This window comes from Neolamprologus brichardi, chromosome 18 (genome assembly GCF_056152115.1).
Source record: "Neolamprologus brichardi isolate AB-2024 chromosome 18, ASM5615211v1, whole genome shotgun sequence".
Taxonomy (NCBI): Eukaryota; Metazoa; Chordata; class Actinopteri; order Cichliformes; family Cichlidae; genus Neolamprologus; species Neolamprologus brichardi.
The window spans coordinates 21317261-21587291 of NC_142121.1; the positions used below are offsets into that span (position 1 = coordinate 21317261).

The 270031-nt window shown below is 40.9% G+C and overlaps 5 protein-coding genes across 16 annotated transcripts; 2 read left to right on the forward strand and 3 right to left on the reverse strand.

Annotated features, from left to right (window-relative positions):
* Positions 1-563: 563 nt before the first annotated feature.
* LOC102793730 (A-type potassium channel modulatory protein DPP6-like) lies at positions 564-95556 on the forward strand. 4 transcript variants are annotated; one of them, XM_006786466.3, is made up of 27 exons: positions 15405-15909; positions 16161-16356; positions 59706-59820; positions 64902-65000; positions 73451-73545; positions 73647-73721; positions 73798-73850; positions 74254-74335; positions 79262-79382; positions 85372-85526; positions 86098-86195; positions 86323-86449; positions 88523-88561; positions 88691-88798; positions 88881-88972; positions 89056-89103; positions 89189-89301; positions 90074-90121; positions 90225-90323; positions 90544-90613; positions 92589-92783; positions 92890-92944; positions 93066-93168; positions 93263-93318; positions 93443-93515; positions 93605-93678; positions 94917-95556. In XM_006786466.3, the coding sequence occupies exons 2-27, from the start codon at positions 16165-16167 to the stop codon at positions 95061-95063; spliced, it is 2532 nt and encodes an 843-aa protein (XP_006786529.1). In that variant the 5' UTR covers positions 15405-15909; positions 16161-16164; the 3' UTR covers positions 95064-95556. The 4 variants fall into 4 exon arrangements, with proteins under 4 accessions (XP_087688086.1, XP_006786529.1, XP_087688087.1 ...); XM_087831958.1 differs by lacking the exons at positions 15405-15909; positions 16161-16356 and adding exons at positions 45614-45679; positions 45863-45981; XM_087831960.1 differs by lacking the exons at positions 15405-15909; positions 16161-16356 and adding an exon at positions 564-647.
* A 1812-nt stretch (positions 95557-97368) lies between these two features.
* arhgap21b (Rho GTPase activating protein 21b) lies at positions 97369-133651 on the reverse strand. 4 transcript variants are annotated; one of them, XM_087831243.1, is made up of 25 exons: positions 133423-133651; positions 132286-132482; positions 122105-122287; positions 121917-121938; positions 117376-117471; positions 116797-116875; positions 116662-116716; positions 113625-113651; positions 110710-112282; positions 108524-108664; positions 108239-108341; positions 107958-108003; positions 107532-107657; positions 107134-107433; positions 106360-106415; positions 106131-106219; positions 105842-105984; positions 105455-105613; positions 105252-105330; positions 105071-105144; positions 104879-104968; positions 104581-104748; positions 104231-104336; positions 100567-100598; positions 97369-100454 (listed from the first exon to the last, which is right to left on the reverse strand). In XM_087831243.1, the coding sequence occupies exons 2-25, from the start codon at positions 132355-132357 to the stop codon at positions 98901-98903; spliced, it is 5373 nt and encodes a 1790-aa protein (XP_087687369.1). In that variant the 5' UTR covers positions 132358-132482; positions 133423-133651; the 3' UTR covers positions 97369-98900. The 4 variants fall into 4 exon arrangements, with proteins under 4 accessions (XP_087687369.1, XP_087687367.1, XP_087687366.1 ...); XM_087831241.1 differs by lacking the exon at positions 113625-113651 and having other exon boundaries at positions 117376-117468; XM_087831240.1 differs by lacking the exon at positions 113625-113651.
* A 1856-nt stretch (positions 133652-135507) lies between these two features.
* Positions 135508-144751, reverse strand: prtfdc1b (phosphoribosyl transferase domain containing 1b). 2 transcript variants are annotated; one of them, XR_004843494.2, is made up of 9 exons: positions 144628-144751; positions 144299-144405; positions 142838-143021; positions 141780-141845; positions 138976-138993; positions 136781-136863; positions 136492-136569; positions 136328-136404; positions 135508-136225 (listed from the first exon to the last, which is right to left on the reverse strand). XR_004843494.2 is itself a non-coding variant. In XM_006786468.3 (9 exons), the coding sequence occupies exons 1-9, from the start codon at positions 144673-144675 to the stop codon at positions 136178-136180; spliced, it is 678 nt and encodes a 225-aa protein (XP_006786531.1). In that variant the 5' UTR covers positions 144676-144751; the 3' UTR covers positions 135508-136177. The 2 variants fall into 2 exon arrangements, 1 of the variants encoding a protein (XP_006786531.1); XM_006786468.3 differs by having other exon boundaries at positions 136523-136569.
* A 4183-nt stretch (positions 144752-148934) lies between these two features.
* pbx1a (pre-B-cell leukemia homeobox 1a) lies at positions 148935-201408 on the reverse strand. 5 transcript variants are annotated; one of them, XM_035905989.2, is made up of 10 exons: positions 201333-201408; positions 200718-201191; positions 199835-199908; positions 159300-159544; positions 157530-157720; positions 157223-157358; positions 155374-155533; positions 154351-154463; positions 153129-153218; positions 148935-149757 (listed from the first exon to the last, which is right to left on the reverse strand). In XM_035905989.2, the coding sequence occupies exons 2-10, from the start codon at positions 200900-200902 to the stop codon at positions 149665-149667; spliced, it is 1287 nt and encodes a 428-aa protein (XP_035761882.1). In that variant the 5' UTR covers positions 200903-201191; positions 201333-201408; the 3' UTR covers positions 148935-149664. The 5 variants fall into 5 exon arrangements, 4 of the variants coding, with proteins under 4 accessions (XP_035761882.1, XP_035761881.1, XP_035761883.1 ...); XM_035905988.2 differs by having other exon boundaries at positions 153120-153218; XR_004843493.2 differs by lacking the exon at positions 154351-154463 and having other exon boundaries at positions 153120-153218.
* Positions 201409-240592: 39184 nt separating this feature from the next.
* On the forward strand, positions 240593-244275 carry glula (glutamate-ammonia ligase (glutamine synthase) a). The gene is made up of 7 exons (XM_006786472.3): positions 240593-240737; positions 241370-241557; positions 241638-241799; positions 242464-242610; positions 242714-242841; positions 242951-243150; positions 243262-244275. The coding sequence occupies exons 2-7, from the start codon at positions 241392-241394 to the stop codon at positions 243572-243574; spliced, it is 1116 nt and encodes a 371-aa protein (XP_006786535.2). The 5' UTR covers positions 240593-240737; positions 241370-241391; the 3' UTR covers positions 243575-244275.
* The last annotated feature ends 25756 nt before the right edge of the window (positions 244276-270031 follow it).

The following is a 270031-nucleotide window of genomic DNA, read 5'->3' on the forward strand; positions in this document are numbered from 1 at the left end:
GCCAAAAAACCCGCATGTGCAGTTTGCCGATAAACAGTCTGCTTTACATCTCTTTCGCCTTTTTCTTTGTAAATGCACAGCCTATTATAAACGAACTCAGTTTATTCTGCAGGAATATCTATCAAAGAAACTCCATTTACTGACTGGAAACCTTTGTGAATCGTCATCCTTTAGAAACTTTCTGCTTTTCTGCGACTCATCTGTGTCGTTCAGGTCGACGCGCAGAGAAAAGCGCACACTACTCCCCCGAGGATTCACTATCTCCGAAGAGAGGCTGCGCACAAAGAGCTTTGATTTACCATTGGACAACACTTTTAAATAGCCTTACTACAGGTGGGTGACGCTTAATCTGGAGCACATTGTTGGAACAGCTGTAGCACAGACGCATGCACTTATCGGCGAAAAGGCACATTGGGCACCTTTGGCTCTACGATTTTAGACAACAAGCACGGAGATCCTCGTGATTACCAGCTGAGAGAGAGAGAGAGAGAGAGAGAGAGAGAGAGAGAGAGAGAGAGAGATGAAAGTTGGTTGTTCAGGCGACTTCAGGTGAATAATTTGTATTGCAGACTATCTCTATTTATGGGACCATGAACTCATCTGCAGGTGCAGGAAACTATCGCAGAGGCTCCATCAAGGCAAACAAGGTAACTTATATTTTAAATCTCGTTATTTAAGGAAACATTACGTTCCTTAACTATTAAAATCTACCAGATTGTGCAGAATTGTTTGAGCACTTTTTTTTTTAAAGCCCACCGATACGCAAAGAGGTGACCCCCTCCCCCTCTTTAAGTCCTGTGGACCGAACTGTAAAAGAAGACGATCGGGTTCCTATTACATGTTGTTGAGATGCAGAGGTGTAGCTGTCTTCTGGGTGCAGTATCTTGATTCCCTTTCGGTAGTTTTCCACCTGTTTATTTAAGTATAGAATCACTCAGCTCACGAGGATTGTTCTGGAAACAGTAGGTGTCATAAAGAATATATATCTGATTGTAGGGAGCTAAAGACGCTCACAAAATGTTGCCTCACTTTAGAAGTTAAGATTAATCTTCTCCATGAGAAGACTGTTTATGATTTTATATTCAACTCTAATTTCATATGTTTTCACTCCATCTTCCTTTATAGCTCAGTGGCTTACACCCTCAGAGTTCAAACAAGGAAACACATGAAATCAACAGACAATAAAAATACATCTCTTGTGACTTGTCCTGTCCTGTAATTCCCCAGCAACAGCACTCGCCTAACATGACTTCCAAGCAGCAGCCGCATATTGGAGCCAAAGTCAACTTGCATTACACCTCGGGGTGCATTGATTGTGGTCTCAGTGAGGACAAAATGCATTTCCCTGTCCTGTGATTTTCTGGAGAGGAGCTGTGAAATATTTAAATTGTGACAAATTTGTCTGTCTCTAGGGGGCATGTCATCCCCAAAAAGGTTTAAAGATCACAGGCTGTAGTAGACTATTTATAGATGAATGTTACCCACAGTGCTACAAGCAAAGTACACTCGTTTAAAAATGCTCTTTTAAGTTTTAGATTAAAGATTGTTCATGTGTGTTGTTTGTGGGAAGCTTGGTGGTGTCTTTGCCTAATCGGCTCCCTGTCATTAATTTAATCACATTTGTGCCGCATTGCTGTGCATGTTTTCTTTGATACAATAGTGTGTAATTTAATCCTAATAAATCTGGATTATTTCCCAGTTTCTGTGTGGATTCACTCATCTTTTAGTCATAGATTAGACCGAGTCTTGATATCGTTCCCTTGTGCTCACGTTGGTTCACGCTGGAGTTAGTTTGCCACCTGCTGGAAGCACAGTCACATACTCAGTCAACATGAGGCTTCTCTGCCAAGCTTCAGCAGTCTGCTGGCATGTTGACAGACTTTTCTCTCATTACTTAGGCTTTGCTGGACTCCAGTCACTTTTACTTAAACAAATTTCTCCACTGTGAAGAGAGGCTATACCTTTTGTACACTCCATATTTCTCATATTTCTGCTGACAGCTCCGCTTACAGCTCAGTGCCGTGAAAGCCCCAAAGCCTTGAAGCTTCTGTGACCAGTATTTTACTTATTAAGGATTCCCAGACACAACCTATTAAATTCTACCATAATCTGTTGGCAATTTGCATAGAAAGGGAAATCATTAAGTCTGGCCTTGGCAATCCAAGCCGCCTACCCTTCTCTGAGGACAGAATAATTTTGAGAAAATGCAGACATGTCTGCACTAAAATTCATTAAACCTGATTTGGTTGGTGTGATTCTGGCCCGAGAATAAGAGAGCTCATATCAACAGTGACTTACTGTCAGAATCTGAATGTATACATTCTTATTCTCATTTCCCTTTTTGCTCTCATCTTCTTTACCCTTTCCTCCTCCTCCTTTTATTTCATAATGCTATTAATTACTAACTAGCTTTTTAAGGGTATTTATGAACCTAATAAAAATATAATAAAAAATTCAACTAATGCAATTATGTTAGTGTCAGAGTCAAAGGTCATCTGCTACTGTATTTTAACCTTACACTCCCATCCAATCAGGAAGCATGAGGACTGTAACAATATGAAATGTTACTCTACATGATTATTGTGGTTTTAAAACACTACTGTGCAAAAGTCTTGATCTACTCCTAATTTTTTAATATTTTGCTACCAAGGAGTCTTGTCTCGAGGAGACCTTTGTTGTCATTTTTTAAAAGTGGTCTTGAGCAATAGTGCGCCTGGTTTTCTGAAGGTCTTTAAACATTTTTATTTGGGCACTGGCTGCTTTTTCAACCTTTTTTAGTCCTTGCACCTGATCATTTTCAAACTCTTTTTTTTCATTTGCTTGATTTTTAAGTCACTTAACACTGATATATAAATTATTCAAGCATGGAAAACGCACCCTAACTCTGGGAGCCAATTTTAAATTGTATCTCTAGACTCTTTGTTACTAGGAGCTTGTTGCAAAAAACAAACCCAGTTCCCATGTCTTTAGCTGAATCTATAGGAAATGCCAAAACATAACATAACACAGTTTGACAAGCATAATATTTTATTTTTGGACTCACAAGGTGGTTCCTTGTTAATACAAGGAACTATTGGTTGAAAACTTGGCATATCTTTGCATGGTGTGCAAAAACTGAGGAAAGTGGACAAGTAGAAGATGTAAAATAAATATGTATCAGGCCTAAAAACAAATCTACACCTTGTGAACAGTATCTGTGTTCTTAAAAATAGAAAAATCCAGCAAAGACCTGAAACAGGACCTGAGAGATGCATCTGGCCCTTCAGCTGATCCATCTACTGTTCACTGAAGCCTCATCAGAGGTGGTCTCAGTGGAAGGGTGGCTGTCAAGAAGTCATTCTTAAGAAAGCTGTCAAATCATCATCAGTGTGCATGAAGGAGACATGCCATGAAACAAGGTGGAGATTCTGTCATGGCTTTGGGATGTATTTGCACCATTCTGAGCCACGGTGGTGTTGACGATCATGTCAGAATTAATTGAATTATTAATGCGTAAAAGTATCATCAGATTTTGATCAACCACACAACGCCATATGGACAGCATGTAATTAGTAGCAGCTTCATATTTCAACATTAAAATGACCCCAAACCCAGTGTAGTAAAAGCATACTGGATAGTGTTCCATTGTGTGGTTTTCTATCAGTCATGGATTGGCCTCCCCAGAGAGTGGAGCTCAGCATTGTAGAAGCAGTGTCATCTTGACAGAGAACAGAACAAAGAAGAGCTTTGAATGTCGTTCATGGAGGACAGGAATTATTCCTAAAGACTACTTAAAGAAGTGAAGGGAAAGTTTGCCTAAGAGAGTTTATGCTGAACAATAAAAGTGGTCATAAGAAATACCGACTTTCAAGTTTTTCAGAATAGTATAAACTCTGATTTAACCTCAAATTCTGTGTTTCCCTTTATGTTTACACAAGCTTTAACAAATCGCTTCTCCTACTTCCCATTATTGTAGCAAAATATCAAGAGAATTGGGGTGGCTCAAACCTTTTGTGCCCTATTGAAAATAACTGAGGTGCAGTTGGCTATGATTTTGTTTAAGATAAAATATTAACAAGAGATTTTGCTGTTTATATAAGAAAGAAGCTGTAGTTGTTGGTCTGAAATGGACTCTAACACACACACACACACACACACATGCAAGGCTTCAATTTGTGGGTATTACCAAAATGCATCATTCTCTTTCAGGATTATCTAATTTTGTATCTAATAAAAGGTCACAAGGTGTCACCACATTAGGGAGTTCTATACTTATATTCATGACTATATTAAGCTTCTGCAGTGTTTGTTGTCAGTCTGAATGCTGCTTCAGCTGCTATTGATGTTTGATACTTGTAGAGATCACATCCATTACTGGCTTCATAATGAAACATTCCCCCACGAGGATGCACAAATCCCACAGAGCATTGTGGAAACAAGGCTGTCACACGAACCTGCTTAATTTAAATTTCCTGAATTATTTTAGGACTCTAATCTTGTCGCACATATCGGTGCTCTGTCGCAAATTTGGAGCGAAAACCTTTTCATTCATCATTTTTGAATCATTTACATCTGATGGAATGGTTACTCAGCATCATGTATTTATGCTTAGACATGCCCCCAGTTGAATCATTGGTATTTTTTTTTAACTTTACACCACAGAGCAGAAAATATATTTCTTTTTTTGCCTCACCGTATCTTGTCTCATCTGTGGTGCCGTCTGCCTCTGGTGCTGCTCGCTGACTGACGTTTTTGAGGCCGGTGGCTTTCCCCTGAGTCTAGACTTCCTTTATTTGCATTAACTAAGAGAGGCAGTCAGACAGTCAGCTGGCATTGCTTTCTCTTTCCCAGATAAAATTTCTGTTGTTTCACTCCGAGGTTTAGCAGAGAGTTTAAAAGAGTTTGTAAGACGGCATTATAAATTTGTCTGCGGAGGTCATACAGCATGTTACCACTCAAGTGTAGTTTTGTGTGTTAGTAAGCAACACGATTGTACCTTTCATCTGTTTGATCGTGTTAGTTTTGAGTGAGCTTGTATCAGCGCTGTTTGAAAGTGTGTGTGTGTGTCAAGGATACACTGGCACCCTGAGCTGAATGTTAAGGTTCCCTGGAGTAAAATTGTACAGACAAACTTTCACTGAAATGATTTGTATGCAGCAGGAATAAGGATGAAATGCCTTTCAAAAGCATTCTGTATTCATCTAGTGAGCCCTCAGTATTTCTGCATTGAACCATTGCACTTTGAATCGCCTGCTTAAAATGTTTGTATTGCTGCCCGCAGCCAGTAGTAACCATTATAAAATGACTCTCATTTTCCTGATGTGCTCACACACACACATTTTCCGTGCACATTTTGATACCATCTGTTTATTTTATCCAATGACCGCTTTGAAAGTGATAATGCTGTAGCAAACAATAGCACATTGTTCAATGAAATGAAATTCGGAGACAGAAACAACCAGGGATGCCCAGAAGCAACAGACACCATTCAGCAGCAGTCATTTTTCACCACTAACTGCTATGCTGCGATTAGGCTCCCCAGGGAAGGCTTGCTGTAGATGAGAACCATGTTTATAAAAGCTGTCCAGGTTTTGCAGCTCCCGGCCACCTTTGAGCACCTAAAGCTCTTCATCCTGGACACAATCTTGCACTTGCATTGCTCCCTGGGGCGCAGGGTTCATCTGTTCCTGTCACCTGTGACAGATGACCTGATAGTACTCTGCCTGTAGTGAAGCCACTTGCTGATAAAGACACATCATAGCGTGACACACAGATATTCCCAGATTCATTCCTATTCTGACGAATAATGCTGTTTTCTCTATTCATATCTTTGCACTGGTGTTGTAGCCTGAACTCAAAGTGAAGCGTGTACGAAGTGCATACCAAGGACAGCAGCATGAATCTTTAGGATCCACAGGGAGTGTCAGGGATCGGTACCGTGGTCTGGCTGAAGGTCAAAATCAGAGCTGGACTCAGGACGTAACGGCTTGATGCTGTTATCAGACACCAAGTTGTGAAGTGAAGGACACGTACAGAGGCAAACATGCATGCTTATGCGCACCTTTTTACACCTGAATGTTAGCGTTTTAGGATTTCACACAGAATTTTATCCTGTAGTTGTGAAATACTATCTCTGCAGCCGTGTTGAAAACATTACTTCTTTCAGTCCATGTACAGTTGTGGTCAGAAGTTTACATATCCTATCATGGGCATGAATGTCCTTTTAATATTGGGGCTTTTAAGGATTTCTTTGAAGTGCTCCTCTTTTAGGGTGGAATGATTGAACAGCAAACATCTTCAATGACTTTAAAAAACAAGAATTGGGTGCAGAAGTTTGAAATTATTTTTGATTCTCTCGAATCCACACCATATTCATATTAAAAGTATATATACCGGCTCAAGCATATACATACATCTTCACTAAAATATAGCTTAATGTCCAGGGTTGGAAATGTAATGTTCGCCTGTTTTACCCATTCTAAATCCAGTTTTGATATTTGTTTGGGATCATTGTCCTGTTGGAACACCCAACCATGTCCAAGTTTCAAACATCTAGGTGTTGACTTGAGGTGAAGTTAAAGATTTGAGGTAGTCCTCCTTCATTATTTCTTCCACTTTGTGCAGTGTACCAGCACCACCACTGGCAGCAATACAGCCCCGGAGCATTATGCTACCACCACCATGCTTGACAGCTGGTACAGTGTTCTTAGGTTTTGAAAGCCACATTGTAGCCAAATAGATTAATCTTTGTCTTGTCTGACCACAAAACCTTTCTCCAGATGAATTTGGCTTGTCTGTGTTGACAACTGGAAATTTCAGCTTCGGCACCCTCTCAGTCCACGGTCAGGGGAAACTTCTTTTATTGTGGACAGTGACACTAATGTTCCTGCAGTTTCCAGTTCATGGCAGGCTTCATTGTTGGTTGTTCCTTTGTTTATCATAAAACTGCAAACCAATTCCCTCTCATTTGAGTGAGAGGGAATTGGATCTTCTCCCAGATCATTGTCACCCATCCAACTAACTTCAACTTATGTACAATTGTTTGACCTGATCTTGCAATCTGGAGTTATCTAGAAATGGCTCCAGGATACTTTCGTCACTTGTGGAAATCTACAACTCTTTTATTTGGAGAGTATTGGTCAGTCCAATGAGTGACACGGTGTTTTATGCTGAGAAGTAGAAACTTTCCATCCTGTAAAAATAACAGCTCAAAGAATTTGTTAAAATTATCAAATTTCAATGACATTCATGGCCATGATGTCTATATCTAAACTTCTGACCACAACTGTACGTGGGTTGAAAGGAGAAACATTTTCAACACTGCTGCAGAGATTAAAAAAAAAAAAAAAAAAATCAAACAATTACCAGAAAATTCTGTGTGCAATGCTAAAACACTCAGGTATGATAAGGTTTGTATGAGCATGCATATTTGCCTCTGTATGTGTCCTCCCCTCTATAACTGTGTCTGATGACATCATCAAGCTGTTATGTCCTTCTGACCACAAATGTGGAGCTGTTTCGGTATTACCAGACAAATTATGGTATAAAAATTCAATTAAGAAGCTGGATACACCATTGCAGCAGACACTTCCACACAAACCAAAACATAAACTGATGATTTCATTATCTCCACTGGGCTGAATGCTAAATCTTGTTTTCTCACTGGATCTGGAGGCCCATATGTGTCTCACAGAAGTCCCTTCACCATGCTGATATATGTGATTTAAAAACACAGAAATGCAAACTGTCATTGCGATTTATACGCAATAAACTAATGTCTCCTGAATATTATTGCGTGCTATCAATTGTAGACGTTATTAATGATTGTGTTTTGACATCAGCTCTTAAAATGTGTTGATGGTTGCTCATGTTCTGCAAAATCAGCAGACGCTGACAAATGGACGGACTCTGTAAGTAAATATAAGCAGTGCTATAAGTTTTCAAGCTGTGCATGGTTAATGCTCTGTCGGTGTGATAAAACACTACGTCACCTCTGTGCTCTACAGCAATAACCACGTTGACCTTTTATACTAATTGCAATTACAGTGACTTATTGTGAGCCAGCATTATTCATAATCATAGGAGTGTATGTCGTAGCTGTAAATGTGAGAAAAATGAATGCAGAAGATGACCAATCAGGGGCTTGTTTAAAGGACCCTGGGGAAATGTCACGGCATAAAATGAGCTTGTTAACAGAAATAGCTATAACTACAACCGCCATTTCTTCTATGAACTTGAAAGACTTTATTATCCTTTGGTAAAGTCACCAGAGCAATTACTCTCTTTGATGAAACCTCATCTCCTGTGGCGCGTGTGAACTACAGTTCATCTTTATCCTCAGTGTAGAGCGGCCTTAAATGCGGGTCCTGTTAACACGAAGAAGAAAAAAAACCTAAATAAGCGCAGCTGTTCTTCTTTTGTGTTGTTGTGGTTTAATTTAAAAGTTGATCGTCTTGCGTGCTGTGATTATGCTGCCTACATTTAAATAAGCGCTGCAATTCATCAGCTGCTGCTGCGGAGTTGTTGTCTGTGTGCAAATCAAACATGTAAAATATGAGCCGAAACCCGGCGGCCATTAGAGATAAACTGCTGCAGCTGCGGGGGAAGACTCTGGCTTCAAACAGGCTCATGAGTCACGGTCAAAAAGAAATGTAGCTGACTTTTAATGCAAGTATTTATGAACCACCGTGAAACCTCAAACCAGGTCTTACCACAGGGTGTAATACATGCCACCATCCATGAAATAAGAACGCAGGCGGCTCAACTTTATGTTAGTCACTTGCCCACTGACAAACTGTCAAGGTCACCTTCTGCTCACAAATGTCGAATTAGTTAACATGTTCTTTCATCTGTGAAGTGTAAAAGTCGGGGCAGCGTTAACACTTTAGTGACGTTGCGCTGTTTACAATTTTGATGTTCACACAACTTCAGCATCCTGAGTTCACACACAAGCAAAAAGCTGGACAGCATCGACACGAGGATATAATTCAAACCCTGAGTCCATATCAAGCCTGGGTGTGAGAGGTGGCCTTGTGATTTACTACGCTTGGATCCTGCTGTGTGCCATTTTAAATGAATGAGTTATGAACACTTTGCCATTCATGCTGTCCGTGACGGTCCTCTTAGGGCGTCTTGCCTCTGGCTTTTGTCATATTCAGCTGAGCGGGTTAGATGCAGAAGGAGAGGGCAGTTTGGCTTTTCACTTAGAAATATCACCTCTTCTAGTTTTATAAAAGCCATTTTGTCGCTACTGTCTTGTGGCTTAGTGCTACGGTTCGGTTAAATAAGCTGGTTACTCAGTCTCAGCCCTGGAATTCATTACGGGAGGTACAAATGCTACATAAATAAATCTGCAGTAGTGTTGCCTGTGCCAGGATTCTGTCCTGTCAGTGTAGCTTGATGGGTGTGTGTGTGCATGTGTGTTTGGGCAGGTGGGCGGAGTTGTATTTTATGATAGAGAAGACAGGAAGCATAAATATTACTTGTGCTTAATCACAACCCAGCTGCAATGCTGAGTAAAATGATCAATTTCTTGGTAATATTTACACACATTGGACACACACACACACCCCCACTTAGACACACACACTCTCAAAGAGAAAAAAGCCTAGCAGGCAATGTTGTTACTAATATGTTGAGGAACATGTTATTATTTATATGCTACAGTATATTTGTGTGTGTGTGTGTGTGTGTGTGTGTGTGTGTGTGTGAGAGAGAGAGAGATTTACTTACACTATTCAACTCCACCTTTGCTGAGTAAAGTCTTGTCGAGAGAGTTTAAGCATATTTGTGTGCAGGAGTTGAGGCAGCGAGCGAGCCAGGGAGGGAGGGAGTAAGGGCGGCAGAGATAAGTAACGTTTGGAGGAGCCTGTACCACCACCTCTCCCGCACCCCCCCTTTGGAGACGATGCCAGTGTCTGTGATTGATTCACCCGGCGAGTAGAGAGGGAGGCGTTCTCGCTGGGCTCCCGGACCCCCAGGTCATCCTTTCTCTTAGCTGTAGGGGAAGGGAGGGGAAGGGGAGGAGGTTGGCGGGGTGGGGGAGAGGAATTCTCAGACACCTCCAGCAACCCCAACTTCACAGCACAAAGGTGTGAGCACAGCGAGAGGAGAAGGCAAGTGGCACTTTTCACCATGTCTGTCCTCATAGCCACCCAGCTGAAGATAGACACCAGCACTCCTTCCAGAAGGGTAAGGGGCCCTTTTAGCATGCATGACACGCTGTGGGGGAATGTCTGTGTTTGTGGGTGAGCCTCCTGCTACTGACAGAACAGGCTGCTGGCTGTTTTTGATAACAACTGGACAGGCAGGAAGAGAGCGGCGGGTCCTCATCTCCCCTCTGCCAGGATCTTGATGGACAAATGCTTACCACTTTTAATTTTCTTTCAAGAGGCGACTTCTAATGAATGGCTGGCTGCATACGCTGTGGAGAATACCTTGCGCCTCATTGTTAATATTTGTGATGTTACCACATAATGACTTCAGTTCAGCTGCTCACTATGAGGAAAAGTTAGGTATGAAAGTATGATTGCAGTGCCATGTTAGATGTTTTAAAACGACTGCTTTGCATTGCCTTTTCTTTGCTTAATCTTTGCTTATGTGAAAATCCTCCAGACTTGACTTTGAGGTCAACTCATTAGATTAAATGCTGACAGTTTACTGCTCTCATGTTTGCATGCAAATGGGCTACAAGGGAGATTGATGACGAGCAGAAGTTGCTGTGCGACTTTGGTGTTCTTGAGCAATTAAAATTATGTAAATTGTAGCTTTCTGGAAGTTAGAGAAAGGAATGCCCGTAGCTCTAAAACTCTCTCCTGCAGAGCAGCGTTTAGATTTGTGCAGCACTCCAGATCACAAATACACTTACATTTTGTGCCACGTGGAATAATAAATGACCAGAAGGGTCATACCAATCAATAACTTGTGCAGGGCGGGTTTGCATTAAGCCTTGCATGTCTCATACCATAAACTCCTTCAATTCATTTGTCATAATCCATTTTCAGCTCTCGTTTTGCTGTGCACACTATCTTTCTATCCGCACCCAAACACACATTTGACAGTAAATTTATAGTGACATGCTCTAGTTTGGTTTCTCTGTTTCCTATCTCCCCCTTCGATTCCTTCCTCTTTCTTCTCCCCATCATCTGCCGCTGCCACAATCCACAGCTGTAGTCTGCTGCTCCCCCTCAAACCACAGTCTATTCTACAGCATCAGCCAGCATTAAACTCCATTTCCTCAGTGACTTATCTGCTGCCATTTCAATTTGGGCTCAGTGCATAGCTTCCCTTCACTTGTAATACACTGGGAGATTCAGCTCTCCATAAAAGATAATATTCCCCTTCCAATGGGACACATCCTCAACTAGTTTCACTCAGGGAATGGATTTTATGCAGGCAAATAAGGGCTTAGAACAGGTTAGAAATGGCAATATTTACATTTATGTGAATTTACACTAGGAAGGTCATCAAATGATTCACACATAAAGTGTTACCTATATGAGACTAAATATGTGCCAGTGATTTGTGGCAGCTTCCTTCTTCTGTGCAGTGGACCAGAAGTGTAATGAATACAGTACTTGCAGCCAAGAGTAATTGAAGTGACCATTGTTACATGGCCCGAAATGAGCCAAGTGTTGTAATGTAGTCTTAGGGTGTAATTCAATGATAAGGAGACTCTGCAGTCTCACAGACTTTGGCTTTCAGTGACACACAATTCAATTTTGATAAACACTGATGGAGAAAGATGTTTCTACCCTGTGAGTAATGGCTGATCGATCGATCTATCGATCTATCGATCAATCTATCGATCTATCTGTCTGTCTGTCTATCTATCTGTCTGTCTCTTGTGGTATCACAATACAGAAATGCTGAAAAACTTCACACTTTGCATGACAATAAGCTACAAAAATCATGATCCCTGTGTAAACAAATACCAAGATGTGCAGTGCATCGCAGCATCAGTGTGTGTATTATAATAATCGTTCCAATACGTCCGTTTGAGTAATTAGCTCTCTGATTTCTTTCCCACCATTTTTTCATCTGCGAATTACATTGCAAGTGAGTGAACAGGCATCTGCTTTTCCTTCATTCATTTGATAAGCTTTGCCTCTGGAAGTCACGTGACTGGGGTAATCCACGCTGTGAAGGAAATGTGTTTAAGGTGTTTTAATAAAAATATGCACGTTTGAGGCCAGATTTTATACATACAATGTGAGTTAATGCTTTTATACAATATATTGCTGTGTGGATGTTCTGTCCTAACTGTTGACAATGCTGCTAAGTGCGCACCAAACTGTGGCTGACCTGCTGTTGTTGTTACAGTGATGCCACAAATCTGCCCCTTTCACCTCATGCAGCATCTTCACCGACATCTATTCCCTTTCTGTGCTCCCCCGAGGAGACGCGCCTTGCAGCCTGAAAACATTTGATCTGGAGGCATTTTAATGAGTTACGGCGTGTAATTCCTTCTTGAAGACTGCTTCTGATAATTGGACAAATTTGATGTACACAAGTGTATTTGTGATGATTTTTAATCGATGTGAGAGCAAGCTATTTACAGCTCGGTAATGGACTGTCTCGAGAAGAGCTTCAAGATAAAATGTATGTGCCCAGGCCACAGCGAAACGGGGCATGTAATCCGACACCGGCAGCGGGGTGATAAAGAAACTTGTTGCCATGGTTGTCCCAGCACAGCATCGAGAGAAATCACTAGTGTCCAGCTAATGTAGAATGGGGAACGGTGGAAAAATGTGATTATGATGGGCTGTAACTGAATTTGTTCTCTCTTACATGCATGTAGAGGGGTTCAGCAATTTCCTTGTTCAGCTGACTGATGTTCAGAGGAAATTAGATATTACTGCACACCCGCAAAACATCGATTGATTGATCGGTCTCCTCTTCCATCCAATTAATTTGTGTCATTTTGTTGTGCTGTGTGGAATGCTAATGGAAAGATGTTGGGCTGCAGTGGCATTTCACTTCATACAAATACATTAATATTTGCATTGTGAGTGATTAACTAAATTTATATAGGCACCACACTACAGTATGTACTGTATGGTATCCTGTTTATGGTAATAGAAATAACAGTATGCGTGACAGTGTTGCTGTGCAGCTTAATATCCAGCTTACCTTTGTTGTACATATTTTTAAAGATGTCAAACGTTAAGAAAATAAGATCAAACACACTTAATTCTTAAAAATTTCCAAGGCAGGAGATCTAAAACAGAAAAGAGCAAACATTAAAATGATTTTTTTGTGTGTGTGTGTGTGCAATTATAAAAAAGATTTACTTTCCCTTTTCTCTCTCAGATTTCTTGGTTTCCCTCTAGTCTTTCTTGCTAATAATGTTTAATGCTATTGTGGGATTTTTTTTTACCTCCAGGCTGCCTCAGAGTTTTCCACCTCTCTGCGGAGAACATGATCACCAGTTTTTGGCATTGTTTCATTTCATTCTAGGAGGAGAAAAATAATGACTTCCCTCTGGTCCTCATATAATAAAATAACATCTGTGCATTCAGTTAGTAAAATTTCTGGCAAAGTTGGTGTGTCAGTCCCTCACTGGAATTAAAAAATAAACTCACTGAGGGGAGTTTACAGCATAGCGGAGCTTCATAAAGCCATCACTCACAGCGTCATAAAGTGCACCAAAGTGCATCGTATCATTTGAAATAAAATGCATCTGTGACGTGTTTGAAATATAATTACAATGTTACATATCACAAGCGAGGTAAGCTTTAGCTTGCACTGTCTCCAACAGTACCATTAGCTACCCACAGAGGTTTTACTGCAGCTATCATTGTCATTATACCTGGTTATTACATGCTTCTTCAAATTTTTACCACCTATAATGCAGAGCTTGACTGCAGTGGTGTTTGTGGGAGCAGGGAAAGGAGTAGCTCCAGTCATCTGCTGTGTCTGTGTGGAGGCGATAGGGGAGTCAAGCTGAGCCCGGGCTCCCCGGCGCTGTCCTGAGGGGAGCTTTAAAGCAGTGAGGCAGTTCACAATAGCTCCCCAACAAGGTGGGGGAGATTGGAAGACATCTATCAGAGAGGCTGGGATTGATGTCAAGTGACTCAGGCCTATTTCCCAAGGGGTGCGCAGACCCAGGAAAAGGCATTTATGAACTAGGGAAACAAATGACAAGGACCGAGGCAAGCCACCATGGAAGGCGAGAGATTGCTGGAAGCCCAGAGATGTTCAGTCCAAAGCACAAGTTTCTGCTGAAACTCCAATTACGAGGTAGACAAAGCATCAAACAAAGTTCATTACTTTTTGAATCATACTTGGAGTCAAAGGAAAAAAATGACTCAAACTCATGAGGAAGGGGAGAATAGGGAGTAATGTCCACTATCCTTATTTTGTTTTGTTTTGTAAATAGCCAAACATTTGAAGTGAAAATTCTGTATTCCAGATGGATGTACTATTATTCGGGTTATATTCATAATTCAAGCCACGAATCAATGAGCCTTCAGCAGTTCTTTCAAGACTCGAGATAACTCACCATTTATAAAAGAAATTTAATTGAAACTCACTCTTTATTCAGAGTTCAAGATAGACCTTTTACATTTCTACTACTCTAGTCAGTTCACCTTGATAACACTTTGCAAATGATTGCCAAATGAACTTGATTTTACTTAATGAGAGAAGCAAAACGGCGGTATTCAGCAGAGCGTGTGCAGAGCTGTTTGGAGCTGCGCTTTAGTGCTGCTTTGAAGTTGTACCCCTCTGAAGATGACCTATTTCCCAGAAATACAGCTCAGCGCCAGTTGGGTGATAGTTTGAGTGAGAGGCCATGGCGTGTTGGCCTGTGGCATCCTTGACAGGAATGGCAGAGATTTGAACACTTTGACCCAAGAGCCTTTCCCTCCCTCCATCGCATATAAGCCAATATTCTGCATTTACCAGAGCTGCATTGCTGTGGCCTCTGTGAGCATTTCAAGCATGAAATCACTTGCAGTGTTATGAGCTGAATAACACTTGTGGTTGTGAACTGAATGAAAATATTGGGCCGAAGTAGGGAAGGGGCATTTTTATGGTTTGTAGCACTGCATGTAGATGGGCTTTCAAGAAAGGTTTTCATCAGGCTCTAAGAAGCTGCAAAGGATACGTTTAACCATGTTTGTACACATTTTAAATATATATTCCTTTTATTTTATCCAGTTGTGTGACTCAAATATACGCTGTGCTTCAGAGTATTTTCTGTTTTCTATCTTTAAAGAAAGAACTTCCCTCTTTGTTGTGTCACATGTGGAGTACACATCTTAAGAGGCGTTTGGTCAGCCTGTCCTAAACCAGAGCGCCACAGAGAGGCACTAGAGCTCCGTCCTGGGACCATACGCAGTCACATGAGAGGCAATTTTACAACCTCGCTCATAAAATCATAAATGAGAGAGGCTTCTTATTCTGCGCTTTCACATCGAAGTCTATACAAGCGAATCTGTGCATCGCTGGCGCATTTCTGCGCGCAAAGCAGTGCACAAAGAAGTGCAGTGACAGTAGTGCTACAGTAAAGCTGCTCTCACAGCGTTGGTCACTTCACATGCAGAGCGCGTCTGCGGTGAGTACCGTCGGGCTCTCTGCGTCCTTCACACTTTTCATATGTGAGGTCAGTCCGGTATACACATAGCCGGAAGAGTCGAATCAGTATCTGTTGCTCGTTTGTTTTTGTTTGTTTTTGGACGGGGGGAGGTGGACAATCACTCGGAATCATCTGGATGATCGAATATCTGATGGAAACTCAGCGCATCCGCCTGCCATCTCTCTGAAAGGAGGCATCAGGAAACTGAAGAGGGGAGACAACGTGTCGTGAATACAGAAGAGAGCAACTATTGACACCTACAGCCCACCAGTCTGCCGTGCGCCTGGGCAAAGCTAAAAGGACACGGCTGCGAATGATCCGGCTTTATATTGGTCTATCACTCCAACGCTGTGAGTCATCCACACTATCCACAGATGCTTATTTACTAGCCAAGTGTCTTCACCTCGTCTTTTTTTTTTTTTTTTTTTTTTTTGCTCCATCCCGGAGGTGAAAGCTGGCTGCCTGCCATCGGTTCTCTTCGAAGCGCAAATAAACCAAACAGACTGTCCAAGTCATACAATCAGACGAGACCTGCTTGTGACTCTGACATGCTGTAAGTTGTTTTTGTTGTTTTTTTTTTTTTTTATCTGAACCGGACCAGTATTATGGCTTCGCTGTACCAGAGATTCACCGGAAAGATCAATACCACCAATTCCTTTCCGCACCCACCTGAGGCCAGCCACCTTCTTGGTGGACAGGTTGCAGACGAGGAAAACGCAGCGAAGACCCCTCAGCAACTCCTCGATGGGAGACCTCACGTCCAGTACCGCAAAAAATGCCTGCGGGAGGATGAGGACGTAAGAAATTAGTTTTTTCTTTGTTGTTTGCATGCATAAAACCACAATTATGCACATTTTAGACAGTAATTCTTCAAACACACTCATTCAGACCCCAACAGGCCTCCCTGAAGCTCTCACACTGCTTTCACTTTTAAAAGATGTTAAAGAAACTTTCAAAAGCTTGGTTTATATTCTGTGGCAGCTGCAGTCTTCCATTATTATGTTGCTTCTGCTTGTGTTGCAGTGTTTTTTTTAAAAAAACATTCGTTTGTTCCACTACTAGTGGATGTCAGCAATAGTAGCATTAAAGCTCGACGTGCTTCAGGTGACCGTGATGATGATTTGACTTAAAAATCAACACTTTCTGCTCCATATGTTTCATATCTGTCTGCAGAGAGCCGCTGATGGGTTGCATGGTGCTGACCGTGGTGCTGAAACTGCGAACAGCACCACAGCAGTGTTGTGGTTATAGAAAGTGACAAAACATAAGCGTCTGACTCATTTTTGAGAGGTTCATGAAGAGGGTGTTTGGCCCAACCATGACCCTAAACCCCCTCCCAACACACAAACACACACACAAGCCTTTAGCATAACAGCTCAAATTTCTCACTGTGGATTTTGATGGATAAGTTGAGGGCCAGCTCAACGAGGCAGCTGCCTGGAGCCTCAACAGCACAAGGGACGCAAAGGAGAGGAAGAAATATTTTGTAAAATTTATAGTTCCACCATAAAAATATGCCACTAATGTGGCCCAAGCACTTTAAAGACACCGGTCACAGTAAACAGATGATCTGATGAAAGGAAGCTACGCATACAGATGTTCCCTGCAGCATTATAAATTGGAGCAACATGTGATAAATTGCAGTGTGGGTGCAGACGACTCCTCAGATTGCCTGTAGAAGTCGGATTGTTGGTTTTACAAAAGAGAGGCTGTAGCGGGGAACTAGGATCTAAAAGTTGAACAAAATATTACTGTCAGGCTGCAGTGATCTAGACACACAGACGGGTGCACAGCCAGAACTGTCTTAAAAGGTTATTAATGAGGTTGACGAATATTTAATGTAACCCAGGGGAATCTGAAGGCGGTGCTTGCTGTTTACAGCTGTTTATTGGAGTCTTTCCTTAAAGTTCATCCAATAATCGCAGCTTCATGGGGTTACTTACAGCTGCAGAATCATCAGGAGGGTTTCAGCAGAGAGAGTTATTAATAATCATTAAATATTCTCAATGCGGATAGAATTAAATCACAGTCTGTATTTTTTTTACACATTAGTCAGATGACCTGTCACACTCACACACTTTTTGCAGTTAAATCATTTGTTACACACCAGCTAATCCAAGGTTGAGTTCAAATGTTTCCTAAGGCACTGCAGTAGCAAGAACCAGTCCTGGATAGGTGGTACTATATGGGAAAAAATAATAAGAAGGCTCAGTTTATGAAACATTGTTGGAATGGCTTTTCTGCTCAGTCCTGCTGGATTGTGTTTGACTTTGTTCTGTGCTTTTTAGATTTAATGACAGGTACATCATCGCGATGCTTTTTATTAGTTCACTGTTTGTCTGCTTGTAACCATGACGTGAAATTGCTTCTCATACAAAAACCAAAATGCTTTACTTCAGCCTTTCTCTATTAGATTAGAAGATGGCTATTTGGACTTTGTGCCTGTTAGAGACGACAGCAGCCAGTGCCTCCAAACTGTAGTGGTTTATGCAATCACCTAACAAGCAAAAGATCCCTGGTTCATTTATGGCGAAAACACAAAGTGTTTGTGTCATTCTGTTTCCATTTCTGAAAACAAACACAACATGAAGTGCAGAGCTCTCAGACAATTTTGTCCCCTAAACATTTCTGACATTTGTGTTACTGGTTTCTCTTTTTTTTTCAGCCTAAGAAGACCCATATGCATCTAGCTATGTAGCATCAACCATACATCCACCAAATAGCGAAAACTCACAGAAGGCTTGAGATTGGCTGGAATCTCACATTCTGTCTGCACAAAGACAGAGTTGTTAGGAAATGTGTTGCTTGTTTTCTGCAGGAAATAGAGGTATAGTCCTCTGGCTGTGTCCTATACACCTCTGGACAAAAAGAAATAACCTACCATTGCTTCCTTTAAGCTTATAACCTCATTTTTATGGATAATTCTGTACTGGCGACTTGACAGTCACGATTTTCTTAACAAACAGACATCATTTTACCCGTTAAGTCAGAAGTTGTTATTGTACTGCAAGATTTCCAATTTATTACATTTGCACTATTAACCTTGAGGTCACCTTTAGTCCCAATGTCTCTCTGAGTCGTGCTGGAGCATGAAATTGCCTTTTGCCTCAAGAGATGGGGAGACCATTTCAAGAAGTACAATTTCCAATCCCTCCCTCCTTGGCAAAAGTTTGCCCGCGCTGTTGTTGTTCTCCTTTATTTTGCAGACGGAAGAAGCAAACAACTGAATCGGACATTCGTGAATTTAATTTCATTCATCCAAATATTTACCAGCGAACACTCGTGCGTCTGAGGGTTTACTCTGAGTTAATGAAAAGCAGAAAGAATTACATTTTTTGTAAACAACAGTTTCATTTGTTTGCTGCTGTGTTGTTCTGAGCTCTTGGGTTCGCGAAATGCAGGCACTGCATCTTTGTTTGTCGGAGAGCTGTGTGTGTGTGTGTGTGTGTGTGTGTGTTTGTGTGTGTGTGATGAGATTAATTCCCGCTTTGCACTGTGTGTCAGTGTTTCATGGTAGAGTTTACGTCACCTAGGGAGATATCAGCAGTAGTTCGTTCTCCTCCTCATTACCCTTTACTGTAAATAGAGGCCTGTGAACATCTTAATTAACTGTTGGATATAAAGTTGAAAAAGGGTAGCATTTTGCCTTAAGGCTGGAGCCTGGAGACACATTCATGACTCGGCCTGTATTGACATTTTCTTTATAGGTTACATAACTGAAAAAAAACCCACATCCCCTTTTGCTTGTGTCTCGCCCTGTGATCTGGAATAATGACACGTGACTCACAGTCAACATATCGAGTAATAAAAACATTATTCACGCTGTTTTTCTTTGACAAATAAAGAGGAGGTGGTTGAATTACCCTTTTTTTATAGAGACCTTAAGACAAGTGACAAAACCTTATAAGAACAAATATGAAAAAGAATCATTGTGAATTAAAGTAGCTCAGATTTATAAAGAACCACATGATAAAAATATTGCTCTCTTTAACATTTCCTTCTCGTTTCCTTTAAAAAAGACATCAAATCTAAATTCTTGTGATCAATGATTTACTAGAGGCCATGCTCATGGTTCATTTTCAGCTGTAATAAGCATCATCTGATGTAATGAGTAAGCCTTAAAAATGTATAACTACAAACGAAGGACAAAGTCAACCTCCATTTATACCAGGGCTTAATTTCTCATGATCCTTTTATGGAGCTCTAATCTAGATTTTATGATTTGGTGATGAAGGCTGTCAGTTTTCTAAATAAGTTGAACATTTTACTGAATAAAAGCCACAGTCCTACTGATTCCCATAGTTTCTATCCCCAAAATAGCTAAAAACAGACCCCCTGCTGCTAATTACAATGACAGCTGTATTCATGTCTGACTATAAGTACTAGTCATTAGTGAAAAGCTCATTTCCCACAGGGCCACCTTAATCTCAGAATAGCACGCTGCTCTGTAATGCCTTAATATTTCGATCTCGGTCTGGGCTTCCGCTTTTAAAATCAACCGAAGTATGCTGAAAATGTGGTTTCATTTTACTTTTAATTAGCTCTTTTTACACATATGTAATATGCCCTTATGACCAAGAGATGGTGTGATGGCGTCCCTGAGGGCCAAAGAAGCATTTTTGAAACGGCAAAGTGGGCAGGCTGTATCTCTGGGGACAAGCACAAAGAGCTCTGAGCTCTCTGATTTCCCTTTAGTAATTACAGGACTTTGTTTGTAGTGAACCCATTGTATTTCAGGACACTGCCAGCTCTTCAGTATTGAAAGCATCATTACACTACATATCCTCTTTTAATTAATTTAATTAAGTTTCCTTTCGGAACGTTTTATCTGAGGAAAAATTCCCCGAGCACTAAAATTTCAGATTCTGTTTTGAATCAGAAGGAAATTGATGTTCAAAAGGAATGAATCATAAATTACCTTTGCTGTGTGACTTAAAATTGAATTCATGTTGGATAGACTGCCCAGGGCTTATACGTACACGAACACGCACGCAAACTCGCAGCCTGTCCTCATGCGTCCCCTTAACTGTGCCTTCTGCTTAGACATACTCCAGATCTGAGTAAGACAGTTTGGCCCGGTTCCCAAGTCTTCGTTTAGCTCTGTGCTTCCTTTGAGGTCCAGAGCTCAGATAAATCAGCCAGACGGAGCTCAAGAAGAGCAGCCAGATAAAAGAAAGAGAGCAATGAGATGCGTTAGGCTGTCCTCATTATCTTTGAGGAAAGGCTAACTGTGTGCTTCAGATGACGACTGCTCACTGAAGGATGCCACCGGATTTGTTACTTGGCATGCTAATCCAAAATGATCACGAATCCTGAGGCAAACTCCCTTTTCATCAGTGCAGAAAGCCAGATGTGAATGTTAAGGATGGAAAACGGAAAAAAATCTACTTCCCATTACTTCCACGAACAAATATTTATGTTTTATATGAGGAGCTATGCCAGGAAATTCTCTTGTCTGGATGCCACCACATTAGGCTTCAAAGGAAACAATCAAAATGCAAGCACACGCTCTAATTTTTTAATAATTATGTGATTATTCCTGTAATCATAATTATGCTGTATGAGGGGAAAAATGTGAAGGAAGCCACTTTAATGTGCAAATCATTGCATGAGACATATAAGTGCGGGAAAACATGAAGTGTTGCCCTGTGTGCGTTCATAGAGGATTGTAGGTTGCTTAGTTTTGTCTTTATAAGCTTGTAGAGCTTTTAATGAAGCAGCTGGAGTACAATATTTTGTGAGCCGGTGATGCAGAATTAGAACTTAATTGAAATTAAAGCTACTGTGAAAACATTAAGACTATTTTTCAGTTTCTTTCCCACCTGGGTGGACAGAAGATGGCGTTATAGTTGTGTATTGATCAAGTGATATTACAGTCGCATTTCACCTGTGACAGTTTCACTTTAATACCACAAAGATAAACACAGTAACTTGATGTAACCTGGTTTGTTTTATTGGCTTATATGAAAAATATTTTGTCTTTACATTATTTTTCAGAAATATATTTGTCATCATATTTTTCTCTTTTAGCTGTTTTTGGTCTCCATTGTTCTGTGAGGGATGTTTCTGGCACTTTAGCCACTATCTATGTACTAAGTACAGTTAGAATCAGGCATGTGGTGTACAGCTAAGTCTGATCCTATCCTAAAATAACAATAAAATACTAAATACTAAATATTAAATGAAAACAAAAACACAGACGAGTAAAAAATGACTTAAAATCCCTAACCCTGTGGCCCCCAAAACACCCTGTGTCCCAAGGGATGCTGAAAATACTGTCGAAAAGGTGAAGAAATTTGTGCTGAGATGCAATTAAATAACAATAAGGTTGTACAGTCACCAGCTACTTTATTAGGTACACCTGTTCACCTGCTCCTTATCCATTCAGCTAATCACATGGCACTAACTCGATGCATGTAGAAAAGCAGACACCAAGCATCTAAATGGTGATTTAAGTACTTTTGAACAGATCGTGGTTGCTGGTGCCAGACTGGCTGGTCAGAAATTGCCGATTTTCACGCTCAAGAATGGTCTGAACCACACTGGGTGCCACTTCTGTCAGCTAAGAACAGGAAACTGAAACTAAAATTCACACAGGTTCACCTAAATTGGCAAAAGTGTTTCCTGGACCGATGAGTCAACTTTTGCTGTGACAATCAGATGGAAGAATCAGAATTTGTCATAAACAAGAAGATAAGATCAATCTTGCCTTATATCAACAGCTTAGGCTGGTGGTGTGTGGAGGATATTTTCACGGTATGCTTTGAGCCTCATAATACCAAACATGGGTCAAAATCAAAAAATCTTCTAGAATTAGGGTAGTTCTAAAGACAAAAGGTGATCCAACCCAGTACTAGCAAGGCGTACCTAATGAAGTGGCTTGTACTGTTGAATTATAGTAATTAATAGTTAAGTATAAAATCAGGTAAAACAACATGAAAGTAAATATCACATGTGGAAAAAAACAAGCCAGTGCATGGCTTCTGTACGTTTAAACCAGTGTGCAGTGCAGAGCACAGAAGGCAGACATGCTGTCACCCAGCGCAGCTCCTCCCCTCAGGACAACAAAGCAGCCGCGGCAGGACCTCATGCTCGATGTTGCCATGGTTGCAAAGGTGGAGAGGGTGAGGCTGTAAGCTCTGGGAACACACACGCTGCTGCTCGCTGGTGGCTCTGACTGCCATCTGGAGATGACGCAGCTCTCACATCGCACCCTGAATATCCTCCGCTCATACCAGCATACCGTGTCCATCATAATCACCATGATGTTAATTTTCCTTTTTGTTAAAAAAAATATGAATTCCCGCTCAACGAATACAAGCCTCCACTCTGGTTTCTGCACCAGGTTGCCATTGACAGACATATTCGACATCAGCCTTTTTTTTGTTGCTGTTGTTGTTTGCTTTTATAGCTCCTCTGTTCCCAGAGGGCATCTCAACAGGTCATCCATTCCTCTCCCCGGCACCTCAACGCTCTGTTGACACCCCATCGATCATCCCTTCGCGCCCTGCCCTCCCCCAGCACCACCTCTACAGACCTGTCAGCGGCACATCAGCTGACTGCTGCCTCGCTGTTTGACTGTCCCTCTTCCTCCTGATGATTTACTATATTATTACAAAAGCTGACAGCGAGTATTAGTCAGTGTTTAAACAGAGAGAGAGGCCTTATTACGCCGTGATGATGCTGAGCTTCAGTCTCTCGTGGTAGATTTTCTGCTCCGAAGATCACGTGAAGTAAACACATCATCAGCTGTCATTAGGCCTCCACGTGGGTATTTTGTAATCAGTGGTGTTCGAACACCGTTTTGTCGCTTTTTTTAATTACAGTCTGCGTAGCTGAAATTTACCGAAGCCGATTAAATATCGATGCAGATGCAGAAAAAAGAAAATCACTCCATCTGTCTACCTTCATTTGCGATCGTCAGCTTAATAATGGCAGTCACATCCACTTCCTTCACGTCACAGGAGATTATCTCACTCTTTAGATGCAACTTTACTCTGGATCTTAAAGATTCCTGCAGTTTTTAAGAATTACACGAGAATGCAGCTAAATATATATATAACCGTCTCTTAACCCGTCTCGCGTCCCATTTTCTTTTCTCCTGTGCTTCATATTTATAAATGGAGGCAGCATTCTCACTGATTTGTTTTGAGGATGAGCTTTATAAGGTGTGCAGCTGATAATCACCAGAGTAACTCCTTTTAAAACAGTCAATTTTCTTCCTCCTGCTTTGCTTTACTCTATTTTTCACAGTTTATTGAAAAAATAAAGGTCATGTGCAGTAGGCAGTGTCATTTCACTGACATTTTAGATGCTGGAGACCATTTTTACGGCTTTTTCCTTGCACTGTGTCTGTTTTGCCACTAGAGACTGTTGTGTTCCAATCAATGCACCAGCTCTACGCTATGGCGAGGGCATCGACAGACAGTGCAGTGGATAAGTGAGGCTTTGGTTGTAGTTAACACAAACTCAAAGATTTAATAGCCAGTGTGGTGAGTAGTAGATCATTTATGTACCACCAAAGGCAATTTTTATTTTACCTCGCACTGCTTCTATAAATGTTATCAAAAAGCTGGCACACCTGATGGTGTCTCATCTGAGAAGAGGGTGAAAATGTCACCTCTCGTAAGGTTTGAAAAGGTTGTACGGTCATCACTTCACATTACAAAATTGCTAAGACACAGATTAAGACTTTTTCTGCCAGTTATCAGTTGATTCACTTGATTGCGACATTTAATTCAAGGCCGTGAAAGATCAAATTGCCATATCCTCTCTGGAGTTAAATCAGAGGCTGACAGGTGCTTCTGTGTGGGTATTTTTTGCAGTAGCAACAAGCTCCATTCATGTATTTTTGAAAACAGCCCTCCTTTATTTAACTGAAACTCATCTGTGCCTCTGCAGCAGCACTTTATGCTTAAAATTTTTGATTCAGACAAAAACAAGAACAAATCAGAGGTATAAATCTAACAGCAATGCGCACATAAATATGAACTACGTGGAGGAGATTTCTCCTACAGCACTTCAGTCAGTTCGAATCAAAGCGACGAAGCCCCGCTGCCATTTCTCCCGAGTCCTCTCGCAGTCGTTTTCCAGGCTGAGACCAGGCAGCAGTAATCTGTTGTGTCACACGGGCAGATTCTCTTATCGACCCTGCCATGATACAGCAGCGACACACTCCTGAGAGACATGCACACAAGCAAGCACACACACAGGGGTGCAAGCACTTAATTTAACTGTCATACAGACACAAGCACACACACACACACACATGCGCAGGGCATTTGAGAATAAAAGCAAAGTTTACAAGGTCACATCACAGCGTGATAAATCCTAGAGATATCCAGCAGCAGACACGAGTTGGACCTAATGCATCTGTAGTAGCTGTGTCACTGTGGAGAAATAGAAATAGCGACGCTAATATGATTCCTGTTGAGGTTTAGGTCTGTCTGCCGATGCTGCGACTTTATTAGCTGCCTCCATGATCACTTTGTGGCTTTGTAGCATCGCTGCTGCCTGACAGCCTGTGTGAGAAACGGAAGATTGGTGTAAAGATGGCAGGCACCAAAGTTTCATTCAGTCAAACAACTTTATGCTTGAAGTAATACATTTTACTGCAGCAGCGAAACAGAGTCAGAGTGTTGCATCTAGCTCAAATGTGATCACACAGAAACTGAGGAGTGGTGACTAGGCAGCACCTTCCCCCTCCAGGTGTTTGCTGGGTTGATGGAGTGGGTTAAAACTGCAGGTTGGCAGACATGGAGGGAAGCAGTCACACCAATGTCACAGGGAAAAATGGGAAATTCTCCAGTTTAACCCATGCAAACTCATGGTCCATTTTGTATTATTTACATCTCCCATAATTTTCATGAAAGTAGAAACTAGTCTAAGTTTTAATGGATTAAAAAAGGCTGCCAAGTTGAGAGTGTATGTTCAGGATATGAGGCTAGGATGTTAGGTGTATGACGCACTGCTGAATGAGCTCACAGGCTTCGTCACATTTACTACAGCGTCATGAAATATGTATTAGTATTCCAAACTGAAGCCAAGTTATAGCAATAAGCAACATCATAGCAAAAGTATCGGTCATCAAAAGATACACGAAGAGAACAAATCATTAGTTGAGCCTTTCTCGTGTCTTTGTTTGTTTGTCGTTTATGTCACGAGTGACAAAAACCCACAGAGTGGCACCGTAGATCGGTTAGTAAGGTACATCCATTATCACTGTGGCTAGCAACAAAGAAACAGGATCAAAACAAAATGTACTTAGTGGGGAAACCAAGCAATCGCCTCCTTAGAGAGATTTACAGTACAGCAGAACACAGCCCCCAAACCTGCCAATCACCACAGCCACAACACTCCGAATAACGCACAACTTACACAGTTTGTATGGGTGAAGTTATTAAGTAAGAACAAAGAAATAAAATTACAGTTGTCATAAAGACAGACGTCTATAAAATGTTTCTGCACCGTAATAAAATGCCTGCTCAAATACAGTGTGTGGAGTGTCAGCATACAGAAAGAAAAATGATTTGCTAACAAAAACAGCTGCACAAAGCTGACAGGAGAATCTGCAAATCCACAGGGGGAGGAAAAAATTCAACTAAACTCAAAGAAATAACAGAGACGAGTGGAAGCAAACAAGAGGAAAGCAGGACACAGGCAAGCAAAGCAGGTTGGCAAACAAGAGAGGATAAACAGACAAAGAGAAAGGAGAAGAGAGCAGCATGAACAATTAAGTGTTTGGATAGTGGCACAGTTTTTCTCATTTTGCCTCAGTGCGCCACCACAGTGCATTTTCACATTGTTGTGGTACGAGTTGATCCTGGTGTCATCTGTCCAAAGAATTGTTGCGGATGTTTTTTAGATGTTTGTTGGCAAAGTTGTGGTTTGCACTTTGTTGTAAACCCTCTGAGTTTGCTTTCATGAAGATATCTCTTGATTGCAGACTTTGACAATGACACTCCTTACTCCTCGAGAGTGCTCATGACTTGTTGTTACATAGTTGCTTTTCTAAATCAAAGAAAGATTCTGGGATCATCCATTTTCCAACCAATACATGGCGCATACTTGCATCAACATCTCTTTGGACCTCACATTGAGAGGTTTAGTCAAAACTGTAGCTGCCAAATGCAATTTCAACAGTTTTATTTCCTTAATTTGTGATAAAATAATGAGGGAACAGGCTTCACCTGACCATGAAACCGCTTGTCAGTCAATTGTGCATTGAATCACGAGCCACTGGAAATGTATGAGGATATGTATAAAGATGTAATTCCAGTTTGTTAAAGCTCTTCCCTCACACGTTGACCGTTTGATTTAGAATCCACTCTGGTGGTGCACAGATGCAAAATTACAAAAATGTCATTGTCCTTAAATCCTTATGGACCCAGCTGTATCCACGCAGTGGTGACAGGTGCTTCGACACAGGCGGAAACAAGACAGGGGTGAACCTAATGGGGTCGGGACAGACAATCACGCAGGAGGGAAAAGAGCAGGAAGCAAAACTAGAGCAAGACTCGTGAGAAAACTAACCTTCAAAGCAAAGCAGAGAGTAACAAAAGATTTATGACTAGCACCGAGACACGAAGACAGCATGATGACAGAGACAGGGGGAAACCCACAGGACCACAAGACATACGTCATTTTGTTTTGGATTGTTTCCATCTATTGGATGAAATGCAGTTTTCTATAAATTGTTCTTTATTTCTTCAAACTGAAAGCTCTTGTGCAGGGGTGGCAATCTCATTTCACACTTTGGACCACATTTAGCCCACTTTGGTATTAAATGAGCTAGATCAGTTTAATTTACCTAAAAATTTAAGTCTTTGGGCTTAAATTGTAAGAAATAAATGTGCAAAATTAGGGAAAGTTGTGTCGGATAATCACACAGACTTTCCTCTAATTTTAAAACTGAAATTTTTTGTTAATTATTCCAAAATTTCCTTTTTATGTTTTCCTACCGTGGTCACATTGTAAAAAACAAACAAACAAACTTTTCTGCCATTTAATTGTTTATCTATTACTTGCCTTGGTGTAGTATAAATAGCTGTGGGGGAGGTCTTCATCAATAAGAAAAGCTGTAAAACTATAAACTGTAAAGTCCATGCTGTCCTTCACTTGTTCCAAAGCTGTGCAGTGGACCCAATTAGAGTCTTATGTTTGATGCCCCTGCTCTTGTGTTTGTACAATGATGTTTGGTAAAGAGACAGATAAAACTGATAAATGGTAAAAATTTCGAAGCACTTAAAAAATGTCTTTCTTTCTGTGTGTTTAAAATATTAATTTATGTAAACTATTTCTGTGAACCAGCTCTGCTCGTGTATTTTTTTGTGATGGTTAATTACTCACTAAATGCTGCTATACACCTCCGGTGCCCCGTGTGGGTAACAGACCCCTTTTTATCTCAAACACTTTGACTGTCAGAAAAGCACATGTGTAACTAATAGCATCAGCAAGCGCTAATGTGCATTCAGACATGCCAGTTATTGAATCAGCACCCACAATGCCCGGACCCTGGCATGGAAACATCTAAATTAAAAAAAACCCTGTTATTATGAATCTGGTTAGTCACACCTGTTTAACAAGTCCAACTGTCTGCTGTGATAAAAGTCTCTTGGCTCAGTCACAAAATGATGCCGCAGCTAAGCGGGCTCTCTCCTGCCTCCGGGCTCTGGTTTAGTCTTCTGATGAATAACACATGAGGGTTTCCATGTCGCATCCTCGCCAGACCCTTGTGTGCATTCTGTTCTTGAGCCGAGCAACAGGGGAGAAAAGTTTTGTCCCTCCTGCCATGAAGGTGGGTTTTATACCTCGTTACTTTGGCTAGAAAATCTCAGTGTGGAAGCTGCAGGTCAGTTTCAGCACAGAGTTGTTTGCTGCATCTTCTGAAGCCGTAGCTTGTTGTGCGAGTGTGTCTACCTGCTAACTTACCCCTTGCCTACAGGCATATGTAGGTCATTGTCACCGTCGGGAGCTTTTTCTCTGTCAGCTACATTCTGTATGGCGGAGCTTTGGCCGCACATCAGCATCTCCGGTCAATATTTCCCTCCTGTTCCTCAAAGCCAGGAGTCTGAATGAGGCCTGGTGCTCCAGGGATAAGGGAGAAGATTGTGTTTTTTTCCCTGAGCTGGGAGTTGGGCTCTGACTTATGTGATGATGTTCAGTGTGGAGCTCATGTGGAGCTGAACAGAGATGGGGGAGATAATGATTGTTTGGTATAGCGGAGGTGGAAAGAACGGGGAGCGCTATTGAGTGATTCGCTATTTTGGAGCTGGCAGCCTGTCAAATCGTACCTCACCAAAGACGGGAAAGCCGAACCGGGATGATTGATGTTCCTCCCCTCACCAGATTGTCTGTTGCATCGTGGGATTACAGAGTTTTTATTGCTGAACATGTCAGCGCATCATGGTGTCTTCCTGAACATGTTCAGACAAACATACCACATGATCAGCTTCACTGAAGAGACTCGGTCTGTCTTTACTGTATCTTTCAGCTGCTTATGTATTATGCTGAGACTGGTCAGAAAGTTAATAGCTCCCATCTTTGGTACATGTAGAGTAACCATCAAACAGTTTCTAGTTTTTAGAGACAGCAACGATGTTAAATGTGTTTAATCTTCACCGTGTAAGAATTTAGCGCTCTGTGTAGTTAGAAGCTTTGCGACAAAGCGCTACATTTCTACTGAAAAGTTGCCAGCTTCATTTCAAGTACATGTACAGCTTGTGTTGTTTGGCTTGGAACAACGCTGTCCTGTCACGTTTCAGAGACTGGTTGCTGTGGAAAAATGATCTTTCCTCAACTGGCTGGTGAGTGGTTTCTAACCAGTGAAGATTTCTTGTTTGTCTTACGTTAAATTGATCATTCACTAGCTGGACCCACGTCCTCATTTTAGGTCTGACAGCATTTTAGTAGATAAAGGTCAATGCTTGGACATGAACAGCTTGCAGAACTGGGGGAACCTATATAGATGACAACCGGAAGGAGCATGTTTGGAGGCGTGGTCCTGCTCCTGAAATTCCATAATCTCCAATTACATCAATTTAATGAAGTCCTTAGCATATTGCTAAAGTTTGTATGGAAGTTGCTGACTTGTCTACAAAGACTTGTCAACTACTCCTTAAGCAGCAATGAAATTGTAAGGTGTGCAACTCACACCATGTTTGCCTTCAAGGTAAAAGTTGCGTCTCTTGAAATGTGTTTGTTCCTGCAGTGTAGGCACAACTTTAAAGATGAACCTTCTCTATTTCTGGTTTGTGCTGAACTTTTACAAGTTTAACTGCCACTCAGTGGCTTGTTAGCAGGTATTTGCAGACAAATTAGCGTCTGATAGCAACCAAAACAACCACAAGTAGTTTTATGGTGCAGAGCCCTCTTTTGTGACAGATTTCACCTATAGTAGCAACAGCCAGCAACCACTTGCCAGCCAGACTGGAGGTTGGTAAGGAGTTGCAGACTGGTCTTTATGTCTGAGTGATTAAGGCTTAATGGAAGTCACTAAGTGATGTTTTCAACTTGAAAACTGTAGATTTAAAAGTAAAAGTGACGTATATTTTTGTTAAATTCAGCTCACATATCTTATTTTTACAGTTAAAAAAGAATCCATATTTAAAGGTAATCTTGTCTTTTAAAACCTCTTTTGATTTCGGTATGATTTCCATAGAAATTTGTAGTTCTTGAGTATTTCTTTTATAGAAACACTTTCTGCCTGATTAGTTGTTTAATCTTTCTTAAACAGGAGACAGTGTCACATTAGACGGAGAGCACAGATAGCCTGAATACCATACCACATATTAGCTTCACTGAGACATTATTAGTTCATGTAAGCTCCCAAAACTGCAAGAAATTGGAGTCTGCACCAGCCTGCAGCTGTATGAGCTGCCCTTTTATCAATTGAGAAAGGCTGTATTTCGGGTAAAGTGCTCCTGGGAGAAAAGCAGAGGGGAGACAGGATAAACAACCCTGGGTAAAAAGCACCATAATGTGGCTCAGCTCCGCATGTGGTGTGTAATGCTGATCTGTGCTGAACAGCAAAATGTAGCTAATGGCCCAGGTAAGTGGTTCAGTGCTGATTGTTGCGAAGGGGCAGAGCTCTCTGGCTTCATCCTTCACTCTTTTGAAGAGGTTGTGTTCCAGGGTTCATCGCGGCCATCGGCAGCACCCCATTCTTGCAGATCTCCACCCAGTAATCTGACAGGACCTCCTGTGGCGTGTCTGCAGAGGTGTCAGGTTCTCGTTGCCTTCCTGGGGTTTCCTTGATGACGTGATCTGTACTTGAGAAAGCAGGGCAGTGTTTCAGGTGGAAAAAGTCTGTGCCAAAACACACCCACTCCCCCCCCAAACACACACACAGGCATCAAACGACTGTGTGCACACGCACTTTAACTTAATGCGTGGATTGTGAAAGTCCAGAGATGCTGACTGTGGGTTTATTCCCAATGAGAAGTGAGGTGTGTCTTTTTGATGATGATGTTATCATTCCCTGCCTCTCTTTAAATCCACATCAGTCCTTGCTTTCTCTCGCCGGCACTTCATATTCCGCCTCTCCGCCACGATGAAAACACGCAAGTTGTCGCGGGTGGAGAGACTGTGGAGGGTGAGTGCTCAATTTGTTTAACGTCTTGTTTCTTATTTATAATTATGCTTTTAATCAGTCAGTTATGGAACGCTCGATGGGCATGTTCAAAGAAAATTACAAAGTGTTGAGGAACTGTTTGAAGACGTGTCAGTGCTTTTTAGAAATGCATTTATTTTGCTTTAAACCATTCTGATGATATAATGAGCACTTGAGATGATAGCCCACGTTGTGGCTATTGAGATCGGATGAGTTTGGAGAAAAATCACAGTCATCACATCTGATAATGTCTGGTATTGTAAATTTAAGCACTGAAGGGCTGAAGGGCAACCTTTTGTGATAAGTACAGATTAATCTGCGCCACATTGCAGTTTATTTAAAGTTATACTAAGCATACTTTGTTTTAGTTACTTCAACGTCAGTGTTACTGCTGTTTATGGCATTTTTATTACTCTATCGGATCAACATATTTTTTTCCTGTGATGCCATACTTTACATGAAGTGAGCTGAAGTACCAGACACACAGGGTCCAGCAAATAAATCTCTTAAGGCACTCTGTGTATAGGCATTAATTGTGGTTAAGCAAAAGATGCACTGTAATGCACAGAGTGCTTCCTCAGTCCCATCATGCAGTATCAGCTTTTTTGCTAAGAAGCATTTTTGCTATACCCCCACCTCGATGGTGTCCTTTAGTAGCAATCAACTGTGGGCACAGTGAGATAATCTGAAAAGGCAAAAAGCTGAACGTTTCGCTGTGTCCTCGCTCTGGCGTCCGCTCAACTTTACAACATTCTTCCTTTAATAGAAAAGAAAAACTGTCCCTTTAATACATTTTTCCAGTTTTAATCACATGCTTACTGACCTCAACAGACACACGAAACAGTTCAGCATTCATTAATGACACCGTCATACAGGTGTGGGCTCAACAGTGCAATATGTTTCATTTTCAAGCCATGGCACAGGAAGCAGGAGGTAACAACAGAGTCACAGTCTGTCTGTCGTCTCTTTATTTTGCCGGGCATCCTTGGGTGTTGTCCTTGTCACTACCTTGTTGCCTTATATGTGCATTTGCTTTGACAGGATTTCGAGTTTGGCACAAATGGTTTTGGTCCCTGGAGAGGCTGAGCTCAACAGAGAGCTGACAGTGTGCAGGCTGTCACAATATTTTTGCGTTTTCTCTGTTTTATAGATGCTACTGCTACTATCAGATAAACTCCTGCAAACACTACCCATGAGTTTTTGCCCTCATCACTGCGCTTGTCATTCAGTGTCCCAGAAGTATCACAGCGGCTGAATCTTATTACTCTGCGAGTCCCCCGACTTTTCTTCTAGGGGCACAGTGAAGATAACCTTGGTCGTTTAGCGTTAAATTCACGCCTCGTGTAGGATGCAGTGTAGGGAGATTTGTGATTGATATAACTTTAGATGTAGAGCTGCAGGCTGGCTGGATTTAAGCTGACATTGAGAGAGACGGGTTACGCCCTTTCACACTACACTGATGAGACGAGACTCAGGTGTACATCTGCATCTAAAGGACAAAGGTCACTCTTTCGAAGATGAGATTGTTCAAACTTTGGACTGAGCAGACAGATGGTTTGAAAGAGGAGTAAAAGAGGGCAACTGTTCAACTGTGAACGACCGTCATTGAACAGAGGTAGCACCAGCTCTCAGCCACCTGCAATGCAGTCTTGAAATCCCTTCGCATGCAGTTCAACCCCTCTCACAACTTGCGTCAGGTGACCTTAATAGGTCACACAATAGGGTGGGGCAAAGTATTAGATTAATAGTAAATCACACACCATAATGTAACGATGTGCATGATCAACGGTGGATCAGCGACCACCTCCAAAGAGGACTACCCCCATAGGGGTTAAATACCTGGATCTCTCCGTATCCGCAGAGGTGTCTTGGATGTGAAAAGACCATTCACAAACTCAAAGAAGTCCGGTCACCTTCTTTTTTCAAGCTCTTAAGATCATTTACACTTACATCCGAACCTCAGATACACAAACTGCAGTACTTTTGGTTTAAGGCAGAATACATGCAGTAGTAATACTGTCATCGCATTGTCTGCACTTAGAATCTGGTGCTTTTTTACTGCAAATTTCTGCATACTAACATCGAAAGGTAAGCCAGTCAGCGTGTGCATGTTTCTGCACATTTCAGAATAAAATGCCTCTTGCCACAATGATGGAAGTGCAAGTGAATGGAATAAATGTTATTGCCACAGATGTGGAGGCAAAAATTTGCAAATGAATTGGCTACTGTTCAGTTGGTTAAGCTTTCTGCTTATTCATAGTGGTCATCTTCTTTGCTTTCAGTCTCTGTGAAAGTAATAAAAACTTTGAATGGATAAAGATTAAGCACTACTCATGCACATACTCCTAATTTGCTTTTGATCACTTCCCCCGAATCTCTAGGATTCCTTTCTCAAGACAAACAGAACAGCACTGATATATAATTCATCCCACGCTGCACGCGTGCGTCATTATCATTTCCTTTTGGCCCCAACAAAGAGGCTATTTTACACCTGCGGCTTTTGTTTATCCGATGATTTGCAACTCCCTTATCCAAACACATTGCTACTACTCCCTTCGTTACTGCCCTTGCTGCAGCGCTATATCATCAGCAAATTTCTATAACAACTTGCCAAAATGCAACATTAACTTGGAACTTTTTTTTTCGTCTCTTAATTTTACGACCCTCTTGTAAGTCATTGATGAGAACACATAAAGTTCACGAGGCTCGTAAGTCTGTTTTACGAAGACTGGATCAGCAGATGGGTTAATGCTTTGTAAATGCATGCTGACTCACCCCGCTCGTCTCTCTCTTTATTTTATAGATGCCAGATGCCTCTGTGCTGCTCTTAATGAACAGCTCTGCTATTTCCTCGTTAACGTTGTTTTCTTGCATTTTTGTTTTATGACTTGACTCATATCCACCTAACAGATCTCAACTTCTATATATGCATCTTTTTTTTCCTTTTTTCCTCCAATTAGAACAATCTTTAAAAGCCTCTGTGATAAAAGGGGAAACGCTTGTGATCTCTTTTCACATATTGGGTTAAGACACTGATGACAATGCCCCAGTTAGATGTGTCTAAGATACCTAAAAACAAATGTAATAATGGCAAACTATAGTTTTGAATTATGCATTATTATTACTGCATAACTTGCAGGCTCGGGCCTTAGAAATGGATGCGCATAAAGCAAAAATCAAAACTCTTTTTGCTTCAATCAGAATTTTGTTTTGCACAGTTGTGCTTCGTTTGAATGCGTGACCTTCAGTCTACAGACTTTAACACTGGAAGGCTGTATTCACATTTTAACTGCAGAGTTAAATAGAGAAACACCGGATTTTAAGAGTACTTGGATATTCTTGGAGTTTTTGAGATATTTCTTATGGTAATAATAAGAAATATGTATTGCAGGAAAAAGCATCGCTGGGTGTCTTATAAATGGACCACTGAGATCTAGTGTGAGAACTCAATTAGCATTGCATCGTGCACCTCCATTATTGGCAACCTTAGTGCTGTAAAACTGTTTCCCTCAATTCTCTCCAGGGTTGCAATTTTCTCCTGGAAGAGTCCAGTTTTAGTCGTCAAGGCAGTTACTTTTTGTCAGAAAGTGATGTGTAAAGATCTTCTTTTTTTCCTGTTTGGATTTAGGAGCCATTTCCTGAGAAGCTTGCTCCACACTGCCCGGCGGTGTGTTGCAGAGACACACTAATCTTTTTTCCTCAGGAGAAATTCATGGGTTTAAAGTTTTGATGTGCAGCTAGCAGAGCGCTGTCAGCTGTTTAGGTTCACAAAAGCAAAATACTTTGGTTTGCTGTGCATGAAAAATATATTAAAAATACATATATATACTTTATTAGGAAGACATCTAAACAGAGTACAACAATGTATAATAAAGCCAGGCTCTGATTCCTTTTTATGACATTGCACTGTGAAAAGTTTAGGAATAAAATGTTCTATATATCATTTAACATTTCGATGTTAAATGAACAAACCCTTATATAACCTTCAGAGCAGAGACTGGAATAAAACTGGATGGTTCAGCTTGAACTAAAGAGATGTTTCTTTTCATGGCCCTGGGTCTGTGACTCTGTTTGTTTTGACCTTTGATTCTGGTTTATGTAATATTCTGAGGGTAAGATTCTGTTCCTAGTTTCTATACTTGTGATCCCTCTGTTTAATATTTGTATTCTTAGTTTTGTTATCCAGCTGTTAGGTTTCTGTCATCTTCTCCTGTTTTCTCTGTCCTCTTGTGTTTAGTTTCCTGTGTTAGTTATAGGTGTCTCCCTGTGCAGTGAGTCGTGTCTCAATGTTTATTTGGCTTTGTTTCCCAGTCATGTCTCTATGTGTCTATCTGATTCCTCTGTGCTCTTGCCCTTGCACTCTGTATGTAGTCAGCTTGAGTCTCAGTGTGTGTCTCTTGTGCTTTCTGTCTTATTTTGTCAGTCCCTCATCCCGTCTGCATTATGTTCTCTTCTGCTTCCCCTGCCCCATTAGTCAGACTGTGTTCAGCTGTGTTCCCGGGTGTTTCCTCTCTGCCCTGATTCCCTATTCTGTATATATGTCTGTGTCTCCTTCTGTCATTCTCACGATCTCCCTCATCCTCTGGCTGTGTGTTCTGGCCATTCAGTGTTTCATAGTTTTGTAATATCTGAGTTTCTTCCTAGTTTTAGTTTTGCATTTTGAATGCAGCACCAAAACTGTGTTTCTGAGTTTAGTTCTGCCTGCGAGTCCTGCATTCCTGCCTCACACAGTGTTATGACATTCCTGGCTCGGGGTATGAAAAAACAAATGCTATATGCATTGCAAATGTCAGTTTCCTGGCAACTGTTTACATTAAGACAATTATTTCTTGTATAACAAGTTTTCTGAAATTTTAACATCACATATGCAAATGATACAACCACTCATTAAACACTCGCCTGTTTTAATTCATGTCAAAAAGACACTTCTTACGAGAAACATGGCCTGGAAGCTTCTCAAAATTGACCCGAGTGGTTGTTTTTGCCAGTATTGTCTCACCTGAAACTGTCTTGGAGGTGCTCTCTGCATAATCTAAATCTTGACATTTTCAGCGTTCAACAAGAATCAGCAAGGTAGTGGGAGGATGCGCTGACCTCGTTAATGCTTTATTGGATTTGGTGTAAATGCCAGCAGCCAATAAGGGGGAAAAAATCAAGAGGTCAGCTTGCAAAAGCAAACGCAAGTAATAGGTAATAAACTAATACTATTTATAATATAGCCATTTCAAATTTAACTTGCTGCAGAGGACTGCACATTATGAAAACTTTGAAAGTTTCCAGCTTTAAAAATGCTAAACACGTAATATATTTGTGTAGCCTTCTCAGAAAAACACTCAAGTATTGATGAGGGTCAAAGAATTAGGTTCAGAGGCTAAGGAATCATTCAAAGTTAATGTAATTTTTTTTCTCCCTGTGTTTTAATGTCTCCAACCAATTCAAGACAAGACAATAGTAGATTAATTGTTTCCCCCAGAAAGCCCTCTCTTGGTAAAAGACCAATAATGAATCTGATTAAAGACCTGAAGACTTGTTAATTACCACTCTGTAATGTCCAGACAGTGAAAAACTGCCTGTGCCTACAGTCTGAAAACTTCTGTGCCTTTCATCACTCCATATGGAGGCGTGTTTTCTCAGGACTGAATTGATGACCCTTAAGTACAGTAACGATCCGTGATGAACTGCTGCCCGCACGGCATCTCTATCCTTAACCTGTGATTTGTGGCCGCTGCATGGCAGGCAGGAACCGGGATGCGGACAGCAGTATTTACAGTAAGCGAGGCAGGTGTGCTGCCAGTTGGACAGCTGAAGGAGTCACGGCAGGCCGGAGGGCATTAGGGGCATGACTGATGATTGAGCCGGGCATGCTGGCAGCTGGCAGGTCAGCTGAGTGGAAACAGCTTGTTCCTAAATCAGCCGCCCTCATTGATTGATGGGGTTTTACTGGAAACGCGCATAATGAGCAGATTAAAACATACGGTTCAAAAAGTTTTGTTTTCATTGAAGTAGATGGTGGCAAACAATAATTTATTTTTTTATATATATTCCTGAAGTCCCCTTTAGACACGTCTCTCCCCATCAGACAAGATACCCAAAATCAAGCCAATTTATTTGATTTGTTCGATATTTTCCTTTAGTTAAGGAGAACAGCTTACACTTGATAAGATACACCATGTCTTTATTTCTTCTCGTTTGGGCCGCTGTAATTCTCCTCATCTCCATTAACTATAAGTAAATTACTTGCCTTCAGCTCCAGCTGTCTCAGGGATTTAAACACGCAGTTGGGAATCAGATTGTACCATTCCCATTTGTGCAGCATTACACTCAAAGTTCTACACTCGATTTAAAACTTTTGCTTTTAAGGCTTTTTATAATCACACAGAGTAAGATTGCTGATATATTGTGAGCCGCAGTTTGATATCTGCGCTCTCCCTGCTGTTCAAATCACTCAGGTCTTTACCTTAGGTGCCCGGGATTTTTCAGCCTGTCTTTGCTTTTGCATTTTCTAAGTCAACTCAGTCTCTTTTGGGCTGCTGCATAAAACTTCCTGAAGGCTTTCCATGAAGTAAAAAGAAGCTCTCTATCTTATTTCATTGTTATTTTTTTTATGCTCCTCGTTGGTTTTGATTATAACGACTCCTATAAATTCTTGTCTACAGTTTTTTGTTTTAAAGTGAGTCGCTTTGTAAATGTACTCACAAAAACTACATTATAATCTTTCTGTTTTTCACGTGTTAACTAGATTTAGAAAGCTTTTATTGTCCCAGAGGAGAAAAAAGATTGTAACAGTAAACAGTTGAATATAGAAACAAGCCAATGCAAGCTCTGCAAATACCAGGCAGGCTGGGACACCGGCTGACATGTCATAGCAGGGCAGAGGTTGAAGATAAATGTCTTCTTTTTAGATAGGTTTTATCTAAAGTGCTTAAAAATATAGAATATAAAAGCACTTTATTGTCATTCTACATGTACAACAAAATTATTAAAGTATATTCTGTGTTTATGGCACACAAACAAATGCCTGCTCAGAACAAGCTCATTGTGGAATTTCTGTTTCATTTATCGTTCTGTAATTTTTAAAACCCTTGAATTGTCTCAGGAAAAAAAGTGGCGGGTATAACTCTGCTGAGAGGTCTCTCCTATTAAGTCTAAAATAGGCTAAATACTTTTACTATATTCAGCACAAGTATACAAGTAAAAGGCTGCAAGATGCGTGGTTCTGGACGTGTGCACGAGCCACAAGCTGAAACATGTTTGTCACACAATAACATTTTTCTTTGTAATACAAGTTTTGATGGAAATTTTACATCTTGGCCACAGTGACATGCTTTGTCTTTCTATAATCCTCTTTTACAAGACAAACAGATCTCAAAATGTTATCTTTTGCATTTTATGCTCCTGTGATTATTGTATCCTGTGAGAATGGCACGCAGATAACTTATTCTTATTCTGTTATTATTCTTTGCAAAAAGCCCTGCAGCCTGCTGTTGCGCTCTGTATTGTAGTTTTACAGCCTGTTTGTGTACATCAGTTTATTTCAAATTTCCACAACATTTTCTTAAAAAAAAGATTTTAATTCATTTTGCAACAGCAGTCTGCATGAAATAATAACCAGAAACATCTTATCTACCTCCCGTGGTCACAGGATATAATCAGAACATTACACGTAAAAGTGTGCAGACAAGTGTAATATCTTTTAATAGAAGATAGCATAAAGACAAAGCATGATGTGATGGAGCCTTCCTTTCAACCAGGTCAGCTTACAATGTTGGGAAGGTTACTTTTAAAATGTATTCCACTACAGAATACAGAATACATGACCTAAAATGTATTCTGTAACGTATTCCGTTACATTACTCAATGAGAGTAATGTATTCTGAATACTTGGATTACTTAATATATTATCATGCTGTTTACAGCTACATGAATGTACTATTGCTGTGATTTATAACTGTTACTGAAGGTCCGCGGCTCCGAACCATAGTAAAGGGACCTCTGGCTAATACGTCGCGTTCGTGTCGGGCTCGTAGCCGAAAACTAGCTTTACTTTGTTGTCTGGGTCAACTCTGCTTGCGAGAGACAGAGAGAGGCGTTCAAAGGCTGCTCCAACGGAACTTATTGTTTCGGAGGAAAACACGAACACGGTGTACAGTCCAGTCTTAATAGCTTACTTACAACTGGGCTCGTCAGGCACTCTTCTTGGCTGCAGTGGTTATTATTATATTTACATGCTTCCAGCTCCCGTTTCTGCTCAATGACAGCTCTTACTTTTCCTTTTTCTCCCTCCCTCACTCACAGACACATAACGGGTATGGCAGTCCATTCTCCCTGCAGCACGGACTACACTGCCCATGATGCTACATTCTTTAGAGCTATACCTGTAGCATTCTGCCTATTAGCTTAGCACAACAACAACAAAAAGGCCTCTCTCACCCAGGAAACACGCACAGAGAGAGCGTCACCCTGTAACCATGGCAACCGTAACGCTGCCGCCTGGAACAACAGAACGTAGCTGTCAAACAAAACCCAAACAGTCCTGACCCGCGACAATATGAAACAGGAAAGTACCGCCGTGTAATCCATTTATTTCAACAAAGTAACTGTATTCTAAATACCACCTTTTTAATCGGTAACTGTAACGGAATACAGTTACTCATATTTTGTATTTTAAATACGTAACGGCGGTACATGTATTCCGTTACTCCCCAACACTGTCAGCTTAACATAGACAAAGAGCAGAATCTTAAAAATTTCCATCATCGTATACAGAAAATATGCTCACGCTGCAACTCGCTGAGATTCAAATGAAGATTTTTTGATCTCAGCTGTAAAGTTTCAGGAGTTCATCTTGCACAGTTTCCATGTTATAATGTTGGCAACATCTGAATACAGACAGATAGGCTGAGATACACCTGCCAAAACTCAATTTGTGGAGGTTCCAGGTACGCTAAGAATCTCCAGGAGCACATTTTGTAGTGATGACAGGTGCAAGCTCTCTGGATGAAAACAATGTCGGTTACAATATCAAGCTGGTAAAATATGAGTATAAAACATTAATAACACTACAGCAGCTAGAAAAAGTACATCAGCCTCTGAGTTTGCTCCTCTCTGACACACTTTACACTAAATGTTTAGATTTGCAGAGGGTGTGTTTTGTTGCAAAGCTGTTGTGTTGTTTTCAGAGATGGGCAGTAACGCGTTACTTGTAACGCGTTACTGTAATCCGATTACTTTTTTCAAGTAACAAGTAAAGTAAGGGATTACTATTGCAAAAACGGTAATTAGATTACCGTTACTTTCCCGTAGGAACGCTGCGTTACTGCGTTACTAAAACCGTGATTTTCTTGCGATAATGTCTCATGACAGTGACGTAAGCGAGTGTGATGTTCGTGACAACAGCTGTGTGCAGATCAACAATGGATCATATATCGAGTGCGGGAGAGAGTATGAGCGTGCAGCGTTTAAAGCGTGGAAGTACTGACCTTACTTTGAGTTTGATTCCGTAAAAAGTGACAAAAACATTAGTGTCCGCTGTGCGTGGGAAGAAAACTTCTTTTTACAGCGAAAAAAACCCCTAAACTTCCAAGCAAGCACCGAGTAGCTACGACGTAATGAGAAACTCACAGAGAAACTGCGGTATCCTTCCACTGACCGCTGCGGCACACCTGCACCAGGATAAACCTCCGCCTACTCTACTCCTGCTTTACAGGTGAAAATAGAGCAAAAGGACCGCTAGTCTTTGACTTTATTTATTTTCTGCTGTGTTTTACTTGCATCTGAAAGAGTGAGTGTAAACACACAAAAAAATAAATAAATTAAAAAAAAAAAAAAAAAAAAAATATATATATATATATATATATATATATATTTAAATGTTAAACTAATTTCTTCAAGTCAGAGAATGGTGCATATAATTAAAATTTTGCTTCATGCATAAAGTTAAAAGATTAAAACTAACAAAACAAGTTTTAAAAAGAGACTTTTCCATTTGATTACATTTTGTATGATGGATTATGTAGAAAAAGTAGAATTGGGCTGAAAGATCTATCGCTTTATCACCTATTCAGGTTGTAAATCATGTTTTTAAAAAGTAACTAAGTAACTAAGTAATTAATTACTTTTGAAAATAAGTAATTAGTAAAGTAACGGGATTACTTTTTTGGGGAAGTAATCAGTTATTAATTACTGATTACTTTTTTTAAGTAACTTGACCAACACTGGTTGTTTTGCGTTACATTACGCAGATGTTCGTGTTATTGTGTGTGTCCCCTGTTCATCAACATAGTGCTGCTGTGCTTTCTTTGCACTAGAACAAAAACCCCTGGGGGATGCATTTATGCAAACACATGGTAGGTAATGGTTTTCTGCCTTTTTTTCTATGGCTGTGGCCTTTTCAGACTTTCTGCTGTGCTGCTTGGCCTGCGGAGAGAGTTCAGCTGATAATGATCGTTTATCCAACAAAACTGCCCTGGCCTTTGTTAGGTGGCCTCATCTCTTGCTCTTCTTCCTGTTCTTGTCGGTCTTAAGTGACAGGCTGATGGCTGTGCTCACTGGCAGAGGTGGACAAGCACTTTATTAACTCTCCAAAATCCCCTGCAACATATTTTCTTCCTCTCTAAACTACAGTTTTTTAATATAATAAGCACAATTTCTGTGAAAAAATCCTCAATATTGATTAGTCTTCATGGTGTCGGACAAGTAGTGATCACTGGGGGGCACTAGCATGCAGTTGAAGGCTTTCACAGCGTTTATTGACTGTTAAATGAATGGCACTTTGTGGGTCTTGTGGAAAGAAAAGGAAAGCTCTGCCAGTAATATAAGCAAAAATGCATTTACTGCTTGAAGCTTTTCGAAGGGCTATTGTAGACAAAGTGCAGCCTATATGAGTAACTGCTAAATGAGTAAAATATGAATGGATTTAATGCCAGTTAACTAATAGAAACTGACTAATAGGTGAGCCTTGTTTTTAAAAAAGAAACAGGGTCCGCTGGCGTGCTCTGACCCTAAATGGCTCCACTTTGTTTTGTTTCTCCAATTAAACCTGATCCTGTGTTGTTTCATTGAATGTGTTGTAATCAATCGCCATAGCCCTCACCGCGTTTGAGTCTCATCTCTTGTTTTATTAGAGCTCTGCTGGTCGAATAAGCACGCTGCGTTTAACGCTGTTTATCTTGTAAATTGTTTCCTGTTGCTTCTCGCGTCTGCTAAAAACTTTTAAAAATTTAGTGCAGCTAATTGTTAGGAAATTGCTTCCCCTTCCTCTTCCTCCTGATCTTTTCACTAAGCAGCTGTGGAAAGCCTGTGAGTGAAAACAGATAATAAAGGCAGGACAGAGACGGTCACACACTGAGGATTAAATCGTAAACAGGCTTTCCGCTCTTGTGTCAGTGGAGCTGTCCACGGCCGTGGTGCTGAAACCATTCTTGGCAGTGAGCTGGTTGTGCGGTTCCCTCGGGCCGTGTGAGGCGCTGTGCGATGACAGCAGGATCAAAATGCTGTGTTTGGTACTATCTGTGTTTAGTCCCATCATCCAGCCAGAAAGATATGAGCTTCATTTTGCAGCACTTTGAAAATGTATCATTGTGTCCAACCACTTTGTCTCTACACTTGCTTCAGCGTGTTTAATTTCTTCCATTTTTCCATCTTCACTTTGGGCAGGTAGCATTTTACATTCTCTAGGGCTGGTCCATTTATCTGCTTTAAATTTTTCTGTTGCTGCAGACTGGATGGTTTTTACTGACACAGTGATGCACAGATCTGAGCTTACTCCAAAAAAACCCTCACTGTGTAACAGCTTTAAGTAAACATGACCGAGGATTAAATTTTGTTGATAAATACAATAATTATCGGTGATCCCAGCTTATAGTCGAAACTCTTGAAATACACAGAGGAGTAAACTGTGACCAGCAGACAGATCTAAGATATCACAACAGCATTCCCTTTAAGATGCTTTAAGGTAAGATAAAGACCTAATAACAGAGAAAATAACAGAGAAAAAAAACCAATAATCAAACAACCCCCTTTGAGCAAACACTTGGCGACAGTGGGAAGGAAAAACTCCCTTTAAACAGGAAGATTTCTCTCAAGAACCAGTCTCAGGGAGGGGCAGCCATCTGCCAAGGCAGGATAAAAGACACGCTGTGGAAGAGCACACGACATTAATAATAACTAATGATTAAATGCAGAGTGGCGTGTAAATGCATAGTGAGCGAAGAAGAAGAAGAACGCCCAGTGCGCTCAGTGCCATCATTTGGCATGCAGAAATAATTATTTGTGAAGTATTAAACCTCATAGTTATTTCTGTTGTGGTACTGCATACACAGCATGATTTTTAACAGTGAATATGATGATTCTCAGGGCCCAGATATTTGGATTGAAGTGAATCCTTAAAGATTTTAGTCTAAAGATCTGAAGAAATTCTCCAGCTGAGCACGAGACTCCTTCAAGTGTAATCAGTACTGTTGCATTTTTTTCCTGATCTCACAGCCAACACACAAATTCCCAAATTCCCCAAATTTCCAAGTAAGTAAAACAGATCTAAGTGTAGAATATCCTTGAATGCATGGTGTATTTCTTAATGGTTACCTTAGCAAAAGCAGTCAACAATAAGTATTAACATTATGATTTTATATGCTTTTGAAACTTTGCATGTTTACCTTGATCTTTAGAGTCTGCTCTGCTTATTCTTGTTAATGTATTGATGCACAGATTGCAGAAAGATAACATGCCATCACCTCGCTTGTAAACAAGCAATAATTAGCCCTTAAGGCTGCAACAAGACCGCTGATGAAATCATTATTGCAACTAGAAAATCTTTCCGTCATTCTCGTATGCAGGCTGTGTCAGTGACTGACATCACTGACTTTTTTTGGTGTGTGTTTCTCTTTTTCTGGGATTGTTCAGTTCCTTTCTCCCCAGCAGATGATCGGTTCAAAAGGCCAAGAGGCCTGCACACACTGTGCATGACTTCAGAAGAAACTGTCTCTCCAGCACGAGAGTGCCCTGCGTGCATGCGTGTGCGCGGCTTTGTGTGTGGCACAAATAGGCAGACAAGCTGTGCTAACAAGAATGTGGATTGTGTGTGCTCGCAGAGATGTGGCGCACGGTGAGAAAGTTACAGTATAAACAATGTTTTGTCAGGAACCGAGACTATTTCTGCTCGATGTGGGAGGACGATATAACACTGCTTCTCAAGAGCGAGGCCAGCAGCAAGCCTTTGTTTTATTGGCAAACAGTACAGCAGCGGTGGCAGTACACTGGAGTGAATATGATTTTTATGGCTATAGACGCTCTATGCAAATCCATTCCCCAAACTGCGATGTAGATAGCATTAACAGCCATGAGTGTATTCAAACTTTAGTAAGATAGGAGCACCAATCCCATCTGAAAAGAGTCCACGCTTATAACTGAAAGTATTTTGTTCTTCTCGCATTGATTCTTGTTTCCATTTCCTGTATAATGGACTTGCCAGTAATAATGAGTGCCCGCAGTGATGTGATACAAGCTGACAGGTCTCCATATTATCAGTTGCTGCAAGCTCAGAGCTGAGCAGAGAGGAGTCTGGTAAGACTAAATATAGGCCCAGGTGGAAGGACAAAACCTTGAGCTCCCCTCTACATTCTGCAAGGAACGAAAAGGAGCAGTGCAGTGTTTTTGTGTGTTTTTATTGTCCAATACATTTCCTTATACGGATAAATAGTCTGCAGTCAACCGGATTCACAAAGGGGTTATATATAAAATACAGAAATGACCTGTTTTGCAGGGGGAGGGGGGGTTATGTTATTGATGTCCACATTTTAAAAAATCCAGCCCTTTTTGGTCACTTAAAATATCTTCATATATATATATATATATATATATATATATATATATATATATATATATTTGCAATTTCTGCTGCCCTCTTGGCCCGATCTCTCTTGCAAAATGTCACCGAGAGTTTTACATGCATAAATAAAAGATATAAAAAAAAAAACTGATTGCAGCTTCTACCTCTGACAGAAATGTTCTTTCTGCCTTAAAATGACTTGATATCATTCACGAAAGATAATTTTTTGAAACGTTTCACAGATTTTAATCCAATTAATCATTTACATCACGTTAAATACCGACAATTATATGTTGGCAAATGCCGGAAATCACTTTTTGGCACAGCAGCTGGCGGCATAGCTCGGTTGTTTCCGTTTCCACTGCAGAGAGGTCCAGCCTGGTGGTGCTAAGTTCTGCAAAGAAGTCAATTTGACCTTTTTTGGTTTTTCATTTTCGTTAAACTTAGAACCTGAAACTTCCTCTAAATTGACAATTTCTTCAAATAAGAGACCCGCAAGTAGCACCGAATCTAATTAACTGAAAAGAATCATGTAGGTTGTTTTTTTTTTTTGACATTTTTTAAGCACATCCAGCTGTCGTGGATTACACCACTCCCGCTCCGAGGTAAACCGAACCTCCCACATGGCAGCGGTCCGCAGATTTCTGCACGTCAGCTGCTGAACTTTGCGCCGTGTGCACCCACGGTATCTCTGCGTTATTCTAGCAAATCACTCGTGGATAGCCTCGAACACTTTACGCGCATTCTCACTCTCTTCCTCTCCCTCTCCCTCTGCCTCTCTCTCTCTCTCTCTCTCTCTCTCTCTCTCTCTCTCTCTCTCGGTGTGCTCCCCCTCTTTTCTGCGCTTCATTTTTTCTGCACCTGTCAGCAGCGGACGTGTGCGCGGCTCTTCTCTCCCCTTTTTCTTCTTGATTTGGCGTCATGACTTCGGCAAAAGACGCCGCTAACGGGCCGGGGAAAGTGGCTCAGCATCAGCAGCAGGATCAGGTAGGTCTTCAGGGGAGCTGACTCCTAATTGTTCCGCTCCTTATCTTTCGGAAGCAGCGGAGGCGCAAACAGTTTTTTCTTCTTCACGAAAATCAAAGAAACATATTCGAAACAGCCTGGCTTTCTATTAGATTGCATGTAATCTGTCTGCGTGTATGTGTGTTTCTGTGTGTTTGACTCACGAATCAGCAGCTGGAAAAGCTTTTGAGTGCTGCAGGTTGAATGTATGCTGCCTCCTTCTAAACTTCTGCCTAAATATTGAATGAGCTCCTATTGAAACCTCAGCCCACATGTGTAGCTTCTATAATGGAACCTGTTGGTGTCCTGTTTTCATTAACAATTTGACAGCTTCTGGTGACAGCACAGAGTTTTTAGGAATGTTTGGTTGTGTTTGTGTGTGTGTCTGTAGAGGGGGGTGTTCAGTTGACAAAATCATGCATTTTGCATGTGAGCAACTGTGTGTGCCAGAGAAAAAAATGGAAAGAAACAGAATGCGAGAGAGTGGGTGTTAATTGCTCTGTGTTCTGTTAACTAATTCAGTTTAAATTGTGCTCAGTATGAGGCTATAGGGAACACTGTGAGGTGATGTAATGGCACACACACACACACACACTACTTGAGAGTTTACATAACTGAGCTTCTGGCATTGATGGCATAATTTAGGTTGAAAAGTGCTTCACCAAAATCAGCTCGTTTGGCGTATGGAGCAGAAACATGTCGACAATAAAACTAGTTGCATAACAGCTGTTCATTGTTTTTTTGGCTCAAATGCAGCGCTGAATACACAAGACTCATAATAAAGGTTAATTTCACTGAGGTGATGAGGGTTATTCACTGTGACTGCTGATTGGTCAGCGCGTAATGAAGTGTAGCATCTGTAAAAGTGGAACTCATCTGACTGCTTCCTGTGCCTCAACTTGCATGAAGTTTTCTTTCTCGTCTCTCCAGTGCAGTCACAGCACCTTTGAATATTTTAGGTGTAAAGTGTTTATTTTTGCGTCGCATTCATACATTTATAAAAGCGAGAGTGCGGAGTCGACAGCGGTACAGCAGATCTTTAACCGTGAAATCAGATCAATTTTTTTTTAAAAGAAGAAAGAGACAGAGAGAGCGTGTGAGCTCTTTTGAAGGTTGAGAGGAAGTCGGGCGTCAGACGTGAAAAAAGGAGAGCTCGGAAAGCTAAAGGCACATGGGCTCATCTGCACATCACTGCAACTCACATAATACACAGCTATCACACGCACAAGCGGCAAACGTTTCACTTTTGTTGAAGAAAGGAGCGGTATGTCTTTATTCCCATCCAGCGATTTCTATATGCGACCGGCCTCGACTTGCTTTGTTTCTCTGTGCAAAACACTTTGCACGAGACAACAGCAGGCAGCATGCTTCCTGCTTGGATGGGAAGCTTGGAAAATATAACGCTGACTGTGTAGCTCCAACAGTGACCTTGCTCGTTGGAAATATCAGCTTCAAATGCGAATGCCCGCCTGTGTGTCTGCTCTTTAATGGTGCAGAGACAGAGGCAGAGAGATAAAGATATCATAGCAGAGGAAGTAGCGTGCAGGGAGCAAACACATCTGAGATTTGAACACTGTCTGTAATGCAGGCTGTGCACTTCATCCATACAGCCTTAATAAAACTTGTATAGGGGAACAGGTGGAAACTTTTTCTCTCTCTTGAAAAAAAACAAAAAAACAAAAGCTGCCTTCATTAGGAAAGTCGCTACACGCCCAGGAAATGTACCTACATGCTCTTTATCTGACACGCCATGATTATTGCTCTCTTTTGTTGAGCACCACTGCAACACTCTCGCATCATTGATTATCATGATGGTTTGAAGGCACCGCACAAATTTGCCACTGCACAATATTTTTTTTGTTTCATGCCTCCTCCATTACTGTACTTGCTGTTGTGCAATGCTATTGGTTATTGTCTTGTTCAAGGTAGCAGGGCTGTCATTTAAACCACAAGTACCCATCCAGACAGGGGGGAGGAGGGGGGGAATCAAAGGTGATGTGCAGGGGAAAAAAGAGAACCCGTTACCAGGTGAATTAAATGGGTACACAAACGTCATTAAATAAAAATTTCAATGCAGATTTTTTTTTCCTGATCCCTTATCATATTAGGTCCTTATTTTTCTGCAGGTAATTATTCTGAAAGAAGACAAGCTGTCCTCTTTTTCCTCTTAACTGAAAATGGATTTAATTTTTAGGAGCATATTTAAAGAGAAAGCATTCAATTTGAAAAAGGGGGATTTTAAAAACAGCAAGGGGCACTTCCAGCTGATCTATTCTCCAGTGATTCCACTTCAGTCACGCTGTTGTGTGCAACAGTTCTTCTGATGATTGAAAGATAGCCGAGCCAGTTTTGTTCAGAGGCAGGCAGCAATTTGAGTCTTCTCAAAAAACCCATCTTAACCTCCATCTTCCCCTCGTCCCTAGTGAATAGAGTCGGAGAGTTTTAATGCTTTATCATTTTTACTTTTCTGATCTCCTCCCCAGTTTCTGTTATCCATTCCTACAAAAACAAATGAAGAGGTGCACGCAGACGAGAATATACTTTTTTATATCTCTGCTTTTGTTTTTTTTCCTGTGCGCCTGAAAACAACGCCCATTTCCCACTTTGTCCCGAGGCTTCTTCTTATCGTTGAGGCGTACAGAAATTATTTATTCTTCGCAGGCTGGATTTCCTCCCCATCTGTCTTGTGATTTTTTTTCCCAGACTATTAACATGAGGATGGGTCACCCAGGAAATCAGTGAACCTTCAATCATAGCAACATTGTAAGCCTCTTTACCTTGATGTAGTTTTTAGTTCTGGGGAAACACTAAAGTTTCCCGCTCACTCCCAACCGGTCACAGCAGATGGCCACCTGTCGCTGAGCCTGGTTCTGCTGGATGTTTCTTCCTGTTAAAAAGGAGGGTTTTTTCTCCCCACTGTCGCCAAGTGTTTGTTCATAAGGGGTCCGATGATTGTTGGTGTTTTCTCTGTAATGTTGTATTACCTTACAATAAAAGTGCTTTGAGGCGACTGTTGTTGTGATTTAGTGCTATAATAAAATTGAATTAAATCATTGCCTGCAATCATTTTTCAATATTTGGCTCATTTCTGGGATCTCTAGTGTGCATGTAGTGAGGAAGAAGCTGGCAGTGTAGTAACAAGGTCTTTATAAAGGCCACAGAAGGCTTCAGTGACTTCAAGTAAATCAAAAGCAGCAAAATGAGGAGAAGCGAGACTACAAAGCAGCAACATGCTAAAGCAGCTTAGGCCTGAGTAGAACTGGTTTAGGCACCTGTCGATGACCGGATGGCAAATGGTTGGTGGTAAACTAAACACTGAGTGGTAGTGTGAAAACGTGTGACGCAAATCAGAAACGGAGACGGCTTTCAAAATTCAAAATTGGGCCATTTGAACTGTTTTGGTTGCAGAGCTAAAGCACAACTTTTACTTTGAAGGGGAACTGTCTGTGTTTCCAGTTTGGTTTGCACTTTTCAGTTTCTCTGCCGCTTGCTGAGTAGTTTGCGAGTGTTTGTAGGTGAATCGTGTCTTCCGTGCAGACTATTGGTGACCGCAGCAATCTGCTACCAGTTTCATGACTGCGTCCAACTTCAAACAACTTCCAGTTAGAAAGGAGCAACTTTTCCTTTGTGACTGGTGTTTTCACCAAATGATCTTTGGCTGGTCTCTAGGCCAGTGTGCCTGGGGTCTTAAATAACACATCAGAAGGCCTGATGTGGGGTCTGCCAGGACTGTAGGATGAACTTGACTTTGTGGCCTCCCTTCACATTAACTGTCACATTCATAGATGGTGAAGTTTCTCAGTCTCATTTCTATTTTCACAAGAAAGAAAATCCACCTGGAGAGAGAACTAGTGCACAAATGAGCAAAATAATGAGGTAAACATGTTGTTCTCATGCCAAAATACAAGAAACAGAAATGCTGGAACCTTATTTTTAAATTGTTTGGCACACTTTGCACTGTTTACGTAATTTTTGCTGAATCTCTGCAACAGTTTTGATTGTCAAGTAAAGAAGACTTCTCTGTGATGTTGCTGTTTAGTGCCTACTGTAAGCTGTAGATGAGTCGATGGATGCGTAATTTGCCTTTTGGGGGGTTTAACTTGGAGTATAGTTGCACAGCATTTCATCTCAGAACATGTGTGTTTTAAGCCATGTTTCTGACTTTGTGTGCAAGATAAAGAGTCTTAAACATAAGAATCGCTTAGCTGGACTGCCACTCATAATAAGATGAGTGCGGCCCTTATGTTACTTCTAAATGAGTGGCTGGCTGGGTGTAATATAATTTAAGACGGTCAACATACACAGTGCTGTTGTCTGCAAAGACTGAAGTGTCTAGACCACGGAAGAATAAAAGTACCTCATCGGTTACTGAATAATTTATCCCCAGGTGAACACAGATAATGGCATAAAAGCCAGCAGCATAAATCATTTAATATAGTTTTGACTTGTTGTGAAAGAACCACTCAGTGCACTTGTCTTCTTCTCACTTACCACTGCAGTATATCATTGGTGTCGCTAATACTACTGCCATCGCAACTACGACCGCTGCCACTCACAGAAAATAGGTCAAAAGTTTTTGGTTCAGAGCTGTACAGGTCCAAGTTTTTATAGTAAGAATGGCTCCAATGATATTTTCCCTCATCTCTATAAAGGCATTTAACCTTTTTATGTTGTTTTTTTGCAGTTTTAAATTCTGTAATTTTATGGTTTGTTATACTCTCCCCCCACTTTCGAGTTACGATGCAGCTGCACCCAGCTGTACACCATCAGCTCATCAGCACCAAATGGTAGAAAGACAAAGTTAGCACTGAGATGGTGAACATTAATCAGTGAAGCAGCCAGGGACGTTTGCTGAAAACATTCTCTGGGGATTGGAGCGCCTTGCGAGCTGAGGGTCATCTTACAGATGGAGACGTTTGCTAAGTTTTTGCAGCTCTGCTGCAGTAGCTTAGTCATATTATTAGATTCTCATCAGTGAAGAAGCACAAACGCTAAAGCTGTCTACAAAGCTGAAAAGAGAATAAGGTGCAGCAGAGCTTGTCAGTTTAACCAGCCAAGTTTCTTTATTCTTCTGTAGTGCCGACAAAAGGCGACCGAAACGATACAAAAGTTTTAACATGTTAAATTGTGGCTGCGAGAGAAACGACCCAAAGACTTTGTTGCAAAGAATTTTCCTAACAGAGATGTAACGTAGCCGTACTTATCATTAATTTCACATCTAAGGACCAATTTATAAAAGCTTTTCCAGTTGCTATTATAGTTGCTAGTAATTAATTTGACATTAATTCTTTGACTGCGCAGGCCTGTTTCACACCAGGACTCTAATCAGCTCTGCTGTCTTTATAAACATCAAATAATAAAGAAAGCCAAAGGCGACTGTGGTTAAAAACAAAGTTAAATTAGGAGAATTTTCCATGTTTTTGGTGTTTTGGATCACAAAGTCATGCACAAACAGAGAGATGTTTTCAGAGTATTGCGGCCCAAGACTCTTGCTTCACTCCTTTTCTATACAGTATCTTTACTCTCAATGTAAGTTCATGCTTCCTTTTTACTTTAATTCACCTACTTTGATTGTCTGTGTTATATACAATAGCTCCCACAGTTTGATTCTCGTGAGTAGGATTGTCACGATGCCAGAATTTCAAACTGGATTCCGATAACCATACTGGTTGGTGCAAATGTATTTGGCTACAGCCCTGTTTATTTCCTTTGCTTCTGGTGACTTGGCAGCATATTATTGTTGCTGATCAAATAGAGTTGTTAATTTTGGCTGCTGCTGTCTGTCTACTTGTGGGTAGACTTTTGTCAGCTTCAATCTGGGGCTTTAGAAAAACAGTTTAGACACAAATAATTGTGGTGTGCTGTTAAGTTAACACGGTTTATTGACGTTACAGACTGATTAATACTTCAGTACTGCTGTTGAAACAGGAGCTTTATTGATGAGGACAGGGATTTGGGTTTTTTAAGATGCTTCAGCAAGTTTTTCATGCTATTGTTCGGCTGGCAGCGAGGGGAAGAGCACGCTGTGTGAAGTTTTGTGTCAGCTAGAGGAGGCAAAGTTGCCACTGTTGGTATTAATACTGTTGCAAATGAGTATCTAGTCTGATTATATGATTGTAATTTTTTGCAACTTCCTACTTTACCTCAAAACTTCTATCATGTTTTCAGAGGTATAAAAAGTATAAGTTCTCTGGTTATCTTTGGCCATGACTGAGTGCGCTTCTTCTTAATGTTTTGATTACGTGTGCTGACTTATGTGCCCCGGTTCTAAATACTAAAGAAGTGGCCTGACTCCTGTTCTCTTCTAAACAGCCTGTTGTTTTCCTTTGTTTCAGTTGAGTTGCAGTTCAAAAAGGACAAAGGCTGGACGGGCACATTGAGGCTGGTGTCCTACTATTCATGAGTCAAAAGCCAGCTGGCATGAATTCTTAATCTCACTCGTGAATGGCCATGATTTATTGATGCTGTTCCAGAGGAAAAGTTTCCCCCTATGTCCAAAGGCTACTGCTTCACTCTGAAGTTTTACTGTCCTGAGACAGCGACTACATTACAGTGAAAGGATACATTGAGTTTCAAACATCTACATTCCCTTGTTTCTTTTTTCCCCCTAAATCCTAAGTTAATTTCTCAAGCCCCTTGTTTCCCACATGGCAGTCAGCGGTAATATTAGTCCCTGCTGTACTGTACCAGCGAGCACCATCTTCACTGCAAATCTGACTCAAACAGCTCTCTTGGTTCCCTTGGAAACCAGGTGCTCAAAGATCAGGAAAGATCCATTTCACACTTCAGCAGCGAGCAGAGAGACAAAGAGATGCTTAGACAAAGGGAAAGTGGGAGGGAGAGAGGATTAGCGAGAGAGAGAGCGGTAGGGGGGAAAAGGGAGCTTGACCTTAAAAGATGCCTTCTTTTTACAGCCCCTTTGTCTCGAAACAGAATGGAAATAGCAACAAATAGATCGGGAAAAATTCTTGTTGCGTCCTCTCTCTTGGGGTTTTCTGTCTTTTTAGAGATGCCGGTATGGGTTTATTTAGATGTGCGTCTGTAGAGAAGAGGGTGGAAATGGCTGCAGTTCTAATTTATTGATGCAGCTTTTATTGTTATCAGCTGTAAGGCATGCATGCGTGCTCTTCACACACAGACTGACAGAAGGAGATGGCCTAATGCAGAGAGCCAGCCTGCATCTGAAATGCTGCTAAAGGTCAAGATTTCCACTTATACACAGATGCAGTTTTTCACTTGTTAAGAGCTTTCCAGAAAACTCAACATCTCCCGCAAACTCCTACAGTTTGCTATATTCTTAAACACTTTGAACACCCGGGAAAAGAAACCATGCATCTAAGGTTAGATTCTATATACCTCTGTAGGGTTTGTTTTCTGGAAGCTGTGGTGATAATTGTCATGCATTTTTATGTAAGTGAATTAGAGTGGAGCTCTCTGTTCTGTGGTTGAGTAGGTGGGTGAAGCGTTGAGCGTTTTAAACAGGGATAAAGCACTCTGCACAGTTAAAGCAATCAGAGCTGAGACACTTTAATAACAGTGGGCTGTATGAGAGAGCAGTTCTATTTTAAAATATACGCTCTTAATGCTCTTAACTAAATAAATGTATACAACATAGAAGCTCATGCTGATGCTGATGATCCTAACAGAAACGACAATAACTTAGTTATTCTGAAACAAGTCCTTACTGTTTTATACCCTCACTTTATTATATATACATATTCTACTGGTCGTATATCAAATATCTAACCAGTCATTCACATGGCAGCAATTCAATGCATTTAGTCATGTAGACAAGGTCAAAAAGACCTGTTGAGGTTCAAATTGAGCCTGAAAATAAGGAAAAAATATGATTTTGAATGTTTTATGGTTTATTTATTTCAGAAACTGCTGATCTGCTGAGATTTTTCCCACAAAGTCATCTCTAGGGTTTACAGAGAAAATGTCCAGTGAGCGGTAAATCTCTGTGTGGAAATGCCTAGTCAGAGGTCAGAGGTTAAAGAAAAATGGCCACACTGCTTGGAGCTGATAGGAAAGCTACAGCAACTAAAAAAAAAAAGACTCCATTACAACTAAGGTATGCAGAAAAGTATCTCAGAATGTACAACATGTTAAACCTTGAGATCATGCAGCTATAACAAGATCATCTAGCCAATCCAGTGTCAGGACAAAGGCTGCAGTACGAGCAACCTTCATGAAAATAATCACGGCAAAGCATTTAAACAGACATTATTAACACAATTGTACATGTAAAAACATGTTAGTCATATTGCTTAATCGTGTCTGGCGATTAAGGACCCTGGAAAGTACTTCATACCTTCCTTGCCCACAAGCGACTTCTTGGCTTTAAATATATTTTCTCCTCCTGCTGGTAATGCAATTTCTGCATCAGTGTCCATTTCAGCTTTGGCGAGGCAAAGCATGAAATGGACACGATGGACTGGCGTGTCTATTACATGCTTTGCCATGATACTGGGTTGGGCTACAGCAGCAGCAGCAGATCACATCAGATTACAGTACTATCAGCAACTAAGCATCATTTAAAAATCACAGCCTGTCTAAAAAATTGTTGCTCACCACCTCCATCTCTTTATGAGGACAGTGTACTCATCTTCTGATAGCTGCTTCCAGCAGGAAAGTGCACCATGTCACGAAGCTCAAATCATCTCAAACAAGTTTCTTCAACATGGCAATGAATTCACTGTACTCAAATGGCCTTCACAGTCCCCACTAAATTCACTGGTAATATCGTCTTTAGACTGGGAGCTTTGAGCTTTTTCTAAAGCTAAACCTAAGCAAATGTTGTACCATGAACTCCTTCGTCCAGGTCGAATGTTGATGTGTTTCTGTAGCCTGCCTACCTCTGAATGTGGATCTTTTTACTTTTTACCATATAGGTCTTTAAGAAACACTTTTATAATCACTAAATCAAAAGACCCATTCATTTTAAACAAGACATACTCAGACTTACTACTATAAGACAGAAAAAAACGATAAAAGTTGGTAAAACCTGTTCTGTAGTGAGTTATGCTTAAGTTTTTACAAACCACAGCATTGAATAAATATGTACTTTATGTAATACAGTACATACGTTTCACAGCTCTGAGGTGGAAATGCATTCATCTAATAAATTCAGACAGATAAGGGCAATCTCATATTGGTAAATGTTCAGTACAGCTTCTTACAGCGTTGAGTAGTGTGATGGCCAAACCCGTGGCCACACTCTAAAGTCGGTAACTTTTGTATTTTCATTCTTCATTTGAACATAGTAATACATTTTAGTTACCAATAACTTTATTGATTGGTTTGGATACATTTGTGCTATTTGTAAGCACGCACATTTAGTTTACTTATGTATTCATACCACTTCATTTCTTTGATTTTTGACTAACCTTCGTCTTTTTATTTCTTACCTGCCATCATCCCTGGGAGTTGCTGGACAAAAGATGGTAGCCAGGGTTTGAAACCTTTAAATACAAAGAGAGATAATTGGACCACACCACCACTTCCTGCTGAAGGGGAAAATGTGTGTTTTCTTTCATTTAAAAACAAAGTATTTGTATTTAATAAAATATTTGAGTTTAGGGTTTAATGGGTTTTTGATTTTCTTCTTTGGTGTTTAGTTTATTAACAAACTAGATTGTACTGCATCGTTTGTGATTTATGATTGTGTTTGTTTGTTACCCCTCATGTGTCACAATGGTCTGATCAGCCATTATATATACCCTTGTATGTCATTTCATGTTTAGGTCAGTTATGTTTGTTTGTAGCAGTCATTTGGTTTGTTAAGTTTGCAGTCTTTGCCTGAGTTTAGTTTTGTTTCTTTGACCTCTTTTATGAGCTAAACATTTATTACTCTTGTAAATATAATTTTGGGGGGTTAAATAAATGGAAACTATATTTTTCTAATAATTCCTGGGACTCCTCCTGTTTTTCAACTCGGTCCATCACAAGTAGCTTTGAGGCTCCCCCTCAGTAAGTGCACTAATGCTCACCTTGTTGCAGTGGCTTTGTTGAATGGGCGTTTTAAACAGCTGTGACAGCTGTTTTGACGGTTCTGTTGTCCACCGTGTAGCACAATAAACATCGATCTGATCTTAGTCAGGGCGGTGTTATGCATCCAGAAATATTGACATACCACTTTAATGGTGCCAACCGTTTCAACCTGAGCTGTTTTAATTTTTTAATTTTTAATTTATATATTTTTATGGTGAAGAAGGCAAACGTCCAGCAGTCTTTGATTGTCTATTGATCAGGATTGCGGAAAAGCTCTTTGACTCGTAATTGAATGTTCGACTGTCTGTTTACAGAAACTGCCATCCTGGAAGGAAGCTGCTGCTCCTGTTTGTCAAATCATATATATTCTGCAATTGCACTAGCCCACAGGACCTGTGGAAGATGTATTTGTAATAGAAATAGCGCTCTGCTGTCATTATAGCTGCATTTGTCATAGGTGGAAGAATTGCTCTAACTAAATGTCACAGTGTTTTGAAATATTGTGATGGGAGATTTTTTTTTTTCCTTACTTTGTTATGTTGATTATTTCCAAATGCCACGCGTATTGATTGATGTGTTACGCTGGACTGGGTCCTGTTACATTTTTCGCACAGATACACAGACAACTCTATGAAGTGAAAAGTTAGCAGTTGCTGAAAGGAGGTCATTATCAGCAAAGCTGGTCGGAGCATCAGAGCCTTTTATTTCTGGCTCGGTCAGAAGTCTGAAGCGATTGCAGATATCGTGTCTTTCCTATTGGGGCGAGATAACACAGGGAGATTAATATCTTATGAACCCAGCATACGACTCCATACACGCTGTTGTGAAAATCCTTACCTCTGCAGCAATGCATCAGCTTATTGACGTGCCTGCTGTTTTTCTATATGTACTCACTGCCTTCGCTATTGATTTGCTTTGCTGTGAGACAAACTGTGCAGAGACAGTAGGTGCGCAAGCAAAGTAAATACACACAGGTGCCGTACACACAGGATCATTTTAAACATTTACTGTATCGTAACTTGCTAAAGTGTGTGACTGGGTGGATGACTGGTTGTGTAAAGCGCTTTGGGGTCCTTAGGGACTAGAAAAGCGCTATACAAATACAGGCCATTTACCATTTAAAGTCTTCAAATATCTAAGAAGCGCTGTCTCTGCTCACCAGTTGAGCTGTCTGCTTCTCTCTCCCGTGTACACGCACCCCTCATTAACTCGTGAGTGGTTCACTGAGCCCCTCCGTACCGTATAACCACTCTCCTGACTACAGGCAGAGAGAGACCAGGGCTAATTGGTAACATGGTTATGAGCAGCTGGACTGATACGGGTGGCTGAAGCTGCTCACTTGTCTCACTGACTGTGACCAGAGGCATTAATGTGCAAATGTGCGTGTCTGTTTGTGCGGCCACATAGCTGGCAAGCATGATGCACGGAAATCACATCTGGCTGCAATTTATAACCTCGACCCTTCTACACGCTGGATGCAATAGTGTAGAGCGATACCCTAATGGGTCGCTTCAGAGCCTTCACTTTACACACTTTAATTACAATTAAATTAATATAACTTTGCACACCAGTATATTAGCAATAACCCATAATTATAGTGTTAAAGCATGTTTTTGCACAGAATTTAGAAATTCTAGCGGTTAATTGGTCATCAGCACGTGTCGGGTCAGACTGCTCAGTGCTCAGAGAAACTGCAAAATAACCAGGAGCTACATCTCAGAATCTGCAGGCCTCAGTTAGCATGTTTAATGTTAAAGTTCATGACAGCACAATTAGAAAAAGACTGACTAAGTATGTCTTGTTTGGAAGGGTTTCCAGGAGAAAGCTGCTTCTCTCTAAAAAGAACCTGGCAGTTTGCAAAGCTGCATCTGAATAAATCTCAAGACCTCCGGAACTACTTGACCTCTGTAAACCAAATCAGTGTAAGGCCCTCATACCACCTGTCAAGCATATTGTTGATCATTGAGTTGACCATAAACTCCTCTGTTCCAGAGTCAAAAGCTTGTCCAAAACCGGGTCATGCAACAGTACAATGAGCCTAAACACAGCAGCAAATCCACAACAGAATGAATGAAAAAGAAAAGAATGTTGCTTTGGTCCAGACCTCAATCTGATCTGAATGGCATCAACAAATGCCCACATACCTCAATGAACTGAAGCGATGCTGTAAGGGCGAAGGGGCACACTTCCTCCACAATATTATGAGAAACAAGTCATACAGAAAATGATTACTTCAAGTTATTGCTGCTAAAGATGGTTATTCAGAGGACTGCATGTGTGCACCTGTAAAACCTCACTCTCACAGTTCATTTCTCTCTGCCACCATCTGCTGAAGGAAAAAAATGGTGATAGTGCCTTTGTTTTCCATAATATCTTCCTCTGTGCTTAAATGGTAAATGGTCAAATAACTGGAGCAGCTGTGGAAACTCTGCCCTGTACGAGAGTGAGAAGGTTGGTGAGGAGATGGGCATGCTGTGGTAGTTATTTTATTGACTGTTTCCATTTCTGTAAAAGTCACACAGTGTGCCACTGAACTGAAAACAGCAAACTCTTTTAGAAAGTCGCAGGTCTCTTTTTTCTGCTTACACAGACCTGCAACTGTAACACTGATTCACCTTTGGCACAACACTGACCCAAGACATACTGCCAGGACAATGCAAAGTCATGACTATCCAGAAGGGCCTAGCCTGAGCTTTAAGCCTTGTGGGGAGACCTAAAGATGGTGTGCAAGTCAGTAAAAGGCTTATTTTAAATTACAAATTTCAGTTTTTGAGTTTCAATAAACTGAAAAATAGAGTCTTAAATATACAGCATACTAAAGTGCAAAAAACAACCAAAGTTGGACACTAATTTCTAAAAGGATCTATTTCTAAATAGTCTAATCGGTCTTGAAAATGCAAATATTTGACATGTGTGCCCACCAAGCAAAGTTATAAGCCCCCCAATCTTAAAGGCAGAGTGAGTGAAAGACAGCTCCGAGTTCAGGAGGTTAGCACTCATCTGCAGTTATTCCAGAAAACTGTCTGTTCCTGTTGCTTTCTAATGGACGCAGTGTGTCAAGAGGCAGTTGATGGCGCGTGCTTGTGCCGACAAATCACACAGTAAAGCCACTCGAGGGCTTTTACATTGAAATACTTGAAGATGTGTTTTTGATTGTTGGTCAGTCTTCTCACTGCTGCATGCTGCACTTTTGCACTTAAAGTGTTTTGTGTGTCCTGTGGATTTTTGCAGTACGTGCGTTTCAAACAGTGTTGATTAGCCATCTACCATCTGCTGGGCTCCGTGAGGAGAGCAGCTCATTATTCTGCCTGTTGTGTCTGTGTTGAAGCCGTAGCGCCGCTCCAGCTATCAGGCGAAGCTGCGGGGACTCTTCGTATACGAGCAGCGGGGAGCAACTGGATGATGCGCTGTTACTGCGCACAAGTGGCTGAGTTGTCAGCATCTGTCTGACAGAATGAGCTGTCCTCCGGCCAATCTCTACCTCCGACTGTGACAGTACAAAATAGTTCTTTTTTTATTTATGATGAGGTGAACTCTAAACCATTGTACAAAAAATACAATCACCTGAATGTTGTTGCACAACATCTTCTACGGTGAAGTAGAATTGTAGCACTGGAAGTACTTTATTTGCTGCCTATGGGTGCTTGATAGGTGGTATTTTTTCGCTTCTGTTTGTTTTTGCCTCACTGTAATGTAATATTTATGTTTTTCAGGACCTTGTTGGCAGCGCCCCACCTCAGAGGAACTGGAAGGGAATAGCCATAGCCCTGCTGGTCATCCTGATCATCTGTTCTCTGATTGTCACCTCTGTTATCCTGCTCAGCCCTGGTGTGTATAGCCCTCTAGGAAATGCACACAAATACACAAACCTGCATGCAAATATGCTAAAACTCAGTGGATGTGTATTTCCAAGGATGCCGAGGATGCTTAATCCTCTTAGGTTATTATATTTATTCAAACAAAATGAGTAATTTGCATCACGTTACCCGTCCAGTTTCCTAGGAATTATGTGCATTCATAACTGACTATGCCAACGATTTAAACTCATGCAAAAATTACAGTCTTCTCTTTAATATTTCCAGATACTGTACTTTTACTGTACTGAAGTAGTATTTTCAAGTATCTGTACTTGAGTTTTATTTATTTGACATATTTTTACTTTTATTTCCTACATTTTTACACAAGTATCTGCACTTGTTAATCCTTACATTTTCAGAACAGGACAGGAAGATGAGAGGATAGATTTAAAGATAAGGAGTTCTCAGTGGTATCTGATAAACTGGAAATATAAAGCTTACATGTAGTGTCCTCATTTTTTAATCTTATATTGGATCTGTATATGAAATAAAGTTATTTTTTCATATTGTAAAACGTCTAGCAAACCAATCTAATTTTTATACTAACTTTGTGTTGTTCAAGTGCTCTGCAGTTTGGTGCAGGATAAACAGGTTAGCTTGTTGTACTGTGGTGAATTCAGTAACTGAATTCAGTATTTAGACCAGCTGCATAGGGTCTAGTATAAAGACAGAATAAATACTATACTGTCAGTGTAGTTGATGGAAATCTGCCAAGGAAGTAAACAAAAATCAAAACATCTGCTTGCCTGTTGCTGAGTTCAGTTGTGTAAATCCACCAAGAGCAGCAGATCAGTTGATCGCAGCCTGTACACAGAGAAAATCTCCTGGAGCTCACAACAAAAATGAATGGGTTTCTTTTCTCCATCACTGAGCCAATACAACAACTTAGTGTTCCGAAGATAATTTGTTGTGTTGCCGAATCCCACTTCAACCCTTGTATTTTTTGGTTTAGTTGTGGAAGCGTAATCAGAAATAAAGTTTGTATTTCCATGTACTAAAATTAATCTGTTATTGTATTAAAATAGCATTAAGTTCAGGTAGCTTTGCACAACAAGAGCTCTAGAAAAGCTACTTTTTACTGTTGGACTTTGAGTTCATTTCAGAGCATGTAAAGTAAATAAGATACATCAGAACTCTTACTGGAGTAGTTTTAAACACAGTTTTAAAGTATCTGTAGTTTTGCCAACTCTGAATTTCTCTGACATGTTGATATTCAGCATTCAGACAGATGAGCTATAAATCAGGAGCTCTCTGGCTGAGGTACCAGTACACACAATATTCCCATTTCTAAACATATATTTACTTATATGTATTTTAATGCTGTCAGTGTTAATCTCGTTAAAATGACGTTAACGGCATAACAGCATTAACGCCGTTAGCTCGTTAACTCGTTAACGCGTTAGCGCGGTTAGCTCGTTAACACGCTAGCGCCGTGCAGCCCCATGCACAGGGCGATCCGTGTTAACTCGCTAACGGAGATTTACCGCATTAACGTCATGTTAAACGAGATTAATGCTGACAGCACTAATTTATTTATATTTCTATATTTTTATTTATGTATTTATAACAGTAGCTCTTTTTTCCTTTTTCCAATGTATCTATTAGTATACTGTAGGTAGTGGGGGAGGGATTGAAACTGTGGTCTCAGTGAAGCATGCAGCTTTTTTTTTTTTTTAAATAACTAACTAACACTGTCTAGTGTCTGTGTTTGAGAATGGTGTCAGCTCTTTTCACTGCAAAATAAATCTACCTAAGGGTACTGATTAAAGAACCTTGAATTTGAACTTGAATAGCAAAAAGCATTAGACAAGTGAGACGAAGCTCTGAGAGGGCAAGGCTCTGACAAAGCTACACAGTCACCTCAGCTGATTCTATAAAATAATAAATGCTAAAATAATTGCAATACAGTGTGCCAGAAGTTGCAGAAGTTATTGAAAATACCTCCAAAAGCCTTGGATTCTCATGAGCAGCTAATCATTGTTGGCTGTGTCGTAATGTCGCACCAAAATCCATTAGAATATGTGAAGCTTTTATATTTGCCTGGCAAGTAATCAAGGTGAGGAGAGAGAAAAGTACTCTAGCTGTTTTTCAGTGCACACAAATTCTACACACATAGTGTGCAGAAGGAAGCATTTATCTGGCCGTAAAGAGAGGCTCATGCTCATGACAGGATGTAAGCATTAATGGCGTCCGTCTTAGCCGGGCTGTAATGTTTGGTGGGAATAAAATATTTCTTGTATTAAACTGCTGGTTTAATGGTTTATGGTAAATGGAAAGAGATGCTGCTGCTGAGCTTCTAAAGGTATTTTTGGCATTTTGTGCACCACAAAGCAACTGCCATCTACTGTAAATATTATAAGCGATATTTGGAAATCTACATAAATGCAGAACACTAAGAGAGGAGTATGCTGAATTTCCCCAATTCAAACACACCTTGGATGAAATTGCTTTAATTTCCTGCTTTTTTCTCGCTTCTTAGACAGCTGTCTTGAATTGACATGCTTCTCTCTTTAAGGTTTTGCAGAGGACATTGTTTCTCTGCTTGTGATTTTACACCAGTTTTACCCGTCATCATTTCACTAGGTAAACATTTTAGGTAACATTGTATAAATTATGAACAAAACCAGGCCTTTTTCAAGGATTAAGGGTTCGGATTACTGACATATTTCCTTCAGCAGTGGATTTAAAGGAAGCCTTGAAAGTTGATGTTGACTTCAGTTGTTGCTTAAATAAGGAGAGATCACTTGGAAAAACGGACCATGGTTTTTGAGATAGAGAAATGAATTAATCTATCTGACGATTAGACCCCGATGACCCATCATGGCTTATTGGAATCTCAGTGGTGATAAGATTTAGAACAGAAACCCTCCGAAGTCTAGACCCTGGTGGTGGTGAATGTGAAGACTGAGGCTTGGATGGGTCTCTGACTGAGGTGTGTGTGTGAGGTGGAGATGGGGAGGACGTGGGTTGCATGACGGAGAGTCTGAAAGAGAAAATGACAGAGAGCGCAGATTTAAACCACACAGAGTTGAGGCTGATTGGCTCAAAGAAGGCAGGCGGAAAGATGATGTAATGATGAGTAATGATTATGCACAAGCTTCCTAAAGACTGCGATGACAACAAATTCACTTCAGAAACATCTCTCTGTAGGTGTGTATGTGAGTGCATTATGTGCACGTCTTTGCATGTCTTTCATAGAAAAGCAAACAGGATGGTGTGAATTAACCAATATAGAATGCATAAATGAAAACAAAAGAGAAGAAGAATACTTTGGAGATCTTTTAAATGTAAGGATTATCAATAAAGAGCAGCGCCCTTGCTTAGGAAAATGTATGTGTGCTTAGTACTGAGGCACTGCACACATGACGCGAGCTTGAGAAATGTCTGACGGTCCCTTAATGCGTTCATTATACTATGGGAGCAAAATATATATCTCTATATATCATTTATGGCAATACACAACTAATGAACACTGGTGTGATCACAGAACTAACAGGACAACAGCTAAATACTAAAATTTTAATGGACGTACGCAAGTAATAAAGTCCAGAAAGACAAAAAGTCCAAACGGTAACTAAGTATTCCTGAACTGTGGACAGTTCTCTGAAACAGTTCGGGCTAAAACGCTTTCTGCTTTGGTGAATTAAAAGATGAGTCAAGTGTCCTGATTGGTCCAGAGTGCGGATGCATCTTCATGATTGTTAAGCGTAATTCTTTGTATCCAACTACAGACTTTCATATGGATGTGGACCTGTAATGAAGCTACTGACGAGTGGATGACCTTTTGAACAAAAGTGATGGATCTTCTGATGCATCATTAGGACTAAAAGACAGGAAACATGGGAAGCCTGGCGTCCAGCTGAATCTTCTGGCTTAATCAAAACATTCAAATGATTCACAACATTTTTTATGGCTGTTATAAACAGAAGTTTTGCAGAAAGAACTAAAATCAAGTCCATTTTGCAGTTTGTGAACCACAAGCCATGTGCTGCCTACTTTAATTAGTATAGCCAATATCTCCAAAACAATCTACATGAACACGTAGCACTGAAAGAGGCGTTTGCTGAATTTCCCCATTGCAGAGACGCCTCACATGAAATCGCAGTTGTCTTGATTTGACAACCTTTTTTCCACGGGGAAAGGTTTTACAGAGGACATTGTTTCTCTGCTTGTGATTTTACACCAGTTCTACCAGTCATCTTCTCACTAGGTAATGGCCCTTTTAATGCGCAATTCCATTCAGGCCTGTTTAATGGAGATCATTATGCTGTAAGAACTCCAGCCATTTGTCAGATTGGCAAAGCATCAGAACACTGTTTGCCTCATGCCGGAAATTAGCTTTCTCCCCTCACTCTGCAGATTCTTACCAGGCAGGAGAGTTTCTATGATGTTTCAAGTCAGTAAACACTCGACAGCACTCGATGTGGTATTTACACGCGCACATCTCGCCGCTCAGTCACAATGTGAAGAGTGCCGAAGAATCTGTCAACTTCCCATTTTGTACAGTAAGACCGGGCTGTCAGCCGTCGTGACAACTCCTGTCTTAACGGTGCTTTTCTAAGTGAAGGTGTTCTATAAGATGCCAAAAGGGTTCAAATGTTCACCATTTTTCCTTCCTCACATAAAGACTCACTCGCTTGTTGCCCCCCTGTTGTCTGCTCCACCTGCAGTTCAGCTGTCGGCTTCAGATCTCATTTTGGGTTTTGAGTCGCTGCTGAGAAACTCAGCAGGAAGATGGGAACTGATGCTCTTAGACCAACAGAGCAATACCAGGGGCCTCTTTAAATGTTTGTTCTTTGCGCTAAATTGACCCACCTGTAGCAGAGGAATAGTTGCTGGATTCCACCACCTCCAGAGACAGAAGAGGAATGTGTACAGTAAAGCAAGCGTGTTGATAAAAAATTCAAAATATTTCCTTCAGTGTTTGCTATAAATAAAAGCAAGACTGAAAGACAGCTATACCGCAAAATAATTCATGGCCGTAAATATGTGGGCTTCTGTGTGTCATGTTCAATTTATGCATGTTTATCCTTTTGTGAAATGCTCTGACAGGTGAAGATGACAGCCTGGCCCTTAAGAAGAAAGTAACCGTAGAAGATATTTTTGGTGCAGACCTTCACATCCATGACCCGGACGCTAAATGGCTGAGCGGTGAGTGAGCGAACGTGTGTTTCACGTTTAAAATCCGTCTCTCGTGTCAAAACACAGCCGTCACACAGAACATAACATCGGCATCAAAATCAGGCGTACACGTACATGCAGCAGCCCGGTTTTTCCACCTATTATTCAAGTTCAGGCAGTTCAACTCCATTTGATAACTGTAAACTGTTCAAGGTTTAAAAAAATAAATAAATAAATAAAAATGTAGGTATCATTGTATAAATTCTAAAAGAAGTCCGGCCTTCTTCCAGCGATTAACAAGTTGGATAACTAACATATTTCCTGCAGCATTGGATTTAGAGGAAGCCTTGAAAAGTTGTTGCAAAAGTGTCCAAACTTTTTGTTGAATACTTACAAAACACTCTGTCGGTACAAAGAAGGTGTTGGAAGACCCTGTGTTACTAAACCCGCTGATACATCATTAGGACTACAGTGGTGCAGAAGGAAGAATAGACCCTATTGGCATTGAAATTATGGGGAAAAGCTGAGTAACGCAGGGAGCCCGAGGGTTCATCCTGCAGCAAAACACCTTCATTACATGGAAAGTCCAGCTCAAGCTGGTTTGGGATGAAATTAATGCAGGGGTGAAAGAAAAAAAGCCTGTAAATGATACACCACATTTTTGTGCTGACCTTTTCAAAACCACTGATTTATATTCATTGCAGAAAGAATTCAAATCATGAAATCAGTTTGGCTGCTGGATGAGAAGAAAAACAGTTTTCATTTAGGATTTGAAGATTTCTAGAGAGAAAATAAAATTCTATTTGTTCAGATGTTGTAAAAACTTTGATTGGTAACATATTTTCTTGGTTTGTCCATACAGTATAGTACAATAGAGTGATTATATTTTCTCATAAAAAAAAAAACATTGATAGTCAAGTCACACACAGCCAACGTGCTAGAGCAAGCCCAAAGCCAGACACACTCAAAAAAATAACTCTTTGAATGAACATAAAAAAATCATGGAAAGAATTTCCACGTAATTAAATTGCTTTATTTTAGCATTATGCAATTCTGGTATTCCAACTTAATGTACTTGAGTTGGACTAACTTGATTAATTAATGATGAATCAACTGTTTTACTACAGTTGAGTCCAACTTAATTTAATTGATTTGATCCAACCCATGCAAATTACGTTAGTGCAACAAAACATGCTTATTCGTAATAGAAATCAATTTATTAATCCATTTATTTTAAGTTCATTTAAAGAGTTATTTTTTTGGAGTGTTCAACAAAGTCTAGAGTCTGGTTAACATAAAATGTTAATGGATTCTTGCTGCGAAGCAACAGTGCTAACCACTGTGCCACCGAGCTGTCAATCTAGACTTCAAAAAATAGGGAAACTATGATTACAAGGCTTTATATAGAATTTTAAAAACCACAATAAATAGCTGAGGCATATACGTAGTGTGTGTATGGTTGTCTGTCTCTTCTAACCTCAGTGATTTTCCTGTGGTTTGAACTCTTGTGTGATCTTGTGAATTTTGTGAATCCAGGCAACTAACCACTCTTACTAGATTGTATCATGTCATCTCAACAAGAATAAATTAAGTTGCTGGATTTCATGCAGATTCTACATGATTTAATTACGTTCACCACAGAAACATGAAATTATTTTGTTCACATTACAAGTTTGAATTTTGTAAATTTAACAACCACCCACTTTAATTTTTTTGAGTGCACCCAGCAATAAAGGGAGGCATAGAAATGATTCATTAAGAACAAAGAAAAGCAAAATGAAGGAAAAAGAAAGAAACAGTGCAAAATATCTAACGCTAACGAGTGCAGTGTTTCTATATCTAAAGTTTTGCATTTATTGAACTGTCCTGTCCTTATAAGATACAAATGAGGGATCAGTTTTGATTAAGTTGCTGAGCGAGGTGCAACAGCACAAATAAACTGATATAACTGAGCAAATAAAATGTGAAATATTTTTAAACCTGCTTGTTTCTAAAGTTAATGAAGTTCCACACTACCTCAAATAAACATTACAATTAGTTCAACAAACAATTACTCTGATTATTCACCTTTAACACACGTTACATCCTTGGAGTCTTCCTTTAAGCCATGCAATACAAACTGAGTATGCTGTGTGCCAGTCAAAGTGAAAAGATGCACACTTAATCAGCGTCCCTGTGTCCTCTTTTGCCTTAATAAGGTAGAGAATAGGAAGCTGCCAGCTGAGCTCATAAAAGCTGGATCAGCTAAGTCTGTGCCCCCTGGTGTTCAGCAGGAGAAGTGCTTTATGTTGTTGAATCAGCACTACTTTGTTCCTGTGGTGGTAACTTTATAATAACATTGCATCATGATAGATATGATGATTGATAGATAGATGGATAGATGGATAGAGAGATAGATAGAGAGATAGGATCTTCTGCCTCCATCTCCTCTATCCCTACCATCCTCTGTCACACCCACACCAACCCTCTGCATGTCCTCCTTCACCACATCCATGACTCTTTGAGGTTTTCCTCTTTTCCTCCTGCCTGGCAGCTCCATATTCATCATACTGTTACTAATATATCCACCATCCCTCCTCTGCACATGTCCAAACCATCTCAGCCTTGCTTCTCTAACTTCGTCTCCAAACTGCACGACCTGAGTTGTCCCTCTGATGTACTCATTTCTAATCTCGTCCACCTTCAACTGTGCCACCTGCAGTTCTGCCTCCTGTAATAAATAACACGAACAGTATAAATATAAGAAACAGCAGCAAGAAGGTTTGATACAGAGATGTCTTTATGTCCTGACAGGCGTGTTCACCTGTCACAAATAAAAGAGAGCTGTTGTACTTTTTTTTTTCCACAGAGGAATGATTTTTCCTGAAGCGTTCTTCATGTCAGCCCTGCTGCCTCCATTGTGTGCAATAGAGTGGGTGCGATGGGTTGTCCATGTTCAGTGACCCCCTGTCTCTCACTGACTCAGTGCCTCCAGTGATGGCAATAATGATTCCAGTCTTGTTGATCCTGCTGGCATGTGTGGCACTGATGATGCCCTCCCAGTAAACAACAGCAAAACAAATGGCACTCGTTGCCACAGACCACAGAAGTTACCAGTAGTTACTTCTTTTTCAGATTAATATCATACAGAGAGAATAGTATAAGAAGTTTTTAAAAGCACAACAAAGTTAAACATTAAAGCAGTGTTTTCTACCCTTTTGGCTTCTGGCTTCAGCTTACTCTGTACAAATGTCTCTGATTTTAATAGCTCATCTAAATCGTTTTTCCCTCTGAACTTCATTCTCAGTTTCATTCAGCAGGGTGTTAAATATTTAAAGTGCTACATTATGACACTGAGTGGATACTTGGGTAGGGCAGGGGTGTCAAACATAAGGCCTGGGGGCAAGAAACAACCTGGCAATCACTACAATCTGGTCCACTGGACATTTGGAAAATGTTGAGTGTTTTCCATACATATTAAACCAAACTAATTAAGTGATAGATCCACAATTAAATGACAGAAAAGTTCCTGTTTTTTTTTTCTTTTAGAAATTTCTGTTTTTAAAAAACAAAACGAAAAAAAACACCCCAGATTTTTCTGTGAATTAACAAAAACTATATTTTATAATTACAGGATAGTCTGGGCAATGAACTGCTAGAATGTTTCTGTAATTTTACACATTTATCATGTAGCCTCACTGATCCAACCCAATTAAAATAAAAGTGGGACGATGTAAAATGAGTTTGACGTTCCTGCTGTAGCAGCTACAATGGTTGTAGTGTACATTAAATATGAATACCTTTACATAACGGCATATTACGTCACACTTGTTTTTGTTGCTCAACAAACTTATGTAAAGTAAAAATGAATAAAGTAAATAAAGCAAAATGAATGTTGATGCAATACTGTTCGCATAAAAGTAAATACTGCGCAGAGAAGGCGCTGCCTTGGTGGAGGTTTGGGCTCTTATACCTTCAAAATAAAGTTCTGATTCAGATTTCAATAAATTTTTAACTCATCAAGTATCTCAATGAAAAACACACACAGAGTCTAAAACAAAAAAAAATTGCTTGTAGTTTGTTTTTGTGCTCCCCTCTGTGTATCCACTACCTTTTACATTTCTGTTTGCCGAGAGATGCGAAGAAGGCGATTGATTAGGGGGGAGAAAAAGCATATTTGGTCAGACATAAAATCAAATATAGAAGTTGAGTCATAAAACATTTATATTTTCGGAAATTTTTGCAAATCTGAGTTCTGCTTTATGGTTCCTACAGTCAGGCTGCCTTAATTAATAAACAGTGTTCAGATCTTCTTTGAGAAGTGAAAGTGCTGCGTTCAACCTCTTTGTAAAAGTCGTACTGCGGTTATTAGCTTGACACACACTGCGTGAAAACACCTGAAGACTCGCATGTGTACTTTTAAATGCAGCTGTTACTTTTCATGTAGCGCACAAGCACAAAACGACCTTACATCTGTCCTTTTGGTCCACTGTGCAGATTGTTCGACTGATTACTTACATTACAGGCTTATTAACATATAATTAGTTAAGTTCGCGTGTTTCTGTGCCCTTCGCTCACAGCCCTGATGAAAACGTCCTCGGCACCTGACAAAACTCCAGGAATCAATTATGTGACATTGCATCTTGTCAGCTACATTAATGCAATCAACCCCCATTTGGCGCTAATGACCTTCTGATAAGAAACCCGATGGGACAAGCTCACACTTGAGCAGTCCTCATCAATATTTTGTGGGCTACATTCACAGCAGTGCGTAATTGATCCCCACTGCTCTTTGATCACTGCTCGCATCGGTAGTCTTTGGACTCACCTATGAGTTTCTCACAGACTCCGATTCAAAGGCAAAGTATTCGACCTTCGGATTGATCTCTAAAACAAAGAGCTCCCACTGTCTGTCTGAAGCACTCGTATTTTTGAAATACACACAGAGAACAGAGTGTACGGTATATAACAAAACTCACTTCATCCTCATTAAATTCAATCCATTTAATCCAGTTTTACCCTAGAAAGCCCTAGAAGAGTGAAGGCAACTTTAAACAGAGCCCATTCGCAACCAACAGCAACAACAACAAAAAATTAGTACATCCTTCCTCAGCGGACTCCCATCCTTTTATATTTTGCATGCCCGTCTTTATATTTGATGATGGACTCAATGTTCTTGGGCAAAGATGATGCCAGACGGAGGAGAAATGTTCTCCTCTTTCTCGCAGATGTTTTTCTCTGATCTGCTCTTTGCTGCGGGGGTTTTGTTGCTCTACCTTCCACTTTTAAAATAATCCAAAGATTTTCCTGTGGTTTTCATTCAGCAAACATCCCTGCCCATGTTTTCAGTTCTTGTCTTCTTTAAAAACGTTGTGTGTGTGTTAGGCATCATGTTTTCATGTTTGAAAATAACTCCTTCATCAGTGTTTTGTGATCGGTAACACAGGTCACTGATCTTTGCCATGTCATCAGCGTTAGATCCACTAATAATGCTTTTCTTTTCTTTTTCATGATGTGTGACAAACATGAAAAACACTTCTCTTGACGAGAGGACAGCTTCACGCGACGTCCTTCTTCTTGTCTTGTTGTCACAGAAACCTGTCTCAATGCAAACTCGCATAAACTGCAAAATTATGCGTTTTGTCCAAATCCTTTTGGCAATCCGGCTCCTCCCATACCTCAGCAGAAACAAGGGAGCGCAAAAATGTCCACAAAGGTTGATATGACACACTGCAACACAGTTTGAAGGTCACTTCCCAACAGGGTGCATTCATTCTACACTCCTACAATTTGTCCACATCTACTCAATCATCCAGAAAAGGCTAACAGAACTCCTTCACCTTTACTCTAGAAGGAGTGGAAATGTTATTTAGGAAAGATCACTGTCTGAGTTTCTAATATTAGATAGGAGAGAGCATCCTAGGCACAGATTTTGAGAGACTCTTGTTAGAGACTGCTGGGTCATCGTGACCTCTAAGTCCTTACAAAATGGAGGGGCCTGCTCTGAAAAGAAAAGCCTTTCACAGTCCCTCCTAACCACTGCTACAGCAATGTCTCAGCTTAAGGTCAGTCCTCTAGTTTGCTCTGCTTTGTTCAGGTGAGTCCTTACCAGGTGGAGTGAGAAAGCAGTGGTTTTCTCAGGCTTTCATAAATATGTCCATGCAGTTAGCTTTAATTGGAACTGTATAATTACTTTTGTTGCTGTAGTCACAGATTACACTTTTATTGCACTGTTGTATTTTGAGGTCTTTCTTTGCAACATAGTCTATTCAATTCAATTCAATTTTATTTCTACAGCACCAAATCGCAACAACAGTCGCCTCAAGGTGCTTTATATTGCAAGGCAGACCCTACAATAATACGTACAGAGAGAAACCCAACAATCATATGACCCCCTATGAGCAAGCACTTTGGCGACAGTGGGAAGGAAAAACTCCCTTTTAACAGGAAGAAACCTCCGTCACAACCAGGCTCAGGGAGGGGCGGGGCCATCTGCTGCCACCGGTTGGGGTGAGAGAAGGAAGACAGGATAAAAGACAGTTTTGTGTTGTTGTTTTTTTAGTAATGAATAAAATCAAATACTTTACATGAACCTTTTAAAATAAAACTTTTCAATTAATTAAAATTCATATCACAGGTCATACATATGAGAGAAGTACACAAAGCAATGACGGCTTTGCCCGATGTACCAGATAACTGAAACAGTGGCGCCTTGATGGGCTGCAATTAGTCGTTAATATTTCAAATTAAGTTTTTGTAAATCAGGGTTTTATCATGGTAAAAAAAAATGCTAGCAGTACAAATTAAAATAATTAAGAATCACTGAAGCATATATGTGATACTGTGTGGGGGATCAGTAGTTATATATTATTAATATTATTTATGATAATTTAAAAAGCCTGTGAAACTACAGGAAAAAAGCATCGACTGAATGGCCTAAACAAACTTTCTGACTTCCAGCTGAAATGTTTCTCATAAAATTAAATAATTAAATTTGGCTGAAAATGACACATTTTATATGCATCTGTAGTTCCTGAAAATTGTCAATGATGGGATGCGAGACAAGTGCTTTTGAGTGACACAAACAGATGGTAGCAAAATGTATTTTGCTTACCTGTTTCAGCCTGAGCGGAGACGCTTTCATTGTAACAATTTTTTTATTATTATTATATCTTTATAATCAGATATTATCAGCTTTAGGATATTGATATGCAAGCCTGTGAATTGTAATATTCAGGCTGATGAAGAAAATACAGTTAGTACAGCAGACACTTCCCTTTAGAGGAAAGAAGACATGAATCTCTCTCTTAGTGCTAAGCTAAGGTCACTGGCACATTGAACACTCAGAACCTTTCTAACACTGACCAGCGGGACATACGTAATTCATTACTGTTAGATCATAAGATAAACCTTGTAGTTTTCATATAAAACAGATGAAAGGCCTGTTTGGCAGCTTACTGCTGCTTTAAATTACAACTGACTTCATTAAAACCACTTAGCTGTTTATAACCTGCCCGGAACCATAATTTATACAAGAAACTAGCTGGTGAACTTGGTTGAGCCTTTGATGGCTAAAAAGAGATATTCCCATGAACCCCAAGTTATTTATATTGCTCTGTAACTGTTGGATGCATAAATAAATGATGAGTAATGTTGTCAGATCAACTTAAACAGTAATGATGTTGAGTTTCAGTCTTTGCGCTTCACCTCTATGTTCCCAAAGTGCTCAAAAAATCATCCAAGAAAAATTTTAAAACATTTGGCAAATTGTAGGTTAAACTGGATACTAAAGTGGAGTGGTGTAATAAGGTGGTCATTACTACATTATTTCTAATTAGTAGTCATACTAAACCCATCTTCAAATTGTGCTTTTATTTAAACTGTTATTGTGTTGACAACTTCTGTCTACAGGTAGTCATGTACTACCAGGCTACCTAAATATTACACCTACTGGAGCTGCTTAACCATGGAAACCAATGGCACGAAGCTCCCAGCATGCAGTTTTTGTGCTGATGTTAATGCCGCTTTGCAATAATACCAATTACAGCTGATTGTGAAGTCTCTAGGATGGAAGAAATTTCACAAACGGTGGCCCTTCTATTACAGTACGACACTTGAATTCAGAAAGAGCCATTCCTTCACAGATGTTTGTAAAGGCAGGCTTCATGGCTAGATATTTGATCGTATACACCTGTGGCAAGAAGACTGAAAACACCAGAATACAAAGACTGAGATGACGTGGACCCTCCACAACAGTCCCAGTTTCCCAGTTTTTCCCAAGGGGGCTAGCCCTTTGGAAAATTAACACTGGATTAAAGGTGTGGATTTATACTTTTGCCCCTGTAGTGTATATACTGAGAACTGCCCTTGTGGTGGGACCTGTCGCAGTAATTATTACACAACAGGAAAACCATACTTGCTGCACTTTCGTTGTCTGTATCTGGGAACAGGAACTGTATGAAATATCATCTCATCCTCTGGTGTTTGTTTTTCATTCAAAGACAATGAGCTGCTGTATCGTACAGCGGAAGGGGATGTTGTCCAGCTTAACATTGACACCTTGGAGCAAAGGGTTGTCGTTCCAAACCAGCTGTTTGTGAGTACATTTTCTCCAAGAACAGTAACTTTACTATCTGCTGCTGCTGCTGTGTGTTTCTAATGTGAGTGTGTCTGTATTTTTGTCTGTATCCCATCCAGGATAGATCCAGAGCTGCCAAGTACCAAGTGTCTCCAGACATGCAACATGTGCTGTTTGCCTTTGAAGTAAAACCGGTGAGAAATCTAGCTGGAATATTTTGTTTTCTCAGACTTTGTCCTTTCCTGACCGCAACTTTGTTCTCTTCCACAGAAATACCAACACTCCTATGAGGCGAAGTACATCATTTACAGTCTCGTGACACAGTAAGTAGAAACTTTCTGTCCTGTTCCTCGACACGGCTTTACTATGACCATATGTAGCCTGGCACTGACATCAGCGCCATTTACCTGCGTACTCTAGAATCTTATGGGAATGCTTTTTAATTCACTTTAGTTTGGGGTGAAGCTTTTTGGCCTGTTTTTTAGCCTTTCATCCATCTATGTCTGCTTAGTTCCCTACTGTTCTGTATTTGTAACGAGCTAAGCAAAGTCAGCTTGTGCTAAAAAAAGGACATGGTTGATTGATGAAGCCTACAGTGAGGGAACAAGGCTGAAAAGCACACGACTTCTTTGTCTGACTGTGCATTTATATTGGCATATAACACGTGTGATGTGCATGCAGTATACAAACCAGCAAGTATGTTCTCATGATGTGTTGTCTTCACAGGGAAACGTGGCCTTTAAATCCCCCTGAGGTGCATGAAGCTTTCCTGCAGTTTGCCGGATGGGGGCCCCAAGGCCAGCAGCTGGTAAGAAGCCTGTACCCTTGGGATTACACTCCCTGAGTTCTAGCTCGCAGGTAGAGATCTGTCAGTATCAGTCTGCCCTCGCAGAGGAGGCACAGCAGTGGCTTGTCACAGTGGCACAGCCAAACCTTGTGGTAATACGGTTTATGCACTCTGTAATGACCACATTTAGACCTCTTAGGTGAACGTCCTTTGCTTTGACCTCCATCAATGTCAGCCAAGAAGATTTTTGCTTTGTGACAGCTCGCGAGCCGGTGAGAGACACTGTGGCAGATGGCGTTTTGGTGGCACAACCCTTGGCTTGGGCAGTATGAGGTTGCTGGGAGAGGAGCAGTAGACACACAGCAATGATGTGTGTGCATGTGCCTGTTTTCATTTTAGACCACAGCATGGTGAGGATATGTTGGCTTTCTGACACATCTTCAAATGTTTGAGGGTGTAGGACTGGAGATAAGCATCAAGGTTACAGCAATGAGCAAAGGGTTGCATTGCGCCAGTGTCATCACAAAGGTCAGCAGGCACGTGTTTCCACACGTGTTGGTCTGTGATGTCAGCTACGTTTGGGGACAGCTCATGTACAAGGATTCCGTTGCTTGGAGACAGTCTGTATGATTATGGAAACAAATTCTGAATCTTCAATTTAGTTTCACAATTTCAGTTTACTGACAGAAAATTGCTTTTTTCTTTTTCTTTCTTTTTTTTTTTTTTTTACAAAAGAAAAACACGTTTTGCTGCTTTTACCTTTTAAAACATGAAGAGTACAGAAATGGTTCCATGATAATGTTCAAACAGAAGTCCTTGGATTTAGCATAGTTAAAAGATGTGTCTCTCTATACACAAAGGGATTTAAAATGAGCTCTACTGAGAAAAAAAAGTATCTGGCGTAGTTCCAGCTATTGTGAATCACTAAAACTATTTTGTCAGTGAAACACTCAAATATTAAAATAGTTGTCTGTTTTTAATGGACTTCAGTAGAGGTCAAATACTGTTGGTCAATCTGTAACTTTTTTTATAATGAAAACTCTGAGCTGTGACTCAGATCTTAGAAGCAAGAGATTTGTTTAGCTGTTCTATAATTCCATCCATCTTCATCCGCTTTATCCGAGGCCGGGTCGCGGGGGCAGCAGCCTAAGCAGAGAGGCCCAGACCTCCCTCTCCCAAGCTACCTCCTCCAGCTTATCCGGGGGAACACCAAGGCGTTCCCAGGCCAGCCGAGAGATATAATCTCTCCAGCGTGTCCTGGGTCTGCCCCGGGGCCTCCTCCCGGTGGGACATGCCCGGAACACCTCACCTAGGAGGCGCCCAGGAGGCATCCTTGTCAGATGCCCGAACCACCTCAGCTGGCTCCTTTCGATGTGGAGCAGCAGCGGCTCTACTCTGAGCCCCTCCCGGATGGCCGAACTTCTCACCCTATCTCTAAGGGAGAGGCCAGCCACCCTTCGGAGGAAGCTCATTTCTGCCGCTTGTATCTGTGAATCGCTACCTTATCGTGGTGGAGGGGTTTGTGTGTCCCAGGGATCCCAGGGGCTATGTTGTCTGGGGGCTTTTGCCCCCTGGTAGGGTCTCCCATGGCAAATTGGTCCTGGGTGAGGGACCAGACAAAGAGCGATTCAGAAGACCCTTATGAAGAGAACATTGAGGGAACAGTTTACCCCGCCCTGGAGCCAGGCCCGGGGAGGGTGCCCGAGGGTGAGCGTCTGGTGTCCATGTCCATGGGGCCCGGCCGGGCACAGCCCGAAGAGGAGACATGGGCCCATCCTCCCGCAGGCCCACCACCCGCAGGAGGCGCCATAGGGGTCGGGTGCATTGTGTGCCGGGTGGCGACCAGGAGCGGAGGCCCTGGCGGACTGATCCCCGGCTGCCAAGACTGTTCTATAATTTTTTATGGAAAATCAGCTATTTTAGGAAACCATATCTAACATACACCATACTGCCAAAAGTCTAGCTGCACACTCACATGAACTTGAGTGTCATCCCATTCTTAATCCATAGGGTTTAATATGATGTCGGTCCACCCTTTGCAGCTATAACGGCTTCACCTCTTCTGGGAAAGCTTTCCACAAGGTTTAGAGGTGTTTATGGGAATTTTTGACCATTCTTCCAGAAACACAGCTTTGAGGTAAGACGCTGATGTTGGACAAGAAGGCCTGACTTGCAGTCTCTGCTCTAATTCATCTCAAAGATGTTCTGTCAGGTTGAGGTCAGGACTCTGTGCAGGCCAGTCAAGTTCTTCTACATCCATGTCTTTAATGCCTTGCATTGTACACTGGTGTGCAGCCATGTTGGAACAGGAAGTGGCCATCCCCAAACTGTTTCCACAAAACTGGGAGCATACAATTGTCCAAAATGTCTTGGTATACTGAAGCATTAAGAGTTCCTGTCAAGGATCCTAGTAGATTCTTAGTGATCTGCCATCCAGGAATGGCTGCAGTAAGCGACTATTTTACACGTCCAAGTTTATAAAGCATCAAAAAACACTAAAAAAAATCTGGTTCTCAATCGTTAGTGGCACAGTTTCCTCATTAACTTGTATATCTTTTTATTCTTGGTAATGATTATGCTTACCTGCAACTGCCTATTGTCATTATATATCCTGAAAGAAAAACGTGGAACGTCGCTGACTCTGTCGTGCAATTTACCTGCGTAGCGGAAGCTCATTATGGCTTATTCCTTACATAGCTTTTTTATTGTTTAAAAACTATTAAAAACAAGTTAGCAAGCAACAGTGCTGCGCTGGGCGACATGTTTTGTCAACACTTGTTTGAGAGACATCTTAAACAGCTCTGTGCTCTCACAGCTCTTCATTTAGCCTTTTTATGTTATACAAAACTGTATATTTAGATTGTGTTGACACAATATTGGTTTTGTTGAATGAAAAATGCTAGCCCGTCCTTTACTGAGCTTAAAAGTTTCATCGATCCAGCACCTGATGGTGTTTTGTTTCATTCTCTCACTTCATTTTTCCCTTGTTGACTTTAAATTATTTTTCTGTTTAGATTGTGTTCCTTAAACGAGTTACGGCCCCGCGTTTCATCGGCTTTTCCTTTGTGCTGTAATTGCTCTTATCGTATCATTTGCTTAAATTACAGATACATGGCTGTGAGAAAATATTAACATTTCAAGTGTGTGATGAGAGTTTGCCTTTTGCCGAGGGAAGAAAGCAGGTGAATTTGCATATGGTAATAATGTACCTGATTGTTCCTCTCGCATAGCTGTTACTGTAGCTCTGCGTTTGATTTAATGAACCACCAAGGTTGTGCAGGAAAGGAAAAAAAATGAGATGAGCTCTCGTCTTTTGTCTCTCTGTGACCTGGCGGTGCGTTTTCTTTTTTCTTTTTTTCTTTTTTTTCCCATAACAGTTATGAATATAATGATTTCCCATTAAGTTTATCAGAAGTGGAGCAATTTATCATCAAGTGTTTCATCAGCACAGAAAAATGTGCCGTGTGTGTTTGTGCCTGTGCCTGCGTGCAGCCGAGCATCAGATGTACAGTGAGAGGAGCCAGGAGATGAATCCTGTGACGCTCCCCTCATTAAACCACAAGCAATTACTCCACCATGACACTGCAATCAGTGAGGCTGGGTCAATGCGCGCACACACACACACACACACAGCAGGAAAAGAGATTGTATTGACACAAATAAGACGATGGATTTAAGGGAAAATGACCAGTGAAAGTTTTATTTGACAAAATTAGACGTCTCGCAACTTCTCGCTCACCAGCACACATCCCAGCACGCAACTGCAACAACACAAATGAGCAACCATGCTGCTCGCCCTGCTCAGGTAGCTTTGATGTTGCTGCTTTCATCTCTGCCCTTTTGAAATGGCTATCTTTTGGCTTTTTGCACTTTCACTCTTTTCTCTCATCTAATTCCCTTGAACGTTAAAAATCACCAAGCAAGTGAGTGTGAATCCAGATACGGATGCCCTACAATTGTAGCTCTGAGAGTCCATTCAGTATTATTTATGACTGTATCAGTTTTGTTCTGAAAGTAAATCTCAACCCTGAAACTTAATGCATGTCTTTTAATCATTTGGTTGGCTGAGGTTTTGGGTTTTTTTTTATGTAACTCTTTGAATCCTGTCCCACGGCTGCTGTCCCACGGCTGCTTTGTAACACTCGCCAACTGCCAGCTTCCCTCCTTTTTACACTGCCCTGCATTGATCTGTTTTCCTCAGATGTTGATCCCACAATATAAAACTTTGATTTGCTCAATAGCATCCAAAGATCAGAGCTAAAAGGACTTCTGTCTTTCTGTTTTCCTCCATATTACAAGTGATGTGAGGCTTAAATTTCACTGGGTACAGCTGACAGGCTAGTCACACCATCACGGCCTGAACTACAGACATCAGACAGTCTTGCATTCATCTGCTTCACACTGGCACCTGTTGAAGCGGTGAAATCACTGGAGTTTATAGACAGAGGTTTTTAAGTGTCCCACGCTCATCTGACAGCGATGCGTCTAAATTCCTTCAGGCGATGCCTCTGTTGGTGCCAAAGGCTTAAATCAGCAGTATAACCAGCAATTTAGCACGGCCGACCCCCTGCAGACAGCGCAGAGTTCTCCATGAGCGAGGCGGGAGGCGGGGGGGGATCATCAGCTGGCATCTACATATGTTTTTAGCAATGTATGTGTGCCTGCAGGGCCGAAGCCGATTCCAGCGCCTTGATTAGCAACAGAAATGGTTTCATGCTGAGCTGAAGAGGAACCCAGTGTGAACTATAATGAGGGAGATTTCTTTTAACACTCGTGCATTAAGCAGGTGTTGACTGAGAGTGTATCGCTTGGAATAAGATAATGTTGTGTTGTTATTACAAAAAAAAAAAAACTCTTACATTTTTGGCTTAAAGATTTCATTTTTTTAATGCAAAAGTACAAGAAATATTAATGATGATGGCTACTCTTTCACCTTTTTTTGTCCAGGTCTTCATATTCGAAAACAACATTTACTACAGAACGACTGTAGAGAGTCGAGCGATCCGCCTGGTGTCCACTGGCAAAGAAGGAGTTGTCTTCAATGGCCTCACTGACTGGCTGTATGAAGGTAAGATGACTTAAAAAAAAAAAGGTCGTACCAAAATACAACAACGCTTGAAATAATATTGAGTCCTTTATGTTGCAAATGCTGGAATTTTCTTCAGAGTTCAGATCAAAGACGGATTTCTTTCATCTTTAACGAGTGGTTGAAGTTGAACTCAATTATGGATTCCGAGAATGAATTGCAAGGGCTCAGTGCACATCTCATTTCAAAACCAGGCCAGCTAATATGTTATTATAAAGTCTCTGCTTTTCAGGAAGGTTTTCTACAACATTTCAGATGCTGGGTATGAGGATTTTGTCCCAGTGAGCCACAGGGGCTTTAGTGAGGTTGGACTGTGATGTTGACTGCATTTGAATTGATTTTAACAGCCCAGTGTTGTTGCATGGGGTTTAGGTGAGGAATCTGTAGAGGTCTGTCCAGCTTTTTCTCTTTCTCACATTGAGGATTTGTTGTGCCAAGAGCATAGACTGAATAGAAAAGATGGACATAGTCACTGTAATATCGTCCCCTGATTTCTGGATTATTTTTTAAAATGTCTGAGAAATTCTGTCTGAGAAATTCTGTCTGAGAAATTCTGTCTTCAGTGCGATTTGGATTTTTAAAAATCAGACATGGACATATTCAGTTGATAGGGTAGCATAAGGACAGTTTTAACTAATGCAAGTGTTGCCCAGTTAGCTTGTTCAGCAAGGTCCATTAGTGACATAAAATGTGGTCACCCGCAAGCAAATAAGCCTAAAACAAAACCTACTTACTAGAAAAATCATCCGGCTCTGTGTCTAAAAAGAGCCGAATGGTGAACAAAACAAAATACCAACTAGCTGTCACTCACAGTGGCCAAACATGTAATATTACACATGTTTAAGAAAATGAAGCACCCTCTGTAAAATTGTCTTGAAACGTAAGCACAGCCCATGATTCAATAGCTTGAAGAAAGAGCTTTAGCCCCAATAAGTTGAATTAATTGTTTTCTGTAAATTTATCATTTTCTTGCAATGTTGTGCAATATTAGGTTGTTTCAGTTCGCTGAGGTTTGCTGGTATTCGTTTATGCACAGCTCTCTTACAGCCCTGCCACAGCATTTCAATCAGGCTGAGGTCTTGACTTTGATTCGACCATTGCAGCACCTTGGGGTTTTTTTTCTTAATCAGCCCTTTTGTTGCAGATTTACTGCTCGTGCTTGTTGTGTTGCATGACCCAATTCTGGCCAAGCTTCAGCTGTTGGACAGATATCTTCAGATTTGACAACATTTTGCTATACAGAGAGGCTTGTGGTCAACTCTGCAAGATGCCCTGTGGCTGCAGTTGACAGTTAGTATGAGGTGTTTGTGCTGATATGCTGTGTTTGGTTTTTGCAGTACACGGTGCTGTGCATTATGGCCAGACATCTGCACTTTGGTCTCATCTGTCAAAAGGACATTGTTCCAGAAATCTGGGGGTTTTGCTCAGATGCACTTTTGCAAACCTAAGCTGGTCTGCCATGTTCTTTTTAAAGAGAAGAGGCTTTGACCTTTCCGAAGATAACCATTCAATCTTTATCTATTTGTACTGTCAGAAACGTTAACTTTTAACATGCTAGCTGAGGCCCTTAGAATCTGAGATTTAGCTCTTGGTTTTTTGCAGTGTCTCTGAGCTTGGTACAGCGTGACTTTGGCGTCAATTTGCTTAAAATTCCACTGCTGGGAAGATTGTGGCATTGTGTTGAGAGTTGCTGCTGATCATTTAATCAAGTTCATTTGATTAGCAGCATCTAGCTGCTACTTACCCTCATATTTCCCATAGAGGTAGTATGGATGTACTTAATTCAAGTAGCTATAGAGACCATTTAACAGCCTTTAAACATGTTTATTTTTGCTTTAAAGATTGTCATGTTAATAGTCTGCACCCTACTGTACTACTGTAGGGTATGCATGTCTACTACTGTTGGGAGTTTTTCTGTCACCACTGTCACCAAAGTACTTGCTCAAGTCAATCGTATGATTGTCGGTGTTTCCTCCATTTCTTTGTATTATTGCAGGGTCTTTACTTTACAATATAAAGCACATTGAGGCAACTGTTGTTGTGATTTGGTGCTGTATAAATAAAATTGAAGTGAATTGAATTGTAGCATCTAGATTTCCTCTTAAATCCTCTTTAGTTGTTTTTTGGCCAGTTGGATACAGTAGAAATAAGCCATAAATACTTCCACCTCCAGTGTTAACACGTTGAAGTCATAATAACAACATGTGCATTTACTTCAGGTTGTGTTTCTATCCAGCCGGTGAAGGCAAGTTTATTATTCACTTGTTTTTGGGTTTTTTTTTTCTTTACTGAAATCCAGATATCTTTCTTTTTAGCATCTACGTGCTCTGTTGGGTTCACCAGCTAATTCAGTTGCCAGCTGTGTCTTCTGTTTGGTGCTACAGGTAGTGTTGCCCACGGAAGATTTATAGAGCTTTTTTCACTCCCAACAGCTGCTTGCCGCATCTGGGTATGCACTCATTATGTTCACCAGGTAGTCACTAACTTCGTCTACCTGCTGTTTGGTGCTGGGTGTTAGTTTGTGAGGTTGTTTTGTGTATTTTCCCACTGAGAATAGCAGCCTGCCGCCTGAACAACACAAGGATGAAAGTAAACTTTAGGTCAGCGGCTTCAAGAAACTTTTTAATATGTACTGGATTTCAACGGCTACACTTGAAAACCATTTTAATCCAGTCTTTCGACACCTGCCTCTCCCTACGGCACATTGTGTATTTGTGTGCGTGATTCCATTTGAAAGCACGCAGCTGGCTACATCTCAGCGCACCTCCTCCTTTAGTCTTTGCATAGCTTGCGTTTGCGTTCTGGCAATTTTAATTAATTCATGTCTGCAGCGCTGCAATCTCACTCAGCAGATGTTCAAAAGCCAACATACTTGCGATTTAATATGAGACATTTCCCGATTACAGCATATGTGGGACAGACATTGTAATTACATACCTCTTGATTACGGGTTTGTTTAGAGATGCATTGTCATGTTTGAGAATAATCTTTTGAAGTTTTAAGGTAATTTTATTTAGACTTCTGCATTGTTATTTCTATTAATTGTGGATTTATTGCGGGGGAGGAGGGGCCAGGATAATAATGCAGGGCAAATATAATTGCAAAATGCCAATTATCACGAGAGAAATTCTGTTACAGTGCATGAACTGCTTCAGGGTCGGCTCTAATCGGTTTTTCATTAATGGGATTATTTCTTTGTTCGAGACATAGAACATGACATGAAAGAAGTAATCCATTACCAGTGCCGAAGCAAGATTTGCCTGCTGTGTTTTCCTGCTGTGTTGTAAGGATTTATCTGCGGATAACACACTGTCTCACAAAAACAGAGACGATGCAGCTTATGTATATTTCCCACGCATTTCTTGGAGTGTTCACAGTGCACACTGTGCTCTTCAGGTCAGAAGGATTTGGCAGAAGTTGTATGAATGTGGTTCAAGGTGAGGTTGCCTCATTTCTGGAAGGCTGTACATTCAACTTTAAAATGTTTTTGCTGTTTTTTCAGTGAATTTACTTAAAAGAGCTCAAGGAAATGCTACTCATATATATTTCATACACATCTATTAAGGTGTTTAAATGTATATACATTTTAAATCTTACAGTGCTGTGCAAAAGTCTTGAGCCTTCCCTCATTTCTTTATATTTTACTTCCAAGGAGTCAGACTTTTTTGTCGTTTTTTTTTAATTGGTCTTGAGGGACAAATCTCCAGCCTTTCTGAAGGTTCTTCAAAGGTTTTCATTTTCAGTCCACTCCTTTTACCTTACTGTTTTCAGATGAATATGTTTTTTGCTTGTTAAATCACTTAACACTGATCTATGAATTATTCAGTAATAAAAAAGCAGCTAACTCAAGGGATGAACCAGTGTTGTGTCTACACATACGACAACATTTCTACAAACCAATTTTAAATTATATCTTTGTTACTAGCAGCCTGTTGCAAAACACATTTTTTGTTTCCCATGTCTTTAGTTGCATCTATGAAAATGCCAAAGATAACACAGTTTGACAGCCATAAAGTAGTATTTTTTCCCACCAGCAAGGTGATTCCCAAAGAGCTGTTAGCTGGAAACTTGGGATATCTCAGCATGGTGTGCAACATGTCCTTAAAAAGTGCAGGAACAAAGAAGGAGTATATAAAAAAACCCCCTATAAAACAGATGATCAGTATAATCAGAAGACTCATCGGTTCTCAGCGGAAAGACGGCTGTAGCGAAGGGGGGATAACATGAAGAAAAGGCTGAGGTATATCAAATCACACAAGAACTGGACAAAATCAATAGCAACAGGTCTTATGGAGCCATTCATGCAAATGTTACATTTTTAGTTCAAATCATGAGGAGAGATTCCCAACAGTTAGTGTCTACAGCCAGCAGACACTCACTACTGTGGATCTTGTCAAAACTGATTCAATGATGGACACAGAAAAGTGCCATCAAATTATAGATTCACCAACATAATCTGGGAGGCATGTCAATAGCAACAGCTTAATTTGCCAGCATGACAATGACCCTAAACACACGGCCAGAGCAGTAAAAATATTCCCAGTTCTTTGATTGCATTAAAAACCCCCAAAAACAAACACATTTGAACACTATCAGTCATGGATTGGCCTCCTCATGGCCTGGATCTCAACATTATTGAAACAATGTTAATCCCAAAGGGGAATTGTATTGTCATAGCAGCGTATATACAGTAGACGACAAAGCAATCATATAAAATTAAGTGTAGAACGAGAGATATAAATGGACAAATATAGAGAGTTTAGGCTGTGCGAAAGAATAATGGTGATCACGCCAAAATGCAAAGAAATGAGGAGCTGTGCAAGCCTTACACACAGCATCACGCTGAAGAAAACATGCAATTTCTATGTACGAACTATCATATCAAGTGGAATATTTAATGATTCACATTTTTGCTAAAGCATCACAATTCTCTTTTGATTTTCAGACGTAGTTTTGTGGGCTTAAACAGTTCTCAGACAGGAATAATTATGTGAGGGCCTTTGATGCTGATCAATAGTGGTAGGAATAATTTCACACTTGTCATAAGAGAGCATCAACCAACACGAGCTCTACCTTTGATCAGGAGATTAAAGATAGTGAAGTCATGAGATGCTGGAAAGACTTTCACAATGAATTGTCAAGCTGCAGGTTTGGGGAGGTGGAATAGATGAGCTCTCGTATGAGTACAGCCCATGGGTTTGTCTTCTCTCGTGTCATTAACGTCTGCAGATCTGTGGAATTTGGTCAGAAATGTGGCGTCTCTTTTGTGACTGGAGGGTTAGCCAGCCGCAACCGAAAGAGAGGGAAACATCAGCTGCACAGTCAACCTCTCCACTGATTTGTCACAGAGAATATGTGAGAAATGGATAACTATCCCATCTTTATGTGGGAACAAATTATAGAATCTATGCAGAGCTTCATAACAAAGGTCTTTTTAGTGCTTTGGCCTTCATATACAAATAGATTAATTGAATTGTGCTTTTTTAGAGTCTCTGCTGGTTTTATTCAGGCGCTGACCTCGAAAAATCAAGCTGCACTGCAACAAATTACCCTCTGCCATGGAGTGAAAATTCAATCAAATTCTGTGTGAATGGCTTCCTTTGCCAGCTGTGACAGCAAAAAAAACAAGATTGGCTAGTTGGAAAACAAAATCAAAATGTCCTCATCAAGGCTGGACTGATCAGTCTGTGTTGGAACATGCTTTTCACAGAGTTCTTCTGCCCCCTGCTGGGTTAAATGCCACCCACAGGTAAAAGGAAACTCTTGGACTGAAATACAAGCAGAGCGAGTATGGAGCCCTTTTCTAATAATCTTGTTTTTCTTGTTAAGAAAAGATGTTCACCCCACTGCCCGAATAATTGGCCATATTAACCAGTTTCAAGGAGAATACGCCAGTAATAGACTGAACTACAGTGTTTTACCACATGTTTAGAAATGTATATTAATAATATATTGTTGATTTGTTTTACAGAGGAGATCCTGCAGACCCACATAGCTCACTGGTGGTCTCCAGATGGACTGCGTTTGGCCTACATGACCATCAATGACACGCTGGTGCCAAAAATGGAAGTGCCGTTTTTTACTGGAGCGCCATATCCCGCAAGTCTTGACTATCATTACCCAAAGGCAAGTCTCGACCAGCAAATCTTACAGCTTAACGAATTCATCGTTTTTACAATGAAAATGTAATGAGTGAGTAACGATAAAGCTCAGAGCCAGGTGTAAGTGGGCGAGGCATCTACAGTAGAAGTAGCAGGTCTATTCAGACTCATTTCTCTCTGCTCATCAGTGATCTGATTAATAAACTATGTACAAAATATTTTGGTCCTTTGAGAAGGAGTCAATGGTTCAAGCCTGTGTCCATGACAGATTTAGAGGAAGAAGTTAATTACGATGCTTAATATGCAGTTCAGGGAGAACATTCATGTAATCTTTCATTTAAGCCCCGTTGTCCAAAAGGAGCTTGTGATTAAAATGAGCCGTTGTTTTAAAGAAACTGATAATAAACTGTGTGACCTAAACGTGCTGAAACAAGACTGAAAGGCACAAACCGAGACTATTCAGTGTGCAAATAAGAAGCCTGTGACTAACAAGCTTGTCGCATCAAAATTATGAGAGATGTCAGTGAACTTCCCTCAAGAGGACAAAAAGATCAGTTATTGAAGCTTCTGACCTTCGGTATCTAATTTCCTTGCAGGCTGGAGAAGAAAACCCTGTAGTGCACCTGTCAGTGGTGAGCCTCCACGGTCCTCTGCACACGGTAGCGATGAAGAAACCTGATGACCCCCGGATAGGGTGAGTGACTGAATCTGAAGGTGCCTCGCTGTGTATAAAGTAACAAGCACCGAGGTATATTTTCGTAAAGGAGACAGTGCTGCTTGTCAGAGGTGTCATGTGTTCTCACCTTCTGCTTTTTTTCCAGGAGGGAATATTACATCACCATGGTGAAATGGGCAACCAACACCAAACTGGCTGTCAACTGGCTGAACAGAGCCCAGAACAACTCCATCTTGACACTGTGTGAGGCGACCACTGGAGTCTGCATTAAGGTGAAACAAAGTGTGAAATTAGCTGCCACACTTTCCCCGTTGTGTTAAAGTATTCCACTTGTAACATTCAGTGTTTTCCTGGGAGAAGACTGGAAATAACCCCGGCTTACATGTTTTTCATGTCGATAAACACAAACACTGTCGTTTATTTTGAATCAAACATCAAACTGCTGCTGCAGATACTCATTAGAGAAAAATAGGTCCTGACAAGGGCCTACAAGAGTAAGGTTGCTATGTATAACACATTCTCCAGGTGTTTTTTTAACAAGCATTCATCGTGGTGAATATCTTTCACTGTAGCGTGAGACAAGGAGCTTGTGTTCTTGTGAAACAGTCGCTTATTTAAATCCCCATAAAAGTCTTTTTTTTTCACTTTACACAATAAGCAATATAGAAAGCAGGCATGTCAAACATTTCATATGGTGGGCTTCATACAACCCATTTTAATCTTAAGTGAAAATCCCCTCTTTGTCAGTCTGAAGACGTTTAACTGTACATTTAATACCATTTAATAGAATAAAAACAAATGCAATTTCAACAATATGTCTCAGTTTTTTACAGAAAATTACAGAAAAAGTTCTGGTAGCTCATTGATAGTAATTCACATTATTTCCCATACTGAAAAAAGGATGTTTTCTGTTATTGCTTATATAATTACTTTGATGTAGCTTGAATGCCAATGGTGGCAGTCTTCATTAAGAAAATATTGTGAGAATACTATTTAAAGTCCAAAAAACATTATCCAGAAGCTTCCACCTGGCTAGACTGTAGTCTTGGTCCATGGGCCTTATGTCTGATACACCTGATGTAGACTGATAGTTATAGTTAGTGATCTTCAGAAACACTGTGGATGGAGACAACAGTTTCCAGCATTTGGCTGATATTTATGCAAAGATGCTGGTTTCTTTAAGTCGTGTATCACTGTTTTAATTATTCCTGTCCAATCTATTACATAAAACTGAAAGAGAAGCTTCTTCTAGACCACAGCTGATGTGCACAAACCATAACTTTCATATCACGCATCACAACGTCACATTGTTCTTGCTTTAGCTCATCAGTTTAAATCCCAGCTGTGATCTGTCAGGTGTTTGGTTTTGTTTTTTTGGCCACACTTGCATGTATGAGATTGGTATTGAGTCTTGTCTGGCACTGTCATATATGCTATAGTTATATATAGCCAACAGCATCAAATAGAGAGAGACTGGGTTTGTTTGTCTAATTTTTTGGCAAGAATATACAGTGACGTGAAATAGAGATTGTTCACAAGACTGCACAGTCTCCTGAAAGCTTTCTTTTACACAAATTAAGTACACCCTTATTGCTTCCTTAGGAATTAAGATGGAAACGAGCAGTCAAGTGCCACCGCTCAAATACAGATGATTAATTGATCATCAGCTCCTCTATAAAAGCAGAGGTTTTGGCAGTTTGCTGGTCTGAAGCGTTCAGTTGTGTATTAACAGAGTGCCAAGGAGGACCAACATCAGCAGTGATTTTAGAGAAGTAATTCTTGTTGCTCATCAATCTGGGAAGAGCTATGAGACCGTTTGCAAACCATTTAAAGTCCATCAATCTAGAGTAGGAAAGATTATTCACAAATGGAAAACATTCAAGATAGTCACCAGTCTTCTCTAGTGAGGATGTCCCTGCAAATGGATCGCAAGGTCACAGAGAAATGTCAAAAAATCCAAGAGCTATGTTAAATGTTAAATTTCAAAATGGTACAATTAGAAAAAGATGAACAAGTATAGCTTTTCTGCAAGGTTGCCAGAAGAAAATCTCTTCTCTCTAAAAAGAATACGGCTGCACAGCTAGGCTTGCAAAGTTGTATCTTAACAAACTACAAAACCTCTGGGATAATGTCCTCTGCACAGTCAAGACCAAAGTGGCCATAATGTTTGACGAAAACCAAACACGACATATCGGCACAAAGAAAGCTTTCACGGGACTGTGCAATCCTGTGAAAGCTTTCTTTTTTACATAACTGTAAATGTAAAACCTTTTGAGATGTATCTTTTCATTTCCCTCCTATTTGCTGAATTAAGCTTTCAGCTCAGATCCTCTTATTCTTTTCAGAAACATGAGGATGAGAGTGAGAGTTGGTTGCACCGACAGGTATGTGATGAAAGATGGAGAAGTCTAGTTGGCTAAAAAACAGACTCTTTTTTTATTCCGTGTGTGCATGAACAAGTAAACAGACAAAGCCCTGCAGGCACGTTTTTGTAACTTCTCTCCTCTCTTCAGAATGAGCCGCCGCTCTTTTCCAAAGATGGATACAAGTTCTTCTTCACCAGGGCGATCCCTCAGGGTGGCAGAGGAAAGTTTTTCCACATCTCCATGTCCACATCTCTGGTACGTAATGTTAAACCTTTGCTTGTAATATTTTTCCTTCGTCCTGTTGCGTGAGTGTCTAATTTGTGTTACTCCCCTTTAGCCCAACACTAGCACAGACATACTTCAGTCCCTAACTTCTGGAGACTGGGATGTGACCAGGATCTTGGCCTACAATCATGAAAGAAACCTCATGTAAGACCTTAAGATGCTTTCACATTTTTAAATGCAGTCCTGGCTCTCTTGTTATCTGACAGCAGTGTTCGGATGATTCACAGTTACTTCCTGAGCACGGAGGATGACCCCAAACGGCGGCACTTGTACAGGTAGCGCTTTAGTTAAAGTCATCTTGGTGATTTTTTTTTAAGTGCTGCTTTAAGTGTACATTATTTACTCTGTGCCATCCTGCAGTGCTGACACAATCGCTCCATTCAACCGCTGTTGCTTGTCCTGTGAGTTCAAGTGCGGCTATATGGATGTTTCATTCAGCCACGACATGCAGTACTTCTTGCTCAACTGTAAAGGTGAGCATCCTTTACCTTGAATCACTTGAGAAATCTTGGACTGAAGGGTTTTACATAACAACACTCCTGACAGCGAAGGCCTCCTGGGAGACTCAGAGAGCGTGTTCAGTAGAAAGTGTAATTGAATTAGTGCTCCATGTCACGTAGAGAGCTTATATCTAACTGGATGTTAGCAGATAACCTCAAACCACTGCAGGATCCTCCTGATTAGCAGTAAGAATAAACAGCTCGTCTGACTGCCTGCAAACAGTCACGTGAGTACTAACAGAGGCTGTGTGGCTTTCGGCGTTTGTAGCGTTTATTATGCGAAGAAAGCTCAGTGATTAGCTGTTGTTTAGTAGTAGAAGTCTCTTGTGTTCCTTAGAGACACTCTGGCAGAAAAATACAATGACATTATTTGGCTTCAACACTGGACAACATCATCAAGGTTTCTCTGGAAGCTGATTTGTTTAAGGGGATCACATCGGAGAGGAAAAGTGCCAGTGGCTTCCTTCATTAATTGGATCTTTGGAGAGTAGCTCCATTGTGAAATAATAAGATACTTCCTCATGGGACAGAAGTAGATTATTAACTGCAGAGCTGGCTGAGAGTGCTGTTTTAAGATTATTCTGCTACAGGGGGTTGGGTTTCAGTGGCTTTATTATTGCCTTCCTGGAGGCATTTGAGCCTTTTATCAGCATCTTGTTATGTGATATTTTATCATGCTTATCCAATAACTTCTATTATTACATTTCCGTTAGCTGATCATTTTTCCCTGCATTGTTCTTTGTAGGACCAGATATACCGAGTGTGGCTGTCTATAGAACTGAGGACAAAGAGAGTAAGTGTACGCCTGCATCGTCTACAACACGTCTACAAATATGTTTAATGATAAATACATTTGGACTTGAGAATTTGTAACAGGTTTTTCTCTTGAACTGCAGAGGTGTTTGACGTGGAGACAAATAAAAGACTGAACAACACACACAACAACATGCAGATGCCCAGAGTGGAGTACAAAACCATTGACATAGAAGGCTACAGTAAGTGTGCCTCTGCGTAACCCAACGTGCACCTAATTATTGTTTTCTAAAGTCACTAAAGATGTATGATGTACAATTATTCATCCCTCGAGAAAGAGCAGTTCAAAGAAGTGATTATGAGTGGTTGTAAAGTCTTGACCACAATTGTTCACTGTAATTAGATAAGAAACAGGAAGTCTGTGTTATAAGATTCCCATTGATCCTGTCTTTTCTGTTCTAGCTCTGACGATGCAGATTCTGAAGCCAGCTGGATTTGTAGAAACAGCTACCTATCCATTACTGCTGCTTGTGTGAGTAGAAATATTATGTGTGGTCAGGATGGTTAGAAAAAGAGAAAATACCCAGTGAGTAGCAGTTCACTGGATCAAAATGCCTTGTTGACATCAGATGTCAGGAAACTAGGTCTCGAAATCGAGACCAACCCAGTACTAGTACCTAATGAAGTGTCTGGTGAGCATAAGTTCTGCAGTTAAAACTGACTTTACTTAATGTTCAAAGGAGAACTTTAGTGCATCATTTTAGTACTGCACCTTTAGTACTGTATTAAACCCCAAAACACCAGATCCTAGACCGGCCATGCACGTCACTGTTTTGTTTTACGAGGCCAGTATTCATTTAAATTCTGCCCAAACGATCCCATTTCCCTAGTTTGGAAGTGATTCTTCAGGCTTCAGTCTAGCTGTAAGCTTTTAAATCAGACTCTGGGAACAACATGAATGAACAAAACACTGATAACTATTTCAAATGTCTGACTTGTTATAGGATAATAAATAACCTTTCTACATAAGCTAGGTCATTTTTTTCACCTCAGCTCAAAAGTTTTTTTGTACCACCATTCCACCATTTTTCAGCCTTCATGTCAGTAACAAGACGTTTTGGATATGTCAAAAGTATCCCCGACTTTGCAAGTTGTTTTTTTTTGTGTGTGTGTGTGTGTGTGTGTGTGTGTGTGTGTGTGTGTGTGTGTTTGCATTTCAAGCTGATAAATATTTACCTTTTCAAACTCTTGCCATCAGTTTTTAACAGGAGTCTTTATTCCTTAAAGGTACAGTATGTCATTTTAAAAGAAATATTTAACTCATAACTATGCAATGATTAGCATGTAAGAAGCAAGAAAACTAAGCTCAGCAGTACATTAAAATACATAGCAGTGGGTTTGTGGTCGTCGCCATGTTGCCTGTCAGCTTGAATCCAGTGGACATCCAGTTGACAGGATGGACATATACGTTCCGTCTAATCGCATTTTATGTATGCTGCTAAAGACTAGCCTCATATGTAGTACACTTTATAAGTGACATTTAATTTAAAGATTAAAAATTAGTTCCTTACTGTAAATAACTATGTATAACTATGTATTAATTGCTTTACCTGTATATTTTCATCATCTCTCTCTCATGTCTGACAATTACAGCTTACAACAGCTGAGCAATAACAGCAGCTGCTTATAAGCTAACATTACACCAGCTAATGTTAGACTCAACTGTCCTAAAAACTTTCTCTGTGATAACCAGTTTGATTAAATTCTCAAATCATATGAGAGTTTCATTTTTTAAGTGTCTCGGTCCAACAATGTTAGATAACCTTCAAAGAAAATTTCACTAACACTGGCTAACAGCAGCTAACAGCAGCTAAAACTGGCTAACAGCAGCAAAAACAGCAGCACTTACTAAGAAAAGTTAAGGATAGCCTCAACAACTCACCTCAGTATCAACAGAAGTTACAGTGGACTTACAGCCTACACTCACTACAAATGAACAGCAGCCATTGTTGTTTGTCCTACTCTGGCCATGCTAGCTAGCTAGGATTATATGCACTTGAGTTAGGAGAGGTACAATAACAGATTACAGTTGACTGCAATCTACTGACATTTAATGGTGAAGAGAAGCAGCTGGAGTGGGAAACAGTTTACCTAAGGCTCAAATAATCCCTATTGATTTTCTCTATCACTAAATCAAATGTTATAGCTCCAGAATAAAATAACGTGAATGTTGTGCACTATATTCCGCATGTCTAAAAACTGCAATATTTAAATATTTGTGGTCATATTTAAGGGGTTATGGTGTTGTATTGGACTTGTCAAATTCAACAGTGTCCCTTTTATTCTCTTTGTAAGTGTTTTGTAAAAGATCTGATTATTCAAAGTTCCCTTTTCAGAATTAATTTTCTCATTTTTGTGCCAAACAATAATAATACTACTACTACACCAGGCGCTGAGATATTAGTTGAACTTATTGTTTTCCATCACGCTGTGTGCTTCTCCCACAGGGATGGGACCCCCGGTGGGCAGATGGTGACGGAGCAGTTCCAGGTGGACTGGGCCACCGTCCTGGTCAGCAGCTTCAGCACAATTGTTGTCCGCTTTGACGGCCACGGCAGTGGATTTCAGGGCACCAACCTCCTCCACAAGGTCCGCAGGAAACTGGGGAAACTGGAGGAGAGGGACCAGCTGGAGGCACTCAGGTCAGACTCAGAAAAATGAGCACAGCTTAAAAACTATTTGGTCATTTGGCTTTTGTCACTTTCATTATTGTTGGGGGGGGTTTGTTTTTTGTTTTTTCATTTTCAGGCTGATATCCGAACAGTCTTACATCGATAAGAATCGAATGGGAGTTTATGGAAAGGTAAGAAGGCATAACAGTCAGATGCACTGTTAAACCTTTACTCACCTTTGTGCCTTTATAAAAATACAGCCCGCCATGAAATTATTTTCACATACTGTATCTGTGTCTCCCTCTTCTCCAGGCCTATGGTGGTTATTTAGCAACTTTGCTTTTGAGCTCAGAAGAATTTAGCCAACTTAAATGTGGAACAGCAGTTTCCCCCATCACAGATTTCGAGCTTTATGGTAAAACTTTACAGTAAATCTTCTGCTAAGTGAGTCTTAGATCTAAAATGTACCCAATCTTTCTAACCCTGGTTTTCTTTATTGCAAAATGCAGCATCTGCATTTTCGGAGCGATACCTCGGCGCCAAGACAGACTCCCGAGTTTACACAGTAAAGTATCCACCCTTTTTTCTCCTCTGCTTCAGAATGCTTAGCTCAGAGAATGAGTTGGGGGGGTCTTTATAAAAGAACGTGTTAATGACATGGTGGATTTCCCGCTGTCTCTTTCCTCCAGATGGCAAATTTAGCACACAGAGCGGGTCAGCTGCTGGAGAAACAGTACTTAATAATTCACCCGACTGCTGATGGTAGGACTCAGTGCTTTCTTTTTTCTAAATACCACAGTAAATATGTGCGTGCTCAGAGTCTAACTGCAATATTATCTTCGCCACCACAGAAAAAGTTCACTTCCAGCACACAGCCAAATTCATCAACCATTTAATCAGCGAAAAGGCCAATTACACTCTGCAGGTGAGCCACGGTGTCTGAAATCACTGGTGTGAATAAAAGTGTGTGTGTGTGTGTGTGTAAATGGGCTGATGTTGTGTGAAGAATGCTCTCAAAATCGCTTGAGAGAAGTAACTAACAGTTATTTTCATTTCAGATTCATTTGTGTATTATTCTTTCTAATTTTTCCCATTTTAGCTTGACAAATAACTTTTTCTTAGTTTTGCAGATTGAAGAACTGTTCAGTTATTTACATGCAGTTTATGTTTATGCAAAGTGTTCCAGTGCACAGTCGGATATTGCTGTTTTGCTGTTTTTTCCCCACAATATCATAATTAGTGTTGTTGTTGTTGCCTGTATACGTGCCAGAAAGGCTTTTTAATAAATACAGTGTATAAGGATAAAATAAATAATAAAATCCTCCTGTAATTTTTAGTAATAGCTTCTTGACAAGCCACCGTTTCACTGAGACCATTTCTGGATGAGACTTTGGAGAATAGATAGAACAGTAGATGGATCAGCTAAAGGGTCAGATGTGTCGCTCAGGTCCTGTGCCGGGTCTTTGCTGGATTTTTTTTCCCATGTATTTCTTAGGACATGACTTTCAGATACTGTTTGTCTGCTGTAGACCTCTTTTCTGTTTGTTTTTTTAAAAGCCTACCACGTCTTCTTTTGTCCTCCGCTTCACACAGCACACAACACTAAGATATGCCAAGTATTTATCTAACAGCTCTGACAGTCAAACTGTGTTGTCTTTGATATTTTTCATAGATTCTAATAAAGAAATGCAAACAAATTATGGAATTTTGTGACAGGCTGCTATTAACAAAGTGCATAAAGATACCATTTTATTCTTTGTTAGGCTGTTGACTTTCTGTAAACACGGGTTCATCCCTTGAGTTCGGTGTCTTTTTTATGCTTGAATGATTCATGGTTCAGCGTTAAGTGACTTATCAAACTAAACAACATTACTCTGAAAATGATCAGGTACAAAGACTGCACTGAAAATGATTGAAATGTCCAAGAAAAACCTCTTTTCATCCACTTTTATGTGCATTTGTCACTCTTTTACACTTCAGCGCTATGCTTTAGTATTTTATTTCTCAGAAATGCTACAGTGCCCCCACACTCCTATCTTCACATTTTCATTATCCAGTGAAAAAACATTATTAAAAAAAGTAATAATAATATGATTTTGAGTGAACGACACCAAATCAGCCTCACTGTACTGTCTCTGTCAATTTCTCCATCTTTATCTGCAGATCTATCCAGATGAAGGACACTTCCTACACGGTGAGGGGACACAGCAGCACCTGAGCCAGTCCTTGGTCAACTTCTTCGAGGAGTGTTTCCGGCTACCAGAGATTCTGACAGACGACCAGCAGGAAGAGAACGAGGACAACAGTTAAACTTTGATCCTCTCAGCAGCCCCGGCCAGATACTACAGCACAATATGCAACAGATTTTTCGTTCCATCCCAGTAAATCCGCACCACCTGCTGTCAAATCTGATTTTAGCTCCAATGAAGTGCAGCACCTGCATGTGCAAAAAGGGCCTCTGCCTACACCCCTTCTCCTCATCTCGTGCTGGCTGCTGACAGGGAAACCAGTCAGATAGAGGCTGAATAAATCTCAGATGCGAACAGTCATGTCTCTCTCTGATTAACGGACTAGTGCTCCCTCTGGTGGACTAATAGAGGATCAACAAAACATCCATTCGGCATTGCGTCTCCATTACAAAACAGGCACATTAAATTCAGTGCTTCGCGGCACCAAATATCCCCCACCTGCGACGATAAGCTCATCATGTTGAGATTTAACTTTTAAAAGGCTGCCAGTTTCTCATAACCTTGCCAACTAACTTACTGATTATTGTGTTCATGAGTATGATTATTGGTACTTATTTCTCTGTTCAGTGTCTTACAGTTGTACCGTGTCGGAGTGGCTGTCTGGCTGCGTCAGTCTTTAGTTGCTTTACGAAACAAAGGCACAATGTTTAACTTGTGTTGTACTCCAAAAAAATGTATCTGTACAAAAATGGTGTGAAATTTTCCTCTTTATATTTCCGAATGAACCCTTTTCTTTTAGTCACTGTGCCTTACTGTGGGTGACGTGTTCATGTTAGGAGCCCACATGACACTGAAAATGAGTAAATATGGAAAAAGCGTTGTGTGAATCAAGGGGCACATTTAAAATTTAGAGCTGAATAGAAGACAACCGTACGACTGCTGGGGAGAAGGTGTTACACTAACACAAAACCAACGATATTTAGTTTGCAGTTTCTTGATATTTGCCATCCAAACTGGCGTAGTGGTGAGTTAACTATACTGAGTTTTATTATTATTATTATTATTTTGTGGTTTACTTTGACGACTTTGTGTGTTCTCTCTCCTCATATCACTTCTGTTGTCAGTGGTTTCTAGTCAGCTGATGTACAAAGTGTATAAAACATCTTGAGTCTTTATGTTGTATGTGCAACTTGTATATAAAGCATTTTGAAACTTATCTTTTCTTTGGCTTAATTCATGACCTTACCTTGACAACTACAAGCACAAAGGCAAACGTTGACAACCAGGTTGGGTACGAAATAAACTTACTACCTGTTGGCCCTTTTGATCCACACGGACATGACAGCATCACAGTTTTTTTGCTTATAAGAGTGGTAACCAGTGTGGTCTTCCGCTGCTGGACCCAATCTGCTTCAAGGTTGGACATGTTGTGCATGCAGAGATGCTCTTCTGCACATCTTTGAGTTCCCGTTTTCTATTCCTGTCCACATGCCTGAGTTGTGTCATGTGATTGTTTAATATTTGGATTAAACAGTCGAACACATACTTATTGAAGTGGCCAGTAAGTGTATTTTACTTGGGTTAGTGTGCTAACCCAGGAAATAGCTGTATAAGCAAACAAATACCAACCAAGCTCCATGCTAAATCACCATCTTAAAAAAAAGCTCTATTAAGTTTGACAACTGAATGCGTTTGTACAAGTTTACAGTGAAGCAGAATGCACATTGAGGAGAATTCAGCCATCAATGATTTTACTTGTTGCCTCACTGCTAAATGTACATTCAATCTGGTTGATGTGGTAGGAGTTGTCGACTTTCAGAGATATAATGGAACTAATGCAAAAAAAGAAGAAGAAAAATATGCAATGTCTGTTTTGTTTTGTTTTTTTTAAAGGGGGGTACCAATTCGTCTTTTTGTAGGAAACATTTTCCCTACAAACTACTAAAAATGAGAGCTTCTTCATGCACTGATCTGCCTGATAAATGCAGTAAAATGAACACAGTTCCTGCTTAAACATTGTTCATTATTTTCGGAAGCTCTGTGCACAGCAGAGCATGTGCCCTTTACATCCATTACATTCCAGAGAAGGCGGACATTTCTACAGCCAATATCTGCAAAACTGGATAACTTGCACTAAAACAATGCAGACAGCTAAACAGCAGCAGAAGGAAAACCTGGTGAGTTTGTAGTGAGCGGCCCAATTAAAAGGCACATTTCAGACAAATGTTTTAACACTACATGATTAGGATTAAATGTAATCATTAATATTGATTCATACTTAAAATGGTTTGAGAGCTTAAACATATTCACAACTATTTAAGTTGCATTTCCCCCTTTTTAAAAGATTTCAGTGCTTTGGACCAATCTCGCTTCCATCATACAAACTGGTGAAGAGGGGGGTAAGAAAGCAAAAATCAATATTTGCCATTGACAAAATTTTATTTCCAGTGTTTCAGGAGTCTGTGCACACCCCCTTACAATCAAGAGGAACACTGCACTGATACAAACAATCCAGCTCAATGAAGTGCCCTCCTCCTGCAGGGAACCTCTCATCACAGAGAAGTACCAAACTGCCCACAACACCCACACAGGCCTCGAGATAATCATCCTCATCATCGCCATTGTTGTCATTTCTCAATACTGTACTTAAACTTGCAATCTGATGGAAATGAAAAATAAAGCAGCTAAAACATGGCATTTATATGTACATTTAAGTTACTTATTTTACAATGAATATTTAAAATTCAAGTTCTGTTAAAATTAAAAAAACAAAACGACAAATGAAAAAACAGGATAAAGTATGTATAAAACATTAAGACCAGAGTGGAATGCCTAAGGAATGGAAGCTCGGCATTTTCTTAACCTGTAGAATGACTGAGAGTCAACAGTAAAAATGTCATTCACAGTAACATCTTCGTGTATCTCAACAAAGACAATATGGCACCCTTAACATTTCATTGTGAGGCACTTTCTTTAGTGAAGAAAACTTGATCTTTCTGGTTCGATTACCCATTTTCTTCTTTGCCCAACTCTCTCTTCGTTGCAGTCGCTGACAGACGTGTGAACTCCGAACACTAAAACATAGCTTGCATCAGAGGGCTGTTGTTCACTGCTCTTTAAACCACACAGCAGGGATGAGTATGAACTATATTTTCCATTTGCATAAGACCAGTGTCTCCTTGTCACCTTTGTACCTTTGGAAAGGCCCCTTTGACAGCAGACGGCTTGTACGCAGTCAGTCATACACACACACACACACACAGTACCAAAAAACAAAATTCAAGTACACAGAAAAATAGGGATATGTACACTTTAGAATGAAACACAAGCATCTAAAGCTTTTAGTCAGTATTACAGCAAGCATGTCTGTACATTCTTCATTTGGTTACCGACAGACTCACTGACTTTGAACACTGTAACTTTCTTTACGCAAAAATAGTTACTCTGCAATACTAAAAATCTGCACTTTTCCACTACTTCCTATTCATCCTAAGTCAGTTCATCCTTAAAGCCACTTAGCTAAACTTTTAAACAATCTTAAATTGAGTGTTCACACTTCCTTGAACGTACTTCAGACTCGTTTCACGGGCAACAGGTCCTTTCGATCTTTAGCACATCTGGGACTTGTACAAGGAGGGTTGAAATCCTCCTCTTGGGCCATCCCAAAGTCATTTTTAATATAAAAAAGAAAAAACAAACAAAAACAAAATGGAAAAAAAAGATAACATTTTGTTCCATGCCTTAAACATGAGCAAGCTCAACAATTCCTGTGTGCAGTAATTCTCTTTTCACAAGCATACACACACACACCACTTAGACACACACGCCAGACATTTTTGTACAACATGCTCATTCACTAGACATTGGTCACACAATAGACACTACACTGACAGACTCCCATATACAGAGACACACCTGACAGACCAAAAACACACACAGCCACACGCACACACAGCTCTCACAGGTACTGATAGAAGCGCGAATGGACCACCTGGGAACTGGTGAGTTTATGTGGGTGAGCGGTGGCCGAGAGGCTCAGATTTTTGCTCTGGGGGAAGTCCCCGTTCAGCGCCTCAGCAGGATGATGTGGGGGTTCAGAAGAGGACGAGGCTCCGGGGTTCTGCTGTTCAGAGAAGTCCAGACTAACCTCGGGATTGCTGGATCGGTGGCGCTCGCGGGCGATCCAGTCCCCGATTGAGAAGTCCTGAGAGCTGCACTTAGGTTTCAGCCGGTCCACAGCTGAGAGCTCCGACCGTGAGCCGATGTGAACCTGCTGCGGCCAGTCTCCCAAGACTGACAGCTCGGCAAAGTCTCTCTGCCCGCCCATCGTGTGTCTGCGTCTGATGTTCTTCTTCTTACTGCGGCCCTCTGAGGACTGAATCCTCTGGCTGCCCACACCGAACATGTCATCCACAGACATTCGCATGCGTACCTTCAGTCTGTCTGTGATCTTCAACTTCCACGTGGGCTCTCCTTTGTCCAGCTCACTCCGGGACGCAGTGCTGAGGCTTGCGGTGGAACGACCCTTAACTGACCCCGAAGAGCGTGACGGTCCAGTGGAGTCTTTATCGCTACGCGCGCCGTCCAGAGAAGACTCGCTGTTGGTTTTCTGTTGGGCGGCTTTCTTTCTTGAGAGTGTGTCGCATTCGATGAGTCTGTGTGAGGGGAGGGGTCGAAGGACTTCCTGTGGTTCTCGATGGTCGGCTTTACCCACAGTGAACACTGACAGGTCACTCTCGCTGTCCGTCTCCATTGCCCTTCCTTCACTGATGAGCTCGCTTCTCTCATCATCAGCATCTTCTCCACCCCTGCTCTCAGACACAGACTGCACTTCGGGACTGAGGGTGCTGAGCTCAGCTCCAGTCAGGAAAGTCATGGAGGATGTGGTGGAGTAGTCTGAGGTAATGGAGCAAACCTCCGCTCCCAGCCCGCTGGGACACATCTCTGCTCCCAGGGCACCCACCGTCTTGCCACGCCTCATTCTGGGGACTGATGCTTGAGAGCTGGTGCTGTTCATCGTTCCGAGGTCAGACACCGTGTCATCATAGTTTGATGGCGGGTCCGTGAGAGAGGACTGGTGAACCATCGGCATGCGGTAGCTGAGGTCTGGGGAATGTGTAGGAGAGGGGTAGGGGGATCCAGTCTGAAGGTTGGAGGAAACGCGTTTTGGAGACAGAGAGGGAGAGGGCTGTGACATTGAGCTGTTAGAAAGATATTCTTTCCTGTTGATTTTGTCCAGCTGCTCCTCAGAACTGTTCTTTTCCTTCTCCTTCTCGCTGGTTTCATCTGTCTGCTGCTCCTCCTCCTCCTCTTCGGTCCGACTGTGCGGGGACCACAGAGGCTGCTGTTGGCTCTCCTTTGGTAGCTCCTTCTTTGTAAACACAGGGTCCAGGTCATCATCTGAACTGCTAGGCTGAACTTTTTCCTTGGGCTTCTTGCGTTTGCGGTTAACGAAGAAGGAGGAGCGAATCAACTCTTTGCTACACTGATCCTTCCCTGATCCCCACAAGCCCTGATGACACACATTAAAAATGGCATTAAAACATCATTAAAACTGGACTTCTGACCATAAAACTAGCTCAGACACATGAATGAGAAAACAGAAACACAAAGGAGCACATTACCTTTGATTTGGAGGTTTCACTACATGCTGAGTCTGCATTAAAAACAAGAGATTCATTAGTAAAAGTCTCACATCTTAAGGACAGCCTCAAAGCAGACAATATACAGAAAGGAGAGGCAGATTCAAAGTTTGCTCAGAGTGAAAGTGACAAGATACAATGGATTTAATGAGAGCAGTTACATGAAAGCAGATGATACAATTTGAGAGAGAGAAAGAGAGAGAGAGCGAGAGCGAGAGAGAGAGAGCGCGCTAAGGTGTAGCTAAGCTAAGCGGTATATGAAAAAGTGGAGACGGCAGCAGAAGAGGCCTGAGATGAATAATGAAGGGCGAGGAAGTGAGAACCTGGCGGTAAACCAAGACACAGAAAAGCAGCTCATGCTCGAGTATCGATGGATCGACGGCACATCACGGACAAACACGCCAGTCACAGAGCATCACATATAGCCACCAACCAGCTGTGGGCATTCTTTCCCAACTCAAAGACGTCACAGAGGAGAGGGAGTGATGAGTTTGCTCTGACTGAGAGACTTAAGGGGCCTGAGCTGAACAGATCAGTGAGTGTGTTTTGTGGTTGACACAACTTGCCGCGGGCAAACTTTAGTCTAACTTGCTCTTACTCCAAGCTGCATGAAATTCTACATTGCCCTCAACAAGTAGCCTGTCACTATAAAAGACATAAAAAGCCAAAAACATTTGCAAGACTTTCTCTGACTCAAATCATGCATACTGCAAGATAAGCAGGCTTTTTACAGAAATAATGTGGCCACAGGAACTAAATGCAGGAACAAAAGAAACCAAAACAAAACTTCCAATGAATCCTGTGTGAGTTAACGCTGTATCTTGGTTCAATAATACGTTTTTTAAAAAACAGGAGGCACTGTGAGGTGTCTTTGAGTGCAAGACTTAAATTTGTCAACTACTTGTTTAAAAAAAAAAAGAAGGAAGATTTGCTCAGAACTTAATGACCATATATTTCTGATGTTGAGGTTTACCCATTTATAGATTTTATTACACATTAAACTGTTCATCGCTGTGTATTCTTTAAACTGCAGAATAAATAAAGCTGAACTGAAATACATTGTCACTGGCCTGAAACTCACTGTTTTCTAATATTCCTACAGGCATGTAAAAACGTGTTGACTCTCTGCAGTCCAGTGAATAACCAAGTACACCCTTACTGCTTCAAATGGAATAAAAATGAACAGAAGCAGCTAGGTGGTGCTAACCGATTGCACTTTTTAAAATATCATATCAATATATGTGGTGAGCATCTGTATGAAAGTAGAAGTTTGGTAATTTGCTACCCTGGAACATTCAGGTGTTTGTTAATAAATCTCAAAACAGACAATCTTCTTAGGAGCAGACTTCCCAACAAACTCATCCCAAGGCCAGACCGTGCAATGTTCTGAGAATCTGCAAAAAACCCAAGAGCTACATCTAAGACTTTACAGGTCTCATAAAGTTTTAATGTATCTGAGAATAAAAAAGACTAAATGGGTATGGCTTTTAAGGTAGGAGTGCTGCATATGAACAAACCACAAGATTTCTGAAACAATGTTATTTAGACAGACAGGCCCAAAGTGGAGATGTTTGGACACAATGCATTTGGTGAAAACCAAAAGGCAGTATATCAGCGCAAACACTGTAAACCAACTGTCATGCACAGTGGTGGAGGGATGATGATCTCGGCTTGTTTTACAGACTGTGCACCTTGCAGTCATTGAGCAGACAATGAACTCCTCTGAATATCAAAGTATTCTAAACTCAAATGTGAGGCCCTTTGTCTTGATAGCTAAAGATGAGCTAAAACTACTGGACAATGATCCAGCAGCAAATCAGGTCCTTAAGAGAGCTGTACATAAATAAACACACAAACTGAATAAAGCTATGCTGCACAAAGGAGTGAGCCAAAATTCCTCCACGGTTATGTCAGAGATTGATGAAGTCTGAGAAAAACTTTTTTACTCCAAGTTATTGCTGTTATAGGTGGTTCTAAAAGCTACCGAATTATGGGCTGTACTTAGTTTTTCATATGACTGCACAGAGTCCAATAAAAACCTTTATCATATGACTAAATAATCGATTCCTACGACTCCTAAAAGTTCCCATGTTGTAACGAGACTACCACTATGATAATGCTGTTTTAAGTTAGGTTAAAATTTTGGTGTGTATTTGTGGGTGTGTCTGTGTGTGCGCAGAGCATGGTTGGTAGAAAGACTGCGAGAGAGACATGCGGCTGTGACATTATGTTACAAGATATGAGAAAATGTTGGTCTGTAGTTGACGATGTGACATTGTAAAATACCGAAGATTTTGAAAGAATGACATCACAGACAACAAATAAAAGACAAAAACAAAAAAACACTACATCTTCCTAACGGGAACTCCATCCAGTGCTAGCTGAAAGCCTGAGTGCCTGTGCTTCAGTAAGTTGCTAACTACTACTCCACCTGGGAGGTGGCTGTGTGTGTTTTTTATTTGTGTGTAAACGCATGTGTGCTGGGGAACATCCAGCTCAGTCCCAACACCACGACCCCCACCCTCAGACATCATGACAGATTATGCCACATGACCGGGAGAGAACCTGAGGTTGACCGTACCATGCTACTTGTCCTTGCGATCAGCTTAAGAAACAACAAGAGACAGCAGAAGGACTTTCAGAGAGAGAACAGCAGCATCGCTCTGTATCCCCTCATTTTAGGGTATTGGTTTAAATATGAGACGTGCACACCACAGGAAAAATGACAAACATCGACTTCTCTTTCTTTCTTTTTTATCTTTTTTCCTCCTTTCGCCCAAATTTAAAAGAGCTGCGGGTTTCTGCAGACTAGGCAGCTACACTGGGCACAACACTCGTCCTTCTTCCTACAGTCCCAGCTGTCCATCACTGACAAAACAGAGTCCATCAGTGACATCATCGAGTGATAGACGCCGCCCACTTGGCCTGTGTCAAGATTGGGTAATGTGTGAGTGCTGGACAGGGATAAGGGAGAAAAACAACACACTACACACAGAAGGGCACAGGTCAGAAGGGTTAAAACTTCCATTGTTTCGTTTTGTTTGTTAGATTTTCTTTGGGAAAGAACATGCCGGGATTATGTGAGAGACGAGGAGGAGGGGAAGAAAAGAACTGAAAGAAAAGGAGTCGTCGTCTCAACACAGGTAAAGCACAGGGAGAAAAAAATGACTTGAGCAAGAAAAGAAAAAGAAAAAAGAAGAGTAAAGCAAAGAAACGAACAAAAACAAAACTTGAGGACAGTTTAATTTTGGGCAAATAAACATCAACATCCAAACAAAACAGACTTTTATCCCAAAAAATAAACTAAATGATTGCAAGGCATTTTTCAACAATTTTCCAGTGGCTGAAGCGCAACATTGCATCCACTGAAAAGTTACTGAAAAAACAAAAACAAAACTTGCTTTAACAGAAACAAATAAAACTTGGCTGTTTAGTATTCGCTTAAAGCATATGAACTGAAAAACAAGGGATGGTGCTCGTACTTTTAGCATTTGCAATTGACACTCTACCAGCATTTAATCTTAAATAGGTCTTTACCACACAACTCTTTTAATCTACTATAATCTTAAGCAAAAATATTAATGCTGCTATGGCAGAAATTTGCTGTGCTGATGCTGAAGTGTGAAAAACACTGCTGCTAAGTTACCTGAGACTTCGCCAGGAGAGGGTGCAGTCCGCCCAATGTTGGAGAGCAGGTGGTCGATATTGGGCACAGGCTGAGACTGCACTGTACTTTCCTGCTCTGCTGTGGTCTGGAGCAACATACGGAAGGAAAAGAGTAAAAAGTAACTTAACACAATGCAAAAAATAGGGTTTCTATCTTCTATTGTAAAATAAAATCTGGGTTTATGACATTTGCAAGTTGTTCAATTCTGTTTTTACATTTTAAAGGTAATTCATAAACACTGTAGCTGCATGTCTTCAAAATCAACAACTAAACTGATCCTTTCATTTAATTTCCATCGAATAAAATAAGGAAAAAGAAATGCTACATACAACAGGGTCCTCGTCACCATCATCAGCGAAGAACCAGTCAAACTGCTGAATAAGGTTCTCGACTATCTTGCACTGGTCTGGCATGTGGTTAACCATGTTAGTCATGTTGTCCTCAGAGGTTCTGACCAGGGTAGGGCCAAACACAATAGCTAGATTACGAGGCTCCATCTAAATAGATACAAGGTAAAAGTCACATTTAATGACATAATCCTCAGAGACACTGGATTAGCACAGGATTGAACGCACTGCATGGTGTTAACTAACGGCATTAACACAGAGATCCTGTTGATGCTCATACCTTGTTCTTTTCACAGTTGTCAGAAACTCTTTTGAGGTGAGCACAAAGGAATTTCAGAGTTTCATAGTGATGAATTGGCAACTCACGGATCTGGAGGAAATGACCAAACAGGGGCCCAGTGCTCAGGATGAGGAGAATGCTTTATGGTAATAACTGTTCAAATAGGTTCCTCATATTTGATCTTTCACTCACCAGCCTCTTGAGCTCCTTTAATCTCTCCACTGAGTCTTCTATTCTGCTGGCTTCTATAAAATCTGCATACTTTTCTGTGAACAGATCCAGAAAACCTCAACTTGCAAAAAGAATAACCGCACAGGAAAAACGACATTATCCCAGAGATTTTGCAATGTATTCTTTATGACTTTAGTCTTACCATTTGTAAACAGAGGTTCTGGAAGTTTTCTGAAAAAGGACTTCAATAAACTACTGATGACGTTAAGGTCCCGCCATTTCTGCAGAGTAGATCAAGGCAGCTTCAGGTTAATGCAGTTCTTGCAGTACGAATCAATCACAGTGCAAAGATGTTGTCAGGGAAGTGGTGTGCTGTACTGTGCAACCTGACTGTCAGTCACTCACGTCTTCCTGGATGTCGATGTCATTCATGCCTTTGCTGTTGAGCTCCTCCTGCATGCTGGAGATGGCAGCGTTGTTCCCAGGGACCCTGTAGATTCCTGTGTACTCCAGACCTCGCTCCTCCACAACCTTGCAGCACACCTCCACAATGAGAGGAACATTCTGCACAAATTACATAAGAAGAAGAAGGGGAAAAAAATCAACATCATGAACCATATCGATCAATCACACCACACACTGTTAGCTCCAGTGAATGAGTGATTCAAAGTGGATGTAAAGATGCATTTTATTTGTCTGGAAGAAACACACTTCATCTTCATCTGAATGATAATGAGCCCATCTTTAAAAAAAACAAAACAAAAAAAACCTGTAGAAACACAGCAGACCCACCTCGTTACTTTGTGCAGATGGACAATCATCAAGTCGGACACCAAAAGTGATGCCAGCTGGAGTCTTTTTCTCAAATGGCTTCCTTATAATCCCTGGAATGGCAATTTTCCAAGTACCTCTGTCCCGTGGTGGACTGGACTCATCTGACAGGTCAAACGTATACAAATTGAGGTTACATGCACTCTAACGACACTTAATGACACACCTTAACATTAAGAACTGGCAGCTTTACTCTTCATTGCCCTCTGCTCCTCTCCAGTTTTGGGCAAATGGGGGCTATGGTTCTTACCATCTGTTTTGCCTCCAAGGAATGGCGTTTTGATGCTCAGCGAATGTCGGGCAGGCTTGGGTGAAGGTTCAGACCTGCTGCTGGGTGCACTGTTCAACAGCAAAATATATATTAAAAAAAGTAAATAAATACACAGTCTAAATAAGTATTAACATTAGGTGGCCATACACTTAAAACTGGTAGTCCAGTATTTTGGATCCCCCTCAGGGGTCAATGTAGTCCCTCATACCTCATGTTGTATTCTTTGATCCTTCGGCTGATCAGGTCCCGACTCACAGCTGCATTCTGTAGCAAGAACAGACATAAACGGAAGACTTTAAAATAAAAATACATTGTTTCATAATACAATACAATTTAATTATTGAGGTTTTGCAATATTTTTGTAAATAAATATATATGATCATGTATTTATTTATTGTACAGATCAGAAAGGAACCTTACTGACTTCCTCTCAGTCTGAAATGGAAATTTCCCCTCACACTCTAACCAAGTGCCATCCGTGGGTTTTTTTTTTTGTTCTGCCCAGGTAGAACAGGTTTCAAGTGACACCTTATTTTTGCTTTTGTTAACCATTTTGTAAATAACGGCTGTAATCCTCTCCATCTCACTGACATGTTCATTGTATTTTATTCAAAGACAAACTCTGGGTCTCTTTGTTGTTAACCTGATGGGTGTGCCGGTTGTTATTTTCAAAACTACAGCGTGCTGTAGTCTAAACTAGCACATGCTAGTGTGCTAAAAAAAATAATGAGTACTACAGTATTATGTTCTGACTTGATAACAATTTTTTAATTATAGGACAGAAAAGCATGAGGCCAGCCAGGAGTTGGTGCACTTTAGGAAGTTTGGGGGAAATATAATCAAACCACTTAAGCTGGCAGACAGGCTGTGAGAGATCAACTCATCATGTGGTCATAACCATCACTTGGCTCTGCAGTTAAGCACACAACATTTGGTCTTACTACACACACACACACACACACACACACACACACACACAAACCTCTTCATCTGGGTTACTGTTTTTCTGAATGTCTTTGATCCAAGACAGCATGTCATCTCTCCCTTCTGCCTGAAACAAGTACTCGCAGTCTGAGGTGGTTAGTCGCAGCACATTCTTGCGTCTTGTATCGCTATAGGAGATGTCAATCAGACAGGCCTCGATGCTAATTCGCAGTGGTTCCTCTTCGGATTGCCCTGAAGAGCGAGACAGTGCATCTTTCCTGTCTTTGTACAGGGTCAGGGTGTGACCTTGTAAAACAGCATACATTTGCTTCCATGATCTCATTCCCCCACCAACACGCTATAAGAAAAGAAAGGAGATAGAGAGAGAAATGCTTAGAAATCATAACGTTAGTGATAGTTACAGTGTTAGATGAAGACATGAATGTAAAGAAATACCTTATTTTTATCTGTACTGAACTGCCTAAAGTTAAGCAACCCTTCTCTGGAAGAATCAGAGAAGATCACTGAAGAGGAGTCCCTTCGAGAGCCAGAATCCCCAGATGATTTATGCCCATCCAGAGCCTGTGTGAATATATGACATTTTTTTTCCTGGGATTATTAGCTGAAAGAAGACGGTGACATGAACTGTGGCAAGAGTCTGAGGGTAGCCAAGATCTCAGAGTGGATTTAGACTGGGGATTTTGCAAAACTGGGGAAGTTTACAGGACAATATATGAAAAAATAAACTTCTATGGAAGCCACATTGTGAAGAATATTCTAAGTTCTCAAATTAAAAGAAACAAAGACTGGTATCATCTGACCATCCTGATTCAATACCTTGACACAGCATAAAATGATGCAACTGATCCTAAATTTCCTCACCTTTCTCAGCCCCCTGAAGCTGGGCAAATGCTTACTGGAAGATCTCCTAAAGAAGTGGCACAAAAGAGACAAAATAAAGAAAGGAAAAAAAAAAGACTGTTCCTTAGCCAAATATAAATAAATATATATATATATATATATATATATATATATATATATATATATATATATATATATATATATATATATATATATATATATATATATATATATATATATATATATATATATATATATATATGGAAAACTAAGAGCAGTGATTTTGTTCAAGATGCACTCACGCCCTGCTTTCCTCCTGATAGATATCCAGACCCTCATCATATGACTTGGACCGCTCAGTTTTGCTTGTTGAGTCAGACTCCAGCAAAGCACTTCGCAAGGACTCTACACAGTAATGGTGAAATATGTATGCAACTTATTTAGAATCCAAATCACTGTTAGTAAGAGCTACATTAGGCTCTCAGGTAAATGACCAATGGGATAAAAAAAGTATTTACATTATTAAGTAATTACTTTTTTTTTTTTTTGGGGGGGGGGGGGGAATTTTGATTATTTGTGGCTTTTACCTTGGTCATGTGACAGCTGGCGTCGAATGGGAGGACATGGTGAGCCTTGACCAGAGGGAGCTGTGGATGGCGCAACAGATATAACAGCAGAGGGTGGAATAGGAGCAGCTTCCCGGTCAACGCTGGGGCTGACTGGCTCATCTATGAACACAAAGCATTTAGTGTGAAGACACAGATGCAGATAAACATCATATATATTCTATAATATGATGCGTTTCCAACTTCAGTATCTGTCTGCAAGAATGTAGGACTGCTGCGCTATGACTCACTGATCTGTATTTCAATAACTATGATCTGTGGGATTTAGAAAGTGGGGGGGAAAAAAACGAGGAAAAGAATCACACTTTTTGTGAATCCAATAGCTAACGTGCAGCAACACATCGTCATCTAATGCCTTTTCCTTTTTAGCAGCAAGAAAGAGAAGGAAGTTTTTAATTCTCAAGTACCACCCACTCTTGGCACATCAAGTCTGAAACTACTCAGAGTACAAAGCTGCTCTCGGCAGCCATGGGGCTTTTGGAGCTAAATTTAAAAGCAACTGTTCTAGTTAAAGCCTGAGCCCAACTTTGAAACGGGGCAATGGAAAAAGGATGTCACCATCCCCTTAAAAAGATTACTTCAGCTACTTTGCTAAAGTTGTTTCCATCACTAAATTTAAAGTCTTCCATCCTTTTTAAACATCTGATAAGCTCAACATAGGAGGAAGTAACCCTTCTAATAAACAGCACTCTGCATGCAACAGCTCATACTCCTGACAGACAAGAAGAGGGTGGTTCTAGCTAATCCTAAGCAATTTTCCCAGAGACCCAAAATAATCTGCAGGACCTCCATGATGGAAATTTACTGTTTCCATGATAAATTCTGTCTATTTAAAAAGTCATATTTTTAAATAGATGGAACAAATCTGATAGTTATTCAATAAAATTCACATTTTTAGCAGACTGATACAAGAGGTAACAAAACAGAATAGAAAGTACCAGCTACTACTGTCTAAAGTCAAAATAAGAAACTATATTATTTAAGTAAAGTGAATTTATCCCCTGTTTCAGTCTGAAAACAAATTCCTTATAAGACTGTCTTTGTTATCAGGTATTGGCCATTTCTCTGAAGAACAAAACTCAACAAGCACAAGCAACAGTAAAGCCCAAAACAAATGACGCAAAATCTAACTGCAAATAACAGCTTATCCCCTCTCACCGATCGCCTTTCTACCATTTTCTGTGATTTTTAGAGAGACACACGAAGAGGCAGACAGATGGACAGACAGATCATAATACATAATACATACATAAAGAGAGACAGATGGAGGACACACAAAAAGACCCAGAATGCAGAAAAGAAACAAAGAGAAAAAAAACATTGTAATAACCGTCCCTCAAAAATTTGGGACGGGTCCTCTTAAAAATCAAAAGGTCATCCATCTGCATTTCATCAGTATTGTCTCTAGAAATGTAATAATAGCAATATCCACATTATTCCACAACATTAAACAGAGTGACTGTTCCCTTTATTTATTATTATTATTATTATATTAATGCAAACAATTATATTTTGACCGTTTTAATTCTCATCAGACTTAAATGCCCTTTTTAAAATGGCAGACAGACATAGGCAAAAGCAAAACACTGCAAGAAACCTGACATACACTTGACATGTTCATAGTAAGATAGTTACTTTAGAGATAACAACAATTTAATCATCACAAAATCAATTTTGTGACTATTTAAGTGTAATGTATCCGTTTTGAAGGGAGAACATCCAAGAAAACAATGTATCAGAGAAATTCAATATAATCTAAAAGGCTTAAACCATCCTTCACTCTGCCCTGGTTAAATCAAACATCCCACAAACACACACTAAAAGCCACAAAAACTGATTAATATCATCTTCCCAGGGAGATTAGTTTATCTGTAAACACAGCCTGCATCTCCCCACTGCTATATTTACACACACCGAATCAGATTAACAGTGAAACCATAGGTGTCAGTTAACCTGCAAGCATCGGAGTCAGCTTTCCATCCATCCACCACTTGTGAACTGATTTTTATTAGTGCCTATAGTGCTAATGCTATTCAACCATCTACAGTATTGGTACTACTGGTCTGAACAATGTTACTACGGCCTGCTGTTGTTGCCATGACAACGAGCAGCAGCACAGCAGCAAGGCTTACTACGGATTCTCTTACCGATGAATGGAATGGAGTCCAGAGACTCGTCCAGGTTGCTGGAGCAGGAGGTGTTACACCGTTCCCCAAGGCGGCGCATTTGGATCTCTCGACGTGCATCGTTAGGAAGCCAACACGCCACCACATCGGCTGTGGAGTCACCTCCATCGTCATTGACAGCCAGGATGTAGGAGGGTTGCCGGAGGGGGCTGGGGTTCTTTCCAGATGGAGGCTTCTCCCTTAGAACCACGATACTCTCGGAGGGGCTTTGCCCATTTACTTGACTCTGGGAATCTAAGTGAGGTGGCTTGAGGATGCTAGGCCTCTGGGGCATCTCTTTGGCAGCAGAAGAAGAAGATGATCTGGGTCCTACCAATGCTGCATCGCTGCCTACCTCAACAGGTTGCATGGTTTCAGCCCGCACCCTGCTTTGAAGTTGCTGGAGAGCTTGGCCTGCAGGGCTAACTTTGCCTGAAACTCTTTGGTCAGCGAAAGAATGTTCAACACTTGGACTCTTTGCAAAATGTAAGGGTCTGTCAGAGAGCATGGGTGAAGAGCGAGTTTGAAGAGAATCGTGTCCTTTAGTATACAGAGAAGGGACTGGGGGCCCCCTCATACTGCCACTGTATCCCACAGAAGGCCTGTAGACCATGGCCTGCCTGGGAATGGCTTGCCTACTGAGCCTCGTACCTTGGTCTGCCCTTCCATATACCCCTCTCCTGTCACTGGGCCGGGCCAGCTCTGCAGGGTCCACATAGTCTGTGGATCGGGCCCGGGATTTGTGAACTAGGCCATCTTGGGACACACTTCGAGGGGGCCAATTCCTTGCATTACTAATCCTCTCTGCACTGCTCATGCGATCCTGTGAGGCACTGCGAGGGGCAACTTGAAGGTGGGGTGGAGGTCCTTGGTATGACCGGTCATGGGAAGTACTCCTTCGCCGTATCACCTTAGGACCCCAGTCTCCCCGCATAACGTGATGAGTAGGGCCAAAGCTGGCCTGACCAGCAGCTCGTAAACTGTCCAGCCTCTCCTGGATAGTCCGACTACCATGAGAATGGATCCCTTTGTTGTCAATATACTCCCTGTATGTCTGATAAGTGCGCCAATCAATGCTCTGGTGGTTTCCTGGGTAGTTTGACACCTGAGCTCCATATGGAACCATTCCAGGACCACCGGGATAGACATCTGCCTTTCGAGGTTGAGAATACTGGGCCAGTGACCCAGGCCTCCCCCTAACAAAGGCAGGTTCCATAAATTCCATCCTGTGTGCTGGAACCATGCGCCCCATATGGGCTGTATTATGAGGAACTACCACGGTCCTCACACTGTCATTGCGCATGCACACTGCTGTTTGGCTCTTAGGATACGATGCCAGAGGTGGTGTTGGGGGCACAGTAATCTCCTTACGGTACCCATGGTCTGAAGGTGCTGTTGGCGCTCGGCAGACCTGCCCCACTGAGTCTGTCGGCTGGGCCATGCCCGTAGGCTTACAGTCTACTCTGGGGTAGCATACTGAAGGTGGATCAGGAATGTGACAGGCATTTCCGCTGTAGCTACTGTGGCCACGGAGGTAGGCATCCTGGGAGTAGGCCTAGAAACACAGCAACAGAGAAATGTTTATAACAGATGAGAACAAGTAGCAATTGCAAAGTGTGCATAACACACGTCAGTTTGATACTAGCTACTTACAGAGAAGTCAAGCGTGATATTACAAATGTTACTGCATGTATGTGTGTGGGCAGTGCATGTTGCAGTGTGAGTGAATGCGGAGGCGTTTCAGGCAGTTCAGCTGTGTCAATGCTCTTCATCTGCTCCTTATTTAGAATTCTCATGGTAATAACGTAGGCTAGTACAGTATATAAACCAAAGAAGAAAATCCTTTTTAACTAAAAGAAACTTAATGTTTCCAACACATTATTTTATTTTTAAATGGTACAGTGTGGTGTACTGGTGCTTCTACAACATTACAGCCTGTGTTCTCCAAGCTTGTGGTTACACAACAGCTGTCATTTTTAGTATAAGGAAAAATGTCTCGCCCATCCAAGAAACAAACATTTACCACAAACGCTAACACCAAAAGATAATTGGCAAATGGTGCACAAGCCTACTGAACTTATTTAGCCCCAACAGTGACACTTTCGGTAACACTAGTATATTAATAAGCTTAACCGACTGGTTTATGGGAACAAAATTGATAACATAAAAACTGTCATAAATGGACATAAATGCAGAAAGATAACCAATGTTTCCATTTACCCACCTCAGACTGACAGATTACAGCCTCAGACTGACAACCGGTTCGCTCACAGAGAAACTGCTATATTTACCACCCTGGTTATTATCCAACGTTCGGAAAACCATGCTCCATACAGATGCTAATAAAGTCATTTCTAATAAATACAAACCTAAACATAAAACTTCTTCTAGCACATTAAACTATGTGCTGTTTATCTGGTATACTCAGCATACTGTACATACAGCAAAGCATGAGACCTGTAAAGGTATGAGGACTTTGATCCCAACAGCCTTACAACCTTTCATAAAGCTGTGTGTTTCACAGAAATCACTGACAGACTCAGTTCTTCCCTTTACCGTTCAGAGGTCAATGGCCTTTATCAAACTAATGACATCTGACATGGAGAATGAAGAAGGGGCGAGGCCTTGCTGAGATGCCAGCTGGATGTCTACTGAAGTGTTCAATCTAACAGGTACTGCAGGCACAGTGCATCGCCCATTTCTACAGTCTACACATTTCAATCATGAGCACGGAGCTGAGTATTAAACACTCATGCGAGCCAACTGAAAAGCAATCGTGTAAAACCTGAAGTCAACATCCAGCAGTAACAATGACACACACGCATGACATATGCAAAATGATACAGCAAGCACAACACGTCAACATCAAGAGGCTACCCAGTGTTCAGTTTCCTTACCAGATTAGTAGTCTCCAGAGAAATAGGCTGCCATCACAGCGTGAGAAAACGAGAGCGTTAAGAAATCATGGGAGAGAGGGTGGAAGAGAAAAAGATGCCAGCAGAAGAAAATGCACATGTTGGGAGAAACAAAACAGATTCATCGGGGAGAAAACATGAATCAGCCATAGCTGGGCTTGACATGCTAAAAATATACTAGAGCTGCAGTGGCAGTAGAGAGGGATGAAGAAGGAAAGATGAAGCAGGGGGTTGCCACGTTACGACCTGCCTATGCCAGTCTGTCCTGGGTGAGGTGACAAGAGCAGAAGCTTGCCTCTCATGCTGCTCTCATGTCTTCACGGTTTTATCCATATTCAGCCAGAATATTACGCTAACTGAACAAGGTGCCTCCAGTCTATGTCTCCCTCTCCTTCCCTTTGGTACTGCTCACATGACAGAAGCAGCAGCTGCTGATTATACATTCAGCTGTGATGGTACAGCTCCCCTCCCACTCCATCCTCCTCTCTCTCTCTCCCTTAGCATCAACCTGTTCAAAACACAGGGCAGTCAGCTGATTTTATCTTCTGGTTTCAGCTCATCATTCATCCTGTTCCTTTTATTTCCCTCTCCGCTGTATTTTCTCTGCTTTCACAGTGTGCCGTCCTCTTCCCTTTTCTGCTCCTACAATGCTCAATCCATTTCTTTGCTAAGCAACTGCTGCCTGTCTCCAAGCACTGAGTGTGCTGCCTCCTAAAGTGTAACGTCTTGCTGCCAGCACCTCCAATAATCCTCTTGTTCTTATGGACAGTTCCTATTCGTGCCTACATCAATATATTTTTGCGCGCGCGTGTTTGTGCGCATGTTTGCCATTTGCAACACTGCAACCATGGATTTAACAACACACGTGTTTGAGGCTGAACTGTGTGAATGATTACAGATGGGAAAAATGGAGGCAGGGGGTAAGGAGAACCTATCAGGGAGAAGGGGTGGAGTGACAGTCAATTGGTTACTAGAAAAGAACTGTGGGAGTAGTCAAGGGAATGTGACCAATAATTTATTTCTCTCTGATATTTAGATGATTTGTTAATTCTAGTTGACTCATTAAAATGCTATACATACAATGTAACGTTTTACATAACTTGCCTGTTCTGGGAGAAATGTGAAGCTTGCAGAGAGATGACCATTTGCTAAACAGGATTTTGATATTGCAAAGGTGGATGCCAAAATAAATGATTAATTGAATTAACCATCAAGTTTATTATGAGAATTTAATCTAGCCATAAATGACCCCTAAGGAGTTTTTCTAGGTAACACAGAGAGCCCAGCTCGTTTATTATCTAACTAATGAACAGGATGTCAGATAACAACAACCCCTAGGGAGAGTATTCTTTAGCTATTTGACAAAGCACTTACAGTAATTTGCTATAGATATGAAACAGATGAGTACACTTTCACTTTTGTCTGACTGTGCAAAATGCACAGTAGCTTCAAAGAGCTGCCTGCAGCATGCATGAAAGATTAATGATGAGATCTCAAGTGTTCATAGGTATGAGGACTTATCTCTGCACGTTACATTGTTTTGGGGACATGCAATACTCACAAAGAACAAAGACAAAGGCAATATATGAACCCTAAATATTGAGCTGTGTGATTAGCACACAGGGTTCACACGTTTTTGGGTGAAAAGCTGGAACTACCACCATTTTTGTAATACCTAGATCATTACTAATCAATTTTTCCTCCAATCAAAAACCGTAAAAAGAGACAACCAAAAAAAAAAAAAAAAGAAAAAGCTGGATTGATTGCTAATTAATGTTAATCATTCTCACAAACTAAAATAACAGCAATAACATTACCAAATCATACAGCAACTGATTCCAAAATATAAACTTCAAAATACTGTATTTGTTTACATTTTAACTGGGACTCTCCTGTGTTTAAACCTTCTCATTTTCCTGACTGTTAATCACAAAGTGTTGCCACAACTAAAGGTGGTTTTTAGCTCACAAGCAGGTTGGAGGGAGGACATTAGCTTCCTGTTACCAGTGCCGCTTCATTGACACTGGTAACAGGATAAGCACTGATTAACTACAGCCCTTTGGCCCTTTTAACCAGCAAAAATGCATTGCCTGTGCTACCTATAAATGCAAACTATTCTAACACCGACAAAATACTTTCTATTGCGATCTTAAAAAAAAAAAAAAGAAAGAAAAAAAAAATCTACACCTGATGCATGCATTTTGGCTTTTTTTTAAAGTTATTATTACTACTACTACTACTATTATTTTAGGAACTGGATCCAAAATTGAACCAAACTATCAGTAACCTAATTTTAATGGTTTCATATTTCTTTCCATAATATTTGAACTCAGTTCCCATTTAGCTTCCAGCTAAAATCAGTCCTTTTTAACATTGCATTTTCTGAGAAGTAACAGTATTGCACAACATGCACAGGTTACTGTTGTGGATTTGAAGCATCACTGCCACTTCTTGTAAACCACTTACTCCACTTTTAGTTGTATTACAAACAATAACTTCATTATCTAACTTCTACCTACAAGTAAACAGCTGAGCTGCAGAGAACATTTATCCACAAATGGTTAGAATAAAACTTCTTTTAAAAAACAGTTGATGTCTTTCATTCCTTGGTTTATTTTTAATGTGCATGGTACTTTGTATAAACCCAGATGTATAGATGAAATAAACTCAAAATATATGCGCTATTTAGATTGGCCTGTGTGTCAACAAGTCCATAAGTGTATTTTTTTAATAAAGCTTCCTTTACCGCTCCTTTTGGGCCATTTCAGCAGTTCTGTAAGCAGCACTTCTGGAGGACAGAAAGGGTGCTCTGGCCTGATTAGGAGGCCTAGATAGAAACTCTGATGGGATAAGCTAGCTTGCCTACATCTCATAACTGCTGTCCCGACATGAACACCTTAAACTAGAGCAGCTCTGTCACAGAATAGAAGTTATTACAAGGCTAGAGAAAAGAGAGCACTCTTTCAAAAAAAAATTTTTAAAGCTAATTTTCAAAACAGGATTGCAAAGGAAAACTTACCAGTTGCAGTACATCCTCATCTTTTGGCATCACACAAAGTTCAAGGAAGTCACCACTGCAGGGGAACAAAAGAAGTTTTAAACAGTGCAAGTAAATCAACAAGCATGAAGCACACAAATTCATACTCAGTCTTACCTGTCTTGGATCAAAGATATAACCTCGCAATAAGCTTTCCCAATGATGCTTGCTCCATTCACCTTCACTATTCGATCACCTGATAGAAAACAAAAGCAAAAAGAAAAGGCTTGAGTGACCTCAGTGACAGAATCCTAGGAAAACTTCAAGCTCTTTGTGTGAGGGAAACATGTGCTCATGACAGAAAGTAAAGACTTGAGCACATGACTATGACTTCTTAGTAAGAAAAAAATAACAGTAACATAATGAAAGTTTTCAATAAATGTGGTTGAAGGGTTCCGTATTGACTAAAATCCTTAAAATCATTAGGGTACCTGGCAGAAAGCAGCAGGCCTGGCTTATGTTGTGCATAACAGCAAAAGGAATGTCAAGACAACTTAAAACTGCACTCCTTGCATTTTTGCCCCTATGCTTTCAGTAGGACAATATCATAGAGGAAGTTGCAGACTCTGTGTTACTGTAATATGCCTGTTCTGTTGTAATGCTGTGACTTCCAAGAAACTACACCCCCATGAACAACCTCTTTTTGGTAGTTTTTGATAAATAATGATGACTGGCTGACATTTGACAGATCATTACCTGTGCAAAGTCCAGCGCCATGAGCAGGGCCACCTTCCTTGACCTGCTTCACAAAAATAGTGTCCATTGGTTCCAGTCTATTTCGCTGCCTTCCTGCTGATAGTAGAGAACAGAGTACACTTATTTATAAACCATATGCAATACAAACACATGAAAACATATCAAATGTATTACAGGGTAGTTCCGAAAATTTACTCTTAATGAGGTTTCCAACTTCATAACAGAGAAAATCCTGACAAAGAAAATATTTATAAAACCTTCAGAGAAGAAAATCCTAAATGTTTAGTAAAAATTACAACAATTTCTTACCAAAGTACAAGCAGACCTATGATGTAGATTCATTTTTTAACCTTTGCCCTTTTTTCACAACTAAATCTAAAAATTTGGAAAAACAAAAAACAAAAACAAAAAAAACCCCAAGCTGACACCAAGCTTGCTTTATAAATTGTCACATATGAGAAAAACAGAGAGGTTTGTCGCAAGCTTTGGAAGGATGCAAACCAACATTATTCCTGGATAGTAAGCTGTGGTCTGTCCAATTCTTTTTCAGTTTTAAATAGACATGGTCATTAACTGATTGAGAGAGGGAGAAAAAAAAATTAAACAGGGAAGGGGAGCTTTGTGATTTTAGGGACAGTGATAAAAGAGAAAGAAACCCGTTTGGTCATGCAGCTCCTGTCTCCTAGCAGCTGCAGAGCCATAGAAAAGAGGAAGAAGAAAAAAAAAAAAGGGGGGGGGGGGGGGGTGATACTAAAACTAAGACGAAGTAGAGTGACAGTGTGTTCAGCTGCCTCAACTCCCACTCTTTCCTTATAAACTGAGCAAAAGCTCTGGGCACAGCCAAAGAGTGCCCCAATCGTTAACATTCTGCTAGTGGGTCATCCCAAACTAGAGCAGACAGAAAAGCCAGCATGAGAGCAGGCGTGATAGTATTAAAATACTCCACATTTGTTGTTGTTTAGAAATTCAGACAAGATCTTGTAAGACACCTAACGATCATGCCACTGACAGGCCGATAAAGCTAATTATTTTTACACCAGGCCAACCTCAAAATTTATTTATTTTTTTTCTCCCCCTCCTTTCCACACACCCGTAATTACTCATGCAGAATTACATCCTGGGGACATTATGTAATATAGTACAAGAGTCCCATACTGCTACACCAAAAAGAGATGCTCCATCTGGTGGTATTCTGAGAAGTTGCAAGTCCTAATTTCTTCAATGAAGCCATCTAGAAATGCCACTAAGAACATCTAGATGCATGTTGGGAGTTGCACTGAATAAGAGACAGACTAAAACAAATGGCAGTATTAATGTCACCAAGGTATAATAGCTCACACATAAGCTTAGCACTTCACTAATCCCATTGGCGCCAAACCATTTCCTGTACATAACCAGCATTTTGAGAAATACGTGTTTGTTTGCTTTATCCAAACGTGGACGTGCAGATAAAGATTAAATTCATTTCTCAATGTTCGGCACAGATACACAAAAACAAATGCACATGCCAAAAAAGTTTGAGTGTTCCTTTAAAAACCTTTCCAAGAAAATGGAAAAAAAGGAACAGGTTTGGATTGCTCCAGGAAAACTCAAGAGACGTTTGTGCCTACAGCTGACTCATATTTATCTATGTAGATTTCACCGTTATGTTAATGAAGACTATTAAAATATAGTGCAAAATAATTTCTAGGCAAAAACTGAATAACCCACCATAAATTAGCTTCATGGTTAAAAACAAATATTAATGCCTGTCCCCCATAAGCAGTTTTTAAAAAGACAGAGCTGTGAATGAGGTAAAAGGCAGCAATTATCAGATCACTGGTGAACCCAAATGTGACCCGAGTCATGACAGAGCATCTTTGTCTTGGGAAGAAGCGGACTCTTGTACAATTTGTGAATGGATGGTGATGTGGCACTGTGCACACCATAACCACAGCACATCCATAACTCTGATTCTTTTTTTCTTTTCTTTTTTTTTCTTTTGTGTGTGTGGGGGGGGGGGGCTTGTTGGTTTTAAGTAAATTCACATTTCTGTCTTCAGAATAACAACTAGCCTTCATCTGAATGACCAGTTATGTCAACAGCAAATTAGGGTGGATGCAGTGTTTTTAAGACTCACTGAGGTCTAATTACCAAATAACCCAAAACCCGATTTTCAGGCACAAAACTATGTTTATTAAACGGTTTAGACATGTTGGGGATTGTCCTAAAGGTCATTTTCTTTTTCGGATAGTTCACATATACCAATTCTCTTGTTTGTTTTTTAACATCCTTGTATGAGTTTCTATTAACTTTAACATTTAACCTGGATGTGGTGAAGGCTAGCAGCAATAAGACAGCCACCCTTAAACATAAGTCTGTTGCTGTAATTTGCTGTTTTCATCCATATCCATTAAGGTCAAGTTCCTTAAATGACTTAAAAACCTTTGAGAAAACTCTTTATGATTCGTTTTACATTATTAGTGTTTCCATCACCTTTTCATGTGAAGGTCATCTATGCAATGAAGCTCTTTCTATAAGTAACTTCATCCAATTCTTCCCACATCAATTTGCTTCCTACTGTTGCCCTGGCAGATTTTTTTGCAAAAATACACAAAACTGATGGGACCATTTGCACAATAATAAAACTGAGTTGCACTGTAAATAAACCTATAGAATACTGCTTTGGAGTATTTTAATTCTGAATAGAGAAGTACACGTCAAAAACTGATTCATAACAACAACAAAAAAGAGGTACGACAGTGCAGCTTTATCCTCCACGTTTTGGGGAGGCAGCATGTTTGTTTGCTTGCTGACTCAGACTGGACTGAAAAGCCCTCAGGTTGGCTTTTTTCTTGCTGCCTGTGAGCCCCTGTGAGGAGCATTATAAAACTACCGGGATTCTTTAATATTCTCCGGCTTACCTGATCCAAAGCAGCAAAGCCCTGGGCAGAGCGCTGGGCTTCTAAAGTGTTTCAATTTTTTGGGGTGAAACAAAAATAATATACTTTAATGGCACCTTGCTTTCCTGTAATGAGGTTTTACATCTGAACAATAAGCAAGCTCAATATCTTCTGTATAAAGTATCAGAAAGTGTTCATAATAGTTTTATTAGAATAAACACCTAAGAGATTAGCTTGGAAAGACAGGTCTGATTTAAATAGTAAAGTGTTACAGCTTGAAATTTCTATTTGGCCTAACTTGTTGAACTGTGAAGGGAAAAAAATACCCAGAGGTGATTTTCCTTTTTAAAAAGACCAACACTCTTAAAGATGGCCACTAAAGACATTCTTCAGAAATGTAGAAAAATATTAGACTTTGTTCATATTAACCACTACACACCAACACTTAACAACTTTAGATCATGATTTTCCGAGGACTTTATGGGGCTTTCCATTTTGTAAGAAAACAAAACGATTACTTGTACATTTAATAAATAACTTCAACATGTGCAAGCAAATTTACATGGCTACTTTCCAGCACATTTTTTGCTCTGCCGTGATTATAAGTGTCTCATAGATTTACTGACACCCACAAAAATAAGTTGAGCAGATGGACCAACGTTCCTATTCAAAATCATGGGAGCAAAATTTAAATGAAATCCATTCTAGCCCAACAGGTACAAGTACATGCTCGGTGTCCATTGAAGAATGACAACATAACATTGTTTGAAAGATCTGAAAATACTTTCCTGCAGTTTCCGTAATTGAATCTAGACATTTTCAGTCTCACTTGACGAAAACTCAAGGACAGTACATTTCCTCAACACTGGCCTAAATCCCAAAAAAAATACTTACAAACAAATAAACCTTACAGGCACTTTTCTAATTTCTCTTCTTCTCTACTTTCTGTTTCACTATATCACACTTTAAACAAAGCATGTGACGTATTGGTAACTTCAGGCTACTCCGGTTACTCCGGTCACATAACGAAAAGGTAAAAAACAGTAATGGATTGACATATGTCTGCCATAGACAGGGTGTGAATATTTAGAACGAAGAAACCAAACCACAAAACTCACTGTCAAACACAGCTTGTTGAAAATTGAGACCATCTCTTTCTAAGGGCATGAAAAAGGCTGAAAAGCAGCCAGAACAAAATGTGTAGTGAGGAGGGTCAGAGAAGGACAGAAAGAGGTGGTGCTAAACAAACTTTTCACAGGAACTACATTGTACCCACTGCACTCTATGTACACATAAAAAAGGAAAATCTTGGTGTATTTTACTGCATATAGTAACTATCTTTACATAATATAGTATTTTGGATTTTTTTTTTTAATTACCAGTCTGTTCTTCTTATTTATTTTTTTCTACTTTTGTATTGTTTTCTAATACATCTCTAATTCACCTCTTCCTTTTCCTTTTGTCCCTTGTGCTGCAGTAACAAGTGAATTTCCACAGTGTGGGATTAAATAAAGTCTGTCTACTCACTACATTAGAAAACAAACAAAAAAAAGAAGAAGAAAAAAGAGCTGAAGGGTGGATGCAATTCAGATGAACTGCTCTGATTCAGCAGTACTGAAAGGTAGGAATAAAAAGAAACAGCTGAATTTTTCTGCTTACCTCTGCGGCCATGATCTTCCTCCTGTAAAAGCACAGAAATCCTCAAGTGACTTTGCTGCTCATTGTCAGAGTCTTTTCAGTACTAGGCTTTTTGCTGACTTAATGCTATCTTATGTGATAAGAGACAAACAATACTCAGGTTAATAAAACTCATGAAAGTTTCTGAAATGTGAAATCCTGAAATCTACCGGAAAGTAGTGCAGCGTTGACTCCGGCGGGTACACAATGAAGTGTCGAAGGGTGAAGCCGAAGCCTTGGGATGTGCGATGCAAACGCACAGTTTTCGGCCTCGGCCATGAGAATGGCTCGTCATCTGTTGGGTACGGCGCTGCGGCCGAATCAGCCAAGCTCCTCCACTCTGGAGTGTCACTCTGAACAAAGAAAGTTTTAAGAAGCAATTAAAAACAAAAAGGAAGCATCTTTTTCTAAAGAAGATTTAAAATAGTTCTGATTAAAAAAAAATGTAGCTACATAATCTAGGAATGGGCACAAATAAAAAGATAAAGTTAAAAAACTGTTTAGACACAGAACTATATCATATGTAAAAGCCACCACAAATTCCCACATCAACAAACATCCTTTTCAGAGGAATTACTGTGCATTAGCACAGGGTCATTCATTTCAGCTTAACATAGTGTAGAGGAGAATGGGTTTATGAAAAACATTAGTGGTTGCCCAGTGTTTACCATCAAGTCATTTCAGAGTATCCCATTTACACAGCTGGAGTATAGCGTGTCAGGCTTTAGACATCACTCCTGTGTTTACTGACTATTTATAGCTTCACACCTCTGTGGTATCGTGTTTGTAGCAACGCCTCCTTTACACAGAACTCCTCCTTTCAAATATGCACTACTATTTCAGTTTGCAAACACTTTTTGGGCCATCTCTCATTAGTCTTTGAAGGATGGCCCAAAAAAATAAATACAATTAAAATCTACAGTGTCGTTAAATGACGCAAGCCTGTTACTTTCACATCACTGCACGTTTTACTGTTTGTGTTTGCAATAAAGGCAGCATCTGCTGTGTAAAACACAATGTAAATACGGATAAATTATTTATTAGTTTGTTCAGCAAGTCCACAAATGTCTTTATGGCTTTCACTTTCAATGGTATATTATCAAGTATCTTGCCTAATAAATCATCCCCCAGTTAATGCAAGCCTTAGATGGTTTTGTAATCACTTATTTTCCTCATATTTGTCAAACTGTGAAGACAGGATGCACAAACACAAGAAGCATGTGCTTTTATTCTCACTGTCTTGAGAATGTATATGCAAAATACATTGGACTTTTTCCTTGAAATTGTCTTAAAGAATAAATACAAACATAAAAAAGCACATCAGATATAAACATATCAAATATATAGCAAATATAAATAAAACACTTCGACAATAATGATTTTAAAAGCACAAAAAGAGCTTAACACTTTGATTAAAATCCATAAGCTCACACTTTTTGAAAATTTCCAAGTGAAAATAACAACTTCGTCATATAATTAACAGCTGGTTTCTGTCACTTAACATAACAGCTTATAAATCTGTCCTACATAACCTCTTTTTTTCCTTTTTTTTTTTAAACTGACCTCAAGCCAGTGTTTATATCAATCCTGTCATTCTCCACTATAACTTTCAGAACACCTCTATCCAATCAGCCTTGAAAAGTCTCAATAAACATAAATAAATCAATCAAATGTCCTCATCCTGTCTCAAATAAACCCTCCCCCTCCCCACTGAAGCACAGACTTTCCCCAACAATGTGAAGAATTTGATGAGCTTGCATTCAGGCCATCTCTGCTTGGGCCGAAATGTTAAACAAAATGTCAGAAAACTGGGAGGAATTACATCCATTTTCGAACAACCCATGAAAAGAATTTGAAAGAATTTGCTTGTACACATTAAAAAAACAAACAAACAAAACTTGTTTTTGTTTGTTTTAAGCAAAACCAAACAGCTGTTGCACACAGTGATGAACGGACAAAACAAACATTTCAAAAAACAGTTTGTCAGCACAGACCTAAAACTTTCCAACTTTCCACGCAACTGCTCTTGAGTACTTCGCAGACTGAACAGACTGTCTCACACTCATTGACTCTTCTCAAATGTTATGCATGCCTGAAGGTGTATACCAAGTTATGGCATGTTACACTGTGCTCTCTACAGCCTTCTTAACAGTCTTATTTGGCCACTTTGTCCCTTTCAGCAATATATTGGTCAAACTATTTGAAATATTTTACTTCAAGCAACATCACAAGCTCTCCAGGGCACATAAAGGTTTCAAATGTACACAGGATAAGAAACCAGAGCACTAATAGCTGGCTGGGAAACAGAGCTACAGGTGCAGCTGACACCCATGTGTTTTGATTAAACCAGCAGAACAGGTTTTCCTTTGAATGAGCTTTGGCTGTACTGTGATACCAGCACTTCCACATTAAAGTCTGTGTCTGTATGAGCTCTAGTTGTATTAAATGTGTACACAGACGACTGTTTCTGGTGATAGGACTGGATGTTTGAAATGCCTGCACTGCTGCCCTTGTGTCTCCAGGGCAAGTCAGCCTCAGTTTACTGGATCAGATTTAGCAACCAGTCCAGAGAACAATTTCCCAACCTTTGATCTTTAGACATGGTCTGGCCATGCAGTGTTATCATTGCCACTCGCATAGTTATTAATGATGTGACATTCCAGTAAATTCTAGATAGGCATTTCCCTCACTTAATTTAAAAATACAAAACAACAAACAACAAAAATGGGTATTGTTGGGGAGGAGTTGTATCAACCTGACAGACCAGGTTGATACCACTTTTAAACAACTGTGAGAAGAGGTCAAAGGGGAAGCAACATAAAAGAAAATCATGACTTGTGAAAAAGGGGCTACAAAGAAAAGCACATGAAAGGAACGTCCACATCAAAATATGACACACCTCTCTTTCCTGCCCACAAATGAATGCCTCTCACCTATTTATGAATCACTAGAATGCCAGACTGTTTGCACTGGGTGAGGCAGTTTGGAGAAGGTTTGAGAAGGCATTTGCTAATCTGGTGGACGTCTGTTGGAAATTAAAAGTGACCAGACCCGCATCTCAAGGAGCACAGATTTCAATCCCAGGTCCCAACAAACAAAGCTAACTGTCAACTAATTTGGGATTTTAGCAACACAGCGTCTTTTACTCTATGATACAGAACAACAATAAAGCTTATATCCCGTGGTGTCTCTAGTGAACATTGAAATTTTGCTGCGGTAAATAATCACCAGAGCAGCAAATATCAAATATTTAGAGGTTTTAGAAAATTACAAAGTAATTTTAAAGAGTTCCTTTTTTATTCTGAATGAAGAGTCTAAAAGTCAAAGACAGCCTGGGAAGCTGGAAGTACTAAGACAAATGCAGTATTTGAGTTTTTAATGGTAGTTTTTCAATATGTTTGAGCTAATAACTGCTTGATCCAGCAACACTGTCTGCACGCAGACCAAGCTAAATGTGAAGACTTGTTGCTCATCGAAACCAAAACTAATAAATAAATAATCATCATGGGCAGGTGCACACTGGTCAGCTTAGATTATTACTATTTCAGTATAAACCAAGGTTAATTTACAAACACTAACCATTTACATGGCAGTCAGTCAATCTAGAGACTGCCTTATATGGATTTTTTAAAAAGTCTTCCTACCTAAACATGCCATTGAAATTCCTGCTATACCTGAATACAACAAATCCACATTTGCAACAGAACAAGAAGAACAAAGGTAAGCATGACTGATAGTATCTGACATCCGTGTTCCTCATCCTTTGTAAAAGCTCATTTTTTTCCTCAGTTTCCTCAGATGCTTTTGTTTTTATATTAAGGGAAATATTAATATTACTGCTCTATAAAGTAAAACCTAACCCAGTTCCATATATTGATCCCAAATGTTGACTAAATCTTTAGTAAGAACCACTAAAATTATCAATTAAAAAAAAAGAGCGGTAAGAAAGACTGACACAGATAAGATTACAGTAGACACAATGCATCTACAAGAAGACAGACCCACCATCATTCTTCTACTTTCTCCATGTTCCTTGCATCTGTACGTTGTTGAGTCCTACCATTTAAATGCTTCCCTGGGTAAAGAATGGCCACATAATTAAATAATGTGACAGTGGCAACAGTAACACTACTGCAGTGCATGAGCATTTAAAACACCAGCACCCTGTGACGTTGACTCTGAATGGGTCGGTTGTAAGGAGTTCAGTTAGTGCATCACATTGATACCTTGTTTATGTTAACGTTTGTACGGTAACGTTTGTGTTAGCTTACCTGTCGGAAATTTCTCAGGATCACGCTTGCAAAAGGGAACACCTTTTTAGTTCTGCTAGCTAATGAGTGAAATGCGATAGTAAACCAATACACTGTCAGTTAAACAGCACAACTGGCATTGAACACTAAACCATATAGCGAAACTATGACATGCAACCAAATTTGTGATTAGTAACGTTTTTTTGTTTGTTTTTTAATTCTGTTTTGTTCTGTTTTACTTGTATTAATCAAAGGCGTGTAGCTGAGTTTGTCCTGTAAAGACAAACTCAGCCACATGACTTCAGCCACTCTGTCAAATGGCTGAAGTCATAACAGAGCGCATCTTTAGCATGGTTATTACCAGCTGGGAACATCATCTCACTCCACAGCATGTACACTGCAATTGTGAATTCATAAACTGAACTGAATCATCTGTGAACTTTGCAAACTTGTTATTTTGGACTGAAAAAAAAAAGTTTTTTTTATTGAATTTGAAGCTTTATTTTAACTTATCGACAGAAGCAATTTTTAGTTTCCTAATTACACACTTTAAAATGAAAAAATACTACTACCACTTTAATTTTTATTACGTAATTTTTTTTTATTTACTTCATTTTTATTCTGACGGCCCTATTGAGTATTGATAAAAATACACATGTGATTATTTTCAAATTCATTTGTTTCCTGGGTCAACAGGGTGATATTCACAAGTGGGCAGAATTGAGCAGGTGAGGTACTGGAGCCTAAAACAGGAGGTTTGCCCCGAGGAAGCGAAGATAAGAGTTTTTGAAAAAATTATTGACTAATCAAATAATCAAAGACAAACTGGCAGATTAGTCGACTACATTGAGAATCTTTAGTTGCAGCCCTAATATTAAGTATGGATCGCACCATACAAGAGCACTGAGATGCCCTAACATATCAAAGACCATACCTTGTCTTAATGCACAGACAAAATAAGTGTCCTCAGAAGTAAATGTTCTTTGACAAATGACACAGGGGTACATACACTGTTTCAAGTATGCTGAATCCAAAGAACAGGTGGTTATCCCCCAGGAGTTTTTATGGTGACTACACCATTGGTGCCCCTACCACAGAGATTAGAGAGCAGTTTTCACATAAAAAACTGATATACAACAACATAACAAGTGGAATTCCAACTTGTCCTTTGTTAACAAATCTTATGAAACCACACTGCGAGGCCTGTATGTCTGAAAGCCTCTGCTGACATCACCAAATCAGACATTACATGCACCACATGACATCAGCTTTAAAACACTGTACAATCACATAACCTTAAAATGTGAGGAAACATAGTTCTCTGTGGGCTGCTAAATTCTACACCACATCCCATCCAAACCAAGCACTTAGCTGTGAAAAGCCTAAGATAATGATACAGAGAGCCACTGGTGAGCACTGGGCGTTCCAGCCTTGTACTGCAGGACAAGGTTAGAAGAAGTATCATTACTCAGTCTACAGTCTACACAGACACGTGGTGCATTTTCTGCACGCCACACTTCTACTTGTAACATATGGATGAGAAGGAAATGACTGAATGCCATTTATGTGGGATTTTTTTTTCTGTATGCTGACACAGATCTGATGTGGTTTGAAAAAAAATTACCTTTTTCAAGCTTCGTTCAGTACAGTATTTCCCCAAAAAATTTTAAAGTAAAAAAACAAACAAAAAACAAGTTTGCAGCCCACATCTCACAGTTTTAAATCAATTAATGACAATAAAAGAAAAGATCTACACTAAATTTTACTTAAACAGAGGTGCAAATCATCAGCGAAACCGTTCTCTGTACTTCCTTAGGCTACCTCCACACTAATGCATTTTTGTTTGAAAACGCATCGTTTTCTCTCCGTTTTGGCCTCCCGTCCACACTGAGACGGCGCTTTCCCCAAGGAAAAACGCAGCGTTTTGAAAACACTCTTGAAACGCATACATTTCAAAACGGAGCTGTCCCGTTGCATTGCGGACACTCGAAAACGCAGACTTTCTAAAACGATGACGCATTTTAGTCATGTGATGCAGTCATGTGACCAATTAAACAAAGATAGCAGAGGGCATTATACAGCAGTTGTTTTGACTGCTCTCAATTTTGACAGCCCTAAAAAAGATTAATATCAGTTTGTACATGCTCCAGATAGCTTTTCTTCAAATTCTTTAATTCTCACTCGCTTTTGCAAAAGCGCAGGACTGGAACGTAAGCGTTTTTGGCCGTTTCAATGTGGACGCACAACTCTGTGAAAACGACTGAAAACGCTAGTGTGGACGCGGAGCGTTTTCAGACGAAAACGCCGTTTTCACATCTATCTGGGCTAGTGTGGACGTAGTCTTAGTGTCACATAAAACTCAAATGGCATTCCTTCAGGCCGAGGTGTACTCCATTACTAGCACACATTTGACTTCTGGTTTGTTGAGCAGTAATTTGATCTCTGTTGTTTTAAAATGTGGAAATGCCATCTCACCTTGGCACCTGATACCCCCTCTCACTCACAGCAGTGATCATCATCTTTCCTTCACCTCTCACTGTTGTCAGTTTAGCTACTTTATCAGTATAATTAGTCACCTCTCATAGAAATCTCTCTAGGAATCTTTTATAAACAAAAACAACTAAAAACCAAACGAGTAACTTTTGGGACAAGCCATCTCCTGTACCGCTGTCAGAGATCCTACTCGCCTGTTGCAAGAACACGTCTATCTGAATCTACTCTGCTCAGTCAGCAGCAGAGAGCACCACCTGTGAAAGAGGGGTTTTTTTGGAGCCACATAGAAGTTTTGCACAATGTGAAAAGGGGGAGAGAGAGAGAGAGAGAGAGAAAAAAAACAAACAAGACATACTGTTGGTTTCTCTTTGAGTGATAATTAAAAATAAAAAAAATATATACCCCCCACTCAAAAAAAGGGAAAAAAAAAAAAATCACGGCACATCCAGTGTCTTATCTCATTGTCTTATAAAGCTTAATATCCTCATTAGTCCACACTGTGCTGGTCGAACGTGCCAGGGTTAACAACTTTTCTGAAAGACATCCTTTATGAGTTTGTCATACAATGCTGCTGTTATAAACATTCAAGCTGGTAAATAAACAGTCTTGCTCAGTAGCTGTAAGCCCACCCCTTGGTTGTAATTTTGAACATACTTTCTGTTGATCGTTACTGAAACCCCAGAGGGCATGGAGAAGCCTCTTTGCATACACGAAAGACTAGCAGTGAATTATTTAAAAAAAGAAAAAAAAAATTTTCAAAAAAGCTCAGCACCAAGGTGTTGTAGTGATACTTCAGTTCTCTGCAGGATCATTTGCTTTCATTTTTCATTCTCCTCAATGGGTGAAATTACTGATGCCACTTGTTTTCTGAGCAGACATGTCAAAAACACTGGCATTATCTCACAAATTTTACTAGAAATACAAGCTGCTGAAAACGAATAACATGTTAACATATTTGATAGAACTGCCCATATTTTAGGTTTTGGACCAAAAACACTTGGACATGTGTAACGGGCATTTTGCTTTCAAGAAAACTGATTTAGTGAGCAGTTGTTAAAAAGGAAAAAGGAAAATATCCCCTCTTATTGGATTTGTCTGTAACCATCTGTAATCTTTCTTAGTTGTTTGAACAAGACACAGAGCATGTCACACAGTTTTCCATGTGTAGACATAGATGTTTTACAACACAGTGAGGAAAAACTGAATCACACAGCCCATCTCTTATGTTCTCCCGTGAGACGCTGCAGACACAATCATAACGCAACAGGAAGTAACAGACGACTTCTATCCAATTGAAGGTCAATTTTCCCTTCCGATTGCCATCAGTTAACCATACGATGCCTGCGCAGACGGTTCTGTAAAAAGGCAGCAAGCCTAAATCAGATAAACACTGAGCTTTAATGAAGCCAGGGTTGTGGTGACAGGGGAAGTCTGTTTGTCAATGGTCTCCTACGGTGCTAAATATGGATCATGCTTCATCATCCAAAACAATAATCCAGTTCCAACCACTCATTTCTGTTGTTCTACTAGAGAATGAAAAGCTGGAATTATCCATCGTGAAAAAGGCATTCATCATACAGAAGCTGTAGGGGGGAAAACCCATACAATAGAGTTTGATTTAGTAAACACCATAGGCCAATATAGAAATTCCTAAAACACACATAATCACACAACAGCACACTCATCAGCACTAAGCAGCACTGTGCCGCTAAATGAATGTCTGAAATCCAAGCAGAGGAAGGGCTGTCTGCTATTTGGATTCAGCTGCAATGTCTGAATACCACGCACTATTCAGCTGATAAAGCAGACAGACACTCCAGTGTGGAGGAGGATAATGCCACCAATCAAACTCTTGATTCAAATAACAGATATTTTTCCTCCATTTTTAAGCGTCTGCTTCACAGTATTCACTATAAACACTTTCCACATGTCTAATAGTAATAAAGGATGAGAAAACTTTAAAAGAACAGGACTGACTAGTAAAGAATTAAGCAAGGGTGGGTGAGAAAGACTTTTCCCCCACCCCCAGATCCAGCTCCCGTCCCCCTGATGTAATCCCAAGAACACCAACAGTGACATGCTTTCTCTAAATTAATATACAAGTCTTGTATCAAAATGATTTTCCTGATTCCCAACGACTGCAGCCATTGCACGCTCTTTTAAGATACTAAGAGAAAGTGAAAATCCGCCTAGGAAAATTCTTAGGTCATTAATTAAATCCAGTGTCATCATTTCCAGAAAATCCCTGAACCAGAGACTCCAGGGGGTTTCCGGCTCAAAATTAGCACATGAATTGGTTTGTGTGGTAGTCTTATTAGAGGGAGTGCTAAAAAGGAGGATTTCCTCTCACGGCACTATGCTGTGGCTTTCCCTCATGGCACATCAACACTTACTAAAGTATTCACAAACAGGTTTCTGGGATCCTATGCAAAAGAACTGTCTATTTTCTCTCATGCTGTGTTATGCAAATTAACATGTTTCAGTCTACTGACACCAGCATACTGCCCGTGTCATCTTCTGGGGATATATAAAGATTTTCTACACCATAATTTTTAAGTGTTGTTAATTCATTCATTAAATGAATGTAGTAGTGGCAAGCATGTATCCAGATGGCTGAAATAACAAAAGGTAAGCACATCATCTAAGTTTGTTTTCTTAGCTGTGACAGTGAGATGCAGCTAAGACTGTGTCTGTTGAATGAGCTTCAACAGTGAATGCGCTAGTATGTGGTGTGCTGGTTGATCCAGAAATTTTAATTTCAGGCCTCTTAGGAAAAAACAAACAAACAAAAACTCATCCCTGTGAATAAATTAGAAAAAGAAACCCAGGAAAACCAACTCTATTACTCTGTAATTGATTAACTATAATTTTTTAGGCATTATCTGCTCCCCGGGGTCTGAGATACAAAAATCAAATTCAGCACATCTACCTAGTTTAAAGTAACAACATAATCACCTGTATGTCCCTCATTTAGGGATGGTGATCATGCAAACTTGGGAGGCTTAAATGACAAGCTGAATATTAGATTAAAGGCAATGGAGCAAATCAAAGAAAACTACAGACTATAAATAGGTGCCCTTTCATTTCAAAGAGTCCCAGTTGCTACCTACTTTATTACGGTATAAAGGTCTTCATTCAGGCTGCAAGCTTTCAGAAGAGCAGATGGTGTCCTGTCTGGTACAGGGGTCACAGCTTAAAAATCTGAAAGATGGGTCTTGAATAAACACCATCGTTTGAGTTTGATTATAATTTCAAATCTGATTAAATGTTGTAACCAAAACCTGTTCTTTTGATCTGTTCATCTACCGCGGCCAATCTTAGTTGAGAAAAATCTGAAGCACTCAAAAGAAACAAAAATCTGATGGGCATATTTATGACAAGAATAGATAAGAGGCACGTTGTTGACATAAAGAGCAAAAGAATTCAGCAGGGGTTGCTACAAACACAAACAGCTGGTCCTTGGTGTCAAACAAATCCCACCCCCACCCAAAACCAAACTGAAGGAGGTGGGATAACACTGAAACTGCAATCAGTTGGCCACAGAAATCCCTTTTGTCATCAGCATTTAACACATTTCAGGACTTTAAAGCAGTCTGGCTCATACTCACCTCACAGAAAGAAGATCTTGCTCGTTGCCTCTCATCGTCTTCACAAGAAGGAACCCACCGTGATGCCATCATTTAGCTTCAGTTAAAATTCTGATGTCTGTAAACCACCACATGAAAAATGTAGCTCCACCAGGATGTTAAAAAAAAATGCTCCAATCCGATTCACACCTCCATACTTGCTGGATTTCTTAATCCATCTGTTTGAGAGATATGAGATGACATATGTTTTTAGTGCATAAAAAAAAAAATGAATTCAAAGGCAGATTTAGGAATCAGCTGCACAGCGATTACATCTCACACTACTCCAAGAGTCTGTACAAACAACATGAATGAATACCTTGGTTGTTTATAATAGCAGACCACTCGTGATTAATTCTAGACAATCAGCATTATGCAACAGGGTCCTAACTAAACGCTACTTCTAAATGCTGTTTTTGTGTCTCATCCTTGGAGAGCTTCACACTCAGGTGCTTGAAAACAGGCTGATTCAGGGTAATACTATGTGACGGCACATTATAAAAAGTTAGAACAAACGGAATTTGATAGTCAACTGTAATAATAATTCATTTTAACTAACTTAATGAAGTCTAAAAATGTTGTAGTAGCCAACACCAGGACTATAACCAGCGTAAAGCACAACAACGTGGAGAGCCAGCGGTGCATTAACTGAATAGCCAGCAACAAGTGGACTGGGGACTGTCGGGAGGCTGGGCGAAATATGTCCGTCGCATTCAAAATTGAGACACGAAACCCCACAGAACCTATTTCTTAAACAATAAAAACACACGAGCTTTATTTGCCGTTTGTTTCACGACAAAGCCGACGTTTGTGCTTTTTAGAGGATGGATTTCAATCACTTGATTGAAATCGATGTTTAAATGAGACACGAAGGGAGCATGCCGAGCTGTTGTTCCCGAGCGCTCAACAAAAGAAGCTTTTCCCTTTGTTACTTTACATAAAATACCACAATAAAAGCGGTCCAAACGTCCACACGAGGCACTGCTGCCCCTTTTGCGTGTTTATGGAAGCTCCCTGTAAAACTAGCAAAGTGGGCAAAAGCGACAACCAAGCAAACTGCGGCAACAGGCTGCTAACAGTTAGCCTCCATGCTAACGGTTGGAGTTAAAACAAAGTTACCTGTGCAGTTGAGAAGCGTCATTACAGGCTGTCAACGACGGCGATGCTTATCCATAAAAAGAAAAAAGAAAAAGTACAAACATATCGTGTATGGTCCAGTGTGGAGGGCGTTGTCATAATTTAATAGAGACTGAGTACAAACGACTTTCCGGTGATTAATCCAAACCTACTCAGTGGAGGCGCATGGTGCAGTTTGGAATTTTTTTTTTTTTGCCTCCACTGTTCCCGACTCTCTAGGAGTCCACCTTCGGTCAACAGGACACTATCAGCCAATCAGGAGCGGGGTTGTATTTGACCGGGCCAATGAGGCGCGAGTTTACAATAAGCTTGTATCTGCGCTTGTAAACGGTGGCGTTTTTTTAACCGTTCCCGTGAACTATCAGAGCAGTATTCCCGGGAGAACAGGGGAGAAGATGAAAAGATGCATCGTGTAACAAATCCGCAATTCAAGCCGTTCAAAAACTCGTCATGCTTTTGGTTTCTTACGCACAGCAAGGGTGAACGAGGAGTCACATGCCCCGGTTCAAAGTGAGGTCGAGCTGAGCTAGTAATGTGGAGGGCAGTGGTGATTTCACACATACCACACAGCATAAAATCTTTTCTTTCATCTAATCCACGAAGCACATAGTTAACAATAAATGGACACTCCTTCGCTGCACTTTAGCTGCAGACTGAAATAAGTGCTCGGATTCTCAGGCCCCTGACAAATGCCCCTTTTATGCCTCTCCAACATAAGGAGCCACCTGTTCCTGGGACTGGCAGCTTTTGTTACAGAGGTCAGTTAGGGAGGAGAATTTTACAAAGCTGTCCTGTCCAGCCGGTTCTACTTTCAGTGGGTCCAAGTGGGATATATCAGCTCTGAAAAAAACTCCGATATAAAACCTAAATACTTAGCATTATATCTTCAAGCAGCTGTTTTTCTTAGATTTATGGTGTACATATTTCTCTTACACAGTACCAGTATTGTACTGTTATTAACTTCATTTTAATTTTGTTTTTTAAATAACTATATTGTTTATTATTGTGAATTGTAAATGTTGGTTGTTGTTTTTATTATTATTTTTAGTTTCCGTTTGTATGACTTTGTAATTCTGGAGAAATCACTCATTTCAGCCTCCATTAAAGTCAGCTGCACTAAAGCCTGTAGTTATTTAGATCCAAAAACATTTTTATTACAATGTGATGTGTAATGCACATGTAGCACCCATGCACCCATAGTGCTGAAATTGCACTAATTTTTTCAGACATGTAATGCAGATATAAACACATATTTATGTCACACACATTTATATTAAAAGGTTTTTGTGCATTTGTTTAGCTGGACTACACAGCTCACTTGAGATTATATTGGACTGAATGTGACCTGTTAATTAAAGGTACTTTGACACCCCCGCTTTAAAATATTACAACTATATTGAAGTTTGGTCCATAGTAAACTGAGAAATGCTATTGACATCCAATTGTAACATATTATACATGAACTTTTTCTGTAATTGCTGCTTTTGCTTCTGAAAAAGATCAGAGTACTTCTTCCACTACTGGTAAAAGTACTGACTACAAATTTAGGGGTTGCAATAATGTAATTCAGTTGCAGCTCTTACTTTATCACTGTTGGAGGTCTGGTGAGTCAAAAAGGCAAAGTCTATTCACTGTCTCAAGAGATGGTTTTCTTTATGGCACGTTGTGCTCAGTGCTTAAGCAAAGGGAGTCACATGTCAAGTGCATACAAAGAGCACAGCAGCTCAGCACAACGAGCTCTCTTTTGTTCATTTTGTAAGTTCACTTACAGTTAAAACCCCCTTTTTAAAACAAAACAATGGCAACCTGATGTTTCAGGATGCTTTTGGTTTAAAGCTTTGCTACTTCAGGGCCTATATAGGTGCCAGTTTTCCATAAAAGTAAGAGAAGCTCAACACCATTAAAAAGACGTATGAAAAAAAGAAAAAGACTCCAAGCCCCTTTTGCATATCATCAGCCTAAGAAACATATTACACAAGGTCTTCTTTATATTCATAGCTCAGCCAAGGAACCATTGTAAATGGCAATTAGTACTAAAAACATTCATTCATAAAATCACGTGGGAACATTAATAGTAGAATGCAGAAATCTTAAAAAAAACATTTTATTGTATGTTAGAACATAAACTGATACAGAGAAATGACAAAAGTACAGCAAGTGAAAAAACATGCAAACGCACACACAAAGGAGGTAGTAATGGCACTTAGTGTTGACAAGACTTGAACTGTTTCTCCCTTGTGTGTTAAAAGTGACGGAAAATCAGATGAAACTTTAAAAAGGCATCGCACAGGTGGAGAACGAATTTAAAAAAAACAACAACTTCCTTTCATTTTAGGTTTTGTTGGTATTCCTCACATGCAGTGGTTATTGAATGCTTTACATTTCATAAAAGAAGCAGTACACCTGGGATGATTGGATGCTTTAGATATAGAGTTAGAACAGCATTCCCTCCACTTAACACTACACGTTTTAAACCTGAATCACCTGTGTCAAAGCAACAAGGCTCCAACTTATCCTCAAGCATGCGCTTTTTGTGTTCAAATCTCCAGTTAAATGTTGCAGTGTGTGTTGTTAAAACGTTAACATGTTTGGAACCAGGAATGTTATAACAACGCAGGCATGATTGGGATCAGATGTCACCATAGCAGCTGTAAGTCAATGGCATCTCACAGGAAGTGTCTGGGCTGGCCGTCCGATGACATCTGCTCGACAGTCGCCTCTATCGCCGGCCCTCTCTTTAAATCTTATATTTCATCTTCCCGGTGTCGCTGATCACGCAAATGTGCTAAAAGAAGCACCAAAGCACAGGTCTTTATTGTGTTACTGGATTCCCAATACAGTCGTCAAAAAAAAGAAGAAGAAAGAAAGAAGCCAGACACTGACTTACACTGAGATCTCTAAAATACTCATTGTAGTCTAAAGCATATCCAACCACAAAATGATTGGGTATCTCAAAGCCGACATCTGAAAGCACAAAACGACAAAGGCAAATATTTCCAATAGTTTGGGACTCGGCAAATGCAACAATTTTTTTAAGTGTGAATGACTCACTGAGCCATAAAAGGGTTGGTCAGGTACGTACAGTCAGGAACACATGCTGAGCTATGCGGCACTCTCTTCACCAGCAATCTGAGGGAAACAAAAGCACACATTATTTACAACAGCCGACTCAAACCGTCTCAGGAGACAGCGTCACTTCAAAAAAAACTGCGGTACCTGAAATCTGCATCACAATGTTAGTCTTTGCCTCTCTGTGTGTCTGTGTGTGTGTCTCGACTGAAAGGGGGAAACAGTGATTCGCAAAGCAGGAAATTGAGCTGGTTTTGTTTGGCGGCTTTACCCTGCTACTTTGATCATTTTGGGCCCGAAGGCTTCGACGTGCTTCAGGAGAGTCTTCATCGTCTTTCCGGTGCCTACAATGCCCTGTGAGGTTGGGGGTGGAAGATGTAGAAACTGGACTGAGAAAGTAATAACATGGCAGTGAGGAAAAAAAAAGAACAAAAACTCAATTCTTCTTTCTCTGAACTAGAAGTGATACAGAAACTAAGTGCAGTCAGTGTCACACTGTACTCAAATTACGCAACTGTTTACAAGCATTCACTAGGAATTACTTGAATTCACTCAAAAGAGGAATTTAAACACAAACATGTGATATTCAATCAAAAAAAAAAAAACGTCATCTGACCTCTTGCTCTAGGATGTAGGCAAACACTGAGGCGAACCAAAGCCACAACAGTACGCTCGATCATGTCAGTGTGTGTGACTGTCCTCACACATTTTTCAGCTGTCACTGAATATGAGCCAGAACAGGCTAACAGCCTTAGCCTAATTATAACACTGCAGGAATTTAAGATTTTAAAACCAATTTTACTTATTTTTAAATGCACTTTGCTTGTTTCATTCTCTCATTTCATTTAAGTTAAATGACCCATATTTAAATTCCTTACACAAAATAGCTATTATGATGTAGTATGATCTGTTTTCTGTTAAGTCAGCTCAAGAGCCTCTCACTACCACAGTGAATGCTTTATAAATACTTTATTATCACAGTCCTGGTAAAAGTGGGGTTTCTGTACAGAGGTCAGTCACTACATTGGCTGCACTTGCCAATAAATCCTGTGCTCAAAATGTTGGTATTACTTTTGACAGGTGTTTGAGTTTCGAATCTCATGTCTCTAAGCTCATCCAGTCATCTAAGAAATATCGCTAAAATCCTTTGCTGTGAGCCCCGAACTACACACTTGCTTCCCTCCACTGGCTCCCAGTGAAATTCAGACCACACTGCAGATTTTTATCAATCACAAAGCCCGGTGGCCTGCTGAGGTGTTATATCACCTGATCTCTGATCACCTGATCCGGGTCTTTTAACTGCTCCACGCAGGGGCGCCTCCAGAATTTTTTCATAGGGCACAAAAAACAGAACTTCCAGTTTTATTATGCTGTTGTCAAACACAGGTTGCTTGAAAAATATGGCAAAAAAGAGAGGAAGAAAATATATATACGCTTAGTTAATTTCCTGATATTAAAGTTGTTATCACTGAAAATCGGTACTTGTGTGTATTTGTAGGTACTGTTTGTTGGGATATATACACTTCTTTAAAGTATTCTCCTATCTCTCTCGTATCTAGTGACTTTTTGTAACCTTGTGTGTTTCAGTGCTTTAGTATTAAAGTCATTACTATCTATCAGTGCTTGTGTTTTACCCCTTGTAAATACCATGGAGCGATGACTGCCATTTTACAATACTGATAGCAAAAAGGGTTTTTTACTGACCAACCCACCGCACAAGTCAAAACTAAGACAAGGTTGTTATGCAATTGCATAACAAGTACACAGCGGTATCTATGTCTTATAAATATGGAAAATTCTGCCTGTGGAAATCCTGTCGGCTGAGTCATCGACCTCCTCAGAGCCTTTCCTGATTTTGACTTTTTATTTCCTTTTAACTCTGTTACTTCCTGTACAATGTGACGCACCTGATGTAATGTATTGGTTTTTGTGAGACGCTAAGTCTTTCCATCTTGCTTTATCTCGATGACGTTGACACACAAAGATTTTAATATTACTTAAAGCTGAAGCGGCCACAGATTGCGAGTTCCCTGTCACACACAGTTGTGCACTGACTAAAGGGAGCTGTTTCAAAATGTTTACTCCTACAATCTTTTTACAGTAAGTACTTATCATGAATGCCCACGATGATGACTGCAGGCCTACATTTCCTTTTTATTTTTTTGCAGTGCACCTATTCCAGTATGTAGGGCAAGGCAAGATTTTCAATGATGTTAGTTAAAAACACACACACACACACACACAAAGCAATAAATCTATTTGGTTTCTCAAATATGGGTCAGGCAATTAAAAAGTGTCCTCATGTTGAATTCAGGACCTTCAAGAAGAAGATAAAAACTTTAAATGAGTTTTCTTGACCTGGAAAACATCATCAACAACAACAACAACAACAACAACAAGGAACACAATAAGGTCCATTTGGTGAACATGGGGGAAAGCAGAGTAGCAAAAACATGGCTGACTCACCTCCACAACCAGAACATTCTTATGGAGCGAGCATGTCGGGGAGAAAAGAGAGGGCAGGAACAAACAATTACTCTTGATTGAAAACAGATAATCTGCTCCACACTTACTCCAAGACTAACACTCACACGTTTTAAAAAAAAAAAAGACAAAAGCCATTTAGAGGTAATTTAAGAAGCAATAAATTATAAACAGAGAAATACACTTTGTTGAGTTCTGAAGTGCAACACAAAACCAACTGACGAATATTTTTTCAGGAAATGATCAGGCTGCAGCTGAAATAAAAGCAGAAGTACTGAAATATGGCCAATATCAGCTAAACCAACCACATTTTTTCATACACTACATCCGCAAGACTCTTTGCATTTATGATATCAGTGATTCAGCTAAACGAATGATCCTAATCCAGATTGGAAAGCTACGTTCCTGCTGTGCTGCCCTGAATGTCGCACAGAAATAGCTGAAATTCTGCGAATGTCTGTCTAATAAACTGAAGACGACTGGGCAGTGTCTTTATTAAGAGCCGCTGTCTGGGCTTCGCTTCAACTTAGCTAGGACACGATGAAAAGTGAAACTCTCTAACTGCCAGAGTTTACTCCACTTTTTTAAACAAAGGGTTCATCCGAGGGTGCAGTCGTGCTTTGTTTAGGACTCATTATTCATACAGATTTATTTAGAGCACACTAAACCCTGGAGAAATGCAAAAGCAATGAGCTATACAAGATATGTAAAGCTCACTGTCTGAAAACTACATTTCAGGGAGGCCAAAAAGCAAATGAACAGTAATGTGTACACTGTTAAACAATTAGGTAACCTCTTCCTGGAAAGCATCACCTCATTCTGTTAGGACCTGGGACAGAAATTAGCAGCACGTCACAGTGAGCTCAGGGATTTCACAAGCACACTAAACATTCTGTGAGGAAAGCAGTGAGTCAAGCCTACTACCTCATATCCTATTCAAGTTTTAGGCACCTGGCTACTGTGTGCATGTACTGCTGAGGTATGCGTATGACTGTGAATGTTCATATCAGCTGACTTTAATTATCTAAAAATACCACTGCTGACTTGTAACTCCCATAGTAATGGTTAATGATTCATCCCTCTGTATGCTTACATAGATATGTGCACGTGTGTGTGTGTGTGTGAGAGTGGGAGTTAAAGCTGCTTACTTGGCAAAAAGGTTGTACACAGATCCTTTTATAAGAAATAAATGGGTATGAACAGCAGAGCTCACATAATTGTGAGATGGTTCAAATCTCTGGTGAAAATTGGAATTTAGGCCGATTTTATTTATTTATTTTTTTCTAATAAACCAGATTTAGTAAGCAGAAATGTGGTTTGAATGCTCTGTTATGCCAAACACATTTACTTTATGCTAAGAGGAGTGCTGTGTGCTCTCTATAGGCTCATCTTGTCTGTCTTTTTCTTTTCTTTCTTTCTTTATTTAATTGTGTAATTTAGGCCACTTTCCCTGCTGAATAGTCTTTGAACCCTTTAGGACTTTCCAGATTGAATATAAGCACACAAATATGTTTAGAGATTTTCTCATTAGTTTTTATTTCAATTTTTTGTTTTGAATTCTGCTTATTTTCTGTTAGTTTCTTGTTTCAGTTTAGTTTTTATTATATAAAATGTTTAGTTTTACTTTAGTCTGAATTAGTTTCAGTCTTTGTATTTACCATTGTAAGGCGGGCACATGTCCAAGGCAAGATTTGGGCAAATCAGCAGAGGTATTACAATAAAAACACAAAACCATTTGAAAGCAGTTGACTCACAGTCTCATGGACATCTAAAGACATCCATCAAAGCCTCATCAAGCATGTTGTAACTACATTTTTACCAAACTAAAACTAAGGGTATTTCCTCTATACTTTTAATTTTATTTCAGTTAGTTTTCAAAGTTCACAATATTGTTTCAGATAGTTTTAATATTTTTTTAATTTGTTGCTTTTATTTTTGTTTTAGTTGACTAAAATGTTTTCGTTTTTAATTTGGTTTAATTTCACTTTAATAATACCTCTAGTGGTCACTCAGCACTATAAATGATCTGCTGCCATCACAGAACCCCATCATGCTGTAATCAGTGCTGATTATTCTTTCTAAATCAAACTAGTTACATGTCATGTAATCAGGGCCTTGTTAGACTGAGTCCTTCCTAACCTGCTGTAAACAAACAAATAAAATGTTTTCTTTGTCATTTTTTTCCGAGAGACAAAAAAATACAATTATGTATATATGTATTTTACCAGAAAACAGGATGAAAGCATCTAAAAGTTTTGCTTTTCTTATTTTCAATCCTGGAAATGATTTTACAACTCTTTATAATAAGGTGACTGTCATCACCACAAGTCTGCACTGTTTCACTGAGACCCTTTGTTAGGTGGCATGCACTATCAAAGGCTGGCAACAGCCTGCACACACACTCGAGTTCTGTGAGCTACCATCTCTGATTACAGGATAACACGACGAGCTGTAGAAGAGGGACTGTGTTAAGTAAATCTGTCATCCCCTTGATCTACCGAGGTACGCACTCAGTATAGCCTCCAATTTACACCGTACATTTTGCTTCACTTGAGATAAAATGGAATAACCCTTTCGTCATAGCTGGCATGTGATCAGCGCTAGGTGTGTCAGAAACTGCCATCTTTGATCTCATTCACTGAAGTGAGGCAAACAGCACATTAGAGGGAAGGGTGCCCTCTTGAGGCTGCTGTCTATCAACAATCACCATCTCCATGCTACCTATTTTTTACAAAAGCACGGCCCATCATAAGGCTCAGACGTCTCAATGATGATGAAAATCTTACCTTTCCAGCTAAAAAAGACAAGTCCTCTCCTCCGAGGATGTGAAGATCCTCTGTTGACTCGTCATTCTGTGGACATAAAATACAGGAGAAATTGTTTTTTTCAATTATCCATTCATCTGTCTATAAGAGATATGATCTCTCAAGAATGCACTGAGTCTATCCTGGAGCTTCATCTCATTTGGACATGCCTGAAAAAACACCTCACCCCGGAGGCATGCAAGTCCAATGCCCGACCCAGCTCAACTTGTTTAATGAGGTATACCTGTTCAATTCCTCATTAACTCAGATATAATCAGCTAATCACATGACAGCAACTCAAAGCTTTTATGTATGTAGACATGGTTAAAATGACCCGCTGAAGTTCAAATCGAGTTTCAGAATAAGGATAAAAGAGGAATTAAGTGACTCTGAGCATAGCTTGGCTGTTACTGTGCCATATTTCAGAAACTGCTGATCTACTTGGATTTTCCCACAGAACCATCTCTAGGGTTCATAGAGAATTGTCCAAAAAAGAGAAAATATTCAGTAAGTGCCAGTTCTCCGCGTGAAGATGCGTTGTTGACGCCAGAGGTCAGAGGAGAGACTTCATTGATCTGATAGAAAGGCAACAGTAACTCAGATATATCTGTATGCATATCACATTGAACCCTGGAGCAGATTGGCTGTCGCAGCAGAAGACCACACCGGCTGCCCCCTTCGTCATCTAAGAACAGGGAATAATTCTCAGTTGAACAATTTGTTAAATCTGTGCCACAAAGAAGTTTAACCCTGTGTAGCTTGAAGGTGTACCCAATAAAGTGGCCAGTGAGGGTATCTCACCAGCAGTACTTCACAGCTAAAAAAAATTGTCAGCAATCACATCAAATCATAACAGCACTTTCAAGGCAAAGTTAGAGGAAGGCACCAATGTTCTAATGCATGAAAAATAATACACATCTTGTGACTAACTCTAAACTCACAGGTGATACCTTTGAACGTGAAAATGCTTTCCACTTCTCACACAAATGCCACTCAAGATAAACTGTCAGCTTTCTTTGCTGGAGTGGGCAACAGCTCACCAAGTAACTCTTGAGACGGATGAAGTGTACCGTCATGGGGATTGTGCGGTTGGAGTTGTGGCTAAGGTCCTTGATCCTGTCCACCAGGTCGGCACAAAACTGGTAACCTCCTTTCAGCACGCACAGGACCACAATGGCGTGGTTCCCCAGGTCATCCATGATGTTTCTAGCGAGACGTTCTGTTCTGTGTACAATGAAGAAAAGGTGAATTACCTCTAAAAGACCTCTGTTCTCGTCAATTAAGATGGTTTTGAAACCCCTGTCGGTCCACAACCATATGTGATGTTTAAATTTGTTTAGCTTTGTGTTCCTATTTCACCATAATGAATAATTCTGGTTAAATATGCAAAGACAGGTGAACTGATTGATTAACCATTTACTAAATTTAAGTAAATGTTTTAAATATTTTATAAGAAAGAAAAACAGATAGCTCACATGTGATTTAAACTGACTGGTACTCGCAAAGCACTTTTTGACACTAATTGAGCACCTAAAACGCTTATTCAGCCAGTCGCACACACATTCCTACTGCACTTTTTATTCTATGCCTAAGCAACTTGTTTAAACCTCTGACCACAGCTATACATAGTAGTACATGCCCATGCTTCAATACTGTTCAGCCTGCTCATGCTGTTTGATATGAAATGATAATCATAAGGTGTTCTACGTGCGTAAATTCTAAAAATGGTTGATCTGAGCCCATTGCTAGGTGGTTGCCAGAGAACATCTTTTGTAGATATAAATTATAACTACTGTTATTACATAAAACTGACATAGTTCTGTTATTAAATAAAAGTGCACGAGTATTAAGAACAGATCATTTTAGACCTTTGTTAGACGATTGCTGGGAAACATCATGATGTCATGATATCGGTAATAGATTAAAAACTTCAAACACATAAAATGTACCTGTGTGCCAAGTTTGGTTTGGTCCTGATCGTGTGGCAGGTAGCAGAAACATAAACAAACCCACAGACAGAGCTTTTGTGTTTTACAGTAAGATAAAAAGCTTTGTGTCACGTGACAAAAACACCAATTATTTAATTAAAAATTCATTTTCTGATTTCTTTTATAGACATACAGAAGTTAATAAGTACTATTTAAAACAAAGTATGATTGAACTCCTGCTGGCTTTTCTCTTTTTACCAAAAACGTATGACTACACGCGGGGAGTTACTGTGGGATTTGAGCTTTCATTGGGGAGCTGTGGTTTTTTCTTTGTTTTGTTTGTTTCTTTGGGGAATTTCTAAGCTTTACCAGGATTCATTTCAATAAAAGCATGCCAAAACTTCCGTCAAGTTCATATCGCATAATCTGTGCATGATATCCCCTGGATTTCCCCAGAAACTGTACAAAGGCTTTTATGCAGCCCCCGTGCAAAAGCATATGGGAACATTACTTCCTTTATGCACGATTTTATCAAAGAACAAAGAAAGCGACTTCCCAGTTGTAGCCATGTACCTGTCCATAATCACGCCATGCGGGATGATGACACAGTCTAAATCTCCGGAGTAGTGTGCTGGATAGCTGAAGAGATCTAAACTGTAGCCTGGCCAGTCATCTTTAATCTGCAGGGGGGGGAGATAAACGCAAACATCATGTTTCTGCAGTACTACAAGGAGAAAAACAGCGGGTACGAGTTTTATCTTGCTTGCACCAGAAGCACATGTGACTTTAAGCAATTTGCAAGGCGCGCAAAGTTGTCTCCCTGCGCAAATTGTGCATCCATACACGAGCGACGCTTTTCTTCGACACTTGTCCCTTCCCCGTCTGCCCCCTAATTTAATTACCACAATCCCCTCGCTTCTTCCTTCGGACTGGACGGCAAATTCTGCCATGTTGTTTTTCCACCGCCACAAAAGGACCTTTTGTCTCAGGAAAGTTGATAGAGGGAGTTGGCACCAACAGGAGAGAGGAGGAGCATGGGGGTGAAGGAATGTTAGGAAACCGAACACTTTGCTTTTCTCGCTGTCAAACAGCAACCATCCAGCAGGGGCGCTCTAACATTAGATTTACATGTACTGCTGCTTTTCATGGGGCCCCACCTTTCTGTGTGTACCTGTTCAAAGGCTAGTAATGAAGTGATCACTTTGTTGGAGAGAATACCCAAAACTAACAGTATACTACAGCATACAATCATGAGGAAAATCATGCAACAAATATATATATATATATATATATATATATATATATATATATATATATATATATATATATATATATATATATATATATATATATATATATAAAATGTTTTTATTATTCAGAACGGGCAGTGCCATGGAGATCATTTCATGAAATCTGCCTTTTTCTAACCATGCATCATTTTTACAAAGTTACAAGTCTTTCAGCTGAAAACTTATTCCGTAAAAAGGAGAGCAGCTCTGAAATGAGATCATCAGTATTCACCGGAAGGCTTGATATTTGTTGATTTTGAATTGCCATGTTTTTCACATATGCATATCATTCTGCTGTCACTGTTTTTCCATGACAGGAAAATACACAAAGACTGAATCTGAGTGGTTTTCTGAGAGAAAAGAGTGAAAGAGATGGGTCAGCTGCAAAGAAAACAGAAGAGGCGTCATCACTCTGGGGATATAACGAAAGTTTTTAGTGTTGTGCAAGAGTAACTGGGGAAAAAAAACCCAAAACGGAAAGGCTGATTACTGATAGGGTAGGGTTTTACCTCAGTCAAAACATTCCCACTGGGAAATACTGAAAGCAATCTTTACTGTTCCATATCACAGTGTGGAGGATGTGAAAGTTTTGACCAAATGTGTTAAAGTCGCCATCTAGTGGAAGAAGACAAACACTTCTGGCTCTTCAGTACACAGCTTTTCTTCTGATCAATCGTTTTGTCTTCATGTAACTGAATCTTTAAACAGCCTGGATACATGACCCCTCTTAAATATTCATTAAAACGTTGCCTTGTGCCATTATAAAAATAAGAGATGAGTAACAGACTGTAATACAGAAAAATTCAGGGGCCACACCCTGTCTCCTGTGCGTGATATAATCTGTGGGTTGCAGTGTGTAAATGAGCATCCAGGCAATGCGTGAGTGGTAGTTTCACTGCATATTCAAGCAGTATGGGCTCTGTTGAGAAGAGGGAGACACAAGGTGTCTGAGCCACTCATCCATGCCCCTTCCACAGCAGCTGCAATTTAAACAGTGCTTCACTGACAGCTGGAAAACAGATGTCAACAGCAGCATTATATTTCAGTCGGCCTGTACAGTCTCACCACCTCGTCGTTGTGAGAATTACGTTGCATGACAAAAAAAATCCCTCAAAAATTAAGTATCTCACTTGATGTTATTGTTTCAGATGACAAAGCTGCAGGCTTGACACTGGAATAATCTCGCTCATGAGCATCTACTGCAGCACTGCAGAGGCCAGGAGATGAGAAGTCTTGTCAGATTGTTTTTGAGGCCCTCTCTGCTGGTGAGCACAACCCGGCTCCTTCGCTGCCCTCGGGGTGCAGGGGAGCAGTCAGGCTTTGGCACTTCACACTCGCTCAGCAGTCAAGGCCTCTGACCGTCCGCAGACTATACCACCAACTGCTCCCACATACCCTCGGCCCTGTTGTTTGGCCAATTATGAATATTCACTTGCTATGAATGTAATTCTGTCAGACATGCAACTGTCCATTCAGATATTGTCAGCAGTGTTGTTTGTATTTGAAGAATCTGATCATTTTCTCATTTTCTTTCAGATTTTGAGCCAAATCACGACTTCAAGTGATTTTGTTTGAGCCATGTCCTCCATTGTTATCCTACTAAGACACGTCATGAGCCACACTAAGAACTGAATTTTAAGCTTACAGAAAAACTCAATAGACCATAAAAATGTATGTAATGTGTAAGGTGAGACTGCTTTGTTTGAATTTTGGGTTGATGAGGGGAATCCAATCAGAAAAAATTGGGTTTTAAGGAGGAGGAAGGTAACTGGCAAGTATAGATGAACAGAGGAGTCGCACCAAGCTGTGAATCATAAAAAGCTACTTTGGTCCAAGAATAAATATATCGAGCTGGAAGAAACCAAAATAGGTCCCCTTTAAAGGCCTCCTTCCTCAGTAGGACACAAAGAGCTTGGAGCTTGGAGAGTATGACAGAGTAAGAGATTTTTTTTTTTGTTGTCTTGGTCTTTGGATTTGTCATGACATGACGTGAATCACATTGATTAATGCAATAACCTATTGTGCAACAATCTAAACCCCTGGGTCCTGACATTCATGTGAATACTATGCAGACATACTAAGCACAACCCCCACAGCAGCAACAACCCCCATCAGCAGCGGCCTCCCCCAGCACGACAATTTGTCATCATGAAAAACTGCTCGAGCAACATGACAAGGAGCTCAAGGTGTTGACCGGGCTCCCACGATATCAGCAAACATGACACAAAATTATATTAACAAGACCAAATCTACTTCAGTCTGTAACAACTGCTGAAAAATACTACCAATTAAGAAAGAGCCTGTCAGTGTCAGCCAGTGAGAGGTGCTGATGAGTATATACAGAAGCTTTTGTGGCTCACAGTCAATACACTCTAAGTTTCTGGGTGGCACAGTGGTGTAGCACCACAAGTCACAACAAGAAGATTCCCAGTTTGATCCACAACTGGGACCTCTCTGTGTGGAGGTGCTCCAGCTTCCTCCCTCAGTCCAAACACACAGCTGTCAAGTTAACTGGTGAGTCTAAATTGGACTTGCTTGTGAGGTAGATAAAGTGCTTTAAGTGTACAGAATAAATTGCTCTATGAGTGTATGGCTAAGGTACGACCTGAAGTTAAAAATGCTACATAAACACGTGTGTTACATCCTCAGTACACACAAAACCCTTCGTTCACTGTAAATGCTTGGATTTGGTTCAGTGTGCATTTATCTGAGTGCATGTGTCCAAATATGTTGAATATGTTTGGACAAGAGCCATCATGAATGGTAGGAAGATGTGGAGCCATTAAAGGGGTGGGGGCTCACTAACCTTGGCTGACTTTCAGTTATCACAGCAGTGATTACCATCGCGCCATTGACGCCTCCGTGTGAGCAAAAACGTAGAGTCGTTGCTGTCTCGTAAAGCCACAATAATAAAAAATGCTGGATGTATGAACGCTCTGCATTACATATCATTTTAATGTGTTGAAAACCCTTTTCCAACAAAGCAAGTCAAGCACAGTGGTGCACATTAACACATGTTGAAAACCCATGAGCTAATTCACAAGAATAGGAAAACAAACAAACAACAACAACAAAAGAATAAAATAAAAAATAGGAGCCTACGTTAAGCATACCATAAAAAAAAAATACAAATACAAACAAATAGGCCACACAACATAAAAAGTGTCTATAAACAAGGTTAGACTGCTCAGAAAACACATTATTTGACAGAATGACTCGTCCCTTCTTTAAGTACTTCATCGTTAACGCTTCCTTGTAAATCTTTGATACTGAGAAGAATCAGCCTGATAGGTACGGAGGCAAGCATGACTTTAAACATCTATATTTGTTTTGGTGTCAGTTCTAGAGTTACTAAAGCACTTCCAGCAGAATAATGCACTGATTTATATGCAAATGAACATCCTAACAAGGACACAATTCAACAAAAAATGCGTAAACACGTCAAAAACTGTCCTCAGCTGAGCCGCAGTTCATCCACCTGCTCCTTCCGTCGTGACGGTGATCATTGGCTTCATGCTACGAGCATCTGTGGGCCTGCGCCGCAGCTTCAGGAGCAAAGATCCACTGTGCGAGCATGTAAAACTCTATTAGCATAATGACTTCCCTGTTTAAGTGGATTGCAACAAACTGAGTTACATGCATCTTTGACAAACTTTTGTCTGCGATGAAAGCAATATTTCTTTTCATATTTCTCTCGGAAAGGATCGGGATTAGTAACAAAGTAACCAAACACAGCGAGTAAACTGAGCAGTTTTGTTTTGGCATGATCAAAATCTGCTGCGATAAAGAAGAACTCAGAAAAACACAATTCCTACTTTTCCTATTAAATCTGTCATTCGTGTATCTGCAGAACCAAAACCAACATTGTGTAAAATCGTCTGGGTTAATGATTCTTAATGAATAATGTCAAGCTTGTCTGATTTGATGACAGGTATTTATTTATTGTTTTACAGATAACATACTTCACAGGGTTACCTTAGAGGTAAAAATCTCCTGACAGAACTTGGTTTTGACTCGTCGGAGACAGCGAGGGGAAGATGAACATACTTTTTGTCAAGCACACATTGTAAACAACTGAGCAATATTTAAGTCTAAATGGCGTACCATAGAATAGGTGAGAGACAACAAAATGTAAGTAAGAAGATGTGCCTCTTGCTCGCAAAGACAAAAGTTTCATTTTTACAAAACAAATAATGGTCACTGACATTTTTCTACTTTTTTTGTTGTTTTTTTTTAAGTGGCTGAGAGGTAGAATGAAGTATTTTCAGTTAAAACCAATGATTTTATTTCTTTGCTTTATCTTATCGTCATAATGAGCGAAAACATTACGAGTGAATAAGGAACCCCAGCCCTCCGATTATAATGTGAAATCTGTACAAACATCTCCATTGATTGCAATATCGTTTAATTTTTTGAAATATTTTTTATTGTGAAACTTTTTGTTTGTATCCCAAAAGTCCATCGTTATAAGCAGAGGAAATATTATTGAATTTTTCTGGTTAGGATTTCGTGGTACCTCGCCGTACGGTGGGGCAGTGAATTCCTTTTTTTTTCTTCTTCTTTTTTTTAATACTGCGAATAGCAACGTCAGTTCATGTTTTTTACATTTTTTGTTTGTTTTTCGTGGATGGAGTGTAGAGATGGATATATTCAGTTGGAAGTATCTGAATGAACGCTTCCGGGTCCTTCTGTGGGCGATGTCACTGACGAAGGAGTCGGAGCATCTTGCCAGCCACCGTTTGTCTGTAAAGACACAAGAAGACAAAGTTAGCGTGAATATGAACGTGATGCGTGAATATGAAATGTCATCATTCTTTATATTAAGGATGGGCTGCTAAATTGTGTCAAAAATCTCAAACACGATTAGCTTGGTTATTATTCAGGGCTGTTATTTAACTGACTTTGGAGTCATCGTGCATTTACAGAGCTCTTTTCTTCTTTAGTGTTCTCCAAACCAAATCACTAAAATTAAAACAAATAAACACAAACTACAGTTAATATGAAATAAAATAAAAAGAGTGGTTCTATATTTATAAGAAAAGAGTAAATAGAAGGAAAAAAAACATGTTTTTTACCCCAAAATAAAATATTCTTAGTAAAAACTCTCCTCCTCCTCCGGTTTGTGTTGTGAACAAGAGTTAGGTGAGGAGTTAACCTCACAGGTTCACGCAAACCATGAGGCTGGAGCCTGGAGGTGTTTAACTCGGCTGGTTCTGATCAGATATAATAAAAACAATCTGCACGTTGGCATATTGCTACTCACTAACACATTATGTCCTGTTTTCTTTAAAATCAAAATATGCCAGGGATGACGCTGGTCGCAACTTGTACATTTCGGTTTTTGTGTAAAGTAAATTAATACGTTATAATGCGTTAATTAATCTGACTCCTGTCAGAGCGAGGCTGGAATATTTTCTTTATGTTGAGCCAAATTACCACACAGGACAGTGGTATTAATCTGCTCATTGGACTCTTAAACAGGGAGACAATAAGACGATTTATAGAGCTTTTTGCTGTAAAAATGAAACTTCATCATATGCTTTCATTACAAGGGACTACCGGTGCACTACACCCTAGTTTTATAAAGTACCCATACGCCGTACAGCTGCACTGTAACTGATTATACTCTAATATCTACAGGAAGACACTATAATAGGTGTGTGCATATGTGTTAGTATGCTGGGTCACTACTGTAATTTACAGAGGTAAGGTTGCTTGGAAAAACTGATGAATAGTGAAGATTTCTTTGAAAATTACAATTTTACTTTAAAATATACATAAACCTTTTTACAGTGTGCTGTACAGACTCACCCGTCCCCCCAGATATGTTCATATAGAGCCAAATATTGAGCCCAACAAAAGCCTTCTATATGACATCTATGTAATATAAACCACACTACTTAATATTTACATCTTTAGTGTATTGATTGAAGATAATAAATATGGAACTACACCTGCCAATAAAAAGGAGTATGCTGCAGGTAACTCCTTCGAAAAATATTCACAGCAGAAGGTTTTGCTTAGCAGGTTTTGTTGTTAAATATATATGAAGAATACCAGGTAAACCCTAAACGTAAAAGCAAATATAAAAGACTTCCTCAAAAGCAGTGATGTCGCTCCTAAAACCTCTAAATGAAAGCACTAAAAACTGTCAAACGATGCTTTCACAAAAATAAATAAATTATCATGCCACTTCTTTCACTTGGACCTCCACATGGTCGACATAATGTGAGATAAACAGCAAAGATAAAACAGCGAATATGCAGACCTTTCATATATCTCAGAATATACCCCTGAGATGGATGATAAAAGAATAAATTATCACAATAAAAAAAAGCTCTTTAAAATGGAAGCCTTCCCAAATCATCATAAAAGGTTGGCTAAAGACCATTAATTGCAATTTCAACGCTATTAGTGAGTGCTGGGAATGTGCTTTGGCAGCCTCTTATTTCCAAACCCTGTTATTTTGTGTAAAGACTGTCTGTCATCTTATTCAGAAGCAAGAAGAGGGAAAAAAGAAAGAATGAGGAGGTGAAAAAAATGCATTTCCAGTCTCAGAGAAAGTCGACACCCACCAGCAATTTGAGGGGCTGTAATTGCTGTTCAAGGATAAAGAAGGAGAGGTGAACCACGAGAGTTCAGTCAGTAAATCTTAGAAAGAATAAAAAAAATATATCATTTGGGCTAAATAGATGCACGACTTCATTCATAAGCTTCAGTAAAACACTGCAATTTTTGTTAGTAAAACTGTAAAAGAGCCTCATATTGTTAAGAACGTCCGAAATAGTTATTTCTATTCTTTTCTAAAGCTTTCAAAGTAAGTGTTTCTACTCAGGCTGGATCTGCAATTTCACAACAAACAGTCACAATTAGTTTTAATTATTTTTAATATATCGATTACTGCAATTTGAATTTTGCAGGGTGGCTCATTTGAGTTTTGGGGGGGGGGGGGGCTTGCCTTGACAATAAAAGCACTTAAAAACCGAATGCGTCGTTGAGCGTCCAGTTCCAATTTATTAATGAAGCCATTTATGGTAGCTGCAGTTTAACCACTCATTTATGTGTGACAATTACACTGCAGTCATGATACGCTACGTTTCTCTGAATTACTAAATCATTTGATATTGATGTTTAAAAAAAATCCTCAAAGACTAATGAAGATAAAAGAAAAAAGCATTTAGAGCAGAACAAAGTTTTTTATAATCCTCTACTACCTCCACATATAAAAAGCGTTTTTTTTTTTATGAACAAAAAGCAAAGTTAATAAGAAAAAGAAAGAAGCCAAATTAGCTGCGCGACTGAGGTCAGAGATTCATAATTTGGTGTGTTGTTATTAGTCTAAATTACAGATGTAAAACGAGCCTGTTGCATGCTGCAGCGCGCTGGACGCGTTCTCGTTCTTATTTTAGCACGAGGGGTGTTGCAGGCTTGGCTGTCAGTGCTGCTGTTCCTGTGGATGAATGATCTGGCCAATGTGCTTGGACTGTTAGCCCAAAGCCTCGCTCTTTCTGTCCCTGTGACTGTCGTATTGATTCTGTTCAGCCCCGCTCGGCCTGTCGCTGTGGATCTACATGCTAACACACTGCCTCGAGTGCTGCCTGTCCCGCCCCGCCCGGCCCAGCAAGGAGACGCAGACAACTGGCTGAGGCTTTGACAGGCTGCTTAACGAGTTATTTTAAGGATTAGCAGCAACTCTGAACTTCTTTTTTTTCCAAGCCAGTCTTGGAGGGGGAAATAAATATGAGTCGTCCTACAGTGGCAATGACAGAGCAGCGTCTGGTGCGACGATGACACCTGTGTCCTTGTTTCTGTCGACTGCAGGTGCCTCGCTAACGCTAATATCCTCCGACAGGCTAGGAGCATGTCCAGCTTCTCAGCCTGGTAGCTGCCTCGTTGCCTGCCACCATAGGGCACGACTGGGGCAGAAGACAGAGGGGGGTTGGGGGCAAATGGCTGGACAACAGCCCAACCCCGGCAAAGTCTGCTAAGTGGCATTTTAGTGTGCATACAGATTTAGGCGATATCACCAACATTATGCAGCTGGGGAATCACTGCAAAGTAAAAGAGCAAAGAAGCACTGAGAAGGACAGAATGAGATTGTTTACAGGTCTTACGTTGATGCCCTGTGGACTGTACATCTGGCTGGCTGCGAGGCTGTCACTGTATCCTCCGGTCTGGCTGATAACATGGCGAAGGGTATCCACCTGGAACAGCGGGGACACAGACAAAAGGACCAGTAAGACAAAAGCTCTGGATAACAAAGACAGTAATGCACAAGGAAAGGTCAGTCTGATAGTAAAAGGGTATCATAAACAGGAAAAGGTTACAAACAACGAATCAGAATGATTTGGCCTCTATTACAAGCTTGATAACAGATACCACAAAAGGACAAAAACACAGGAGTAAATATAGGATAGCTAATTATCAATGTATTTGTTGTTCTTGTTGTATATTCTTATGTCCAGACTTGTGTCTTTTCTTTAAACTATTTAAAGTCAAGCAAACACTCTGTTGAAGTGCCACAGTATCACCTGCTGCCAATAAAACTATGGTGTGATGCAGGATTTGTTCTACTATTAACATTTTGTCATGCTCTTTCCAGTTTCCCCAGTCCAATTCGGATTTCTTTATATTTGTTTTCCCCAGAAACACACTTTCCATATGGATTTCACAACAAATCTGACTGCTCTACCAACTAGGCAAACATATATCAATTTGTACGTTGTGCCTTTTTTATACTTGCAAATCTTTGAGATCGAGGTCATTCATTCGTGATCAGAAAAATAAACCCTTTCGGGTTCAATAATTAAGGGCAAACCCCGAAGACCTTTTTATCTACGATAAGGGCCGTCCCTTTTGCATATTTATGAACGACCTAAAGCGATTGGCGTGCTGATCAGAACAGAAGAGGAGGAATGGAGGGAGAAGGAAGTGATGCCGAAAGCACTGAAACCAAATGAGACCTTCACTACGGGTGGTGATTCCTTAATCCGTGGTGAGAGTTGTAACACTGCGTTGGTCATGACTGTCCACTGGGGCAAGGTCAGGGAGCTACAAAGTGCACCAGTGGCTATGTGAACTCTTGTCAGAGGTGCTGATGAGTGTTGCACCGTTTCCAAAACTGTCCGCAGTCGTCTACTCAACTGTGGCTTGACAATGGTTTCTACATTAATGTAGTGCTTCAGGCTAAGTATAACCTCCGTTTCACAATGTAGGTCAAGTTATTGTGGGGATCTAAACTCCCAGACTGGTCAGCGGTTAAACCACATCACAAACGAGCTCAGGAATTTGCCAGTTTACGGCCACATGGGATGCTAAACTTGGAGAGGCGCCTACCTGGGATTGTATGTTGGCCCCAACCTGCCCCCCTTGGTACGAGTCCCCATTGAGGGACTGCACACTCATGAACAAGTCTCCGGAGTTTGACATGTTAAAAGAGCCAGCAGAACCTGAGAATACACAGAGGCAGAAGAAAAAGAAAGACGCGCAGACAGGAGGAGAAGGATCAGAAGAAAGGGGATAGTAACAGGGAAGAAGAGGGGGACAGAAAAAGGAGTTAAAATGAAATCATGCATAAGCACAAAGGCATTGAATGGGTTAGTTTGAGAGCGTGGCAGGCATTATGAAAAAGACTTTTTCTACAAAGTTGCACACAATAGACGCACTGAATCAACCAGCAAGAACAATCCGACAGGTTCTCGTCGTAAAACTGTTTAAGATCCAATTAAAACGAGCCTCATGGATCATATTACTGTTACATGTCCGTGCTGCTAGTGTTTCATTAAGGAAGTAATAATTGATCTGCAGGAAGACCCAAAGAATCGTATTCGTCCTTTAATGGACCCCAGCTCCCCAGATGTAAAGAGACCATCGCGTAACTTGATTTCAACACCCGGTCCTAATCCAATACAGTCGCAAAGTCTCTATATGACAAAAGACTCCGCTTGCCCTCTGAGCAGCTTAATGGCATACATGAGGTCAACCGGACAAGAGGCAGGAAAAATTAACGTCCACAAGACCAAGAGGTCAATAACAGAGAGAGAGAGTGAGAGAGAAAGAGAGAGCGAATGAGTGAGGGAGGAAGATAACGACGGCAGAGAAGAAAGGAAGAAAAATGGAAGAAGAACGGCAAGAAAGCCAAAGTGTATTACTGGGTTAATTAAGGAGAGCGTTCTGTTAGTCTATAAGAAACATCACCAGAGACTGAATTCTTGAGTTGTGGCTTTGGTATGAGAACGTCAATACGCTCCATCTTACGCTTCTATCTGCTCTGGTGAACAACAAATATTGATAACGCCTCTATTGATGGATCTTGTTTCACTATAGCCCAGCGGCCTTTAATCAGAGCCCGAAGTTCACCTGCTGAATTGGGAGTAGATGGGGAGTTGGCCTGGCTGCCGTGAGCGGACACGCTGGTTGCATTGACTGCAGTCCTCGCTGCATACATGTTGGCCTCTTCTTGGAACTTGCTGATGTTTTTCTTGTATCGGATCCTCTTGTTCCCGAACCAGTTTGATACCTGTCGAGACAGCAGCAAGATAAATAAAAGCAAATATAAGATGATACTCTGCACACCTAAAAAGTCTGAGTCATGCCATGTACACCAGTTAGCACAATAACCTCCTCTCTTCTTTGCATGACATTTCATGTTGCTTGCAAATACTTTAATTCTCATGGAACAGAGCAATATGGAAAGCCCTCCATCCACTTTCTTCTGCTTATACAGACACCCAGACCTCCCTCTCCCCAGCCACCTTATCTGGGGGAAAACTGAGGCCTTCTCAGCACTACAGAAATATAACAGCAGTATTCCAGTAGCACTCTTCTTGTTTTGATGAGGACTTCATGGACCAGATTTAACTTTTTCCTGCAGCGGAACTGCAAATGACTGTTACCACCTAACCTAGAACCCATTTCACGTATTTCTACAGAAAAATAATCTTGTATTGGTGCAAAACCAAAAAATTGGCAGATGCATGACACTGCAAAGCTGCTGAGTCCAAAGTTGAAGCAATCACAAGAAATTCACTAATGACTCTTATATGCAGATTCTCTGACATTTACTGTTACGACTGATCTTAATCACATGCAAATTTGAGTGTCCAGGTGCTCCTCCGGGATTGGTGCATCCAGTGTGGATGGCTCGCACCGATTGGGCCCAACCCAACCGGCAGACCATTCACTGTGTCACTGTGTTATGTTACTCGATGTAAGAGCATGTAGGGGTGGACCGCCTTTTTGTTTGATCAGTTTTCTCCTGTTTTTGTTAGGCAGGGAGGAAAGTGAGTGTCGTTTGGTTTAGTTCTTTTTGGGTAGGTAAGTTGTTTATTCTTGAGATAGGTTACCCTTTTGTTTGTTGTTTTGGCTTTGGGTTCACCCTGACGTTAAGATATGCTCCCTTCCTTGGTTTAACGCACTTATTGTAAATAAATCACTGTCACAAAATATTAAGTTTGTGACGTGCTGCTTGGGGTTGGACGGGGATGGATCACCCTTTATGTTGTCCTCTGGCCGCGCCTAGACGGGCCATAACATTACTGTCATAGAAATGATACCAATTTATGCTGCATAGTTACACTGGCTGGCTGACTGGCTCTCCAAGAAACAGCCCAAGGCAGAAGTGGCTCTGCACTTCAAGCAGGTAAATGATCAACTTTCCATATTCAGCTCTTGCCACGCTCTACATGTTTGAATTTGGTTGCTATTCCCTGTGAGTTTTTTTTTTAGCCCTATTCAAATTAGATTTTTGGGTGGTCGTCTTTATTACTGGTATTTATTTAAGAAGTGATGGAAAATTATAGCCAGCGTACCAACTGAGTAAAAAAAACAAAACAAAAAACAATGAAACAACCCAAAAAGAAAAACGAGGATCCATGATAAAGCAAAAATGTTACATGCATGCAAAAAAGAAGCTTTTATAGTTAAAGTCTTTGTAATTATCCAGTCTTTCCATGAAAAAACTGTGAATCATTTTTGCATCAACTGACTGTCAAATGCTCCTGGAAAGATATTGGTAGCTTTGGAAACTACTGACAACTTGGTAAGAAAACCAACTGTTTTTAATGTGAGTGTTTCTAATGGTAACCCCAGGCTGACAGGGCTCCTGACCGCTGAAGCACAGAGCCCTGCTGATTTAGAATAATTGAATTGTTTTTGAGCAACACACTTACCACAGAGCCTAATTTTCTCAATTTGCCTAGGATCTTACCTGTGACACTGTGATGCCACATTTTTTAGCCAGTTCTTCTTTGGCCTCCTCGCTGGGATAGGGGTTACTGAGATGGGAGTAAAAATACTCGTTTAGGATCTCTGTCGCCTGTTTGTTGAAGTTCCTCCTTTTTCGTCTGATCAGAAAAAACACAGAAGAGAAAAATGACTCCTCCCTTGCACCATCAATAATCAATAACTGTAATAACAAAATCAAATGGAGTGATAACAAAAAAAAGCAGCTTAGAGTCAAATAGAAATAGAAATACATATGAATAAGATTTAGTTGGGGGCGCACACACACACACCTGGCATCAAGAAAGCGTGAACGCAGGATCATAACAGCTTCACAGGTGCTCTGCTTCAGCTGCATCTGAATGGAGCTGAACTTGCGGTGGATGATGCTGACCATGCGCTCGATCTCTTTGGGCGAGATGGGTCGTGTTCGAGACTGCTCCCTCAGCAGGTTCATCACATGGGTGGTGAACTCATTGCACGCCTGGATGCACAGACAGGCAGGATTCATAAAAAGAATAACTATCGCAGAGGCTCGACAGCTTCAGACAGAACAAAAGGATGAAATTGGATTCTGGTGAGCCTGCACCTTCACTGGTAAGCTTTGGCACGAGCAGTGCTGACAGTGTAACAGCAGTAGTGTTAGAGGTAATAAGAATAGTCTGAATTAAAGCGGCAGACACGCAGCGATGTTTCAAGCCAAACAAATGTGGCAGCGGAGTCATACAGCGGAGGCAGCGAGCACTTGCAGTGCTCTGAATATTAAAAAGACTTCTCTTCAATAGCAGAGAGAATGTGACAAGTGAAGAGAAATCTAAAATGACAGCAGGCTTTCAGTCCCGTTCATGTTCAAGAGGTTTAAACTGTCTCTCTCTCTTTTCACTCCATCTTTCCGTCTACCTCGTTCTCTCTCTGTCTGAATCAGTCACTGGATATGACTGCATTCAGAGTCAAGGTGTCTGTTGCTTGTCAACACCAGGGTTACGTCAGTCAAAGTGATGCACTGAGCAGCCGTTCTGCTTGCACACACACACGCTAGACACTACTCACTCATACCACGTGAGGTGTACATAGCGTGGTGACACAAAAATGCTCAGGTGTATATTGGCTTTGACAGTTAGCGATGACTAGCCTTCCTCGGAGAAGATGACAAACCCAGAACGCTTTGACTTCCACGGGAATGACAAGATGTTACAGTCTTTGGAAAAGAGCTGGTGTGTGACTGATATAATGGCTGCTTGCCTGCTGAAGATAGCATCTCTGAAAGGCTCGGCTTGCCTGTCCTGCGAGTGCTGATTTCAAGAACATTATACTCTTAGACTGACAAAATGACTTAAACATCCTCAGGAAAATATCTCATCTGTCCTTTACCAACTTATTCCTATTTAGGCTGGCAGCGTGGAGCCTCTCCCAGCATGCAAAGGGCAAGAAGATCTGGTCTGGACGGGATGTTAGAGAGCTAAAACGAAAAGCCAGATCCTCAACATTACAAAAACAGTGAGATCATAATGACAGAACGGCAAGATCTTCCGTCCACATTGATTTTTGGAACTGCTGAAATTTATGCCAACAATTCTCACAAAATGCACTTTTTTTCTCCCAGATTCTCTATCCATCAACATGAAAGTGCAACGTTTTGCCCTTTTTCAAACACTTAACACCAAAGAATAGAAAAATCACATTTTTGCTGACAAAAGGTTTTCTCTAATAAAATAATGAATTTACACACAGGATTCCTTGTTACATATATCCATATATACAATCCAAGAAAAAAGGGAGTTTCGTACCATTGACTTGCTCATGGGCACATCAATACGGGAGATCATCCTTTTAAAGGGAGGTTAAATTTATGTGTCTTTCGTTGAGCAAAGGGCTCAGTTTTCAGGAAAAAAGCCTCACTTACATACAGCTTATGTATGCTCTCGCATTATACTAAAACAGCAACATAAATAACTTGTGCACACAGAGGACCTGAGCTAAATCCGTGATCTATGATAGCTGAGGAAGTGTTGAATGTGTCTTGAAGCAACGTGTAATAAAGAATGAGCTTCCTTTTCCCTCACCTGCTCGTACTTCTCCAGCTCCGTGTGGTAAATTTGCCGGATCTGAGACAGCTTGGCCCGATAGTCAGAGTGTTCTGCTGAGTTGTCGGCGCCGATGCCGCCGGTGGCTGCCGCTGCGGCGGCCGCAGCCGCCGACCCACCGCCTTTCTCCGGTCCGGCCACGCCCTCCGCCAGCAGCATGTTGTCCAGTCTCATCAGCTGGGGGTCTGGAGGCTCCTCCTCCTGGGCACCTCGAATACTGAGCACTGTGGAGGACAGAAGAAGAGGTCACGAGAGCAATGATGTAATACGGGCCGATCTGCATGGGTGTTCAAAATGACTGTGGGTATAAAAATTTTACAGCGCCTGAGAAAAGAGTCTTAAGTGTTCTTCCATTTTACTGAGTAGACACCCTGAAATACAGGCGTCATTAAAAGAGTTCAAGTCCACGCCATAAAAACCTGCAGCCTTACACAGGCTGGCAGCTGAGCGAGAGCATAAAACTATCATTTCATTATTTTTGACTATCATTTCATGCAAAAAAAAGAAAAAAAGAAAAACGACACAGACTCCTACCAGAGTTCATGTTTCATGTCTCTAGCTGAGGTTCAGTTTCTAGCTGAGGGCTTTATTATCCTGTTAATGTCTAAACAGAAAAACAAAACAATTATGAGTCCTGCCAGAGTTTGAGTTAAATAAAATAGTCCCAGTGCCATATTTACACACAGAAATGAAAAATGATGAGTACATTAAAGAAATATAGTAACATTAATCATAACTAAGAGTTCAAAATGCATCACTTAACAAAGAAAATATTCTTTCAGTAGGAATAAATTTAACATTTGCTTCAAACTGTATCCATATCTCTCCCCTCTGTACACGGCCTAATAACAGCACACCTCGGACGCTGGTGCCACAGCTACTGTTTAGATAGGACAGCGTCTGAAGCTAAACTGAAGCTTCTCATACCTACAGGCGCTCAGCTCTTGGCTGACACTCATCTCCCATGGTGTGGAGAGTGAAGTGTAAACACAGCAAAGACAGGCCTGCTGAGGTGGACAAGCACAAATGACATACCACACCACAACACGCACAAGTGCAGGCTCAGCTCGCACGAAAACTCTCCGCCGGTGGCTCTTCTAACACTATTTTAACTGTGCACAAGTGGTTCACCCTCACTTTCAAACAGAGAACGAGGTTTTTTTTTACTGCCCTGCCTCTTTCTGCCACCAGAAGGCTCCCTCGGTAAAGAAGCGGAGCGTCCTGCTTTTCAGCGAGCAGCTGAAAACAGCCGACCAGGTGCAGCCCCTCCGTTCCATCCCCTGTCTTCAAGGACAAAGACAAAGCTGCCACGACATTTGTCATGCACACTTTAATCCACACATCTATCAAAATGCTTAAAGAGGACGGTCTTACATTACATACTGTGCGTCCCTTCCGTGATGGCTGTAGGCAGTGAGGGGATGTGACAGGCTGTGTGACAGAGAAAGCCATATTGTAGCTAAACAGTCTCAGGTCACAGCGACGGCTCCTTTGTAATGAGGATGTAAGGCTGAGACGCCCTGTGACCTTTCCGGGGAGCAGGGGGTCCAGATGGATTCCAGGAGCCGCGTGGGGAGCTTGTCTACCACAGTCCACCTCTTTTCAACTGCCCCCCGCCACCACCCCGACCACCACATCCACCCCCTCCACCTTTTTTTCCCCTTCCCTCCCTTTTTCTCCTCCAGCAATAACATCATCCATTCCCATCAGCTCCAACACGTGAGCAAGCGCAGCTCAGGAGGCAAATGTCAATGGCTATCAGACGGCTGGAAAAGGTCAGGAGTTCAGATGGGGGGGAGTGGGCGCATGTGCGCGAGTGTGTGTGTGGGCGCATGTGCACATGTGCTGGTAGATGAATATGTGGATATTTTTCATGTGAATCACACCAGCGGGAAATTATAACACTCGCCAATTTGATTCTGACAAAATAGTGGCACATCCCTACCAGAGGGGGAATCTAATGAGCCTAAGAGTGATTTATTCATTCCCTCCAAGTCCCCGAGTGCACAACTAAAAGCATGAAATGGATTAAATAAATACAATTAATAAGGAAAATCAAACAATTCACTGTGCTGTGGCATAATTACCCCAACCACAGCCATCAGCTTTATTTATTTCTGTTCAGTAATAGCAATGAAATCGATTAGACCTCAATGCCAGTCAAAGCGCTCGTCGTGAACTCTGCGACCGCGGACTATACATTAACGTAATCACCTGACAAAGGCGAGTGCCCTCTATTAAAATAAGTCACCCGCTCCCAACAGTTGCACAACAACAACAACAATGGCAGCAAAAAAGAAAAGAAAAACTCTTTAAAGCACACTTTTGACTTTCTCTGGTGGCGACAAAGGAGCGGAAACCGCCCCACTCTGCGATTCTCTTATTCCACGGACAGTCACAGATTAGTATCTATAAAAGGAAGATGGCCATCATCTCATCTTGATCATTACCGACAGACTTAATTGAACAATGAGAGGACGCAATTCCCCTCTCTGTCGCTTCCTCCTTCCCTCCCTCCCTCCATCCTTCCTCCTGTCGTCTCTCCTTCCCTTTGTTTGCACGTTCTTGTGTCATTTCTTTCCCGAGATTTGGGCCACCAACCCCACAACCACCAAAAAAAGGGCAAAAATAAATGTGCATCGCAAACTATTCTCAAGCCACTTCCTATATGATGAATGGACTTCTAAGAATAAGCCTTTGTTTTGCTTATTGACAGAATTAATTTATGCCGTTTTACTTCCTTAAGAGCTGGCTCATGCCCATCGCCGCACTGCCTGCTGTTTGCAGACAACAGGAGTGTAAATAAACATGACGAATAAGCCACCCACTCATATAGGGAGACTCAAGGTACAGGGAACGCACACAAACACACATGCAAACACACTGGATGAACAAATGTAAGCACTCTTAATAATGAGGAAGCACACAGTAAAAAAAAAAAACACAGCTACGCACATTGCCGGACTACCCCGAGCACCCAGCCTGGCACCCTGCGAGCTTTTTTAAATGAAAACATGTTTAATTAATGACGTCAAAGTATTCTGTCACAATTAGGAAGATTTACAATCAAACAAGGCAGCAGTGATGTCCCTGACAGCCACGATGAAAGTTTAGCCCTCTTGCCTCTGACTGGCAGCTAGCAGCCAACACTGGACTGGATCCATTTCCCATCAATACAGTAATGCAATACACTCACAGCCCCGTAGTGTGTATGTATGTGTGCGTCCTCTCTCTTGCCTAGCTCTTGTCCACATCACATGACCCCAAAGAGGACCAGGCAGTGGCTGTGCTCTGTATTGATTGTGTGGGCAAACGTCATCTTGGGTTTCAGCAGTTAATAAATCAGGCCTGCTCCTGACACAAACGTGCGTGTGTGTGTGTGTGTGCGCGTGTGTGTGTGTGTGCGTGTGTGTGTGTGTGGGCCTGTCACAGACCAGTCAGCAGGAGTGAAAGCGACAGCCACATGATAATGTAACATCACCACCATTCATCCCTGCCACACAGCATTCTGAGACAAAACAACAACAACCTAGGAACCTGAAAAAAGCAGCGTGATTTACAGCAGACATGACAAGTATCACTAATACAAATCCTCCCCTCCCCGCTCCTTCAAGGAGTTCACCATCCTGCCCTCATCTGCATCTGATACAAGCCCAATAACGCAGTCTTCATAAGAGGCAGCACTGAGCCATATCTCATGCAGACACGACGTAGAGGTGAACTACATTTCTACACAATGCTATTATCATCAGCGAGAGCACTAAATGAATATTGCGTTACATTACGTCCAATTTACGGTATGCGCTGTGTGATCATTCCTCCCGAATTCGATTTGGGCTTTAATAAAGAAAAGGACAATCGTTACGAATTCGCCAATCAGACATCTCGACAAAATATCAGCCGTGAAAACATTTAGATTCTTCATCCTTAAAGTCCTTTTTCGCCATGTTTCTGCAGGATGTGTGATTTATGCGCGAACTTTCTCCGGCTCCGTACGTTCTGTCAATGAGATAATGGAAAGCTGTTTAAAGATTACTGCGCCGATTTAGCGCCGCGCACCTATAACACTGTCTGACTCACAATGGACAGTTAAATGGACACATTTTAAATTCCATTCATTCTTCCTTAGTGTCAAAATATGGCACCTACATTACCCACAATTCAACGGCTCAAAATAATACTGCATAATAGCAGAGACGGCGACATGTGTCAGCCTCTTTCTAGTGCTCCTTAAGACCTGCAATCACACTGTGATGTGGAGCTCACTTTAAACGTGGCCCAGAGATAATTCTCCTCTCCAGCGTGCATTGTTTCATTGAACTGCTTGCTTTTGGTTTATTTCTGATGCACTGAAACTATTTTAAATTTGATTAATATCGCGGTAGTTCAAAGGGTAATTCCTCTCAAAGCGAGATGAGGAGCTCACAATTTTAGCCGCGAAAGAGTACGTATTTCAGCATCGATCTGTAATTTCCAAAGCCCTGTCGTTTTGTGTGAATTACAGCACCAAGCTCAAAGATATTAGGTTACTAAATCGACTGCAAAAACTGGAATCCTCACGACAGGGAGCTGCAGCAGGCGATGCCGGTCAGTTTTTGACCCCTGCATTCGTCACAATACTCTGTGATTGAATTTTCTGTCAACTCGCCGATCAGGTAATCACTGTTTCATCTGTACAGACGAGTCCGACGGCACTGATCTCGGCTTTCAAGCTCGACACTTTTCAATACTCACAGTTACAAACACATTTCACTTGGTAGCGGGAAAGCAATCATCATAAAACGCGGTATTGTGACATTTTTCAAACTGACCCCACAGAGTTGAGGTAAACTACTGAGCAATGCAATTATCATTACCGAGAACACTGAATGAATATTATGTTACATTAAATCCAATTTACTGTATATGTGGTCATTTCTATTGAATTGAATCTGGGCTTTAATAAAGAAAGGACAATCATTATGAAATTACTAATCATAGCTCACAGCCTGCGCCATGAAAACTCTTTAACACTGAGCTGTTTACAGGGGCAAGAGACGAGTTGGGGTTCTTTTTTTCTGACTTATTGTCATGAAGTAATTAAGGCTCGATTGCGTAACCAAAGCAGGAAGAGGATATAATGATGGACATGGAACAAGTATGGAAACCAATATGGAAGCAAATATGGAAACTGGCTGACAAGTGGAAAAAACACCCATGTTTGTTGGAGGAAAGCAAAAAAATAAAAGGAGAGTGAAAGAAACTGAAAGTTCAGCATTTTTTCAGTGTATTTGTTTTTTTTATTCGGTTTAAAATTTTCCATTTACTGCCAATTAGTTTCCAGCTCATTTCATTTTAGCTTTTAAATTCCTTTTTAGTTGAATTTTTATCCGTATTCGTGTTTTTTCTTTATTAAGTATGGCAGGGGTGGACCATTAAATTTCCCAAGGGGCCATATAGAGTAACTGGGACACCAGTGAGCTTATAAAGAGATAAAAATTAATACTGAGCAGAATTGAGCTTAGCTTACTGGTCCCAGTTACTTACTGTTGGCCCATGGGAAAATTAATTATCCATTTTTTTTTTGTTATACAGCTAATTATTGTACATATTTATTATTATCAGTGAGTAGGGGCGTGCTTGTCCGGTGCCGCTTTAAGGAGTCCTAAAATGTTTTCCACTCCAAGCTCAAAGCGAGATTTGTGGCTATCCATGAACTCATGGGAAACTTTCTCAGGCCCAAAATGTTCTCTCCATCACCAGATAATGGGAAGCTGTACAGCCTCAGTACACAAGGGCATAGTCATAAAGTACCGCTAAAAACAGCTTTATGTTTTATCAGCCATCTCGAGTATCATGTGCAGAAAAGGGGCAGAGCTGAAGTGTTGTATCTGTCACTGGGTGGGGGGATGGGGACACAAAAGGACAAGGAAAAACACCAGAGAAATACTGGAGAGACAGACAGAGATGAGGAGATGTGGATGGTGCTGGCAAGGAGTGATGGAGAGAGAATGAGAGGCGAAAAATAGAAATGGAATAGGAAAGCGAGGTGTCAATTAAAAAAATGAACCCCAGTGCATTTGGGAGGTGACAGCTGGTGGGAGACGAGCTGACAGGCGTCACATTAGGCGGATTTGGTGGCCGCTCCCCTCATCCCTTGCTTTTTTTTTTCTTCCCCTCTGTCTCTCCCCTTCTCCGGCTTTCTCCACTAGCGACCGGCAGTTTCTCATTCGGCGGCAGCAGCGGCGGTGGCGGCAAGAACTCAGCTTGGTGTTTTTCAGAACAAGTTCCCCCTGCAGCTACTCCTAATAACGGTAATTATCGTCATCATCTGAGGCTTAAGCAGGCCAGTTTGAGGCCTGAGGGGCTGGCCTGATAATGAGGCAGCCAGCGCCAGAGGAGAAGACCATTCAGTGCACCGCCCTGCCACCAACGCAGAGCACTCCCATTTAAAAGCCTTCATTAAAATAATTCATTATTCAAAATAGGCAATACATTAGCCCCTGGGTGTCTGTCTCTCTTAAGGTGTCTTAAAAAATATATATCTCCTTGATTGAATCAAACTCATGCTCAGCCCATGCAGTTCCAACTGCTCGAGGCTGCGTAGGAAACCACAGCGACTGAATAGCTGAGAAGTCACAAGCTTGTGGACCAGCGAGCTGCACAGCCAGCCTGCAAGCAGAGAGACAAAGATGTCTCTGTGGAGAGAGGACAGTCCACAGGATACCACAAAGTACACAAAGACTGGTCGTATTAATTTTTGGATAAACGTCAGACAGGGTTTGGCTTTTTAAAAAAAAAAGATTTTTTTCACAATAAGACAGGTGACAATATCAGAGAAGAAGAGGGACGAATATACAGGTGCCAGAATTTTAACCATACATGCTGAATTTATCATCCGCCCATTTTTTGAATCTGATATTCATGGACTTTAAAGAGAGTGGCCGGGCGTGTGAAACATTGGCGTCAATCCTTCATGGGCTTCAGTACTGGCAGAAAAATTTTAGCCTCATAAAAGGGTGGGCCAACGCATCAAACAATGTCTCAAAACTACTGGCAAAGTAAAATGAGTTTCAGCACTGATGAGATATTTGATCCGTGAAGCCCCATTTTTTAGGCAAGCTGTCAATATTTTTTTTCCCCTGCTGTTTAAGTAGCTAAACAAACCCCTTTTTTTCAGCCTCTAATCAAATGCCAGCGCACTGATGCTGTCCTGGGCAACAGTTGGTGAGGAGGTGATGTGTGAAGTGTTCGGAGCCAGGAGGAGGTTGTCCGTGATAGTTAGCGTCCTGCCCTAACTGCTGCCCTACAAGCCCTCCCAACGCACCAGGACGAGACACGAAACAAGAGGTCCACCAAAACAATCCTCCTCGAGTCCCCACGGTGTGTGTTCCTGTGCATGGCACATTTCATAAGGCCTCGCTCTTTGACTGGTGATGAGTTTATGCGACGGTAATTAACAGTAATTAATCCTTAATTACAGCAATTAGCAGAGTCGCAGTAAATTAAGCCACATCTGGAGGCACGGAGCAGGGCGAGACGAGTAGGGGTGGGTTTTGACTAGCGGGGGGAGGCAGAACCCACGTGACCGAGATTGTTTAGGTCTACCTGGGATGCCCAGGGTTGCCATCCCTGCTCAAGGCAGTTTGACGGGAGCTGTGATACACTGTGTGATCTCAGAGGTGGATGATGGGGCAGGGTCTGATGAACACGAAAGGCTGAGAGACGAGGTTCATTGCTGAACAAAATTGTTTCATCTCAGGGAGAAAGGCTCCCTTAAGCTACCATGCAAGGACACCCACCATATGGCCGCTCATAGACAGTAGTGCTTGTGGTTCTGCTTCGCTGTGCTCGGCTTCACTCGACAACATGTGAACATGAATTTTTACACAACCGTCACCGCAAAGCAAACCTGGCTCACAGTCTGTGGAAGAAGGAGAAAGAAAAAAAACTACACCCACTTTCTTTTTTTACAGGGGAAAATATAGAGAGAACAGAAACACAGAGATGCCACCAGGACATTTTATTACTAACATGATGCACGGAGCCTATTCACAGTCACATGGCTCAGTCTGCGCTATCCTATACTATTAAAAAAGATTCTGAGTGGTTACTTAGATTATCCCATGATACATTTCATGCCCACTGGGAGCAATATCTCCAATGATGACAATGCGTCCCTCCATAAAGCACAAGTGGTCACTGAGTGCTTTGAATGGCATGATAATGATGTTAGCCATATGCCTTCTGCAAATAGATCCTTTTGTCTTTTCTATATATAGATAACCTACAGCGTATACATTATCTGTGCATCAAGGAAAAGTGACATCAGAGCCAAAATATATAATATAGGATGATCCAAATGAGATAAGTGCTAGTGTTGTGTGCTTCTTGACTGGTCAGTAGTTAATTTGTTCTGTTTTAGAGACAACATTTGTATATTTCATGGATTAAATCACTGGTAGCTGTTCAGCTTCCCTCATTTGTACCATACAGCAAAATCCCTGAAGCTTTCCACAATTTTAGATCACACTCCAGCAAATCCATAAAAGACACTTTTGTTGCCACATGATAAGTCACAGCAAAGCTAAAAATATCAGCACACTTTCCTGGAGGATGAATTCCCGGGATTTAAGCTATAGCCGCAAGAACAACTACTTTTCTTCACTTGAGCTGCTGCAATTAAGCACAACGTGGAGGAATTTTGGACCTGCAATGCTATTTTATGCTTCTGAACTACATTTCAGAGGCAACTTTACTTTTTACTCCACAACATTTTCATGACAGTCATTATTTTGCAAATGGCAGATTTACAAAGAAAGCATACAAAGCATACAAAGAGTAATTCGTTTAAATGACTGCAACAAAAATGTTCATATTAATAATGTGAACATCTGTTTAATCAGCACATTTTTATTACTTTTGTTACTTAAAGTATTTGATTGAATTCAAATAACTATCACAGAAGCTTTATTAGTTAGTGTGTGGGCTTCAACGTATCTCTGCTAATAACAACAGAGTTTAACTTTACAGCTTTTCTCGATCGCTTTGGTGCAATTCTCACATCAGAAAAGACATTCTCACTACTCTTGCAGTTCTCAAATCAGTAACGCAGCCACATTAGAAGTGATACACTTCTCACTTGAATTTCACAACTCTAATTTATATGATGTAGTCCCGAAGTGGGCCATTAATTTTCCAAGGGACATGCTGTGTTGGACTGCACTGGTGTTTTCAGCCAAATTACTTCAAACTTGTATAAACTAATAAAGAGCAAGGCCAGGAACAGTGGGCCAGTAACAGCACTAAAACTGCCCTTCAGTTAGAAGCAAACATAAACACAGAGCATACTCTATGTCCACACGTACACGGGTATTTTTGAAAACGGAGATTTCCCGTTTTCGTTTTAAAAAATAATCCCGTCCACACGTAAAGGCAGAAATGAAGGAAAACGCTGCTAGGAACATGCCAAAGCAGCAGGTGGCGCTATATTCCTAACCGTGTAGAAATGTTGGCCAATCAGAAGTCTAGAAGCCTCGGTGGGAAATAGTAAACAAAGCTGGGGCATAGAAGCAGAACAGAGTGGTATGTGTGGAGGGACAGTAACTGTGTGTGTATATGTAAGCATTTAAACACTGCAGAGAGTACAATTAACAGTAACAGTATTGTAGAAATTAATTTCACCGAAACAATAACGTGGCGCACACTGTGAGTCAAAAAAGGCGCACATCTTTGACTCTGCGTTTTCTTCGTTTTTCTCGTCCACACGTAAACGGAGTTTTAGAAAATATCCACCCTGGCCGGAGTTTTTAAAAATCTCCGTTTTCAGTGACCGAAAACGCCGTTTACGTGTGGACGAAAGGTGCAAACCCATAGAAAAATCTGCGTTTTCAAAAATACCCAGGTACGTGTGGACATAGCCTTAGTCTTGTGTCATCGCACCTGTGACATGGCAATGACACACGGGCTAGTACTATAGGTATGCACTCATTGGCCACTTTATTAGGTACACCTTGCTAGTATGCGGTGGGACTCCCTTTTGCTTTGTTGCTGTGCTGCTCAGCACAACAAGGTGCTGGAAACAGAGAATTTGCTCCATGCTTACATCATAGCATCACACAGTTGCTTCAGATTTGTCAGCTGCTCGTCCAAGTGTGGTCCAAGTGCAGCCCATCTGTGCCACGTTCGATGTGCTGCGTGTTCACAGATGCTCTTCTGCACACCTTGTTGGTAACGAGCGGTTGAGTGAGTTTTTTTCTTGCCTTCGTATCAGCTTGAAGTAGTCTGGCCATTCTCCTCTGACCTCTGATCATCCAGAGAACTGCCGCTCGCAGATATTTTTAGACCGTTCTCTGTAAACCCAAGTTGTGTGGGGAAAATCCCGGTCAATCAACAGTGTCTGAGATACTCAGACCAATCTGTCCGACACTAACAACAATGCAACGTTCAGTCACTTTTCTTTCACATTCTGAACTTTAGCAGGCTGTCTTGACCATGTCTGCATGCTTAAATGCTTTGAGTTGTTGACCTGTGATTGGCTGATTACTTATTTGCATCAAGGAGCAGCTGAACAGGTGTACCTAATCAAGTGGTTTCTTAATGTATGTAGCATGAATTTACTGGATTACACAATAGATGGTGCTGTGATCAGATTGTATTTATTTTCTTTGCCTGTTTTCTGATGCATACAGTTTCACGAGTATTTAGCTTCTGGAGATTTCAGCAATTTTGCAAAGTTTTAAATAAATCCTTCACACTTTATTTTTGTTTCTGGACACTTTTTAATGTACATTAGGCCTTCACCTTTGCCCTACTCTCTGTCAGTAAGATTTTTAATAAAAATGTTTTTAAAAGAATTTGATGTCTAAGTTTCAAAACAGTGGTGAAATGTTTTTTTGTTTTCATTCATCAGAGTTGAAGTGCTTGACTGATTTCTCATGTTTTGATATGTGTGAAAAAGAGAACTGCAATAAGAGTGCTAACAATGATTTTTCTGATGTGAGAATTGCACCAAAGCAATTGAGGAAAAACTGTAATTAGCAAAAAAAAAGAAAAAAAAAGAACAACTTTAACAATTAACTGTATTTGAATTTGTTTTATCTGATCTATTCAAGTTTTGCACATAAACATGAAAAGGTGAAACAAGTAACAGTCTGTCTGTTCTTTAATAAAAAGAGATGACTAATGTTTATCTAAAAGATAAAAATGAGTCTTCTTTATAAAATCCTGAGGTGGGCAATTCGTTTTCATCAAAAAGCTTATAAAGGGCAGTCTAATCACAGATACCCACACCACCATGTATCCAGCCACCTCCTACAGCTCTCCTGGTAGGCCAACGAGGTGCTCCCAAACCAGCTGAGAGATGTAATTCCTCCAGCGAGTCTGGGATCTGCCCAGGGGTCTCCTCCCAGTAGGACATGCCCAGAACACCTCAACTAGCTGCTTTCAATGTAGTATTGGAGTAGTATCAAGTTTCAACTCTACTTCGAGCTCCTCCTGGATGAATGAACTCCTTGTTCAATCTCTAAGGCCCGACACGCTCTGGAGGAAGCTAACTTCTGTGTTTTCTGGTCACTACCCCCAGCTCGTGGCCATAGGTGAGGGTAGGAATGCAGGTTGACCGGTGAATCAACCAAATCAGACTGCAGCATCTGCATCACTGGCAAAGATCTTACGATCTTATCGCCGAATAAAATAATTTGTTTGTAAATGTCAGAAATCTGCAACTGAGCATTTTGTCGCATGAAGCCATTCTGTTTGTGATTCAAAGCCGAAAAACAAAACCACTCACATTTGAAAAACTGGAGTAAATGTTTGATCATTGTTTTTGTAATACAATATGTGCGATCAACTAATTTAATCAACCAATTAATCACCATGAAGTATAATACTTGATTGAAACACATTATGCTGCACTCAATATTTGCACACTAATAGATCCTTCGGATTCGCTTATCTCATGCTCGTCATCAAAACAAAAGTAAAGAGTGCACCGAGGCTCACATTCATGCCCGAATGTTTGATGGGCTACAAGTTGCCAATAATGCTGCAACACTTGGGAGATATGCCCGAGCAGGAAATATCATCTTTCCCCGCATTTATCAGGCAAGCTTCACACCAAGAGAAAATAAGTCATAGTGGCTTTGTTCCTGCTGCGTGTGCAGTTTGTTAGGGTGCTGTCACAACTACAGAAATCCCTCTGAGGTTTGCTGTTTTGCCAGGCCTGATGTTCAAACGCAGACTAGTAATGCTCAGTGTGCCCTGAGCTGTAAGGAGAGAAAAACAATGTAAGCAATCACTGTCCACGAGTGAGACCACCTCCGCTGCATTCACTCATTTTTCTTGGCTTAAAATGTTTGTTAAGATCTGCTTATAGCATGCCATATGTGCGACTGTTTGCCTTAAACTTAAAAAAAAAAATAGCACCAGACACTTTGCATAAACAAAACAGAATACTTAGAAGGAAAATGCATGCACTTTTTTTTACATGGGGAACCTCACTAGACACTACTAGAGCTGCCTTAATTTCAAAATAATGCAAATACATTTGGCTAATGACTGCTAAGGGAAGCTGCAGCATTCTCACTGAGTAAGGGTTAGAGCGAGGTCAACTTGGGACACCAGTTTAGAGCTGTAATAGTGAATATGACAGTACAATGGCTGTAGGCAGAGAGAGTGAGACACGAGTGTGTTTAAAGCAGAGGTAGCGGTCCAAGCAGTCTAAGTGGCCCGGCTGGCAGGCCTACCACACCACTAGCGGATAAAGCCTAGTCATTAATCACTGGCCTGTGGGATCGTCCCACTGTAGCAGAATACTAGGTCAGGGGGAGCTCCTGCTGTCAATCAGCACTAAAAACGTGCGTGAGAGTCTAAGTGGAGTGGGACTGTAAGCGGAGAAATGTGCTTTAGATAGGAATGTGTCATTTTCAGCCTGCAGGTACAAAAAGCATACAGTACTGAGAAATTAATGCATTAATGCAAACACCGGCGTGCAAGTGCTAGACGTCATTTACATGAAAAGCACATCAAGTCATCCGTTGGGAGTGAAAGCAGCATTTTCTGCCCTAAAAGCTGAAACTTGATTTTAAAAAATAGAGACAACACTGCTCTATTTTTATTTTTTTTTTAAAGAAGAAGAAGAAAAACAAGGAGCAAACTGATGTGCGGTGCAGACAGCCCTGTGGCACTAAGACTACATGCCGGAAACACTGATATCCCGCTCAGATATGAGAAACGTGTACATCGAGGGACTGCCGAATGCAGGTTCAACCAGTGTTTAGCCCATTTTTTTTTTTCACGGTGCTTTCATAGGTTAATTCAGAGTCATCACGGCATGGAAACACTTGCATTGGCAGAAAACCAGCGTGGCCTTAACATGGGTCATGATGCTGGGCTGATGAGGTGATAAGAGAAGTGAGGAAAACGCAAAAATCTAAAGCCGGTGAAACGCACTGAGCTCCACCGACCGGCTCACTGTAGATGAGAAGTACAGATAGGCAGCATACTTTTATAGTCTCCGCTCTATGCAGCTTGTTTGGTTATCTACCCTGACACGCTGTACTCAGTTTACTCTTACGTCATGCAGACCCTCTGCTCACGCTGTGTTCAACTGTGTCTGTTTCGCAGGGGGCACAAAATGTAAACGTGAGGTCGTATCTTTCCTAGTAAACTGAGGGATTAATAAAATATACCGTGCATTCTTAAAATTAATGACAGCCTCTAATAAGATCATTATTACTAAATTGAAAATGAGTCCATATCTGTCACAATTACTGCAGTTCTACTTGTTTTTTCTCTCTCTCCATTGACCCACATATCTTGTGTTACTGCTCACAGATTTAAATAGACACTCTGAATATTTTCACTCAATTTGTTCTGCAAGCTGAAATTCCACATGCTTCCTTCAGGGGTTGAACCTGTGCAGATGGCACGAAGAAGCACTGCTAAGAGCCCTCCGCAGAAACTCGCTCAGATCGCTGTAACCATGGAAACAATGTCAAACATTTTATCAAGCTTACAGATGCCCAGCTGAAAGCGAAATCACTAACGAAAATGAATAATCCACCAAACACCACCATCTTTTAAATAAATTTAAGGCGTCTGATTTCTTCTCACACTCAATTCAGTTTTTTGTTTTTTAAGTGATGAAATGTTATCCTCTGCTGATGTCCGAGTTTCTGTCCTTATTGTGTTTTTGTGATTTACTTCAGCACATGACGACAACGCTAAGATCATTAAAACAGCAGAACAGCAAAAAAGGACAAAAAGGAGGGTGGAAACGGGTTTTTCAGAGGCACACCGTTAGCTGACACCCCTTCATGAAATGGGAAAAAGGAGCAATGAAACACCATTCTCCAAAAGATTAAGTGTTGGATGGTGACGGTGGTGGTGTGGAGCGCAAACATGTGGGCTCAAAATCTCCCTTATGCATTCAAATAGGTTGAAATCTTGTGACTGCGAAGGCCAGCATGTGACTCACATCATTTTCATATTTAAAACATTCAGCGAGGCCAAGTGAGCCCAAGAGACCATTCCCAAGAGAATAGAAATGCTTCATAGTAGGATCAAGATCAAAGTGTCCTGATGTGTAGTAACCATTCCCTCTAAGTGCGGACAAGCAGACTCAGAGCATGACAGCAAAAATGCTGTAACAGCATAACAGAGTTCATGGATCCTGGATGGAGGTCAAAGGTCTGCTCTGCTTGTTTCTCAGTCTTTGTTACGTGGAAGTACACTGACAGTTTTCCTGAAGCCTTTAAAAAAAAACAGCAAATTGATTTGGATCCATTTATTTAGGTGATGATGTTACCACATGATTATTTAAGATTGGGTAACACAAGGTGATTTTTTCTTCTAGTTTTCCATCTTTTCATTCACTCAGAATTAAAAAATTAATATTGTGCTGAAGTTCCACTTCTTAAACTGGATCATGCTGCAGCTTCACCCGCCCTCCCCGGCCCCCTGGGTGAGACAGCAGTCATATACTGTCGGTCAGCCTCTACACACCTGCATCCCCAGCTGGACCTCAAACTCCCTCCCCCTCCGCCCAAGCTCCACAGCGCTCTACTCCCAGCTGCCTGGGCTATTTATAGGCCTTGTTTCATTTCCACACCTGCAGGGGGGCAGAGTTGTCACAGTGGGCCCACAGAGGCTCTCTGGAGTACTGCACGGGAATGAAAATGCACCTTGCTGATGCAGGAACTTATTCTTGTCACTCTCTCCCTGCAGACTCGCACGGCACTATTTTGTTGTGCTTATGCGGTGCAGTATGTGGTGCAAAGATAACGCGAAAAAAGCAATGCGTGTAAATACGATTCCCCCGTGAGTAGCGTGAGGTGTATTGACATGGATTACACTTTGAATAATCAGGTGTTTGCAATAACACGCACACACACACACAGAGCAGCTTGATATTATATCGGCACATTCCCTCACAACATCCTGCATGGACACTACTCTTTTTAAAAACTTGATTAAGCGGAACCAGCTAGGTGATATGCAACAACACCTTAAAGTTGCTATTTTTCCTCCTACATTTCTGTTTTTTTCCTGTCATGCTTTTCTACTCTGGATGTAGTGGGCTGAGGATCCAGTCAGCGGATTACATTATCAGTCTGACCTAGTTGCCAGCTATCTCCTGAGACCTGAGGAGCCAGGCTTTCTGCACAGCCTTCCGCTGCTACAACACGCACACTGTGTAACTTTAATTTATCAGGGGGAAGAGGAGGGAGAAATGTGACAGGTTGACAGTTCTCTTTGCCTGCCACTCCGAGCACTCCCCTCTCCCCGCAGTGTGCTGGTTAAGTGTCCTCGCTATAGAACAGTGCATTACAGGAGCGACTATTATTCAGCGCCCTGGAAACTCATCAGCTAGGTTGGAACCCTCTTATTAACGCGAACACTTAAAGTGAGATTTGCACGGAAATATGCGATTCAGGAGGTGAGGTGGGGAGCTATTTTTTTCTATTTTGTCTAAAAAGAGCAAAGAAGTCGATACACGATGTAATACACGGGAAGTAGTCACGTCATTCGCTTATGCACCTAAGCAAAAGTCTAAAAAGCAGTCCGTTACAAATAAAACAACGAAGAAAAACAATACTTAATATCTCTATGGAAATATAGGTGGTACTATTTAAAGTATAACAAATACTGGCTATAGCCCTGAAAATACTTGATCTGGGTCACATGTTAATACATATCACCCAGGCTGTCACTTTATGATTATCATTATAAAAAATTGGAATAATAAAACTAACCAAACCAACTGTTTTTCCTGCGTGTTGTTGTGGCAAATTTATTTAACAAATGCAAGGAGGTGCTCAGACTAATCTTATGTGCAATATTACAGAAATAATTCTGACCTTAACCTCAGAATTCCAAAATTTGTTTCAGAATAACTTTGGATTTTTAACACTGAAGTCAGCGTTTGGACAGTTAAGTCAGAATTCTCATTTTCCCCTCTAAATTCCAATTTTATTGTTATCATTTAATGTGAAAATTCAATGAAATTTAATGTTAATTTCAAGGCTACAGTCAGAATCTCAGAATTTGTTTGTGTCAGAGTAACTTCGGAATTGTACGGCTGGTGTCAGGATTTGGACATTCTGACTTACTCTTTCTCAGAATCCTACGATTTGTTTCAGAACAACTTCTTTTCTCAGCGTTCTAAAGCTGAAGTCAGAATTCAGACTTTTTCCTCAGAGTTCCGATTTTTAATAAATCAGAATTTATTCTAACTTACTCTGTTTTGTCATCAAAATTCCAAAACTGAAGTTACATTTCTAACTTTTTCCATTAGTATTAAAAATCTCCGACTGCTGACAATAAAATCAGAATTCTGATTTATTGTCTCAGCATTCTAAAAAAAGTCACGACCTATTTTTGTTTTTTTCATGCGCTCTAATCCTCATGATTGAAATGGGATTGACATTTAGTTTTTGAATATCACTATTAATGTCGTTGCAGTTATCTTGACAACCCTACTTGTCGTATTTTAGGTGTGAAATGTAAGGACATTAGTGGAGTACTTTGGTTTCTTTCCACCAGTGTCATCTCACATTAAGAAAAAGCCACTGCCTAAAGTCATATTAATAAAATTATATTAAAGCGCACACTAGCAGAAATTATTTCTTACTGTAAGAATATGGCCTCCATACTGGGCGACTACAGGAGCGTTCATTTAATTTCATAAAGTCAATCATGTAGCAATTAGTCAAGGAAAGGCATAATAGGCACGCAAAAGAAACAATTTGGGGCTGTTATTCTGAAAGCACAAAGGACTTTAAGAAAATCACAAAGCAGTTTTCAGAAGCAGAATTGAAATCATGACAAACTCAGACATGTGAAAGGCAGCGCGATGACAATATAGTCTGAGAACAAAAGACTGGACTAATCAGCCTGCAGATTTAAAAAAAGAAAGAAAGAAAGTTTCCAACAATAGCAGCTCTGACGTCTGGAAAAGGAAAGACGAACCAAAAAATCGGTACGGCTCAATTAAATAAAACCTTGAAAGAAGAAGGGAAGTAAAAATTCAGGAGAGGAAATATTATTTATCCTCCACGTTGAGCGTGCGGTGATAGATGATCAGTCGAAATATCAAAACAGGCTGGATTAATGGAGCCATTCTGAAATTGTTAAATATCAACATCTCACATAATATTCAGGCTGAGGAGAGCCGAACGTGCATATGAAAGATTTTTGGGTCATGACTGTTTCCCCCAGGTGGAAGAAGAAGAAAAAAAGAAAAAACAGCCAGTATGGTTTTTCTGTGAATATTTGGGGGTGGGAGGGAGGTGGAGGTGGGGACGACAGGAGAGGAGAGGGGAGGGGGTGCTGCCAGATTAGGCTACAGCCTGTGCCAAGGTTATAAACAGGCTGTTATCAGGCTTCCAAACAGAATAATCCTCCCTGTATCAGCGCCCAAACATATGGGGCCACACAAAGCAGCAGCAGCCCCTGACAGACACCCCCTTTTAATTACACAGAGGAGGGGGGCAGGACCTTTCTTCCAGTGCCTTTCCCTTCTCCGCTTTACTTTCTCTCCGTCTGGCTGTCTTGGAAATATATTTATTCTCAGATGTAAGATTGCATTTGTCATAAAAAAAGAGCCTACAAATGAACCTTAGAGAGTTTAAATTGCCTCAACGTTTTAGGTATTTTAGATCAGACAGCTGGTAGATTAATCTATTAGATGACTGTGACAAACAGTGATAATTCATTTTTTTTGGAATTGTATACTATCTTTGGGATTTCAGCTGTTTTTTGGGCAAAAAAACCAAACACAACATAAGAACATATGCAAACACACCTCAACAGTGAGTTCCTGGTTCAGTTCCTGTCTGTCTGGGCCATTTGCTGCATATGTCTTGTCTCTCTGCAAAGTATCAATCAACCAAATGCTCATCAACAATGAAGTGATCTTAAAAATGTATTTAAACATGTCATTTTATGCTTTTTTCACTTTTCATCCTTTGTCCATATTGTATAGCTGAAAAGATTCAAATGACTAGCAGACAGTAGTAATGTGATGATGGCACTTTGGGTGATTGATCAAAGCAGCTATGATGGAGACTTTTAACTATTGTGTAAAATTAAATTCTTAAAATCGAGAAAATATTTTGAAGGTAAAATAACAGCTTGTTGCAGTAGTTTAGATAGTAGAATAAAAATAAAGCTGTCGATTCAAAAACATGCAAAAAACATTGTGTGTCTGTTTCAGTCAGCGCTTAGCAGTTTGGAGGGGGGGGGGGGGGTTTCTTCCCATCTGAAAGAGATAAATTCCTCATTCTTTTATATACTGCCTACAGATTTTAAAGTCTTGTTCAATAAAGTTTAAATGTCACAGAGGTGTAATAATGGGGATCATATAAAAGCTGGGCTTGGAAAAGCTATGCAAAAATGATGGCGTCCCGTTCAGCTCGTGCAATAAACTTTTATTTGGCTGAATCGGCCAATAAAAGTGAGCTTTGAAGGTTGTCAATGGGGAGTAATTGGTCCATTTTACAGGAGCGATCATATTTCTTTGAGGCTTCTTTTTTTTCCTCATAATGCGTGAATGAGTCTCGACACGAGGAGAATCTTCTCGTTAGGAATGTGACTTATCCACCAACCTTCAGCCAGCACAGAAGGGCGTATAAACAGCGACACAAAAAAAACATCTGGAAAACCGATGCAGGGCAGGTAAATGACACCATCTGCAGCTCCGGTCGCCTGCGCTGCAAGCCCTCCTCTTTTGTGAGATTTCACCATGAATGATGGAGATACACAATAACGGTGCACGCTTTTGGCAGCAGCAGAGCCCATTTCACACACCCCCAGACAGAGGGAAGAGTGTAGACCTTAATGACGTCCAATCTTCTCTGTCACGCCGGGCTGGAGGCTCACCGGGGCAAAAATCGACCGACAGTTCCAAGTGCTGTTAACCGGTTTTGAGAACTTCTCGCTGATTCGCAAAGCACACCTTTATTTCAAACGCGGCTGTATGTCATCGCTTTCTTTTCCCACAATTAAAGTCGGGCGATCACAGTCACACTGTACATATGCAGACACATTCACAAATATTCAGCGGCACAGCTTGAAATGCTGGCTCTTATAAAATAAAATGCTCAGTCTGGAGGCAGTTTCGCTTGTTTCAACATACCTGGTGAGACATAAATGTCAACCACTGTAAACAAACACAGTCCAAAGAGGATGATGAGCTCAAAGAAAACAGAAGGGGTTACCTTCATTTGCCACAGAAATCATTCTGAGATCTAAAGGCCTTTTTTTTTTGTCTATGAGCCTTTCCGACCATCTCTGTCTGAAGTCTTTTTTCTTTCTCTTTTGACTGTGACTTTAGCTTTTTAACAACAAAAACATGTGTTGCGGCTCGTAACAAATAAAATCAGCGGCTTCCTCTTTTGATATTTTCAAATGGCTCCTTGAACAAATAAATCTTATGAACCCAAAGGTTTTTTTCAATCCTGCTTTCTCCTAATAACTGAATGACATTCGGTAAAGTAATCCTCATTTAAGCGAAGGAGAAAAAGAGTTTTGTTTTTGTCATCAGGTCTGGGCTAGCTCGCCGATTCGATTTCACAGCTGCAGAAGCATTTGGTAAGAAAATATCTGAGTGCAGCTGTAAGCCAAAGTGTCAGCGTCTATCCATCCTGGTAGAAAAGGCCCAAAATAATAATCAAACACTCGAGCCTCTTCGGAGCAACGCTGCCAGTGCCACACAAAAGCAGACAGACAAATACAATGAGTATCTCCACACCCCTGCTCTGACAGGAGGCGCTGGCAGAGTCGGGGTAAACGGACTGCGCTGTGCGGCACAGCAACCCCTAATGATCTCCCCTCTGTTTCAGCGGACTGAGAAAAGCCATTACCTCCCGCCACATTACCCTGCCATCCCTCACATGGTGGATGGCTCCTCTCTCCCATGAGCACCTTGCTCCAGTCATGGCTGGCAGTGCTCACCTCCTTACCGCCTCCTCCTCAACCCCGTCGCCCCCCTCCTCCTCCCACTGAAACCCCCAGCTCTATACATCACATTTAACACTTTGACACTAACAGTCTATAATGTTTCTATTCTACAAAATCACTCTGCCAACTCCAGGATAGCAGAGCAGAGTCTGAGGAAAATAAATACCACTCTCAGCCGCTGGCAGTAAATTCTAAAGGAAAAGGAAAAGTACAAAAAAAGAGGCTCTTATACACTCGGCCTCTTCACTCGCCATCTAAGAGGTCTTCTGGCCGCAGTGGAAGCGAGGGGGTAATTTCAGTCGATACACATTACAGCTCCCACTGACAGCAACAGCTCGCGCTTTTTTGCATGGAAGATCGTCGGCGTCGCACAAAGAAGCCACATAAAACCGCGTTTTCCGAGACGTGGACGCTCTTCGCCAGCACTTTATCGGCGTATGAAATAAACATCTCGCTGCTTTAATTATTAAAATCAAAAAGTGGCATGAATAAATAAAAAGCAGCCTGAATAAGTGATGCGACAAGACAAAACTCCAGGCATGACCTTTGAAAGTGTCTCAATGTGTCAGCAGACCAAAATAGAGGGAGGTGCTTTAAGGATGAGGTTTAAAGAAAAGAAAAAGAAGGAAGCAAGGAAGGGAAGAAGGAAAGGGAACAACTGGGGGGGAAAAAAACACCAGCCATAAATGAAAGACGTCAGAAGAGATTAGTCCACTCAAAAACAGAGGAGAAACAATAAACATAGAAGGCACCCACACCTCATTGCATTACAATTTGTTTCTTTTGTCTCTCTCTTTAATATAAGTGTTTACTTGGGCAAAATCCAATCATTTCATTCTCTCCGAGCGTATTTCATGTATATAAACAAACATTTGCTCGACCTCACTGGAGTATTAGCTTTAATGTATCGTCAGCAAGCCTGGCTTTGAGAGGGCATTAATTTCAATTCGCCGATTTAAACACTCCAGTTTGTCGCAATCCTTCATCGCAGTACGCCACCAAGTCAACACACACAATGGGCCTATTTTTCAATCTAATGGCGGGGGCTTACTTGCCATTAGTTGGGGGGGAGGAAAAAAAAACTGCTTTTGCCTTTTGAACAAGCCACTCAAAATGTAACCCTGCATTTCAAAATGAATTTGAATAATTAATTGCAAGTTAAAACAGCCCACGAACCCCAAGAAACGGGCTGGGGGGGACGGCAGCTCGGAAATATATTTCTTGCCCCGAGGCCAGGAGATGTCTCATCTTAGAAAGCTGGAAAATCGCGTGTTTGAGGATAGAGTGTGTAATCTCCAGTGAATCTAATGAAACAAAGTAAAAGATAACGCCACATTTCATCACATTGGAGACAGAGAGCTTCCTCTGGCTTGCCCTTGAGGTGGCAGGAATCCATAATCTGAGGAAATCAGTCTTTTTATGTAGTTGAGGTATCACGAGCCCCTATTTGACCTGACTCTCGCGACAATTGATTTATGAGCGGATCGGATACTTGAATCAAAAGTCTACACCTCTCCCCCTCTCTCTCGCTCAAATGATTTATTTTGAAGACAAGGCTTTCTGGAGAAAATATTACAAAACCAACCACCGTCACAAGTCATTTCGGATGGCACGCGGCCCGTCGACGAGACAACGGGTCTTAACCAAAAATGTGCACTTGATGATAATAAAGCACATCTGCCATCAAAGCAACACAATCTCACACATGTCAATAACACACATTTACAGAATCTGCCTCTTCTCCCGCCGTCCTTGGCCCATTCCTTTGCAGCGAGCTTGTCTTTATTATTTAATTAAGCCACTACGGCCATTACATTAATAATTGAGTGTGAGAGGAGACCCAGGGCAGCCGCAGGCTCTGGCGCATTGGGCTTCCTGGTGAGGAGTGTATTAAAAATGTGTGTGTTTATGTCCCCGGGGCGTCTGTCCTGGCTGCATAAAATTGAATTGGTTATATCTAATATATCATCCCCTAAGGGTGACTGGGTGGGTGAGGAAGAGCAGGGGAGAGCTGGGGATGGTCGCATCCTGCCAGCAGGGAACGAGTCTTAGAGATTCAGAGAGAGAAAGAGGGAGAGAGAGAGAGATGCATGAGGCTGTGACGTTAATGTCCCTCAGAATCAAATCGATGGCTGTCCGAATCCTCAATGAGCATGGCCTTAAGCTACGAAGCACAAGACAAGCCCAGAACCAGATTAAACCCACTCGTTACCGCAGTCTTTGTTCACTTCTGGTGTCTGGTGATGCATTCAGTGCATCAGTGAGAATGGGTGGAGGATTTCTTATGAAAACGGATTACAACCGGATACCAAATACATGCGAGAGATAGAAAAACAGAGAGAGGAGAAGAGAGAAAAAAAGCTTATGGCATTCATATGGATACTAAGAGGATGAATGTTGGTGACAATGTAAGTGTCTGAATGTAAAGGCAGGAGAAACATCACTCATGATCCCTTCCTTTCACAGACTGAGGGGCTGACTGCAAATGCACTCTCCCTCTCTGTCTTTCTCCACCTCTCCTCTTATCTGCTTTTCCCACCATCCCCCCGCTCCCACCTCCACATCCAACGAGCTCCTGCGCCTTTATCCAACTCCTGCACCTTTAAGGCCTCCAGACTCCAGAGGAATGAGCATTTTAACACCACCATTAAGGTCAGGGCCTAAATTATTGATCTGCCACCTCTATCAGCATAACGGTCACGTAGCCAGTATCACAATCTAACCCTCGGCCAGCTCGCTGCAGCTACCTCAATTAGAGAGAGATTCTCATTACAAAGAGAGACGGCGAAAGTGAGAGAGAGCGAGAGAGAGAGAGGGAGAGGAGAAATAAAAAAAAGAGCGAGAGAGAGAGAGGTCCACGTCGGATGATGAAAAAAGGGGACAGAGAGCATTCTTTACACCCACCCTCCGCCTCCTCCTCCTCCTCCTGCCCCCAGTCCACCTCCTCCTTCCCCTTGAAGTCTCCCATCATCTCCCCAGACAAGACCCAAAGATGACAGGTCTTATCCTCACCAAAATGCGGGCGATAAGGCAGCTGTAAAAGAATAATAAAAGAATAATGCATGGAGGATGAAAGAGGAAGGCAGACAGAGAGTGAGGCGGAGAGAGAAAGAGAGAGAGAGGCAGGCCAGGGAGGGGGCAGCAACATAAATAAAGATGCGGCACTGTAGGGCTGGATCTCCTAATGAATTCGGAAGGTCCTGGATCAATAACATCAGCACGCTGACGACACATCACAAATGCCAAAGGAGCCGTCCGCTTCAAGCGGTGCCTGAAGAAAAACAGACGTTTACCGCGTGCCTCTTCTTCTTCGCAAAAATGACCGAGAGCGTCGGAAATCGTTGAAAACCCCTCTTTTAAAAACGAGCCGAAGTCGTGAAGTGTGTGTTTGTGCGCGATACTGCTGCAAGGAGCATCAGGAAGCAGGAAGCAGCTTTGATGCTTGGTAATGGGGATGATTTCCACCTAGGAGATGCGGTTGATAGTGGCCGTGCTATCAGTGCCATTAGTAATGCTGATGACAGATGGTTTCTTTGTCTCTATTCAGATTTATTTTCACAGCTGTCAGAGGAAAGAAGAAACACACTGAGTACATCATTACCCAGAGCAAATAGCCTGAAATGAAACAATCCCTGATATGACGGTCAAAATGTCTGCTGATCTGTGAGGGGGGGGATAAAAACTGGAGTATATGTTAGAAAGTGTTATAGCAAAGAGTCTCTTAAAAATGGATCAAAGCTGAAGTTGAGGTCGGTCTCGAAAACGTGCCCTCTCTCCCCATTCGCTCATACACAATCATGGCCTAATGGCATCCATTAACATAATTGCCAACATAACTAGTGTTCCGTGTCTGAGAGCCGTTACCCAACTATACGGGGGAAAAAAAATACAGATACGGAAAGATGAGAGGAGATGAAATTGAGCCAAACTGGGACCATCCCCAAAAACATATTGTGGGTGTTCAAGCTGGAATCGCCTCCTCCTCACCCGCTTTTCAAAGCTACAGCGCTTTGTGGAGACCCCCTGGGAAGACTCTGGCATCTCAAGGAATGTGATGCCAGTGTGTGTGTGTGTGTGTGTGTGTTAGAGAAAATTTTTTTGTATGCAGCACAGATAGCGGGTGAAAGAGCAGAGAGCTTCCTTCACATGTTGGTAGCTGCCTCTGCGTTCAAAGATTGGGCCCCGACGCACCAAACACAACCTGCCAGGCGAAATGAAATTCCCATTATTTTTAATTAATCCCTAATTAAAATATATTACTCCACAGATTCCACAAATCTCTCTTAATATGCAAATGTGGCCAATTCAAGGATATTTACATGTCATTAATTAAGGCAAGCACATTCTCTTAGTCTAATGAGCTGTGGCCCGGGTCTGCCAAGGAAAACTAAACACTGGGCTCAGGAGTGAGTAAGCACAGCCACGGGGGGATGCCGAGTCTCTGTTGAGTCAGGACTATCAAACACTAATGCCGGGGTGAAGTAGACAACAGCTCTGCTTGGGCTCACAGGAAAGAAATCTACCCTGAAACAGTCTGACATCATTAAAAACTGCTACCGGTGACGGAGCTTACATCTGTGTGCTTTTCTTTTTTAACAGCTGGCGTGTGATCTTCTCAATCCTGAGCATAACTGGCCAAACGCAGCAGCTGTAACATCAAACTGATGCACTTCAGCAGAGCTCTTTGGTTGCTATATGCTACAACTTCATGTACTTACATCTGCTGAAAGTACGGCTTAAACAAATAACAGCCTTTCAGCGCCAGTGAACAATCTTATGTTACTCTTTGATTTTGTTTCAGCTCCTTACCGAGGCCCTCTTTTTTACGGCTAAGTCTGAATTTTATCATCATGACGTAGTTTTTCAGGGATTTTTTTTTTTTGTATTTTTTGGAAACTTTAAGATCTTGAACTAAATTTAAAGGTGTGAGTTGGAACAGTGTTTGGATGCATAGCAAAGAGAATATTAAATTACTACTCTGAGATACAACCCCATTCCCAAAACACTGGGAATGCCCCACAACACAGGACAGTATACATGTTTACCACTGTGGACTATGTGAATTGGCATTGTCTTGATGATATAAGCAACACCTTCCCTGCTCCAAACCCATATTTATGTAAGTCAGTATTAATAATGCCTTCACCATCTGCACTAATGCACTTGTGTCATCATCACCACGGATGTTCACTTTTGAACTGTGGTGCTTATGTAAAATTCAAACTGAACGCTAATTAAATAAATGACATAAAATGGCTCAATTTCAGCATTTGAGATGTTGTATTTACAGGTCACAAATAATATTAGACAATCACTGAATTCTTTCTTTAAATGGCAACCTGTCTGCAGTGTACTGCCTCTCTCCCAGTGACATCCAAGACAGGCTGCAGCCCACCCATCCCCCCTTCCCACGCCTCTGAATTGGATAAGCTGGAAAGGAAATGGATGGATAGATGGATGGATTGCTGGCACATCTACTGTATGTCACTTGAGTTTTGAAACCATGCTCTTGCTGCACTGCATGTCAGCAATTTGACACCTTCACTGTTTACTCTGTATTCAGGAATTTAGAAATTGAAGTATTTACACCACAAATGCTGTGCAACACATGTCCTTCAAGTTTTGCCACTCAGAAAAAAAACCCTGCCATGAAGCAATCTGAGATAAAGATAAAAAGATAAAAATATTCACAAGTCACTGAAATATGCAACAAGGACACGCTTCTTCATTACAGGCCTCATAAAAAAATGAAATCACCTGCACTTTGACCAGAAACAGCACTGAAATTACACTAATGCTAATGATCCCGTAACGTAACTTATTCAAATGCTTGAAGGGCAGACCTTATCCAATCATCAAACATCAGAAACGTTTATACAAAAATAATAAATGATAGCACGCATACACAAATGAGAGGATACTTGAGCAGCAAATATCAATTAACAATAATAATTACTGCAACTGGATAACAAGGTCACATTCTGGAAAGACCTTTTATTGCTCATGTAAATACCTCGAACCCCTAAACACTCACCACCCTGCAAACACATGGCCGCCCTTTTTTGTGCTACTGAGATGTCAAAGCCAATTGTCCGTTAGTAGTTTAAAGTCAGCCTTCAGGGACCTCCTAACAGCATCGAAGCCCCAATCAACAAGTCACTGGTGTGATGTATTTATAAAGTAAATATCCAAGCTTATTGGATTCTTCCTTTGACCACCTCTTCATCAGGTCATTTTGCCAAATGTAGTGGTTTTCGACTTTTTAAACACTTGCCAGCTTTAACAAAAATGTAATTTCATACTTTTGTGTTATTTTACTTATTTCACTTTAACTGCACACCAGTGCATGAGTAGCATCAATCCCAACACCAGCTTCTTAATAATTAAAGAGAACATGTGTAGTGTATCCAACCACTTCCCCAGTTGTTACACGGATACTTTTCATGAATATCATGTTGTATGAGGTGATTTGAAGGAGAGTGAGGAAATGAGCTGGGGTAAGATGTACCTTGCTCATCTCCTTGTTCTCCCCTTTTCCAGCTGCTCTAATTTGACACCTTGAGCTGGGAGAGGGCGGGGGCGATGACGATGGGGCGGTGGGCAGGGTTAACTAGGTGGGGGAGTGCAAAGACATAGCGGAATTCATTAAGAATAGCAACCTGTCTCTCCCCTCAACCTCCCTCTGACGGTAATGATATCCGAGGTTAGCAGAGAGCACACCAGACAGAAGATGGGAGGAGAAACAAAGACAGAAAGAGGGAGAAACCGAGAGAGTGGGGAGCTCCGGAAAATTAGAAAGACCTCAAATACATCTATTTCCAGTGGAACAAGTTCATGGTTCAGCTCGTACATCGGGAACTTGCACTGAACCATCTCACTGAGGACCCTGTTTGCCTGGTTGCTTCTGAGTGTATTTCTGCATCCTGTTAACATTCACATGAAATGAAAGAGGTTTCAAAAACTGTTATTTTGCCTCTGACAGTCCTAATGCACTATGATGACATACCAACAACCGACTGCAGACCTTCGAAAAACCCATTTACGCCACACTTTGTAGGTTGGATGGAGTGCAATCAGACCTTTTCAACATTGTGATTACCACGTACTGGCACAGTAATCTGTGGCTGAGGAATTGGCTGGCTAATGGCAGTTTCACATCAGCCATCTATAGGGACCTTGCAGACAGGTAAAGTGGTAGTTGCAAGATATTGAAATGGCCAGTGCCACCTGGGATGAAAGGCCTTTAAAAAAAGTATTAAGAACTTATTTTTTCCCCCCACTAGAAGCAGAGGCACTGAGTGTAAGACGAGCAGCTTTATCTCTGCAGTGACTTAAAACATCAAACACCTCGCTTTCCCTCACAGCCACCGAAGCTGCAGCTTGATTTTAGAGCTGGAGGGGGAAATGATTGAGGGGTGAGAGGGATAAAAAAAGTTTCAAAGCTGAGCTAAAATCCTCACTGAAACAGTGTCCCGAGACCTTTCAAACACTCATTTCCATTTATCTAGCAGCGACATTTTTCATGACGTACTCTCTGGCAAACTATCTGACTCATAAATCCAATTCAAGCCTATTACTAGAGAACTTTTAAAGCTATCCTTCATTAATGTTAATGGGGGTTTTTAGTGGAGGCCAGTGGTGGTTAGGACTACATGGCTGCTTTCCCAAGCTTGTTTAACAGGCTCCAGACAGAGATGGATGCCTCTTGCAGTCCGATAGGCTCTCAAAGCCATCTATCACCCAGAGGACCCACCCACAGAGCTGGCGTTCCATAACAAAGGGCAGGCAGGAGAGCTCCTGATTGACAGCTTTATGCGTGTGGTGGCTAGTCAGACAGCAACGAGGAGACACGGTATCTGTTTGTGGCCTCGACGCTGGCCCCCCTTTCTGAAAATGAGTTGTGAAGAACAGAACAAAATAATGAGTGAGCAGGGGAATCGATCAATATGCCGACACGCGAGATAAATGAGAGAATCAAACACACGCACACACACAGAAAAAAACCCCATCCCTAATGCTGCTGAGTAGGTACAAAACTAATCAGGCAAATGAAGCTGCCTGAGCAACATAAACTGTGAATGGAGAGCAGTGTTAAGGCATAAACAGTTATTATCACAAAGATCATTACCCTTACACCTCCAGACTCACTAATTACCACGGTAAACAGCCATACTCTAAAAATGTATGGCTGGAGCATGCAGTAAAACCCGCTGCAACATGTAAATGCAGGTACGAGTCACAAATAAAGGGCTAACGCGCTGCTCAAAAACACTAAAATCTATAATAACATATATTTTAAAAAGCGTTAAAAAAAAGGGCCAAGTGATTTGCTTCTGTCACAGCTGCAATCATTTTACGAGAGGCCACAGTAGCTCTCAGGGTGTATATATTCTCGAAAGGCAGACCAAAAAAAAGGAAGGGGGTGGGGTGTTTCAGAAGAGACACACTAAATTTGGACAGTAAGTAGTATCACCCCGTCTGCGCGGTACACCGCACATTCGCAACGCCCCATTTAACCGCACACGGCGCTTCCCTCTACTGCCTTCATTTGCATACTTCAGCGGGGCCCTGACGGATGAAGACGGATGGGGCAAAATCAGCCTCACTGAAACAACTGTTTTATCAAGGTTAAACTATCCAAGAAGCTCTTAACCCCCACGCCTTTATCACACTACAGCTCTCCCAATATCAATCTATCAATATGATCTTATCGGGAGGGAGGTGGGAGAAGACGCTCTTCATAAACTCAAGTAATAGGAACATAAAGGAATTTTATGTGTTTAGGGGAGGAGACTGCTAAACATGGTGCTGAAGGACATCAATAAAATCCAATAAAACAGGCTGCAAGGTGGTGGCGGCAAAGCCAAATAAAAAATAATAGAAGAAGAGCTGCTCCCCTCAAGGCGTGAGAGGCATGCGCGGAGTCACAGGGTCGTCGCTTCATATCTTGTGAACGACTCGTGAAACATCGGCGAGAAAGCACTAAAATCCTCCTTTTACAACATGGCGTGGGGGAACCTGCACATACTGTCATGCGGTCTGCCTCGGGGAAGTCTGAAAATAAATTATCCATGTATGCTCACTCACTGAAACTTATTCAATGAAGTGGTAATAAATGCATGTCTAATATTACTTGTCTTTGTGTCACGTGACCTAGTTTAATGTAAAAACGAGAGGTCTTGTTAGGTCAAACTAACACAGTTTGCCTTCCTGTAACAGCAGGCCATGCTTGTGTGTATGTGTGCACATAGAAAGTGAGGGATTTCGAAAAGGTAGTCCATAAACCTAGACATGAAAATAAGAGTAATTAATAATGCACGCAATGGGAAGATTCCTGTAATTCTTCAAATGAAGTCAAGCTGACTACGCCCAGAGAGTGACATCAGAGCATCTACCCCTAACCTTCAGGCCTACCCGTACCTATAAGGTAACTTAAGTGGTAATTAGACTTATACTGGAGGCTTTTGCTAGCTTTACGGCCTGTGACGTTTATTCACACAGATATGTGAAAACACAGATGTGCAAGTTAATTTATCATGTCATTCTTTTTATCTTCATAGAGAGACAGCAACAAACGGCTGTTCACGAACACCAAACAAATGAATAATAAATACATACAGGTATTTTTCTTTTTGCAAGCTACACTTTTTATTGCATGAGATGCACAGTTTCAGTGTTTGATGAACACTTATTTACACATATTCATAACAACATATTCCGGTGACCCCAAAGTGCCCCTGCACTGAGAAATGTTGAGCAAAATACAAAGAGCATACATGTAACGTACACGTAACGCCAACAACGTAGTATAACGTCAACATAATACACATACGCATACACACAAAGTCAACAAGCTCATGTAATGTCAACAGCGTGCACATGTAAAGTACCCACAATATCAAATATGTACACGTAATGTACATGCAATATCAATAAAGTCCACGTATATGTAATGTTCCTGTAATTTCTTTCAAAATTTTTATTTAGCTTTTATTTAAACAGGTATTCCCGTTGAGACTCGTTACAAGAGATGCCTGTTTCAGGCAGGTACAATGTACAATTGTACCAGTTAAATGGGGGTGTACATCCCATGTCACCTTTCATTTTGAGATCAGCTACTGCATATATAATTTGTAAGGATTTGAATGTTTAAAAAAGCATTTTAAATGTCTCCCAGAAGTTATACAAATGTCAATAATCCTAGTAACCAAGGTAGTTTATATACTAAGTTTCATAAATTTAACGTACACGTTATGTTACCTTTCATTTTGAGATTAGCTATTACACCTAATATATTTGTAAGGATTTGAATGTTTATGATTTTAAATATTTTATTATTATTATTATTATTATTTTATTATTTTAAATATATATATATATATATATATATATATATATATATACATATATCGTATGTCGTAAACTATAAGTATATAGTTTATATCCTTCGTTTTATCCAGAATAATTGCATCTAGGAGGAGTTAGGGAACATACATACACTGTGATCATCAGTGCTAAAATACTAAAACCACTAAAGGCCAATAAAAACTACAAAAGACCATTGAAAGCCAGCAAGTCTTCATCTTAAAAGCACCAACAAAGAGCACCCTTTGATTGTAATTGGAAAGCTTGTCCAGCAATTTTAGACTGCTGCTCCAACTTAAAGTCAGCCTTACCCACTAACCATGATGGTGGAACAGTTAAAAGACAGTTCTTCTGAGGATATGAGAGATCCAGAAGGAGAGTAGAGACAGGGAAGATTTGAAATGTACCCAGGTGTCAACCTATTCAAATAAAAGGATCTTCACATCAGTTCTGTATTTAACAGGTAGACGGTGCAGAGAAGACAGTGCAGGTGTGATTCTTTTCTCTTTTTCTGGTACCAGTTAGGAGTCCTGCACCAGCTGCAGGAATAAGATGTTTATGTTTGTTCCTCCATACTAAGTGCGTGAACACCTGAAACTTTTGTAACAATGCCAAAAACAACCTTGCGGCATGATGGCATCCAGGGTGGCAGTATTGCCAAAACAACACAAAAGCATCACACTGGCAAACTGTCAAACAAAGATTAAAACGATATAAACCTTACACAAGTTATGTTTCGATAGGCTCCAGCACAAGCACTTCTCAGGTGTCACTAGCACAGCGTTCACACCTTATGCAGCGTTAGATAGCTTGACATTCGGAGCATTAACCCTTTAAGACCTACCATAGAACCAAGTCTGCCAGAGCTTATATTATATGTTTACATGCTGTGGAGCCATTTTTGGGAGCATTTCAAGTTGCTATACATCAACACAACCATTACAGCCTAGATTTTAATAATATGTCTGCATTAAGTGCATAGTAATTACATAAATTGCAAAAAAGTGCAATAAACTACAAAAAAATTGAAAATCGTTTTTGTTTTTTAACATATTTCTAGTTAGAGAAATTTAAGAGGCTTATCCCTCAAAACTGTAAATACAAAAAAGTTGAACAAAATAGTTTCCCACCACAGGAAATTTATTTTGAGTGCCTTCATAGTTTTATTTTTGAAATTCACCAATTTTTATATACTGCAGGAAAAACAAAAATAAATATTATAGTGCAAATTTGCAAAAAAGCAGCATATGCATCAAAATAAACTATTTCCAGCAGTGCAATATGAGTCCTAAGCATCCCAGAAACGACACAGAAAGTCATAAAGTCAAACATAACTTTTAAAAACACCAGTATAGGCTCATGAGGCCCTGATGGTAAAAAACTACATTTCCGCGAAATGACGTCACTTCCGGTTTTGGGCAGGTCATGGCGGACATGCGATAGTTCGCACTGATGGACGTAGGAAGTGTTATGAACAGCTGATCGGATCGGCAAAGCGTGTTTCTGGAATATTATGTTTTTGTTGCTGCAAGTGCTTTTTATGCAGCTTTTGCAAAGCTATATGTGGAAGGAAACTGTGACCGAGGACAAGCTGATGGCATAAGATGTAAGTACAACTCCTCCGGTTTCAGAAGCAAAAAAAAATATTGTGCTAGCTCACGTGGTTGCAGTGCTACTGGGATTTAAAAATAGTTACGCAAAACGGAGCGTGCCCGCTCTGACCGGTTTTAAAGGGTTAAGACAACTTTTATGGCCCAGAACAGCTGATGCAATTACAAACTGATACAGAAAATAACAAATTGCTAATAGCATAAAAATACCCATAAACCCGCATGAATATACACAAATCATAAGAGCAAACTACATCCTAACTTTTAATCTTTTGAAGGGTAAAAACTCCGTTAGGAGCGGCTCGGTAATAAATGAACAGAAGTATATAATTTGCTGATTATGCTCAAGTAGAAAAAAGAAAATGACAGCAATTAACATAATTTCAGTAGGAGTTAACTGTCCAGAACTAACATCGCCAAAGGCAAGCTGGCAGACAGAAGGCACAGTGGAAATCCACAGCTTTCACTCTTTGGGTAGGGGATACAGATTTTTTACTGTACAGGGAAGCAGCAAGGAGGCATCACCGCATTATCAATCCTCATGGCTGTTACTGCGAAAATTGGGTACGTATTTAACCAAACAGAAATTGGTTTGGTTAGTTTTCACATTGAAAACATATAGTAGTAACGAGGCAACGGATATCTACACAAAACAGATTAACATAAAACTTTGAGTCAAACCTGCTGACGATTGAGAAAATCGGCGCTGCTTCTAATGTAATTTGAGTTTAACGAGAATTTATATGACACGAGTGGCATTAATGTATTCCTTTCTAACAAAAAAAAAATCTTTCACTCCAACACCCTTTTTTGAAAATATTCCTGCATGCTGAGGTTTCCCTTTTTTGCCTGCCTCCTTCAGAAGCAGGCTTAAGGGCCCTTATCTTACTCTCAGAGATGGTATTTACACTGCCAGGTGGCTAGGCCAAGTGCTGACCTGTGCTAACATCCGTGCTCTCGCCCCACTGTGCTAAATGCTACCTGTGGTGTCACATTTGCCAAGGGAAGTGATCCAAAAACTGCAGGAACCCCGCGTCTCTATAGGCCCCACGGAATTAGCAGCAACAATCCCCAGAGACAGCCTGCCTGCCTGTTTCTGCCCCTGCAACACACACTGTGACACGCGCGCAGAAATAGTACATACCGCACACCACACTGAAGATTGCCAGCAAGAGACTGTTTGATTTTGCAGCCACAAAAACAACTCTTTGTGTGGCTAAATTTATCATCGCTCTCCGCCACAGTATTTGTGTCTTTCTCTACAGTTCAATATCTCTTCTCTGCTTTTCTGTGTGTGTGCGTGTGTGTGTCTGCATTGTTCTTTGTCTGTGCCTTTCCTTCCAGCGAAGGTGCCGAGGTTACCAAGGCTCATCTGTGGCCCCTTTTGTCTCTCACGGCACAGGCGAGGTTTATTAACATAAATTAGAATAGCTCACCGAGAGAGTACCTTGTCGCTATGCGTTACCCACGGCAACCTCTCCTCCACTCTCAATCCACCTGAGCATGTGCGTGTGTGCACGGTTGTGTGCGAGTGTTTGTGTGTGACATAAAGAGAGAGAAAGATAGAGCGAGAGAAAGAGAGCACACACTCCCCTGCATCTAAATGTGAAACTCTGAAATGAGGGAGACACATCCACACCCATCTCTCCCCTGTCCTGATTAAAATAAATGGTGCTATCTGCACTGCATGACTCACTACACCATGGCATTACTATCAGTAATTGAAACATCCAATCACTACTGAGCCATCAGCCTCACTGCTCTCCCCCATCTGACTTTGTGGCACCTGATTGAACGTCACACTGTATGGGAAGTAACGCAATATATGCCCACGAGTTTATCCGAATTGAGGAGAGACACAAGAGCACCGCATCGAATAGCTGTGTGTGGATGTACAGTACATATTTAAATGTGTGTGTGTGTGTGTGTGAACCACTCAGCATCCTAAGCAGATATCTAGTGAGAGCCAGGCAGCCTCATTGATTGGTGTTGATTCCATCTGGGCAGCGAGCAGCAACTGACAGTGGATCTAAGCCGCTGCGAAAGGCAACCATTAATCTTGGTCCTGTTTAAGCAGCATGTATTAATTTGTGTCATTTTTACTAAGTCAGCCAGGGAAGAGTGCTTGCCATTTTATGTTTGACTGTTCATCGAAGTCAGGGGGTCCTTTGTACGACCCCAGCATGCTGCCAACACGCCACTTACATTTTAGTGGCAGGGTGCCAGGAAAACACACCTCCATCAAGAAAATCTGAATATGTTATAACTTACATTTTTTGGCAATAAAATATATGAAAGGTATTTAAAAAAGGCCCAAAAAAACACCCAGTATAATTCAAAGGTAGGAGTGTATGGTTAGAGCCCCATGAACATATCAATAATAAGATCTGCAGGTGTTTCAACACCAGCAGTATGAGGATATATGCGTTTGCCAGTCACGCTGCGTGAAGCAATTCCATGAGACTGTGGAAAATCCAATCAAATCCAAACAGCACCAATAAGAAAAACAATGGGTGAGGCAATTGCAGTTGCAATAATGTCACCAGAGCTGTTTTGTAGACACTAAAAGCTGCTCTAGAGACAAACATCTGATAAAAAAGAAACTCCACTCTGCCATAGAGCAAATTTCCTCTCTAAAGCAATTTTATATTCGATAAGTGGTAAGGCATTCTTAGCGTAATGGATCTGAATATGATCTCTGTCAGAAAACTAAGAACACAGTCTCGAATAAAAGCCCGGCGTGCAGAATGGTCAGCGCTGCTGCATCAGATAACCAGACTGAAAAGTGCAGGAAACAAACTATAGAAAGAGACGCAATGAATTCATATTTCTCTTGGATAGGTGAGCCGATAGCTCCGTCTTTCTGTCCCTCTTGTCCTTTCAGCGAAGGTGAAGCAAACAGACGTGGACGGCAGTTTAACTTGTGACTACGTAAAGAGGACAAAAGCAGTGGAAAGGTAAACACACATTATCATTGTTTTTGTGTGCTAAAGAGGGCGAGAGGTCTATAAAAATAAGGAGTGAAAGCAAACATAGAACAAGCCCAGCAACATACCTATATCTCACACACAGACACACACCCTTCCCATACATCGACACACAGAATATGACCATTCTACAGCCAGATCTGTTATCACGGCTAATTACAACTCCCACCTCACATATACAGGGCTGTAATTAGCCTCTTAAAACATGATTAACATGTCTCAATTAAGCCAGTCAACATTTGCATAATATATTAGCTGTCCTAATTGCAAGTGAGTTTATATCAGAGGACAGGAAACAGCAAAAATACTTGCTGTTGCCCCTGAAGTGAATATGTAGTGAGCATAAATATGAATATAGAGGAAATGCCAGTGAATAAAAGGGAGTCCGGTCTATTTACGTATGTCATAACTCACTTCAAAAGCAAAGATAAACTGACAGTCAGCACATCCCCTCTCCGACTATACTTATAAAAATATACTACATGTTTATTATTATTCACTTAGACGAACATTTCTGGTAAGTAGAGGAAGAGTTTTCCAATAAATGCATAAATCAAAGCCAGGCAATATTTTTCTCGGGAAAACTTCGCACACATTTTGAAGTTATTTATTTGAAGTTATTTATGAGAGAACAGGCAGAGTCCTGTTCAGCCTTATTTCCGTGGAAACTAAAACATAGGGGGATAAACTGCTGCTTCGGCACTTCCAAGCCGGGGACAGATATACAGTCTCCCAGCTAGCGCGGGGAAACCAAGGACATAGCCATTAGTTTCAGGACAGTGCCACATTGGAGACTAATGCCTCCATCTGTCACTGGAGATGAGAGGAGGGTAACAAAGAGAGGCAACACTAACCCCTGAACTCATCATGGACAGCCATGTCAATTAAATACTGAAAAACTGCAGGACTGGGAGCCATAGTGACCAGTTTATCCACAGCTGAATTGAGCCCAACCAGTACCTCTGCAAGTGTTTAACACTAATGTTACAGAAAACGGTAATTTGACATTATCGCCGTGCACCTTTGGGTTTATTTCAGTCAAGCAAAGCAGATCTGACACCACTTATTTGATTAGTAATTAGTGAACAGTCAAAGTCATGATCCATGATGCGCAATACTGCTATTTACTGCTATACTGATGTTACTGAATATGATCACTTATTCGTTTCACTCATTTATTTAAGCAAAATGCCAACTCTTGTTGGCTTCACCTACTGCATTAAGAAGCTTTGCTGTTTTTCATGGTAAATAATACATATTTTCAACTGCTGATCAAACAAAACAAAACATCTGGATATGCTGCTTTATCCCATCTGGATTTTGCAGTGATGGCATTGGACAAATATGTCATCCATTTATGGACTGACTAAGTCTACTGCTCAATATTACACTTTTTTTTTCAGTGCTCTGCTTCCTTAATTAAAAGTTTGGTAAACACAAGTTGGTGCCTCCCCTTTCCTGCAAAGAGATGCTGATGGAGATTCTCATTGGTATGATTACCAAGCTAATGCTAAGTATGCTACCAGTTGCTACTCATCTCACCTGGTCATTTACAGGCTGCAGTGTGTCCTCGTTTTGCTGTTTTGTTTCAATCCATTAGACTGTCCTTGTCTTTTTTTTTAAGGTTAAAACAAAAACAATCCCATATAATCTGAATTACACATTGGCAGTCACCAGTTGTTGGGTTGTTAGAGACCATTTGGTCCAGCCGGTATTATTGGTTAAACTATCATATAGTTTCTAAGAACTATAACTGACAACATATACAACCAAAAAATCTGCTTTTCTACAATGTAAAACATTATTTTCATAATAAAAAAAATTAGTAAACTGCCAAAGTTTACCTCAAACTGCAGTAAGTTACAGATTTTCTCTTGCTTAATAAACTACTCTGAAAACAAAGTGTTATGCTACCAAAATGAGGTACAAATAATAACCTGACAATAAGTCGCTGTGCACCCACCTTTACCTGACATATTTTACAAAAGCAGGTGCAACACATTTATATAGCAAGACAAAAATCAAGTCCTTACATCATTTTGTAATAAGTTTATAAATTCACCAGATAACAGGACTTGAACCCTTTTTTATTTATTACTCATCTCCAATGTAACTATCCTTTGTTCATACCGAGGCTCATTAGCTTTAACCACTTTACCTTTGTTAGCTTCTTTAAAATAACCATGTTCAGCTGGGTGAAGGGGGGATTTAAGTGTCTGATTAAAGTTTGTTCTCACTAAAGTTTTTCTGATTGTCCCCCCAAAGTGCACACGCCACTTTTTGCCTGTGCCACTGTGCCAAAGTTTTACATGCAACAAATCAGGTCTGGGCTGAGAACACTGAAAATCTGTGCCTGGCTGCTTGATCTGTGCATCTCTACTATCAAAGAGTACTCTTGAGCCATCAAAACAAAAGCCGTCTTCTTGACACTGAAAGAACAACATTTGCCCAAGAGTTCATGACACCTCCAAAGTGACCAGATCAACACCACTGTGGATATCTAAATTGTGTGTACACGTCCAATTAGCGGCGCATGCATGGGGGGTGGGGGGGGGGTGAGAGCGGAGGGTGGCACTTAGCGGGATGGACTGATTCAGCAGGTCTCCAGCTTTGATAAGTTCAAGCGGTGTAATGCATTATCCGTCTGATCACATTAGTCATGCAGGAGCTCGCCATCTGACCCAAGCCTGCATTGGAGTAATGTGAGGCTGCTGACAAGAGTGGCCTGACGAAACGGTCGCAGGCCCCCAGATAGACAGAGAGGGAGAGCGTAGGCCTGAAATCTGACACCCAGAAACACTGACTTGGTGTCTGGCTTCTCTTACTTAGTCAACCTGTACGTGCCAGCTTGTCTCGCCGTAATGGTTACACACAAACAAAGACGCTCTCCAGTTCTCTTCACAGGATGTGAAGCAAGCACAGGAAAACAAATTCTAAGTGCTCTCAGGAACTGCAGAAACAATGATGATAGTTTAAAAAAAGAAAAAAGTCGAGAGGGGCCAGAAGACGGGTCAAACAACGCCGGCGTCGAAAGGTACGACTGTAAGTTGTAACACGAGTCTCTGTCGCTGCTTTTCCATCGGCCAGCGTGTGAACCTGAGCTTGTTTAAGCTTGCTAAATACTCTAAATCTGTGACACAGGAACGACCCCTGCGCAAATAAACAGGGAGTGGGGGTGAGTGAGGTCATCAGTTAAGGCCTGCTATTGGCATGTGCTCCCGCCTTGTTTGTCAGCTGCTTGCCAATGGACACCTCACTGCTCTAATGTCCCATATTGCTGCTGTCAACACTCGCACCACAAAGAAGAGGCGCGTACAAGACACACACACACAGACACGTGAACATGCAGCACCTATAGATGACGTAAAGAAGAAGGAAAAAAAACACTTCCTCTCTTCAGTTAAAGGTCGAGGAGAACGCGTTGCTTCAAATCTGCCCTGCTGTACTCATCGCCCCCTGCTCGCTCTTCTTCTCGCAGACACTCTCACTGCAACAGTGTAAAAAGCAGGGAGAAGCTGACTCTTTATAAAGAATATAAAAAAGGCTGACAAATTACAGGCTGTACTCCGCTCGCATACACTGCACTCAGCACATTTGGCTGTAAATGCCATGGTGAAGGTTTGAGTCATTTTCTCTGTCACTGCAGTGAAAGGATTTTCAGTTTCGTCTGCACAAACCTCCTATGGGCGAAGATGAGCCGCGGCTCAGCTCTTCAAACGCAGACAGGGAGGACACAGAGAGGCAGCCATTCACTCTTGATTCCCTCACAAATTGCTTGGGTTATTCTTAACTTTTTATACGTCGTTCTGTCGCCATCAAAACAATGTAGCTATTTAGAGCTCGCTGATTTGTGGTTTGGGAGAAATGTTCCTCAGCCACATTTTAAGTAAAAATAACTGATCCGATGTATTAAAAAAAAAAAGAGAGAGCGAGAGAGAGAAAATGTAATCCACATTGAATTGAATTATGTTCCTTTTCCAAACTTGGTGCTAAGCGGAGGGGAGGGCAATTTGCAGTCTGGGGGGGAGCCTCTCTCGTCAGAAGCCCTGTGAAATCCTGGTTGCCAAGAACGGTGGGAAGAGAGGAGAGGCAGGGGGGAAAAGCCAGGAAAAGGTCCAAGTCACTTTGTTCTTCTTTTTGGAAACGAACTCTGGTTGAACCCGGGGAGACGCCAGACAGTTTACAAAGAGCCAGGCATTACTCTCTCACTTTTCCAAGCCTTGCAATTTAGAAACAGGGCCCCAGCCTGCTATAGCTTCTTCCTCATGGGCTTCACGTTTTAAATGTGACGAAAATCAAGTGTCTGCACGTTCTCTCTTCATTTTCTTTTTTTTTTTTGGAGGGGGGGGGGGGGGGGGGGGCTGTGCCAAACTCTGACTCATAAGAGTGAAGCTTCAGTGAACAACAGTTCATGTTAAATTAATGAAAACGACATTGCCTCCATACAGCGCAAGCCCTGTGTTTATTCTCAACTGTCTGCATGGCTGCGACGCGACAACCGAGCAGCCAAAGTGACAAGGCTCTCTCAATAATCTCAGACAGCTTCAAAGTTGTGTTCACAGATAAGGTTATATTGGATCTTTTGTTTTATTTCCTCCTCTTCAAAAGCAGCGCTCTGCCACATCCCTCAGAGAATAGTCACAGGCTTTCATCATGTGAGGAGCTCTCCTTTTAATCTGCTGTTAAGAGAGTAATAATTCACACATTCCTTTTCATGACTTTGACCCAGGCTGCAAACATAAACAGAAAATCCCCTTGACCTGTCTCTGCATGCAAAACAGCTCACTTCAGCAAACACCATCAAACTCGGCCAAGGAAAACAGAGAAGAGAGGAGCGAGAAAGAAAGAAAGAAAGAAAGAAAGAAAGAAAGACAGTCCCAAAGAGGCCCAAATGTCCAATGAGAGCGAGCTATCCAGTGTCAGTGAGGTTTGTGAAAGAAAACATGATGTAAATACATAATTACTGGTTTGGGAGAGTCAAGTCTAGATAACCGTGACCTCTGCTTTTCTTTAAAAATGCTTCAACAATCAAAAGAAGACACCAAAAAAAGAGAGAAAAGAAAACAAGTGATGCTGACACACAAGGAACTCGCCATAAAAGTGACCTTACCTGTTTTCTCCTTTATTTCACATAAGACGTTGAAGAGAGCCGGTTTCATTCTGTGGCAGTTGAGTGCATGTTTTCTAAAAAAACAAACAAACAAAAAAACAAAAAACAAAGGAGGGATGGGGGGACAGGACACCACTTTCCAAATCAGTATTCAAACAAGTGGCAACACAACTGAACTTGCTGAAATCCCCGAAAGGTTACATTTCCCAACATATCTCAGCTGACTGTACTTCAAAGCATGCAAATATATAAAACTTACAGGAGCCAAAGCATGGGGAAAATATATTTGTTAAAAAAATCAATCCATACTTTGTGGGTATAATTCTTTTGAAAATAATTTAAATGCACAATGCATGACTTCATATCTTTGGAAAACACAGATTTATCCTATGCAGCATCCAATAAAATTCACTCAGGTACTACAACTTGCCTCAAATGTTTGCTATATGTATATTTTATCGCTAGTGCAGACTATAGAAGGGGATCTGCAACATGTTATTACAGCATAGGATTACAATGTAAGCTCCTTTGTAACAAGGCAGAAGACTCACTTTGACTGAGGTGCCTCAGTGCTCCACAGCTAAAACACACCCCTGTGTCAATCTCATATAGCCACGCAATCATTTATAGTTTCGATATATTACCTTAAAAAAATGACAGAAAAGTTTTTGCAAAGAATTTACCACGAATCGTGACAAGTTTTTAGGGTCTTTCTTTCGCTTTCACGCAGTCACGGCACTTCGGTGGGCGTAATTGCTTTCATTTACAGGCAGTCTTGATCCGAACCACAATGTTATGATCTCTCCCCCCCCGCCCCCCCCCCTCTCCATCCCAAATATTTCCATTTTCACGTGAATAAATAAAGTGTTTTGTGAAGCCTCACCTCGCCTGTGCTTCGTCTAAGCTTTGGTCTGTGATGGTCATTATTTGCTGTAATATGTCTCCGATGTCCTGCTTTCTTCCCTCTCCGTCCGTCCCTGCCGTGCCATCCTGCATATGCTGCGCCAGGCCGGGGTGTCCGGCCATGCCTACCCCGTGGGAGTGCATCAGCCGAGGCTGCTCGTCCATCCTTGACCACGGTCCCTGCTGCCTCCACTCCAACTTTTAAAATTTTAATATCAAGGGGGGGAAGGGGGGAAAAATAAAGAAGAGAAAATATCCTCGGAAATTCCTCTGGATTCCTCGGTGTCTCTCTCCCAGCCCACTCCTCCTTTTTCCTTGGTAAGCTTTTCTGGATTTGGGAGGAGGGAGACTGACAAACCCTCTCTCTCGCTTTCTCTCGGTCTCTCTCCCAGCTGGTTTAGGTGAAATCTGATCTGAATCGCTGCTTTAGGCTTTGGCCACTCCTGCACCGCTACTGTAGGGAAGGAAAAAAAACAGGATTGAACATTAAAGGCTCCTAATGTGATTAAAAGTGGAGAGCGTTGTGCTCCTCTTATGAAACCTCCGATATACTCAAGAGCTTGATGCGCCAAAACGCGCTAAAGACTCAACTTGCCTTTGAAGGTTTTGGATACAAAGTACCACCAACTGTTATTGTTTCGCTTATGTCTGGTAACTGACTCATAATCAGAGTGTGGATGAAAAGCCTCCGCCCCTCGAGCCACGATTGGAGAAGAAGAAGCGCGCAAGTCCCACCTCGGTCCTCTCCGAAAACGTCAATCATCTTCCTCGGGAAGGTGGGACACTGTAATAAACATAAAGAGATGTGACCGGACCGGGTGGCAATACAGTGATGGATCGAGGGTGCATATGTAGCCTAATAAATAATTGTGAGTGGCAGTGGAGCTCTGACCCAACAGGACAGCATGGTGGTGCTCGGAAAAGACACTCTGTCATCCGGACTATATATTTTCCTGCTGAATATTTACACCCGTGTAATCAGTCAAAGGAACAATAAATCAAGATGAATTTATTAGAGCATAGAGCAGTTTGTGGAAAGCGTTTTACAAGTCTTGAGTTGGAATATTGGACCACAAGAGTCGTAACAGAAAGCGGTCTAACTAGCAGCCTTCCTCCTTTGGAATCCAACACAGCAGCCTACTTGTGAGAGCAATAAGAGCTAATGCTATTTAATAATATAATATATAATAAAGATTACTCCAACTATCAGCTACCCAGTAACAGAAAATAAATCTCATAAAATATCTGGATAATTGATTAAAAAGAAATGTGATCATTTTTCATATCAGTTTACAGCTGTTGGGGAGTAATACTGCTGGCCAAAATTATTTTTTTTATAATCTAAAACCGCCTCAGTTTATTGAGATAGACTTTTGGGCTTTTTCTATGTAGGCAGTTCAGTATTTCCCACCCTTTCCTGTGTTGGTCAGTGGTATCCTTCATTCCTACTGGTAGCTGCTTCACCCACCTGCTGTTATGACTAGTTTAACTTGGTACCTGCACACTTCATATGCAGGTTATTTTGTTAGTCCAGAACGTAGGCTGCTACCAAATGAACTAGCCCAGCTTTCTGTCATTGGATTTCCATTTTAAATCCAATTAAAAATTGTATTAATTAAAAATAAAGCCCTGCATGGGGAGCTCCCTGCTGAGTCGTTATTCCAGCAGTTGAAGTCTCTTATCATCTGATCAGGGTCCATCTGTGTTGCACACACAGTCCAGAGGATGTAGCATCCAAACAGCCCGTCAGGACACTGAATCAGTAGTTTGTTTTAAACAGCTGCCAAAAACTCAGTTTAATACCTTAGTTTTCTCAAAACCTCAAAAGTTCACACAAAATGTGTGCATGTCGGTCGTGTATCAACAAATGCCCTTATGTCTGACCGTGTTTGTAGGTTGGGTGTTTGGATGTGTCTTCATCCAAACACTTTGTAACTTTGTGTTTTGAAAAATGCGAGGGCTTGTTGAATAAAATATCAAAATTGTAGAATAAAATGTTTTACATGTGGGAAAAAATACAAATATGTAGACTAATACTTACACAAATACACTGAGAGCTGAAAACCTATAATTTTACGCCTATTTATTTATTTACTGTTTACAACCACAACTCAGCTACTCAAACGTGCCCCCTCAAGTCACAAATTCACAAATTTGCACACTTTGACTTTTGCAGCACTTCTTGTGGTAAATGTGTTGCAAAACTATTACTATTATTTTGCCTGTCATCTTTATTTGTTACTAAACTTAACTGACATTCCTGGTCTCAGGTGGAAAATTACTGATAGTTTGTTATTTATTATTTTTTTTATTTAGCAATTAAAGAAGAGGGTTTAAAAAATCACTATGACGTTGACACAGCAAATGAAACTATCAATATAATTTTTTTTGTACCTCTTCCAGCTCAACTTTGCCATTTGAAGCCTGTATGGATAGATTCACCTTTGAAGTGAGCCTCAAGTGGCCATTTGGTGAACTGCACTTTTTTTTGGCACCAACGCATTGGCTTCATTTTGTTTTTAGCGGCATCACACACGAAACCTCGCAAAATTTAAGACGAATACCTGCTGCTGAGAGAACTTTGGCTCTTTGCAAGGCTACTGCATAGATAGCATGCTAACACTAAAGTAGTCAAGAACCGAGAGGGATTTTAAAGCTGAGTGTATGCCGACCCCAGCCCGAGCCTGAACTTCGACAGGTAACAAAAGCAGTAAAGAGCAGTCATGTTTGTAGCCTCCATTTCTATCCGAGCATGCTTCTAAAGTAGAATCAACTTGGCTTTTTCATCTTTGTCTTGTGTTGTCAGCTTTGTGTCCATACCTAAATGAGACATTTCAGGTCATTTTACAGAGTGACGAGAAAGAAATGTAATGAGTAGTGTAACAAATTACTCTGGTGAGTAATGTAATGTGTAATACATACTTTTCTTGAGTAACAAGCTCAACATTGGGAGCCGGTACAGTAGGAATGAAGAAGAGCAGTAACTGTATCTACTTTGTTGTATTTACTTTTTGACTGTGACAGCTATTTTCTGAAATGTCATAGACCAAATGATTCATCAAAAAATGAATCAGATGATTAATACATCATCAAAATAGTTTAGTGGCTGCCTTGCAATAGTATTTCTCCCATTAACGGCTGAAAAATCGAAATTGTAACGTGGATAAACTGCAGTTCTGTGCCTCGGAGTGTGGTCTGTTCTTCTTCTTTTTTTTACTGGCCGGACAGAAATCGATCAGTCAGTTTTCTCATTACGTGCTGAATAGGGAGGTAGAGTAGTAATTGTCACAAGGGGCAGGGTGAGGTTGAGGGTAGTGGTGGTGATAATGTCTGACACTCAGGAGCTGAAAAGACTGCACAGCACAGCCTTGAAATGGAAGTCTCCAGTCCAGCAGCCATTCGGCTTTATTTTATTCCCTATTTAACTGTGTCATAACGTTGGAGGGGGCCTCATATTTATCTTGTAAATCTTCTGAAGGGAGATGGTGGTTCAGCTGCAATCATGCATGCTTTAAAGTGAGAGAAAAAAAACATTTAGGAGTCAGGACAATTAATTTTCTTTTCCTTATATTTTTTACTCCATCATTCAGCTAATATAAAACCGCAGTGTCAGGTTGGTTCTTCAAATCCCAATCTGTGTCAACCCCCCACTCATCAGTCTCCTAAGTTCTGATTTACAAATCAAGGCAGCATTGATTAGCGTGAAATATGATCGAAAGAGCTCATTCTGTTCACTCTAAATTCAAATTTATTCCACTGTAAGCCAATAGACAAAAATGACCTTACTGCTCGGATGCCGTTAGGAAAGTAAACTCTGAATAGAATAAATAAGACCTCATTTGTGGCTCTGATTGCTGTATTGAGATAAAGCAGCATTTTCAGCCTTAATGAAAGAGAAGAAGAAGGGGGAAAAAAATCATCTGACACTGCATATTTTCCCTCCATTAAAACCAAATGTGTTGTTGCAGCATTAATATTCTCATAAAAAGTAGAGTTTGATTATAATTGCAGATGAATTTTGATGTAAAAATGTTCGATGTCGATGTTTTTCTGCAGAAGTTGCAGAGTTGTTTTTCGGAGACTAAAAATGCTAAGGAGTTCGATATTCCCAACAGAAATGTAAACTAGTTGAATTTGTTGGCGAAGCTGCTCTGATGAATGGAAGAAGACAGATCGTACCAAAGATTATAATGCATCCGGGACTGGAACTTAACCACGGCATGAACTATAAATAAAAATAAACAGTGGCGTAACATTTTTGAAACTCCCGTTACCTCTTGAAGCGTCCAAACCCCCCACAAAACTTTATGTACTTTAAAAGCCTGATAATGTGTAATAAACCATGTATAACATGGGTAATTTAGTGGATTACACGCTTCCAGATATATTAGCCTGGTTTACCAAACCAGGTGAACCAAATCACAATATTTTGAGCTTCATAACAAACCGATGCTGACTCCACAGCACATATTCTCTTATCTGGACGAGGGTCAAACAGCTCCTCCTGGAGAGAGAGCTGCGGGTCAGGGCAGGGTAAGTTATGTATGAGGTTGGAACACAGCGCGGGAAAGCAGCAACTGCATGGCACAGGAAGTAACCTTGATGAAAAATTCAGTTGTTTGCTGCTCCTGGCGTCCCTCAGGCATGAATAAAGTGAGGCCCAGACAGAGAGAAAAGACCTGGGCTCAGCTTGAAACTACTCACCGACCCACTGCTGAGGAGCACACACACACACTCGGCTAGCATTAGGAGATGGGCACGAATTAAACTTTAATCACGCCTCAAATAGATTAAGCGACAGGAGCCGAGTCAGCATTTCCAAGCCCCTGCTCTGCTTCAGTTGACCATCCTCCTCTGAACTCCTACTAAATTAAATACCCACCCGTTCCAGTTTCTTTGCACCTCAGATTAACGATTAAGGAAATTAAATACTTAAACCAGGAGTCGACAACAAAAGCTGCGCATGGTTAATGTAATATTATACATAAATCCTCTGAATAAACAGCTTCTGTTTCTTGGATTTCCACTGCAGACGAAGAAGAAGAAGAAAAAAAAAAACTAGATGCGTAAGGATGGAGATGCTTTTGAACCCTGCAGCAATCTCTTGCATCTTTGAGTCAGTGATCATTTTTACTGTGGAAAAAGCCGGATGTGTTTTTGTGCAGCTGAGGCTGGGTCAGGGTGAAGAATGACTGATATGAAGGGGTTGACCTGTCACATAGCATTTGACTTACTATCCTTGGAACAGGATAAAAGGGGAGCCAAATGTCAAGTGATACAAGTGACGCATCCTCAAACGCACATATCTGCACACAGAGAGGGATTTGGAGATGAATGGTTTATAATAAAAAAGCCCCAGAACCCACCAGCGATTCTGTGGATGGCATGTAAAAACAGTAAGATTATCATTTTCATGAAAATAATAGTCACCGGTGGCGCTCGCAGTGCATGTCAGCCACAGGATTTCCATGCCCTTTTTTTTTCCCTGAGTGTGTCTGTTCTTGCTGTAGGGCCCCTGTAAGCCCTTAGACCTCTTGGCAAAGCGTGGGTTGTGCCTGGTGGGGGGAGATGTGACGGATGCCGGAGCCTCGGAGCCCGCTAGCTACTCTGTGAATTTTCCCAGACTCATTTGCATTCATAAAGAGCCTACTCCTTGTCACAGAGTGTTTTCTTTTTTAGAATGCCTCCAAAAAATCCCGTGCGACTCTTGGTGGGAGTGCACCGGGAAAATCCGACTGTCAAAGACGACAAGACGAATGAATCCCTCTGTCAGACGCGTGCGGCTTCGACGATGACAGATGGAGGAGAGCTGTCCCTCCGTCGATCGGCAGGCTTCATTTTATAATGAATAAATCTGAATTTCGGCCCCTCCCGTAATTACAAGCGTTGCTTTATTTGACAGCTCTATGCGTTTGCTGATGGGAGTGTGCTTGCTTGTGCGTTTGGTGGGTGGTGGCACCGACCAGGTGACAGCTTGATCTCATTTTTACATGGGCACGACTGCATTGCATTGTGTAGCGTGACTCCTGCTTTCCTGTGTTTAGCACCAGTCACCTAGAACTGCAGCTGGGTGTAAACATGCTAGTCATCGCAGCATTTCCCTCCCTCCCCTCACCTGCTCTGCCGTGAGCAAAATGTTGCACCGTTTGAAAAGTTGTTCTGTATGCAACCCTGCACTCTGACCTCTTGTGGACGAAGGGCAGGATCCTCATAAGGAATTCTCAGGCCTGGTTTCCTCGTTCTTTGATAAATGAATCCTGGTGGACCTTTTGTGTGTTTCCAGCTGTTTCATAAAGCCATCACCACCATTGACATCACCGGCATCGAGCACTTAAGTCGGGGTCAATCAAAGAGAAAAGTCACAATCAGAATGAGGTGCATGATCATCTAATTAGTGAGTAGGCCTTGCCATGTTTCTTTTCACGCCATGTTGAGGCAGACAAAAAAGAATAGGCGAGGTTGCCATCAAGGAGTTCTTTGAGGTCTTAATCTGCTACAGCATTTAGATGGGTGGTCGACATCTACATCTTCCACATGAACACAAGGACTCGAGGTGTACTGTTACCAGATGGCTTCACCTGCTGATTGTAGCTGATTGGTGCATATTTTTTGAAATATGCAAATTGTTATATCGATCAAATACCAAATAAATACAGGGCCAGTATTTCTGACAGTTTCAACTTATTAAGGCAGCTTATGTAGGGAAGAGCAGTGTGTCATGACTTATGAGATAAATCATCGTCAACTTACAAATTCTGAACACATTTTATTGACCACTGAATTACTGTGATTTTTACTATCCACAATAATGAGTTAACACACCTTTTGGCTTTTTATGTTTGGTGAATCTGGGTTTTATGGATACCTGGGATATAAATGTGCCTGTTTCTTAAGCACTTTGGGTTAACCTCTGTTGTTTAAATGTGTTATAGGATATAAAGATATAACCACAAAAAGGGTCAGACATTTTTCATAGTGCATGTCTGTGGTGTATTTTTTCATTTCCAAAAACATAATTAATTTACACAAAATTCAGTGAGCTACATTCTGAACTTCGAGGGTAGAAGCATCGATCATGTCATGCTAGTGTTGACACAATAGCAGTGCCAACGTTGGTATCGTTACTATCAATATTTGGATCGATCCGCCCATTGAGACAGCGATAAGGTGCAGACCAACCAGACCAACAATTAGGAAAACAAAATAAAATGATGTTGCCCACAGGTGGCAGGTGGTCCACTTGGCCTATTACCCATAATCTGACTCTTCCTCAATTGCACTCAGTGCTACCAGGGGCCTCTAAAAGGCACTCAAGATGCCTGGGGGGGCTCTTTTGGCCTGAACACCCTTGGGGAGAAAACATTTATTAGGATATGAACTTGTTTTCCTACACAGTCTTATTTTCTGTCGCCCTAACCAAAGGACAGACTTTCACCAGTATCACCAAGGCAACACCTAAAGAAAACATCAGCCTTTAAAACATCACAAAGCTCTTTGTTTGAGTGTATTCCTTTATACACATGTGTGTAAATATGTGCTGTTTGCAGAGGTAATGAAGAGGACCTGCTTTACAGTCTGAATACGGGCGAGCTAGCTCGCTGCTTTTAGATTATATGCCACGTAGCTTGTTCAGCTGCAAACTCCTGCAAGGATTACCCTTAATTATACTGTTCAACGTGTCGTAAGTTAGTTTGGATCCAATTCAAAGTGAATATTCAGTCAACATGAGCTGGAGCTATGGGTCTGTGTTATGTTAGGCCAGTTCAAAGTTCTTAAAACATGGATTAAGAAGCGTGGTTTGTTGTTTCCCTGCCAAAACGTATGCATTAATCTTGGAAGATTAATACTGTAAATCTCTTCTGCTTGTGAAAGTATGAATTGGACAAAAGGACATGATCAGCCAGTAAACCTGCAGACTAAAGACAGCCCTGCTGATGTCATGTGTTTGGACCTCAGTGATCAAAGACCAGCAGTTTATATTAGTCAGTTTTTCCGAAGCCACAATACCACAAGTGCTCAATTGTACATTTTTTATTAATATTTTTACTGTTTAGGTTTTTTCTAAATATAAAACTAAATAGAATTTGCTGTAATTGTGATTTAAAGGTCTCAATTATTAGCACATAATTTACTGTCTAAATGTAATTTGCCGAGTTGTTGTTTGTAATAACCTTCCTCCTTCAACGACAGAAAATAAAAAGGCTTTGAAGAGCATTTTGTTTTTACCCACAAAACAGCCGAAAACAACAGAGCAAGTTGAATGCGAGCAGCACAGATTCTCAAAAACCCTCAAAGAACACGGTGCAAGTGGAGGATGATAAAAAAGGAGAACATCTGGTGAGCAGAGCACGGTGCCAGGACAAGACAAAGCCATGTGTCTGGCAATCATATACCTACACACACACACACAGGGAACACAAACACACATGCACACAGACCCAAACATTCATTCATGCATGCACACTCAAATCTGCCTGCCCCCAAACTTGCAAACAAGCAAAAAAAAAATAAAAAAATCCCCCCTACACACAGACACACACACACACACATACACACCCATACACCTTCATTGTGCCAGCACTCATGCACAGCAGGGTGCAGTTAGAGCGAAAGAAAAAAAAGTAGGATGTGATTGGAGAGTCCACTGTTCAGGCAAGACTAATCTGCATACTCAGAGGCTTAGAAGTGAATATGCATGAGAGAATGAAATGATATGCCTTGAAGCAGACCACCCGCTCTCTTTGGATTACTGTACCCACCTCCGAGCCTTTTATCTTCTTGTTGGCATGCAATCAAGCTGATTTAGTGTGCACTTGCTGATGGCTTTACACAACAGATTGGCCTTATAAAGTACATAACCTGTTGAGAAAGAAAAAAAAATGTCAAGAAAAAGGTTGATTTGCACTTAAAATGTCACCAAAAGTGGTTAAAAAAATACTTTTGCCCATATGTTTTTTGGCCATAGTTTTTTATGTCTGATTCAGTTAACTGTAAGTAGATTCAACCAGCTGCAGACAGAGAAGCAAAACAGAGAAAATGAATATTTGGAAGAAGTGCACAGTATTAGACACAGAGCTCTGATGACCCATCAAATATTGAAGAAATGTCTGCTGGAACAGACTTCAGACAGACTTCCTCTAAGACTGTCCCTGCCAATGAATGAATATTTCATTTCAGAAAATAAAGTGGCCCTGAGAGGCACCATTACCAAACTCTAATGTCAGGGGAAAACATTCTCCACGTTTAGCTGAAAGTTAGGGTGAAATGATAAGAGCCGTCCATGCATAACACAATCTGATGGGGTAATGCATTGGCATCACATTAGCATGACTGTATTTGACTGAATGACTCTGTGTGTGTGTGTGTGTGTGTGTGTGTGTGTGTGTGTGTGTGTGTGTGTGTGTGTAGGTTTTCTCAAATGACTAAAATGAGAAACTGGAGAACTCAAATCACATGGCTCTTCAATTTATCATCTTCCTCATTTAGTAAGAAGAAACAAAAGTCAAAGATGTTTAAAACTCACCTCACATGCAGTTAGAGCTGTCGTTCGACGCTTTGGGGCAGTAATCTAATTTTGAAGAAAAAAAGCGTGCAATATGTTTGAACTATGGGTTGTGGAGAGGTTAGCGGGTTTAAGATTGGCCTTGTGATGACCTGTCCAGGGTGTACCCTGCCTTTCACCCTGTGTCTGCTCCAGACTCTACTGCCCCTAGAGTAATATGTGCAGAGTATAGTTCAGCAAAGCCATGTTGGATTAAGCAATATCCTACCTGAAGAAGATGGTGTAAGGATGACAGACAGAAAAGCATACAGTGCTTAACAAATTTAATAAACCACCACCCAGTGTGAGGTTTATGTCCTAAATTAACAGTACTGGTAATTTGCTGATTTCCAAAATAATTTTTTTATGTTACAGTCTGTGCAAGCTATTTAATCAAGATGATAGTTTTAATACTAAAATATAATTATTACTATCCATCAATTTTCTAATTCACTGTTTTACAAAGAAGGAGAAACTAACTGTAGAAAATTATTTTTGATTAAGATGCCAAATTAATTTTTTTTTACTTGCATTCCTGAACCGAAAAAATAATTTCGGTTCAATATTAAGCTTTAGTAATTTATGTCTTCTCAGACAAGTCCAGTGTGTTTAAATTTGGTTATAAAAACATTAATTTGGTTAAATATCATTTTAAACTATTTGGTTATAAACTTGTTTTTGACAGATTTCTAAACTATTTGTTTTCCTTGTTTTTATGACAGGTGATCTAATAAATTTGTTAAGCCCTGTACATATCATTTAGCATGATTTATCTTCATAGCTGTGCTTTCTATGTGCACTTATGCAAATGCAAATGGATGCTGATCTTTTTTTGACGCAAAAATTTCCCCGTTATGGGAACAATAAAGTCTTATCTTATCTTATCTTATCTTTTTTCTTTTTGCTGGATTGTAGGTCCACTCTGTCCTCTCTCCGAGGACATGAAGTTAAAAAACAATTTTAAATCCTGAGTGGTGAGACCACAGGAATGTTTTCTGCTTTCAATTCATCTTCGCTGAGTTTAAGTGTGGAGAAAGCGGTGGCATTCCTGCAGCTTGTTTGTGCCGGTCTTCTTTAATTGTACACAGTTCAATTCTCCACATTCACTATCTTTTACTAATAACAAGTCCTGCAGCATTCTTTTAAGCAGTGTTGTGCTGAAATTGTTGAAGTATTTGACCATGCACCTTCCACTTCCACCTATTTATACCACCTCATGTATAGCACTGTATTTATGTAATTCTTTTCACAACGTCAGAGTCACATTTTTAAACATACAGATACAGCACATTATTCTTTTGTTTGCATCCCTTCCGTGACCACACACGACCAAACACCAATTAGTCTAACATGCGTGTTTATGGGAAGGAAGCTGAACCTGTGCGATTCAGCTGGGGTTCAAACCAGGAAACAACTTGCTGTGAGGTGACCATTTTAACCACTATGCCACCAAGCATGTTACCCAGCTGTTCCCAGTTAGCATGTATAGCTGTGCTGTTTTTAAGAACTTTACAAGTCTTCCCATCTTTTGCGTACGCCATCTGAACTAAAAAAAAAAAAAAGAAAAAAAGAAGAAGAAACAGAGTGGTACGTGGGTTGCAATAAAATCACGTGGGATTATTACACTATCATTTCTCAGTTTCAGTATTTAACACTTTCACTTTGGTTTAAATCATTAGCAAATAATTGCATTTTGTTCTGACACACATATTTTACACATACTTTATTTTGGAAAGAGGTTTGCACACTCCTGCTGAAGGAGCTTGAATTTCCTTTCCACTGGATGCTACCCGTACCACTTAACTCTCTTCCATTACATTTATTTAACAGCATTATTTACTAACTCCTTGGCTGAGGGTTGTTTAAAGTTTACATAGAAAACAAACAATCACCTTATAAATTATGCATTATAATGGAATACACTACCTAAGCAAACCAGTGTTCAGTGCTAAGATGGAATCGAGATTAAGTGGTGGTGCAGCTGCATACAGTAGGATTCAATTGTGAGGGAAAACTGGACGCTGTTTTGCCCTTTTATGACTACATTTAAGTGAAGGGAGACTGGAGGAAAAAGAGAACCTTTAGGAAGTCACACAGCAACTCATCACAAACATATTTCATGTGTACAGCAAGCTATACTGCATTGCCAAAAATATTCAGTCACCCATCCAAATAATTGAATTAAGATGTTCCAAGCACTTCCATGGCCACAGGTGTATTAAATCAAGCACCTAGGCATGAAGACTGCTTTTACAAACATTTGTGCAAGAATGTGTTTCTCTTAGTGACTTCCAGCATGGTACTGTGATAGGATGTCACATGTGCAATATTCCAAAGCCAGCTGTTAGTGGCGTTCTAAAAAAGTAGAAGTAATTGGGAATAACAGCAACACAGCCACAAAATCACAGAGAGAGGTCAGCAGAGTGTGCAGACAACCCCAGACGTCACGTGGCCTTCAGATTAGCTCAAGAACAGTGCGCAGAGAGCTTCATGGAATGGGCTTCCATGGCCGATCGGCTGGATCCAAGCCTTACATCACCAAGTAGAATGCAAAGCGTTGGATGCAGTGGTGTAAAGTATGCCGCCACTGGACTCTAGAGCAGTGGAGCTGTGATCTGTGGAAGGACAAGTCCCTCTTCTCTGTCTGGTAATGATGAATCTGCATTTAGCAGTAGCCAGGAGAATGGTACTTGTCTGACTGCTTTGAGCCTGGTGTAAAGTTTGGTGGAGGGGAATTATGGTGTGGGGATGTTTCTCAGGAGTTGGGCTCAGTCCCTTAGTTACAGGGAAAGAACTCTTAATGCTTTAACACAGCGGTTCCCAAACCTTTTTCACTAGGCCCCCCTTTGTTTTACAAGAAAATGTTGCCCCCCTCTCGTGTGCACATGCGCACACACACGCACTAACACATCCTCCAACCACACAAACCCATATTTTGCTCCATTGCGGTTTATTTCACACCTCAAACATTTAGTAAACAAAAATGCCATACGTATGGCACAACATAGAAGAGCCACCTCCACAGGACAAGACTGAGCAGTCCATCTGCATCTTAAGAATAAAGGTCACTCTTTTGAGGATGCCAATGTTCACATTTTAAACAGAGAGGACAGATGGTTTGAAAGAGGACTGAAAGAAGGCATCTATGTCCACTGTGAGCGACCATCTTTGAACAGAGGCGGTGGTTTACGACACAAACTGTCTGCCATCTATAATCCAGTTTTGAGTTCCCTCCCCAGACGCCTTAACGCCCACTCAGGAAATCGCATGATAAGGTGGGGCCAGGTTTCACAATGAGCTCACCCAAAACCCTGGCTGATTGGGACCCACACCCATTTTCACACCTTGGCTCAGGTGATTAGAGGATCATCAGAAGTCCAGACGCTTTTCTTTGCGAGCTCCTTTGACAACTGTGGGATACCGTTTGTCCGTGATTTAGACAGGGGGAACAAAGTGTGGCAGGATCAGCCTGATATTATTTGTATCCCGCTGTAACTTTACTGTATAAAGAGCTAACATCTCCAAAATGTCAGGAGTAGTTAGTCATTACCACAAGTGTTTGTGAACTAAAAATCAAGAATGTGGGATACTGTTTCTCTGTGATTTGGAGAGCAATTATGCAGGGGAGACCTACCTTGGCACTTGTGCAGGTGAAGCCAAAGGGAAGATATGCTTCACCATATTTTCTAGTCTTTGGCTTAGAATGAAGTTGGTTTGAAAACATATTCAGCGATGCTTCATCTCCTGCTTTGCGTTTGTGTGGGCGCCCGTGCTAGCAGTGTCCAAGCGTTGTTGTTGTTTTGTTATTTTTCCCTTCATACCGCGCCTCCCCTGCAATGGCTCTGCGCCCCCCCCCCACCCCCACCCCCCCCCCCCCACCCCAAGGGGCGGGCCCCACACTTTGGGAAGGTCTGCTTTAACATATGAAGATACTTTGGATTATTTCATGCTTCCTACTTTGTGGGGACAGTTTGAAGATGGCTCCTTCCTGTTACAACATGACTGTGCACCAGTGCACAAAGTAAGGTCTGACATCACAAATGTCCTTACGGAAGAACAGTCAAAAAATTTCCATAAACACTCCTAAACCTGTGGAAAGACTTCACAGAAGAGCTGAAGCTGTTATAGCTGCAAAAGGTGGGCTGACATCATATTAAACCCTATGGATTAAGAACTCAAGTTTATATGCATGTAAAGACCAATGATGAATACTTTTGGCAATATAATGTACATATGACTTAAATAAACAGTGAACAATAGACAATAATTACTATGCTAATTAGATTCATTATCATAACCAGTTATATATTCACTATCCATCATTTTGGTTACATTTAATAGACAGCAAAGTAGAATAAAAACTGATGTAATAACAACAATGACTGACAGTGTCACACTAAATGAGACATTCATATGAGTCATACATGTGAGATAACCCCAACTACAATAAGACATGTAGTCACCATCGTCTTAACATAGAAGGTTGGAGTGTGTGGTACAGGAGCAGCAGAGTTTTAGAGCGACAAGAGCATGCAGACGCTTTGCCCAACATCCTGCCTTCAATCATTTTTTAGTGCGTGTTTGCATTTAGACGCAGTCGCTGACACAAATGTCAGAGCGTGCACGGTGTATACCGAGAGGAGCAGTAGAGGTCATCGCTGAGTAACAACACCTGCAGAATCTCTGCTTCCCCTTCTACCCTTGAATTCTCCTGGCACAGAAAGAAAAGACAAAGAGAGGGTGAGAGCCAGAAAAAGATGTCCGCAGTGTGGAAATAGTTAAAGCCATAAAGACGTACAGTACCTCAGCCCTGACCCCATGCCCTCCTAGGCATCCCTCTGCGCAGAATTCTTATTCCCTACCAAACTGACAAAGTGTTTTTAATCTTTTCTTTCCCTCTCTCCTGGAGATTGGGGAAACAAAAATCAATAGCTCCTGGCAGGCGATCTAGCAGGCTGGTGAATTACAGGGTCTATGCTGCAACCACAGCGCTGCATCACAGGGACCTTGGAATGAGAGACCTTGGGAGAGACATCAGAGACACAAAGGTTGCAGGGTCACTCTTGGTCCGCAGTCTGAGGAGAGAGGTATTTACTGCCTCGGCCAGCTCGCCGCTATGAAAAATAACTGCCACTCAGCACAGAGAGGGATGGCTGAGGTGAGAGAGGGAGACAGACAGGCAGGGAGCCTGGTGGTGTTTGTATAAGCAGCTTAAATGTTGGTAGCTGCAATAAATGTATAACACGCGTTATGTGCTATGTGCCGCACAGGTATGATGTCAGGCTGGAGACTAATGCTTTTTTCCTTCTTTCTCACAAACAGGAAATGATTCATTAGCGTTTGGTGATTTAGAACGTGGCAGCGCTGGCCGATCAATATGCATGGGCCCATCTGTCAATACGTGATTTCTGCTGGTAATTAGCCGATGTGGGCCAGTGGTTGTGAATATTGTCTGGCAACTGACAGCCTGGTTGTTTCTGTCATCACTTGGGGGGTGCACAGGTGGTGGCAGCTCACAGTCGATCAATAAAATACTGTGCTTCAAGGCCCAAACCAGCTTCATAAAGACATCTACTGTGATAAAATATGGGGTTTAGAGGCGGTTCCAAATTTTCATTTCGATATAAAGGAGGGTCCAGATTTATGGCCAAAGAGTCAAAGACATTCAGTTATGAGACACAAATAACACCAATGAAAATTACAGGTTTAAATTAATGTTTCTGCAAACGTACATTTCTGTATCCAAGGCACTATTGAGAAAATGTGTCAGATCACTCAATTATAACTGCTCAAGACAGCTGGCAGCAAGACAATTAAGAGTGTGAAAATGATAATGATGATTATGATGGAGATTTTTTTTTAAATTGCTTTGTTTTCAAAGCAGGAAGAGCTTTACGGGCATTATGTGCAACCCTGAGTTTGTAGCTACAACTGATATGAATTTCAGCATTGCTTCAACTGTTGGCTTAAAGTAAATCTAATAATTACCCTCCTATTATTCTCCACCAAAAACTATGCATCTCTAAATCTTTTATTCTACTAAATCACAGAGCATGTTCCTTTAAAGGCTGAGGGAAACATATTCGGTTACATTTACCAACCAAATAATTTGTCATGGAACCAACAAGCATTTGTTGCAAGTCAGCCAACACAACCACATTGACTTGAAGAATGGGATGCCATCCCACAGCAGTATGTGACCAAGCTGGTGACCAGCATGAGGAGGAGATGCCAGGCTGTTGTGGCTATGTGTGATCCTTCCACATGCTACTGAGGCCTCCGGCTTGTCAAATGAATAAATTATTAAATTAAATTCCAACTCTCAACTACTCGACTCTGCTGGTCAACCCACAAATCCATTTTCCTCACATATGTGGCACCAAGAGGAAATAAATAGGCTTTCCAGTGGTTTAAGATTTATTACCAAGAAGCATTGTTGCAACAAAAATACAAGAAATAGTTACTCAAACTCAATTTTCCTCACTTTTTGTGCTAAGTGTATATACCGTTAAAGTGGTCAACATTAAACATCTTTAAAGTTTCAACTGATGAGGTCAGCTGAGGCTTCAGTTCAAACTCTTCATTTCTGGCATTTTTTTTCAACCCTTGGATCTGAATGATGTCAACAAAAGCTCTAGCTATGAGCAGAGAAGTCGAGAAATTTACGAGGGGCGGCCAATCAGAAGAAAGCTGCCTTAAAAAGTGAGTGTGTAGGCCTTTTGTTACACAGGACTGTGAAGGTCCATCTGGTAACCACCAGTCATGAGGAAAATGTATGTATTTCTTGACCCATTGCGAGTGGTAGTTGCTAGCATAAAATTGGTTGCAAAGAGGTATAAGGTGCTGCACCAGAAACTTCTTTTCAGTTGCTTAAGTCAGTGAGAGAATACCACAGTTTGTTTAGTTTGCATGGAATATTCTGACTTGTCTGCACACACTTCCCAACTACTCACTTTCAAATTACAAGCTGCACCTTTTGAAATGTGTTGGTAACGGCAGTAAAGCAAACAGGTTGGCATTTACACGCAAAGCACGAGCCAGCAACCAAAACGCTCACAAGCAGGTTGGTGCACCCCCCTCTTTAAGACTAATTTCATCTAGGGACAAACAGCAACCATTTGCACAACATTTTTGGAGTACACAATTTGCTCTAGTGGTGGTTGTTAGCTGAGGGTTGCTGGTCTGTTTCTAGACCTCTGTGTATGGGCCTTTAGCAATCAGTTTCACAGCAACTACTTGCAACCAGTCAGAGAAAACATATTTTTCCCTAGCAGAGGTTGCCAGGAGGTTGCAGACTGGTTGCAGATAGTTGAGGCGTTAAAGGGAGAGGAGCTGAAATGGCATTTTTCAGGCAGAGTGGACTGATTGGCTGTACAAAACAAAAAAAAAGAAGATATATTTGAATTTTTACTCTCAAACTTCAGCAAAAAGAATAAAAAATAGCACTGGAAATAATAGGTCAACTTTAAAAATTTAAAGGTGGATTCACAAGTAGGCTTGCTGTGCACAGACTGCAACATGATGCAAAAATGATCACCAAGAGACACAAAATGCCTACACAGGGAGACAAAACAACCATGAACAGAAACAAAAATGATTACAAAAGACAGGGCTGCTCTGTGCCTCTTTCAGTGTGGGTGTCTTGCACCTAGTATGTAGGAGGCATTGCTGGCCTCCTGCAGCTACGGACCCATTGTCTTATAAACCATCCACAATCATCACACACTGTAAAGCGGGGCTGTAGGAAAAAACAAAAGAGACCAAAATACTCATGTTTTTACTCTGTATCCCGCTTTACTCTGTCCAGAAACCGTACATAGCATAAGGTCATATCTTAAATAGTTGAATTTCTTGAGCTCCTTAACACCTAATTACCCAGAGCTAGCTGTCAAATTTAGATATATTGATTTCGTTTAGGCCTCAGTTCGTTTTCTGCTACACTTGTAGCAGCAGTATAAGGAGCTTATTGAACTGTGCTGCCTCGTGTCAATAAAACAATTGCATTCATTGAACTCTAAACATGAAATCCAGAGAAATTTGCATTTGCTCTTAAACTGTTTATCTTCAGCACAACACCTGAGCTGTGACATATGTTATAATCCTTCATTTAATCCTCACAATATGTGTCCAGGTTCATAAGTTCACTCAGAAAGAAAAGCCAACAAGCAGGGCTCGTGTAAACTCCTGCAGAAGGATGCCTCTCTGTCTCTCACTGGCATTTGCATATTAGAGTGTTTTCTGGGGAAAATGAGCTGTAGAAATTAATTCAGGATTAATTGGTGCCTTTATCTCGTTAGGACAATCTAATTTAGGGGATGATGGAATTGTTTAGACTCCCTTTTGCATAATTGGATTGCGGTGAATGGCTGTCATTACCGTCTTTTTAGCATCGTCTGTGGGCCCCCTCTCTCTCTTGCAGGCCCCAGCCTCATAAAGAGCAATCATGTGTTACGCCAGTGTTTTGCTAACCCCTGGAACACACCAAGCACGCTGCAAGAGGCAAGCATGTGGCTAACCGCGCAGTAGTGATTAACTCTCTTTTCAGAGCCATTACCATTACAGCAAGCAGCACACTGTTGGGGAGATTTCACATGAACACATAGGCGCACGGCTAACAGCACAGCGATCATCGCCTGTTGGAGACAGCAATTAGTTTTTAGTCTCAGCCCCTGTTATGTTCTGTGGTTTGTGTTTCTGACAGCATTACTTGATCGACCCCCCTTCTGGAGGAGCTGGACGTGACATCTCAAAAATCTCTCAATGCTTTTTGAGAGGCTTTCATTTTCCTTTCTTTTCTTGTCCAGTGCATTTCCGACACATTTCACCCTTTCATTACTTCCACAATATCTCCAAGACAGTGTGCTGGGTTTTTTTCAACGTGGGATGAAAATCAATAGTAAAGGAGCAGAGCTCATGTAAAAGATCACTCACTGGAATACCTGATCTTCTCACTTCAACAACATTGATGTAACTATGGAAACAAGTTCTCAGGATGAACAGGGATATGTCTATCTACTGACAAAAGGCTTCTTTATGTCTCTCCCAGCCAGTTACCCCATGCCACAGCACAAGAGAAGCTTATATCTGGTGCTCCCCCACTATGATACTGTCATCATTTTTCTGAAAGCACAAATTGTTTAGATATTATTCTGCGGCCGCTCTCTGGTAAACAAGGCTGAGTGAAATCTAATCTATGGTGCTGATACTCAGGCTGTGCCAGGCTAATTGAGTTGATGTAGTCTGTCCTTCTAGGAGCTGGTCATACTGTAAAGACAGACTCTATCAAGTCATATAGTTCACGTATTGTACTTATTAGACGTGTCTTGCTTTTATATTGTCACTAGGAGTGTCACGAATCTCCAAATCCAAACAGTTTGGTTCACACCTTGAGGTTTTAGACATTGTTTAGGGGGGGGAAATATCTTTTTTATCATGTATTTTCATTTCATTGTTACATAAAGCATCTCCACATGGCTCACTCACACAGGCCTAGAGACCACTTCGCAATTCACTGACAACCTCCACTAACCAGGGAAAAATGAAACTTGAAAAAGCGCTACAGAGACAGAGAAACAGTGGTGCACAAAAGGCACAACTTTTACTTTCATAGTGAACAATTTTCATTTCACAACAGCTTGACTAATAATCAGAAATTGCTTCCAAACAAGTTGTTATCTTTTATATAAACTACAGGCGCTGTCTGCGAGTAACCAAAGCCACTGAAAGCAGATTATTAATATAGCACTTCTGACCAGTTTTACCTAGCAACAGCAAGCAACTTCCCACAGCCACTTGCCAACAGGTCTGGTATATACATTGTTCTCTAGCAATGTTTATGGTCTAGCAGTGGAACCATGAGTGCCTTTAGGTCTTTGTGACTGAGGATAAGCAATTGATTTGACTATGACTAAAACGAAATCAAAATTTGCTGGTTTGAAGACAACAACTTCAAGCAAACACTCGCAACCAGTGGAGGAGAGCTCATTTTTCCCTAACAACCAGTGGTTGCCGGAGAGTCACCGAGCAGTCTCTAAAACTGTTGATTACAGTTCAGCGTTTAACACAATAGTGCCCAGCAGACTGTTCACAAAGCTGAGGGATCTAGGACTCAACAGCCGTCTGTGTGCATGGGTGTTGGACTTCCTCACTGGCAGAACTCAGGTGGTGAGGGTGGGTAGATGCGTCTCTAACAGCATCACCATCAACACAGGAGCATCACAGGGATGTGTCCTCCTGCCACTGCTCTACTCCCTCTACACTTCAGACTGTGTGGCCACCCACGGCTCCAACACTATTGTGAGGTTTGCTGACGACACAGTGGTGTTGGGCGCCAACAACGATGAGGCGGCCTACATGGATGAAGTGAAGAATCTGGCATCATGGTGCCAGGATAACCATCTCCAGCTGAACATTGGCAAGACCAAGGAGCTGGTGCTGGACTTCAGAAGGAGTCTGCACAGAGACTACCAGCCCATTATCATCAATGGAGCTCCAGTGGAGAGGGTGCAGTCCTTCAAGTATTTCGGTGTCCACATCTCCTCAGACCTGATATAGTCTGCCCAAATTCAGGTCCAGACCAAAAAGGCTAGGCAGCGCCTGTATTACCTCCGACAACTGAGGAAGTTCAGGTTCTAGCCAGGGATCCTCAGGACCTTCTATGCAGATGCTGTGGAGAGCATCCTCACACAGAACATCACATCCTGGTTTGGGAACGGCTGTGTTAAGGACCAAAAAGCCCTTCAGAGAGTGATCCGTACACACCCGCCCTCTCACATCATTCATAAGTGACTGGGACAGGACTCTCTTCTAGACACTCTAAACCCACAGGCACAATGTACATTTTAAATTCTTTTAATTTTAAATATGTTCATATTGTCTATTTTGTAAAATGTTCAGATTGTCTATTCTTATTTAATTCACTTAATGTACAGAATTCACCTGCTTGCTGCATACATGCTACTACTGCACATTCACCTAATGTATATAATATATAAGGTTCTTTCCACTCTCCCCCCTTTTGCACAAGTCGAGGAGCGTGTCAGGTTACATTTCACTGTGTGTTATACTTGTATAACTATGCTCGTGACGAATAAAGAATCTTGAATCTTGAAACCTGTGTGACTTGGGCCTAACTAGCATGAGCAATTTCTGCACCACTATAATTCATGCTACATGTAGGCAGCTTCTTTTAATAAAAATAAGAATAAAACTCTTTTACCACAAAGCTTGGCTGCTAACGTCTCTACAGTTAATCGCAATCATGATATCCTCTGTTTATGTCAAGATCTGTAAGCTGCAGATTGTGTGGAGCTGAATGTGGACCCAAATGGAGACAAGACACTGAGGACAAGAGAGAAAGGGAAACGCTAAACAGCCTAAAATAATCCTGATTTACAGTTCATCTGCCATGGCTGTCACATAATCCTTCTGCTTTGTTTGTGTTATGTTCAAGTTGCTGCATTTAGGTTTTACAAAATCTCCATGTTTTATAGACGCCTCCATTAGCAACCTATTGAGAGCTTAATAGCAGTGGCAACTTGTTGGGTGGGTAAGAAGTATCACAGTTTTTTATTTTCTAAATAAGGACACAGATGTCAGCAGATTCCTGGAGTGAGATTGCTGAAACTATCTGAATGGATGTGAGGGAATCTATAAACAAGTGGAAAAACCCGAGGGACGAATACATTTGCCTCTGGAAAAAAACGAGGAAAAAAAACTGACCACAACAAAGAGCTGGGGCCCAGGAAGGGAAACAATTGAAGCATTTTATTTTTTTAAACTGGTTGGCGTCGCATATGAAACACTGGGACACCACCACACAGTAATTAACTCGTAATATACCACACGCAAGCATAAATGTGGGCAGCCCCTTAGGTTACATCATAGGCTCTCCAAAGGTTCCCTGCAGAAGTCTAAATCAGGCCTTACAGGCAACCGACTAAGACGCAGCACATCAACACGGACTGTAACTGTAACAAGGAATACTCTCTATAAGCTTTTATGTGTCCTGTTAAAAGTAACTAATGACATAGCTGTCACAAAAATATAATATCAAAAGGCATTTATATGATTACACTAGCTGTTTTTCCGAGCTGGTGCAACAGGAAAAAACTTTTCCAGCAGGATTTTCTCCACTTCGGTTCGGGACGATTGTTTGCCAAGGGCAGAAGTGAAGAGTTGGTCCTGGGGAGGCCTAGAGACCACCAGAGAGTCTGCAAACCCACCCACCCCACATAAGCATAGTAAACGTTAGAATGTTACAAACACACTCACAGAAGTGTATTTATATTCAGAAACTACTCTTTTTTTTTCTCTGCAGCTGTTGTTCCCACACGGTTTCAATTTATCAGCGGACCAGCACTTTTAAATTGCAATTGTCTTATTAGATTTATCCACGTGAGGTCATGAGAGTCATATTTTTGAGTGGCTTTATGAGTAGATTGTAAAAGGGAGTGAGCAAAAAAAATGAACTGTTTGGCCCGCGGAGGCTTGCCATGCAAAAATAAAATAAAAAAGCAACAATAATAACATAAAATAAAGGGGAGACGTGTTTGCGAGCCATCTCACTGTTAAATAACAACCCTACCCTGGCCACGCTGATAAAAAACTGCCTGGCTCTGCCACTGTTCTTACATATATCAACCCACGCTTCCTCTAACAGTGTTAAAACTGTCTTACCTTATGTCTGCTGTCACTCTCTCTGCCCCCCCTCTATGTTCGTCATGCATTCTGTGTCATGTTTTGATGCATTTTAGCCCCCCTCTCCTCTAGTCTGGTGCCATTTCCATTCTTTGCATAAATGCAGTCTAACAGTATTAAGTATTCATGCGTGTTGGGGAAGGTGGTGCCTGTCCTTCAGGGTAAGTGTCAGGCCTGTGTGCGGCACAAGAAAAGCCCCGGGGAGAGGAGAACATTAGGATCCATCAGCCTGACAGACAAATCATTCTCTCATGTAAACATAAATATGAGGGTATGTTTCCACTGCCATCCCACTATCTGTTGCTAGGCTACCTTGCATTAAGCAGTGTAGCTGTCCCTGTTCATTTTGCTCCAGGGATTCCAGCAATACCATCATATAACCTGCTGAGTCTTAATGAGAAGGCCTGCTCATATGAGTGGATATGAACATGGCGAGATGTGAAATTTATTCAAAACGCAGGATTTCAGCTGTCTGTCAGCGCAGAGGCGGCGTGGAAATGTTTATGAAGCTGAAGTGTTTTGGAAAAAAAGAAGCTTTGACGGAAATATTTCTCTGCTTCTGCACAAACACACCTGACACAAGAAAAGGTCACAACGGATCAGTGCACGCTCACACGCATGCGCGCGCGCACCGACGGAGCACGCACGAGCACACACACAGCAAACAATATGTGACGCCGAGCTCCATAAAGGTCATTTGTTGTGGAGAAATCACTGATCCCCAAATGCATTAACAAAGTCAATTAACTATTCTCCCACAAAGAAGAAAGAAGCCCATCTCCAATAAAAATAGAGCACGCAGCGTCGTCCGGGCACCCCCACAATTACAACAACTGCGTCCCCAGATAATTATGTGCGCTGTAAATGGAGGGGTAGAGAAAGACAGTAGAAGGCAATGGTCACTGTGAAGAAAGAGCAAGGAGATGAGGGAGAGGAGCGCCAAACAGCTGGTTTGAATAGATTGTGTGTGGGATGAATTAAAAAGTTGAACCTTTCCCTGGCTGTATTCAGATGTCTGCCTCCTGGTGATTAATCATGGCCGTCAGGACCTGTAATCCTTTTCAATGGGAAACAAATGCAGCTACTGTCCTCTCTTCTGCAAAAGCGCCCAGGGCCCAGGGCCACAAGCCCGCCCGCCTGGTCACAATACCTGAACCACAAGAGGAGGCACCCAGGGGAGCACGGATGTGCGGACACACTGTAATCTGCTCCAAACATGATGGGATGAACAAAAACAGTGGATTTCAACAAAACTGTGGCATCCTTCACTGGTTGTCTACACCCTTTTTGTATCTCACAGTCAATAGTTGGGGCTTTTGGCGCAGCTTCAGGTCCGACTGGTTGAACATAACTGAAGCAGCTATTTTTTTTTTTAAAGCATCTTTTTTAGCTGCAGGATCCTCTTTTTGAAACAGAAGAAGGGATGTAAAGGGGCTTGCGAATGGTGTCAGGGCATGTGACAGGATTTCAGATGACAGGGGAGTTTTCTCTCTGACTGATATCGGTCCTCTCCGCTCGCAGCTGCTTTAGTCAGTGAACTTCATGTCACGCTCCTACATGGTGGTAAACAGCTGATCTAGTTTCGAAAAAGACAGTGAGAAAGTCAAGAGCCAGCAACATCAAGAGCCCCGGAGAAGAAAGTATGTCATCAGCATAAAAATAGAAGCCCGCTAACGAATTCCTAATCATATCCCCCGTGTCCTCGAGGGGCTATGCTAAAGAGGTTAAAACAACGAGCCGGTAGATGAGAATGTGTGGCGCATTTGCTCGAGAGATTATTTCCTGGCATTTCAAAGGTTTACACAGTTATTGATTGTTAAATACACCATTATCTCCACAGAATTGCACAGCGTGACTATTCTCTGTGCAGCCGTGTATCCTATCTGTAAATGTTAAAAAGTGCAATAATTGAGAGTGATTCCTCCCCGGTTTCTAACACCAGATAGGATTTGAGGGCTGCTCTGCGCCTCCTTCGCCAATCAATCAAGCAAAAAAAAAAAAAAAGTAAAAAAGATAACTCGCAAGCAAAATGCACCGCTCAAAAGCGTCGCTCTCGACTTAAGCTCGGCTGAATCAAGTAATGCCTGTGCAGCGTTTTACGAGTGAATAAATCGAATGCCCCTCAAAAGAGAAGGCCCCATACTGATCCTAATGGTGTATGTGACCTCTGAGTAATCACCTGAAAAAAACTTAGCATTAAAAAAATCCATTGTAACCAACAAAAGGCAAATGTCAGTGTTCCCACTGTGTGAAAGAGTGCTTTTATATGTGTGAAAGGTTGTGAGGGTAGTAATTCAGTGTGGCTGCAGAAGGTGGTGCGTGTTGGCAGCGCGGCAGAGTGTGGAGAATGGGCCACGGCCAGCCGTTTCCAGAGCCTTTGTGTGTCTCTGTTTGACCAGGCGTCTCCTGGTCCACAGGAGCACAGCTTCAACACATCTAGCAAAAGAACAAAGAGGCCATTATCAGCTGTATCTCATCTCCACCCTGCCTCAACTCAATGACACCCGGGGACAAACAGCGGCAGGGCCCGGCCGCCCAGCTTTGCCGGGGCACTCAGTCTGAAGCGGACACTGAAGCGGACTGTGAGGTCCATTAAGCACAGAGGCGACACCTTAGCTGTGGACAAACATCAACACAAAAGCATGCAGTGCTGGTTACCAGGGAGATGCGAGAAAACAGAGTGCAGTGCAAGTGGTGACAAAGAGAAGGAGGGGTCAGGCGTGATGGGCCGCTGCCAGCTGAAAAGCCTCTGCAAAGTGAAACACAACACCCTTTTTTTTTTTTTTTTACTTTGGGTCGCAAACATTGTGAAAGCTCCATTCACCGACACTCTGAGGAATCACTGTGCCAACAAGTCAGCTGCAGAATTATCTGCTATAATGAAGGGTGTTTGGTAATGAGAGTGGGATCTCTTGGTTTTCATGAGCAGGTAAATATTGTGCACATTTCAGTCTTTACACCATATCACAAAAATACCAGTGAATCCTCAGATCAACATGGGACAATGCTCAGGAGGTTAAAACACATAATGCACTGCAGATCTGCTGTGAACCTGACAGACAAAGGGATTTAGACACTTTAGCAGTTATTTGTAAAAACCAAACATATGTGCATATTTTGACTCTCAGAGTATCATTCAAACACCTGAACAACGCACTGGAGAATTTCTTTTTTTAAAAATGCCCATATTTTATATTTTCACATAAACTGAAAGGTTAGCTAGTAAGTTGAAAAGTATCCTCATGATTTCAACAAAAGGGCTTAAAATGTCTGAGCTTTTGGTCACATAGACCACTAGAATATAATGATACACTATATGTATATTGGGTCCCTATACACAATGTTGGACCACGCCTTTAAACCTCTGAACTCAGGTGCCACAGGTATATAAAACCATATACACTGGCCTGCAGTCTACCTTCACACACATTGGTAAAACATTGGGTCGCTCTGATGAGGACTGACAAGAACAGCGGGGCAGTAACTGGATGACACTGTCACTTTGTGAAATTCCATGATCAGCTGTGAATGATATTATTGCAAAGCTTGGCAACTCAGTCACAAAGTGTCAGATTATGTAAAGGTGCATGGTGCATGAGCATACCTAATGGTCTGCTGACTCAGTAACTGCAGAGCTGCAAAACTCCTCGGGTATTAACATCAGCACAAAAACTGTGTACTGGGAGCTTCGTATTATGAGTTTTCATGGCTGACCAGCTCCTGGAGGTGCAAAGCATAGGTGACCGGATCCCCAGTTCTCTGCTGAACTATTCAGACATTAAGCTAAGTATAAGCAGTGGAGGTCGGTGTGTAAACGTATTTAGCTGCACTAAAATAACTACAGAAATCATTGTCATCCTTTCAGACACTAACAGGAACATAACTCACTACACGAACATGATGTTGTATTGAGTATGACTTAAAACTAGCGTTGTCAGGGAGGTGTTTAGTGAGGTCACAGAGGAGGAGATCTGAGGGTGGGATTTCTACAGAATTTTATACAGCCAGATACATTTTTCACCACCACAAGAGTCGCCTCCTGTTGGTCGTTGGGCAAAATGCAGGTTTGTGGCACTTTTGCATTGGCTTTGCTTTTCAGACCTGGATGCAGCATCTATCCTTCAAGTTTCCAACTCCTCCGACTTTGTTAAACCACACATTCATTTCAGCGTAGACTGCTACAATGTTTCTATTTGTGTGCATAAACTGTGAAACTTCAAATGAGTGTGGTGAAGACAGTGTAGCTCAAACTTGTGCTATAAAAAAGTCTGTATGCATTAACTTACAAAGTTGTAATGAGGAGGTTGATTTGAGCACTACACATTCACTTTTTAACAAACGAAAGTACACATAATTAAAGTCTATCAATGGATAATTGATCATGACAATGTATTTTTTCTAATTGCTGAATTTTAGGTCCTTTGTACCTTGAGTGATTATATTTTATCGCTGGTTTGTTACAAACATGCATGAAGAGTTGAGGTTTTGTGTTTAGAATATTCAAAACTGTGTAGGCCAAATTAATTAAGCTACACTGAGAAGTCAAACATGCTTGAAATTTGCCTCATATTCCGCCGACGTTTCTTGCTTTCAGTTTTCATTCAGGGCAGACCGTATGTGGTGATTTATAGTGTATTTCTGCATCATGAGCTCTAGCTGCTCAAGCCTGCTTTCTGACTCTTTTTCACTTACAACCAGCGCATAAAACCTGTCGATACAATCATCCCCTCTAACCTCCGAATCTGACAGCATGTCTACTAAACACTTTTACTATAAGGCTCGGAGAAGGAGCTCATTTCTTTCTCTTTCTTTCTAACAGCACCTTTTCCTCTCCTTTCCTCCTGTACTGCTTGTGTAAATAGCTCTTCCTTCTCTCCACCTGCCTGAGCTGCTGTGGCCTTGTCTGAATCCTCTGAATTCCCAGTCCACTGCAGCGTATCCGGCTGGAAACACCACAGATGCCAGCATTTGGTAAGTTTCATAGAAAAAAAAAACAAGGAAAGTGATGGGATAAAGATGTCAGTTATGGCAAATAGAACTCTGTCACACTCCTGTAACATCTCTGTCACTGATTATCAGACCGGAGATTCAAACTCACACTCTCTCCCACACACAAAATGCCGGCCTCGTAAACAGAAGCGTATGATGAGCTCTAAAAAAAAAGGGAAGGAATGCACAGCATTACAGGAGGAAGAGGAGAGGAAGTATAAGCAGCCAAAGCCCCACTCTCCAAAACTCAGAGTAAATAGTTGTAGGAAGACTGCTTAGCAGATGCGTCCATAGACTGTATGGGTGCAGCTACAGATAATTGCTAATTATTATACATGTTGTGCATTTATAGTCTAACATATGGAAAAAAAAATTACCATAATTTCACTCACACAACTAGAGCACAGAGGTCCTGAATTATTTGCTAGATAATTGTAATAAAAAGGCTTCACATGCAGATCAAGAGTTCAGCTCAGTGATTGGAATTAGCTGAGCTGAATGCTAACATGGAGCTAACAGCTACAGCTTCTCATTTAGGCATTCATCTGTTAGTCAAAGTGACCACGCCCCTGGTAACGGTAACTAACCCATCACCCGGGGCCTAGAGACCAGTTGGCAACAATCTGGCAACCATCAGTCATGAGAAAATAAGTGTACTCTCTGAGTGGTTGCTGGCAGCTTTTGTGAAACGTATTGCTAAAGGATTCACAAAAGATTCACACAGATGACCAGTGACAGGCCAGTGACGCCCTGGTTACTACTGGTTGCTAGAGAAAAAAGTGTATTCTACAACTGGTTGACGAATGGTTGCTGGAGGTTACTTGACGGCACTAGGATAATATTGGTTGAAAAGAGGTGTACTGTGTTGCACCTCGAAAACATCCTTGTTATTGCTTTGGTAGCTAGCAGGTTACCATGGTCACCAGTAGTTTGAACGGAAAATGTAGACTTCTCTGCAAATGCTCGTCAACTAATCGGGCCAGTCACTTTCAAAGCAGTTGCAGCAATAAAGCACAAATTTCGGCATGAAAGAAACATTCTCATTCTGGTTTGCATCAAACTTCTTCAAGTTTAGCTACTGCTCTGAGAGTAAATGACGGCTATTTGCAGACAGGCCAGTATCTTCTGTGCAAACTAGAGGCAACCCCACCCCACAGGGAGGTTTTTGGTGCAGCAACCTCTTTGCAAATGATTTCACATACTAAAAGCCAGCAACCTCTCCCCAGCCAATCTGAAAATATGCTTTTTCCCCCCAGCAACCAGAGGTTGCCAGCGGGTTTCTGACTGGTGTGACTGAGGCCTTAAACAAGTGAATTACTTATGAATGGGGGAAAATAGTTAAAAAGCTTTTTTTTGCACTAGTTTTTAAACTTTTTTATTTCTGTTGTAAATTTGAGCATTTTGATGGCTCAAGTGGCTGTGAAGAATGGACGGATTTAGAAAGCTCTAATGCAGCAGAAGTAGAGATATAATCTTTTTATTTTTATTCTTTTTTGTCAAAACGCCAGCCCTAATTCCTGCTAATTCAGGCATATTAGGCTAAGTAGCTGCCGGTAACTGAAATCTGGAAAGTGTTTTAGTAACCCGACCCCAACACCGACTTCATATCTAATTTATTTCTCTATCCAGACATGGTTCAAGCAAAGGGGGGACCCTAAGCGTTTGGACTGTTTTTCTTGAGGCCTTTGGGGTGCGAGATGAGGATCACAGGGTGAGGAGTCAAGGGGAGGACAAGGTGACTGATTGAGTCGAGGCGTTAGGTCACCATCAGGCAGCTGAATGAAACCCAACCAAGACCCTCCTCGCAACTAACTATGATCAAATACATCATGCAGCTTTGTCAACACATGTGTCCAGCTGGACGCGATATTGCTTCCACATGTGCATATGGACCCGGCTACGCAGCAACACACAGTAACAGGCTTATCAGCACACAGCTCACAGCGGAGCGCTGACAAAAGCAGCATTTTGGCGGAATAATGGATGCGTGAAATCAATCTGCGAGTTTCAAAAGGTCATCATGTGCAAAGGAAGCCCCATCATCTGCACAAAAAGAGCCTCAACAACGGGACATTAATTGAAAACGGATGAACACGAGTTGTTTTAAAATTCAAAACGTGTGTGCTTTATACATTAGCCAGATAATTAATGTGACGCGGTCGTCACAAGTCGCCATTGGGATGAGAATTAATGGACGGCAATCGCTCCCTTTCAAAGAAAATGTATGGCAGAGTACATGATTTCTTCTCCGCAATCTTTAAACATTCATCCAGCAGTATTTTCAATGTAGAATTCAATTATGTGGAACACCTGAACAAACAATATCTCACACCCAATTATTCAGCGCCCTGGAAACCATCGGCAAACAAATTAGCAATGTTAATGTGAAAGAGAGACTTGATATTTTTGACTGCGTGCATGCACAAAAGCAGAAGCAGAGGACACCCCCACCACCACCCACCCACCCACCCTGCGTGCTACCAATTCTGGGCTATTGTTGACTGATGAATTAAACAGGGTGGATTTGATTTGAGAGCAATAAAGGAAATTTCAGGTGTCAACCCTCCTGCTCGTCCTCACATTAGAGTGCTCTTTAGACTGCGATCAGTGTTTTCATTATTGCCAGAAGCTTCCAGGTCATAACAACAGTGTTTTTGACTACAGACAGACATATTTCAGCTTCACTTTGAGCAGTCCTATCCTGGTTGACATTTCAGCTTCCAGACAGAACAATGAAAAGTTACCATGAGAAATCTTGGCAAGGCTATTGCCCTGTGTATTGATTGGGCAAAGGCCCAACATCCTCTCACTAAAAAGAGATTAAAATATCAGACTTGTCTAAGACATTTATAGAGTCTATGACCTCAGCCAATGCTAAAGTGGAGTACATACATCATAGTCCATCTCTGTGAGCTACACCGACTCTCAAGTAGCACTGACAGAAAGAAGAAAGAGGGTGAAAACTCAACTGCACCTTCATGGGCTAATGCAAGGAGCAGGGGGGTAGGTTTAGCTACAAATCGTGGGTGTAAATCAATCGTGTTGCTGTTTCATTAAAAATTCACACCACGTTGTTGCATGTAAATGTTAAACACTGTGAGCTGTTGTCTCAGATGCTTCTCTTACACCTTCCTCTTTGGTTAAAATGGATGAGAGAGATTCTGTGGGAAAGGCGGGGAGACAAAAGCTTGAAAGATGTGCGCATCCATTCACAGCTCCAGAAGACCTTCATTACAGAACAAGCAGGTCCTGTCAACGTCTTTTCATTACACGGCCCCATATATCCACCCCTGGTGTCCAAACAGTCCTCTCTGTCGCCTGTCAAGGAAAGGCACTCTCGGGGAAAGTCCTCCTATCTCCCCGATCCCCCTCGCCACGCCTGATTCCAGACTGCGAGGCGGGAGAGGCCAGGCAGAAAGGGAGGAATCGTGTTTGCCATCAACAGCTCAAGAGAGTAGCATGGCAGCAAGATTGATGACACCCTCCCCGAAAGTAACAAAAGAACTCCTGTGCACGAGGGCCCGCTTATGGGGCTTGATAGAGTTGTCATCCTCTTAATAAACAGCTCTGATATGTCAGCGGCAGTGGCAGCAGGGACTATACCAAGCTCACCCACCAAGCCACGAGGCAGGACCACCCACTGGCATCACAGCACTCTCACTCCAGATCTGGTGAGAGACAGTAGAGGTACCTCCAGATGGGAGGCCTCTGAGGGAATTAGCAGAGCAATTTGTTGAGAAGAATAAATAAATGACAAAACATTAACATCATTGTTGTGTCATGGAGACTGGAACGAGTGGTATTTGTTGATGGTTTTAAGCTTCGTGCATAGGAAACAGCAACAGGTTTTTCTCTGTTTAGAGCAAGTACAAGTAATAGGCCAACTGCTTCACTCCTGGCAAGAAGAAACTGGGCATTAGCTCGATGCAGCAACTTCCTGATGCTCTTGTGCTGCTAGGCACCTTGAAATGATCCGTAAGCAGTTGAAATCTACGTTAATCCCAGTTAATATATGTATGCAATGTTGAAATGTTCACGCTAAAGAACTACAGAGTATCAAAGAATTTATTTCGAATAGGGGATAACACAAAGTGCTTTACACTTTGTTCCTATCATTAGGTTAGAAAATATCACCAGACAATGGAAATGTTTAGCTTAGCCTAGCTCAGAATAAAGAATGCTAGCTATTTGGTGCTGCTTGTTTTTACCCTGGGATTTCTGGGACTTAAGTACTAAACAATTAAGATTAACATATATGCGACTCAGCATGGGGAAAAAGCTGAAGAAAGAAAAAGGAGAATCCCGGCTGTGCATAACACTGCTTGAAACCAATGGTTTCTGGGAACCTTTAGTTAAACCTTTAGTTTTCTGCATCATTACTAAATGGCAGTAATTCAAAGATTACGCAGAGTTTGACTTATTCAATATAAGAATTTATAGAAAATAAACCAATGTAGGTAAATGAAATCTTTTGTATATACTGTTCTGGAAATTTAAAAATCTACATGTGACAGAATGTACATTTTGAAATGTAAATTATGCCACATATTATACCAATTACATGTCTTTTGTAAATAGAAATATAAAGTAGCAGCTGGTTACAGATCACAGAACCCACCAAACATCTTTTTATTCAAAGAAATTCTCTAACATTAGATTAAAGATGTAGTACATGTTACATGGTGAGCTTACACATAATGCCTTCATGTTTTTTCTACAGTATTACACAAATAATAACTTTTTGTTGCCACTGAAGGCAACATTTAACTTTGTGTTTTGTTCTTACAAGTAAAAATTATCAGCACAGCTAGCGAATCTAAAGTATCTCTTCACAGAAATATAGTTTTTCTAAAATAATTAATCAGATAAAGCATTTAAACTTTTAGCCTTGATTCGGTACAAAGTTAGAAAACTGAATTTGACATGAAAGCCAAGTGCTGTGGACATCTTAGAAATAAAGCAAGTAACATTACAAGTCTCTGTCGCATATTTTATAAAATATTTTTAAAAAAAACAGAACAAAGCCGCAAACATGCTGTGTCATTTTGAGGAATGAAGATGACAAAAAGGCATGAAAATGGAGAAAAAGAAATCATTTTATATAGTCTGCCATGAACAGTATTCACTTATTTTTCACCAGAAATGTTGTTGTCTCTGTCACGATTCAATCTGCAGCACACTCCCCACACGCTGTATAATACCTAGTTAAAGCCAGCAGGGTGTGAAATGGTATTTGGAAATAAATGAAACTGACTATGAAACAGTGGAGTTGGGAGATATTGCCGTGTCAAAATGACAGACAAGTGCTGGAATGGAGCAAAAAAGTTATTATCCCAAAGAACAGCAAGGGTGGATTAAATATAACCCATGATACCGCTCACATTTCTGCCTTCATCCTCACCAGAGGAGAGAGAGCGTGGACAAAGATCTGGCGGAGGCAAAAATCCCAACAGCAGCCGTGCTCCTGAGCAGTCAGAAGATCTCCGTGCTGCCGTGCCAATAACTGCGATTGCAAAGTGTTTGGTTATTGATGTTCCATATAAAGTGTTTTGAAGAAGCTTTAGAGAAACGCAATCCCTCGAGGCTACTCCTGGCCTGATTTACAGCTGAACTGATGAGTCACAGAGGACACGCTGGGCATTGAAATAGTGACAAGTATGTTGTGAGCCTTATTAATTTTTAAAGTAGAGTGTTGTCCTGTGGTTAGCGGAGGACATGGTGATATATGGCGATAGAGGGACCGCAAGGGCTGGGCCTAATTGTTAAAAGGTTGAGTGGGGTGAAGGTGCAAGGAGGGTGGAGGGGAGTTATTCATCAACCTCAGTGCTGAATGACGGAGCTGCAAACAAGAAGGTGAACACACCTTGTTTTACTCCATAAATCTTCTTGCATTTAATATCAGTATAGAAACTCTATTAGCTATAATGAACCTAATGTAAGTTCAGTCTTCGGTGTCCTTCGGTTATATTGCAACAGGCCAGTCTGAATTTCATCATGCGAGATCTGACATATAGTCCATCAAATGAATTGTGAAGGTTAAGCACACAGAGCTGCACTGTCTAAAAGATATTGCAAGTGCTTTGGTTTGTATGTTTTCTTGTTAAATACATTTAGCATCAATTGCAATCTTAGTTACTGACTGATTTAAATAAGCAGCTCTGGACTCAAGAGTTGCTAAAGGACGTTTTAGACTGGTAGCTACTGCCCTCTGCTGGAATATCGGGTGAATTTTGTGAACAAGCATTAATTCTTTCTATGCACATTTCAGTCACTGCCATTTGTTTGTTAAATATAAAGGAGAATTTAAATACTTTGAAGGTAAAGTCTTGATTTAGAAAAGACTGTAGTATGAGAGGTGTGCATTGACACATCAAATTTAAAACCCTTCTCCACACATACAAGGTCTTGAATAATCAGGGCCGGTCTTATTGTACTGTTACTAATCCAGTTAACGTAAATGAGGTAAAACTTTTTGGTTAAACTTTTAACCATCAACCTTTTTAAGGATTACTTTTTATAATTTGAAATCTATTCTGATGCTGGCGGGAACTGAGTAATTCTTTGCACTTGAACGAAACAATCAAAGGGTGGTGCGTTCAAGTGCATTATTATTATTCAGGAAACTGTCACTGAGGAAAAAAGTGGCTGTACACCATGAGATATCTTATAAACACAACACACACAAAAAAGATTTAAAAACATTACTAGTACCAACATTATGAAATGCCAGTTACACTAACTGGGCACTTCATTAGGTACACCTTGCTAATATGGTCCCCCCCCCCCCCCCCCCCTCCCCCCCTTCCCCTTTGAATTCAAAGCTGCTTAATTCTTCATGACTCAGATTCAGTAAGGTGCTGGAAAGCTCAGAATTTGAGGTCCATAATTATATTTTAGCATCATACACCCATGATGTGAATCTCCCATCTCATCATATCCCAAAAGTGCTCCATTGGAGGTCAAAAATTGAACGTTAACAACAATATTCAGGTAGGCTCTGATGTTTAAACAAAGCTAAGGGGCCCGGTGTGTGTGAAAAAAAATATTTCCAGCACCATTATACACCAACTGCAGCCTGAACCATAACCATATGAATCATAATTGACATGGATGGTTCTTAGCTGACAGTAATGGCACCCAGTCTGGCCTTCTGCTCCTGCTGCTCAAGATTCAAAATGTTTTGGATACTATGGTTGTAATGAGAGGTTATTTGGGTTACAGTTGCATTCTTATCAGCCCAAAGCGGTCTGGCCAGTCTACTCTGAGAACAACAAGACTTTTTCACTTAGAGAACTGGATATTTTCTTTGTAAACTCTAGAGATGGCTGCGTGGGAAAATCCCAGTACATTAGCAGTTTCTCAAATTCTCAGTCGAGCCTGCCTGTCACCAACAAACACACCATGTTAAAAGTCCCTAATAAGTCACTAATATCACCTTTCTTCCACATTCACTTAACCACGTCTCTATCCATAAATGTATTAATTTGCTGCCATGTGATTGGATGATTAGATATTTCTGTTAACACACATTTGAACAGGTGTAGCTAATTAAGTGACTGAAAGTATTTATTGCAAAGAATTCATTTTTATTATGTGAAATTTGGTATTTAGGCAATTTTATGAAACGTGTTAAACAGACACTTTCAAATAATGGAATACATCATATTTTTTTCCCCTTAAAACAAATTAGAAGAGAGACTTCTGTGCCCCCCCTCCCAATAAATAACTAAAACTCTAAAAAAAACAAATGATCTCACCATTAAAAACAAAAACTTTGGCACAAGAAATAATACCACTAAGCATATAGCGCTCTATTTAAATCCACACTTTGCTCTGAGGATCAAGGGGGATATGGGGAGAGCTTCTATGCCTCAAGGCGCTTTGAAGCGCCTTGAGGCGACATTTGTTGTGATTTGGCGCTATATAAATAAAATTGAAATTGAATTGAAATTGAAATTCTATCTGTGTTCTGTTTTCTAAAAATTGCATTAGCTGCCTAATTTTGTTATTCAATTTATAATTTATACCATATGCCATATTTGATTTTCTATAGATCTGCTTTCTGTTATGACGCAGAGACAGTTAAAGTTTTAGCCCCACCTCCTTCCCCAAAACAGACAAAAAGAGAAAAATGGTCACCAATAATACATCTATTAACTAAAAAAAAGTGCTCTTTTCTATTAAATTATTATCTACTGATTATTTATTCTGAGGTTTCTATTTACTAAAAGAAGCCAATTTGTGGTTTTTGTTGTCTGTTTTTTTGGGATTGCCTGTTGCAGAATGATTTTCCTCCTTTGGGATGTAATAAAGTAATATTGTCTTGTGTTGTATTGTATCACATCCTATAAGTCAGTACGAGAAAACCAGTTGGGAAAATGAGGAAATGAACTGTGTCATATATAGTACTACTAAATACTCATTCCTGACCTGTGGTTATATAAAAAACATTCCTCTTCTCTCCTCTTATCTAATCATCCCCACTCCCTCACCATTTTAGTGCAGCTGGCTTGTTTTTTCAATATTTATTTTAAAAAGTCACATACACCACCAAATACATTCTCCAAGGGATTAAGGAAGCTCTTACATCACACACTGAGTCTTGATGAATGAAATATTAAAGCTGGTTATTGTTTACTGATATACATCGTGTAATGTGTTGAAAACAACATGATGTAACAGCAGCCACTGGAGTCTAAAATCATCAACCCTTTGAGGGCTGGATTCAAAACTCAAAGTAAAGTTTTTAGATCACAAGATGATCCAACATGCATTATAATGTGGCCCCCATGTACCTGTAATGCACTCCTGACATGTCCGGGTGGGCATGCTCCCGGGAGATCTCCTCACAGACCTGGTTCAAGGCAGAGATGACCTGCTGGATAGTCTGTGGTTCTGCTGATACTAAAATACTACCCAGAGGTTCTCAGAGTTGGAGTCAGGTCTGGGGGACCTGAGGGCCAGTCAGCGACATCAGTACCTCCATCATCCAGGAACTCTCTGCACACACAGGGCCAGGCATTGTCTTGCACCAAAAGCAGTCAGGATACTGTTGGCTAACACATGGAGTTTTGTGCGACGTTCCAAAGATATGCCACCCCGGACCATCGCTGACCCTCTGCTGAATCACTCATGTGGGACTCATGCTCCAGACTCCTTTTAATCACATGAACTTGCTCTCATCTGTGAGGAAAACAGGGTGAAGGTGGTGGACCTGCTAATTATGGTGTTGTCCGGTAACCGCCAAATGAGCTGCATTTTGCTGTAGTGTGACCAGAGTTTCCTCTAAATGATGTTATACTCTCCTGCCACCCTCAGGGCACTGGATGTTATTATGTAATGCACTGACATTGCTCCTCCTGTCCACATATCGTTCCTGCTGCTGGTCCGATGCCCTTCTCCTGATGCCTGGGCCATCTCCTGCTTCCTCCTCTGCACTCCTGAGGTGTGCTTGAAGTCTGCAGACCTTGTGTCTGCTCATATGAATGTGCCATGCTGGAGGAGCTGGTTTACCTGTACCACTAGTAACAAGGGCAGTAGCAAAAAGGCGAACTAGAGAAAAATCCATCAGGAGGGATGAAGAGGAGAGATGATGGATTCACTGGGTTATCCTTCCTAACCGGACAGACTAATATGCCTCAGTCTCAATTGTGTTATCCTGTAATGATTAACTGTTTCTTCATTTTTTGAGCAGTCTACAGTTAATTGATCCCCTAAAAAGGCTTTAGTGACAGCAAAGGTCCATTTTTAATCAATCTTTTCTCGTTAAGTAAAACTGAATTTATTCTACATGGGGAATAATGTGTCTCTGTTCATGAGGGTTATCCTCTTTAAATATTAGAGCTGAGTTCACAGAAAACTCACAACAGACTGGTGGAGCAGCTTGCATTGTGCCTCCGGGCAAATGTGACAACGATGAATCTGTGAAAACTCAAAGTGTTCTGTCTGTTTGGGTGCTGAGATCTGCTGAACATGGGCTGCAAGCTTTACAGCACTGTTGGAGTACTTCTGACCTAGTTTCCAAAATGAGCTGATACTATTAAGAAAAATTCGATTCAGAACTGAGGACTCACGCTGTGACTTTGTATTTCAAACACACTGTGCCAGTGTTTTGCAGAAGTCTTTTAACCACAATAATAACTGAGACTTTTAAATAAATACAGAATGAAGCTTTTTTCCTTTGACACAGTAAACTTAAACCAAAAATATTATATTCCTGAGCTTTCGCTTCCATCTCACAGTATTCACAGGTGTTTCTGCTATGACTTTGTTTGTTGCAGACGGGATTGTGTAAAATATTCTCATCAGTCTAACGTTAATGATTTTCAACTTGTGCATCAGGTGTATTCATAAAAATCACAAAGATGCTTCAGAAACTTTAGAGATTCCAAAGGAAAACCGACGTTTTCCAGCAACCTTCTGGTCGAGCAAAGGTAAGGAGAACTTCTTCTTGTCAGGTTCAGCAATCTTCAACATTGCAGGTCTCAGGAGAGTCAGAGTAAGTCAGGCTTCAGGAAGCCTCCATCAGTCTCACTCATCATCTTCACTCCTCTGAAGCTCCAGCAGGTGGTGCTGTACACCAACGAAATGGAGCAGAACAAGAGGATCTGCTTCTGATGAAGATTTTAAATTGTAGTTATGTAAGAAAACTGTTGTTCTTGTTTAAGGAGCTAGACGCTTTTGAACCAGAACAAAAGTCTGAAGGGTGTAGGAAAGGGTAAAGATGTCTGGTGGTTAATGTGGTCAATTCAACCCTTTGGATAAGGGACACAACGTTCCCAAGAGGTTAGCAGGATTTCTGGTGTCAGAAATAGCTGCGGGGCATTTCCTCCTCTCAGTCCACAGTCCCAGGTGGTGCAGGTTGGTATTTCAGCCCCAGGTTCTCAGGAAGTTCTCATAAGAACTTTCATCATCTGCCAGGACAAAGTCTGGTCTGGGCACAGAGGCAGAAGGGATGGACAATGATGGACAACAGATGACAAAACATCAATTTCCTGATAACAATTTTTGCGCTCTTTGGCTGTACACAGTATCCTTGTGCTCACCCACATTAACCACAACAGCTGACCTATTCATACAGCGCCACCTTTACTTAAAAGTTCAAAATGAGCTTAATGCCACGAGGCGGAAGGGTCTCTCAAGGATTTAGTTCTCTAGTGTGTTTTTTCTTTTTGAATGGTTATTTTTTTGATTGTTGGTGACTCTTTTGCTATCACAGGATTGGCATCTTATTAGAGCGTTGAATGATACATTATTCACCTCAAAAAATAATTAAAGATGAAATTATTCGCTGTTTAAATAGTGGCCAAGAGAAAATAAAGTATTTTGATAAAGAAAAGTCTGCAACTTCTTTGAATGTGATGATTTGCTGATATAATCATTTACTGATATGATATATTATTAGATATTTGGACATGATGCAAATGTCCCAACTTTTCCATTATTTTGACTATCAAAATGACTTAAAATGTCAAAAATTAACTAGATTTCTCACCACTGATCACGTAGACCACCACAGAAATCACCAAATGTGCAAAAATCTTTTGTGAAAAGTGCTTTGAAGGAGAATTTACACGTCAAAGAGCTTGTTTTTAGCAGCTTCCCTCCTGAGCCAAAACATGCATTCAGTTAGAAAGGCACGCCAAGGCCAGTCGTTCATCTTCTAATTCAAGAGAATGTAAAGGTAAACAGGTTACCTCTTTGGTAGTTTCTGCATAATACTGCTGACAAAGGCACTGCAAATTCAGATGGGTGAGAAATTAAAATGAAACACCGGCTGTTAACACCTACAGTGAGGTGGCTTTGTTATGCTGCAGGAAGCAGTTTGCATGCATTGGTTCAGTCCTGATCGTCCCCCTTGGAGGGAAAGGTCACTGCAAATCAATACAAGGTTGCTCTGAGCGATCACCTTTATCTTGTGATGAAACATTTCTATCCTGTTGGGAGCAGTCTCCGTCTGGACAATACCTCCTTTTCAAAGGAGACGAGGGACCACTGAATGGTGTGATGACTATGAAAATGTATGCAACTACAGCCTCGGGACATGGCTGCCAGGAGGTCAGAATATTTGCAGTAACTGTGGCATTAAGATCTTTTAAAATAATCTGCCCAGAGGGGCTTTTAATACACAGCTTCTATCTGATGCTTTGCCAGCTGTGGCTGTTTTATCCAACTGTAGAATGAAAACTAAACTAATAAAAACAACTGGTAAAGAGGCGCATGATATACATCTGCACATGAGTGTATCATGAAGAAACTTGAAAATCCATTTGAAAACCTCACTGCACCATCAGATGTCTGGTTGCGGGATTACATAACCTCCCACTAAAACCAGTTCGTTCATGGCACTGATTTCCACCACTCGGTGGCGTCTTGGACCGGAGACGCACCTGGCGGTGTGAGCGGATCTGAACTGCACATTTTGCCCGTCAGTGTAGCGTGTTTTCAAAGAGTTTGCCAGCCTCCATGTCAGGCTCCTTCTTTCTTTTTGTCTCGCTTCAGTTTCGGATTAAGCGCGAAGATGAGAATGCCCTCACGAGGGGGAGACTCACGCATAGTAACACGCGGCTCAGCTCCGGGTAGAGGGCGTTGCGGCTCTTCTTTCAGTCCTCCCCCTCCGACCAATCAAAGGCCAGATCCCGCTCTTATAAATTCTCCTGGATCCGGGATCTCTGTACCGGAGAATGAGAGAGCCACTAGTGAGACATCATTCAACAGCACATTGGACCTGCCAGTCCTTTAGTTTTTATTTCAATTTTCTCGTTTCTCCAGGTAATTTGTCTTTATTTTTCCTACCTTTGTATTAGTTTACCTCCAGGTCAGGCAGCTCTTTGCGTGAGACTTGCCATTGTTCCAGACTTTGTGCAGTAACTTCTTTCTTAACCCGAGCTTCTGCCTTTCTTTGATTGCTTTGTATGGATGCTTCAGTTTATTTTTCCTAGGTGTGTTTTTGTCGGATTTAGGTGTAGATCAGAAGGTAATGTGTATGAAACAGGAAGCAAATGATGTAACATTGCCTCACCTGTTTTCGGCGATCAGCTACTGCGTGGATGGATGAGGTGTGTTTAGCGGAAGCCGTTTGTTTCCTTGTGTTTTCCACGGTGTGAGGTGGCATCTGCGGCGTTAAATGTAATCTTATCAGTAAACACGGATGGTATAAAGTCGCCTTTTCTTTTGTGGCCAAAGCAGAAAAAAATAGGAAAACGCTGGAAATGTGCCCTTTTTAAAAAACACATCCTCGGTGTGTTTTTTCACCCCCCCTCTTTCTGGAAGAAAAAACAAAACAATGGGGCTGCTTTTGTGTGTGTGGTTTTTTTTGCGCCCCCGAACCCGGTTATGCAACATGTGATCCAGAGCGCAGCGCAGTTTCATACCTGCTCTCATCTCCCTCTCTTCATCCTCAGGTGTATTATAGTAGCAAATAAGATGGCTACGTCCGCCAGCGCCAGTTTGAGTAAAGCTGTCAAGCAGCAGTACATGGAGCTCCCTCAGGGGGACAAAGTCCAGGCCATGTACATCTGGATCGACGGAACCGGAGAGGGGCTCCGATGCAAAACCAGGACGCTTGATTCTGAGCCCAAAAGCATCGAAGGTAAGCAGCATCTTCCTGACGCAGTCGCAGAAAGCCAGAGATGTTCTGCAGGCTATCACACTGCTCTGCTCCTCTTGTAGATCTTCCTGAATGGAACTTTGACGGATCCAGTACCTACCAGTCCGAAGGGTCCAACAGCGACATGTATCTGATCCCCGCAGCCATGTTCCGCGATCCATTCCGCAAAGACCCCAACAAGCTGGTGCTGTGTGAAGTCCTGAAGTACAACCGTAAACCTACAGGTAAACGGAACTCCTCTGTTTCTGTTTTTATTTATTAATTTCTTTAATTAAAAAAAAAAACAATTTTGGGTGATGGATGGTGATGTGCATGTAAGAGTGCATCATAAATGTGACCACTTTAACGAGATGATGACTATAAAATAATTTGAAAATCTGATAGCTGAATATTAAAACTGATAAGCTAACGCCAGACGGTCGGTGATTTGATTGGTCTAAAGGTGTAAAATGGGCGGGGCATACCTTTAAAGGAGAACTCCGAGGAAGAGGGGAAAGGAGCCCAGCAAACTGTTTGTCAGCGTCGCTAAGCAACTATTTTGATAAAGTTGTGACATGACATAAAATTAGATATGCTTTGACCTAATGCGCAATTAGTAGTTCTAATCAATTTAATGATTATTGCAGTCATGGTTAAAATATGCCACCCACTCATTACGTCTCATGAGCCAAAATTTGAGGTGTGTACATACCAGAGATACAGCATTGGTGATTATGGCAAATGAATGGGAATAAATAAAACATAACTGAAGAATTGTTCTGTAGATTTACACTCATTTTATTTGAGATGAGAGAAGCTCACAATTACAGATCAGAGACCCTAAAAATGTGCATTGTTAGTGGCCAAAGTGTGTACATTGTGTGTAATTTGCCATGTTGCTCTCTGCAGAAACCAACCTTCGGATCACCTGTAATAAACTGATGGATATGGTGGCGGATCAGCATCCTTGGTTTGGCATGGAACAGGAGTACACCATCCTTGGAACGGACGGGCATCCATTTGGCTGGCCATCTAATGGTTTTCCTGGACCACAGGGTGAGAAACCTTTTTTTTCTTTCTTTTTTTTTCCCTCAATGACTTAACGTGCACGGATACACGGATCCTTGCCTGGATAATGTAACACTTTCAATGTTTGCAGGGCCGTACTACTGTGGTGTTGGAGCTGACAAAGCTTATGGCAGAGACATAGTTGAGGCCCATTACAGAGCCTGTTTGTACGCTGGAGTCCAGATTTGTGGCACAAATGCTGAAGTGATGCCTGCTCAGGTAATTAAAGAAGCCAAACATGAATTTGGATTTGAAACCTGGTTTTTCTGGTTCTTAAGAGACAGTTAAAAGTATCACTTGTAATGCTGAGCTGTCTCTCCATGTGCAGTGGGAGTTCCAGGTCGGACCTTGCGAAGGCATTGACATGGGCGATCATTTGTGGGTAGCGCGCTTCATCCTGCACCGTGTCTGTGAGGATTTTGGTGTTGTCGCCTCATTTGATCCCAAGCCAATCCCTGGAAACTGGAACGGTGCTGGCTGCCATACGAACTTCAGCACAAAAGAGATGAGGGAAGACGGTGGATTGAAGTGAGTGGCAAAAGCTTCATGGACTTGTTTAAGTTCACGTCTAGTTTTATTTATTTCTTTAAAAAGTTATTTTTGCATTTCTGATGCGACACTTGTCATTCCTGCTTTCAGAGCTATTGAGGATTCCATTGAGAGGCTCGCAAAGAGGCACAGCTACCACATTCGTGCCTACGACCCCAAAGGGGGGCTCGACAACGCCCGCCGTCTCACTGGCCGCCACGAAACATCAAACATCCACGAATTCTCTGCAGGTGTGGCCAACCGTGGTGCCAGCATTCGCATTCCTCGTAATGTTGGTCAGGAGAAGAAGGGCTACTTCGAAGACCGTCGCCCATCAGCCAACTGTGACCCGTACAGTGTGACCGAGGCCCTGATCCGCACCTGTCTGCTGAACGAGGAAGGAGATGAACCCGTGGATTACTAAATCCACAACTGACTCCGACTGTTCCCCCCCCCCTAATTTCTTTTAAACTAGTACTGTATATTTTTCCCTCCCTTTCTCCCTCTGAGATGATTTTTAACCCACATTTTTAATGGCTTAAAGTTGACTGGTCAACGGAAAACATGACAAGGTGTTAGATCCTTGGTAGTTGTGAGCTGGTCATGGCAGGGTATGCCTTTCCCCTCAGCTTTAGCAGGGATTGGCTTTTGTAACACTGTTTTGTAACCCATGTCATATCATTCCCTGTTTTGTCAGTGACTAAAACGAACTAAAGCACATGGACACTGCAGAGTAGCGCTGCTAAGACTGGACAGCATTTGTAATTGAATAAATCTGACTAGTTAGTGTACTGTTAATATGTTGAACTGCCTTTCAACTATCCAGTCTTCATTGTTACTAATTCTGTCGTTTTATCAAGTGTCTACTTTTAAATGGCAACATTTGTCTTCAGAGTTTTGACACACTGGGTCATCTTTGTATCGTACACTTTGTAGAGGTCTGTACCCAGATGTAAGTTGTGCAAATGTGGTGGATCTGTCCATAATGCCATTTGTAGATTTCCTCAAGGAGTTTTATCCTTTTGTTAACTGCGATATTATAATGCACCTGATTTGGTAAAACATTACATTTACTGAACATGGTGATTTTTATTGAAACATTTAAAACTTTTATTTTTATCACAACACTGCTGTGTGACTCTTTGACTTCCTACACTTCCAACCGACTTGCTTCCCTGTAGAAGCTCAGCCAGGTAGTGATGTACTATAGCTGGTTAGCCTCATCTGTTATTGTCTACCTTAGACTTTAAGGGAGGGGGGGGAACTAACATTTTAGGACTTCCGCTTTAACAGGTACATATCTAGACCAAGGTGTAACGATCTAAATAATATGGGTGCCAGTCGTTGTTCACAGCCCAACTATTAACCCATAAAATTCTATAAAAAGCTATGAGCTTGCCAAGTGTTGTGAGACTGAAGGGAAATTCCAGTGTTAGGAGTATAAATGGAGACTGGAGGACTCAAGTGCCAAAAAATATATTGCTTTTTGCCTACAGGTTCTATATGCAGATGCAAACATTGTTTATACAGCTTAAGCTTGCATTGCAGGCCCAGTGGCAGCTTCTATCTTCTCATCTAACTTTTAAGAATAGTGTGCTTGCCAAAATATTGAATAATCAAAGTTGTCCAGCTATGGACAGCAAAGCATCAAGTTTTCATTGATAAACTTAGTTTAGACTGCAGCATTCATAAAGCTATCATGACAGTGTGAAAAGCATGATTGATCCAAAGGTTTCTAGCTGCAGGAGGAGCTTGGGCTGCTCTTCACACATTTGTGCAAGCTGTTAAAACAGCTGGCACTGCTGTGTTGTTACTGTGAGTGTTAAAAGGAAATACACCTAGAGGAAACACTAGTAAAGGCTCTTTGGGTGTGCTTTCTTTCACCAAAACTTCTGATGTTTCAGTCTGGCTCATGCCTTGGCAGGAGCTCAACAGCAGCTTTGTTTGGGCTCGTTTTAGGATGGAATGAGAAGTAACTGAAAACTGGTGCACTCATGAGACAGTTATTAAAGTCCTTCAGTGGAACAGCCAGAGGCCAGTCTTCCCAGAAGTGCTGTGTCATTTAACAGTCACACAGCACCGCAGATTGTTGTGGCTTGAATGTACTTTGTCTGCACATTGTTATTAACTTAAGAAACAAACTAGAAAAACAAGTCTTTCCCTTGCTGAGTTTAGAGGGTGGCAGGTTTGGGGTAAATTTCCACTAGCAGCAAATTTCTAGGTGCTGCCAGTTGATGCAAAGTAGTAAATTCAGCATATTTCTGGTGTTTACATATATTGTTTACCCTTAAGCGTTGCAGTCTGTAGAGAACACGTATAAATTCAGCTGTGTTCAAATCCAACATGATGTCAGGAAAGAGTTGGGAATCTGCACTATACAGAGAAAATAACAGGATGGAAAATAAATCCTTTTTTTTTGCGCTAATATAATGAGACAAAAGAGTGACCCAATTTCCTAAAAAAGCACACAATATGTTCATTTCACGTGACAGAACATTTACTTCTGCTGTCCTCTCCTTTCTTGGGGGCAGGGCTTTGAGACCTTTCCCCTACATCCCAGCTGCCCTTACAACACAATGCTAGTCAGATCCCTGATTGGCTTTGCATGGTGCAGGTTAGCCAATCATAATGCCGAAAGCAGGTTTACTCATATTTCAGAAGACGGTGAATGGCTTGAAGCCAAGACACGTGCTTTGTTTTGTTTTTGTCTTTTCTGGGAAAACACAAAACCTCTCCACCCTTTTAAACTTTTTGTAGAAGACTTTTCTGAGTTCACTGAGTTTGTAACAGAAAACCAGTAAGGAAAACATGTGCAGGATGTAAAGTTTGAAGGGAAAAACAAGTATAAACTGTGCTTTAAAACTTTAGAAGATAAAACCTTCCATCAGCAATCACTAAGTTGCTTATTGGGCATTGAACTGTATCTTTTATTGTGAGTTTATTTAGAGACTGTTGTGCACTACAGCTAAAAGTGTGTGTGTGTGTGTGTGTGTGTGTGTGTGGGGGGGGGGGGGGGGGGTCATGAATTTATTCTTGCCATTTAAGCAAAAGGAGAACCAAAACACCAAAACAAAGAGCATTCAGTTTACAGTTTTAATAGACAAGCAAAAGAAGGCAGATATGAACAAACATCCAGTTACACGCAGAAAGAAGGGTGCAAAAATGAAAAACACTGCATATCAATATAAAAAAAAACACAAGCAAGACAGTCAATAAAAATATGACAAAAGCTTCACTATATAAAAGCTTGCCTATAAAAAATGTGATCTGAGAATTAAAAGGCAATCACTGACTCAGCAAACCTTATCTCCTCAGGCAGCTTGTTCCAAAGCTGAGGGACTTGTTGACAAAAGCAAACAAACATTCCCTGACTGGCACACACACTGCAACAGTCCAGTTCTCCCAGTAAAACTTCATGCTTTCCCAGAACCACACAGTGACACCATGTTCTCCTACCCAGACTTAAATCCCATATAATTAAAGCACGTCATTTAGCACTAGTCCCTCCCTTAGCTGTGTTTCCATTTGCATATGTGACAAAAAAGAAAACTTGATCAGTACGCTGTGTTCAGTTCCTTTCCTCTTACTCGACACGTGAGTGTTGATGTGTCGTAAGAGGATGCGGGAAGTTCAGTGCACCGCTACAATCTGTGAAAGCCACCTAATGGCATTCAGTCACCATCTAAATGAGTAAATCCCTTCTACTTCCTGGCTTTGAAGCTCAATTAGGGGTGTTTCCATTTGCATGCAGAATCCAAACCTCCTTCTGCCTGGGAAGCTCAAACGATGGGGAGACACTGGACAAAGGATGGAGAGGGATGCTGCCCTGTTGCTATGGCAACCACCGGAATGTACAGGCTGGATCGTGGCGGTTCTTGTGTGGAGTGCCAGAAAACCCCCCACACATCCATGTTATGTAAGTAGGGGGGGAAAAGCATCAAATGGGGTCTCATAAATGGAGCTGCGCAATAGCCCCCTGGCCAAACACAGCTTTATGATGCTGGTCAGCTAGCAAGCACTCACAGTATGGCATCAATCAATGCAAATAACTCTTATTCCATATTCACAGTGACAGTTTCTGAGGTCTAATGTAACAACGCACGGGGATCTGCAGGAAAATCGGTCATTGTTAGAGGTTACTGCTCTGTTGTCAGTGCATGCACAGTGCAATCCTACTCATTTCTGCTGTGGTGTTGTGTAACAAATCGCACTGGTTCAAACCAGCGCTGGCGCTTCTTGTAGTCAGTGCGAAATGGATGGAGAGCTCCCTGCATCATAAAGTCATGGCTCTAGAAGGACGAGAGAGTGATGAAATTTGCAAAACAGCTCCGAAAGAAACCAATGCAGCTTTTTGTTTTATGCAAAATGCATCTTAAGAAAGCTGCAAGAGAGGAGATGTCAGTGGAGGACACATGTGTCTCCTGGCTCATTTCTTGGCAGGAAGCATGAATAATCCTATTTTAGAGAGAAACATATAGAACAAGGAAAATTCTTTTGAGTGTGAGAAATCATCAGAATTTATATCTTTGCAGGGAATAACTCCATCTTTTCTTTCTCTTTCTCCCACACATTCACTAAATATTCACTCTCACATACATTTACAAGCTGTGCTTACAAGCGCTATCAGAAATAAACATGCAAACTCATCCCTGTCTGCATGAGCATAGATAACATGCAACTGCATATTTTGTCCAGCTGCACTTATACTCACATAATTTGGTATGTTCCCACAGACGGGCTCTGTGCACTGGCTAGGATCCTGATTGGCTGAGCACTCTGGTGTGATTGGACTTATGTTAGATCCCCACCAGCCACTCAAACTTACCTGTGCTGTGATTGGTCACGCCATTACATATGACACAGTGACACAGTTTTGGCTGTGCTCTGCTGCAGGAAACACAGTATGCTTTTGTCTCTCGTTGATGGTAAAAACATGGAATAGATGGAAGCATGATAAGAGAGGAATGGGGAGGTGTGCTTGGAGTCTTTTCGTAGGTAAAAGTGTCAAAGGCAAACATATAAATGTCCACATTTAAAGTAAAGAGAAAAAAATATATATACAGTGCTTGCACGTCCATCAGTTTATTGCTACTCTTGCTTATTAATCTACTTGTAAGATTTAGTTGGACTTCAGGGTAAAATATCTGCACTTTAATTCTGCACTCGAGTACTTCTGCTCAGTCATCCAGCATCTGTTTAACTTTTCTTCTTCGCTGTTGCTAAAAATTACTGTTCATCCATTCAAGTGTCAGGAACGTGTTGAATTCATAATTAAACATCCTGTCACAAACAGTTCTGTGCAGTTTCACCAGAGTTCAAACTGTCCACACTTCCATGGCTTGAAAAGGGGGCTGAGGAATGGCCAAATGCCAGTACTCTTCCACCTCAAAATTCACAAGGGTTGCTCCCCTCCCCCAAAGACTCCCTGCTGATTTATCAACAGGGGGTTGTCCCTTCTTTAACATATAAAACAAAGGATGGCCGGCAGACCCCTACAAGTCCTTTTTCTTGGTAATTTTCCATGTAGTAATAAGGCACGCAAGGAAAAAAAGCTTCCATGTGCTACTGAAATTTGGGGACAGGGACAAGTTTTTTTAAAATGACAATGCTCAAAACAAAAAAGCACACACCACAGCCTGCACTGCATATTATACAAGATTCAAAGACATTTGAAGGGATCCTGGACATTCTTTAAGGAATTTTGCTGGCAAACTAACAGAAGACACTCATCAGATCTGGGATCTAACCCTCCTGTTTACTTTTTAAAAAGTCAACTTAATAATTCATTTAAAAGAAAACTTTCAATGTGTACATCGCATTTTGTGGTTTCCAGGAGTGTAAGGAAGTAATCTTCAAGCTGACAGTCGCGTGGCAGTCACTACCTCAAACTTGTTTGCTCAAAAATTTGACTAACAAAAAAAAAAAGTGCTTGCGTTCACATCAGCCAAACACAAGCTTATTGAAAAGCAACACTTCAGGATGGCTCAGCCAAAAACACCCCCCTTCACACCCTTTCTCCTTGTACACATTTGTAGCTATTGTGTGTATTAAAACCAAGCTGAATCAAAGATAAAAGATTTCTCGACGTATTCATTTTCTATTACTGATGAGTAAAAGTATTATTAATGTTAATGCAAAAAAATAGTCCTTTAAAACTGTATACAGGATTCAACTCAGGAAAAGAACAGAAAACTTAAAGAATAGATGTCGGAGTTTATCCTGATTGTCACAGGATGAAAGGCGGTGTATTGCATCACGGGGCTAATGCTGAGAGACTGACAACCATTCACACTCAGTCACCAGTTAACCTATCGTGCATGTCACTGGGCTGTGGGAGAAAGCTAAAGTATCCTGAGAGAACATGCAAACTGCACTGACCACAGTGTGCTGAGAAAAAAATACTCTCTAATTCTAGCATATGATTTGCTGTAGCTGTTGGAGTTGGGCCGGATTCAACCACAGAGTCTCCTTTATGTGTGCTCCAAAGCCAAAAGCATGTCGTCCAGTGTTGACAGTACAATGCAAATACTGGCCATTTAAAAAAAATTGATCAAGAAAGTTTCTCCCAGAGGAGTTTTTCACAATGAGCGAGTATCTGGAAAGAACACCAGCACATCAGAGGACTATGGACAGTTCTGAGGTTTGAAACTCTCGGTTTACTCCACCACAACACAAAGACATTCTTTGTCTTCTCAGGAAGGGAAAAGAACACAAGCACAAATATAAATGAGCATAGCCCACAGTACCAGTTGTTCCACTTATTTTTGATGTCGCCCCCAGGTGACAGTACACAACTAAAACAGGAAGACGTGGGTCTGCAAAGCTTTGCTTGTCACCTACAGTCCACCGAAGCACATGCTGAGCTTTTTACCATGTTCATGGGAAAAGTTGCTTACACACTGGAAGTCCAGGGATTAGTAAGATCACTCTGACGGTCATGAGAGGCTTATTGTGGAAGGATAGATGACAAAATAAAAACAGTGCTTCCAAAGGTTGCAGTTTTTATTCTTTTCTTAAAAACAGAATTGCACTTTTAACCCATTTATGGGTCATATAGTTAAATAAAACCATCAGGGGAAACTTATGTATGATATAACTCCTAACACATTACATACACATGAAATGGTGAAGAATCCAAACAATGTGCAGCTCTTTTGCAAGAGGTCAAAAGTCAAAAATGTTCAGAGCCTGAGGTCAGTGTTTAACATTAGTTTAAAAATGCTCCCAGTAAAATGTGGTGGAACAGAAACATAAAGCAGCCTGAAATACAAAGTACAAAACTGTAAAAAAGTAAACAACTTAAGTAAATTTACAGACTCACTTGGCCCTTCTGGGCAAGATCAAATTACTATTTGTAGAGTAACACTTAGAGTCAGCAGGTTTGAGCTTTAAAGGTTGGGTGAGACGGAGAGGCAGATGACATCACTTAACATGTAAAGCTTTGTGAAACTGTACGCGTATAGATGTTTTCAGGTAGTAAGAGCAAACAATAAAACCATAAACGTCTTGAGAAGACAGATTTCCACCATAGTAAGCAGCCCCGGACCTTTAGACGCGTCACATGATGTTAAACTTAAACCAGCCTGCGTCCTGCGTTGACCTGTACAGCCGAGCACACTCATAAGACTTCCTGAAAAGCATGTGAAACTCGAACCTATGAAAAATCTTTAAATAAGCTTATCATAATCATCTACATGTCTTCTATGTGATGCTGGCATTTCCCATAGCACTTACTTGTTTGCACTAAGCTGGCTGATCCTGCCTGATAAACTCTATGTGCTCTTGTGCAAACAATAATCAGGTCACGACTAATGCAAAAATTATACACCCTCATAAGAGAGTGTTGTTCAAGGACTATTTTTTTTTCTTATATAGGAAATAAGAAAGCAACTAGAAATACTTGGCAAAATCGGTTCTCTATAAAGCTATATACCAGCAAAGGGAGTACATTCATTTTCTGTTTCCACTTTTTACGATTAAGATTGTCTCGTTTAGATTTGGCTGTTTTTGAAAGACACGCTTAAATTAAACAAGACAAAGTATTAGAACACTTTAGAGGACGACAACCTCAATCAACACAGCAGGAGCTTGGATACAGAGTCAGAGTTTATGCAACATCACTAGTATTGCTATCAGCTTATCAGATGGATAACAATAGGAGTAACTAAAGTACCTAGAAGAAAATCTGTAGTATCGTTTAACTACTTTACTTCTTGTATTTATTTAAAGCTGATTTGTTTCATTCAAGTTCTTAATCATCAAAACCAAAGCCTTAAGAGAATTTAGGTCACAGTTTCAGGACACTATTTAAAAAAAACAAACCCTTCAGCAAATATTAAAATACTATCCAAAAGCTTAATAATTAAATAAAGGGGACATGATGTCTTAACTACTTACATGTGCCCCCCAAAAGTTGATTCTGCTCATCTGGACGTATCGTTTTCAGTGGGAGAAACGTTTTCCCAAGATTGTTTATAAGGTTGGGAAACCTGCAGTCAGCTGAGACTGAAGAAGTCACCTGGATGAGTGACGAAACGTTTCTCCCACTGAAAACGCTACATCCAGATGAACAGAATCAACTTTAGGGGATTTACTTACCTGGATGATTGAGCATGCATCGAGATACTTACATGTGGTTTCTCAAAGGAGTAAGATTGATGAGATGAACTGACTACAACGGCAGTTCGAGCATTCAGACATTTAGCAAATAACATGTAAAAAGGGCGTTTGCATTATGAACTTGAATATTTAAGGTTTAAAAAGTGAGCAAAACATTAACAACAAATATCACTAATTTTTCTTTCCAAAGGTAACAACACAGAATAAAAACTTCACACTTATCATTTGAGTTTACTTTACAGTAAATACTTTGCAGGAAGTAAAGGGCAGTGTAGGACTACAGGAGTTTGAGAAGAGATGTGTCCAATGAATTAAAGCACAAGAGTTCAAAAGAACTTCTATGGTGGAATAAAATGTTGACTATATTTAAGAATATTTACAGTGCACTACCTTGAACTTTTTGGATCGGGGCTGTGTCATAAAATATGACTTCAACTTCTACAAAGTTTTAATATTTTTCTGAACAGCAAACTCCAGAGCTGAAACAAACAAAACACAGCAGGGCAATTCCTCAGGAGGTGTCTATAAAAGGTGAATGTACATACTGTGGCATTGCCCACTGTGAAATCTTGAGGTGAGCATCTTAAATATGGACGTTAGGGTTACACATAACTGTGACACTCATACAATAGCAAATCATTAAAACCTGTCCTTTTTGACTCTTGTGGGAACCATGATTTAGAAACCGAATGACACGTTGCATGCAGCAACTCATGAAACTAGCAATTAAGACCATAAAGTAATCAGGAAAGTTATTACTGTGTTTACTGGAAGCTGAGGGTCCGTTTTCCCGTACACTTCTACATAATCAGAGTTCTCATTGAAACCAGAATGCAACTTTAATGCCCTTTTCCCTTCACTTTTCAGACCACAAAGCTACATCCATCTTTTATATACAATCTATACTCGAAACTGGGTGAATACCAACAGACCCAATGTTAAAGGTTTTTAAGAAGAAATAAATATTTTCTCAGATTCAAAGTTATTGGGATTCTAACTCTAGTCCTGCCCTTTGCCTTTCCATCCTCTCCCCCTGCATCACACACCCAGGACATGATAAAGGATATTAAGACCAGGCAGAATTTTGCAAAACAAACAACCTGGTTAAAGTCCGTTGTTGGTTATAATGAGGCGAGAGCAGGACCTGAAGGAAGAACACAGAGGCAAAACCCAGCTGCTTTACTCTATGTTTTTTGTGTGTTCACCTGAGCAGCTAAGTCCGTTTCTCTATTGAATCCTCATCTTTGTTCATAAGTGTTACAAAGTGTATGCTTATTCTTCCAGGATTTCTGTTGATCTTTTTCCACCTCCCTTTAAGCATACATACACAATGCATGCACAACGCACACGCATGTCTCTGGCGTCATAAAGCCGTGTTTGGTGTGTTTATTAAGTAAGCTCAGTGACGGTGCTCCAGGCTGCGGAGATCAAACCACAGAGTCAGACTGTTTCTTCATATCTAAGTAACGTGGTACAAAATGTCTGACCTGAGGCTTTGATTACGTGCACAGTTAGATGGAAAACACAATATTAAATATTAATTTATTTAATCTTGACTGTGTTTGTCTTGGCTTTTAAAAGGCAGATACCACAGTTTGTGTTACATAAGATGACGTGGTGACAGATGACTTATAAATGACTGAGTTGTGTTAAAAGGATTAAATGTTCTTCGATTTTGAACATCCTTTCATGGCTGATTGAACATGTTTTCACACGAAATCTGTGATTAAATGTAGCAACAGTTGGCAAGCCAGTTTTCTTTATAACCATCTGATGCAAGTTTTTCTCCAAATTCTTTGAAATCTCTAAAACTGACAGAACTTCCAAAAAACGTCTTGAGTCACTATTTAAAAGAAGCTGAAAACAATGTTGAGTAGGAGAAAAGCCCTATTGCAAGTAACTTCCATGTAGCACAACCCATCATTGGTTATTCATTCTTTCTTTGATTGTGATGGATCACAGCATTGGTATTATTAATAAAACCAATGCATCACACCTTATGGGAACCGCCCTAGTTAGTCATGCTGGGGAGGATAATCTATGGCAGAGTATTGACTCTGAGTCATCCTAACCAAAGAAACAAGACCAGCACAGGTCTAAACATTGATGATAAAATTACATGTGTAATAACAGAGTTATTAGAGCCTTGTGTGCTCTTATTTATTTTTATTTCACTTTGACATTTTGTTTTTAAATCCATTTAGTTTCACTTAGTTTCCAGAGTGTTTTTTAGTTTTAAAAAAAATCTGCCCAAAATTTTTAGCAAATTTATTTACATGTAAATTTTCTATGTAATTTTGTTACATAAGTAAAATCTAAAATGGAAAAAAAGTTCAGTTTAAAAACAACCACATTTTCATTTATTATTCATTATTTGAATAAATAAACCTTTGATTTTATATATTTCAGTTGCAGTTGCTTCATGTTTATTAAGAGTGAAGAATCTTTTTTTGTATGTATTTAGTGTACTAAATATATTTAGTGTAGTTTTTATTAGTTTTGGTGTTTAGTCATTTACATTATTATTGAATGGAAGACATATGTCAGAGGCAAGATATAGGAAAATCAGTATCAGTGTTTTTATTGTAACAAAAACCCATCCAAATTTTGCAGCAGAAATTCAGACTCATCAGGTCATACATCGTTTCTCTAATGCCCTATTGTCCAATTTTGGTAAGCCTGTGTGAACCGTAGCATCAGTTTCCTGTTCTTGACAGGAGTGGCACCTGGCGTGGTATTCTGCAGCTGTAGCCTATCTGCGTCAAGTTTGGACATGTTGTACCTTCAGAGATGTCCGTCTGTATGACAGTACCTTAGTTAGAACAAGTGGTTATTTGAGTTCATGTTCCTGTCCTATCAGCTCAAAACACATTAGCACTGTGGCTCATGTTCTCTTTTTTGGACCATTTTTGTAAACCCTAAAGACGGTTTTGTGGGAAAATCCCAGTCGATCACCAGTTTCTCAGTTACTCAGCCCAGCCCAAATCACACCAACATTGCCATGTTCAAAGTCACTTAAGAGATCAGATGCACAGCAACTTAAGAAATAGCAGCAAACAGAAAAACGCTGCAAAAGCAAACATTACACAACCAAAGTTCAACCTGTGGACCTTTATGGACTTTATGCTTTATTCAACTTTTGTTTTCTGTGCATTTACAGGGTTTTTCTATTTGTGGCTAAGTGTTTTCTTAAGGTGCAGTGTATTTGACCTTTCAGGGCCACCATATATATATATTTGGTCATTCTGATGTTCAGTTTGAACTTCAGCAGGTCATCTTGACCATGTCTCCATTGTCTAAATGCTTTGAGTTGCTGTCATGCAATTGGTTTGTTAAATATTTGCATCAACAAGCAGTTAAACAGGTGTTCCTAATGAAGATGAGTATATACTTTAAAAGGAATATCTAACAACTCTGACTTCATTACACAAGAATAGTCGCATAAAACAGTATTCAATGTGATGTTATGTAATTTCATATAAAAAAAAGTGCTGGACTTACGATGTTGTACTTTTTAAAAACTGCAGCAAAGATTAAAAACAGTAATGCCAAAAACTTATATATACAGTCAGTGATATAAAATGTATTGATGTTGGCATGAAAGAAAACCTGTCTCAGTATAATTCTCTTGTCTCAGACCCCCATCAAGTCCTCATACACAGATTAGTTGGTGGTGTTGCATAATTGTCTGCAGTGTGTCAGGGCCTGCAAGTCATCTCATCCAAGCACGCACGCACATACACACACAAACACACACACACACACACACACACACACACACACACACACACACACACACAGACACACACACACACACACACACACACACACACACACACTCACACTTCAGAGAACCTCACATTGCTTTCCAGTAATTTCCTGGAGACTTACCCAAAACCAACCAACCTTAAACTAAGCATTTATCCTAAAATAAAATGGTTTACAGAACGATGACCTGCTTTTTCCATCAAGCGTAGAGGCAGGTACTCACATTTTGATTATGTAAATAAAAGATATAACATAGGCAGCAGAAATACACACATGTCACAAGCACAGGGGCGTGCTGTTTCTATGTCTTTCATTCTGCATGCTGCTTTTACGTCACTGCTTACTTCACAGAACTGTATCAATTCTCTTTGAAAATGTAAAGATGAGGACAGAAACCGTAGATAAATTGCTCACTAAGCACTTGAGGCTTGTGTCTAACCCAGAGATTTAAAAATGATTGCACAAAAGTAGTGCCCTCTCCAACCCCCCCGTACCCCATTTAGCTTCTGTAAGATTAAAGGCTGATCATGTATCTGATGGTGCCACAGCAAGTTTCTTACTGCCATTAGTCTGCTGCAAACGCCTAATCCCAGCAAATCCTTTATTTTCCCCAGTACATCCAACACACACACACAATGCCAGCCTTAAATGAGGCACAACAACAAGTAGGATAAATAAGTGAAGTAGGACCAAGGAATGAAAACTGCTGTGTCGCTGCTCAAAGGATTGTCATCACGGAGAAACAATTTTCTTCTAATCCACGGCCAGTAATCAAAGCAGACGACAATGACGCATTTGCCCACGAGGCTGTGTTCTTGGTGTCCGTCTGCAACCTGTTCAGAGTAATAGGATCACCACAGTGGAGGGCAGGGGTTTTAGGGAGGTCACAACAGTGGGGGTGTAACAGGCTGCTGAGACAACATTGTTTAGACAGATGCATGTCTCCAAGAACAGAAACAAGTGTGTACAACTGATACAGAAGACTGAATGTGGATCACGTGTGCAGTTTGAGTTCATTTCAAGTCAAATCATGAGTAAAAACTTTATAGCTATAAAACTTATAACCTTTCTTATAGAACTTAAAACACTTCACAAAAAGAAGATTTTCAGAGACACAAAAACATTTTTTAACCTTAAACATAATTTGCATCAATATTTATTCATAGCAAATAATCCAGTTGGGATGTGGGTTTTAACAGACTTCCTCTCCCCAGCTTATGACCTTGTTTCCAGAACGAAATATCCGTGCTTTAGAAACAAACAAAAAACAGAACAAATTCTGAATTTGAAAATTAGGGCAGTAGTCTGTTTACAACTCTGTTACATCATCTCTGCTTTTACAGCACTGCGTAAGGATGTTTTAACCTTCACTTGAAATTCACATTCTTCCTTATTATCATATTTGGGCTGTTCAAAAGCTCTTGAACTCCTTTTTCATATGTCTTATTTAATGACCTTGTAGTACCATATCACCCTATTAGAGCACTTCGCTCTCGCACTGCAGGCTTACTTGTTGTTCCTAGAGTATTTAAAAGTAGAATGGGAGGGAGAGCCTTCAGTTTTCAGGCCCCTCTTCTGTGGAACCAGCTTCCAGTTTGGACTCGGGAGACAGACACTATCTCTACTTTTAAGATTAGGTTAAAAAATGTTCTTTTTGCTAAAGCATATAGTTAGGGCTGAATCAGGTGACCCTGAATCCTCCTTTAGTTATGCTGCAATAGGCATAGGCTGCTGGGGGACTCCCATGATGCATTGAGTTTTTCTTTTTCAGTCACCTTTCTCACTCACTATGTGTTAATAGACTTCTCTGCATTGAATCACACTTGTTATTAATCTCTGGCTCTCTTCCACAGCACATCTTCTATCCTGTTTTCCTTCTCTCACCCCAACCGGTCGCAGCAGATGGCCGTCCCTCCCTGAGCCTGGTTCTGCCGGAGGTTTCTTCCTGTTAAAAGGGAGTTTTTCCTTCCCACTGTCGCCAAAGTGCTTGCTCATAGGGGGTCATATGATTGTTGGGTTTTTCCTCTGTATGTATTATTGTAGGGTCTACCTTACAATATAAAGTGCCTTGAGGCGACTGTTGTTGTGATTTGGCGCTGTATAAATAAAACTGAATTGAATTATTTTGTAAAGCGCCCACTCTTTTAAGTGAGTCACATGGTAAACTACGAATAAGCCAGTTTTGCACCCGACTATCTCACTGTGAAGGTATTTTGCTGCAGGTTAGCAGCAACGTAGTATGATGAAACTTTCCAGGTCACGGTTGGTGGGAAAGCACTCGGGCGAGACGTCCTCAGTGACGTATCACAGTTTTTAATACCTTTGAAAGCCCCATCATCCTATTTTATGCGGAGTCTTTAAAAAAAAATGCAATTGAGAAAAAAAATAGTAAGCTAAAAATCAAACTAAATATGATATTTTTTTCCTTGGTTTTAATATTCTGACAGCATGATTTGATGTCAGCGGTTTACCTAGCTTTAAATGTATTCCAGCAGCATTTTCGCTGTGTTGTAATTTGGTGTTTTGGTGATAATATATTCCAAGCTGACAAATGTTTAAAGGCCCAGAGGTTCTAGTGTCCTTTATTGATGGAAATCCTCCGAAAACGTCTGTTAATCAGCTATCAACCTGGGAACAGCTAACCTGACAATCTTTGCTATGCTAACAACGTCATAAACCATATGGTGGAGGGAATTATGTGCTGAGCAGCTGCTGAGTCAACTGACTTCCTGAAGCCACAAGTCAGGGTTGACTTGTGGTTCACAGTGAGGGCAAAACTCCAGTATGTGTCATAAGTGGTGGTGTGATATGTTTGATCTGCAGTATTTATGTTAATCTGATAAGCTAGTTATTTTTGGCTGATGATGCAGTGACTGTGTCATATTAACCAACAACACATCACATACAGTTTTGCAGTGCCTTCGGTGATGTCACTGGAAATACTGGAAACAAGAATGTACACAGTGACGTGGATTACCCCGCCATTTATTGTTCCAAAAACCTACATCTGTTTGTGACTTGCTTGTCCAACACATCCCACAGATCTGAGGAATCTGGAGGCCATGTCATCATGTCAAACTTGTTGTGCATCTCAAACAATTCCTGAATCATTTTTGCTTTGTGCCAGGACCAATTATTCCGACGAAAGAAGCCATAGTCATCAGGGAATACTTTTCCCATGAAAGGGTATACATGGTCTGCAACAATGCCTAAGTGGGTGGTATGTGTCAAAGTACATGTGTCCCAGCAATACATTGCCCAAAGCATCACACTGCCTCCACTAGCTTGCCTTCTTCCCCTAGTGTATCCTGGTGCCAGGTACCTAGTGTTCCCCAGGTAAACGATACAAACACACCCAGCCATCCACGTTATATACTCCCTGATCCATTTCTGATCTTCATGTGCCCATTGTTGGCGCTTTCAGTGGTGGACAGTCGTCAGCATGGACACCCTAATGGATCTACAGCTATGCAGACCCATACCTAAGAAACAACAATACACTGTGTATTTGGCAGCCTGATCTACAGTTATTTGTCTGTTGGATCGAGCCACAGGGGCCAACCTCACTACCCACAACCTTCACTCAAGGAGCCTTGAACGCCCATGACCCTCAGTCACCACTGTTTGTTTATTGGACCTCTCTTAGGAAATAAGTTGTTTGCCGTTTCTGTTCTAATCATTTGGTTATTAGTTTTATCCATTATTATTGTTAGGTATGCATATCTATAGCTGTGTGAATACAGATAGGCTGTATAAAGTTTAGTTTGTAGTGTTGTTCGTTTTTACATGTGGGAGTTAAACTTCTACCTACAAACCTTCTAGACTTAAAGCATTTATTTACAACAACATGAGTTGGTGAATGTCTGATACCAACATCACTGATGTTTTTTTTTGCTTATTTGTCCATCCATCCATCCATTCGCTTCCGCTTCTCCTTTTCAGGGTCGCTGGAGCCTATCCCAGCTGTCATAGGGCGAGAGGCGGGGTACACCCTGGACAGGTCGCCAGTCTGTCGCAGGGCCAACACACAGGGACAGACAACCATTCGCACTCTCATTCACTCGCACATTCACACCTAGTGGCAATTTGGATTATCCAATTAACCTATCCCCACAAGCTGTACAGTGGGGCAAAAAAGTATTTAGTCAGCCACCGATTGTGCAAGTTCCCCCACTTAAAATGATGACAGAGGTCAGTAATTTGCACCAGAGGTACACTTCAACTGTGAGAGACAGAATGTGAAAAAAAAATCCATGAATTCACATGGTAGGATTTGTAAAGAATTTATTCGTAAATCAGGGTGGAAAATAAGTATTTGGTCACCTCAAACAAGGAAAATCCCTGGCTCTCACAGACCTGTAACGTCTTCTGTAAGAAGCTTTTCTGTCCCCCACTCGTTACCTGTATGAATGGCACCTGTTTGACCTCATCATCTGTATAAAAGACACCTGTCCACAGCCTCAACCAGTCAGACTCCAAACTCCGCCATGGCCAAGACCAAAGAGCTTTCGAAGGACACCAGGAAAAGAATTGTAGACCTGCACCAGACTGGGAAGAGTGAATCTACAATAGGCAAGCAGCTTGGTGTGAAAAAACCAACTGTGGGAGCAATCATCAGAAAATGGAAGACATACAAGACCACTGATAATCTCCCTCGATCTGGGGCTCCACGCAAGATCTCATCCCGTGGGGTCAAAATGATCATGAGAACGGTGAGCAAAGATCCCAGAACCACACGGGGGGACCTGGTGAATGACCTGCAGAGAGCTGGGACCAAAGTAACAAAGGTCACCATCAGTAACACACTACAACGGCAGGGAATCAAATCCCGCAGTGCCAGACGTGTTCCGCTGCTGAAGCCAGTGCATGTCCAGGCCCGTCTGAAGTTTGCCAGAGAGCACATGGATGATACAGCAGAGGACTGGGAGAATGTCATGTGGTCAGATGAAACCAAAGTAGAACTTTTTGGTATAAACTCAACTCGTCGTGTTTGGAGGAAGAAGAATACTGAGTTGCATCCCAAGAACACCATACCTACTGTGAAGCATGGGGGTGGAAACATCATGCTATGGGGCTGTTTTTCTGCCAAGGGGACAGGACGACTGATCCGTGTTAAGGACAGAATGAATGGGGCCAAGTATCGTGAGATTTTGAGCCAAAACCTCCTTCCATCAGTGAGAACTTTGAAGATGAAACGAGGCTGGGTCTTCCAACATGACAATGATCCAAAACACACCGCCCGGGCAACAAAGGAGTGGCTCCGTAAGAAGCATTTGAAAGTCCTGGAGTGGCCTAGCCAGTCTCCAGACCTCAACCCCATAGAAAATCTGTGGCGGGAGCTGAAAGTCCGTGTTGCTCGGCGACAGCCCCAAAACATCACTGCTCTTGAGAAGATCTGCATGGAGGAATGGGCCAAAATACCAGCTACTGTGTGTGCAAACCTGGTAAAGACCTATAGTAAACGTTTGACCTCTGTTATTGCCAACAAAGGTTATGTTACAAAGTATTGAGTTGTATTTTTGTTATTGACCAAATACTTATTTTCCACCCTGATTTACGAATAAATTCTTTACAAATCCTACCATGTGAATTCATGGATTTTTTTTTCACATTCTGTCTCTCACAGTTGAAGTGTACCTCTGGTGCAAATTACTGACCTCTGTCATCATTTTAAGTGGGGGAACTTGCACAATCGGTGGCTGACTAAATACTTTTTTGCCCCACTGTATGTCTTTGGACGGTGGGAGGAAGCTGGAGTACCCGGAGGGAACCCACGCAAACACGGGGAGAACATGCAAACTCCACACAGAAAGACCCCGGCCTGATGTTGGAATTGAACTCAGGACCTTCTTGCTGTGCGGCAACAGTGCTAACCATCATGCCACCGTGCTGCCCTGCCTTTTATTAAATATTTTTAAAGTTTAACTGTTAATTGTCATTGAACATCTGACTCTTTTTTCCCCATCTAAGTGTCTCTTTAGCTCTATAGACCAGTTAGTGACTACTAGTTGTCAGGGGAAAATAAGCATTTGCCAACCGGATAGTGAGCTAACACATTTACTGTGCAAACTACTGTGTTGCTGTGCTGTAATTTGGTGTTCCTGTAATTATATATTCCAACCAGACAAATGTTTAAAGGTGCAGATGTTCCAGTGTCCTTCCTTGAAGTGTATTTTTTTTTATTAATAGGTTAATCAAAACAAAGACTTGAGTAGGGAAAAAGCTAACCTGGCAATCTTGCTATGCTAACATAGTTATAAATCATGTGGTGGAAGGAATTATGTCCTGAACAGCAGCTCAGTCAACCGACTTCCAGAAGCCACAAGTCAGGGTTCTCCCACGTTCTCAGTGAGGACACAAAGCCAGTGTGTGTCAGTGGTGGTGTGATATGTTTGATCTGCCTTTATGCTAATCTGATCATCTGGGTATTTTTGTCTGATGATGTTGTTACTGTGTCATATTAGCCAACAACTGTGTCATACAGTTTTGCAATGCCTTAGCCACAAAGCATGACAGACTACAACTTCAACAATATAAGCATACTATCTGCGACAGCCTTAGTATTGTCACTGGGATGGGCCTGAATACGGGAAACAAGAATGTAAACAAAAAGTGACGTGGATAGTCCTCGCCATTTATTGTTTTAAGAATCATAAACCTGTTTGTATGTCCTGTGTTTAATTTCTTTCGTGGCAAAATCACTTTAGGCTTGTATGGATCAGCATACAGGACACTCGTCACTCAGCAGGTTTTGATATGCTTCTCGTTTTTCTGCTCTAGATGCATTGGAAGTTTTTGGTAGATGAATTGGGTCACCATCATTAACCACCATAAAAACAGTACATAAATTAGTATTTGAAAAATATATTTAGGCTCCAATCAAATATGACTCTATATTAGCTGTAAACTGCCAAGTGAGCATTTACCAACGAGCTGGCAAGTGGTTGCTGGAAGTCTTTGTGTAATCAATTGCTAAAACCGCAACCGCCTAGGCAGTGAACCCCTAGTAACCAGTGGCAGCCAGTGGGAAAAATGCTAAGTTGGTCTCACAGAGTTATTGCAAAACTTCAAGTTTTACTACTGCTCAGTGGTTAGTCAGGGAGTGGTTGCAGACAAGTTGTACCTTCAATGAGAGCTAGTGGTGATGGATGCAATCAGATAGTGAGTAATTAACAAGGAGGGTTTTTGTGTAGTTCTTTGCGACTAATACCTCCTGGCAACATATTAAATTTGGCAGGTTTTTCTGGTTGCCAAATACCTGCCAGCCTGAGTGAATGGGGATTTACATTATATTCCAGTTAAAGGGATTGAATTCAAAGTTTAGCACTAACCTTGATGGGAGTGCTGAACCGATCCAGGGCTGGTATTTAAACAGTAAATAAAGAAAGTACATATCACATTGATAATCACTAATGTGAACAGCCACGTAGAGCAGGTTTTTCTGCAAGACAACTTGCGTCAACAGTGAATTGAAACAACTAAGATTACAAGGTCAGTAGACGGACCACAATCTGTGTCACAAATATTTGGCTTTTCAAACAGTGCTCTCAAGAGATGGGGACGAACTGCTCTACCTTTAAGATAAAGAAATCTAATCAGTTCTTTAATGCAAACTGTTCCTTAATATGTATGTTTTCTGCTTTAATACTGTTTGTAGTTAGTACCTGTCAAATGGCTTACACAATATTCATAATAGCTATGAGAGCAAAGCAGTCCAATAGTCCAGAGCAGCCTCCACTCCCAAGTTCATTTCATCAAACAAAAATGGTTTTCAGTGTGAGAACCACCAAGAGGCTCCAGATTTAAAAAAGAAGGCTGAAGGTTGAATCGTTCATTTCCTCACATACTGTACAGGGGTTTTGTTTTCTTTTTTTGCGCCTGTTAGTTTCTGCTTCTCTCATCAGGAAGTTTCAGAAAATTTTCGTAGCTTTTGCTAAACAGACTCTCTTTGTACTAAGAAACAAAGGCTCGTATTTTGGAAGAGTATTGGAAAGAAACATGCTGAGATTGCACATACAACCGAAATTTCAAAAAAGTTGGGATACTGTGTGAAATGTAAATCAAAAAGGTTAAACCGTGCATATGCATTTGGGTGGCAAACAAAACAGAAAACACGAGAACACTCACTGAAACCCTCAAGGCGAGGTAATCTGTTATGATGTGGGTATGCTGGACTGCAACTGCTAGAGATGCAATAAGGAGAGATGAATGGCTGAATAGCTGATGGTTGAGTACATGGGTATTTCACCATTCCAAGCCACGTTTTCCTCCAAAAAGACCAAAACAAAAAAACAAAAAAACAAAAACTGCAGCACATTCTTGCAGAGGGGCTTTCTGCAAACATTTATAAGTTAGTTTCCAAGGAAAAATCTGAGAACAACTGATGTCACAAACTCTGAACAGCAGTTTTCAGCATTGATGCACCTTTTCAGATATGCAAACTGTTAATTTCATACGCACTTATGCACCACCGTACCATCAGGGAGGCAGGCCTATGACCCGATTGCTGATAATAGGGTGAATGCTCCTGACGCATTGGCCAATGGTTGCCAAAACTGAATTTTGAATTTCAATTTGACCATGAGACAGTTTTTCTTCTTTGCCTCAGTCCATTTAAAATAAGCTTTGGCCCAGAGAAAACAGCAGAATTTCCATGTCACATTTAATGGTCTGTTACTGTTTGCTATGCCATTGGTGGATGGCACAGTGAAGTGTGGTCACAGACAGAGATTTCTGGATGAAACAGTGATTTCCAAGAGAGAAATGTGTCTGTTTTTAATGCCTGAAGATCACGGGCATTCAGGATTGATTTTTGGCTTCATCCATTGCGCACATAGATTTCTCCAGATTTTCCAAATCTATCGTGTACTATACTATATACTTTAGATTATGAGATATTCCAAGTCTTTGCAATTGTATTATTTAGATTAGATTTAGATTGTTCTGAAATTCAACTTTGACATTTTGAAATCCAATTCAGAGACAGAATAAGAAAGTAGTAACATTTGATACGTTTCTATGCTCTATTGTGAATAACACTTAGAATAAGGTTTGCAGATCATTGCATTGTGTTTTATTTATATTTTACACGCCATCTCAACTTTTTGGAAACACTATTGTCAAACTTCGAAAACATTCATCACTCTTTTATATGTTGCATGGCTTCTAATCAATGCACTTAGATAAAATCAGCCAATGCAGGTAATCCAATTCAACTTTCAAGGCTTCTCAGATACTAAATTAATGGGATTAATGGGACATGGGATTTTTTAATTATGAAAGATTAGCAAATCTAAACACAGCAGTTCTAGGGTAAACAGCAGAAGCAGATGGCATTACACATTACAAAGAAATCTACCAGGCCTAATTGGCCAGTGCAGCGTGTTGCCGGTTGGCATCATATGGCATTGTGGAAAAATTTAATCCAGTTAAACCTTTTTGTTCAATGACCCTGCATGTTTTCCCCAGAGCACTGTGAACTAGAGACTGGTCGCACCACCAGATTGATCTCAAAGAAATGAATGAAAGGGTTTTGTAAAGCTGGACTGAACATTGCTTCACTCACACGCTAAACGAGGTTACACAAGAGGACACAAAGAGAAGCACCATGCATGCTCACTGCATGCATATTAGAGGAGGCGTTATGCAGCACAGGATGTAACGTTTGCTCAGGGTTATTGGTACTTTTGTATGTGTAATGCCACTTGTTGCCACTGGAATCCAAACTAATGGTCACACATTTTACACAATCTCTCCTTCCAGCTAGAGAAGAAAACTAAAAACTGTTTAAGTCGACAAGACTATAAGTGATTGGTCTCAGTGTGGTGGGTCCATTATAGTAAACTACAAACCCACCTGCTCAGATTACAGACAACTTTTGGTACAGCTCTGTTACAAGACTGAACACTGGGCCAAAATCATGAGGAGAGTGAGACATGGGTTACAGCAAATGTTTTTGTAGACCAGATGTGGCCCAAAAGTCACAGTACACCTGACATCCGACTCACAGAGGAGCAGCTCTGGCTGAATTTAGGCAAACAGAAACTCCCTGAGTCAAGGGCAAGTACAGGTCCAGAAAAGAAATCAATTATGAGTCAAACAATAAATGCTGTGTGAGTAAATATGTAAGAAAAAAAAAGTGTAGAGAACAAAACTTTGTATTGAGTTTGTACAGGAAGCCAACCGGCTGAACAAGCATGTGGCATCTCTGTACACGCGAAAATAGAATAGAAAAAGCTAAATATTATAATAGCATTCAGTGAAGCTCATTAAACTGATACAAACAGCTGCATCATACTACATTTAATTTACCAAGTTTTTTATATATATATATATATATATATATATATATATATATATATATATATATATTTAAATTTCCATTACATTTTTATGTGCCATTAGATGAGTAGAAAAGAAAAAAAACACTCAAGATAAAAAAGTTACTCAAAAGCAGGCCGAAAAAACATGTTCAGGTTTAGTGTACATGGTTCACTATTTGAGTTCTTACCGTGAGCAGCACAACTTGAAGTGTCAAGGATAAAGACCAGTACACCCACTCTGAACTCTGAAGCTAGGGATTGCCCTCCAGTGGTGAAAGGAGAGGGAGTTTCTCAGTAAATAGGGCAGAGCAATTATCCATACCTTACTGCAAGTATTCATACATCAAGAGAGAATATAATTATATAATTGCACCATTTTAGCAAAGAGCATGATAAAACTATCTTTACAGAATTTTTAAAAATTAGTTTTGTTAATCAGATATTTAACAGTGCAGTTTTGTTTGGTGTCTCAACGGCAACAAAATTTAGTGAAGTTCAGGGTTTTTGTTTGCTGTAATTGAAAACATAAATAATGTGGTATGACTCATTGCGCACATCTGGATTTCCTCTGGATGAATTGGGGGAAAAAATTAAAGAAGTCACCCAGAAGTCACCAAAGAGTTTAAAGCTCCACACAAAATAAAAGACACATTCTTCCCCGGTATCATACAGTACGTCTGGAAAGCAAATACCTTGACTTAGATTCACTTTTCTTCCTCTTCAGCGTTTTAACATCTTCTTCTGGATCCCTAAAGACAGTTTTCACAATAGCATACCAAAAAGAGGTCATTACTAAAGCTCCACCAGTCCTTTTGAACTCTAATAGTGGCATTTTTGTAAAGGTTTTATTGTCTGCTTTTTATTCTTTTCTATCTTAAAACTTGTCATTTAATCACTTTCCATCCACGCAATGCTGCTTAAAAGACACTCAGGTAAGCACACACTGCTGCCCTCCAGCCGAACAATGTGTCCCAGGTTCCCTGTCGTACCGTGGGAACTGTTCCTGTGGAGAGCACTACATTGTGGCAAAGAAATTGTCAAGAGGGACAGTGGGATAAAACAGGAGCTGTTCTTCAGCGTGGACCCAATTCATTTAGCTGACACACAGTGTCCTGTTCGTGTAACATCACCCGTCTCGACCTGAACTGGGCCGGAATGGAAGCATCTGATTGTTCCTCTCTGGGGTGCAACCACAACTACAGACTGAAGGCACTATTATTCAAGCCTCTCTACTATGCTGACATTTAGCTGAGTCATCTCAATTAAAGCCTGACACAAAAGACAACAAATAGCCTCTTTATGTTTCCAGGATTGGGTGGAAATCTCTTGAATCGTTGACAATGGCACCTGTTTTCTGTGAATGCATTTAGCAGGATGTTATATAATGTATATATGGGGTCAAGCTCAATTTAACTTTTCCTTTTATTGGAACTGCTTGTCATTATTAGCAGGTTGTGATTGTAATTAATTTTTAGACGTTGTAACAAAAAAGAAGAGGAAAAGGTGTGTCAGTGAAAAGGTAGCTTGCTGTTATATACAGCTTTTTGTTTTTCAGTATATGTAAGTATAAGAAAAGGAAAAAGGCTCACAATACAACAGGCACTTGACACTTTGAGAATTAATAATTCAAAAAAATCAAAAGATCAAAAAATTGTAAAAAAGTTAGTAAAATGTTCCTTTGCAACATTATTACAAATGACACAGTAATTTAAAATTACTATGCTGCTTTTAATGTGACAATCCATCTTTTTTATTTGTTTTTCTATGTGATGTGAAACAATTTGGTACAACCCTAAAAACTGAAGGCATCCGCTTTGTCACAGTAGAGACGGAAAGAGCACAAAATCCTCACATTTAAAAACTAAAAACTGAGATGTTTTAATTTTGCTGTTAAATTTACTTTTTCTTTCTTTCTTTCTTTTAACAATCACACTTTTCCAGTTAAAATCTAATCATTTAAGTCTATATAATATAATTTCAGGCCTGAGCGCATATGAGGAGTTTTGTTTTAAACTTGTTTTAAAATTTCAGATAAAACCCCCCCCACAAACTTTCACTGCAGTTTGACTCCTGAGTTAACTTGGACCTTAACTGCTGGTGTGCACCCTACTCTACTAGGGTCAACGGGAGGTTAATTAAACAGCATGAAAAGGTGCCAACAGCCACGCAGGAAAGTAAATAAGCGACTTTGCTCTTTGAGCTTCGGACTAAGCTTTACCTGCAGGACCACTGAACACAGATGTCCTGCAGAATTTATAATGAGCTTGTGGTGCAGAGAGGTACACGTTCTTCTATCAAAAATGCTTTGAAATCAGTCGATACCTGGTAATCATATTATTACTCGGAAACACTGGATGCAAATCCATACACACTTTGTTTCCCTCTCAGATGTATCTTTGATTTCATGACTGTTACACAAAGCAGCCAATAAATGTTGTCAATAAATGTCCAAAGCCATCATAAGACAAAGACCCAACCAGTTCTGACACCATGAAATTCAGCTCGGAAGCCGATTGTTTGAGACTGTATGATAATTGGGGTTGGCCTTGTTTGCTATTTATGTAAGAGGGGCTTGTTTATTCATCATGAGTTCAGCTTGTACAAAAGCCCCATCAGATCTCAATGGCTTCATTATGGTGTGAGTGGCTAAAGCCTCTTTCAAACTTCAAACATAAGGAGCCTCCCGCTCAGGCAAACCGGCCCGATGATCTGCAGAAACTGAAATGTAATCATTCTGCAAAGGCTAAAGCGGAACAGTGAGGAAATTTGAATAACATGAGGCCTGCTGTCTATTACTGTAACCCACAGTGTTATGCAAGCTCTATTCTCCTTTACATTTGATCATCAGCCTGGGGAACACATGAGCACATTGTGTTCCTAGTGCAGTGAGGGCAAAAAATAGTTTCATCTGCAGCCATAGCACCACAGAAATGTACAAACAACTGGCTGAGGACTTGTTTCATTTCCACTGACCTGTTAGCAGAGCTTCCATGTGTTGTATGACTCCAAAGAGAAAAGGGCCACACACACAGCTGGGTCATTGTTCTGAATGGAGGGGGCCCAGAGTGTGCAAAGCCTCTTTGGGAGCGTATGGCCATAAGCCTCTTTGACTGTACTCTCTGCACTGGCAGACTGTGAACCAGGTGGAGTACAAGCATCACTGTAAATAAACTGCAGGTTTAAACCCTGCAGAAAAGGTTCAGTACACATTCCAGCACAGGCTCAATATACTGTTTTATTTTAAGTTTTATTGTTAAGCTGTGCATGAGAAGCTAATGCACATCCCCAATGATGACGTGAAAGGTGATGGGGATTATCTCGGTGAGGAAATTGGACAGGTGCTCTTCCCCTGGCCTGACTCCCTGAGCACACTGCTCTCCCAAAAGGCCAATTCCATCCTGTTTTACTCTGCAGATCATACTGGTTCCCAGTAGAGTCAGCCATGCCAGAAAAGAACATAATCCTCAAGCAATGAGCTGCTCTGCAATCACTTTGTTCTTATTATTAGGGTTTCTTTGCACCAACAACGACAATGAAGCTCTGGCAAAGCTGAAATGTGCTGGTACATCAAGTCACGCTGTAATGTTTTAGCTTATGGTCTATGACAGGAGCCACGGACGTAGGGGAGAAATGACAGCGGCCATTCATCGCATGCTCCTGTGAATGCAGTGTCTCTTTACGGCTTCTTGATTAAGCTGATCTCACCATCATGCTGGCTGTGTCACATGGCTTGCCATATGCCAATCACCGGGTAAGTGACACGGACACCGGGCACAGTAATCCTGGCAGCCCTCAAAGCCCTTTGAGCTCAGCTGAGAGGGAAAGTGCTCAGCCCCAAGTTATGTGAGAGGCACACACAAGGTTAAGAAAATGTTGAGGGGGATTTATCTACACATTCGGTAAATCGCCTATACACTCTGTTTCAAAGTCACAGTTTAAATCTCATCCATAACTTAACTTTGATTTTTTTAATTATAACACAATGATTACATTGATTGCACTGGTTGGATTTTCTCTTGATTAGTATTTCTATTTTCAGGCTTTTTAGTTTAGCTATCTAGGCTCTGCAGCTCTGCACAGGGTTCCAGTTTACATTCAGTGCTTTGTTCATCCTGTCCCTCCTGTGTCTTGTCAACTCCTTTTCATTGTGTCTTGTATTTTGTCAATTCCTG

Excerpts from the sequence above, each read along its gene's own strand:
- glula (XM_006786472.3), top strand. The coding sequence starts at position 241,392 with ATGGCTACGTCCGCCAGCGCCAGTTTGAGTAAAGCTGTCAAGCAGCAG. Across the intron at positions 241,800-242,463 it reads GTACAACCGTAAACCTACAG|AAACCAACCTTCGGATCACC; the intron begins GTAAACGGAACT and ends TGCTCTCTGCAG. Across the intron at positions 242,842-242,950 it reads CTGAAGTGATGCCTGCTCAG|TGGGAGTTCCAGGTCGGACC; the intron begins GTAATTAAAGAA and ends CTCCATGTGCAG.
- prtfdc1b (XM_006786468.3), bottom strand. The coding sequence starts at position 144,675 with ATGGCAGAATTTGCCGTCCAGTCCGAAGGAAGAAGCGAGGGGATTGTG. Across the intron at positions 141,846-142,837 it reads TCCGTCTCAAGAGTTACTTG|AATGACGAGTCAACAGAGGA; the intron begins GTGAGCTGTTGC and ends TTATGTCCACAG. Across the intron at positions 136,405-136,522 it reads CTCAGCATGTGTTCCTGACT|ATGTCGGCTTTGAGATACCC; the intron begins GTACGTACCTGA and ends TTGTGCTTTCAG.
- LOC102793730 (XM_006786466.3), top strand. The coding sequence starts at position 16,165 with ATGGCTTCGCTGTACCAGAGATTCACCGGAAAGATCAATACCACCAAT. Across the intron at positions 86,196-86,322 it reads CCTGATGACCCCCGGATAGG|GAGGGAATATTACATCACCA; the intron begins GTGAGTGACTGA and ends CTTTTTTTCCAG. Across the intron at positions 90,122-90,224 it reads TAGAACTGAGGACAAAGAGA|AGGTGTTTGACGTGGAGACA; the intron begins GTAAGTGTACGC and ends CTTGAACTGCAG.
- pbx1a (XM_035905988.2), bottom strand. The coding sequence starts at position 200,902 with ATGGACGAGCAGCCTCGGCTGATGCACTCCCACGGGGTAGGCATGGCC. Across the intron at positions 155,534-157,222 it reads GTGGCATCACAGTGTCACAG|GTATCAAACTGGTTCGGGAA; the intron begins GTAAGATCCTAG and ends CTGTCTCGACAG. Across the intron at positions 153,219-154,350 it reads GGGCCAACATACAATCCCAG|GTGGATACCCTTCGCCATGT; the intron begins GTAGGCGCCTCT and ends CCGCTGTTCCAG.
- arhgap21b (XM_087831243.1), bottom strand. The coding sequence starts at position 132,357 with ATGATGGCATCACGGTGGGTTCCTTCTTGTGAAGACGATGAGAGGCAA. Across the intron at positions 104,337-104,580 it reads ATGGTGACGAGGACCCTGTT|ACCACAGCAGAGCAGGAAAG; the intron begins GTATGTAGCATT and ends ATGTTGCTCCAG. Across the intron at positions 100,599-104,230 it reads CTCTCCTGGCGAAGTCTCAG|ACTCAGCATGTAGTGAAACC; the intron begins GTAACTTAGCAG and ends TTTTTAATGCAG.